We start from the raw sequence: 284,321 nt of genomic DNA, 5'->3' as shown, positions 1-284,321 counted from the left end.
AAGAGTCTGCCTGCAATGCAAGAGAACTGAGTTTGACCCCTGGGTCAGGAAGATCCGCTGGAAGAGGAAATGGCAACCCACTCCAGTATTCTTGCCTGGAAAATTCCATGGACAGAGGAGCCTGGCAGGCTATAGTCCATGGGGTCCCAAAGAGTCGGACACGACTGAGCAATTAACACTTTCACTTTCCAGTAACCACGGAGACTTTTGTCTTGGGACCACTTCCTGTCTGTAGAATAGACTTCTAGCGGCATCTCCCAGCAGGGCTCGGAGGACTCGGCCACGTGGTGCCCACAGGCTCCCGGGAAGAGAGGCAGACAGACAGAGGTCAGTTCTTCTTTCCACTGATGCTTTAGAAACGGACCCACGTGGCCGGGCCTCCCACTCCTGATGCCAGGAGTGACTATGGGAAAGGCAGGCTGGTCATCTGCAGATCCTTCCAGAAAGAGGATGTTATCTGAGCCCATGAAAGAAAATAAAGGCATAAAATCACCTCTGAAGTTAGGAGAACAGTAACAGAGAAAGCAAATTAATGGTTTAAGGAAATGTTTAAAAATAGAAAACTAATAACTATTAATTTTAAAATAAATTAATTAGGCAAGCTTGAAAGAATGCCATTTTTTCCTGAACTGTCAGTGATGAAGAACTAAGAGTGCCTCACAGATGACACTATAAATTTCACTTATATTCCAGTGATTAAACCAAAGTGATTTATTGGAGTTTTATGAGGGCATTTTCCCTCTGTAACTTAAAACACAGACTGTATCAGAAGCGCCCACTTACTGCCATTATTCCAACATTGGTTATATTCTATTCTCTTATTTTGTGATTTATAACTTTGTTTTTCTCGAGATTCTAATCTTAACACTGTTGGTGTGCTGTGTGTGTGAAGTCGCCTCTGTCGTATCCAATTCTTCATGACCCCGTGGGCTGTAGCCCCCCCGGCTCCTCTGTCCAGGGGATTCTCCGGGCGAGAACACTGGAGCCAGTTGCCATGCCCTCCTCCAGGACACACACAGAGATCTTGAGAAAAAAAATATTAATTCGAGAAACAAGGACAGGTTGGAGAGATGTTCTATTTGAGTGTGCAGGAGTGTGTGTGCCCCTGGGTTGGATGCTCCCTGCTGGCCGGATCTGCCCTGAAGACGAAGTCAGCCCCTCCCCTCCCGCTCGTGAGGTCACGTCGCTTACACTTAGGTTACTGTTGTAAGGTCCCTCATCGCCAAGGTCGTTTCACCTTCACTCTACGCTGAAACACACTTTAATCCGCACACCACTGGCATTTTTACCAAGTATTCTTCCTCCACCGACTTGTTTGCTGTGGCCCAGCCATCAGCTGGACCAAGTGCCTCCCTGAGACATCTCCTACCTCCCGAGCTTTGCTTTAGGTAGGACTGCGTTCACTCTGAGCGCACAGGATCCTTTCTCACATGTCTGTCTTCGTATATAGAGAAACTTGGTTTTAGACTGACAGCGCCCCGTTGCCCCTGGCCCCCGCGGCGTGGCTCCCGTGTCTTGTGACGTCAGGGTTATCAGAGCACGCTCGACATACGCGTACCCCGCCCTGACCATCAGCAGGCTCGCTCCTGCACGGGGAGGGCGTGCCCAGCCCAGCAGACAGTGAGACCAGAGTCTGGGCCGCAGTCTCTCAGCTCGCCCATCCCTTGCGGGTGGAGCCCATCCCTTGCCTGGTGACATTTCATCCCAAAGTAGGGCTCTCCAGCAGAAGGCAGAATCCATTGTGTATTTTAGAATGACTGCCGTTGTCTTTACAGTTCAGGGAAGCTTTACTTTTCCTGCCAAGAACCGCACTGCCTTTTCCTGGAAGGTGCCCTGCAAAGACAAAGCAACCACACCCTGTCCTTGGAGCTAACGTGCTCCCCCCGAGAAGCCCGAATGTCCTCTCTCGCCCCGAGGGGGACGAGGTCACCAGGAAGTGTCCTGCCCTCGGTCGTTCTGGGTCAGCACGCTGTAGTGAGCCTTCGCTTCTGATGGATGAGCTGGTTCTGTGCTTCGGGGGAAGATTTTTCTTCTGTTGTATGTTCGAGGACATTTTTTTTTTTCATATCAGGTATTTCGGATTGCCTACTTGTGTTCCCCAAACCGTTAGCTTCTGTCCAGGCATTCAGTCCCCCACCTAACTGTGCCCTTTCTGCACAGTTCTCGGCAAACAGGTCTCAGCCACGTCCTGTGTCAACAGCTTAATTTTCATTCACATCTCTTTTATTCATCGCGGTTCTAATGAATATTCTGGTTTGCAAATTGTGGCACTTCTGCCTCGGTTCTTCTTCCGAGCTCGGAAATCTTCATCATTTTCCTATAATTTTCTAATCATCTCATCTCGAGCTCATGTCCTGTGGAAACAGTGTTCTAATTAAGCCTTTAACTAATTCACAGAAAGCTTCCTTGCGTGGGCTACTCTCTCCTCCAGTTCGCTTTTATAAGTGTTTCTATCGTATTTCTCTTCTCCTGTTGCCAATTTCTTTCTCTTTCTCCTCCTTCTTCCTCTTTACCAGTAATTCCATGCAGTTGCCAGACCGTTTTTTTCTCCTCTGATCCTTCCTGAAAGGGAAGTCTCCCTGGACAATTTGTTCTCGGACAGTGCAGGGGGGCTTTCCTTGACCCCAGCTCACCTGAGGCCCCTTTGCTTTTCCTTCTGGGGGACGGCTGGGCGGTTGGGTCCCTGTGGGTTTGAGCTGATGTTAGTTCGTCCCACACGAGCAGACGGGGGGAGGTGAAGGGTGATCCTCACGTGAGCGCCTGCACTCAGGTGGGGGTCCGGGATGCAGCCTTTCCCCTGTGAGATTTCTAACTAAACTCCAGCCAGGAAGGTGAGAGTGCCAGCCCCTCAGCCATGTCTGACTTTGTGACCCCGTGGACTGCAGCCCTCCAGGCTCCTCTGTCTGCGGGATTCTCCAGGCAAGAGCTCGGGAGTGGGTGGCCATTCCCTTCTCCAGGGATGAACCCCGGCCTCCTGCACCGCAGGCGGGTTCTTTACTGTCTGAGCCGCCAGGGAAGCCCCGCTCCTCCGGCTGCTTGGTGTTTATCCTGTCTCTGCAAAGAAATCCCTCCCCAGTTCAGCACCCACACTCGGGGCCCTTCTGCCCCCACTGGCCTCCTCCCTGGAAGGGTCAGCGTTTCTGTTCTCGATCGCTTTTTAAAATTCATTTTTAATTGGATAGTTACTGAACAATCCTGCGTTGGTTTCTGCCGCACATCAGCACGGATCAGCTGGAAGTATACATGTGCCCCTCCCTCCCACCTCCTACCCTACCCCACCCCTCTAGGCGGTCACTGAGCACCAGGTTTGAGCTCCTGTGTCATGGCGAATTCCCTCTGGCTATCTGTTTTACATGTCATAACGGATGCGTTTCCATGCTGCTCTCTCCATTCATTCCACCCTCTCTTCCCCGGCTGTGTCCACAGATCTGTTCTCTGTATGTCCATTTGTTGTTCAGTTGCTCAGCTGTGTCCGACTCTTTGCGACCCCATGGACTGCAGGATGCCAGGCCTCCCTGTCCATCATCAACTCCCGGAGTTTACTAAAATTCATGTCCATTGAGTCGGTGATGCCATCCCACCATCTCAGACTCTGTCATCCCCTTCTCCTCCCGCCTTCAATCTTTCCCAGCATCAGGGTCTTTTCCAATGAGTCAGCTCTTCGCATCAGGTGGCCAAAGTATTGGAGCTTCAGCATCAGTGCTTCCAGTGAATATTCAGGACTGATCTCCTTTAGGAGGGACTTGCTGGATCTCCTTGCAGTCCAAGGGACTCTCAAGAGTCTTCTCCAACACCACAGTTAAAAAAGCATCAATTCTTTAGTGCTCAGCCTTCTTTATGGTCCAAGTCTCACATCCATACATGACTACTGAATAAACCATAGCTTTGGCTAGATAGACTTTGTTGACAAAGTACTTTCTCTGCTTTTTAATATGCTATCTAGGTTGGTCATAGCTTTTCTTCTAAGAAGCAAGCGCTTTTTAATTTAGTGGCTGCAGTCACCATCTGCAGTAATTTTGGAGCCCAAGAAAATAAAGTCTGTCACTGTTTCCATTTTTTCTTCATCTATTTGCCATAGAGTGATTGGACCGGATGCCATGATCTTAGTTTTTTGAATGTTGAATTTTAAGCCAGCTTTTTTTCACTCCTCTTTCACTTTCATCAAGAGACTTTAAAGTTTCATTTCACTTTCTGCCATAAGGGTGGTGTCATCTGCGTATCTGAGGTTATTGATATTTCTCCCGGCAATCTTGATTCCAGCTTGTGCTTCATCTAGCCCAGCATTTCTCATGATGTACTCTGCATATAAGTTAAATAACAGGGTGACAATATGCAACCTTGATGTACTCCTTCCCAATTTGGAACCAGTCTGTTGTTCCATGTCCGGTTCTAACTGTTGCTTCTTGACCTGCATACAGCTTTCTCAGGACACAGGTCAGGTGGTTTGGTATTCCCATCTCTTCAAGAATTTTCCACAGTTTGTAGTGACCCAAAGGGGGCTTTGGAGGTGACTCAGCTCAGCTGGTAAAGAATCTACCTGCAATGTGGGAGACCTGGCTTTGATCCCTAAGTTGGGAAGGTCCCCTGGGGAAGGGAAAGGCTACCCACTCCAGTATTCTGGCCTGGAGAATTCCATGGACTGTATAGTTCATGGGGTCGAAAAGGGTCGGACATGGCTGAGCGCCTTTCACTTGCGCACAGATTTGGGCTCCAGCGTGTCTTGTGGATCAAGTTCTCATCTTCCCCAGGCTCAGCGTGTCCTTCTGAGACAAGCTTGATAACAAGCGGCATCACTCCCTTCGAAGCTCGCTGGGAGTGTCAGTTGAGGTAATCTAGGTAAAGCACCTGTGACTGGGGCACAGAACTCAATACCTGCGTCATCTGGACAGATGCTAGGTGATGCAGGAGAGAGATATGATACAGAGGGAGAGACGGACGAGAGAATGGATGGATGGATGGGTGGGTTCCTAGCTCAGGCGAGTTCCATACCAGGCAATCAGGAAGCAATAATGTGTAAAAATGGATGCAATCTCTATTCTCATGGAGTTGGCAATATAGCAGGATGAGTAGACATTATTCAAATACCCACACAAACAAATGCATAAATGAGCCTGTCCTGTGTGCAAGACAGATTCACAGCTTTGTGAGGCTCCATCATGGGGGACCTAACCTGGCCTGTGAGACCAGGAAATACCCCCTGACAGGATGATTTGAGCCCAAAGGCATGTGGGCAGAGAGGAGAAGGGACAGCATTTCCAGCTTGCTGGCATCCCTGGGGTGGCTGGAGCGGGCAGAGCAAGGAGCAGGCTGAAGCCGACTCCAGGACTGCAGAGACAGGTGGACGCCGAGCTGGCCAACCTGGAGCTCCACAGACATGGAGCGGGTGAGGGTCTGGGAGGAGTCAGGCATGGCGCCCAGGCTTCTTCTGACTCGGCACCCAGGTTTCTGGCCTGGTCTGCGGGGCAACCTCGGTGCTGTTCCCTGGGAGAGGGGAGACTCAGGAGGCTGGGTTTAGGGTGTGAGAGCTGGGCATGGTGAGACAGCCCCGAGGGGCTCCCAGGAAGGTGTGGAGCTCAGTGAAGTCGTGAAGTCGCTCAGTCATGTCTGACTCTTTGCAACCCCATGGACTGTTGCCTACCAGGTTCCTCCATCCATGGGATTTTCCAGGCAAGAGTACTGGAGTGGATTGCCATTTCCTTCTCCAGGGGATCTTCCCAACCCAAGGATTATACCCGGGTCTCCCGCACTGTAGGCAAAGGCTTTTACCGTCTGAGCCACCAAGGAAGACACTCAGGGAAGGTGGGAATGTCTGCATGAGGTCCACACCCGAGGCTGCAGGACCCAGTGAGGTCGCTCAGAGAGGGCGTGGGGGATGGGAAGGATGAGGTGGTCTCGTCACCCTGGAGGGCCTCTGTCACCCAGGGGCTGGCAGGAGAGGCAGTGCAGCCAAGGGCAGAAGGAGCCCAAGGGGCCGTTCGTTGGAGGGACGGCGAGAGGCGGGGAGGAGGGAGCTGGGGCTGGGGGTGGGGTCGTGGCTGCGGACGGGGGAGCAGGCAGAGAGGGTCCCGTGTCAGCTGCTCACGGACACAGACGTGCATCCAAGCCAAGGCTCTTCCCCAGGCGTGTGCGCTGGAACCTTCTAGAAGCTCCCCAGCCACCCCTGGTCAGCTCACTGTCAGGAGCACTCAGAGGGGCCTTTGCCCTGAGCAAAAACACGCTTTTCTTTGTGGTCCTTGAACGCTTCAGTCCTTGGAACACTGGGGGTGTGACCTCAATGTCATGTTGGGTCTGGAACCAGTTAATACAGAATCCTATGTCCTCTGTTCTCACCGGCTCTTGGTCAAGGCTTTGAATGGGGCTCTTTTTCATACATGTGTGGGCACACGTGTGCTTTATTTCTCCTCTCAGCCGAGTCACTCACTTAAAATCTGTATTTCAGTGACTTTCCTTGGTGGTCAAGTGGCTAAGATATTGTGCTCCCAATGCAGGCTGCCCCGGTTTGATCCCTGGTCAGGGCACTATATCCCCCATGTCGAAACTAAGACCCAGTACGGCAAAATAAACATCTTAAAAAAACAACTGTATTTCATTTGTCTTCCAATTAATCCATCACACACACACACACACACACAAATCCCCTAACTTATTTTACAAAATGCTCATTATAATCTCCATAAATCCTGATCTTACAGCGATCACAGCAATCACAGCTGTAACCGCTGTCCTGTGGGGATGGAGGGCCCCCCGGAGCCCAGAGGCCAGGAGCCCACAGGCTGTCTCTCCAACCTTGGGGCCACCAGATGGAGACCGGCCGCACCCAGGGCTCAGCCTGGGCTTCCAGCCCCCTCCCACCGACCCTGCACAGCCCACCCGGCCACGCGGGGCCCTAGCCTCCCATCTGGCCCGGGAGCGTTGGAAGGGCACACTCTGTAAGCAGGGCGGAGGCTGAGCATGCAGCCTGTTCCTGCCACCCCCACTTTCTGACTCATGGCCCTGCTTCTGGGGGACCTCTGTGCCTGGTCAGTCTCTGCAGCAAGCGGTGTCCGAGGAGGGGGAGTTTCACCCCCATTCAGCCAGAAGACCCTCTTCCTCTGCATCTGAGCTGGAGGCCCAGCCCGCCCCCCAGCTGGGCAGCAGCTGAGGGAAGCTGCTGTGGGGTCCGTGTGGGATCGGGACCAGCCCTGGAGGTGGGGGGAGGGAAGACTCCAGCTCACCCACGAGGCTGCCGGGAGGTCACAGGCGGATGGCTCTCGGCCTTCTGTGGACTCTGTCATGGGAGTGATACACTTAATGGTCACCAAGCCTGTAATTCAGTTGTTTTATGATATTAAAACCTGTAATTTCATAGAACTAAGCCCAGCGAGAAGTGCCCACCTGACACTCACTGAAATTCTGACGGGGCTGGGGTCACCGCCTTGAAGCTATGCAGCCCCCTCCTCCCACTGAGCAGGTCCAGGCCAGGAGCAGGGGAGGTGCAGACGGGGAGGGGGCAGAGATGGGGCTGCAGGGCAGCGAGGGGAGCTCCGTGGGGCCTCGGGGGTCTCAGGACCAGGCTGTTGGGTCCTGCGGTGCCCACATGGAGCTGCATCTCCCAGGAGCTGCTGAAGCCCCGCCTGATGCCGTGAGGGTCTCAGCACAAATCAGGCCTGTCCCTGGGGGTCGACACAGGCCCCCCGAGGGAGAAAGCAGGGGAGGACGCGGAGCCTCCAGGCTGAGCTGTGGCTCGAGAGGCCACCTTGCCCGCCCCCCCCCAGGGTCCCCGGGAACCTCCCTCTCATGCACACCCTCTGCGGCGGCGGCCTCCCTGTCTCCCTGTGCCCCGAGGGCCCGTGTGCCCTCGGGGATGACCACTGGGCCATCGGCGAGAGCAGGCAGCTGCCAAACGCTGAACCCCGTTTCTGGCTGTGAAGAGCCAGGTCCTCCGAAGAACCTGGGAAAGGTTCCCTCTGGGCTGACCCGAGTCCTGGTCCAGGCACCCATAGACACAGGGCCGGGCTCTTCTGGGCACTCAGGGACCCCCATAACCCCCTGCAGCCGCGATGGGAAGACGGGTGCTTGGTGAGACCCCCACGGCCCCACCTGCCCAACAGGCTCTGGTTCCTGCTGGACAAATCTCTGGTGCCACATGGATGCCCTCGGCTTCAGGAGCAGCCCTGGGGAGGGCTGCTCCTGCAGTGAATGCCTAACAGGAAGCTGCCGGGTCACGCGTCTGGACCCCATCTGGGGCAGGAGCAGGAAAGGGAGGTGTTCTTGGCTATCGGGGTACTTTGGGGCACGAGCCCAGGCACCCAGCCACTCAGGGCCTTTCTCTGCACAGGCCTGGGGTCAGCGTGCCCTCTGCCCACAGCAGGGACCCAGCTCCACCAAATCCTCCCTCTCCCCCCTTCCCCAGGCCCCCAGGCCCACGAGGGCGGCGGGCTCTATGGCTTGCCAAGAGGTCATGAGAGGTGGTCCCATGTGGTCCGGGCAGCCCTCCCGTGGCCAGAACCGGCCGTGGGGCACTTGGAACCCGGGCTCTGCAGGCCCAGTGGGCACGTGTCCTGGAGGCGACTTCCTTCCCGCACACCTCTCCTCTGCGTTTCAGAGAAGCCACAGGACTCCTGCCCTGCCTGCAGGAGGGTGCTGCCCGGGGGGGGGGGATGACCCGGGGTGGGTGACGGGGTGGGTGACCTGGGGTGGGTGACCCAGGGTGGGTGATGGGGTGGGTGACCCGAGGTGGCTGACCTGGAGGGGGGATGACCCGGGGTGGGTGATGGGGTGGGTGACTCGGGGTGGGTGACCCGGAGTGGGTGACAGGGTGGGTGACCCAGGGTGGGTGACCCGGGGTGGGTGACCCGTGGTGGGTGACCCATGGGGGGGATGACCCGTGGTGGGTGACGGGGTGGGTGTCCCGGGGTGGGTGACCCGGGGTGGGTGACCCGGGGTGGGTGACAGGGTGGGTGACCCGGGGTGGGTGACCCGTGGTGGGTGACCCATGGGGGGGATGACCCGTGGTGGGTGACGGGGTGGGTGTCCCGGGGTGGGTGACCTGGGGTGGGTGACGGGGTGGGTGACCCGGGGTGGCTGACCTGGAGGGGGGATGACCCAGGGTGGGTGACGGGGTGGGTGACTCGGGGTGGGTGATAGGGTGGGTGACCCGGGGTGGGTGACCCGCGGGGGGGATGACCCGGGGTGGGTGACTCAGGGTGGGTGACCTGGAGGGGGGATGACCCAGGGTGGGTGACAGGGTGGGTGACTCGGGGTGGGTGACCCAGGGTGGGTGACAGGGTGGGTGACCCAGGGTGGGTGACCCGGGGTGGGTGACTCAGGGTGGGTGACCTGGAGGGGGGATGACCCAGGGTGGGTGAAGGGGTGGGTGACTCGGGGTGGGTGACCCGGGGTGGGTGACCCGTGGTGGGTGACGGGGTGGGTGTCCCGGGGTGGGTGTCCTGGGGTGGGTGACCTGGGGTGGGTGATAGGGTGGGTGACCCGGGGTGGCTGACCTGGAGGGGGGATGACCCAGGGTGGGTGACGGGGTGGGTGACTCGGGGTGGGTGACAGGGTGGGTGACCCAGGGTGGGTGACCCGGGGTGGGTGACCCACGGGGGGGATGACCCGGGGTGGGTGACTCAGGGTGGGTGACCTGGAGGGGGGATGACCCAGGGTGGGTGAAGGGGTGGGTGACTCGGGGTGGGTGACCCGGGGTGGGTGACCCGTGGTGGGTGACCCACAGGGGGGATGACCCGTGGTGGGTGACGGGGTGGGTGTCCCGGGGTGGGTGTCCTGGGGTGGGTGACCTGGGGTGGGTGATAGGGTGGGTGACCCGGGGTGGCTGACCTGGAGGGGGGATGACCCAGGGTGGGTGACGGGGTGGGTGACCCAGGGTGGGGTCTCTCCTGGTGGTGTTCCCTGGGGAAGAGGGAGGAGCAGGCCTGGGGGTCCATGAGAATCCATGGTGAAGGGTCTCTGGGCATCTTGTTGGGCAGCTCGGTCAGGGGGCCCGTGACGCCCACCCAGGCAGGTTCTCCATGTCCCCTCCCTCCAGCTGTCCGGGCACCGTTACTAAGACAAAGGTATTGATCTCTGCTGAGAGAACACTGAGATCTATCGACAGAGAGGTTTGCATCGATCCAGCGGGAAGCAAGGTCGGGGGCCTCCCGGGGGGGAGGCTGCAAATCAACCCCTCGCCTGAGAGGGGTCAGTATCCATTCCTTCCAGCCTGTCCCTCAGTGGCCTGGCCTCCACTGTCCACACTCAAGGTTAATCCAGTCAACACGCCAGGGAGGCCAGTGAGCCAGTGGAAAAGCCATGGTCACAGGAGCCCAGGATACGGGGGCCCAGGTCACGGGAGCCCCGGACATGGGAGCCAGGACACGGAGGCCCAGGGTATGGGAGCCCAGGTCACGGGGGCCCTGGTCACGGGAGCCCGGGTCACGGGCCATGGGGGCCCTGGGGTGCGATCAGCCCAAGGCCGAGCACACAGCAGCTCTGGGCCTGGCCGACGCTTGCTCTCTAACTCAAAGAAGCCCCTTTGGTGAGCAGATGGCCTGCCCGCTGCCACACACTCACTGTCCACAGCAGAGCAGGCCGAAGGACCACAGGGCCACACGACCCGGCCCCAGAGCACAGCCCGGTCTGAGGGCGACTCTTCCCATGCGCCTCCCCTTAGGCCGGCTCTCTCCTGGAAAGTGAACGTGGGGCTCCAGCTGGAAAGATGACCCCCAGGTCCTCCACCACCTCCTCCCGTCTCAGACTGTCCCGGGGCAGGGCACCCGGGGAAGGACTGGGGCAGGGAGCCCCACTGCCCGCTGTGGTGCCCCGTCACCCTCTAGACAGACAGTGCTTAGCCGGACAGAAGCAGCAGTCAGTTCTGAACACTCTGCCGTGTCCTGGGGTCTTACACGGGTGCACTGGGGTCCAGGGGCCCCACACAGCCTCGGGGTGCATTAGTGTGCCCGGAGACCGCGTTTCCCAGACAAGCTGAGTCTTACCGCGGTGTTCCCTGCGGAACCATCTCGACGACAGGTGACCGGGGGCTGGAGGGAGCACGTCCACGCAGCAGGTGAATCTCCACGCTCTTCCCTGGCCTGGCGATGCTCAGAGCGCTCCGCAGGCCTTAGGACCGCAGAAGGAGAGTCCAGCCCACGAGGGCAGGCAGGCGGGGCTGCAGGGGCGGGAGGCGCCCGGCCCCTGGACGCCGGGGACAGGACGCCGCTGTCCCCCTGAGGGGCCCTGTGCTGCGTGAAGGTGGACGAGGGAACGTCCTCAGATCCTCACAGGGACGGGCTCACCTTGGGACAGAGCAGAGATGCGGAGATTCACGGGACAGATACACGCTCTGACTCAGCAGGCAGACTCTTAACCTGACCCACCCGCCTTTGCTCAGCAGTTTCTGACCCACACACTTGCTGTGTGCCCACCTCCCCCAGGGCACCCACATGGCTGGGGGCTTTGAGGAGGGGATGCCTGGCTGGCAGGTACAAGGAGACGGGGAGAAAGCCAGAATCTAGGGGGCTGGAGGTAAGCGCTATGGAAGTGATATGTCACTGTGAACGACGATGTCGGATTCGTGATCTCCAAAGAAGATTTAGCTTTGGGACCAGGGACCAGGCTTGATCACTCAAGAGCTTTTGTCTAGCTGAGTTTTATTAAAGTGAAAAAGGGACAGAGGAAGCTTCTGACACAGACATCAGAAGGGGGACGCAGAGCGCCCCCATCCCTGGTCTTAGCAAGGGAGCTATATACTTTTTAATTGGTTATTGCAATAAATCAAAAGAATGCAAGGTTGTAAAGATCTTACTAGACCCACTCCCATAGTACACATTTTAAGATAACAGGATTAGTCAGAAGGTTTTCGGGAAGGAGAAACACATCCTCAAGCAGGATACATTATTGGTATATAATCCTTGCTATTGCTAATTGCTAGAGGAATGTAGAAAAAGACGTTTGTCCTTTCCTCCTCCTTGAGAGCCCCAGACCCCTGTCTCCTCCTCGGGAACCCCGGACTTCTTACCAGCCTGCCTCGGAATTGACTCTCCCAGGAGGTGGTGGCCCTGCAGCTCCCAGGGGCCAGGGCTGGGCGGGAGTGGGGCGGGGACAGGGCTGGGAGGGGCTCAGCCCTAAGGAAAGAGGGAGCGGCTGGGCTGTGGACTGGACACACACAGAGGAAGGGGCGCCTCTGCTGGCTTCAGTGCATTTTTAAAACCTTTCATTAGTGTATAGTTGATTTAAAAAGTGTGTTAGTTTCAGGGGTCCAGCACAGTGACTCAGTTATGCATACGCCCACTCTTTTCTGGATTCTTTTCCCATGCAGGCCATCACAGAGTCTGCGGAGCGCTCCCTGTCCTCCACAGCAGGTCCTACTAGGTCTGCCTGACGTCTAGAGGTGCCTGTGTCAGTTCCGACCTCCCCAGTGGAAGAGACGTCTGTCTGCCCAGCAGCGCCAGAAGCGCTGGTTTGACACAGGGGGGAAAGCTGAGGAAGCGACCCCCGGGAACAGGACAAGGTCAAGAGTGGAGGCTGGAACCCCCGACTCCTCCCTCCCAGGAGAGCCGCCCCCGCCCGGGGCAGGAACTCTGATCCCCTGCTGGCTACACGGGGTGGGGCCTGGAGGCCCAGGAAGCAGGTGATCCAGCCGTGATGGAGGGACACCAGGCAGGGGAGCCACAGACCTGGCGCAGCAGGGAGAGGAGGGCAGCGGAGGGGGACAGAGGGGAGGCGGAGGGAGGAAGGGGCGGACTCGGGCGGAGGGAGCAGGGAGACCCTTGGGAACCTGAGCGCTGTTCGTTCAGAGTGCCCTGCTTCAGGGGCGTGTGGTCACCTCCCCGGGAATGAGACCCACTCCGTATGAGAGACGAGGGTGCTACGGACGACAGAGAGGGCCAGGGCTCCGAGGCTGCAGGACCCCGGCGTGGGGTCACCGAGACAGCCTCCCTCTCCGAGCTCGCGTGTGTCCAGGATGGGCAGAGGGGCCGGAGCGCAGTGGGGAGGGGCTGCCCACGGAGGGGTGGACGTGGACGCAGGGTGGCCCTGCCTGCCCACCTGCAGGGACGCACAGAGCAGGGCCCCCGGGGTCTCCCAGGACCAGCTCCTCCCACCCCGACCCCGGGGGCAAGAGCTGTAGTCATGGAAACCGCTCCCTTGTCTGAATTTCAGAGCTGGGAATATTTGAGTCAATCAAGAAATTCAATTAGCGGAGTGACATTGTGTCACACGCAGCTCTGCTGCCCGGCTTCCCATTTTCCGGGAGATAATTGGTGTATTTGTGACAAAACTGCAATTCAATATTTATCAGCTGCTACTTTTCAATAAAGGAATACTCTGTTAAACTCCTCTCCTTAGGATGTCATTTTTACTCAAACCTGCTGACATGTGTGTCCTGGTTCTGACCTACCCCAGTGACTCAGAGACGGGCAGCGAGGCCAGAGGCACAGAGGCTCAGGCCGTGGGAGTCTGTATCCATGTCTGTGTCCGTGGCGGGGGCAGCACCTCCAGAAAGGCCGGTGTCCAGCGGGGGTCCAGGGCCCCCAGTCCAGCTCCCACCTCGTCACCCACGTCTCTTTGATGGAGAAGCTACCTGCCGACCCAGAGGGGCAGAGAGGAGCCATGGCCACCAGGGGCGTGGGCTCCAGAGGGGGTCAGGGCCCAGCTCCTGGGTACAAGCCAGGTCTGGGCCGGGGCAGCCTCGGGACCGCAGGCGACAGTCCTCAGCACAGACAGGGAAGCGGCTGGGAGGCGGGTCTCACACTCTGTCCCAGCTTGGGAGCAACCGAGGGAAGGTCGGGAGTGCGACCCCCGGGGTCATTTCCTGTCCACGTGCAGGTGCCCCAGGCCCCGTCCTGCGCGTGTTCTGTCACGGCTGTGGTCATCTGTTCTCTCCTGTAAAGTTTGATAAAACAGTAATAAAAGTACAGATCGCCCGCAGGCCGGAACGCTGTGAGGTCGCCTGGCTGCTCACGAGGTCCCCGGGGCTGCCTCCTCCCTCCTGTCTCTCTCCCCTGGGGAGGGAGCCCCCCGGGGCACCCCACCCCACCCCCTGCTCCCTCAGGCCCCGCTGTTCCCCGCTGCACAGAGTGTCAGATGAGAGCGAATCCAGACCTGAAGGAGGAGCGATGTGATGTCAACATCTGTTATCCTGGGGCCGGGGAGAAATGCCCCCATCTCAGGCTCCGTAAGATCCCAGCACCAACAGGAAGAGGCTTGCCCCGCTCCGGGAGTGGGGCGGGCAGGGGAGCAGCTGACAGCAGGTGGGGCCCCGACTCTGAGGGGGTCTCCCCACTTCAGTAACTGCGCGGGACCAGAGGGTCAGCCCCAACCCCCACGAGGCTGGTGTGGCTGGCTGGTCCTGCTGCCCTGTTCCAGCCCTGCCTCCTCAGGGCCAGGGGGCCCGCCGTTCTTCAGGGACCTCGGGTTTAGGAGAAGACAGTCCGTGCCCCATCAGGGCCGAGTCCCAGACCTCACCCTGGGCAGTGGCCAGTCTCCTGAGTCCCTCTCGAGTCAGCATCCAGCAGGCGGGCCCAGTGGGCAGAGGCTGTGGCTGCTGCAGTGACGTGGGGGAAGCAGTGGGCCATGGAGGGGGCCAGGCAGTGAGCCCCTCACGCCCCTGTGTTAAGTCCCCAGGGCTGAGACCAGGACCACGCCCAGCATCCAGCTCGAGGGGCCCTTGGGGCCTGGGGAGTAAAGCTCGGCGCATCAGGGTCAGACTGCTGAGCACCTGCACGGCCTCTGGGCAGGTCCACTCTACAGCCGCTCGGCCTTCACGTCTGCAAAGCAGCTTGTGTGCTCCGTAAACTGCCAGCTCCTTCCACCCGGGCAGGGCTCGCGTGGAAGCCCCATGTGGACAAGGGCACACGACTTGGAGCATCGCTGTGGCCAGTGGGGCTGTGCCTGGGGTGGGGGAGCGGGGGATGCTCCACGGTGGCCCAGGGATGGCTCTGCGGAGGGGAGGGTCTGCCTTCTCCAGAGACACGGAGAAAGCTGGGGCAGCGGTCAGGATGTTTTCTTTTACAGCCTTTTCTGCACAGGCAGGATGCGGAAAATGGAGAGCAAATGGATTCAGGGATTATCTACTTTTATTCAAGGAAAAAAAAAAACCTTAATTTTGCAAAATCAACTGGTGTGCTGAAGCTGGCAGGGATCCTGGGCTCCGTTCAGGAAAAGAAAGGCCTGGCGTCTGGGAGCGGTATCTGCGGGCGGGTGTCACCTGCAGCGTTAAGGGCGTGTGGCTCAGGGAGGGCAAGGGCTCTCCAAAGGCCAAACCACTCCTGCTCCTGTCTGGGGCAAGAGCTGGCTCAGCGCCACCAGACCCCGGAGGTGAGCATTGTATGCCTTCTGGGCGGGGGTGGCTCTACAGGAATGCTCCCTGCGAGGGCCACCTCCTCGCAGCCTCCAGGGAGGGACAGAGGTCCCCTCTCTACAGGGTTTGAGTTTGTCCTTTCAGAACTCACCCCCTTTTCCACTCCTGCCCTTGTTCATTCATTCGAGTCCTGTAGGCTCCAGTGCTGGGGTCGGAACGTTCGAGTCCCTCCTGAATGCGGATGTTGAGATCCTCGCCCCACCGTGATGGTATTGGGAGGGGATGACGTCATGAAGAGGGGCCCCAGGAATGAAATTAGTGTCCTTAGGGAGACCCCCAGAGGGCCCCTCACCCCTGCCATCTGAGGACCTGGCAGGGAGATGCCATCTGGGGACCAGGAGGAGGGCTCTCCCTGAACCCGCCCCTCCGGCACCTGGTGCTTCCTGCCTCCGGGGCTGTGGGGAGTCAGGTGCTGCCAAGCTTATAAGCTCCCAGCCTCACGGGGGCCCAGGCGCTCTTGTCCCTGGGAGAGCTCAGAGAGCCCGAACCCTGCACAGGCCAGGATCCAGGGCTGGGCTGGGGGTGGTGAGGGCAGAGACACGGGCAATGGGCGAGGGAGTGTCCGCCAACGCCATCGACCGCAGGACAGCCAGCAGGACACGTCAGCCCAGAGGCAGCGCTGGGCCAGTCCTTGGGAGCATGATGGCCCGGCCCCGCGGGGGGGTCCCCATTCTCCCCCATCACCTCGTGAGGAGAGCGGACGGAAACTCATCTCCAAGCCCAAGGATTTGCCCCAGAGGTTGCATTGCCCAGAGCAGACAGCTCCAGATGAGACGGGGGAGGGGACAGCCCCCGGGGAGGCCTTGTTGGTGACAGAGGAGGAAGGGATCGTCCCAGCTTTGGGGGTCCCGCCACCTGCCCCAGCCTGTCCGCCCTCCCCGGCCCTGCAGGGAGCTGACCTCCAGCCTTGGGGACCTGAGTGACGCGCCCCCAGGGCGTAGACGGAGGCTCCCTTCAGACATAGGGCTCACTCGGTGGTGGACGTGTGGGGTGGGGCCTGGGTGGGGCGGTGGCTCAGAGCAGGACCCAGTGGAAAGGGGGCCAGAGGGACAGATGGGGCCGTGGCCGCCCGCAGGGGCGAAGAGGGCGGTGGCAGGGGAACCCCTCATCCTTGGCCTCCCTGGAAGGCGGGGATGTGAGGGGAATGGCGGAGCTGGCCTCTCTGCTTGTGCTGAGCAGGGGGCTCGCTGCTGAGAACAGGGACGTGCCAGGGAGGAGGCAGGCGCCTCGGGCGTCTCCCAGTGGCCCTGACTCCATCCGCGGGAGTCAGAGCAGGGCTGCCAGCCCCCATGGCACAGCCCTCTCCACCCAAGGGGCGGGCAGTGGACTCCCTTCCCGTCTCCACGAGGGGCTCAGCCTCCTGGAACAGAGCCAAGGCTCCAGGTGCTCCTTCTGGCCGGTCATGGGCTCCTGCAGCAGAGGCTGTGAGACCCTGGCCACCACTCACCTCCCTGGGAAAACCAGGCAGGCCTCGGGGGCCCCTCAGGGGCCGCTCTGGGACCAGGGCAGGGTGGGGTGTGGACAGGGGAGTAGGGGTCAGAGGCCCTGGGTATGTAACCACTTTCATGACCCTCGTCATCAGAGGGTGAAGACGGAGGCCACAGTCCCTCCCCGTCCCCCATCTGGAGATGCGAGTTTGCTGGAGAAATTTCCCACGGGTGCGGGACCCCGAGACATCACAGCGAGACATCACCGCTCCTTCTGCCCTCAGGGCACCAGCCCCCGGCTCCCTCCCTTTCTGGCGGTGGCTGACGCTGCCCACCGGAGCCAGCCTCCCACCGCCCTGCCCACGGCACCTGTGCCTCTGGGCTGGTCCCCCCGTGCTAGGCCCCAGGCCCTGACTCCAGCCTGACGCCCCATGAGCCCCACATGGGGACCAGACCTCGGCTCACTGAGCATGACGTCAGGACCCGGGAGGTGCAAGCCTGCTGTGCCTGAGTCTTGGGCCACGTCCAGGAGCATGCCCCTCCTGGGAAACAACCAGACCGCAGCCTGACACCAGGACCCCGGACTCCAGGAGGACGTGAGAGGAGGCAGCGTCCTGAAGAGCTCTGGTCTCGAGGCCGTGAGGGGACTGAGTAAGTGACAAAGTCTGCCTGCCAGCTGAGAGGACGGGGCGGCCGGCGCTCATTTTGTTGTTATTAAGTCCCTAAGTCGCGTCCCACTCTGCGACCCCATGGACTGCAGCACGCCACGCCTCCCTGTCCTTCACTGACCCCCAGGGCTGGCTCAGACTCATGTCCATCGAGCTGGTGATGCCATCCAACCATCTCATCCTCTGCTGTCCCCTTCTCCTCCCACCTGCAATCTTTCCCAGCATCCAGTGAGTCAGCTCTTCACATCAGGTGGCCACAGTATTGGAGCTTTAGCTTCAGCATCAGTCCTTCCAATGAATATTCATTTACAAGGAGGCAAAGGACATGAGATGCCCATGATTAAATGTAACAGGAAATGCACCAGGCCGGTGTGAGAACAACTTTAAGACATTCGTGAATAAAAAAAAAAGTAAATTTATTCAAATGCAAATAAACTTAGCCTCACAAAGATGCTGATTCTGTTCATTTATAAATTTAGCACAATCACACACACGAAATACTAATGGGTTGCTTTCTCTGGGATTAGCTGGGGAGTATTTAAATGTCATATGGGGAAATATAAGCAGAAGCAACCAGGAAAGACCTGTGGGTGTGGCCTGGCTAGCTCTGGAGACCATGGAGCCTCCACTTGGATCAGCGTGGCCCTGGAGCGAGGGGACAGAGAGACAGACGGACGGACAGACAGAGGAGCAGAGGGGCAAGTGCAGAAAGAGACGGACAGAGCTGGGAGGGAGGGGCATGGCTCCTGACGGGCGGGACAAGGAGAGACCAGGAGCGACCCCTGAACCGCAAGTGCTGCCCCGGCGGGCGGGGGCGGGGCGCGGCATCGGCCGAAGCCCTTCACAGGCTCACCCCCAGACCAAGCAAGTTCCAGATCACCGAGAACAGGCGCCAAGGGAAGGAAAAGCAGGGAGAACTCGGCAGGGCGGCGCAGAGCGGTGCAGCCGCTCCAAGGCCTGGTCCCCTGAGGCACCGGGCGGATCCCACGGCCCGGGCTCCCCCTGCCCTCGGCGGAGCCTGAAAACACAGCCAGGAGACAGGAGACGGGGCGCAGCCAGGGGACTCGGCTCCTGCCTCCTTCTGAATAACCCCGAGCAAAAGTTCTCGGAATGGGTGTGCGGGTTCTGATAATCGGCCAAGGCCAATGCGCGTTTGTCCTTCCACAAAGGCATGGGGGTGGGGGAGGGCTCCGAGAAAGACACAAATCTCCTCTTTTAAAGTAATATCCTTGTTTGTGGAGTGGAATTAGTATCTCGTTCACAGCATTTGCTATTGTGTATCTGTCTCTCTCAATCTGGCTGCAGGAGGTGACCTCCAAATACAGCTAATTTAATCTGCAGAAATCACCCTGCAATTGACTTTCCCGAAACTGATATTAAATGAAATCTCTATTCCAATGAGCCTGCCTGTCATTAACTATTCCCCGTGAAAGGCCTAATGTACGTTTAAAAATCTTCCCTAATGTTGTCAGATTTCATAAACGCGCTCTTTTATTAAGGAATTAGCAATGAGGGCTGTGAGACTCAGTGATGAACAGGCAGATCCCGGGATCTTGCCCTGGACAGACAGGCTCCCGGGGACAGAGGCCGAGAGTGGTAGGCAGCAGAGATGATGACGCCAGTTGCCCAGGTATCAAGAAAGGTGTGGGGACCCCAAGAGGGCAGAGGGAAGGGGCTTGGGGTCCCCACGAGGCAGGGACACCCGCCTGCCCCAGGGACACACGAAGGACGTGATGGCCAGGTTCAGCCTGTCCACCTGCCCCCAGTTCTGGGCTGGAGCTTCACCACATGGACGACGTGACCACGGACACATCCACGTGTCAGGTGTGTTTCTGCTTCCAACCTGGGAGCACCTGGCGCCCTGCACACCCTGCAGGTGATTTACACACGTGTGCTCCAGGTCGGGTGCGGAGGCGACCTCTGACCGCAGCACCCAAAGCTGCGCAGTGCTCTCTAGGTTGGGACCCGGGAGTCAAGGTCAGTGCTCTGACCTCTCCCCTCCCCGCCCCTCCCCCAGCCTCTGAGCTTGGCGCCCACATCTGCAAAGGGGCGCTGTCCTGGCCCGCCTCCGGGGCAAGCTGGAATTCCCGGGGGCCACGCTGTAGGGGTCAGCCCACCCCAGGCACAGATGAAGGGCTTCCTGCCCCCGACCTCGGATTAATACTTTGACTAGCACTTTCACCTCCTGTATCCGTAAGATGAGTAGTGAGGGGTGGGCTTGTCCAGAGTCCTGTAGCTCATCAGAGCCTGCTGGGGGTTGAGGGTGCCCAGGCCACCCACTGGTTCCCAGTTCAACCAAGAATTACATCTGCTTTCTCCTTGGAAAGCAGGCAAGCAAGAGAGGAATGGGGTGAAACATTCAGTGTTGAGAGAAAAAGCAGCAACCTAAAATTCTGAAACCTGAGTAATTATCCCTCCTTCAAAAGTGAAAAAATATAAAGCTTTTCTCAGATAAACAAAGTTTGAAGGAGTTTGTGTCAGTACATATGCCTTGTGAGAAATGTTAAGGAAGTTCTTTAGAGAGAAAGTGCTATAGTTCAGAGGCTCAGATCTACTTAAAGAAAGGAAGAGTAGAAAAGGGCTAACTGAAGGTAAAATAAAATTTTATTTTCTTACTCTTAATTGAACTGATTGCAGTTTGTTACAAATAATGCTGACAGCGTATTTGATCATATGTTCTTATGCATCTGTCTTATGTACATATCCTTGGAGAAGGGAATGGTTATCTATTCCAGTAATTTTGCCTGGAGAATTCCATGGACAGAGGAGCCTGGGGTTGCAAAGAATTGGACACAACTGAGCAACTAACACACACACATATGTACATATATCTATGTTTATATAATAAAAAAATGAATGTCAGAGTAATACAAGTGACAAGAGAGAGGAATTAGAATTATTTGACTATTATTAGGCACTTAAACCACCCTTTAAGTAGAATGGGGCTTCCCTGGTGGCTCAGATGGTAAAGCGTCTGCCTACAATGTGGGAGAACCGGGTTCGATCCCTGGGTTGGGAAGATCCTCTGGAGAAGGAAATGGCAACCCACTCCAGTACTCTTGCCTGGAAAATCCCATGGATGGAGGAGCGTGGTGGACTGCAGTCCAGGGGGTCACAGAGAGTCGGACATGACTGAGTGACTTCCCTTTTCTTTCACTTTAAGTAGAATCGTATAAACTGAACATGTTCTTAGATCTGTTGTAAATGTATTCTGCAAACTCTAGGCGATCAGTTAAAAAAAAAGTTACAAAAGAAATACAACTGATATGCTAAGAAAGGAAATTATTTAAAAAAGCTCAATTAAAACCACAAAAGGCAGATAGAGAGTGGAAGATAAAAACAGGAAGAAAGAACAAAGGCAGCAGATAGGAAACAGGTTTGGTTTTGTAGAAGTGAAAGATTATTCTAAAATGTATACAAAAATTCAGAGTCAAAAACAGATAATACAATCTTGAAAAGGAGCAAGGTGGCCAGACTTCTCCGTTGCATTCTAGTATGTCCTGTGTGCTAGGGTTCAGGGCTGATGTTGTGGGAGTAAATGACTCAGTGTTAAGTAATTCAAGAGTGTGGTTACTTTCAGGACGAGAGTGGAATCGGTGAATGGGTCTGAAGGGTTTCAGAGCAGGAACAGGCCCGGTGCGACCTGCTCTTTATTACCTGGTGCTCATTTGGTGAAACTAAATTAAGATGCATCTTTGCTTGTGTGCTAAGTTGCTCAGTCATGTCCAACTCTTTGTGACACTGTGGATTATAGCCCACCAGGCTCTTCTGTCCATGGGATCTTTTCAGGTTAGAATACCGGAGTGGGTTGCCATTTCCTCCTCCAGGGGATCTTCCTGACCCAGGGATCAAACCCTCGTCTCCTGTGTCTCCTGCATCGCAGGGAGATTCTTTACCCACCGAACCACGTGGAAGCCCAAGATGCACCTTACGCATTAGGCATTCTTCTTTGTATTAGAGGGTTTGCACACGGTGATCACTCAAACTTGTCACCATAACTGTCAATAGTTGCAAAAATGTGATTTTCATGATATTTCAGATATTGAAACAAAACTACTACCATCATCACTTCTTATTTTTGTAACAGAATCTAAACATATAGCAATGGACACCAGGCATCTATTTATTAAAGACCAGTAAATGCTGGTTTTAAGTTGAAATGGAAGCACTTAATTTTTACCTTCCTCTCATATTTCTATTCTAGTCCTCCATTAAATCGTAAACTAATATATTTTATGTATCCAGGGTTTTTGGTCACCCTATCATAATTCCCTATCATAACATGAATAAATATGTATATAAATTGATATTTTAAATATCCAGGTGTCATTGGGCTCTAAATGCTAAGTTTTCTTCTAGGTTGAGTTATTATTACAATTATTTTCACAACACTAGATTAAAAGCACATGAAAGCAGTATACATTTTGACAAACGATTAGCAAACATGAAAAGGTTTTTTAAATGCATCTCATCCCCACATTTAAATCACATACTCTTAGATGACTAATTGCTGGAATGAAGCAGCATTCATTTTTCTCCCTATTTTTAATTTTTAAAATTTAATCTAAAGCACTGCAAACATGCTTATATAAATAAGATGCGGATGAAGGGAACCTTCTCATTCAATGAACATCATTTAGCTGAAGTTGGAGGTTGAGCTCTGTGCCAGGGAGCACACTGTATGTGGTACCCACACGGCCCCCACCAAGACGTGGCAGCTGCTGTGTGATGTCGATGAGGGGTCCATGCTCCCTTCCCTGGAAAAGCTGCCGGCCTGGGACTCTGGGACTCTGAGGCTGGGACACACAGGGGATACGTACATCTCCCACCACGAGGATGACTGACACCCCAAATCCAGAACACAACAGGTGTCATGGAGTGCGTGGAGGCTTCAGACCGAAATGGAATAGGACCCTAATGGCCCTTGTCCCCCAAGTCCTCAGCCTGCCTTTTGTCTGTGGAAAACAAGTAACTAAAGAACAAATTCTTGGTCTTTTTAATAGTTTTCTGGTCTATGCTGAGGTTTCTGATCTCCCCTTTTATTGGTTACACATTCAAAACCAAATGGGGGGGGGCTTCCCTGATGGCTCAGTGATAAAGAATTCGCCTGCCAGTGCAAGAGACACGGGTGTCCATCTCTGGTCCCGGAAGATCCCACACGCCGCGGAGCAACTAAACCCGTGTGCCAGAGCTCCTGAGCCCTCAGCCTGGAGCCCGTGTTCCAGGAGGAGGGAAGCCCAGGCCCCGCAGCTAGAGAGCAGGAACCACTCGCCGCAACGAGAGAAAGCCCAAGCGGCAGTGGAGACCCAGCACAGCCAAAAGTCAATCAATAAATAAAATCCAAAAAACCCCAAAGGGGCTCTGGGGTCAGCGTCTCACCCCCGAGCGGCCTGTGAGCTGGGGTCCACGTCTCCTGCCCCATTCCATTCATGGGGCTGTCACCCTCAGTGTTTTGTGCTTTGGGACGTGAGCTGGTCGGCACAGGTTTACCTGGGAATCTGCCCACCTGGGAGAAACACCTGGGCCTCTTTTCTCACCACGTCAGGTTTGCAAACTGTGCAGGTGGGGTGAGTGCAAATCCAGCTGAGCATGGAGCCCGGCCACCTTCCCCTGTGACCTCAGGCTACCCCGTACCCCACCCCTTTCCATAGCCAGGGATGGAGGTTTGTGACGTTGTACAGGAGGCAGGGATCAAGAGCACCCCCGAGAAAAAGAAAGGTGAAAAGACAAAGTGGCTGCCTGAGGAGGCCTTAAAATAGCTGAAAAAGAAGAGAAACGAAAGGCAAAGGAGAAAAGGAAAGATACACCCATGTGAATGCAGAGTTCCAAAGAATAGCGAGGAGAGAAAAGAAAACCTTCCTTAGTGATCAGTACAGAGAAATAGAGGAAAACAATAGAATGGGAAAGACTAGAGATCTCTTCAAGAGAATTAGAGATAGCAAGGGAACATTTCATGCAAAGATGGGCTCAATATAGGACAGAAACAGTATGGACCTAACAGAAGCAGAAGATATTAAGAAGAGGTGGCAAGAATACACAGAAGAACTGAACAAAAAAGATCTTCACGACCCAGATTATCACGATGGTGTGATCACTCACCCAGAGCCAGACATCTTGGAATGTGAAGTCAAGTGGGCCTTAGGAAGCATCACTACGAACAAAGCTAGTGGAGGTGATGGAATTCCGGTTGAGCTATTTCAAATCCTGAAAGATGATGCTGTGAAAGTGCTGCACTCAATATGCCAGCAAATTTGGAAAACTCAGCAGTGGCCACAGGACTGGAAAATGTCCGTTTTCATTTTAATCCCAAAGAAGGGCAATACCAAAGAATGTTCAAACTACCACACGATTGCAATTATCTCACACGCTAGTAAAGTAATGCTCAAAATTCTCCAAGCCAAGTTTCAACAGTATGAGAATTCTGAACTTCCAGATGTTCAAGATGGATTTAGAAAAGGCAGAGGAAGCAGAGAACAAATTGCCAACATCCATTGGATCATCAAAAAAGCAAGAGAGTTCCAGAAAAACATCTACTTCTGCTTTACTAACTATGTCAAAGTCTTTGTGTGTATCACAACAAACTGTGGAAAATTCTGAAAGAGATGGGAATACCAGACCACTTGACCTGCCTCCTGAGAAATCTATATGCAGGTCAAGAAGCAACAGTTAGAACCAGACGTGGAACAACAGACTGTTTCCAAACTGCGAAAGGAGTACGTCAAGGCTGTATATTGTCATCCTGCTAATAACTTATATGCAAAATACATCATGAGAAACGCCAGGCTGGATGAAGTACAAGCTGGAATCAAGATTGCCGGGAGAAATATCAATAACCTCAGATATGTGGATGACACCACCCTTATGGCAGAAATTGAAGAAGAACTAAAGAGCCTCTTGATGAAAGTGAAAGAGAAGAGTGAAAAAGTTGGCTTAAAACTCAACATTCAGAAAACTAAGATTATGGCATCTGGTCCCATCACTTCATGGCAAATAGATGGAGAAACAATGGAAACAGTGAGAGACTTTATTTTCTTGGGCTCCAAAATCACTGCAGATGGTGACTGCAGCCATGAAATTAAAAGACTCTTGCTCCTTGGAAGAAAAGCTATGACCAACCTAGACAGCATATTAAAAAGCAGAGACATCACTTTACCGACAAACATCCGTCTAGTCAAAGCTATGGCTTTTCCAATAGTCATATATGGATGTGAGAGTTGGACTATAAAGAAAGCTGAGCGCAGAAGAATTGATGCTTTTGAAATGTGGTGTTGGAGAAAACTCTTGAGAGTCCCTTGGACTGCAAGGAAATCCAACCAATCCATCTTAAAGGAAATCAGTCCTGAATATTCATTGGAAGGACTGATGCTGAAGCTGAAACTCCAATACTTTGGCCACCTGATGTGAAGAACTGACTCTTTTGAAAAGACCCTGATGCTGGGAAAGATTGAAGGCGGGAGAGGAAGGCGACGACAGAGGATGAGACGGTTGGATGGCATCACCGACTCGATGGACACGAGTTTGAGCAAGCTCTGGGAGTTGGTGATGGACAGGGAAGCCTGGCGTACTGCAGCCCATGGGGTTGCAAAGAGTCAGACACAAATGAACAACTGAACTGAGCCTTGGAGGACCATCTTCATTTCTCTGGGAGGGGTCTTCATTCAGGGTTGCCTACCCTCTCCCAGCTGTACCGCCTTGGAGTGCATCCTCTCCAAGGATGAGACGTGGATTAAAAGCCCTTCAAGCCCAAAGGCGGCTGAAGGATCCCAGCTCCCGTCTGTAGCCCCCACATTAGATCTGGTTGCTTAGACTTCTCCCACGTTGTCAAGAGCTGAGCTGTGCATTGACAAGGATGCTTCATTTCTATATCCAGATTTACTACATTTCTGGAAGGACAGGGTCATGAGTCTGTCCCTTGCTGCAAGGGGGAGTACTTATGATCTGTCCTGGGTCTGTAATTGGACAGAGGCTCAATTACCAGCCGTCAGAATGGAGCAGAAGAACCGCCATTGGCCTGGAAGACAGCCAAGGGCACCATGGGGAGGGGTGGTGTGGGGGGCGGGAGCCCACCGGACAGAGTCCTTGGTCTGTGGCTGCGTGGCTCTGAGAGCCCACCGTGTGCCAGGCCTCCCTCAAGGTGCTGTGGACACGGGGGAGGCCAGTAAACACCGTGAGTGACAAAGCGTGTCCTGAGTCAGACAGCGCTGAGCGCCCCAGACACAGCCTGTGTCGTCTCCCCAGTTAAAATGCGTGTCACCCGGCCATCACCTGCTTGTCCTCTCTCTGCCACACCAGACACGAGGGTCTGCATCCCAGAGTGTCCAGTCTCTGTTTCATTCAGGTCTGTGCAATGGGCTTCCCAGGTGGCGATAGTAGTAAAGAACCCACCTGCCAATGCAGGAAATATAAGAGATGCGGTTTCCATCCCTGGGTCGGGCAGATCTCCCAGAGGAGGGCACTGCGGCCCACTCCAGCATTCTTGCCTGGAGAAGCCCACGGACAGAGGAACCTGGCGGGCTGCAGTCCCTGGGGTCACAGAGAGTCGGACACGACTGAGCCCCTAGCACACACATACTAAGCGCCTGGCCTGCTGCACGTAAAGCAGGCCTGGAATTACCTGGTGGAGGAGCCGCTTAGTTCAGCGAGTCAGGCAGCGGGTTTAATCAGGAAGGTCTCAGGGCTAGAGCGCCTCCATCCCCGTCGTCCCAGCCAGCTGACAGCCGCCCGGTGCACGCTTCCCGCTTCGATCCTGGGGCGACGAGGCCCGGGGCCCCCACCCTCCACAGCCTCCCCATCACCACACCCTGGGCAGGGCTCAGGCACCCTGAAGACCCCCCGAGGGGGAGCAGGTCAGGCACTTCCTGAGCTCAGCTGAGCCCTGGGGGCCGGGGCTCCCGGGGAGGCAGGGCTAGAAGGTCGACCCCCCATGCTGGCCCCCAGGCCTGGCTGACTGTGGGGGTCTCTGCAGGAGGCACTCTGTCCCCTCTCCATCCTCCAGCGGCAGCGCCAGCATCTCCAGAGGCTCAGAAGGACCCGTACCTGACACGTGGAAGTGGATGTCGGCTACACGCTGGGCTCCAGTGGGGGTAACTTCTCCCAGTGACATTCATCTGAACCGGTACCATCACCATCAGGCAGGGCACTGACCTGGGTTCTGTGTCACTAGCTGGGTTCACATCCTTTGACCTATGGGTGCTAGGAGGCAATGCCAGGATGCCTGCACCCCTGAGCGCCCCGAGACTTGCTCCACTGAGAAGCACCCTGGGACTGTGGGACCTGAGCCTTCACCCCAAACTCTAACCAGGTGCCCCTTTGACACAGCAGCCCCAGCCTGAGGGGTGGCCTGCGTCTCACCTGGGCGAGGTGCCAGGCATGTTGGGGTGCAGCTGTGGCCAGGGCAGGGGCAGGGAGAGGCAGGTGGGGGACGAACAGTTCCCCTGCTGGGGTCTTCCTCCCTGCCCTAAGCTCTGCAGGGAAGTCCAGGGCAGGGAGGGCCCAGGAGGCATGGGTGTCACCCCAGGATGAGGACTGGGGCGTCTGAGGACAGGCAGGGCTGGGGGTGCAGCAGGGGCCGTGTGACAGACGAGGGGCCGGCTGGGGTGGAGCGGACGAGGGGGCCGGCTGGGGAGGAGCAGATGAGGGGCGGCCCTGGAGCAGGGAGCTGGCCCTCCCCACACTCCTCCAGGAAAAGCAGAGACAAACATTAAGGAAAACAAATGTACCCTCCAATCCTGCTGTGTTCTTAAAGGCGCTCAGGGGGCAAGATTTCATGCCCATGAAATAATTCACTCCGACACCAGAAACAACAGTGGATGTTCTTCAAATGGCCTAGAAGAAACCCGTGAGACCCTAGGGGCTGAGCCCCGGGCGGCTGGGGGAGTTTGCTCTTCCCCTGGATCCTGGCCTCCAGCCAAGCACAGTCTGGGCCCAGCTGGGGAAGAATCGTCAGGGGGCAGGGGTTAATAAAACTCCTGCTAACCCTGCTCGGGGGACCCAGGCGCACCCGGTTCTTTGACGCGGGGACTCAAGTCCAGTGCACACGCCTGTTTTCTCCATCAGTCTTGGAGAATTCCGACTAGGAGCCAGCCTGGTGCTGGCCGGGGGAAACCGCTGCTGCAGACAGTGCAGAAACCAGGCGCCCTCCTGCAGCTCTTTGAAAATAACCCCGGGTTCTCCCGACTTGCCCGCTGGCTCCTGAGTGATCCCAACGTCTGCACCTCCTCCGCGTGGCGTGTCCGGCCGTGAGGTCAGGGCTCAGCCCCGAGCCGGCATAGCCTCTGTGCCTCCAGCATCTTCCTGAACGCTGGCTGTGCGGGGGCTGGGGACCCAGTGGGCAGGACCGACAGCCTGCAGGACACGGGACAGGACACCCGGAGCCAGGCGGGCAGCAGGGAGGGGCAGCTGGTCCTGGAGAAAGTGGCCCTGTTGGGGGAGAGGGTGGCGGAGGGCAGGGCCAGGAAAGGAAGTGGCTTCAGCACAGCTGCTCGGCGGCGCGGCCAGAACGCTGGACGTGGGCCCGAGGAGGACCGCCTGGGGACCGGGCCACGGAAGGCGCTGCCCAGGGAGGAGTGCCCTCATCACAGGCCTCGGGGCAGCCTGGCAGGTGCTGAAGCTTCAGAGCGGACGGTGCACAGCCAGGCGGGCACGAAGTCCTCTTCAGGGGATGAGGCGGGAACCAGCGCATGGGCAGCAAGCAAGCAGGGCCCAGATGGCCACCCTACTCCATGCGCTGCTGCAGCCCAGGGTCAGACCCTAGTCCTCCCCCTGGTCTACACCCCGGTCCTCCCCCTGGCCTACACCCCGGTCCTCCCCATGGTCTACACCCCGGTCCTCGCCCTGGCCTACACCCCGGTCCTCGCCCTGGCCTACACCCCGGTCCTCGCCCTGGCCTACACCCCGGTCCTCCCCCTGGCCTACACCCCGGTCCTCGCCCTGGCCTACACCCCGGTCCTCGCCCTGGCCTACACCCCGGTCCTCCCCCTGGCCTACACCCCGGTCCTCCCCCTGGCCGACACCCCGGTCCTCCCCCTGGCCGACACCCCGGTCCTCGCCCTGGCCGACACCCCGGTCCTCGCCCTGGCCGACACCCCGGTCCTCCCCCTGGCCGACACCCCGGTCCTCGCCCTGGCCGACACCCCGGTCCTCCCCCTGGCCGACACCCCGGTCCTCCCCCTGGCCGACACCCCGGTCCTCGCCCTGGCCGACACCCCGGTCCTCGCCCTGGCCGACACCCCGGTCCTCCCCCTGGCCTACACCCCGGTCCTCCCCCTGGCCTACACCCCGGTCCTCCCCCTGGCCTACACCCCGGTCCTCCCCCTGGCCTACACCCCGGTCCTCCCGCTGGCCTACACCCCGGTCCTCCCCCTGGCCTACACCCCGGTCCTCCCCCTGGCCTACTCCCCGGTCCTCCCCCTGGCCTACACCCCGGTCCTCGCCCTGGCCTACACCCCGGTCCTCGCCCTGGCCTACACCCCGGTCCTCCCCCTGGCCTACACCCCGGTCCTCGCCCTGGCCTACACCCCGGTCCTCGCCCTGGCCTACACCCCGGTCCTCGCCCTGGCCTACACCCCGGTCCTCCCCCTGGCCTACTCCCAGGTCCTCCCCCTGGCCTACACCCCGGTCCTCCCCCTGGCCTACACCCCGGTCCTCGCCCTGGCCTACACCCCGGTCCTCCCCCTGGTCTACACCCCGGTCCTCGCCCTGGTCTACACCCCGGTCCTCCCCCTGGTCTACACCCCGGTCCTCCCCCTGGTCTACACCCCGGTCTTCCCCCTGGTCTACACCCCGGTCCTCGCTCTGGTCTACACTCTGGTCTTCCCCTTGGTCTACACCGTGGTCTTCCCCCTGGTCTACATCCTAGTTTTCCCCCTGGTCGACACCCTAGTCCTCGCCCTGGTCCACAACCTGGTTCTTACCCTGGCCCTCACCCTGGTCCACAGCTCAGCCCCACCTGGAGACTGGGGCATCTGCCCGTCTCTCTTGGCCCCCACCCCAGGCAGCACCCCGCCCACCCTCAGCTCCCATCAGACCTGCATGGAATCCCACCAACACCCAGCTGCTGGAGCCAAGGCCAGGCGTGTCTTGGTTCTTCTTTCTCTGGCATCCTGTCTCCGGCCTCTGGATCCTGCCCATTGAATGACCTCCAGGCAGGTCCGATTCCAGCCCCCCTCAAGCTGCCGCATCCCCCACCTGATCTCGGCAGTCCCGCCCCCCATCTATTCTTGGCAGAGAGGCCAGTCAGACCACAGCGCGGCCTGCTTAGGACCCGGGATGTCCTCGGCGTGGCCCCAGGCCCTGCCTGCCCCTGTCACCAGCCCCTCCCTCACCTGTCCAGCCACACTGGCCTTCTTGTCACCCGTGGGAAGGCCCTCACCAGAGCCTCAGCACCCTGTGCCTTTGCTCTTGGGCCCTTTCCTCCCACCTTGATACATGACTTGCTCTTGCTTCTCCTTTGGGACTTTCCTCAAAAGCCACCACCTCAGAGAGGCCCCCCGGGAAGGTAGTATCTAAGCCAGCCCCCTGCCTCTCCACCGCTTCCCCAATTTCTATTTCTTTCCAGTGCCTGGCCTCCTAGTCCTTGCTTGTCCATCCCTTGCTGGTCCCTCCTGCTCCCTTCTCTACCCTATGAGCTGCAGGAGCGCAAGGGCGTGTCTGCGCTACCCCAGCCCCACTCCCTGAAGCCTTTGTGGTGGGGGCTGCCCACACAGGTCCGAGTGGGTGAGCCGAGTCCCTGCATGCCTTGGGCCACACCAGGCACCCTCGCTCTTCAAATCACACCAGGAAAGCTGAGTCAGGCACTGCCCTGAGTCCACGGGGAAGCCTTCGAGCTCTGGCTGCCGCAGCCGCCTGCACATCTGGCTCAGGAAGCCAAGGGGGCCCAGGCCCCAAGGACACGTCTGTCTCCACGTTGCTTCGCCGACGGCAGCTCCGAAGCCCCGCAGCACACACGCCGTCAGGGCGCCAGCACCACGCCTTGCTGTAATTGCTCTGTGCGTCTGTCCCCTCTGCCTGACAGGCCTTCCGCCCGCTCGGCTGATCATTAACTGAGAGTTGGCTGCTTGGAGATAGTATTTACAACGTGTAATGCGATTTACAGAGTGTAGAAAGTGCTTACGGTACAAAGCTGTGACTCAGGGTCGCGGACCTGCATGGAAATTGCTTCGGGAGCCGGCAGGGGAGACTGAGGGAGCGGACCGTCCTGGGGAGATGGGAGGACCGTCCTGGGGAGATGGGAGGACCGTCCCGATGGCCGCTTGTCTATGCAGGAGGCGTGTTTGTAAATCAAAGGGAAAGGCAGATCAAGGCATTGGCAAATTTCCTCTCTCAGAAGCCCATTCGACTTGCTTTATTCAGTGTGAGCTGTGCTTGTACCCCATTGTCAGGGTGAGGCATATGGTTGGGACCTACCAGTAATTTTAATCTCCTAAAAGCACATTTCTATGCTAATTTTTAATTACAATTAGTGCCAGTGTCAGCGGTTAGCTTGGCTGACTGACTTCATGATTTGCCGGTGTTGAACCTCTGGCTGGAGACTCACCGTGAGGGGTGGGGTCCTGGGAAAGGACGGTGTGGGTCCTAAGCCAGGGGACGCTGGGCGCCTCATGGGAGGTCTGCTCGTGCGGGTCATCTCACGCTGTGTCCTTGGGCTGCGCCGTCACCCCCCTGGCCCCCGGCCGGTGCACATGGCAGGACCTCTGGACTTTCTCAGAACAGCCCAGCTGTGGGGAGAAGGCGTCCCAGGAGTGAGTCCCACGGGGTCTGACCAGCAGGGGAGCGGCACCGGGCCTGCAGGGTGGAGAGAAACAGTCCTTGTCTCCCGACCTCAGAAGAGCCTACGAGTGGCGGCCCAGCCGAGTGGCGGCCCAGCCGGGGCTCTGCCCTCCCCGCCCCCAGGAGGCCCGGCGGGCAGAGAACTCTGCCCTGGGGGGACTGGCCTCTGGGGGAGCAAGGAGCGGCAGGGAGGCTGCACCCTCGGCACAGAGCCTGGAGGGGTGGGGGAGAGGGCGGAGGGGCTCTGAGGCTGGGGGAGGAGAGCCAGCCGGGAGATGGCAGGGGCCCCTCGGGGCACCCCCGACCCCCGGGGCGCAGCACCCGCAGGCCAGAGGGCCTTGGCCCCCTCCCGTTCCCCCTCCGGAGTCCGCAGGGCCCCTTCGTAATGGAAGCTGACAGAGTGCAAATGAGTTTCTAAAGGAACCAGCAAAAGTGGCAATTTTTCTCATTTAATCTTCAGATGAGCTGTCTGTCTCCGGGAGCAGTCTCATTAGAATTCGGAGACTAATTTTGTCCATCAACACGAGATTATTGGTGTAAGGGAGGTTTGGGGGGTGTCCTCCCCGTGAGGCCTGGACACAGGGCTCTGAGCTGCCCCCGTGGGCCCACCCCGCCTCTCTGGGTGGTGCTGTCTGTGCTGGGAGGGGACCCCCAGGCCTGAGGGGCAGACAGCGCTGAGCCGTCTGAAGAGGGAGGGTCTGGAGTCCCGGCTCCCAGCTGGACGTTCCTTGCGTGCAGAGAGGCTTCAGTCCTGCAGTTCCCTGAGTAGCTCGCGCAGCCAGAACCCGCTGCCTCCCAGGGCACCCCCAGGCAAGGCTTGTGGAGCGAGGGGAGCCTAGTGCAGGGGCTCCCCCTCCTGGGCCCCGAGTCCCTCCAAGGAGAGGTCCCCGCCTAGAAGGAGGGGTGTCCATGGAGCACAGCGCTTCCCTGCCCCCATCCCAGCCCTGAGGACACTGAAGGACCGCACCAGCCCATCTCACAGGCAGAAACACTGATGAGACAGGAGCAGCAGCATCCAGCTCTCAGCCGTGTGACTCAGCCAGGATTTGAGCCTGGGTCTACTTGCGTCCATTCCATGCATGGGTCTCCCTCCTGGCAGGAACCGCCAGGAGGTGGCCTAGCAAAGCCAGCAGCTCCCCTTAGACCCGTAGGTGTGGGCGGGCAGAGCCCGGAGCAGAGCGCACACAGACTTCAGGAGTCCCCCTGAGCCGACGAGAGCTGGGCTGTGTCCACGCAGAGTCACAGCGGCCACTCCCCCCACCCGACCCCAGGGGGCCACCCCTCACTGGCCGACCTAAGGCGGGGTCTCCACTTGCCCTGAGACGCCCGCTCACAAGCGGGTCTGTGGGCAGAGGGAGACCTGCAGACGTTCCCCTGGGACTGACGTGGAAATCCAGGGATACGAGTGGTGAGGACCCGCTGAGACGTGGGCGTGCTGCATCCCCCAAGGCTCCAGGGTTAAAGGTCAGGAGGCAGGAGGACCCAGGAGGGATATCCGTGCTGACCCCAGGCCTCCTAGCGCCTGAGACAGACTCTGGCTTTGGGAATCAAGCCCCTCTGTCTCCGTGCTCCCTCCAGGGAGCACACCCTTATCAGCCCAACTTGACACCAGGGAAGCCGCATCACAGAGGGTTTGCAGAGCTGCTGCCCAGGGTCACGGGGAGAGGACGGCAGCGCCAGGGAGGGCTGGGCCGGGGGCTGAGAACCCACCCTTCAGCCCTGTTCTCAGCCGCTTCCTCAGTGAGATGCTCTTCTCCGTGAAATCAGGGAAGAACAGAGGAGTGTGGAGCTGGAGTCACCACTTTGCGGCCCCCCCGGTACTGGGACACCTCCTAAGACATAGGGACCTTGAGCTCTTTTCAAATGAGCAAGAGAGAAGGATTGTGAAAAATCCACAGACACCTTCATGAGGATATGAGCTGATGGAGGGCCCGGCAAGGACCCCCTGCTGGAAACTGGCCTCTGGATGCATGCGTGCAGGCTGGAGCCTAGTGCAATAGACGGGCGACCAAAATTAAGACAATGATGGACCTGTGGAGGCACGTAGCAGTAATACAGAAAAGCTCAGGGATGAGCTTGCTAAGCAGGAACCCGGTAGAAAGGGCGGAAAAAGCTTAGAAACAAACTGTTTAAAGAAAAAGCCACATCATTTCAGAAATGAGAATCCAGCCGATTTGTGCATAAGGGTGAGCAGACAGCACAGATGCTGCAGTCAGGCCAGTGGGAGGAAAGAAGGAGAGAAAACAGGAAAATGAACTAAAAAGTAAGGGTTCTAAAGAAAGTTATAGTCACAGAATAGATGCAAAGAAGGCCCAAGATGCATGTGGATGGAACCCCCAAATCAGGTGGGGTGCTGATGGGGCAGTGTGGGTGATTACCCCCCCCCTGAAGGGAATCTTTCCTGAAATAAAGGAGTCTGTGCAAAGGGCCGGTCTGTCAGAACAGCCCACCCTGAGCATGTTCTAGTAGATCCTGGTCTTTAAGGATTTAAACATCTGCTGGGGCTTTGTAAGCAAAAGGGAAAGCTGTTTGTGAGTGGGGTGATTAAAGCCGTTTGTGAGTAGGTCATTAGCACCCAATCAGGGCAGCTTCCAGATGAAAGCGGGGATGTTTTGTAGACTGTGCTTTGTGGACGGTGCACACAAACTGGGACACACGGTCACCGCACTCCTGAGATCAGGACGGGCTTGTCACCAGGATGCTGGACAGCGAACTTTGTGCCAGAAGAAAACCGAGAAGCAGGTGTGAGATACTCAGAGAAACTACACGCAGGAGGGGACAGTACACGCTAACTGGCCTCCAGGCATCATGGTCACCCGAGGGCAGCCTGTCTCCCCCGCCCTTTCCCAGGAAATACGCCTGGGAGGGGCCTTCAGACGCCCGGGACATCACAGAATCACCAGCTCAAGAGCTGGGGCTGAGCGTGTAACTGCAGCTGCTGCTGCTGCTGCTAAGTCGCTTCAGTCGTGTCCGACTCTGTGCAACCCCATAGACGGCAGCCCACCAGGCTCCGCCGTCCCTGGGATTCTCCAGGCAAGAACACTGGAGTGGGTTGCCATTTCCTTCTCCAATGCATGAAAGAGAAAAGTGAAAGGGAAGTTGCTCAGTCATGTCCGACTCCTAGTGACCCCATGGACTGCAGCCTACCAGGCTCCTCCATCCATGGGATAGTCCAGGCAAGAGTACTGGAGTGGGGTGCCATTGCCTTCTCCAGTGCATGAAAGGGAAAAGTGAAAGTGAAGTCGCTCAGTCATGTCCGACTCCTAGTGACCCCATGGACTGCAGCCTACCAGGCTCCTCCATCCATGGGATTTTCCAGTCAGAGTACTGGAGTGGGGGGCCATTGCCTTCTCCATGTAACTGCAGAGCCAGCAGCGAACGGCAAGTTCCTGCCAGGAATGGCCCATATGGTAACAAAGTCATTTCAATAGGGACAAAGTCCCCAATAATTTGGAGACAAACGGGGAGAGGAGAAGTTGTTCAGTCGCTCAGTCGTGTCTGACTCTTTGTGACCCCGTGGACTGTAGTCCGCAGGTTCCTCTGTCCATGGGATCCTCTAGGCAAGAAGGCTGGAGTGGGTTGCTGTTACCTTCTCCAGGGCATCTTCCCGACCCAGGCATCGAACCGATGCCTTCTGCAATGGCAGGCGAGTTCCTCACCACTGAGCCACCTGAGAAGCCCAGGAAGAGGAAAACCTGACTGTGAATCAAGTTAACGACGCAGCCGTGCCGAGAAAGCCATGGAAAGTGTGGTGGGTTTGTGATGTTGAGCTGATCCGGGTGTCGTGGGGGAAAATCCACACGGTCAGCAAATGTGGAAAGAAGACCTAAGCTTGACCACACGTGTGAACCGAGACTCTCTGCGTGAGCTGGTGGCATTGCCTTAGGACGAGAAGAGGCAGTGAAAGCCGGCGTGGAGGGTCCCCTTGCTGCCCAGCATCGGGCGGGTCTCCTCCCGCCTGCAGTTATGCTGTCTGTGTGACATAGCGTAGCCCCGTGGGGCTGACGGACGATCCTCCAGGGTCCGCTCTCGGTCACTGTCTTGTGTCCCTCCTCGTACACCATTGGGCCCGCCCAGCCAGGAAACCCCCCAGGGTTGCACGTTGTTACGGCAGCTGCAGGCTTCTGCATCCCAGGGTCAAAGTCAGGACAGCGGTTGGAAGCAGGAATCCCCAGAATATGTTAGCACTTTTACACTCCTTTGTGCTTACAACATCGCCTCGCAATAGGTCAGGCAGAAGTTGGCAAAACCAGGAAGGACAGACTGATCAACCAGGGGAGAAGGAGGTTTAGATGAACATGAGGACCTCGCAGGAGCAAAGACCAAAAGGGAGAAGGATCCTTGAGGATGCCATCGCGGGTTCCCATGTCCTGACGAACAGAAGTCGGGTGGAGTGCTACACGTCGGACTGCAGAACACGTCTGAGATGGGACAGAGGAAACTGCACACCTGGTGTGAATTACAGTTGCTACACCCTCGAAACGTGACGTGGAGGGAAAGAAGCCATCCTGCTGAGAAAACCAGCAGTGGGGCTCCACGTTAGAAAGCTCAAAGCAGAATAAGGCCCGCGTTTCCCCTTTAGGACCACCTTTACAGGTGGCACGAAGTGGCCGTGGGTGACGTCAGGAGACCTCTGGGTGAGGGGCCTGGAAGCTGCAGGGGTCGTCGCGGGAGCGGGGCGCCCGGCCGTCGCCTGGGGGTGGGCACACACGCCACCCTGACCCTAACGCTCACGTGTGGGTGTGTGGTGTCCCCCTCATCCGTGACCACCAGAAACGCATGCTTACAAGCTAGCGCCGGCGCCGGAAAGAGAGAGAGTGCGATGGATGAAAGTTGGACTCAAGAAACTTTCTCAAAAGGCAGAGATGAGATGACAGCAGTGGCAGAGAAAAGAGATGGAGGCCGTCCGAGGGAGCGGTGCCAGGCTGGGCCAGATGAAGACCCGACCCGTCCATGCCAGGCCGTGGGAGGTCCCGCCACTGCCGCGTGTGGGGTCTGAGGTCACGGGGCTGCGGGTCCTGGCCCTGGGCTTCCCGCTAGGTGTCTGGGACCTCCGTCCCTCGGGACCCCATACCCGGGGGAGAGGCCGGTGGCAGAGGAGAGCTTGCATCCACCTGCGCTCCAGACAGCACAGGAGGCTCAGCACTTCCCGCCCGTCTCGTTCCCAGGGCGGAAGGGAAGGCAGAAGAGGAAGTGCAGGCAGCGCGGGCGGGCGAGCCTGGCCGCTGTCCACACCTCCGGGAGGCCGGAGCCGGTCCCGGCTCGCCATCTGGGGACACCGGCAGCTGCCCGGCCCGAGTCGCCTGCCCCGGAGGGGAGGGGACGGAACGAGCCCCCCGCTCCTCCCTGCCCACCCACCGCAGCTCCAGATCCCAGAGGGGCCTGTGTTACCGAAGCCACCCCTGTGCTCCCCGGCGGCTCACGTGCGGTCTGGACTCCTGCTGAAGCAAGGCCAGGGGACGTCCACAGGGCCCGCCCTGGGCACCCTTCCTGAGCCCTCCCAGGGTTGGGCCTCAGCCCATCCGTGTGAGTCCTGCGCCTGGAGGGTTCTTCCCCCTACTCAGAACACCCTGGACACAGAGGGGCTTGGCAGTGAATGCACTCGTCCAAGTCCAGGCCTGCTTCCCGACTTCCCTGAGAGAAACGCGGCCCCCTCTGCCGACACATCGGCACCTCGGCCTGTTCCGCCACCCTGGTCCAGGCACTGGTTGGGGGGCCCCCCTGACCTGGAAGGGGCCTCTGCACACAGCCGCGAAGGAACACAGGTGGGCTGGCCAGCGGGCCACCTTGAGTTGTGCTGAAGGTCGGGCTCACCCAGCTTCCTCGAGGTCACTGAGGCACGAAAGACAGAAATTGGAGCAGAACAGGTACAAAAGCGAACAGGAAAGCCCTGAGCGGGCAGGCTGGTTTGTCTGCAGCTCCGGAGTTTTGCAGAGTCTGCTCCTGACCTGAGGGCTCGTTTTCCTGCTTCCCGTTTTCAGGCTGCAGTCGAGAGCCTGGAGGGATGCTAATGCAGCTCTCAAGGAGAAGATAATCTTTTAATGGTCTCCAAGAGGCCGCCCTGAAAACTGTACTTAATACACACACCTGAGGAGTTAAAGCCCTGCTTATCCTCGGTGGAGAACGTTTGATTAGAAGGTTTTGTGATGGGTTCTGGAGGGAGGCCCAGCAGGCCTGATCCGGCCTTTTGTGGAGGACGAGGCTGTTGGCTTGGGGGTTGTGGGCAGTTCTTGGGGTCCGGGCCCTCCAGAAGTGAGGGGGAGGGAGCTGGGGTCGCAGCAAGGGCTCCTCGGGGAAGGACAGGACGTCTGGAACGCCCTGCGGTGGACGTGCCCCCCAGGCGGGCTGTCCCCCACCTCCTAATGGCTCCCACTCAGGCCCATCTCACCCGGCCCTGCTGGTCACGCCCCCCCACCCCAGCCAGGTGGCGTCCTGAGCCTGGCCCCACGCCTGGGGGCTGCAGGCTGCCCAGCTCTAAGATATGGGCTCAGCGGGCAGATGGCCCTCGCCGGTCGCTGGGACCCTCAGAGGCTCAGGCACTGTCTGGGCATCCCACCGACACCCACCCTGGTGCCTCTGCCTCCTGGGAAGCTGTTTTTCTGACCCGGATTGGGGGCAGGGCCCTGTGAGTGAACCAGCCACAGGAGCTGAGAATCGGGGGCAAGGGCAGCTTCCAGGAGGAGGGGCGCAGGGGAGGCCGTGGGACTGGAGGGGGCATCCCGTCTCCTTCCCGCCTGCATCTGTTCTCTGGGTGTGTAGGCCCCAGGGCGCAGGGGTCCAGATGACCTGGCGTTCACCAGAGGCTCCCACATTGGTGTCGGGGAGGACTTTAGGAACAATCAGCCAGGGAGCCAGCAGAGGGAGGCAGTGAGGGCCGCACGGGGGCCGGAGGAAAGCGGGAGCAGACGAGAGCTGAGGGTTCTGGCCGAGCTGGATTTTAATCCAGATACGCTGGCTCGTGGGGAGCTTGCAGGGTTTCTCTTTGTCCCCAAGCCTCCAGCTGTCCCCTGCCAAACCGCTGCCCTGAGCACCCTCACCGCGTCCCTGTGTCTCTGGGTACCCCCACCCAGGGACCCAGCCTGCGCCTCCTCTCGAGAGCCCCCACCCCAGCTGCCTGGAGGCCGGTCTGCAGCTGGTCTGAATGCACTTGGCCCCTGCCCGGGCGGACACAGTGCACGGAGGAGGACCACGGTCATCCATCTCCTTAATGAGCCCATTTGTCACGCGAGGGCCGGTGTTGTCCACCCACTTGGCGAGCGGTCTGCTCCTGCTGGACGAGCCCCAGCCGGGCCCCGGGGTTCGGGGCACTTTGCAGGCCTGTGGAGGGGGCTTGGTCACGGCTGTTACCTGGGGAATGCGGTCTGTCTGGGCCCCTTGGCTTGCAGCGGACCACGGGGCTTCTGAAGGAGCCCAGGAGGGTCTGCTGGGTTGTTTGTCCAGAAACTAGGTGGTCTGATGGGTGGTCACACCCTCCCAACACCCAGGAGGGAGCAGCCATCTCCCCGTTGTGCTGGCCTGGACTTCAGCTGACCTGTCTGGGGCAGATGGGGACGGTTGCCTGGTTACCAGCCATGGATGGGGTCTGGTCCTACTCTCAAAGGGAACAGAGCGAGCGAGGTCCCTTGGTCCCACTGGGCTGACCCCCAGCCAAACGCCTTGAAGACACCGTCCAGCCTCCTGGTTCCTCCAGAACCTTCCAAAGGGCACAGTGGCATGCCTGCCAGCCCCCTCTCGGTTACCCCGAGTGCCTGTTCCTGGGGTGCTGAGATGCTGGGCTGTCGGCCCACGTGAAAGGCTGTGTCCCTCGCTGAGCAGTGAGCAGCTCCAGGCCAGGGGCTGTTGGTGGAGGCCCAGGGACACGTTTGGTTGGGCTTCTGTCCCCAGGGTGCTCCTGCAGGGCTCCCAGGTACCTGCCAGGCAGTTCTGCAGGGAGCCCTCCCCTGGCCCTGGGCTGGTAGACTTGGAGGGAGAAGGAAGGCTTGACCTGGGCAGGGCTGAGCGGTATGGTCGCAGCCGAAGGAGCCCTCCCTGGGGGCAGCAGGGGTGGGCAGACAAGGAAGACCCTGCCCTGTATCACCAGCCCCCACACTCCACGCAGGAGCCCTCCCCCGCGTCCCCCCCTGAGGACAGCCTGGCCGTCCCTGGGCGGGGGCCAGCAAGGAGGCGCACACAGACAGAGCTCTTAATAAAAAGAGGGGATTCAGGACTGAAAGACACAGGTGTGTGCAGAGTCCTACGTGGAGGCATTGGATCACCTGGAGGGGCCCAGGCCCGGTTTGGGTCTTAGCTCTGCTCAGCTGTCTTCCGGGGCCTGTGATCCACGGAGCAGGACACCCCAGGCAGGGGTCTCGGCCCGAATCATCCATCATCCAGGCTGTCCCCCAGTTCCTGACTCCAGCGGAGCCCGTGAGGTTGTTCCAGGCTCCCCGTAAGCCCATGTGGACTTCTCCAGTGTTCGGAGTCCCCCCTGCCTCCCTGCACCCTGGTCCCTGTAAACCCTCCCTGTGAACGTCCTCCACCTGGACCTCTGTGTCTCCTCCGATCCCCCGATCCTTTACCTGGGGACCCTCCCTCATGGGCTCCCAGCTCCATTGGGGTGCACCCCCTGCTCTGCAGCTCCTTGGGCATAAATTCTCTCTTGAGGGTCCCTTGGGCAGAAAGGAGGCCAAGCCAGTCAATCCTAAAGGAAATCAATCCTGAATATTCATTGGAAGGACTGATGCTGAAGCCAAAGCTTCAATGTTTTGGCCACTTGATGCAAAGAGCTGACTCATTGGAAAAGACCCTGATGCTGGGAGAGATTGAAGGCGGGAGGAGAAGGGGTGACAGAGGATGAGATGGTTGGATGGCATCACCGACTCAGTGGACATGAGTTTGCGCAAACTCCAGGAGACAGTAAAGGACAGGGAAGCCTGGTTTGCTGCAGTCCATGGGGTGCAAAGAGTTGGACACGACTGAGCGACTGAAGAACAACAACCCAGCAGCAGGGGCGCTGCCCACAGCTGAGCTCGCAGCTCAGTCTAGCGGTTTCAGGGGAGGGGTTGCGCAGACCTGCAGTTCTCCGGCTGCGCCTGTGCTCCGGCGGGGGCAGCCTGCTCCTGCTGGACTGGGGGTCGGCACCTCTGCCCCCTCCTCCCCACCAGGCCCCCGGGGCACCAGCCTGTCCCCTCCATCTCAGAGCCTGCTCCTCGCAGGCTGGCCCCGCCGGCCCATCTGTTTCCCTGCACCTCTGAAGCCCGGATCCTGCCCGGCGCACCCACAAGTGACGTCCAGCGCTGACAGGGAGCCCTGCTTCTCTGGCCCCCTGCAGCCCCCTGGGCTCCGCCTCTGCTTGGCTGCAGGCGCTGATCCGCATCCCAGTCCACCTGCCCACCGTCCCTTTCCCATGGTTCCCTGGCCTCCGGAGGCTGACTGCGGCTGCTGCTTTCTCTGTCGGCAGCCTGAACCCAGGGCCCGAATCTGCCCAGCTCTCTCCCCTGAATCCCAAGTAGAGCCACACAGACGAAACACAGCCATCTGTGCGGCTGGCAGCTGTGGAGAACCGATTACCAGCGACTGGCGGGAGAGAAAAGAGCCCTGCACGCTCCCTAATGGTATTAGGGACGCTGGGAAGAGGTGTTTCCTGTCCCACGGGTAGTGTGAGCTCTGTGGTCTCACTCGCTGCCTCTGCCCTGATCGGGGTCCCCTGGGACCTGTGGGGCCAGGCCATCAGCACCAGCCGCATTTCTAATGACGCTCTGTCCCCTTAAACACATCTCCAGGTTCAAGTCCAGAGATCTTCAGACCAGGGCGCGCAGACTCCCGGTCCCCCCGACCCCCAGAGGCATCCTCCCAGCTCGGCCTGCCTAGGGTCATTCTCAGTCCCCCTACCCCCTGACCCCATCTAATCCTCCCAGAAGCCCTGGGCATGCTTCCTCCAAAACCAGTCAGGGCCCCTCTCCTCCCTTCATCCCCGCCACCACTTCCCTCCTCAAGCCCCTACTTGCTGTCCCTTGGGGGCTGCCCTGGGCCCCTGCTCACCCCCGCTGCCTCTCTGGGCCCTGCAGTCCTGCCTCTTGTAAGAACAACCCCTTTCAAACTCTACAGTGTCATCTGATAAATGCAACCCCCGGCTAAGCCGCCCACATCCTTCCTTCCAGCCTCACTGGGAGCTGACCCGCTTGCCCCAGAGCTCCTCACACCCCGCCCCACCCAAGGCGCCCTGGGGCTATCAGCATGCTGATGCCCACCCAGATCTGCTGCCAGGAGGACGTGCCCTCCCATGGTTCCTGGATTTCAGCCCCTCGGATTTCGGCACCGTGTTGCTGTGGGTGAGGCTCCCTGACCCTCTGTCACCCTGCCAGCGCTAGTTCCTCATCCACGAAGCCAGGCAGAGAGTCCCCGGGTCCCCCACTCACTGCCTGTCCTGACCTCCACGTGGACACAATGGCCTCCGTGTTCACTGAGTCCTCAGGACCGTGGACAGCACCTCCACCCCGCAGCCAGGGGGAGGGGTGCGGGGGCGGGGAGGGCGAGTGGGCAGTTCTGCCCTCGGGGAGGGACGAGCGCACGTTTACGGTCCAGCGACAACGTGCAGCCAAACGCTGGGGGTCGCAGAGGGGTGGACGGGGGACGGGAGTTGCGGTGGCGAAGACCCCTCGGAAAGTTCTCAGGTGGTAACCCCAGGGGCAGGGTTCAAAGCCCTGAGTCACAGATACGGCTTCTTCCTGAGAAGGGTGAAAACCACACTCACTGTGGAATTAACACAGCAATCAAGCCAGCAGACAGGAGCGTCCCGCAGAACCCAGCTACCACGAGGCCCACGCGACCTTCAGCTCAGCTCCCACGGCCCCTGGTCCCGTCCCTGTGGCCAAATTCAGACCTTGGGGCCAGGAATCTGGTGGGTCAGAGGTCTTTCCTGACCGGACGGTCACTGGGCAGCTCTGGGTGGAACGGGGGGACATGGACCCTGGGCTGATGGAGATGGGGGCGTGACCGGTCCCCCCAGGCAGCCAGGATTGCCTCAGAGCCTCTGCACTCACACCCACCCGACCCAGCTCCACTGCTGTGCCCACAGATGGCGGGGATTCAGCTGCAGGTCATGTGACTCCCCCTCCCCGCCCCTCCCCGGGGCAGAGGGTGGGCGTGGCCTGCACGAAGCCCCTCCCACCGGCCCTGGGACAGCATCCTTTGTCCCTGGTCATCACTGAGCAACAGCCAAGCTGCCCTCATTGACGGTCTGGGCTTCACTGGGACACCGCGCTGGGCGGCACTGGCCCACGGCCTCGGATGAGGTCAGCTGGCTGGGGGGTCCCGGGCCCCGCCCTGCGCGTCCCCTGAGGAGGAAAGGGCTGGTCAGGGTGTCAGTGCTGGGACCCCGCTCAGGGTCAGCTCACCGGAGCCCCAGGGAGCCATGGATGCATGGTCTCCACCGCCTAAGGGGAGGGGCCAGGGAGCAGCAAGGATGGGGGACCCGAGCCCAGATAGGGGCCCCAGGGACTCCCCTCAGGCTGGGCGGCCCTCTCCAGGGGCCGCGGTCATCCCTTCCCCTCGGACACGCAGCTCTGCCTGCGGGACGAGCAGACACATAGACTGGAATGTAGACGGCAGGCAGGTGGCCCAGCTGCGGACAAGAGCCCCACAGACGCAGGCGAGGCTGGCACGGGGGTGGAGGCTGCGTCTGCACGAAGCAGGAGAGGTCGGCGTCTCCAGGCGGCTCCGTCACACCGAATTACTCGTCATCAGCAGCCCCTGAAAGTCAGCGTGTTTCCTGACGAGAAGAAGAACCACTCGCCCGATTTCCTGGAGCTCCTCTAAGGCGACAGTCGGATGCTCTTCACAGGCACAGATTCAGGGCGGTCTTGCCCAGTAACACACGGCGGCATGGGCTTCCACTCGTGGGCTCCGGGACCAGACTGAGTGCCCCTCCCAGCCCTGCCCCGTGGACGCCAACCGGCCCAGGACACGGAGGGGAGACAGCGAGCCTCCTCCTCTCGCCTCGTGAAGTCAGGCTCCAGCTCCTTGGCGCTCCTTCTCTCCACCAGAGAGGAAGGCTCAAAACATTCCAGAAGCAAGAGCCGAGGGAAGTGAGCCCGAAACTCTATAGCAAAGTCCCCTCAAGGCACCGACTGAATCCCCAGCTGCGTGCGCCCGGGTGGGAGGCTGAAACACGAACAGAATCTAGTAGCTGAGACAACTGGGAAGGCAGCTGTCACTTCAGCAGCTCCACTACCAGGGAGGGAACCGCCAAGGGTTCCTTCCAAAGAAGAGGGGCCCCAGGAGAGCGTCTGGCTGGCCGTTCACGAGATCCCAGAAGACTGTCCCCTGGGAGTGAGGGCGAAGAAGAAAAAAGGGGGGCAGTCCCTAAAGAGGGAGAGAAACGAAGGGAGGAAGGGGGGAGACAGGGAGGGGCCACGTGGCGTCTGAAGGTCAAGGGCAGGTCAAGGGACACGGGGCATCTGAAAGAGCCCCCGTTGTCAAAGCTGGAACCATTTGAGCATCAAGACGCAGTGCCCTAGGGGACACCCAAACATCTGAAATAAACCTCCATGAGTTCAGACTGATACAGATGACTGAGCAGGTATGTAAACAGCGGAGAAGAGACCAATCTGTGCAAAACCACCACAGTGTTTGTGAACCCCTGGCCCTCGAGGAGCCGAGGCGTGACCCCCACTCCGGAGTGTGGGCTGAGCCCAGTGGCTTCTGTCCAAGGAGGGCAGGAGGACCGGGGGGGACAGGACACCTCTGCCGGTTGACGAGGCTGGCACCATGGCGATCAGTCACGGTGGCAGCACTTACCCTGGGTCATCTCCTTCCTAGATGACGGTAGCGCCAACCAGACAAGCTCCAGTAGAGGGACCTTCTGTGGAACAGCTGCCCCGGCACCCAGACCGTCAAGGTCACAGAGGCAGGGAAGCTGCAGGGACTGTCCCAGCCGTGGGAGGCGCCCAAGGAGACAGGAGGACTTTGGGGTCCTGGAGGAAAGAGGCATTAGATAAAAACCAAAGAATTCAGAGGCAAACTAAGGAATTTAGAGGAATACTTGGACTTCAGATAATACTAGTGTACGGATATCACTTTACTTGTTATAACAAGTAAATAAGCGAGCTAAGGTGGATGTTAACTGGAGACCCTCGGGGTGGTGGTGTGGGAACTCTGCAAATCTAAAACTGGTCTGGAAAATGAAATTTACAAAAAATCAAAGCGAAGTTCCACTAGGAGGGCGCCGTCTGTCGAGCCCCTCCCACTCCGTCGGGGCAGCCACGCCCCCACGACCCCCCCAGTTCCCCTCCTGCTTCCCTGCCCCTTTCTGCGCTTTCCAGCCGCCCCCTACCCACCCTTGTCAGGAAGCCAAACTGCTTCCACTGCATCTGTTACAGACTTAGTTGTGGTCCCAGCCTCACCCGGTCAGTTCTGAGCTCCTGACCACAGGGTCCAGCTGGTCCGGGGCCCCGTCTGTGGCCCCCACTCTCTCCCCTGGGGGGCCATCCACACTCCAGGCAACTCCCTCCACCAACCAGTGGAAAATCTGCCTGAGCTCCCAGGCCAGAAGCGGGTGGGACGAATTCCCAGAGGCTCTGAAAGCTGTGGGGCTCACAGCCTCCCTCCTCCCCGCCCACAGGCATCCGGCTCAGAGAGAACTCATGGAGAGGCAGGAAAGAGGACCCCAGAGCGAGGCTGCTGCCCAGCAAGGGTGGGGCTGGGGACGGACGGCCCCCTCAGGAGCTGGAGGCCTCCCGGACAACCCCGCTGGGAAGTGGGGCTGGGACGCCCACCCACAAGGAGTCAGGGAGAGTCGTCAGAGGAGCCCACCTTCAGAGACCCTACGGATGGTGCCCAGCTCCAGACAGACCCTCCCCAACGTGTCTCTGTCTGGAATGAGGCTGCCACCACGTAGGTCGGCCCGGCATAAGTTCCATCCTGTCTGCGAGGCTCCGAGGCTCCGGGAGAGGCCACTCCCCACCCCTCCCCTGGCCATTACCCCCGGGCTCCAGGGCTTTGACTGCAGCCCTGGCCTCCCTCTGGAAGCCTGGCCCGGCTCTGGACACACCAGGGTCCCCTGAAGACCCTCCACCCCAGCCCGCCAGGACGCAGCACTTCTCTTCAAAGCTCCCTGCTCGCTCTCCAGGCCTCCTCCCGCACCCATCACAGCCCCCTCCCAGGCTGATGGCGGGAGCCCCTACCTGCTCCCCAACATCGTGGGGGAGGGCCCCTCCGGCACGTCCCAGCACTTCCTGCCCAGGGACACCTGAGCCCTGCTCTCTCTGTTCCCGGGTGACCAGTCCCAGCCTCAGGGGCTTTGGATGGCTGCTGCCTTGCCTGACCCCTTGGCTCAGGTGCCCATGAGTCTGGGACAGGCAGTGGTCATGGGTGCTGGTAGGATGCTCACCACTGCACCCTCTGACTGACTCAGAAGCAGCAGCCCCTGTAGGAAGCACCTCGTCCCGCCTGAGCTGGCCAAGGCCAGGGAGGGGACCAGCACCCCCACCCCGGGGATGGGCTCTGCCCTCTGAGGATGGGATGCAAGGGCTCTGTCCACTTCAGTAGCCCTAGCAGTGCCCCCTAGCCTGTGTCAGATCCAGGAGGCCCCTGGCCAGCCCAGCTCCCGGCTCCAGGGGCCACCCTCGGGCCTGGACCGTCCTCACAGGAGGGAGCAGAGTCAGGAGGTCCCCACCCCAAGACGGGGGAAGAGGCTAGAGCATCTTGCTCCTGAGCGTCGCTGTGCCCGGGGTAGAACGCCTGTGGCTTCCCGAGCCCGGGGCTCACCGGCCCCCAGGCCTGCTGGCAGCCTCCCCTCCCCGCCATTCCCACCCCTGCCCCCTCAGTCCCATGAGTCAGGCCCCTGCTGGAGCTGGGATGGTATTGCTGCTGCTAAGTCACTTCAGTTGTGTTCAACTCGGTGCGACCTCGCAGACGGCAGCCCACCAGCCTCCTCCATCCCTGCCGCTAAACGTACACTGGCCACGTAGGTTGTTACTGGGCCTCGAAGACGGGTGCCAGCGAGGGATCCCCGTCCTGGAGGATGCATGGGGACTGTCCACTGTCCCGCGCCGCTCGGAGAGCTTTCAACACAGCTCACCTTCAGCTCGCAGGGGAGGCCAGGCCCGATGTGTGGTCCCGGAAAATCCCCATCCAGCCCCTCTCCCCTGAGGACGCGTCTCCTGCGCTCGTGAATAATCAGCAGAGAGCTGCTCCCACCACAATCAACCAAGCTGGACAGCCGGGGGCTGCCACCATGGTCACCCGGTCCCTGCTGGCCCCAAGGTCGGACAGAAGCCCCAGGCCCGACAGAGCCCCCTGGGCACCAGCAGGCAGGCTCCTCAAGAGTCCAGCCCCCGGCTCTGCCCCCTGGGGATGGAGGCCTCCTGAGCACCCAGCTTCCCTGGGGCACGGCTGAGCAGGAGGGGCGGGGGATGAAGGCAGGGCCTGCCTGAGATGAGAGCCTCCAGCGGGAAGGGAGGCTGGCTGGGCACCGACAAGGCTGGGATCCGCGGTCCTGGGGACAGGGGTGGCCAGTCTGATGGCCTTGCTGCTCAGCTGCCTGCCCAGAACTAGGGCTTGGATGGCGTAGACTGGCTGCCCACAGGAAGGAACCCTGGTGGGAAAGTGCCCCTGGTGGAGGCCACAGGGCTCAACGGAGGCCTCGACACCCCAAGCTGTGCATGCGGCGAGGACACCAAGCCCTTCTCCGGGAGCAGACCCCACAGGACGGCTGAGGGCGCAGTGGACGGGCAGGGTCAGCGCCAGAGCCAGGCCCAGCCCTCTACCCCTGCGGCCGTGAACCCACTGTTCTCGGACGCTACGTGAGTTTTATGGACAGACAATGCCTCTCATTGCCTGATGATTATTTTTTTAAGTTTGGCATTAATCACCAAGGTCCCGCTACATATTTTATGAAACGTTCTATCTCCCATTTAATGAGCTCTATGCGACTAATCAGAAAATAAAACGTAAAATGTAGAATGATTTAGCTGGCGGGATGGAGAATGAAGGCGAGCCAGTTAAATTTAGGAGGCCTGCTCGGAGCAGAGCTGACCTTGGGATGATTGAGAAGGGTGGGGGGCATCCCAAGGGAGGTTTGGGGGGGCCAGAGGCAGGGCAGGGGTCCTGATGGTCAGAAGCCAGTCTGGGCCCAGTCTCCACGCGGCTCACCTCCAGGACTGGGGGGGTCCCCTTGAGCTGGGGGCGAGGTAGGGCCCCAGGGGCAGGGCACGTCTGTGACTTTGTGCCTGGGAATCGTTCCCTCGCTGACCCACTCCCAGCGGAGGAGGCCAGGCAGTTGGGAACGTTGACCACTACGCGTGTCGTTTACAGTTGATATAGCTTTTCAAGGCTCCAAGCGGAGCCCCCAGAGCTCAGGTTAGGTTTTCAAATCATTAGCCTGAAGCAGAGTTGCCTGTTAACATGCAAATCTCTCTGAGCTGAGGCCTTGCCAAGCAGCTGTCATCCACCCTGGGACTACAGAGCCCAGGGGGTTAGGGGGGTAGGGGAGGCTGGGGGGGATGAGGCTGGGGGTGCACGGATCGGGCAGAGCCGTCAGGGGCGTCCTTGACGGGCAGCTGGACGCCCTCTGAAGCTGGAGCACTGGACCCCTCTGAAGCTGGAGGACTGGACCCTCTGAAGCTGGAGCACTAGACCCCTCTGAAGCTGGAGGCCGGGCCCTGCCTGGGGTGGTGCCTCCCCCCTGCCCCTGCCCAGGCCCCAGGTCTTTGAGCCCCTGATGGAGGGAGCTGTCTGGCCGTTTTTTAAAGGCTCCATAAATGTTAAGGACTTATTTACATAAATGGCCAATAAACATATGAAAAGATGTTCAAACTCAATAGTCATCAAAGACATGCAAATGCAAACGACAAAGCCATTGATACCATTTTTGTTTAGCAAATTGGCAGAGATTAGAGAGAAGGTCACCCCTGGTATGGGCAGCCTGTGGGAAAGGGGTCTTTTCTGGGTTGGTGGGCTTCTGAAGAGGTCTTGGTTTCCCAAGAGGGATCCGGCCATGGGCAGCAAGTGTGAAAGTGCACAGGGCGTTTACACAGTCACCTAACAAAGTCCCGCCCAGGGTTTCGGTAGCGGAATTGCTAAATGAGTTTGGGGGTCGTACATGGATATATTCATGGCAGCGTCGTCTCAACAGGAAGGGGCCAGGTCAGCGAGACTGAGGAGGGGCTGCTGTATCTGGAGGGATTCCCAGGCCCACGTTTGAAAGAGCAGGCATGCATGCTATTTAAAACTATCTTCCTGATAGCTTCCCTGGTGGCTCAGTTGGTAAAGAATCTGCCTGCAGTGCAGGAGACCGTGGTTCGATCCCTGGGTTGGGAAGATCCTCTGGAGAAGGAAAAGACTACCATTCCAGTATTCTGGCCTGGAGAATTCCGTGGACTGTATAGGCCATGGAGTCGCAAAGAGTCGGACACAACTGAGCGACTTTCACTTTCAAAATGATGACTGTAGTCCTGGAGACAGCACCTCATAGCTCTGAGAACCTGCTCCAGAGAGGCAGCGGGGAGGTCAGCATAAGTGCGATTTTGGTGAAAAGGGAACACATGTAATTCAGCACATGCCTTTCTGCAAAAGGTTTCTGCTAGTCACCGGGGCTTCCCTGTGGGCTCAGACCATAAAGCTTCTGCCTGCAATGCAGGAGACCCCGGTTCAATCAGAAAGATCCCCTGGAGAAGGAAATGGCAACCCACTCCAGTACTCTTGCCTGAAAATTCCATGGACAGAGGACCTTGGTGGTCAGACATGACTGAGTGACTTCACTTTTCTGTTAGTCTGGAGGAGCAGACATCTCCACGAAGGATTTTAGTGCTTTTCTAGATATGAGGAGATGCAAGGGTCAGACTCATAAAATCTCCTGAAAATGTCGAACTATCCGAAGACCTGTTCTGAGGGCCTCATTCCTGGTCTCCAGTCTGAACTCCTTTCTGGGGCTGCTGAAGGTCAGCAACTGCAGCGGCTCACGTTTTAATCCTTGCCAAGGTAGACAGCAAGTGCCAATCTGGACGAAGCTGGGGCTGAACTCACGATGACAGCAAGACAAAGCCGCATCCACAAGGAGTGAAAGGTGAGGCAGAGTTAGTTTGCAAGGGCTGCTGAGCAGCTGTCACAACCTGGGCGGCTGGCGACCGCGGGGAAGTGCTCCTTCAGGCTCTGGAGGGCGGGTCAAGGTGGGGGCAGGGCAGCTTCCGCTGGAGGCTCCGGGGAGGGTCCTTCCTGCCTCCTCCGGCTCCCAGCTCCTGGCTCCGGCTCCGGCTCCGGCTCCGGGAGGCTACAGGTGCCCCTCGGCCTGCGGCGCGTCACCATCCCTGCCCCTGTCTGCACACGGCCTCGCCCTGTGTCCGCTTCTCTGTGTCTCCCACGAGGACCCTGGTCACTGTGGGCAGCACCCACCCTTCTCAGCACGGCCAGCTCTTAACTTGAGCCCTCTGCGAAGACCAACCAAGGCCGAGTTCCCAGGGTGGGCGGGAGTCAGGACTTCAGCGTGCTTTCCAGGAGACACGGTTCAAGCAACACCAGACGGCAACCGCCCATCCCGGAATCCAGCGGCTCCTCTCGTAGCCACGACAACCCTGAACAGGGCTGACTGAGGAGGACGCTCCGCCGTGGGTCAGGAGCTGGTCCAGGGCTGCAGAGCCAACTCGGTGGGCAGGTCAGACTCCTCCGCCTCCGTCCCCGGGGGCCCAGGGCAAGGCTGTGACACCCCCGGGGACCCCCATCACATGCCCACCCTTCCGTCCCCAGGCCGGCCTCCCTCCTGCCCTCGGGTCAAGCAAACTCCTTAATGTCATGGACGAAACTTCCTTGTTTTCCTTTATGGTTTCACCGCCCGTGTCTACAGCCCTAAACCACGAGCAGGACTTTGCCTTTCGGGGGGACTTTGTAAAAACAGAAGCGCGTGCAGGTATTCTTTCAGTACCCTGCGTCTTCCGCTCAGCGTGACGGTCTTGAGATTAATCCCTGCTTTTCCCAGATTTGTGGTTAATTCCTTTCCACCGTGAGTGATGTTTCACTTTGCTGTTAAGCCTCTGGCTCGTCCCTCGAAGCTGTAAGGAGCAATGAGACCCATTGCTGCCCCCGCAGTGGGGGTCCCAGTGTGAGCACAGTGGCCCGGGGTCTCCAGGCTCACACGCTAGACGCGGCCCCTACTGCCCTTGGAAAGGCCAGCCCGGCTCCCAGTGGGGCTGGACAAGCTTGGTCTTTATTTCCTCCTCTGCGTTTTAGAGATTGCTTAGAGATTTCCAAACATTGCTTGAATAGTTACATTATTTTGGAATCATGTTAAGAGAGAGGAGGGTGTACAGTCTTGTGCTGAAGGCTTGAATTCTACCGTCAGAGGGACAGCGACTCACCCCACGGCCCATGTGACGATGCTGGATGAACAGTGCCTCCTCTCTGGGCCCGGGGTCCTCACCGCGCTGCCTCATGGGCAGAGGGGGATTAGAGAAGTCACGTCCAGATGGGTTTGCTAGGACTGCTCTTCTCAGAGAGACAGAAGCATTCTTGTTTTGGAAAATGATAAAGCCGCACAAAGAGCAGATGGACAGGTGGCCCTGCACATGGGGCCGATGTTCCTTGAAAGGCCACCCCCAGCGCTGTGGTCCCCAGAAGCCTTCACCCTGGGCCCCAGGGGTCTTCCTCCCACTCTGTCCCAGCCCCTCTGTGGGGTGACTCTGCTCTCACGGGGCCTCAGGGTCTCCAGAGAGAGCCCTGCCCAGGGGGTTAAAACGTGAAGCCACAGGTCAGGGGCACGGTCCCGTGTCTGAAGTTTTGGAGCCAGAATTTAGCTCAGGGTCTAGTGAGTGGACCTGACTCCTGGGGCCCCAGACACCCCGAGGCAGCAGCGTCCACACCGAGGCCAGCTCTTCACACTGACCGTCTGTGTCCCCCCAAAATTCAAGTGTTGAAACCCCCACCACGAGGACGTCAGCTTGTGGGTATATGTGGAGACGGGTCTTTAAAGAGGTGATGATAGTGCCAGGAGGTCGCGGCGGTGGGCCCCGGTCCAACATGACCAGGGTCCTTGTAACAAGAGGCCAGGACCCAGACACCCAGGGGGCTGACCACACGAGGACATGGGGAGAAAACCGCGTCTACCGAGGGGAGAGGCCTCGGCAGGAGCCAGCCCTGGGAACACCTTGACCTCGGACATCACCCCTCCAGCATGTGAGGAAGTAAACGTCTGTTGGAACCGCCCAGCCTGGCTCTAGGAAATTAAAGCAGCCTCCTCACAGCCCTTTCGAGCTCAGCCTGCCTCCTGTCTCCACGCTGGCTCCAGAAATGGTCCATCCTTCCCACCGTCTGTGTCTTTCTCCTCCCCCTCAAGTTTGTCCCTGGCCTCCGTGTCACAGTGAGGGTTAGCTTTATGTGTCAGCCCCGACGGCTGGTTGGACGCGGATCTGGGTGTGTCTTAGGGGGTTCTGTGGAAGAGTAAGTCAGGGCCCCCAGGGGTGTGTGTGTTGGGTGGGTGGGGAGTCATCAACCCCTAGACCCCAGGATGGCGCAGAAGGTAGAGGAGGGGCACACTCTCTCTCTCTGCAAACCCGACGTCCAGCTGCTCCTGTCCAGAGACATCGGGGACATTGCGCTCTGGCTCTAGTGCTTTGAGATTCACACTGGGACTCAAAGGACCGGCTGGCCCTTCCTCATCTCAGGCCTCAGACTCGGCTGGGAGCTGCTCAGTGGCTGTCCCGGGGCCCCAGCCAGCAGGCAGCTTGTGGGGCTTCTCAGTCTCCATCACCACGGACACGGATTCCTACAATAAAAATCTCTTCTGTTTAGAGGCTTCCCAGGTGCCTCAGTAGGTAAAGAATCCACCTGCCAATGCAGGAGATGCGAGTTTGATCCCTGGGTGGGGAAGATCCCCTGGCGAAGGAAACGGCCGCCCACTCCAGTACTCTTGCCTAGAGAGTCCCGTGGACGGAGGAGCCTGGCGGGCTGAGGCCCTTGGGGTCGCAGAGTCGGACAGGACCGGGCGCAGCGCAGCCCACTGGCTGTTTCTCTGATGACCCCTGACCCCTGACTCCTCAGCAAGGAGGCCCAGGGGGAGTTTTGCTGGAGTAAGGGGTGGGGAGGCTGTGGGCTGCAGCCTCTGCTGGGGACTCCCCCGAGTCCCCGGATTGGGTGACACCATGGAGCCCAACTGGCCGTGTGGACCTCACGAGTCATCGGCCCTCTCTGTGCCTCCTCTGAAAACAAGCACCTGCCTGGGAGGCAGTTACACAGGTTAAACCAGAGGCCCGTCCCATCGGCCGAACCGCGCACTGCGGCCAGCACCCTCCCTGCATCCCCCGCTCCCTCTCCCCGGTGAGGGCAGCCACTTCCGGTGTCTGCAGAGTAAGAAGGGGCGCCAGCCCAGGTTGGGGCGTGCACCCCACCTCACCGATGGCAGAGCCTCCAGAGGGGAGAGGAGGGACGCCTGACAGGCCGGGAGCGAAGCTGACACAGATGCTTGGCTGATGTTCAGTTACATCTCAAGAAAGTTCGCTCAGAGAATTTTTGCGAAGTCCATTTATAGGAAAATAAAGGCCAATGGCCCAGTTTATGATGCTACGTCAGCCACCGTCGCACGGAGAGTGGACACCTCGCCCTTGCCCACTCTGTCCCAGCCGGGGAGCAGCTCCCCGAGCCTCACCTTCCTGAGCCTTTCATTGCTGGTGCAGGCTGGGGCAGGGCACCAGTCAGTGGGAGCAGGGCCGGGCTCCGGGAGCGGTTCTCAGGGAGGCTCCCCGACATGCATCCTGCGACGTGACCCAGCCCGGACACCCCCCAGCCCGCTCCCCGTCTCCCAGACGCAGCTCTGTGGCATCCTGGCCTCAGCCCCGATCCTTTCCCGGGACCCCACATCCCTGCACTCGGCCCCCACTGTCTCCGGGCACAGGGCCCCCCGCGGAGGCCTCCTGTCTGTGCTCCTCGCCCGTGACCCTAGCGCTCCTTCCCAAGGGCCTGGGGCCCTTTGCATGGACTCCTCACCACCCCCGGGAGGCCTCTCCCACTCCCTCCCCCGTGGTGCCCCCCACACGCCTTGGCCGCTGGACAGCAGCGTCGGCTGCACGGGGGCGGGGGGGCGGGGGGGGGCTCTGGTCCCTGCAGTCGGGCTGCTTCCTCAGCACCGGGACATGGTGGACAGAGCAGCCCTGGACCCTCTCTCCTCTGGGCCAAGTTCTGGGAGGTTCTGCTCAGGGCCTGTGACCCAAGACAGAGCAGGCCGCCTGGGAGTCACCACAGCAGGGGGCTGACCCCCCTCACCGGGCGGACGGAACAGGGAGGGGGGAGAGTGGGTACACGGCCTCCCACACTGGGCTCTGGGTGTCAGTGTGTTTATGTGTTCGAGTCACCAGGAGTCGTAGTCAGGCAGCCCAGGCCCTCCTGCTCCTGCAGACCAGGGGGTCCACACAGCACAAGCCTACTCTGAGGGGCACCTGCCCTGGGACACAGGGCAAAGAGGTGCCTGGGCACTACATGGGCTTCCCTAAAACTGCTGACACTGAGAGGGGTCATATAACTGTGGTGAACTTCTTTGCAGGAAGCAGTTAGTCCAACACATGATGGAAGAAAGGAATCCTGCCCATGAGAAGTGGCTCTGAAAGCACTGATGTCCTGGATGGAAGCTCCGTGTAGACCAACATCAGAAAATATGCTACAAGTGTGCCCGTGTGCATGCACACACACACATGCACAGGCTCACATACAAATACATGTGTGCACACATGCAGTGCACACACACGCACATACCTACAGATGTGTGCACACACAAGCACCCATGCAAACATGCATGCATGCACCTGTGCACACACACATGCACACAGATGCAAACATACACACATACAGGCATACATGCATGTACATGTATGCACAAGCGCACACATGTGCACATGCATACACATGCACATGGCATTTATCTGTTCATGAGGATGGACTGCCATAGCTGGGGGTAGGTGGAAATGAGTGTGGAAACTATGAGCAAAATGAAATAATTTGGTTAAGTTTTCAAATACAAGGGAGAATGTGATGGCCATCTAAGAAAAACAAGGTTGCTACCTGTATATAATTGTTTGTCCTAAAGAAGAGGAGGTAAAGTTCCTGGACTTGAAAGATATAGAAACAATATGTGAAAACCCACTTCTTCCTCTAAAATTTAATCAAATATTAGGGGAAGATGCTGGTCCATCTCAGGATTTCTCCATAGGAAGCGTCAATATTGGAAGAGCACAGAATGAAGTTCATAGATTTATGAAAAGAAAATGCCACTTGATAATTTGATGCCCAGCTCAACTATTATTTGAGTGCAAAATAAAGAGAGAGCTTTTGTTGTGTAGAGAACTCTCGCTGTCTTCTTGAAGAATTCACTAGAGGACAAAAGCAGTCCGCTCCGAGCCATCCTGTACAAAAGCTGTAACAAGTGAACTGGTGTGGAGCTCGTTATGAAACCTTATAAATTTAATATGCAGTCTAAAGCAAGGGTAGAAATGATGGCTATGGAGTGAGGATTAAATATTATAGGCCATAACACTGCGAAAATAATGATGAACTAAAGAGCAGGTGGTGGGGAAAGCATGCTGGGCGTTGGATCGGCAGCAACCTTACCATCCTTCTCGGCACAGGTCAATGGTTTAAAGCTCATTAATCAAACAGTCCAAGAATGATTATCACATTTAAGTGAATGAAGTTGTGCATGCGTGCTCAGTTGTGTCCAACTCTTTGTGACCCCATGGACTGTAGCCCACCAGGCTCCTCTGTCCATGGAACTTTCCAGGCAAGAATATTGGACCAGGTGGCCTTTTCCTCCTCCAGTAGATGTTCGCAACCCAGGGATTGAATCTGTGTCCCCTGTGTTTCCCGCACTGGCAGGAGGATTATTTACCGCTGCACCACCTGGGAAGACCTGTAAGTACAAAGCTGACAACTAGAATTAATAAGAATAATTGTGAAGCCACCTTATCTTGACCCCCCGGCTCCCATGCCCACTGGCTTGCAGCTGAACAAGGAGATTACACAAGAGACCCAGGGGAACGGGCACAGAGCCTTCTCCCTAGAGGCCCCTCAGCGCCCCTGGAGCTGCCGTGTCCCCGACAGCATGTCGCTGCTCCTGTCCACGTGGCCTGCTTCACCCACTGCTGGCTTCTTCCATGTTTCAGCAACTCTCCTTCTCCTGGTCCCTTGTTCTATAGAGCTGGCTCTTCCTACATGAAATGTACACATACAGCCTGCTTTCAGGAGAAAGAAAGAAGGGAGAGGGAAAAAAGTAAAGAAACTCAGAGAAGGCAGAAAAAATAACACAGCACTAATTATACTGGAGTGGGTAGCCGTTCCCTCCTCCAGGGGATCTTCCCAACCCAGGGATTGAACCCAGGTCTCCCACGTTGCAGGCAGATTCTTCACTAGCTGAGCCACAAGGGAAACCCACAAACGTAAAAATATTCCAATATAATTAATTATAGCAAATTTAAGAAGAGCAGTCATATGGCAAACACAACAGACATGCCCACAACATAAGGAGACATTGGGCAAGCACAAGAAGGGACAGGGCCTCGGAAGCAGATGAAACGACAGTGTCTTGGAGCAGCTAATGTTAAACGTGGAATAGGAATTACTGCAGATGGGGAGGGTCACTTGACAACGAAAAGTAATTCATCAGGGGCACATGCAAAAGTCCAAACACGCATGCACGAAACAAAACTCCAGATTTCAGCATGCCGCAGTTAATAGAACTGCAAACACAAATAGACACGTCCACCACCATTCTGCGAGACTGTAATAGAGCTTTCACAGTAAATCAAGAGAGCAAACAGATGAGTAGATGAAAGATCAGAGCGACACAGTTACCAATAATTAGCAAAGAGATCACATGAAAATACAGACTGTAGGAGCATGCACCTCAAACTTGCAGGATTGACTTTCTTTTTAAGTATACGCAGGATGTTTATGGAAATTAACCTGGATTGGACTCTAAATCAGTTAAATACTTGTGGTTTAAAGGATAAATAGCAATGTACAGTATACAACAGACATTTCTAAATAATAAAAGATTCTATGATCAAAAATGTTAGACACAGCTGATGCAAAACTGGAGAAAAGTTTACAACCTATTGGAAGGAAGAACGACCAAAAATAAGGTAACTTAAGAAGTTAGGAAAAATAACAAAAACAAAACCAACAATGTAAATATCAAAAAATATAGAATGAAGGTAATAAAAAAGAGTAGAAATTGATAAAATTGAAACCAAACTAAAGGTATTCAACATCTTCAATGTTAAAAGTTAGACTTTTAAAGAAAAATTTATCAACATTGACAACTTCCAAGAAATTGATCCAGAAAAAACTTCTAAAGACTAAAAGTCCATTGCATTTTGAGAACAAATAAACCAATACGAGGGATGTAAAAGAGGATAACTGTAATTCCAGCATGACCATATTATCTCTTCAAAGATAAGATCATTTAGAGATTGAGATGGTAGAGTGCATATTCCATCTATTTTTGCAACTTCCCCAAAACATTAATAAAATACTTTTTTAACCTGAAAATCTTTTCTGAAGTTCTAAAAAGATGGGGGTGCAAGGAATAAAAATTCTGAAGCCAAGAATAAACCAGTGAAAAATAACTAATTGGGTGAGTCTGAGAAACCTGTATTCCAAGCCGTGCACTGGAATGTGGGAACCGAGCGGATTTGTCCTCGATGCCCAGGACCTGTAGCACCAGCCCGGCCTCCGTTTGGAGAGCAAGTCGGTGCCTAGCTTTCCTCCCCCACCCCACAGCCCCTCCTCCACTTCTGCTGGAGTCTGGAGATGTAGATTCCACGTTTGGCAAAACTGAGATATGGGTACTGTATGCAAAAGACTAAGACATAACCTGGCAGGAAACGAGAGATGAGAAGATTGTCTTCTGGGGAATCAGCCAACCAAAGAGAAAACATCTAAATGCACCTTGTGTCTCCAAGGTGATGAGTTCCCACAGAATGGGCCATCAGCCTGTCCTTGTAGCAAAATCCAGATTCCATGAGTTGACCTTGTAAAGCTTCCAAACACGCTGCACCATGAGCCGTCATCCCAAGAGTGTCAAGTGGAGGAAAAGTTTCCAACGTGGGAGGCAGCGGCCCGAGCTACAAACAGAGCCCCACCAATTGGAGGAAACAAGGACTTTTCAGAAGCAGAAACTTTCCCCAAAGTCATCATATACCCCAGAGAAATAAGAAAAATATTGCAATAATAAAACAAGAACAACATGCTATCTATAACACACGAGGACATTCAGAGAACAGTAACAAAATAGTGATTGGAAATTAAAAACATGGTGGTCAAAATGAAAAAACTCTATAGAAAGATAAAATTGAAACAGGATAAAATTGAAACAATCTCACAGTGAGGCAAACTCACAAAAAGTAAGCAGACATAAAGGGAAAGAAATGAAAAATAAAGAAATCAAATTAGAAGATCAGTTCAGAAGGCCCAACATCCCAATAATAGACATTATAGACGAGAAAAGTAAAAATATATTAAACAAATAGAAGAGATTAAATCAACAAAAAAAATCAAGAAAATTTCTCAGAAATAAAGGGCGTGGGTTGATGGATTAAAAAGGCCCTGCAGATATCTAGCACAGGAATGAAAAGAAGCCTACACCGAGGCCCCTCCTGTGAAACTGGACAACAGTGAAGAGACCACGCTCTAACCTTACTTGTAGAAAAGTTGGTTCAAAGGGTGGAATTAACAAGGCCTGGGGTTTCTCAATAGCACGACAGGAATGCAAAAGACAGTGATGGGCCTTTTTAGAGTCAGAAGAAAAACAGTTTCCAACCAGAATTCTTTACCCAGCCAAACCCTCCAGTGTGTTTTGATAGTCAACAATAAAATAAAATATGTAGAAAAAGATAAAAACCACTTTGGACAGGTGGACTCTAAAACCATTTCTTCCCTAGAGTGCTTTCCTGGGAGGCTCGGGAGGTCGTGACCACCTGCTGAGAGCAGGAGCCCATGAGGGCTCAGGACAGCCGACATGCAGTGCGGAGTGTGGCCGCCACCCTCAGGTGAAGGCCTCCGTGTGGACAGCCGTCCACCAGGTGCAGAGGTCACCATGCCCGGATGGGAGGGCATCCCTGTCGACGGGCAGGGGGAGGTTCACCCAGGGCCTCACCCCGACTGTGTCAGCGTCTGACCCAAGCTCTGTGCACCTGGACTGCTGACCGGGGTCCTTCTTTGGCCATTCCTTGGCCGTGTGCATGGCTCACCTCCTCCTGGTATTCTGGGCCATCTGAGGGCGTGCACCCCACTGCACAGACGGGGCTGTTCTGGGCTCATCCTGGGAGCTGGAGGAGGGTGGGGGCTGTCCGCACAGCTGTGGCTGTGACTATGGCCGTGCTCCTCCCAGACACCAGCTCCTGGCCGGCACTACAGCCCCTGCAGGGCCCGCAGCCTCTGCGAGCCCAGGGGTCCCCTCCTTACTCACAACCTGCTCGGGGCACTCTGCAGAAGGCTGCACTGACTCTCCAGGGTGCCAGGCTTCCCAGCACTCTGCTGAGCTTGTTTTCTGGGTGCCTTCCCTGTGCGGAGGCCACGGTGTTCTGACCTTTAAACCTAGCTCCCTGACTGTTACTCTCACAGTAAACCCAGTGACAGGAGGCACGGATATGTTCTTAGCTTACAAACTCTTAAAGATGTAGGAATGCGATTTCCACAGGGTCAGGGAGATGATGGCTCTGGGGAGAGGGCGGGAGAAGGAAAGGTTGCGGTGAGGTCGTGGCGGCTTCGTCAGGCCTGGGGAGGTTCTGACTCTTCACGGAAAGGCGGGCAGGATGCGTTTCCTGTGTTACCGCTGCTCACCAGCTTCGTTGAATGAGTGATGTGATACATCTCACAGTAAAGACATTAAAGGTGAGAGAACGCTATGAACACATCTGTCCTGATAAATATGCAAACCAAAGTCAACTTGAAAAGTGTCTGATGAAGTATAACTTCCCAAAAATGATCCCCAAAGAAGCAGCAAGCCTAAAAAGACCTGTAAGAGTTAAAGAAACTGCACTGGTCTTTTAAAGGCCATCTATCCTATATTTTCAATTTAAAAAGAGGCACAGATAGCTTTATGGGTGAATTCTACCAAATAGTCAATGAACAGAAATCATTCCAATTTCATAAAGAATTGTCCAGACAATAAAAAATGAAAGGACTCTTTTTATGAGGTATCTCTTGATCCCAAGTCAGTGAAGGGCAGTATAAGAGAAGTGTAGGTCAATATAATTTATGAGCCTAGGTTTAAAAATCAATCAAAGTGTTAACAATTCAAATGCGGTAATCCATTAAAAATTACTGATGATCAAACTGAGTTTTCTTAGGAATAAAAGGATGCATTAATACCACATGTATAATTCACCACTTAAAAACATACAGTTATGAGAATAGCGGCAAGAAAGTGCATTTAAAAAATTTAACTTCATTTTTGATAAAAGCTCTGAAAAAGCTATGAATAGGAGAGTATTTCCTTAAGTTGATATAGGTTATCTATAAAAACGGACCACAGACATGATACTTCAGTATAAAACTTCTAGACACACTCTCTTTAAAATCTGGGACAATTTACGAGTATTTCAATTTGGTGGAGTAAAACGAGACAAATAGTAAAAGATTTAAAAGGAAAAATGTGACACTATTGCCAGACAATTTTGTGGCATCAACAGACATATTCAAAATAAGCTTCTCAAAGTTGCTTTCTGTAAAACCTAAAGGAATGAACACTTAGTAGATGAAAACCTGTTAAAGAGAAAATAACACAATGACAATGAAAGACAATCAGAAGATCTAAATAAATATTTAAATAAACGTTATGTTGATTTATGTAAAGTCTCAATACCTATAAAATGCCATATTCATTAAGTTCAATGCATGTCTCATTAAAATTCTAATATTTTTGGTAGAACTAGACAAAGCAAATTTAAAGAGTTTATATTTGGATATGTGGTATTTATAACAGTTGATATTTACAGGGCACAAATGCGACACTTACAAAATGCACATGTATTTCAAATCAATACAGTACATTCACCACAATAGATCATACAATGGGCCATCAAACAGGCTCAATTTCAAAGGGCTGAAATCACACATAATACTTTCTTTGGCCACAATGCAACTAATTTAGACCTCAGTAACCCTAAAATATCTAGAAAATCCCCAAATGTTTAGAAGTTAAATAACCCATTTCTGAACAATCTATGGATCAAAAATAAATAACAAAGCAAATTAGAGAAATACTCTGAACAGGATGATAATGAAAACACAACAGACCCACACACGTGCGATGCAGCAGAACCAACTCTGGGAGAGAGAGCTACAGCTTTAAATGTTTACATTAGAAAAGAAGGAAATCCAAAATGAGATGTGCAGACGTTCACGTCAATAAGGCAGAAAACAGGATTAGAGTAAATCCAGAGCAGGAGGAAGAAAGGGAGAGACAGGAGCCCAGATCAGTGAAGCAGAAAGTAGAGGGGCTTGTGAGGGTGGGGGGTGAAGAAGGACCAGAGGCGGCTTTGGGTCTGGTGGGCACATCCTTTATCTTGACTATGGATGTTGGGAGCTGAATTGTGTCCCATCAAAACTCCTATGTTGAATCTCCAACCCCCAAGGTGGTGATCCTTGGAGGTGGAGGCTTTGGGAGGTATTTAGGGTTGGATGAGGTCAGGAGGGTGGGGCCCTGGTCCTATGGGATTGGTGACCTTCTAGGAAGAGACACCCTGTCTCCTTGTCTCTCTCCATCTCCCCCTCTTTGCCTCCCTCCCCTCTTCCCCCTCACCCTGTGAGTTCACAGAGGCAGCCACCTGTAACCCAGGGGGAACGCTCTCCCCAGGAGCCCAACCAACCAGCACCTCCATCTTGGACTTTCCAGCCTCCAGGATGGTGAGAGATTAACTCCTCCCACCCTTATTTAAGCCAGTCTGCCCGTGGTTTGTTGTTACAGCAGACTGAGATGGGGCAATGATTTCAATGGTGTGCATACATGTCAAAACGCTGACATGTTCCACAGTTGTATGCTTGAAATATGTGCAGTTAATTGCACATCCATCATAACTGTATGGGCTTCCCCGATAGCTCAGTTGGTAAAGAATCCGCCTGCAATGCAGGAGAGCTGGGTTCAATCTCTGGGTTGGGAAGATTCCCTGGAGAAGGGAAAGGCTACTCACTCCAGTATTCTGGCCTGGAGAATTCCAAGGAATGTATAGTCCATGGAGTTGCAAAGAGCTGGACATGACTGAGCAACTTTCACTTTCACAACTTTGTAAAGCTGCTTTTTAAAATTCCACCATTTGGTTTCATTGCTTTTCTCTATTAACTTATTCACTTTCTATTTCACTGATCTCTGCCTTACCTGTATCATCTTCTTCCTGTGTACATGGAGTTTGCTTGCGTGCATGCATGCTAAGTTGCTTCAGTTGTGTCTGACTCTTTGCAACCCCAGAGATCGTACCCTACCAGCCTCCTCTGTCCATGGGATTTCCCAGGCAAGAATACTGGGGTGGGTTTCTATGCCCTCCTCCAGGGGATCTTCCCAACGCACGGATTCAACCTGCATCTCTTAGGTCTCCTGCATTGGCAAGCAGGTTCTTTACCACAAGGGCCACCTGGGGAGCCCTTCATGGAGTTTTCTCTGCTCCTTTCTCTGGTTTCTTAAGGAGGAAGCTGATATCAATCACTTCAGACCTTTCCCCCTTCCTAATATAATCTTTTAAAGCACTGCACTGGCTACATTGAAGAGATTTTCAGTGCAGTGTGTTTTTATTTTCATTCAAGTTAAAATATTTAAATTAATTTAATTAAACATGTAAAGTTCACAGTTTTTCTTACCTCCTGGATTGTTTAGAAGGTATTTCCAAGTATTGGGGAATTTTCCAGATATTGTTTTCTGATTGATTTCTAACTTAATTCAGTTGTGGTCAGAAAGCATGTATTATATGACTTTCGTTCCTTGAAATTTTTTGAGATTTGTTTTTTGTTCAGCATTTGGTCTGTCTTGGATCATCTCCCATGTGTCCTGAAGAGAGTGTGAGTAAACGTAGTTCATTAGAATGTCTGAAGTTAACAAAGACTGATCAGACATGTACAACTTCTTTTGAACAGAGTTTAGTAATCTGAGAAAATACAGGCACTCAGCCCTACCATGGGTCCTGGCATGTGTAGGGGCCATTCTGTTGGTGGAATGCTCTAGAAGTGTAATTAGGTACTGGCTGGTCTTATCTGAGTCATCCACGGCCTTACTGATTTTGTGTTTCTTTCATCAGTTACTGATGGCAGAATAATGATATCTCCATTTCTAACGGTTACGGTCTCCAAATTTCCTTTCAGTTTTGTCCATTTTGTTCCATGTACTATGTATTCATTTTCAGGCACATATACATCTATAATTACTTTATTTTCCTGATATACGGACACTTCGTCATTATTGAATGGTCCTTTTCATGATACTGTTCCTTGTCAGAGACTCCATCTCGTCTATTATTACTCATAAATCCCCTCCCGATTTCTCACGCCTGTCGTCTGGATGGTACAAGTTGTCCATTCTTTCACTGTGTGTGTTTCCTGTTAGGGTTTGTCTGCATAAAGCACATATTTTGTTCTCATTGTTTAATCCCATCTGTCCTCTCTTGACTTTTCATTGGATTTTCTTCTATTTAACATGTAGCTGATGATGTGCTTGGGTTTGGGGCCAGCTCACTGTCTTCTCCATGTTCTCAGCTCCTGTTTCTACAGCCTCCCCTTCCTGCCTTCCTGGGCTCACCGCATATCATTAGCACACCACTTTCCTGCCACTTTCAACTTTCCAGGTAAAATTCGGCTTTTAGAAGTTGCACAGTGGATTATACTATGTTATCACACCTAATTTAAGATTAATATTAAGTGACTTCTGAAAAAATAGGAACTTTGTAACAGAAAATTTTCTATCTGCAACCATCATCTCTTGGGCTATATGCCTTTATATAAGACAAGTAAAACCTCTGTACGTTTGAAACCCAACAAAATGTATTTTGAAGAAATCATGAAATTGTGTACACACTACTATTGTTTGTATTTATATGATGCTTGATCATTTCTTGCACTGCGAGGCTACTGGCAGGGAATTTTCTTGGCTTTATTTTACTGGAAATGTCTTTATTTCACATTCTATTTTGAGGGATAGTTTTTCTGGAAGTAGATTCTTTGTTTGGTAGATTTTTTTTCTCCTAGACACTTCCAGTGTGACTCTGCAGTGTCTGACCTCCATGTTGGTTTTCTGTTTGCTTTTGTAAAAAAATAGAATTATAGTTGATTTTCAGTGTTGTTAGTTTCAGGTGTACAGCAAAGTTATTCAGTTATACATAAATACATACATATTCATAAATCTATTCTATTTCAGATTCTTTTCCCTTATAGGTTATTACAAAATACTGAGCATAGTTCCCTGCACTATTCAGTAGGTCCTCGCTGGTTCTCTGGTTTGCACATAGTAGTGTGTGTATGGAGAAGGCAATGGCACCCCACTCCAGTGTTCTTGCCTGGAGAACCCCAGGGATGGCGGAGCCTGGAGGGCTGCCGTCTATGGGGTCGCACAGAGTCGGACACGACTGAAGTGACTTAGCAGCAGCAGCAGCAGTGTGTATATGATAACCCCAGCCTCCTAACTTACTTCTCCCCTCCCCCCCTTCCCCCTTTGGTAACCATATGTTTGTTTTCTATGTCTGTGGGTCTGTTTTTGTTTTGTAAATTAATTCATTTCTGTCATATTTTAGATGCCACATATAAGTGACATCATATGATGTCTTTCTCTGACTTCACTTATTACGATAATCTCTGAGTCCATCCATATTGCTGCAAATGGAATTATTTCATTCTTTTTCATGGCTGAGTAATATTCCCTTGTATACATACATATGCATAACGTCTTCTTTGTCCGTTCCTCTGTCCGTGGCCTCCATGGTCTCTGACAGGATGTCAGCCATGGCCCTGGCACTGTCACCTCTGTGAAATGGGTTGCTTTCTCTTGCCGTTTTCAAGGATGTTGCTTAGTCTTTGTCTTTCAGAGGTTTGACCAACACGTGCTTCATTGTGGTTTCTGGTGTTTGCTCCTCTTTGGGTTGTTGACCTGAAGGATCTGTATATTCGTGTTTTCTCCAGATTTGGGAGGCCTTGGCCAGCATTCCTACAGATGCTGCTTCTACACCACATTTCCTCCTCTCATTCCAGGGGCCTAATTCCGCCTCTGTTGGACAGTTTCATAGCATCCCCAAAGGTCTCTGAAGCCTTCCCATTTTCCTTCCATAGTTTCTGTCCATTTTTCAGATTGACTCAGTTTTACTGGCCCATTTCCAGGCTCACCAGTTTGCTCCTCTGCTAGCTGCTAGCTGCTATTGAACCCATCTGGTCAACTTTTCAATTTATTTCCTAATATTGTACTTTTCAGCCCCAGAGCTACGATTCTATGTCATTGTAGCTTTCTTTGTTGACATTCTCTGCCTCTCTGCTCATTGGTACCGCATGGCATGGCAAGGCATGCATGCTAAGTCATGTCCAGCTCTCTGAGGCCCCAGGCTCCTTTGTCCATGAGATTTTCCCAGGCAAGAATACTGGAGTGGGTTGTCATTTCCTCCTCCAGGGGATCTTCCCAACCAGGGATTAAACCCTTGTCTCTTGCCTCTGCTCCATTGGCAGGAGGGTTCTTTACCAGCTGAGCCACGGGGAAAGCCCCCTGATACCACATTGCCCTTTAGTTATTTGAACATCTTCATAAGAGCTCTTAGAAGTCTCTGATAAATCCAGCAGAAGACTGGTTCTGGGATGATTTCTATGCGTAAACTTTTTTCCTGAGTACAAATCACATATTCCTGCTTCTTTGCACATCTGGTAAATTTTGGTGGAAAGCTCAAAGGAGTATGTTGTGGGCCCTCTGCAGTGTCTGTTAGTTTTTAGGGGTTGTTGCTTTGTGTAACACTTGGCACTGGTTTTGCCTGCACTCGGACCGTGAACTCTGTCCTCCCTGAAGGGAGGAGCAGCTGATGCTTCTGCTTCGAGTGCTTGTCTTCTGGGTTTGTCTTGTGTTCTTTGGTTTCCAGCTCTGCTCACTTTAAACCCTGACTCCGTGTGTGTGTCCTACACCTCTGTGGTCGAGCGCTCAGCTGAGGCTTTGGGCAGAGTCCACTAAGGTCGGGGTCTCGCCCACTTTCTGGGCCTTTGGCTTCTGTCTTCGTTGGTCACCCCGTGCTCCTCCTTCTGATGCCTCAAGCTGCAGCGTCTCCTCTCGCAGTGGCCTGGACCGTGCAGGCTGGAGAGTGTCCTTTATCAAAGGCGCGGCCTTCCCATACATCATCACAAGGCTTAGTCTCCAGTTTCTGCCCCACGGTCCCGTGTCGCCTAGTAATCAGCCAGGAACTTGGGCAAACTGGATACTCAGTCCTGGATCTGGACCTGTCTGTGTCCCCTGCTCACAAACGTGCTCTTTCTTCACCTTCCTGCTGCCTGCTGCTCCTCTGTCTCCTGCTGCCTTACCCTCCGAGGCCGTGCGTTTTCATCACCACAGCTGGGATTGGGAGTAGCCCCAGAAAGAAAGCCACAAAGTTGCAGTTTTTACCTGATCAGCAGCTGCCTTCCAAAAGTAAACGTGTCCCTGTTTCTTCCTGCCTCTATTCAGTGCCTTCAGAGGGTTGTGTTGGAGAACTGGATTCAGGTTTTGTGGTTGTTTCTTGGAAAGAGTTGCCAACCTTACCATTCTCCAGTAACCAGCATCCCACCTCCCTGGTCCTTGTTCCCTTCTGAACCTCCAAGATTCCGGCCAGTGATCTGCTGGGGCCTGTCTCTCAAGGCCTGGGAAGATGGTCTTCCTCGTGCACGCAGGTTGGCATTCCCTTTATCGAAGAGGAAATGTTTGAACAGGGCCCAGGAGATGCTGCTTTGAATAGGCGTCTTTTTTCTGCCAATGGCGTGAAGTGTCTGAAGCACGTGGTGGGGACCCTGTGGGTGTAGCCGTGGACTGTGCCCTGCAGGGGAGGGGTGCCGACCAGGGCTGGTGCCAGGAGAGGCCACGTCATGTCACACCTGGGATCCCGCCGTAGGACAGGGCATCACCCAGGGCCGGGTCTGCAGGCGTGTGCAGTGGTGGCAGTAGAGATGATGCTGGGGGTGGCGCCTGCGTGAGCCTCAGGGAGCGGAGGGCAGATCCAGACCCGACTCTCAAAACACCTGAGTGGAAAGGAGGGCGGAGCTGAGCTCCAAACCTCCAGCCCCAGGAGACTGCCCTGGGGTCCTAACAGAAGGCTGTTCTGGTTCACCAGGTCAGGACCACTTGGGCTGTGATGGGCCCTGGCCCCCGTGCCCAGCAGTGTGCTCACCGAGGGAGATAGCATTGACCCGTCTGCTTGCGGGGGTCGTCGTCCCTTCCCTCCCCTCACCCTGCGGCAGAGCCTGGACCCAGCACCGCATCTGCTCTGTTCCCCGCTGCCCCCCATCCCCGGGCTCGTCCCGCGCTCGGTGGGCTGCGGTGAAAGCACAGGTGAGTGAGTGTGGGAGGGCATCTCAGCCCCGGGAGCCAGGAGCCAGGAGGGCTGGACCTGCCCAGGCGGCACCCAGGTGAGCTGGGGGCTGGGAGCCGTGGCCACAGCCCTGGTTCCCGTGCGCCTGTTCCCTACAGCATCTTCCCTTTTGCATGTTTTTTCTCCATTATTTGGAAAACCACAGTTCATCTGGAGTCCACACCTGACGCTGCATCTGTGCTCCGGGACGGACGCTGCTGTCGGACGTTTCTGGGCCCCCGGGCGCCCCTGCCCCGTGCCTGCTGGACTGTGGGGCTCGTGTTTGGGGGACTTCTCAGGAGTGGCCGGGTAGAGGGGTGTCCCTGCAGAAGGACGCTGGGCTGGGCCCTGTGCCACACTGTGCCAGGCCGGGACCACCCTCCTGTCACTGAGGAAACTGTGCTCCCCCGAGCCCAGACCCTCCTCCTGTGGATAACAGCTGGGGCCGGACACAGACATCCAGGCACTGACACACACCGTGGACACTCCCACGGACATACACGCATGTGCACACACATTCACACACACAGACACATTCACACACATGTGCACACACACAAAGAGACATTCACACAGACACACAGACACACAGACACACAGACACACACAGACACACACACACACACACATCCCAGGATCAAATAGCTGCTGGAAAGCTAACTGGGAAAACAGAAATTTCTTTGACCATGTGGCAAAGCAGGCTCCCATTAACAGACAGCCCACTAGCATCTGAGCACAAGCCTCACCCACTGCTGTAGAATATTAACATTTTTATCGTCCTCCCCCAGGCAGGTATGTCCTTGGAGCCTCACTGGAAGGGCCTCCAGGACAGCCCTGGCCAGCACGGGGAGGAGCAGCCCTACTGCCCGCCTCGGAGCTCTGCTCAGACCCTTGCCCCCTCCGCACTCAGCTCCACCCTGCAGGAGACTGTGGCCCCTCCTGTGGGACGCAGAGTGCACGCCCGCCTCCCCTGAGCCGTGCTCCTGGGGTCGCTGGGACTGAGGGCTGCACTCTGGGGGCTGGAGACCACCCTGAGTCCTGAACAGCCCCCCACAAGCCTTGACCTTGACTTCACCTTGACTATGGAACACAGAAGCCAAATCACCCGATCACAGCAAAGATGATCTTTTCTGGATGAAGGAGACTGTTCAGAAATTCCCTGGATAGGAGCAAAGTCCAGGAGCATGGATCCCAGTGACCACATGGTCTCTGGGGGGAGGTCAGGGTGCTCGCTGTCGTTCCTGTAGCTAATGTTTCTTGTCTTCTTGTGAAAAGAGTGTCTGCACTTAAGGGGACGTAGCAGGGCTGACAGGGTCTGGGGGAGCCCCACACAGAGGAGGCTGAGTGTCTGTACCCGCCTGATCCACGCCGGGACACCCCCTCCCCACGTCCGCGACACAGACTATTTCCCCTAAGGGACGGGCCGCCTCAGGCCGCAGCTCACCCCTGGATGATTGAGGGGCTCTCACAGTCATAATTAAGGGGAAGTTTATGAACCCCAAGCAGAAAAGTAAGTTTAATTATTTGCAAGTCAGAAGCTCAGTCTCTCTGGGTGACTTACGACAGCCAGCCTCCAGCCTTGGGGATGAGATCGGTTCCGTTTTAGGCATTAAATTGATAACTTGACCAAATCGATTTCATTAGCAAGTCTGTCATATCCGCAGTTACTGATGGGCACTCGGCCCAGGAGCTGACCACAGCCCTGTGAAAGCTGGAGGAGGTGGCGGCTCCACAGAGCTGGCGGCCTGTGTGGAAACACTCCTGCCGGGATGCGCGCTCATCACTGGGTCTGCCCTCTGCCCCGGGGTCGTCTGGGACTGCTCTTGTCCTCGGGGTTCATGGGCCCGAGGTGGTGCGGGCATCCGGTGGGTCCCAGGCACCGTTCATGGGCCCCGAGGCGGTGGGGGCATCCGGTGGGTCCCGGGCACCTGCTCAGGTGGGGTGAGGGCCTGGTCCCCCGAGCAACACGGGGTGCTCCTGTAGGGACAGTGGCCTCCCCGGGCGCACAGCGGAGTCGAGCCGCTCCTGGACTGTGTGGGTCCCGGGACTCAGTGCTGAGCTCACGCTCCTGAGCACTCAGCCCGAGGTCCTCCAACCTCCTCCCTCCACCTGCCAGGTTGCACGGGGGACAGGGCCCCCTTCCGTGTCCCAGGAGTCCTGGGCAGGGTCTTTCGGCCCAGTGTGGCCCCACCTCCCTGAGCCAGTCAGATGGTCTCACGGTGGGCTGTGGGCCCCAGCGTGTTAGCTGACCCATGCACGACGTGGCCTTTCTGGGATGAGATGGAGCTGGCACACGGGGCCACGGACCCCACGTGGGCAGGGCTCATCCGCGTCTCTCAGAAGGTAGCCCAGGCTGCCCATCTGTCAGGCTCGGTGAGGCCTCGTCCCTCAGAAAGGTCCTGGGAGTTCTCACCGATGGGGCCCGGGGTGGGAGGGGCAGCCCGGCCTGTCCTTGACATGTGGGGCTGGGCCTGGACGTTCCCACCGGTCACTCAGGGGTGGACTTTGCTCCGGGGTTTGCAGCCAACCTCTCCCCGAGGGCTGGCCCTGCCGAGGCCGCACAGTGTCAGACTGAGTGTCACCTGGAAGGTGCCTTGGGGCGACCCTCCTCCCCGCTCTCCCCGGAGCGTTGGGAGCCCAGTGGTGACCTGGGGCTCAGCAGGCGTCTCGGCGTCTTCTTGACAACAGGAGCTTTTCCCTTCATTGTCTGTCTTCCTGCGAGTGAGGCCAGGCTCAAATGTGAGGGCTGTGCTGTGGAGGTTTGTGTGGAGGTAACATCTCCAAGCTCGGAGAGGCTCATGGCCAAAACGCTCCCCTTGACCGAATCTGGCGCTCGGCCAGCCTGGCGTCGGTATCCCGTGTGAGACCTGAACAGGCCCGTCTTAGCCACAGTCCTGCTGTGTCAGTCTCGGGGAATCCGCCTTCTCTGGCATGTCTACCGCAGGAGCCCCCAGCCCCTCCGTGTCCAGTCCTGGCCTCCTGTCCACTCTGCTCCTTGGCTGTAAGTCCCCAGCTGTCCGTCTGCTGTGCTGGGAGTGGAACCTGACCTCTCCTGTTGCAGTGGTCCTCGGTGGAATCTTCCTGACCATTTCCACGTGCCTCAGAGTGAAAATGTTCATTGCTCACTCGTGTCTGGCTCTTTGTGACCCCATGGACTATAGCCTACCAGGCTCCTCTGTCTATGGGATTTCCCAGACAAGAATACTGGAGTGGGTGGCCATTCCCTTCTCTAGGGGATCTTCCCGACCCAAGGATCGAACCCAGGTCTCCCGCATTGTGGGCGGATTTTTTACCATCTGAGCCACGAGGGGAGAGTGACTTTTCCTTAGCGCTCGCCCTCTACAGAGCTGAGCTGCTGGGAGGCGGGGACACCTCCGTGGCTGGCCTCCTTTCTTGCCTCCCAGGCTCACTCCCCGTCTTTACCACGGGGCCAGACGGTACAGCTGGCCTGGATGGCCAGCTTCTGGGCTCCTTTTGCCCTGGAATGAAGCCCTCTCCTGGCGAGGGGCCCCCAGGGGTGAAGGGCCAGCAACATCACAGGCATCACTGGGTGCCACCCCAGCAGCAGGGGCCCCTGCACCCCCACCAGGAAGGAGGCAGGTTTCCTCCCTGTGGGGCTGGCAGAACGAATAAATGAGGTGACATCTATAAAAGCAGAAAATAACTGTGGTTATTATTTTAAAGCAACTCCATGACCCTGGGCACAGAGGAAGAAATAAAAACAATTTAAGATCCAGTGTGTCCCCTAAGGAAGCCAATGGCTAAATGGAGAAGATGCGTGACCAGGAGACCAGCTGGTCAGCCGGAAGGGGGCCCGCGGGTCCTCCAGGGCAATGAGACCAGGGAGCCCACCCCTCCTTCAGGAGGGACGTCTGATGCCCAGGTCGGGAAGAGTGGAGGGGTGACGGCCCGTGCGTTGAGTGATCAGGCCCTGCCTTGGAGGTCTGGAGGGTGGCTGAGAGACAGAAGGACAGATGGACGTCTGGAACAGACGAGGGCTGTGAGCTTTGACCTGACCAGTGGAGCTGGGGACACAGGGCAGCACCTGTGAAAGTCCGCATGCGGTTCCTGGTCTGGGAGCTGCTGGGTCCCCTGTCCACGTGACAGGGCCCCCAGGGCAGGACAGAGGGTGTGAGCAACCCCCGTGGAATGGGGGCATCGTAGTAGGCGGTGGCCAGCAAGTCCTGGTGTGGGGTGAAGAGTGCTGGTGGGCAAACACGGGGACGTGTGCTGGGAGGGCAGGCTGCCGTCCTGAGGTCCTGGAGCTGCGCTGAGAGGCCCAGACACCCGTTTCAGGCCGCTCCTTGCCCCCCCACCCATGGGGCCCCTGAGCCCACTTCCGCCCACTCCTGTCTGCCTTCTCTAGCCCCTCCCCGAGCACCCACGGCCCCCATCTCCTCCAGGAGCCCCTTCCGCACCCCGGTTGTTGCCTCTCCCTGGGCTGGGCTGACCCAGCCATTCAGGGAGCCTCCTGAGCCATGAAGCAGCGCCTCTCGGTGGCACTCGGGCGCTGTCACAGGTTCTGCTGGGGACGCCGCGCCCACTGTCAGCTCAGACCAGCAGGACGAGAGGCGGCTCCCCCTCTTCTTGCTGAGCCCAGCACCTGGGAACCTCTGGGAACCTCCCGAGCCTCACCTCCACAGGGGTTTCAACAGAAGCATGCTCTGGTGGGTGCCAGCCTCTCTGGGTGATGGTGTGTGACTTGCATCCCTGACCTAGGAAGTGCTCAGCACACGAGGGTGACCATGAAAATAGGCAGGTGTACACACACACACACACACACACACACACACGGGCACACTCCCTGCACAGGCATGTACAGCAGTCGTGGTTGGCTGGTGCGGGAACTGACCGTGGAGGGCGTGCCTGATCGCTGTAGAGACAGTCACAGTGGGATCGGCTTAAGAAGCTCTGCCCGGCCCCTGACCTGGAACGTCACCTGCCCCCGCAGGCAGGTGCCCCCAGGCCCCCCATCACCCGCAGCCTGCTTCACTCCTTCCAGGAGGTGGTGCCACTGGGCTCCGAGAGATGGGGTGGTGTTGGAGGCACTGACTCACGGAGTCACCCCTAAATCAGCCCCCGCCCTCCTGTGCTCTCAGGCCGCCGGGCGCCAGGTGATTCGTGCGCTCCTTCTCCTTGCTCTCCAGGAACCTGGTGAGCTCGGCCCAACTCCCTCCATTCCACCAACGGGAAACCTGAGGCCCAGAGCGCAGGCGCCTCCGGGCTGTGCGGGCAGCCGGACAGGGCCCACTCCCAGACTCCTGCCCCTCTCAACACACAGCGGGCAGCCTTCGCAGCCCAGGGTCGTGTCCCTGGGGAGCACGGCCCTCCAGCAAGGCTGTCCAGCAGTGGCTGGAGAGCAGTCCTTTCCCTCCTGGGGACAGGTCCACGCCCGCCCAGCCTCAGATCACAGCCGGGCAGGGACCAGGCCCCATGGGGGGAGTGTGTGACCATCCCCCACATGGTGAGGTGGACCTCACGTCCTCTCCCCACCCTGCAGGTGGGCAGCAGGGAGGCCTGTCGCCTTTGGTGGGTCAGGAAACTGAGGCCAGAAGCTCAAATAAGCAGTTGACAGTTGCAGAGCTGTCATGGCAGAGCCAGACTTGGCTCAGTCTGGAGTGGACAGGGCAGAGGGGCGCGGCCGGGAAGAGGGGCGTGGCCAGGTCAGGGGAGGCATGGCAGGGGCAGGGGGTGTGGCTGGGGCAGAGGGGCGTGGCCGGGTTAGGGGAGGTGTGGCCGGTTCAGGGGCTGCGAAGCCAGAGCCAAGGAGACCGGCAGACGTTGCTTCCACGCGGAGGGCTTTGCAGTGGGTTCTAGATGCCTGAGTGTCCCCACATCACGGAGACGCCGTCGCCGGGCACCCTGGCTTGTGGCGGGAGGGGAGAGCCCTGGTGATGGAAAGGTCGGCCTCAGAGCGGTCAGCTGTCACTGCAGCGCCGCCCAGCCCCTCTGCACAGGTACACTGGGCTCCGCTTGGAGATGAGGGTCTGCTTTCATGAACCCTGGTGGTACGATGCTCTTTCTCTTTCCTCTGGCCTCACAATTCTATTTTCCCCTGCTATGCCCAGAAGGCTCTGAATGGGGGAGGTTACTTTCCTCTGGCAGGCACACCCCCTGCCCCCTTCCAGCTAATTTCTCCCTGTGCACAGAGGGAGGAGGTGAGGGCTGGTCCCTCTCCCGGTCACACTGCCCTGCCCACTTGGACTCTGATAGCCAAGTCTCCCAGCTGCTTCCAGTGGTGTAGTCCCCGGAAGGTCCTGTCTGGCACGGACGCCCAGGCTCCCTGAGAGGGAAGGGCATGCCTGGGGAGTCCTGTGGTGGCAGCTAGGCCTGCATTCTGTCCCCCTTCTTCCCTCCAGGGATGAGCCTGGCTCTTTCCCGGAGGGCTGGGTCTCCTTCACTCTCTGGAGCAGCTTCAAAGGCCAGTGAAGCCTCCTTAAATCTAGCACAGACTTCAAGATGCCCACAGCCCACTCGCCAGGCTGCAGGTCCCAGAGTTGAAATTTTATCAAGAGCAGTTGCAAGCTGACAGTCACAGTCTGCCCCGATTTGGAACACGCCGAAGTCCGCTGTTTGGATATCTGAGCGGATTTCCTACTGGAAGGGGGAGATTTCAGACAAGGGTCTCCTTCTGGAGCCCCTGAGCAGAGTTCTGCAGCTGGGCCTGGGGTCATGAGCAGAGCCTAGCTCACAGACCCCGGGGAGGGGTGAGGGCAGGTGTCTGTCAGTCTTCCCACGGGCTTGGCCGGGGATAAAGCAGTAGCTACGGCCAGGCGCTGCTCGCCCGCCTGGGGCTGGGCGCCAGGGAGCCTCCGTGGGGTCCAGAAACACCTGGAGGGCTCTCACTGCACGTGGTCACGGGGCCCACCTCCCGGGAAGGAGGCCCTGTCACCACACGCGCCCTGAGCTCTGTCTCTGCCAGCCATGCCGGCGAAAGCCCCTCCCAGGACACCGCGGCCAGCGAACAAAAGCCATGCTTATCAAAGGAGTTTCTCTTTATTTTCATAATTTAGCTGAATCAACACAAAATTGAATACTGTAAAACAAGGGGAAAAATGCTGCAACATATCAGACTCCCGGTCTCCGCCCTCAGAAGGTGTCTACACCCACTGTCGAAAGAAACGGGTGAGGGGGGAGGTGGTGGGGACGCTGGCGGGCAGGGCGGGCAGGGCGGAGGTGCGCTGGGCCGGGGACCCTCCCGAGGCCTCCCTCCCCACTCCTGGAGTGACCGCGGGCCGAGGAGCCTGGGGCCAGCCCGGGGGGGCCAGCACCCCGCGGCCGCCTCCTCTGCGATGAGAAACGCCACCCCCAGCCATCCCTTTCACCCAGGATACACGCGCCCGCGAATCTCTGGTGACTGAAGGTAACTAAATACTCATGGACGTTGGAATGGGTCTTAAATAAATGGAGTTCCTCTCCTATCTTTAGTCTATGGGTGGCTGGAACAACTTCTATATAGTTTTTTATAACATTTTTTTTAGTAGCACAGACCTAGCATAACACTCCTGTTAACTGGACTCTTAGGTAGTGAACCTCAGCTGAGACTCAGGAAGATAAACGGGCTGGCACAGGGCGGCCGGCGGAAGGCAAACGTCACTGTCCCTTACCGTGGGGCCTGGCGACCCCGCCTCGCAGGAGGGGCGCGGGAGATGCGGGTTCGGCCCGTCCCGCACCGGCTCCACCTTCTGGCATGAAGACTGAGGTCACGGGGGCACCGACTGGGAAGATGGGGTCGGCGGCCAGCTGCCCTCCAGATCTGTGAACGCGAGAGCGGTAAGAAAACAGGACACAAAGCTGGTCGGAGCAGGCGCGATCCAAGGCCTGGACACCCCCAGGACAGAGGCCCGGGGGCAGGCCCATCCAACCCAAACCAAAGGAAAGGCCGCTGGCCCTTCTGTGTCACTGGCCAGCGTGCCTGTGCTGCCCGACCTGGCCCTCAGCCCGCTGCCCCCGAGCCCTGCCCCCTCCGCACGCTGGGCGCCCCTAAGTCTGGGGGTGCACGTCCCCACCACCCACCCCAGACCCTGTGGGAGGCCCCTGTCCCGGCCCACCTCTCAGGGGGGGCTGGGGCTACCACACGAATTGTTAAATAGGATTTTCTACAAATATACAACATATAAAAACTGTTAAATATATAACTTTCGGCTTTGCAAAATACATTTAATGATCTCTTTCAAACAACTGTTACTTTCGCTTTCTTTAATTTGCTTTCTGGAGCTAAAGGGCGGTCGGATGAGACAGCAGTCATGGGAGACCCAACATGCTCTTGCGGATCCTGGATTGTCCCGCTATCTGAATGGGGCGGCGAGAGGCGCGTCGAACTAGTTAAAACAGAAAGTGATTTTAGTACGAGAAGGTCCACCTAAGTACAGAGGAGCAGATGCGCGGCGGGCTGCACTCCCTGGCAGGCGCGCCCGCGGGGTCCACGTGGGGACATCACGGGCCACGTGTCCTCCGGCCACGTCCTCCGGCCGCGTGGCGGGGGCGAGGCCCGCAGTGTTCGTGGGGCAGGGCCGCCCGGGCACGTCTCTGCCCCCGTGTACCCCCCGTTGAACCCAGGGACTCGGATGGTGAGGGCGAGTCCACGTGAAAATAGATTTTGCTCTTTGGTCTATTGAATATACTGAAAGAATAAGAAAATAAAAGCGATTCGGACAGTCTGGGGCTCGAGGAGAGGCCACATCTGCGTCCGAGACTCAGTCCTCCTGGGACCCGGTGCTGTCCTCCACGCTCGGGCTCCTCCTCGTCCTCCTCTTTCTCCGAGTCCACGCTGGGAGGGCGGCCAGGCCAGGCTCCCGGGGTGCCCGGCGTCCCGGCCCCGCTGTGTGTCCCCGGCCCGAGTCCTGGCGGAGGCTGGACAGACTCAGCGCAGGCGGCCGAGGAAGCAGGCTGTCCTCGACGGGCTAGAGAAACGGAGGGTGGGCGGATGGCAGAGGGTGGGTGGCGTCCACGATGGACCGAGGACCGTGGCCGAGCTGTGGACTCTCCAGGGAGCCGGGGCCACTCCTGGGGCCCCTCTGGGGCTGCGTTTGTCAGGAGACCTGAGAAGCAGAGAGAGGAGAGCCATCAGCCTCCACACACACCAAGGGTTCCCGTCGGGAAGGGCAGGAGCCCAGGGACCCCATGAGGGTGGCCTCACCCGGACAACGTGCTCAAAAGATGCCAACAGACCTTCTTGAGGACAAAAACTAGTTTCCAGACCCAAACTGGAGGAGAAAGCTTTGCTTGTCACAAGGAGAAGCCCCTGGGAACACTTCCGTCCTCCGGGTGGGACGCTGCCCCCAGCCCTTGGTCGTGATGGAGGGAACATGCTGGAACTGTCGGCTGCTGGTGTGAGCTGTGTGTCCTCCGCCCTGTGCTGGCCAGGCCCTCAGGTCTGGGCAGCATCAACCTGTTTCTTTAACCGTGTACATAGCAAGTGCTGCATGATTGCACAGAGCAGAGCGCTGGAAACAAGGGTGCCTCACCCCCACAGAGCCCCTGGCAGGACGCAGAGCTGGGGTGTGCATGCTGGTTGATGGGCGCACAGCATGTCTCTCGGGGACACAACAGAACACACCAGGTCAGGGCCGTGAGGGGAGAGGGGTTCCCAGCCTCTGCTTTCAGCGGGAGTGTCACGGGTGAGACAGTGGACAGAGGCCGGGCGGTTTCCCCGGGGCAGCACCGCAGCCTCCTGCCCAGTGTCCACGTCTGCGCCGGGCCCACCCACTCGGCAGGATGGGGCCTCCCAGGGGCTGTAGAAGCAGAACTGGTGTGGGACCCAGGGCTGTGGGCACATGTCCAGAGCAACAGGAGCCCCTAAGGGGAGTGCTACACGCCGCTGGAGAGGGGGATGGGCATGACGACGGGCAGCAGGGGAGAGACTCAGACCACCCTCTGTCTCCACCAACTGAGGCCCAGCCCAGGAGGGGGGCGGGGAGCAGGGCCAGGGTGGGACACATCCTGGGGTCCCTGTCCAGACCAGCGCAGAGTCCTGGGGGGTCACTGTCCAGACCAGCACAGGGTGCTGGGGTCACTGTCCAGATCACTGCAGGGTCCTGGGGGGGTCACTGTCCAGACAAGCACAGGGTCCTGGGGGGGTCACTGTCCAGACCAGCACAGGGTCCTGGGGGGGGTCACTGTCCAGACCAGCACAGGGTCCTGGGGTCACTGTCCAGACCAGCACAGGGTCCTGGGGGGGCTCACTGTCCAGACCACTGCAGGGTCTTGGGGTCACTGTGCAGACCACTTCAGGGTCCTGGGGGGTCACTGTCCAGACGAGCACAGGGTCCTGGTTGCACGCTTCTCCCCATTTGACCAGCTGCCTATCAGCCCCGGGACCCTGACCCTAATCCGCAGGCGGCACCCCTCCCCCAGCTTTCCTGAGTTTGACAGAGGCCCCTGTGCTTGTCGTGCTTGGCGCAGGAGTCCAGGAGGGGTGGTGACCCTCGCCTGCCCGGGACCCCGCAGGCAGCATCCAGGCCCACCCTCTGCTCTGCGCCCACAGCCCGGGGCAGCCGACCCTCCCTGACCTGTGCAGTCACGTCCACGGTGGAGCCCGTCCAGCACGGTCGCTCACTGGCTAACTCGAGGGGCCAACCAAGGAAGGACTCCCCAAACCTACCGTTTCTACATAGAAAGTTGTACCAATTCTTATTTGTGGATAAACGGGAAAACACAGAAGCATAAAAAGAAAACAAAAATCCACCCACGTTTCCGCACCCGAAGGTAAATATTTTGATAACATTACTGCATTTCCTCTGCACTGTGTAACAGCTCACACTGTGTTACAGCGATGACGGGGCTGGGGCTCGGCGTGAACGCTCACGTCGTCCGAGGGCAGGCCGGCAGCCTGTCTGGGGGATCGGCGACCCCTGGCCACATCCGTGCTCACGCGGGACAGATGGGCGGGGGCCCAGGCTGACTCAGCGCCACCCCGACCCCCGCCTGGGGCACTGCTTCTCACGTCTGCGAGCTCAGACAGCAGAGGCTCCCACGCCCCGTAATTCCACCAAAAAGAGGCAGGGTTTGCTTGAGGATTCATCTTTACTCCTCGTGATGGCCGGAGGAGTGGAACGCGCTCACCAACGGGGCCCCGGCCACGCGTCTGTCTGTTCCTTTGGCCAGGCTCTGCGTTTCACCCCGTGCCGGCCAGCGAGGGGCCCCGGCCCGCGACCCGTGGGCCTGCCGCCCAGCTCGCTCCACCCGCGGCTCTCGTCCATGCCATGTCACAGACACCCAGGGTTTCTTTTCTGGGAGGGAAGCAGGGCTGGGAGTCCATTCGGGACGCCCTCATGGCTTAAAGCGACTCAGTCACTACACACCATCCTAGGGCTTCTCCCAGGGGGTCCCCGATCCTCAGGAGGTCCCCGCTTTCCCCCACACCCCCCGGCCTCTGGCCTTTCTTGCCCCTGGGCAGGCAGGTGGGTGGGGAGGGAGGGACACCAGGCCCCTGTCTGCTCTGGCCAGTCCCCCCTCATGGACCCAGCCTGAAGACAGAAGCCAGGACAGAGGGACATGTGGGCCTGTCCAGCTTCCTCCCAAGCCCAGAGAGTCCCCTTCCTTCTCCTGCCAGGCCCAGGCTGGGGAGGGAGGCTGGCCCAGAACCACCGGAGAAGAGAGGCTGCAGCCGGACTGGCCAGGCGAGGGCTCACAGGTCTGTGACCTTTGTGGTCAGACCTTGGGCTCAGCAACCCTGGCCTCGGCCTGACCATCAGGAATGGACGGGCGGCCCGATGTCCTGAGGCTGTGCTCATTAGGGACAAAAGGCCCGGCCCACCCAGCAGCACCCACGGGTGGGGACTGCCAGCTCGTCCCGAGGCCCAGTGACCGGGAAAGAGGCCAGGGAGTCGGGTCTGCAGCCGGGAAGGCAGTCAGGAGCCCAGGGACTGGCTGCGGCGGGGCCGACAGGGCTCTTCTGGCCCCAGAGCTGCGCTTCCAGGCGAGGGATTTCACTGCCGAGGCCCGTCTCACGGTCCCCACTCAGGGCCCTGCACTGGTCCTCACGGCGCGTCGGAAAACCAATGCTGGGCTGGCCCCTGCGGGCGGCGGGAGGCTGCTCTGCTGGAAAGCGGGCCCGCTGGGGACAGGCCCCTCGAGACAGTAGGCCGGACCCCCCAGGGCCCCCGGGATCTCCTGGCGGGCTGCCCCCACACCTGGGACCACACGCCTGAGCTCTGGGGATGACAAACGAGAGGGGAGGCAGACCTGAGCTGAGGTCTCAGCCCCAGGGCCCCCGCCTCCCACCTGCTCAGGGACAAGCAGGTCAGGCTTGGCGGGACCGTGGGCTCCACTCCGCCAGGAGCTCGGGCAGCTGTGTCTCTGTCTCGGAGTGGGGGGAGGGTCCGGCCTGGAGTCCCCTCCACATCTGTGCACCTGGAGGTCGGTCTGAGGCTGGCATGATGGACCCGCTCGGGTTCCCGTCCAGGGGAGTCACTCCCACCAGCCGGGGAAGCACGTGTTCCGAGGTGAAGAGTTGGTTTTTCTCCATGTTTGGAGACTGTAAAGCTTTGTTCACAAAATACAGGGAAACTCTCCAGCTCCATGAGTCCATGGAGTTGTGTTCTTGGTTCTTCCGAAAGTTCCCACTGCCTTCCGGGTCTGGATGAGACCTCTGTTCAGGAAGCGCAAGGTTCTGGATTGAATGCCCTGAACAAAAGCTCTTGATGAACAGCAGAGACATGGAAACCACGGGGCCACGAGATGACGGCGGCCTGCGCGAAAGGGTTTGACCATGAAGGCTCTTACCGCGGAGAAAGTAAAAGCCCGGGGAGAAGCTTCTGGAAAGGCTGAGCATCGTCCCGTCCACACCCAGCCAGCCGCGTGACTGGGGCTCTGGGACCGTTTCCTGACCTCACACGTGAGGAGTGTTGTTAACTGAGCCCTGAACCCGGGAGGTCCCAGACGCCCAAGGAGGGAGGGACACGCTCACTCCCAGAGGAGCTCAGATGCTCAGACGTGGCCACCTCTGCCCGGGCGTTAGGGAGGAGACCACCCGCAGACCCAAGTCCCGGTGGAAACCCACACTGGCGGCTGGCACCTGGGAAGACGGGGCGGAGACGGGACGCCGCACTCGGGGGGCTGCAGACAAAGGCCAGGGCAGCACGCGGCCTGGGGACGCCTGGCACGAGGTGGCGGGGCGCCCCTTGGGGACCAGTCTGGCTGCCTGATTGCAGCCACTGGTCACTGTGGCTGCCCCCAAGGCTGTCTGTCCCCATCCCACCTGCATGCCCTCTCTACCTCCTTCAGGGGCTGCTGGACACCAGGAAGATGACAGCCATGGCGTCTCCTGATGCTGAGGGTCCCTTAGCAGTCAGGGAGTGAAGGGCTTCGTCCCCTGGAGCCCACAGCTCCCAAAGGTCACACAAACTGCCCCAGACCAGCGGGGACACCGTAATGACACACAGCAGGCCCGGCCTCTGCCTGGGAATCTGTCCTGGAGGCTGCAGGCCGTGGTGGTCTCGTGGGACCTTGCAGGGCTGGTTCTGAAGGGCCAGGCCTTCACGGTGGCGCCCGATGAGAGAAGCCAGGGAGGGGAGGCGGCTGGGCGGGGCCAGGGGACGCCGGGGCGGGGCAGCTCTGCCCCTGCCCTGCAGCTTCAGCACACTGCTCCTCATGCCTACGAAGCGGTGCGGGGTGGCCACCCCGCCCTGCGTCAGGGGCTGCAGACTGGCCGCTCTGCACATCACATCCCCAGGACACCGCTGGGGCCCGGGTCTGGGCCCCAGCCGACAGGGAGAAGCCGGGTCTGACCTGGGGCCCCCTCTCCTGCTATCCTCACACTGCGACCCTTGGCGAGAACTCAGGTGACCACGCCTGGCCTCCTGGGCTCAGCATTGGCCACCGCAGGTCGCCCCTCCGGGGGTCTCTGGCTAACAAAGCCTCTGTGTGGCCTCAATCACCCTGAGCCGCTGGCCTTCCAGGGCCAGGGGAGGCAGGCCGCACCTCTGGCCGGGCTGGTCAAGAACCAGCAAAGGGTGGGGGGGTGGCCGGCACCCAGACCCAGGCGGGAATGTGAGTGAACTGGACAGTCAGCTCGTCTGGGTGCTCAGCGCCCTTCCCCGGGCAAAGCAGACCCTGCGTGTTGGAGGAGAGGAGCTGATTCAGCACCCACTCACCAGGGCGAGGATGCTGCCCCAGTCAGTGGAACCAGCCTTCAGGGGACAAGCGCGCATGCGCGCGTGCGTGCATGCGTGTGTGTGTGTGTGTGTGTGTGTGTGTGTGTGTGTGTGTGGCAAATGCCGGGAGGGGCTGAGTGCTGATGTGGGCGTCCCAGTGGAACAATGAGACGGAAAAGACATGAGAGCCAATGCTTAAAACACACCAGGGACCCCTGGGGCAGCCACAGACCTCTTTCCCCACCAACCAGTCCTGCAGCCCCGTCTCCCCAGCAGGCAGTGAGTGACCCCAAGGCCTGGCTGAGGGAGACGGCAGAGACCTCTGCTCCGCCCGGGGGAGGCCGCGACCCCGGCAACATCCTGCTCAGCTGCCGCCCAGCACCTGCAGGTGTGCCCCCCTGGACGGGGCCCCCAGGCTGAGAAGGTGGGCGGGCCCCTCCCCCAGCACCCTCCCGGGCGGGCCCCTCCCCCAGCACCCTCCCGGGCGGGCCCCTCCCCCAGCCCGCTCCAGCTCTGCACCGACCTCGATCTCCCCGCCCGCTCAGCGGCCCCCAGAAGGGCCTCCTCGCCAGGCGTCTTTTCCAAAGGGGGTCTGACAGCACTGGGCTTTGGTCCCCGTCTGCTTTGTCCCTAGGCAGAGGCACACTCTGAAGTCCCTTCTGCCCCCCTCCCCGCCGGCTCCGCCAATGCCAGCAGTGAGAGCCGGGCCGGCATCAGAGGGCAATGCGTTTGGCCAACCATCGTTCGCCGCCGCCCTGCTGTCCCGAGGTCACAGCGATGCCGGAGATGACAGGGCGTGGAGGTGGATCCTCCGAGGGGCGTCAGGCAGTCTCCCTGGCACCTGGCCGTCCGCAGCGTGCGGGGTCCCGCGTGCCCGGGGAGCTCAGGGTGGAACCCCGTCCCGGCTCTGCCTCCCGCGTCTGCTTTCAGCGGGTGGGGAATCATCTGCTGGACCCAGGCCACGTCCTCTGGGGACACGTGTCAGCAGAGGGTGAGGCGGCCCCACCAGGCGGCTGTCAGTCAGAGGAGTCTGGGGAGAAGGCCGAGGATCCCGCCAAACCCTTTCTGGCTCAAATATCCATCCACGTCCGTCTGTTAAAAGGAGCTTCACTGAGGGACAGCTCACAGCCCAGCTCAGGTGCCCTGTGATGGGGTCAAGTGCACAGTTTGGTCCCTTCAGAGCCGGGCAGCCATCACCACGGTCAACTCTCAACATTTGCCAACATTCCCCAGAGTACATCCGTCAGCAGGGACCCCCACCCCCATCCCATCCAGGGGAGCCCCCAGGAGAGGGGTTCGGGGTCACGTGGTAGATGTACCTAACTTTCTGAGCACCTGCCAGGCTGTTGTCCAAAGGTGCTGACATGTGCACCTCCGACTCTCTTGAAGGGCACTGCCCAGCACTTTCCAGAAAGACCGGAAAATTCACACGCCTCCCAGCACCTTTTGCAAGACTTCAAAACGAAGCTAAAGGAGATCGGACCCAGCCCGGGAGCCCCGGGGAGCCGCGCCCGTCTGTGCTGTGGCGGCCGACCCCTGATGGAGAACCTCTCGTCACACATTCCATCCACATTTCACGCTTTAGGAAGTTTCCGCCCCGAGCTGCGATCCTCCCCGTCTGCCTGCTGCCCCGTCCCGGGCTGGGAACCAGCTCCTGTTGGGCAGGCCCCCCACACCCACCTTCCATTGGCCTTGGTTCTTGTGGAGGGGAGCTGGGCTTTCAGAAGTGTGGGGTATCAGGGCTGTCCCTGAGGATGCCCAGTGTCGGCCTCCCGGCCACTGGGTGAACTGCAGAGGCCTCAGCTGTAAAACGGAGTGATGATAGCCCACAATGACCATCCGCCTGGACAGGGGCCCCTGGGCATGTGCTCAGAAGAGCGTTGGGGGGCATCTGCCATCATCACTGCTGGTCACTGGTCCTGTTCAGGCTGCTGGACCGTTTCAGCATCCTTCTTCCTCCTGAACTCAAATGCCCACCTGGACTTGTCTCCAGTCATCTCATGGTTTCCGCTGTCATATGTTAGTCTGTAATCCATAGGAAACTTAATTTGGGATGAGGGCTGAGGTAAGGATTCCACTTGAATCTCCCCCAAATACAAAGCAGGTGTTCTTAGCGTCTGCTGTCGTGGGCCGCCCCTTCCCCCTGGCACCCCTGTCCATGGGCACCAACATCTGGGTTCGTGTTGGCCACATGGTCTGGTCCTCGGATCAGAAAGAGCATCAGAAGAGTGAACATCTTCATGGGTGGTAACTGGATCCTGGGAACTTCATGAAGCACGGTCCTCTATGGGCCCACGAGGTGGGTGAGTGGTGGAACCAAGCTGCGGCCGCACAGCCCAACGCTGATCCGCTCACAAAACTCTTTTACCCCCGTGTCCCTCCCCAGCAGGAGGTCGACACCAGGGCATGTCCCAGAGCCTGGTTCCACCGTGGCTAAGTCCCACCTGACACGAGACGTGAAAGCATTCTGCAATGTTCCAGAAAAATCTCATCAGATATTTGATTGAAATTGTATTAAATCTAAACATCAAGTTTGAAAGAACAGACCACGTCATAATATTTAGACAATCCCTCACCGTGTCAACGTGTGTGACATCTTTCTATTCATCTCTGCAAGTCTTTGTAAGTTCCCCATGGTGAGGCTTTGTCAAGATCTTTATGGGTGTTTTTTCTTACTAGAGTTATTCCCGGTTATTTTTTGTTCGCTCCCGCCATTAATGGACCTCTCCTCTCTTTCACTTTCATTTGTTTATTAATGGTAATGAAACCATTACGCTTTCTACACATAGTTGCTTGGAGGTAAGAACACACAGGCTTTTTTCCAGTCTCTCCCCCACGAGCCAGTGGGCACATTTCTTCCGTAAAGCTGCCTACACACTTCCCCTTCTGTTTTTACCTCCTAAATGACCCGTGTTTAAGCGACTGCTGACTCTGTGCCCCAGCCCTCAGGGCTGATGAGCCTTTATTAATCTAGTCTGGGGTTGGCAAACTCATGCTACCAGGGGCCAGGTAGTGTATATTTTCAACTTTGCAGGTTGTAAGGTCTCTCTGCAAAGACTCAGCTTTGCCATTGCAGTGCGAACACATCCCTAGATGATACGTAAGTGAATAAGCCAGGCTGTGTGCCAATAAAACTTTATTTACAAAAACAGGTAGGGGGCCAGATTTGACCAGCAGGTCAGCTGACCTTTGATCTAGACCAGAGCTTGTTCTGTCTATGAAAGTTTACAGCTGAACACAAGTGGAGGAACTTGTATGTTCCTAATTGGTCTAATTAAACAAATTCTTTAATTCATTTTCAAGACATTCAGGTGATCCTCCAGAGTTCAGGAAGTACCTATTTCCTTTCTGTAGGTAATAGTGATTGCATTTTCTCATATCAAATAGCTTTGTGAGTGCCTTTGCCAGAACGTCCATAAAGTAACCAGTCCTGGGGGACTGTAGGCAGCCTCATGAGAGCCGCTGACCCTCGGCCCAGTAAGGACAGGGTGGGGTCCACCTGTAGTGCAACGTCAGCCCCGGCTCCAGGGGGACACTGGGTTCTGGGAGGGCCCACCTTCTCCAGGTTGGCCTGGGGGGCTGCAGACATCGCTCCTGTGATATTTTTTCTGAGGAATAAATATAGGGTTTGACTCCTGTCTTTTTCCACATCTTCTGAATTACAACACATGTTATATTTGATCTCCTGACAGATCTTGTTGTCCTACCTGATTCTGAAATATTAAAGTGCATTTGCATCTCATATAAATCTGCTCTGTGGTGGACTGTCCCGGGTTCTTTTGAAGGCCTGCAGAAATCAGCCTGCTGTTGTTTTATGTCAGTGCCAGCATGAAACCACCCAATCACCACTGACACCAGGCTCAGGGACTCCCCCGAGAAGTATGTGCACCCCCAAACAATGCTAAGTCCCAGAGGGCCTCAGGCATTTGCTAAAGGAGCTCAGTGCTTGGCACGGCACCCAGCCCACATCACAGACTGAAAACTCTCTACCGAATAAAAGGACTCTACGCACTTTAACTCTGGGGGCCTTTCCGGCATCAGGGTTTCACCAGCTCCGAAAATGAACTGGGTAATTTACTGCATTTTCCAATTTGGGGGAAGAGACACCTGTCTCGTCACCTTCTGAGAATGCTTTCAAGAACATGCCAGTTAAAACATCTGGAACTTTTACTGGAGAACATTAACATTTCACTCCTTTGGTTACTTTTGTTAATTCCCCCTACCCCCTAGAATATGATATATTTAATCAGATTTCCATGTGTAGTTATCAGTGGCCTAGCTATGCATACACTCCTGAACAATTTGAGGCCCCATTACAGGCTGATTTTTCTTTCTTCCTTTCAGGTTTATGTTCTTACTTTAAAAAAACCTACACATGACAGAAGTAAAAATGCATTTTTATAGTTTTGCCAGAGATGCAATGATCAATTCCCTGTCTTTAAAAAAAAATCATGAATATTTCTTTTTCATCTCTACAGGTTTTCGCCTCTCATTTTGAAGGTAGCTTTTTCTGTAGCTCGGGCTCTTCGTTTTCGTTCTGAGTTAAGAATGAAGTTATCTAAGCCCAGCGCGCTGACGGGCCCGCCTTTCCCTGCGCTCACAGGCGCACTGGGCTGTTCTCATCACATTCTAAACGAGATTAAACAACAGCTCGGATGTGTGCGCTGCATCGTCCGGTAAGCGCCGGCCCCACATAATGCTGGTCATGTTCTGTCTCAGCCCTTACAGCAGCCCTGGTGGGGCTTCCCCGGTGGCCTGGACGGTAGAGAATCTGCCTGACAACGCAGCAGACCCTGGTGTGATCCCAGGTCAGGAAGATTCCTTGCAGGAGGGCATGACCACCCACTCCAGTGTTCTTGCCTGGAGAATCCCATGGACAGAGGAGCCTGGTGGGCTACAGTCGCATCAGGAGTCGTAAAAGAATTGGACACAACTGAGAGACTAACATTTTCACATTTTCAGAGCAGCCCTAGGAATCGGGGAATAGCACTGTGCCCATTTTTATAGATGCAGAAATGGAGACATGGAAACGCAGAGAGCAAGGTCACGCGCTCTGAGTTAAGCAGGTCAGGACTGCTCTGCCAGGGAATGGAGCGGGGAAGACTGACCTCACACATACACGAATCATGGGCGGGGCTTCGTGTTTTATTTCATCCTTGACCAACAAATTATAGCAAGGCCCTGGTTGCTCGGGTTATGATTATTTTGGGGGGTATGGTTTCAAATATATGGTATCGTGATTGGAAAAGAAGGCTGGCACATTCCTCCTTTCCAGTTCAGTTCAGTCACTCAGTCGTGTCCAACTCTTTGTGACCCCATGGACCGCAGCCCGCCAGGCCTCCCTGTCCATCACCATCTCTGGAGCTTGCTCAAACTCATGTCCATCAAGTCGGTGATGCCATCCAACCATCTCATCCTCTGTCGTCCCCTTCTCCTCCTGCCCTCAATCTTTCCCAGCATCAGGGTCTTTTCAAATGAGTTGGCTCTTCCCATCAGGTGGCCAAAGTATTGCAGTTTCAGCTTCAACATCAGTCCTTCCAATGAACATTCAGGACTGATCTCCTTTAGGATGGCCTGGTTGGATCTCCTTGCAGTCCAATGGACTCTTGAGAGTCTTCTCCAGCACCACAGTTCAAAAGCATCAATTCTTCGGTGCTCAGCTTTCTTTATAGCCCAACTCTCACCATCCATACATGACTACTGGAGAAACCATAGCTTTGACTAGATGGACCTTTTTAATGTCTCTGCTTTTTAATATGCTATCTAGGTTGCTCATAACTTTTCTTCCAAGGAGTAAGCATCGCTTTATTTCATGGCTGCAGTCACCATCTGCAGTGATTTTGGAGCCCCCAAAAATAAAGTCTGCCACTGTTTCCACTGTTCTCCCATCTATTTGCCATGAAGTGATGGGACCAGATGCCATGATCTTAGTTTTCTGAACGTTGAGCTTTAAGCCAACTTTTTCACTCTCCTCTTTCACTTTCATCAAGAGGCTCTTTAGTTCTTCTTCACTTTCTGCCATAAGGGTGGTGTCATCTGCATATCTGAGGTTAATGATATTTCTCCTGGCAATCTTGATTCCAGCTTGTGCTTCATCCAGCCCAGCATTTCTCATGATTTTGCTTCCTATAAACTTACTTTAATCAGTATGCAAAGGTTTCTGTGGCACTTCCACTAGTTTGAACTGTAGTGAATCATTTTGTGTCAATAATCATATGCACATATGTGTCAATATATGGCACCATATTGTTCCACTTTAATCATTTTACTTGGACTTTCCAGACAGCTCAGAGAGTAAAGAATCTGCCGGCAATGCAGGAGACCAAGGTTCAATACCTGGATGGGGAAAATTCCTGGAGAAGAGAATGCCCACCCACTCCAGTATTCTTGCCTGGAGAATTCCATGGACAGAGGAGCCTAGCAGGCCACAATTCATGAAGTCACAAGAGTCAGACACGACTGAGTTACTAACACACTCTCACCTACTGATTTCTTTTCCATTTCGTTTGCCCAGCATCTTTATTATTTGCTTTTAAACTTCTGTCTGTAGGCGTGCCCTTAGAAGGCAGCACATATTTGACTCTTTAAAGAAACCTGATTAGATAGTCTCTGCCTTTAGCAGAAGAGACTAACCCATTTACATTTATTGCCGCCACTGATGCTGCATTTCTGTCATGAGCAGCATGTTCCACAGTGTCTCTTTCTGCTTTCATGGTTCTTTCCTCACACACGGTCTTACTTGCTTTTCCTTCCACATTGGTTTAGAAGAAATCATGTTCTTGTTTCTATTAGTGGTGGCCTTTATGTTAATTAAGTGCACTTTTAATGATTAAGCCATTTCCTTAGTGATGGAAGTTCCTTCTTTCCACAAAGAGACACTCAGTGCCTCTTCTCTGCAGCTGCCCCCCTGCAGCTGTTGTCAAACTGATCAGAAGTTACAAATTAGTTTATTATTACACAAAAATATTCTTCACAATAAATGGAGTACATTAAATAACTGTGTTGTCAATTTTGCGTTCAATCGTGTAACTACTGTCATAGGAATAACTTATATCTAAGCTCTATGTAGGTAATTGGCATCTAGCCACCATTGATCTTCTGACCTATGACCTACAACCTTTACAGTCAACAGCCACTCATTCACATTTCTTTAATGGGCTATAGGGCAACTTTTATTGACTCTTTCAGGAAAGGTATGTGAGTGTACACTTTCTAAATTCTTGCAAATTTAAAACTGTCCTGTTTACTTCCTTTGTCCAAAACCACAATCAGAGATAGAACTGAACTCACAAGTAAAGGGGGTGACAGAGGATGAGACGGCTGGATGGCATCACAGACTCAGTGGACATGAGTTTGAGCAAACTCTGGGAGACAGTGAAGGACAGGAAAGCCTGGCGTGCTGCAGTCCATGGGGCCCAAAGAGTCGGACGTGACTTGGCGACTAAACAACAACAACAGCACAGATAAAACCACTTTTTGACAAAACCCTGGAGATGCTGCTCCTTTTCTCTCTGGTTCTGGGTCTTGTAGGTTCAGAGGCAGCTTGTCTTTGCCTTTGGAGGGAGGTCCGTGGACTTTTCCTACTGCTTTTGTTTTTTTCTCCACTATAACCTGGAAGATTAGAGAGTTTCCCTTCATTCTGCCAAGTCCAGATACTGCCGTGGATGGCTGAGTTCTGGGTGCTTTTGTTCTGCCTTAACCGGGGGCTCCCCTGCTCAGGAAAGCTTGCTGACATCCCTCATTTCTCACCTTCACCCGGGCTTCTCGCCGTGTGGCTTTCCCCAGTGGCGTCCGCTTCCACAGGTTGGATTTCCGTCCTCTGCTCTCACATGTTCTTTCTCTTTGGCTTAATTTCCTGCATCTCCTATGAAGTGTCTGTTGGTTTAAGATTGGCCCACGCCCCTGTGATGATCCTCTGCAGTGACACCTCTGTCATCTGCAGCTCTGTACACATCTCAGTCCACTCTGATGTCTTGGGTCCCTCTGTGTTCAGCTGCTACTTAGTCCTGCAAACTTTTGGGTGCTTGCCTGCATTTCATCCCAGGCTGCCATTTCCTCCAGGCTCTTTGCTCCTGGGTCACGGAGGTCACAGCTTCTTTTATCTGTTTGATGCCAACAAGCAGATGGTTCCCAGAAGTCTCACATTTACTGCAGAGCCTATTTCCAGAGCTAATCTGCCTTTAAGTCTCCAGAAAGCATTGCCTTCCACAGAGAGCTGGCGTTCTTTTACAGCCTTCTGTTTATATTTGAGATGTGATGCTTTTAAAATTCCTTTTTAAACAGGCAGAGGCTGATCCCACCTGGGACTGTGTCAGCGGGCTTGGGATGAGCAAGTCTGATTCTCTCAGCTCTTGGGTCTGTGGGAGGCCCTGCCTTCCCCAGGATGGCCCGGAAGGTTGGGGCGATGTGCAGAGGCCCTGAATCTTCACTGGACCTGAAAGGCAGCTCCCAGGGGCCTGTTCCCACCTGGGAGGTCAGGTTTTCTGTCTAAACTGCAGAGTTTTGAGGCTGAGGACTGAGGGGACATCACAGCCTTGTTGGTTGGGCAGGCTTCTCCTGCCCCCGGCGAGAGGCTCTTTTCGCTAACTACGCCCCTTTGCTCCTGAGTATCTTCCAGTGCTGCTGCTGCAGCCATGTACTCCCAGAGTGAAGCTTCCCCCCATCCCCACCCCTGGTGGGCAGGCTCCACCTCTGCCCGCTTGTTTTGTGAACATGTCAGGGTCTCTAGGTCCCAGGTGAGGTCCAAGCGTGAGGAAGAGACCGCAGGCTCCACACCCGGGGGTGGCCTTCTCCTCCACTGTCTCCCTTTCCCCACCCGAGGACCTGAGGGGTCAGACGGGGGCGCGCTGCCCTCCCACAGGTGAGGAAGCTGAGGCTCACGGAGGTGACAGTGGCTCCTGCAAGGATGCCTGTGCATCGCACCTGTCACGCCTGAAGGCGGCGGGTGGGGGGACGGACCTCTCTGGGCACGGCCCCGGGACAGGACTGGACAGAACAGGGGGGCTCGGGAGGTGTGACCCCACATGGGGCCAGGTGAGCCTGAGATCACGCTCTGGCTCAGGGGGTGACGGGGGGAGAGACAACCCGGGCACAGGACCGCAGGGGTGACAATGGCAGTCTTGGTACCAGCCCAGCACCTACGTCTCCCTGTGGATCTGTTCAATGGGGAGCTGACATTTAAAGTGATTTAGATTGAGACACAAATCCTCCTATTTCATTTTTCAAGACTGATCTTTAACAAACGTCTGTGCCAAATGCCGTATTTCACACCCACTGCGGCACCCAGAAGCCATCAGAGCTGCCACGTGGGAGGCGGGGCTGGGCGGGGGGCGGGGGTCACACCCGGCCGCAGCGAGAGGGCGGAGCAGGAAGACACGACCACAGGGGGAGGTTTGGGGCAACCAGACCCTGGGCGCGAGGGTCAGGCCGGGGCGGGCAGAGCGGATGCCAGGGGCCTGGCCTTCTGCTTTGGAACCGGAGCCGCGCTGGGTTAGGAGGAAGGTCGCCACCCGGACGACTTCTGCTGCGCTCACACTGACTTGACTTCCATCTTGAATATATGATCTGACTTTTCACAGAACAGTTAAGAAGAATCAGACTTACCTTTGTCTTTTATGAAAAAATGAATCATTAGGCAATGAAATGTCATGTGTAAGATCACAAGGACATCGTAAACCAGCAGGGAAAACCGTGTTTTCGATGACTTTGCCAGTATCTCTGCCCAATTAGTTCATGAAACGTGGAATCGACAAACAGTATTAATTCAAGCAGCTCTGCTGGGAGCTGGGGATGACTCTGAACTTTATACATCCTTATCGAAAGTTCACGTGGACAAGATGAGAACTTGCGTGCTTGTAGGACCTCAGGGGCACGCCTGGCCAGGGTAGAGGGCCAGGGGGAGGTGGAAGGCCCTGGCCAGCCGTGGCCAGCGTGCAGGCTGGCTGAAACGGGCAGTGTGCTGGAAGCAATGCCTGCTCGCTCTAGAACCGCTGTCCCGATCCTCGAGAGGGCTCTCTGCAGGTTCTTCTATGGGGACACATGCCCCCAGGCTTCCCTAAGGATCGCTGAGATCCGCGACTCTTTGGCATTCTCAGATCCCTGCCCCCACATCCGTCTGAGCGGTGGGACTCAGATAACTGGGCAGTGCCCGCTGCCCCCGATCCCCGCCGCAGGTTCTACAGACAGTATTCTCATCCGTTTGGTCAGCAACCACTTGCCCTCACGTTCTAGGCACCAGCCATCCCTGCAGCCCCTGAAGAGGCCCCTCCAGGGATTCTTGAGGGGCGCCTGCTGATGTCCTGAGATCTGAGGGCCATGAGTGCTGCACCCCAGCACCCGACACGGAGCCCACAGGGAGGGAGGGCGGAGGGGAGGGGAGGAGGAGCTGGCGATACTGCGAACTGATCACGTGACCCAGCGGCCCGTGTGGCTCAAGGGGAGGGCCACCCCCAGGGCCGGCTGAGCAGGCAGAGCTCAGCTGACCCCGACCCCGGCCCACTGCTCTCTCACAGGCCGCCTGTCAGCTCCGTGGGGTCAGGAGCACCCAGCCGCACGCGGTGGCCCGTCCAGCGCCCACTGGCTCTTTCCGCTGGACACCCTTTCTCCCGTTTCAACCCTCACCACTGAAGTACTGAAAATCAAAGAACAACTGTTCTGAAGACCATTGAGGCTCGCAGCGCAATTACTGTAAACAGCCACCCGCAGGAAACGCCCCCGGTTTCAGAACAGGCCAGGAGTGCCCAGGAAACACTGTGGGTTTGGTCAGACGCGCTTTTTGGTTCGGGGCGCATTTCCGCAGAAGACATGAAGAATGTCAGTGCTCGCGATGCGATGGTGCCGGGCCGCCATCTACGTTTGTGTTTACACACGGAATCTATTAAAATGTCCAGCTATTATCGCTGTGATGAATAGCAGTGATTCGAATGAACACAAAATGGATTGCAGACAGGGATTGGAGTCACGATGGGGTATTTTTCATTGTTTGGCAGAAGGAAGAATCGGTGAGGGGCAGGCACCAAGTTCCTTCTGCGGGGGACGCACCACCTGCTTGCCTTTTGACGGGTCAACCCCAGACCCGCACAGAGGCCTCTCGCCCTTGGGAGGGTGTCTTGGGCACAGCGAGGAGGGCTGCAGCCAGACCCTCCTGTTGGGCAGCTGGGTCTGCACGGACCCCAACCTCCCCCTCTGCCCCCGTCTCTCTGCTCCAGCACCTCCCAGGATGCAGCGAGACATCTGGACCCAGGGCCAGGTTAGAGGATGCCCAGCGTGTGTTTCTCTGAAACAGAAGATGCAGGGAGCAGGCCCAGGTGCGGCAGAGCCCTCAGGAGGAAGTCCTGCCTGCCAGTCGGACACCCTGGGGGCCGGTGAGCCCTCCCACCGAGTAACCTGCCTGCCGGGGCTGCACTGGGGGGGTGGGCGGCAGATGAGAAGCCCCCAGGGCTGGGGGGTCCAGGAAGAGCCCTTGGCGCACAGGGCAGGTGGGGCCTCCGCAGGGTCCCAGGACACCCGCCTGGCGGACCGATGGGAATTCAGGACGGCCCACCTCTCCCCCAAGGAAACAGGAAAGACTGCCCAGAGGCGGCTCACCGCGGCCTCTGCTCAGCAAGGCCACACAGCACCTTGCTCCAGGCTCAGAATCGGTTTCGCTTCACTGATTCTAGGAAGAGCAGTGGGAAGGTGGTGATAGAGGATGAGAGGGTTGGATGGCATCACTGACTCGATGGACATGAGTTTGAGCCAACTCCGGGAGATGGTGATAGACAGGGAGGCCTGGCGTGCTGCAGTCCGTGGGGGTCGCAGAGAATCAGAAGCGACTGAGCGACCGAACAGCAACAAAGTGGGAAGGCTCAGTGACAAATGCTTCTAACTGCTGGGCCGGCCCGCTTGGGAGCAGAGAGGAACCTAACATCACCAAACGTCTGAGGAGCCCTGGCTGTGCTGGGACAGTCCCGTCCGTGGAAACCGACGCCCGGCAGGGAGGCTGGAAGCTCCGGGTCGTGAGACAGGCCACGTGTGAGTTCCTCCACAAAGGGGATGGAGTCCACTTCTCCCGGGACCCGGGGGGGCTGACCTGGGCCGATGGCGGGGAGAAGGCCTTCCGCTGTGACGGGAGCGAGGCCTGCAGGGTGCCGGCCGGGGGAGTGACGCGCTGCACACACGCCCCCCAAAGGCTGGGCCCAGGGGGGCAAGGCCCTGCCACCTTGACTGTGGAAGGAGCCCCCTTCCCAGGGAAGGAGGGAAGGACTCACACAAGAGACAGCAAAGCGGGGGCAGATCGCCCCCAGACACTGCAGCGCATCAGAAAGGCGGCAGGAGTTCCTGGGTGCCCAGGGGCCTGGAGGGAGCCTGGGAGGGTGAGGGGCACCCTGTGGACCAGACGGGAACCCAGAGCCTGGTCAGGCTGCGCTCTGGGGAGAATGCGAAGGTGCGGCTCCCAGGGAGGGTCCCCGGGGAGGCCGGGGATGGGGCAAAGGGCGCACTGCAGGGCCCCCAGACCCTAAACCACATCCTTCACCCAACGCGGGGTCGGCCACCCAGTGTTGGATGCACCTGCCGGGACCTCTGGGCTCCCCTCCAGGACCCCGGCCGCCACCTTCCCTGCTTGGGGGCCTCCACGCTGCCCCCACGGGGATGCTGAGTACCTGCCACGTGGCCCCCTTTGTCATCAGTGAGTCTTGGTCCTTCTGACCTGGGTGCAGCCAGGCCTGCTGTGTGTAGCCAGGAGGGGTCAGGACGGGGTCACCAGTTCTCCCTGACGCTCCCCTCTCCTCCCCACCCCTTGCACCTGCCATGTGCCGCTGGGTCTCCTCCTGGGTACCACAGAAGTCTCTGCGTAGCATCCTGGGATGGTTTCCCTTCTGGTTTTCCTCGGGAATCTTCAAGGTATTCCACTGCCAGACTCCTGTGCATGAGGGGTTGACCCACAACTTTCTGGAAGCATCTTCAGGGTGGCCCACACTGTTCTCCCTGGAGGAGCCCTCTTGGGGTCTGTCTGGCTGCCGTGGGCTGTGCTGGGGGTGAATGGGGTCCCAGGTTCCCTTCATCCTTCACCCTCATCCCCGTGGCCCACTTCATCCACAGCCCCCGAAGGACGGGGCTCCCGGAGTGGGGAGCGGGCCCACGGCTCCTGAGCCCAGGAGGACCGCCCCAGTTACGGACTCCAGGCTGGCGGCCCCGCCCCCACCTGTGACCTTGGGGCTGGCATGGAAATGCACTGGGTCCCTGCTCTGGAAGGGCTGGGCCGCTGTTCTCCAGCTCCGAGCGCTTCAGCTGAGAAGCCAGATCCAGTCTGATGTCTGCATCTTTGTAAGTGACCTATTTTTTCCCTCTGAGTTTTCAGGATGCTGTCTTCATCTCCACGGGCCCGAGATCTCACGCTGACACGCCTCGGGACGGGGCTTTCTTCACTGATTTCCGGCCTGCGGTGAATCCCTGAACACAGGGAACCCAGGCTTTGAGTCCTGGGAATTTCTTTAGAAAACACTTCTTTGATAATTCCTTCTTCATTTGTCTCTATTTTTGGATCTTACAGTCTCTAGACCCCCTGAATCGATCTAATGTATTTTTTTTCTTTCGTACTTCCTACTTTTTTTTTTTTTTTTTTTTAAGTTCTCCTCCTGGCTTTCTGAGACCTCTTCAATTTTATGTCCCACACATTTGCCAGAGTTTTAACAAATTCTGTTACACAGACACGCACGCTCATACAGGTAGGTGCTGTCTGCAAAGACAGACACACACATCATGTGTGCAGGTATGCGATCCCTGCATCTCACAGCTCCTGAAATACGTCGTCCTTCCAGGAAGCTCCAGCAGCCGCCGCGGGCATGGTGGGGGGTGAGAGCGCCCTCGGCTGCAAGCCTGGCAGGCTCACCGGGCGCCTCGTGTCTGAGCCGCCTCCTTTCCGCGGCCTGGGCTCGTCTCCTCTGAGCTCCTCGCCCCTGCCCTCAGCCTCTGCGTGTCTGTCCTCTCTCTCCTCCCACCGGTGAGGATCCTGCCACTTGAACCCGGACAGGTGGATGCGGGCATCACAGGGGGCCTTGGGCCCCAGCTCACAGCACCCAGGCTTCTGCACTGGGCTTGGCAGGCTAGTGGGTGGCATAGAGCCCCCCACCAAGTTCTCATCCACCCGGAAGGTCAGAATATGACCTTCTTCGGAACTGAGTCTTTAAGATGGAACGAGTTAAGGACTTTGGGATGAAATCACCCCTCAGTAGGGTGAGCCCCACATGTGATGCTGGCGTCTCTATGGGAGGAAAGAGGGAAGCTCAGATGCCCAGGGAGGAGCCGGAGCCTTTGTGGGGGATGTGGCCTCAGCCCAGGAGCCCCCAGGGCCGCAGACAAACCTCAAGGTTGGAAGGACCCTTGACCTTGAACCTGTGGCCTCCATGCTGTGAGGGAAGGTCTCTGCGGCCGTAGGTCACCCAGCGTGGTCACTGGCCACAGCAGCTGTGGGGAGCTGGGACCCCAGGTTTGCTGGAAAGAGGCCCTCACGCCCTGCCCGTACCCCTGGGAGAGGGCGGGTCTCACACCTCGGGACGTTCCTCCTCACCCGGCGTCGGCCTCCCGGGGCCCAGAGTCGAGCAGCTGTGAGTCCTCTGGGCGTGAGCCTCTGGGGGTCCAGGCTCCCGCGGGGTTCCATCCCCCAGGCTGGGTGCCCCTACTCCACAGGCAGGGGGCCCTGAGTGCTGACTCCTAGGCCGGGGGTTCGAGGGCAGGCCCGGCGAGTGGCTCCTCGGGGGTTCAGCTCTGACGGGCGGCGGCACACAGACCCTGGTGGACGGGAGGCCTGAGCCACTGCTGCCCTGGACAGAGGCCCCAGCCAGTCCTTCTCGGGAGCCTCAACGGGGCCACACTAGACACACACGAGGCCCTCGGCTGGTACAGTTTGAATCCAGGGATGCAGAGGCTTCCAGGTTGACGCTGTTCTTTCCGAGGACTCCCCACTGGCCCCCTGCAAACGCTCTGAGTGTCAGAAGTAAAAGAGACACGAGGTCCTGAGTTGAGGGGGTGCTAAGCTCAAGGGGGTAGCCTGAACAAGGCTGGCTGTGATTGGGATGGAGAGGACAGACAACCAGAAGGGGCACCCCGCAACCCCCCCACCCCGTACTGGGCCACCTCTTCAATTCTGGAGCAGGGCCGTGGAGGCTGGATGCTCAGCGTGGATGAAGGACAGCAGGATCGGTCTGGGCGGGGATGCTTGGGGGTCAGCATGCAGGGTGCTCTGGCGGACAGCCTGGCTGCCTGGCCCAGGGACGGCCGGTTCACGACAAGATGAGGGATGCAGGGTGAGACCCATAGGCCACATGGGCACCTCTCCTGGGGTCTAGGGGACCCCCTGGGCACCTGTCCACAGCTCACCGCCGTGAACTCCGGGGTCAGGGACATCTGGGCTCAGGCAGAATTCAGACATCCAGGGTGGCTCCTGGGAAAGTGCTTTTGGTGTCACACGTTTCCATGAAATCCAAGGTCCTGAGCAGACTGCTCAGAACCCCCGCCAAGAATGCCCCTCACCCCCCAGAGCATGGTGTTCACGCAGCACAGAATTAAAACGCGGAGCTTAATCGCTGATTTGAGAGACGAATTCAACCAGCTGGCCTGTCCTGGTCTAGGAGGCACTCGTTAGAGAAGCTACCAAGGCGCATCTTCAATACGGAGACACCGCACATGGTGGACGGAGCACGGGTCACATTGCCCTGAGCGCCACCAACACCCAGGCGCTGCCTCAGCCACTCACATCCGCACGGAAGACACCGGTGCGCAGGGCGCTCACGCCCACCAGCCCCAGCCTCTGCCCGCACCTTCCGCCTGCCCAGTCAGCTGCTGTCAGGGGCTGTTGGGTTGCCAAGGAGAGGCTGCTGCTTGTGACCTTGGGGAGGGCCCGCGATGTGCACCTTGCCCCGTGTGGACCAACGTCACAGAGCAGAGACAGATCGCTAAGGGAGCCCCTGAAACAGGGATCACGGGAGCCCCAGAAGCCAGGCTCCCCCCACCCCGAGTACTCCCAGGATGCCAGGTCTCCAGGTCTTCATGGCAACTGGCCCTGGTACCCGTGTGGCCTCACCCAGGAGCCTTGTGTGCGCGTCACCAAGCAGCTGTCACCCTCGAGACATGGGATGCACCCGAACATTTTTATTCTATTTCTTCCGCCTTCTTTTAATGCTGATCGTGAGCCACTAAATTAATTTCACGACCCACTAATGGGGTGATGACCTGCACTTTGCAAAGTGGTGATCCAGGAAATGCAGGCATCAGCATGCACCCAGGTCCTGGGTTCTGCTAATCAATTAATCAATTGATCACATGCATCTACGTAAGACCTGAACGGGGGATGGGGATGGTGAGACCCCCCAAGGCTCGTGCCTGCCCTTGGCTTGCTCACGGTTTGCTGGGGACACGGAGAAAGGAGCAGCCACAGCCACATAGAGAAGGAGTTAGGGCGTGACCAGGTGGGGGTGGGGGGTGGTCACTTGTGGACACAGCCCGGCTGCAGGGCGCTGGGCTGAGGACCTGGCCGCTGGGGTGGAATTAGCCATCTTGTGGCCAAGCAATCCCAAGGTCTCCTAGAGCCCCGCCCCCCCGCCCCCACCATTGAAAACCAATTTATGGTAAAATGTGAAACTCCATGGCGCTAATTTGCCAGCTGTATGAGCCCTTCAATTTGATCCTAGAAGAGGATTATGTGCTCCAATTATAAGGTGTTTGGGTCAAGAGCTCGGGGCTTCCCTTATAACTCAGTTGTTAAAGAATCCACCTGCAATGCGGGAGACCCCGATTCTATTCCTGGGTCAGGAAAATCCGCTGGAGAAGGGAAAGGCTACCCACTCCAGTATTCTTGGGCTTCCCTGGTGGCTCAGCTGGTAAAGAATCCGCCTGCAATGCGGGAGACCTGGGTTCAATCCCTGGAGAAGGGAAAGGCTACCCACTCCAGTATTCTGGCCTGGAGAATTCCATGGACTGTATAGTCTGTGGTCGCAAAGAGTCGGACGTGACTGAGCGGCTTTCACTTTTCACTTTGGGTCAAGAGCTCAGGTAAGCGTTTAAGCAAGCTTGGAAAACAGGTCTCCGCAGGCTGGGGTCACCTCTGCAGACTCTTGGGGAGATGACGGAGCCCACCGGTCCCCTAGGGTCACCGCCCAGCCGCTCAGTGCGACCTGCCAGTGCAAGGACCCAGAGCCCACTTCCTGGGCGGGGCTGTGACACTCAGGGCCAGCACGCGGTGGGAGGTCAGTGTCACGGCACACACCTGTCCCTCGGCCGCGCCTGAGAGAAGGGCCGCCCCCAGGAAGTCGAGGGTCCCTGCGCGTGCACGCCCCCCCGACCTGCCCCATGCGTGCCAGGTCCTTTTGCCTGAGCCGCGGCCTTCGCGGGCTCCACGGGCTCAAGCACCAGGAGACACGCGGGGCTCCCGCCAAGCCAGGGCCGCGTCTGAATCCCGTAGACCCGGCAGATTCAAGCCTCAGCTCCATGGCCCGCTGACCCCTGGCCGTCGGCATCTCTGTCTCTCCCAGTTGCAGTTTTCATGGCTGTAAAACCGAGATGATGGTTCTGAGCCCGGAGGCCTGGGGGATGGAAAGGAATGAGCGTCTGCACCTTCTCAGCAGAGGTCTTGGAGTAAATCAAGGACCGGGGTTGTGTCTGCGGGGAGGGGCCGGCCTCAGAACCCCCCGCAGCAGGGCGCTAGGAGGGGCTGGGGGCTTGATGAGAGGGGTGCCCTGATTCACCGTGATGACACAGACAGGCGCTGCCCAGCGCCACGCGGCCTGGAGGGCAGGCCTGACCCTGCAGCAGCGCCCCCAGCCCCGACGCTCGCGGAGATGCCCAGGGCCTCTGGAGCTCTGCCCGAGGGGCCCCTCCTCTGGGTGTTCATTCAAAACCCCTAACACAGCGTCACCCGCACCAGGGCTGGCCCAGGCCCCTGACCCTCAGGCCCCATGGATCTGGGGATGGTGACCCCAGGGGTGCCAGAGTCTGCCTGTCCTCAAGGCTCCATCCCAAAAAGGGCACAGCACGCAGATGGGGACCGTGGAAACGTCACCTGCCTCCTGGACTCTAGGAGAGGCTGAAAGCCAGCTCAGAGCCCCTTCCGCTGCTGGAGTGGAGAGGCAGGTTCAGGGAAGGGGCTGGCAGAGCCTGGCACACCTCACGGGTGTGGTGACAAGTCCCCGCCTCCATGCTAACACAGACAAGCAAGCGCGGCTGATGCTCAGACAAGCGCACGGCTGCGGCTCCACCCGGACACCTGGGGATGCTCGCTGCAGCCCGGCTCTGATACCCTTGAGGGGCCGCCCTGCGCAAGACCCCCGCCACCGGGGCCTGCAAGGAGCACGCTGCTGGCAGGGCCCCCAGGCCCGAACTCCCTGCAACCACAAGAGGCTGCCAAGGCGTCCGTGGGGCAGTGGGGGGCCTGCATCAGCTTTACAGCCCCGACCTCGGAAAGTGCCCAGGAGCCCGACTCCAGCTCAGAGCTCACCTCCAGTCTGGCCACAGGACAGTGACCCACAGCTCCCGGCAGAGCAGCTCCAGACTGGCCTCTTGATGGAGCTGCTGAGAGAGCCCCCCTGCGCTCTCACGTGGAAGCCGCGGGAGTGAGAGGGCTGGGTTTTCCTCTGGCCTACCTCCCAAGGGGCCACGGCCCCTGCCTCTCTGCTGGGGATGCCAGCAGAGAACTCCCAGGTCCTTCCACGAGGCCCCTGCTCCCTGACCTAATGCGCCCCGGCATCGAGGTGGGAGTCATAGCCTGGAGCCCATGCCAGCCTTCAGCTTTCTATGGAAACCTCAGGAGGATGAGCCTAGATGAGGGGCGATAATTGGCTTGTGGAGCCAGCGCTGAGTGTGCCGGGCCTGCGAAGCCCCAGAGCGGTCCCCAGGGGTCACGGCCGGGCTCCCCAGCTCCCCTGGCCCTCACTGTCCCCCTGTGCCGGGGGAATGTTCCTTTGGAAAAGGAATCTCAGAGAAAACATCCATGAGGCCGCTCCGCCGTTCTCGGCCTCCCAGCCTGCGGGAGGTGAGCAGGGGACCCCAGCGCTCCTCTCGGTGGGATCCAGGAGGGACCAGGCCCACCCGAGGCTCTCAGAGCCTCTGCTCTAAAAGCCTGCCTGGGGCACCAGCATCAGATCCACGCTCCTCCCCCATGCTTTCCTCTTAAAGGCCCTTTGCCCAGAGGTGGGGCTCTGAAGCCCCTCTGTGGGTTTGAACCTTTCCTGCACCCTGGGGCTGGGAGGACATGGCCCAGAAACGAGACAACCTCCCCCATGATCTCGTGTGGGCTGAGCGGCCTGGAGGTGCTCTGTGCAGCCTCTCGGGCCGACGGGCACTCAGTGACCCCCGATGCTCTGAGCAGCCAGGGGACAGACCCATGCGGCCGCAGAGCTGGCAGCCTCCCTGCATCAGGAAGCCAGGGGCCAGTTTCTCCCTGTCTCTGGTGTGGGTCCATCCCGGCCCCGCCCGCTCAGGCCCCCGCACCCCAGGACGGCCGGGGGCTGTGTACGTACCGTGGTGGTCTTTATCCGCCCGCCGGGCTGCGTGCACGTCCAGCCTGACCGGTTGACCAGCAAGTCGCAGCCCTCCCCCTCCAGACACGGGCGCATGTCACACCACTGCTTCGTCCTGATGATCCGCGCTGTGGACAGAGGACAGAGGTCAGCACCGGCCGGGGGCGGGGGGCGCTTCCCACGCTGCCCAGCGCCCAGCCCCGGACCTCAGGGACGGGGAGGCCAGGTGCGCAGCCCCTGGGGCCCATCGAGGGGCTCGGCTCAGCTGCCGCCCCTGCCCTGGGCTCCCAGTCACCTGCTCGCTGCCCATGGCCAGCTCTGCCGTCGGTCACTCGGTAAGCAGGGACCGAGGGCCTTGGGGACAGTTTCAAGGAGCATCCAAGGCCCCTTCCTGGAGGGGACAACCTAGTTCTCTCGTGTCTGGAATCCACGTGAGAGCAGAAAAGGCAGCAGGCGGGGGGTCTCCTGGTCAGGACCCCCTCAGATGTCGTGGGAGCTGCCCATCCGCAGGTCAGAATCCAGGGGCTGAGTCAGGCTGGAAGGAGGTGGGCGGGGGGCAGGTGGGGACGTCTGGCAGATCTCACAGTGACCACAGTGCTCCCAGGGCCTCATCCACAAAGAGGACCCCCCAGAGGACGCCCCGGGGTGGTGACACCAGGATTTGAGTCTTTCTCACTGTCAAATGGGGAGGGGACAGGTAGACCCCCAGGGCCGCTAAGCCCCTGATGACTCCAAACCTACACTTATGGGCGGAAGGGGGTCGGGTTTCCTCTTGGGAAACCCCCCACCACTCTGTGGCTGAGGTGGGGAGGCTGGGGACCCCTCACTGATGGAAACCCTGGAAGGAGATGGAAAGAACATGTATCACATTCATGGACATATCACTAAAGGAACCTGGGAACTGCGGCTCATTTCTGAATTAGGACCAAGTGACCCACGTCCTTCCAGAGGCGATCACTTTGGTGGCTTAAACACGGGCAGGCAGGGCGCAGTCCACAGGGCCCCACGCTGCTCTTCCTATGCCTCGAAATTCTCAATAACTTTTCAAGGATCCTAGCACTTCTCTGCACAGAGGCCACCAACCACTCCAGCAGCCCTGCAGGCTGTGACTGTCCCTGCAAAGGTGACACGGGACCTGGGGTCCTCACCCTGTGGGGGCCTGGGCCTCGGGGCCCCTGCAGGGGAGGGGGACTCGGTGAGTCTTAACAAAGGGTGCCCTGGGAGGTGGTCTGGAAGACAGACAAGGACGGCATCCCACGTGACCCCATGGTGCCCACTGTGACTGATGAGCAGGAGCTGCCTGAACAGAGCGGAGGGCCCTGTGGGTGTGTGCGGCCCCTCGGCCCCACCCCAGGTACCTCACTATCCATGGTCACCAGTCAGTCATCCTGAGACCAGCTCCTTTCTAGGCCGAGCTATGGATGGAACCGTGACCCGCCAAAGTCACAGGATGACCCCAGCGTGGCTGGACTTGGGAGACGGGATCTTTACAGATCCCGTTTAACTGAGGTTAAACAAGGTCACAAGGGTGGGGCCTCCCCCACGGCATTGGTGCCCTTAAGAGAAGCAACCTCAGCAAACCCAACCTCCCCCGCGTGGACACAGTCAGGAGGGGGTCCCGTCAGGAGCCGGTCAGCGGCACGTGCACCATAGCCTCCCGCCTCCGGAGCTGCGAGAAAATGAGTTTCTGCTGCTCAAGACCCACGGCCTCCAGTTGTCACTGCAGCCTGAGCATGAGCGCAGACAACCTGGCAGACCCCACGGCTCAGAAAAGCCCCTCATCCAGCTGAAGTCAGAGCAGAAAAACAGTCCAGCTGAGCGGCAGCTCCCGCGGAGGAGGAGACGGGCTCTGCTCACCCGGCGGGCGTGGGGGATGCCCCAAAAACGGCTCTAAGACAAACGACAAAGGCCACCCACCGCCTCTTGTCCCTCGGAGCCCCCAGACCGGCGGGGACAGATGGCTGCGCCCCAGACGTCCCCCTCGGGCCTCCTCTCCTCGTCTGCACATCATTCCCACGGAAGTCCCCGCGGCGGCTCGGCCGTCCCCGGTGCACCATTTTGGTGGCAGTAAAAGATACACAAAAACCTTGTCGTTGCAACAAGCACAAACCTTAACCCCCATGAAGAAGCAGCGAGATTGAAACACCCACCCTCCCAATCCCTGGAAATCCTGTGCACAGCATAGAGAAGATCAAGACGAATTAAAGAAAGAAGGGAGGGTTTCTCTGGGATCAACCAGGACAGACGGGGTGAGAAGAGGCCCAAGTGTGGTTTAAAGAATCTGAATCTGTGCTGCCCTCTGTGTCCCGGGGCTGCGCCCAGGGAGATGCTGTCAGACCACAGTGCCCGGCTCAGAAACCTCCATCGTGGGGCGGGGTGGGGTGGGGTGGGGCGGGGGACCGAGCCCCTGGTGGGCCCAGGGACCAGAGCGAGAACTCGGCCTTCTCAGGCAACAGGCCTGCCCTCCAGTCGCAAGAGGGACATGCAGACCTGGAGGCAAGGAGGCTGGGGTCAGGCCCTGCTTGGAGAGGCCACAGCCATCAAGAAAGCGGTTATCCCAGACCAGGGGGCAACGTCAGAGGCCTGGTTCTGATGTCAACGCTGCTCTGGCTGGTCTGCAGGACCAGATGATGGAGTGGGGATGGACTCAGTCTGCCCTGCTGTGCCCAGCCGGGACCTTGAGCCCGGGGTGCACCCCTCAACCCACCCTGGGCTCCGTCCTCCCCGGGAAGCTCAGTGACCGTCGGGACAGAGGAGAAGCTGTAGGTGGAGTGCCCGGCCCAAGGCTCGGCCAGTCCACACCCCTGACACTCGTCCTTCACAGCTGAGTGAGGACAGAAGCCACTCTCGGCCGCTGACCGTGGTGCCGGGGACGGTGGACAGATGCTGGGGGGACAGAGCCAGCCTCCCCACAGCCAAGGGCTGGGACGCCCGCTGGTCCCCTGGAGGCCGCCCCCAGGCTGCAGTGGGCACAGCTCCAGGCTCTTGATCAAGGCCATGGGCCCCGTTCATCTTCCCTGAAGTGCGCGTGGGGGCTGCTTACCCCAAGCCTCCATCCCCTCTGGGAAGATGGGGGCACGCAGCTCCCACTGTCATGGAGGAGCCCCACAAACATGATGGGACATTTGAAGGTCAGGGAGAGAGGGGAAAACTTGAGGGGCGGGGCCCCAGGGCCTTAAGGTAGGGGGAGGGACACAGATCCTGCCCACACTGCAGGCACAGAGCCTGGGCACACATGTTCACACTTACACACGCACGTGTGGAAACAGGCACAGGCATGCAGAGGTCCTAGATGGAGCGCACACACCTATATGTGTGAAACGGCTCACGTACGCACAGCTACATACACAGACATGCATACACATGCACACGAATGCGGGGCTGCCCAGGTGGGGCTAGTGGTAAAGGACCCGCCTGCCAAGGCAGGAGATGCCAGAGACGCGGGTTCAACCCCTGTGTCGGGAAGGTCCCCTGGCGGAGGGCATGGCAACCCACTCCAGTCTTCTTGTCCGGAGAGTCCCATGGACAGAGGAGCCTGGCGGGTTACAGTCCCTAGCACTGCAGAGAGCCGGACACGACTGAAGTGACATAGCCTGCGCTCACACACGTGAATGCGTGAGCACACACATCATCACCACGCATGTGGGACCACTGTGTGCGCCTGCCTGGCAGGCAGCAGGCACGAGGACGTGTCTGCAGAACAAAGAGACACACCGATTCCCTGACCACCGCCCTGTCCCCACCCAGTGAGGTGGCCTGGCGTGTGGGCGCCGGCCCTGCTGAGGGCGCTGGCCGGCCAGTACCGACCACACAAGGCCTTCTGTCGGCCTTGGGAGCTCGGCTCAGCCAGCCCCAGCCCACTTCCTGTGGGGGCAGTCGGCAGTGCAGGGCCGGGCCTCCACGTCCCAGGGACAAAGGGGCCTTTCATATCCACACGTCACCACCTCCTCTCTGGTCCTGACGTCATGGCAGCTCTCAGCTGGGGAGGGCGTTCCCTGGGGCGGAGGGGGTCCAGCGAGCAGAGTGACGTGGACGACAGCTGGGGACCACAGTCCAGCCTGTTCCGGGGTCACGACCAGGGGCCCTTGGCCTGTGCAGGCCCAGGGCATGGGTCTCTTTATGGCCACATGCCCAGCGAGTGTCCCAGGCACAGAGGAGGGTGGGTCCGTCCAGGCTGGGCCTCGGGGCCCAGGATGGACCAGCTCTGCCAACCGGAGCCTATGACGGGCGCTGCACCCGGGGACCAACCTGGCCACACTCCTCTCCTTCTGTCTCACATGCACATGTCTGCACAGGCAACACTTGCATGTGCAGTCTGCATGTGCTTGCACATGCATGTCTCACACGCTTGCACACACACCTGCACTGGCACACACGAGTACATCTGCACAGGCGTGCATATCTGCACGTGCTTGCACACGCATGTCTCACACGCTTGCACACACATCTGCACATGTACACACAAGTACATCTACACATGCGTGCATGTCTCACATGCTTGCACACAGGTCTGCACGGGCACACATAAGCACTTCTGCACAGGCACTCATGTCCACGGGGTGCATGTGAGAATGTCAGCCTGCAAAGTCGCCCTTCCTTCCTGCAGCCATGCGGGGCAGGCAGAGGCTGGTTCCTCCTCTCCGAGTCCCCCTCTGTGAGAACACCCAGGTAATTCCAGGCCCAGAGCCTCATTCCCGGCCGCCGTCTCCCCAGAAGGAAGCCGCCCCTGCAGCCCAGGTGCTCGTGAAGGACAGAACACACCTTTTGGGACACAGAGGGCCAGCGCCTCGGGCAGGGAAGGACTTGGAGCCTGGGAGGGGAGCAGGGCAGGGCCTGGGGTGTCCAAGGGGCTGAGAAGCAGGGACCTGGCCGGGGTGCAGGTCGTGGACACATCAAGGACTGGCTCAGGCAGGTCCCGGTCAGTCGGCTGAAGGGACAATTTGCCAAAACTGTGGGGGCAAACCGTTCCTGGAGTCAAAGACAGACCCCAGGAGCCGCAGGGTGACCGGGGCCACAGAGGGGCCTGTGGACATCTCCTACAGAAGACGGGGACAGATTCAAGGGATGGGGCAGCACCAGGGCCCATGCAGAACCCAAGCGGGGACCCTCAGGACAGGTGCCCACACCCGGGTCTGACAGAGACACAGTGTACCTGCCTCAGGGCCTGCTGGGGGAGCCAGCTCCGTCCTCCTTCAGAGACAGACGTACCCTCCCGCCCCTGGAGACCCCAGTCTGAAGATCAGCCACCTGGGATCAGCAGGATTTGGGGCCAAATTCACTCAGATCCAAGGCCAGCCAGTGAGAGATGGGGCTTTGCCTGAGTGCACTACACCCTAAAAAGCTAGCAGGGCTTCACTCGCTTCTCAGGAACCTGCGGAAGACCCAGAGTTGGGCTCAACCAGCAGAGACCAGCAGCGTCTCTCCTGGGAAGGCCCGTGAGACTAAGCCTTTGTCTTTTCTGTGGACAGTTCCTGAGTGCCTGCCCTCACTGGGCCCGTGAGGGGCCCCAGCTGGCTGGCCCTGGAGGGTGGGCAGTGTCTACCTTCCAGGGCCCCCACTCTGGAATTTTCCATCTCAGGAGAAAAGACAGCCTGTGTGAGGCAGGACAAAGGCAGGAGGGGCCGGGACTGAGGCAGAAGCTGCAGGAAGGACCTGAGCCCCGACTCACTCTGCTCAAAGAGGACCCTGAGCTTTCCCCAGCGCGCTCCTCGACTGGGCTAAGCACCCCTCTGACTGCGCTGAACCCTCCTGACCAGGGTCCCGAGGACGTGTGGAGGGTCTGAGTGGACCTCAGACCAGTGAGCTCACCAGCCTTGAGAGTCTCCTATGGAGGTCATGTGTCCAGCTGTTGGCCCCGTGGGTGTGTTTGTGTATATGTGTGTGTGTGTGTGCACACACCCCTATGTGGTGTGCACAGATGTGTCCCCGTGTGACACCTGAAGCTCTCTTGCAGGGATGAGCTGCATGGATTTGCGGCCCCTGCCCCTCCCCACCAGGACATGTGCGATTCTGGGACCCCCTTCTGCTCCCAGCACACACAAGCTCCAAAGACATGGAAGCTCAGAAACACACCCCTTCCAGATGCCCTTGCCGGCCGCCCCCCGCCCGCTCCTGCAAAACTGAGGACCTGGACAAGCAGGATGACCTTGACGACACCCGGGTCTGGTGGCTGGCACGCTTTCTTGGACAGCAACTGTGGTGATGAGCATGCCGCCCTCCGGAGCCTGGACAGATGGACGGGGACGTGTGGCGCTAATTGGCCCGGGATCACAGAGACCGTGGTGCTCCGCTCAACGCCCCTGCCCTTTGCTGCTCGTAAATTGCATGGTTCCCTTCGGAATAAACTGTTTCTTCATTTCCATTAACACATGAATCTGCTTACTTTACTCAACAGCTCGGAAAAATGAATCATCCAGAACAAAACCAGTGGGAGTCCAGAAATCTCCGGCCACACTCTCAGATGCAGTCATAAAGGGACCTCGAGCGTCCAAGATGGGGAGGCTGCATCTAGCACCGACGTCCCTGACCCCAAAGCCCCCCAGGTCTCGCTGGTGATGGAGGGGTCAGGCCACATCCACATGTGGGGAAGGGGCGGCTGGTATTTTATATGAGCAGAGAGATGCTAATTATACACACACACACACACCCCACCGGGGTCAGACATAATTGAGACGTACACAGGTTTCCAGAAGGGTCCACCACACGAGGGGCTGGCACAGGCCCTGAGGATGGAATCGAGATGTTTTTGCTGCAGGAATGTTTGGAGGGTCCCCAGAAGGCCCCGTCTTTCTGCTCCTCAGGGCAGCACGTGGGGGCCCCTCCTGGGAGCGGTCACCAGCTGGAGCAGGAAGACCTGGGAGGCTGGAGGTCAGAGGGTACCTGGGGTCGGGGGGTGCTGTTCGAGGGTCTTCCCTGCCATGGCCACTCTCAGGCTGGCCCGCCCAGGGCAGGAGGACTTCGAGGAGGGGGCTGGAGGCCCTCACAGGGAGGCTGAGAGGACGGGTGACCCCAGGGAGGCCCCGCCTGGCCTGGGGAGATGAGCCGGCGGAGCTGGGCCCCCGGTGGGCTCTGGTCTCCCTGCAGCCCCCGGAGACGGGCGGCCCTGGGCTCAGGAAAACTCCAGCTACCGTGACACCTGCTGGGACCCACATGCTTCTGGGAGAGATGCACTGTGCCCCTGCACACTCAGAAGCAACTTCTGCCTTCCAGAAACTCCCGTCTGAAACATCAGAGCCCAGGCACAGTCGGTGAGCCCACCTGGCAGGGCCGGGCAGTCAGGGGGCTCCCGGGGGCTCCAGACGGAGCTGCTGGGCTCGCGGGCTCCACTGACCGCGGGGCCACCTTGTCGCTCCTCCCGGGGATGCACAGGCTCCTTTGCAGGTGGATGGACAGCTGGCCGTCACCCACGAGGAGACGATGTGTCCAATCCCCTCATCACGCACGGGAACGCGGAAGCTCGGAGAGGTCCGGAACTGTGCCAGGGTCACAGAGCCGCCAGAGGGGCAAGGCAGGGACAGGAGCCTGCTCGGCCTGACCGCGGCCCCCCCTCTGACTCCACGTGGCTGAGGCCAGGGCCCGGCTCCCAGGGGAGAAACGCGACTTGCCCAGAGGGGAGGCCGGGGTGTGTTCAGAGTCTGACCCCCATGCCTTCCCACCCCGCGGGGCCGAGTCCCATCTCTGCTGCTCACGGCCGCGCCCTCGGGAGAGCTGCCCGTCCCATCTGGGGCCTCCGCTTCCTCACCGTCCCTGGGATGAAGGCGCCTATGGGGTGGGGGTCGGGGGGCTGCTGCGAGGATGGAGCTGACGTAAGGGCCAATCAGAACGAGCTGGCCAAGGTGACCCCGCGCCCCCCGCCCCATCGCGGTCCATTCTCTCAGGGTCATTACGGGCTAGGATGGCTCAAGAGAGCGGCCAGCGGAGCGCTGAGCTCACAGCGCCAGCTGCTGCAGGTGGGGGGCCGGCTCTGCGGCTGGCAGAGGGGGGCGCAGGGCCGTGGCCATCTGTGCCAGCGTCCTGCACTCTCAGGGGCAGCCTGGCCACAGCGAGGACCCCCAGCCCCACCCACAGGCATGGTTAAGGGCCCCCACGCAGCTGCCTGCCCACAAGCTCTGCTGGGCCGCGGTCCTGCTCCACGGAGGCACTGCCCAAGACCAGCTCAGGGGCCCTGCCGTCCGCCACGTCGTTCCCGAGAGAGCAGCTCAGCTCTGCCCTCAGCACAACATCCCCCTTGTTTGGAATTCTTTTCTCAGGACGCATTCCTGAGAGGGGAATGACGGGGTCGAGGGTCTGAGCATCTCCACGGCGCTGGACGCGTGCGGCCAGGCTGCCCAGTGGGTGGATAAGACCCTGACTGCGCCTCAGATGTCCTTCTCGGACGTCCCGAGTACAGCCGGGTTAGGCTGCAGGCCGCTCACTGTCCTCGGTCCCCAGTCCCCGGGGGGATCTGGCACCGAGTCGCGTCCGGCAGGTGGGTCTGCGACCATCACAGGAGGGGGTCGGGGGCGGCTTTACGACGGCCTCGGGCCTGAGTCAGTCTCTCCACAGAGGTGCACCCTCTCCGCGTTTGCCTGACCGCAGAGCTGTGGGCAGAAACGGGGGTTCCTGTCCTCGCCGGGGCAGCCTGGGCCTGGGCTCCAGGGCTCTGCGGGGGGGCGGCCCCGGCAGGGGTCACGGGCGATCCGGGAGGCCTGTGTGTGACCACCCTCCCCGCACAGCACCTGGGGCTGCAGGGCTGGGGTGGTGGCTTGTCCCCCGCTCTCTGTCCCCAGAGCATCTGGAGGGCAGAGGACGGATGGGGCTCCCACTGCACTGGACCCACAAGAAAACCCAGCGGCATCCCACCCCCGGGGGCCTCCAGGTGGGCTCTCCGGAGACCCAGGTGCTGGCTCGGGGCTGCTTCGGCCTGGGGCTGGCTGGGCCTGGGACAGCGGCCTGAGGGCAGGGAGCTGCTTCCCTGGCTGACCGCCAGGGTCTGTACTTCGCCTGCCACTGCCTGCTGCCCCCACGATGGTTTCCGGCGTACATGCAGACGCACGTCCACGCCACGCATATCAGGAGCTTCTGGGTGCTCCAGGGCTCTGCTGGGTCCCTGATAATCAGAGCACGCAGCAGGCGTCTGCTGGGTCTGCGATCGCGGGCCGGGCTGAGCTCACAGCCACTGCAGTTTAGAGGGTCGATTTCACCCCCTCCGCCGCCCCCAGCGTCGGGCTGCACCGGCTCCCCTTATGAGAACCGGGTACGTGAGATTGCCGCCAACGATCCCAAAAGAGGCTCCGGGCCTTTGCCAAGTTGATTACGGCTGACAGCCGGGAAGGGGAGGGGTCCGTGAAGGCACCACCGCCTTGAATCACAAGCCCCGGCCGCCCACCTGGCTCCAGCGTGTACTGTGGGCTCAGACGTCCCCGCTGGGAGTGTGGGGGTCATCCTGATGCATTTGGCAGGGGAGGTCCGGGCCAGGGCAGGGGGCGGGCCATGGGAGGGTGTGGGAGAAGGACACAGGACCCTGGCCTCCTGGCCCGGGGCTCCCTGGGGGGATCCGAGGGATGGAGCGGGCAGAGTTCCCTTCCCCCCGCAGGGCCAGCTCCGCACACTCCTGCTATGGGGCCCCCCTGGAGGCCGCTGGACCATGGCCCCAGGATGGAGGGATGTGAGGTGGATCATCTGTGGACCCCGCGGGGGAGGTGTTGTGGGTTCTGTTGGAAACGGCGTGAGGAGACGGGACTAACGGAGAGCGCCCTGGGCGGGGGCGTGGAGAGAACTGACGCAGCCGCACGCGGCCACTGAGCCCACGTCCTCACTGGGCAGCACGGGTCCCCAGGATGGTTTAAAGGCCCTGAGCTGCGGCGCACAGAGGGGTCCCTGCAGGCGCCAAGGGACGGAGGCAGCCATCCTGAGTCTGCAGGAGAAGGTCATCGGGACGAACAGCCCTCCCTGCCCCAGCCTTCCAGAACCTTCTCTGACCCTGCCCAACTTCCGCGAGCCAGCCAGGGTCTCTCTGGGGTCCAGGCTGGCCTCTGTGTCTGTCCTGTCCAGGGGCCAGGACTCAGGGACTTCTCAGGGGGCAGCCTACCTCCTCCTTGAGGGGCTGCCCCGGGATCTGGCTCTGGTCCCCTCAGTAACGTGGGACGGACAGACGTCAGTGAGCCAGCCCAGAGTGCGAACCGCCTGTGATTCACAGCTTCCTCCTTCATGGCAAAGGCTGGAGGCAGCTTCCTGGAGCCTTCTCAGGCGTCCCGAGTACTGCCGGGCCAGATAGGAGGCCCTGTCCTCCCCCTGCACCCGGACTAACCCACCAGATAAGCAGGCGGGATGGCAGTGGGCACATCTCAGCTGCTGGGACCCCTGAGCTCAGGTGGCATGCCAGCCTCTACCCTCCAGGCCAAGGGGACCAGGGTTGCTGGCTCAGGCTGCGCTCAGCCCACCTGCAAGCCACGACCAGCCCCAGCACGCGGGCCTGCGCTCAGGACCGAGGGGCAGGCAGGGAGACCCACTGTCCCCGGAGACGCCTGGGGTCCAGAGGCCCCAAGGCCACACTCCGCCCTCCGGGTGGGGTCTGCAACAGAGGCCAGGGGTGTGGGCCGCACCAGGGATTCGAGGAGAAAAGGCGAGTCCTCCTCCTGGTCACTCAGGCTGAATCTTCTAATCACTTGGCAAAGAAAAATCTGCAAAACCCAGATTATGTTTTAAAATTAGACAAAAATTTTCTTTCGACAACTTCTAGACAGCGTAATTTAGCAAGCACATTCTCGATAATTATTTTTTCTTTAAATAGTTACAGTAGAATGGATTAATTTTCAAGATGATTCTCTGATTAGCGTGATTCATTAGCTGCCTGGGCGCTGTCCGCACCAGAGTGCAAGGTCGGAGAAGTCCCCTGCAAGATTGGATACTGGCCTGCGCCCGCGGCAAACTCTCCAGATTTGGCTAATCAAATTAGATGGAGAGAGAAAAACCACAGTTGTCGCAAGCTACCTGCTTCATTATTTCATTAGGATCAAGAAATGTATGTGGAGGGGGAAGAAAAAAACCGCTCCGGGCATCTTTCTTGGGCAAATTCCCATGAACTGACAGAAGCTCCTTGGGAGAGCAGACAGGAGAGGCAGCCAGGCTTCTAGTTTAACTCGTGACCAGGAGAGCGTCCCCCCTAGTTCCATGAGGCCGTGGGGCTCCTAGAGGGCAGCAGAGGGGTGTCAGGCCCTGGCTGTGTGGAGACATCGCACGCCCGTGTGCGCAGAGCTGGAAACGCCCTCATTTAGGGCAGACCCCCACGGCAGCCAGCTGCCCACAGGGCTGGGGGCTGTGCTGGAGGCCCATCTCCAGAAAGTGATGAGGCCACAGTCCAGGCCAGAGGTCCAGCCTCTGCAGGAGAGATGCTGGACATGGCGGGAGATGCTGAGGCCGAGAATACAGGCTGCTTTCAGGGAATACAGGCCCCCACTAGGACTCAGACCTATCATCTTCCATGGACGACTAGGCCCGTGAAATTAGAAAACCACTCTGCCCACTCATCTCTCCTTTCATACATCCACCCATCCATCCATCTATCCATCCACCCATCCATCCTTCTATCCATCCACCCATCCATCTATCCATCCACCCACCCATCCACCCATCCATCCATCCACCCATCCACCCATCCATCCATCCATCCACCCGTCCATCCATTCATCCATCCACCCACCCATCTGTCCATCCACTCTCCCATCCATCTACTTATCCATCTATCCATTTATTTATTGACCCATCCACCCATCTGTCCACTCAATCTTTAGTGTGTGCAGCACCACGAAACTCTTGAACTTGCCTCCCTTTGCCCGATGGTCATGCCTACTGAGAAAAGCCGAATAACGGCTCAGGGACCGCTCAGGGACCCGCTGTCCTCTTGCCCCCTGGAGCAAACTTCAGAGGGAAGAGGGGGGAGGTAGCCGAGTTGGCGTCCGCCAGCCTCCCTCTGACTCCTGCAGCACGCCCAGCAGACATGTAGCCAACACGCGGCGTCCCAGACCTCTTGCCTCCCCCTCCTCTCCTGTGGTCCATGGGGAAGGTCCCTTGGCGGTGACAGAAGAGCCAGGGACAGGCCGTGGGCACCTAAGACTCTGCCCAGGCTCTTTGTCCCCTGATGTGAAGACCGACTCATTGGAAGAGACCCTGATGCTTGGAAAGACCGAGGCCAGGAGGATAAAGGAAAGACAGAGGATGAGATGGTTGGATGCTATCATCAACTCAGTGGACAGGAGTCTGAGAAAACTCCAGGAGATGGTGAAGGACAGGGAAGCCTGGCGTGCTGCAGTCCATAGGGTTACAAAGAGTTGGAAACAAGTGAGCAATTGAACAACAACTGTAAACAGGGAACCTGTGAGTTTCCACCCATGAACTGGAGGTCCCAGAGGCTTGGAGGGTTTTCTCCAGACCATCCCCCAGCAGCTCTGGTCTCTCCTCCCTGATGGGCTCAGAGCCCCTCTCCCTGTCCCCGCAGGAAGGGAGGCTGTGAGGCCTGGGGAGAGCAGGGGTGGGGAGAGCAGCCCCGGGAGGCGGCTGTGCAGCTCGCCAGTCCCTGCCTCTGTGAGCACGCGGCCCGCGAGCACGCGGCCCGCCCCTGGTGTTTCTGTCTTCACGCGGCCTCTCCTCCTCCCATGAGGACCCAGGCACTGGAGCAGAGCCCACCTGGATGACCCCGTCTTAACCGGTTACCTCTGATTACATGGCCACCTAAGGCCACAGTCACAGGCCCATGGATTAGAACCTCAACGCATCTCTGTGTTGAAGCCAACCCACTACAGACGCCCTTCCCGGGGTGCAGAGCAGGGCACCCAGGGCAGGCCATGTCCCACGTCTGTGTCCCACGTCCCACACTTAGGAGTGACCAGCACAAGGGCTCCCCGGCCCCAGGAAATGGACTGAACCGTGGGCAGGCTGCCGGAATCCAGGGTCACGTGAACTCAGCACAGGGTCCCCGAACCGGAGGGTGTGGGTGTTGGATCAAGCACCGGGGAGACGCTGTGTTCAGACACCACGCCAGGATTGATCGAGTTGGCAAAAAGGATAGACTGCTTCCAACTAAATCCAATAGTTCCACACATGCATTTTATCTTAGAATCTGGGAAATGTGTCTCTACTGGAAGCATCTCGCCTGTTTTGTAAGATTTACAAACCTCGATTTAAAGAACGGGAAGGAAGCCTCTTCTGATGTCGGTTAACCTGCTCGATGGTTTCAGCCCCTCATGGTCTGAGAGGTTCCGAAATGGGGCAGACTTGGCCTGGACATTTGGATGCGGTTTCCTTGGTTACCACTTTGATCTGCGTCCCCAAGTCTCCCCATAACTTTGAGCTCAGTTTCGGTCCAAGCACAGGGCCCTGCCTGGCATTCCTAATCTTGCTGAAATCCTCCAAGCTGGGATGCTGCACCGTGGTTACGGTGAGGTCCTGCCAGCCACCCGGGGCGGGGCGGGGGGTGGGGGCATGGCGCGAAGCTGCTGAATCAGAAAGAAAAGGAATGGGGAGTGAAACACCCACAGGAGATGCTGGAATCAAAGGCTCTGGGTTCATGAGCTGGGCGGGAGTCTTCTGCAAGTCCTGGGGGGCTCACTGGAATAAGCCTGGTACCCCGCCCTGGGCTCCCCAGCACTGCCTGTCCTGGGAGGTGGGGCTGGTGCAGGCCGGGGGTCTGGGGGTCCCCACGCATTGCGCTCATGGGGCTGCGGCAGGGCGAGCCCCCGGCCCGTGGCCACTGTGTCCCCCTCCCACCCTGGGCCCCCTGTTCAGGGTGTCCTGCACTGTCCAGGGCCGCCTCGCCTCACTCAGTGCAGGCCATCCCGGCTACCTCAGGGAGCCCATGGCTGGAAGGGGTGAAGTGCCCAGGGCCGCAGGAAGGCAGCTTTGGGCAGCGGGGGGCTGGAAGCGAAGCCCCGTCTCTGCCTTTCTTCCTTTATCTGAGCCAAGAATCCAGCAACCACTGATGGCCACCTGGGCAGCTGGATGAATGGCTCCCGGCCTGGTGTCCACGGAGCCGCAAATTGGGCGTTATTTATAGCCTGTCTCCGCCAGGGTCAGGGTCTGGGGAACCGAGCAGGTGGGATGGAAGCCTCGGAAACGGAATCCCATCCCCCGCCTGGGGCCGGACCGCGGCTCCCTCTCCGGGCAAACGCCTACCCTATCCCGCAGCAGAGGCGAGGCTGGCTCCAGGCCGGCCCAGGCCAGGGGGCTCTGTCCTGGCTTCCTGCGGCCCCCGCGATCCTGGGGACAGACCACCCTCCCCGCGGACGAGGTGGCACCGAGGCCCCAGGCAGTCAGCCCCAGGCTCCACGGGGGCCGCACAGAGCTGGGGCCAGACCCAGCAGTTCAGAGCCGACCTCTGCCCCTTCCAGCCCTCCTCCTCCCTGGGACAGCGGACTGCGTGGACCTACACCTGGTTTTCGTCCTGCTTCTTCTTTTCTCTGTTATTTCTGTGTCGTGACGCTTGTCTCCAGCATCTTTGCAGTGAGTGAGGTTTTCATCCTGTGGGCCATGCTGGAGACCCCCTCTGACTGTGGGACCGAGACTCCCGGTCCACGCGCCCTGGGCGCCTGCCCGCAGCCCGTCCCCCACCCCCACCACACATGTGCTCCCCCGACACCTCTCCGGCCTGACCTTCCCCTGACGGAGGCCTCTCCTGCCCCCTCTGCTGACCACAGGCCCCAGGGCCTTCCTCGGGAACCCTGACCCTGCACGAGGCCAGTGACGCACAAATCCGAGTGTGGATTTGGGGAGTCTGAGCCCCACGAGGGGCTCCATGAAGGTGGGGCTGGCCTGCTCAGTCCCCTGCCACAGGCCCTGCATGGCTCATGGTGCAGAGAAGGTTCTGGAGAGAACCCCTAGGGGTGGGGGAGGAGGTGCTGCTCTGGGAGCCCTGCTGTTTCCAGAACATTCCATATCCTTCCATCCCCAGGCCTGGCTGGGTCTGGCTGCTGCGGCCTCGTGAGTCGAGTCTCCCGGGCTGACCTGCGTCTTTTTTCCAAGCTTCCAGGAACGTGCCTGGCTTCTGCTGGGCTTCTTCATCGCTGTCCCGTCTGGCAGCCGCCCTTGGTGTTCAGAGGCAGGACCAGCCGCTGGTTGTGGCACAGTGTGGGCATGGGGTCAGCCTTCTGTGCCTGGGGTCCCCGCTGCCAGGAGAGTCAGCAGGAGGCACCAGAGGTTTCCGGGTTCAGACAGGACTCTAGGCAGGGGCAACCTCCCTTCCTCAGCAGGTGGACGACGCCTTCCCTGTCCCCAGGGCACCGGGCACTGGTCAGCCCCTCCAGGGACACTACAGACCAGGGCATCTACACATCCCCGAGCCTGTGCCGGGCAGCTGGAGCTGCTGGGTGCTGGGCCTTGGGCCTTGGGCCAGGGCCCCCAGGACACTGGCTCAGGGCCCGAGAGGACGGCCCAGCCCCGTGCCCCAGCAGCACCAGGGAAAAGGGGCCAGTTTCTCCCCCAAAGGGGCTCCATCGCCCCCACACTCCTCTTGGGCTTCCCAAGGCTCAGAGTTCATCCACCCCCCACTCTGAGGGCATCACTCTGAGATGCCTGGCTTCAAGGTCACCTTGCTTGGGACGAAGGTCCCCAAACCCATTTCCTCCTTTCCCTGCATATGTAGCAAGAATGCACTTCCCAGGCTCCCGCACGGAGGCAGTGGCCCAGCCAGCGGACCTCAGGGAAGTCGAGAGGCCCTAACCAGGCTCGGCCCAGAGCCTGCCCGCCCTCCCCGGCCACACGTGGCTCCTGCAAGACGGGGGTCCCCACGGTGGGGGGGACCCCGGGCTGGCTAAACAGGGACTGCCCCACTATGATGTGGCTATTGTCTGACCGGCTCCTTGTGACCTCGTGAACTGCAGCACGCCAGGCTTCCAAGTCCTTCAATATCTTCTGGAGTTTGCTCAAACTCATGTCCATTGAGTCGGTGATGCTATCCAACCATCTCATCCTCTTTCGCCCCCTTCTCCTCCTGCCTTCAATCTTTCCCAGCATCAGGGTCTTTTCCAGTGAGTTGGCTCTTGGTATCAGATGGCCAAAGTATTGGAGCTTCAGCTTCAGCATCAGTCCTTCCAATGAACATTCAGGGTTGATGGAACAAAACAAACTCGTGTTACAGGTTTGATCATCAGCAAACTTTTCTTAAGCCAGAAAGTCTTCTCAGCTTCGTGGCTGGGCAGGCCGTCTCATGGGGGTGTCCCTGGAGGCTCAGTGGTAAAGAATCTGCCTGCAATGCAGGAGACCGAGGTTCGATTTCCTGGGTCGGGAAGATACCCTGAAGGAGGGCATGGCAACCCACTCCAGTATTCTTGCCTGGAGAATCAAATGGACAGAGGAGCCTGGTGGTCTACAGTGCATGGGGTCCCAAGAGCCGGACACAACCGAATGTCTGAGCACTGATGCACAGGACGTCTCACAGCTGCAGCCCAAATGCGGCCCTGATGCCCCCGGAGGCTGGGTGTGGAGGGGACCCCACGAAACTCTGCCAAGCCGGGCCTGCCCTGAGCAGGGCCAGCACCTTAGCTGAGCCCAACACCCCTTGGGCTCAAGGCCACTGCCAGCAGGCACAAGGAGGGGGGTGTGGAGGCCTCCCTCCCACAGCCTTTCTCTACATGGGGGGCTCTGCGGGGGAGCTGGCTGCCAGGAGACCCCCCTCCCTGTCCCTGATCTGGGAGTCGGGGTGGGCTGAAGGCAGAGACGCCCAGGAGGCCAAGATGCAGGGTCCGGCTCTGGTGCCGACTCGGGGACCTCAGGCCCTGGCTCTGCCCCCCGAGGCTGTGCCCCAGTCTTGTCAGCAGCCTGCACCCCACGAAAGCCCCGTGACAGGGGGAGGTTTCCAGTGCCGGGCAGTTGGTCAGGCGCCCACCCGGGCTTCCACAGAAGCTGGGCAGGTCTGAGACAGTCCAGGGCCCCAGGGTCAGAGCACCGAGGCAGCTGCTCCACTCGTGAGCCTGGTTCCCCCTGCCCCCTCTGCTGGGCAATGTCTCAGGCAGACGGTGATTAAGGCCTGGGACGCAGCGCCTAACTGCATTGACCTGGATCAGCCCCAGCGCTGATGCTGACAGCGCAGTCTGCAAGCCACACCCTTCAGTCCGTGCAGCCACAGTGGCCTTTGTGAGAGCCGGAAGGATGCGCAGGAAGGTCACTCCGATAAAGGCCGGGAAGGAGCCCTGGAGTCGGGGAGCACACAGGCCTGAAAACTGCCCCCTGCACCTTGGGCTCAGGCAAGGGAGGTGGGCAGGAGGGGCAGCAGACATGGACATAAACACGACGAGAGGTACAGCTGCGTTGACTCCCTGGCACTCACAGCAGCAGGTCGGCGTCCCAGGAAATGGGAATAGAGGGAGCCGTGAGCACTAGTCTATACTGAGAGGCCGGGGGCTGGGTCCCCACGATGTCCTGGGGCATCGTGATGGGAGGCCAGCTCTCAGGGGAGGGGCCAGCCCTCCCACCTGCCACCTGGTACCCGCGAAGCAGCTACCACAACAACCAGCCCCACAACAATCAAGCCCCTAAATGACCTGTGGGCTGGCCAGATGGCTTTGGGGAGGTGGGCACATCCATGGAGAATTGCAAAAAGTGGCCGTCAGAGCGTGAAACAGCGCTGGCCCTAGGTCACCCCATCTTTCTGAGTCCCTCCCCCCACTGCCTCACACACGAGCACAGACCTTTGGAGGCTCAGAGGCTTTGGTGAGGAGGAGACAGCCTACCTCCAGGACGTGTAAAGCTGTCCTGGAGGGGCAGGGACAGGGCATCATCCATCCTCCACCCAATGCCTGGTACCTGAGAGCTGTCCCATTCTCTAAAGTTAGGGAGCAGGCTGCTGCAGAAGCAGGGGACCCCAAGCTGTCCACCTGCACAGTGACCCGGCGCTCCTGGTTCAGAAACAGGTGGATGTCCAGGGGTGGCCACAGGCTGGGGGAATCGCAGAGAGGAGCAGGTGGGAAACCAGCCCAGGAGACAGCAGAGAGCAGAGGCCAGTCAGCCCATCTCAAAGGACCCTCAGAGTCACAGGGATGGACGTGGCTCATGTGAAAGGAGATTGGATTTTGGCGGCGAGGCGGCAAGGTGACAGCAGCAGTGCCCTCAGGAGTTGCAAGCGGCGTCGTGAGAGTGGAAGGCAGGAAGGACAGAGGGCGCTTGGCAGCACAGGCTGCAAGCGCCCTGATCTCCAGACCATCACAAGCACCCCTGTGCCCGGGAGCTGAGCCTCTCAACACTGAGAGCCACTATCAGGAAAGGGCAAGGCGGAGACGGGGCTGGGGGTGATCAACGATCATACAGACATTTCCCCCCAAATCTGGATTCTCAAGTGCCCACCGAGGGTCAGCTCCACGGGCTGTAACCCAGGGATGCCTTGGAATGCAGAAATTCCAAGGAAGCTTTCAAAGGGCTCTGGGGGGAGGGGAGGAAGATGCCCCGGGCGTGAGAGGGCAGTGACAAAGGATGCACAGCCAGGGCAGCTGTGAGAGGCCCCGTGGACGAGAGCGAAGCCTTGGGAGCCCCGCAAGGAAGTGACCTGAGCTGTGATTCTATACCCAGCCAAGATAGCACACAGCACAGACCACATCGCAGGAGACAGGTACCTGACTTTCAGCCGTGTCTCCCACACGTGGGCTTTCGTTCCCTGACACACATAAGGAAAACAAGGATTTTCAAAAAAGCTAACAGTGGTTTTTTTGGGTATGAGAGAAGCATCTCCATCTTCTTCTGTCCAAATGATCTACCACAAATAATTAACACTCAGTGCTAGTTTTAAAGATGAGTGTTCAAGGGGACGGTCGTATCACAGGCCAGTGCAGGCAACACAGGTCCACAGACCAACGCTTCCAGGGTCCATCAGTCATGGCCTGATAACCGAGTGCTGAAACACAAGCAGAGAACAGGCGTGTTTGCAGTCAAGGTCTGGGGAGGGAAATCCACGGGGGAAAGTTTTCAGGTGAGCCCAGACTGATGAACACAAACGTGACAATCACCACCCCTCACTCGTGTTATTTCCGGTCCTGGAAGCGGGCACTCTACCCACTTGACAGATGAGAAAACAGACTCAGGAGGCTTAGGAGTTTCTTCAAAGACACATGGTTACTCAGTGCAAGAATCACGACTGAACCTAGGGGACCACATTCACATTCTGGGCTCACTCCCTGGTCATCGGAGATCATTTGAGTCTTGGAAACAGGCAGCTTCTTTCTTTCTTCCTGTGATCCTTGCCAGGGCTGCAGGAGCCAAGGGTGAGTCGCAGGCGTGGCTGGCTTCAGGACACAGCGATTCTCGGGGAGGGGCCCCGTCATAAGTCCTCGGGGAGGGGCCCCCGTCATAAGTCCTATGTGTCCAGGGCACTTGTGGGTCTCACAGCGCTGGGGGGCCTGGGGATTCCCTGACAAACACGCCTGCTCACGTGGGGTGTACCGTAGGGTCATCCCACGGACGGCAGGTCCTCCTGGACGCTGCTCTGCCCTGAGAGCAGAGTCAGCAGAGACCCCGAAGGCCTTGTACCCCTGGCTCGGTGGGCTGGACAGTCTGACCCCCCTGCAGGAGTGGAGCTCCCGCCTGCTGTGGTCACAAGCCCAGCAGCCCCCTCCCCGTCCAGCTGCAGATTTCTGTGCTTCTCAGCACAGCACCTCAGGTCCGGGAGAAGAGAAAGGTGGCCTTTCCAGACGTGCCCTTGGTGCCTGGGTCTCCAGTTCGGGACAAGACGGTGGTCCTGCGGTGGTGAGTGGACGGCGGGGAGGAACTCGAGGTCAGGGCCCACCTCCCTGCTGAGCTTCCTCCCACTCGGCTCCTTCCTCGGGGAGCCCGGCCGGGGAGGACTTAGTCATGGTCATGTCACCAAGGCTACGGTTCCTCCAGCTTCTGCATCACAGGCATCAACCTCTGGATTTAAGCGGTGTGACGGAATAGCAGGCTCTGGTCCTCCCAGGCTCACCGCGTCCCTGGGACACAGAAGCTCTCCGGCCTTTCCTACTGGACACCTGCAGGGGATGCTCCCCGGGCCCCTAATTTACGGGTAATGTGTGATGACAGTCTGACTCCCCGAGGTTTAGGGTTTTCATCTGAACAGATAAGTCAGGACCGGCTGTCTCAGCCTCTGGAAAAGGTGCTTTCCCGTTGTATTTATGACCCAGGACAGTCACCAGAGGCCCATAAAGCCCGCTGCAGAGAAGCTGCTGTTAATCACCATCTGCATCAGGAGAAACCTCCCTCACTCAACATGGGAGGTGCCTCCTTGTCATCAGAACCGTGACAAAATGCCCCGACCCCACATTCTCTGCTCCCGATGAGCTGGCAAGTCTGCATGGTTGTCACCCAGTGGCTCCGAAGCAGCTCTGTCCTGCCGGGAGCTTTGACTTGGCACTGCCCTGCCCCGGCCGCTCCCAGCAGACTCCCCTCCCTTCTTGCCCCTCGAGCTTTCTCTGCAGGGCCAGACTGGGACAGGGGGCTGCCCTCAGCCAGCACTCTCCTGGATCCGAGCTGACGGTGGCCACGGGTTTGGCCACAGAAGGTGGGCAGAGCTCACTTGGCTGCGTTTATCACGTGCGCACTGGATGGGTCTCCCAGCAGCTTCTAAGTGGTCTGTCCACGGAGCCCTCCTCCAGCAAGACCCTCCATTAAACAGAGCTCCAGACGTCTCTGCGAGCTGAATCATGACGCCCCGTGCAAGGCAACACTGCCCTCCATAACAGACTGTAACCAATACTGCATTTATTTACCGAAAAAGCCACAATCGAGGAAGACCACCCCAAGAAGTGCACAGCAATTAGCAACCAATTATGGGATTGGGGGTAGCATGTGCCGGCCCGAGGGCACATTCAGAGCCCGGAGCTGCCCCCTCTGAGAGGAATGAATGAACAGTCCAAGGCCAGAGGCGGGGCATCTGGCCCCTAAAGGCCATCCTTCGTCTTCCCATGATTCGCACAGGCTTGGACCGCTGACCGGGGCAGCCTGCCAGACGGAGCAGGGGCCAGAGGCCATGATTTCCCATTCCCAACAAACTGAATGCAGAGGCCACCTTGGGCAGGAGGCAGCTTGCCTGGGGGTCTGTGAGATCTGGCTGAGAACCTGAGCTCCGTGATGTCCTGTTATTTGGTCACCAATGGGCAGGGACCCCCTTGTGCAAAGTCATAGAGAAACAGCTGGGAGGTGGCTGAAGGTGGGGAGAGACAGGACCGGGGGAGGGGGCTGAGGGGGGACAGGACCGGGGGAGGGGGCTGAAGGGGGGAGACGGGACCGGGGAAGGGGGCTGAAGGGGGGAGACGGGACCGGGGGAGGGGGCTGAAGGGGGGAGACGGGACCGGGGGAGGGGGCTGAGGGGGGAGACGGGACCGGGGGAGGGGGCTGAAGGGGGGAGACGGGACTGGGGGAGGGGGCCGGGGGGGGACGGGACCAGAGTAGGGGGAGACGGGACCGGGGGAGGGGGCCGAGGGGGGGGACGGGACAGGGGGAGGGGGCTGAAGGGGGGAGACGGGACCGGGGGAGGGGGCCGAAGGGGGGAGACGGGACCGGGGGAGGGGGCTGAAGGGGGGAGACGGGACCGGGGGAGGGGGCTGAAGGGGGGAGACGGGACTGGGGGAGGGGGCCGGGGGGGGGACGGGACCGGGGGAGGACAGGACCGGGGGAGGGGGCCGAGGGGGGGGACAGGACCGGGGGAGGGGGCCGAGGGGGGGGACGGGACCGGGGGAGGGGGCTGAAGGGGGGAGACGGGACCGGGGGAGGGGGCCGAAGGGGGGAGACGGGACCGGGGGAGGGGGCCGGGGGGGGACAGGACCGGGGGAGGGGGCTGATGGTGGGGACAGGACTGGGGGGTGGCCGAGGACAAGTAATTCATTGCCACCCATCGGGTACTCCGAGATGGTGCCACAGGCCTGCAGCATTTAAGCCACACCTGTTCAGAAAGAGGGGTGCAGTGCCAGCTTACCCCGGGGAGGGGCTCCATAAGGACACCTTCTCGTGGGTTCGTTTCCAAGGGACCTGCTAGGTGGAGCCTTGGGGACCCCGCTGGCCTGAGGCAGGTCACGGATGCTCCCTCCAGAGGTGACCCGAGGCTTGTGGGCGGCGACTGTGACCAAGGTCAGCTTGAGGGCACGCTGCCTCCTCTGCTGAGGGTGGCACCGGGCGAAGGTCACCAGGAGGGACACAGAGGCACAGCGCCCTTCCCAGAGCAACTAGTTCTGGAGGAACAGTGACGGGGCTTCAGTCAGGGCCCCGAAGTGCCTGTGGCCTGAACAGGTCTCTGGGTTCCGGCCAGGGAAGGTCCCAGGGGCTGAGCAGAGGGTCCCACTCTCCTTTCTCAAGGATTTTGGAGATGAACCTACGCCCAATCAGACCTTCATCTCCATTCATCCATTAAGGTTAAAGTCAGGATATCCTCTGTCTCCTGGGGCTGCAGTCAGCGTGCCGTGGGCTCGGCCGATCCCGAGGACAAGGTCAAGGAGGACAGGGGTGCAGGGCCCCAGGCCAGGACCCTAGGGCACCTGGAGACCCAGCTCTCGGGGGAGACTCTGTGGCACTGGCAGCCAGAAGCCGACTACTTTTGTCAGCGGAGTCAGAATGGAAGGGAAATTGAATTAAGCGGGCGGTGAGTTATAATGCAGTGCTGACGTGCCGGCGAGCATTGCCCTCCCAGCAGAGCCCACGAGGTAAGTCAGCCTCAACAGGAGAGAGTGGCCGGTCCAGGCGGGGGTCAGCGGGACAACGCTGCGCATGGGTGGCCCCCGTGTCAGAACCGATATGGCGGCAGGCGCATCACCAGCACGGGCACGGCTATTTCAGGAAACGCAATTGTGTTAGAAGTTTTCCAATCTCTTCTCCTGCCTCCTGGCTCTCGGGGGCCACGGGCCCTCCTACCGCAGTATGGGTGCGTCTCCTGGGCGGAAGGCGCGAGGCAGATGGAGAATTTTGCCGTCGGGTGGTGGTAACCGGGCCAGGAAGGGGCGATTTTTGCTCCGAGTCGGCCCTCTCAGGCCCTGGAGCACTGGACCCCAGCTGCACACACAGGACACCAGCCCGGGGCTCCCTCCGCCAAGCTCCCTGCAGGGCAACCAGCTTCTGCCCCATGCACCTGGCTTCCGGATGTCCCCACTCTTCTGGGCAGGGACAGCAGCCCTGCCCTGCTGCCCTCTGGCCCCCCGTGCTCGGGGCCCCGCTGGGCGTTCCCAGACAGACCGGCTGCCAGTGTGGACAGAAGCCTCTCTGGGAGCAGCCAGCCCAGGGGTCTCTGCAGCCTGGAGCCTTTTCCCAAACTGGCCAGGCATGGGCCACAGTGGGTGCTCTGAGTGAGGGGCAGGAGGCCCAGGCCTCACCGCCCACCCCGGGGGGCTGGCAGACGCTCAGTAGGGTCTCTGGACGCACTGGGTCCCCTTCATGGTGTCCAGCTCCAGCCCTGGCCTGGTGATAGCCGCCCCAGAATCAGCAGCTCCTGCGAGGCTGGCTCCTCCGTGGGCCCCGGGAGTTGGGAGTGTGGACTGCCCTCGGGGACAGAGACCTGATCGGCTCCTTGCCTCCCCACTCACCATCGCCCCGGCTTCCTGGCGTGAAGGGGAAGAAGCAGCCTCTTAGCTGCCTTCCTGAGGACCTCCAGGGGGACAACGCCCATCTCAGTAGGTGGAGGCTTACCCTGGGTACCAGCTCCCTCCCACCTGCCACAGGGACCCCCGTCGTGGGGAACAGACCCCAGAGTGTGGAGGGTCCCAGCTTGCTCCGACAGCAGGCTCCACGGCAGAGTGACCATTATCTGTGATGCCGTCCTGGTGGGTCCAGACATGAAGTATTTGGCAAAACCCGCCTGATACAAACGTGGCCTTGGGTTAATGACAGTCTCTCTCTACCAGCTCCTCAACTGGAGCAAAGGCGCTAGCAATACTATTCTTAATGCCAATAAGGGGGGCTTGGAACACTCTGTACTTGTTGCTCTATTTTTTTGTAAACCGAAAACTTCTCTAAAAATAAAGCCTATTAATTAAAAACAAATAGACGAAGGAAAACCACGGGCTCCAGCCCAGACGATGGAAAAAGAGGCACGGCCGGACCCTCGGCGGGAGGGGAGACCTGCCCCCCAGAGCTCACAGCCCAGACAGCCCTGCCCCGGGTCCTCTGCCGGCTGCCAGGCCACACGGACAGGAGAGATCCGCCCCCATCTGCAGGTGCAGCGTGGCCCAAGCCATGCTGATGGAGGAACAATCTCAGCCTGTCTGTCTGTCCTGCCTTCACACCAAGAGTGCAAGACTGCCAGGCCAGGGTCCCTCACAGTGACCAGCACCTCACCCCGTAGAGCCTGGCCCTGCACCCCCGGGGGGGGACTCACAGGCCAGGACTGGACTGGATGCAGAGTGGGGGCGTCTGGGGAACGAGGGGTGGGCCCATCACTTCCTCCCGTGTATTTCACCCTGAGATGCTCACGAAGGTGGAAAAGGCCACAGAGGTGCCACGGGTTTGTTAGCACTCTGGGTGGGGTGAGGGGGTGAGGATATACAGTGACGTATGTGTGACCTGAGCCCCGCTCTCAGATGATCAGACAGCAAGAGACGATTAGCTAATGAGGTGCAATATAATCAGGGGAACGACCCAGCTCTTCCCCTCTGCTTCAGAATCGTGTTTTAGAACTTCACATTAAATTGTCATGAGTTCCAAAGACTAGAACTTTTCAGTAGTGATACTGGAACTGAAATCCGAGCTCCATCTGAGGCCACATAAAACATCAATGAGAAGTGTTCACAGACCCACAGGTGTGATGTGGACAGCAGAGCTCAACCTGCAAAGCACACAGCTTAAGAGGAGAGATCGGTAAAACAGACCTGCTTAAAACAGGAGTTTCTGTTCATCCACAAATTGCCTGGGAGCCCTGGTGCTCTGATTGCTGGACACCTGTGACATTATGCAGGGAACAGTGCCTGGGCGGGGGTCTGCACCAGTCAACAGATCCGCAGGCCGCCTCCATCCTGCCCCCCTCCTGCAGCTCAGGGACATCACGGACCCTTGTCCTCATGGTGGGTGGACACACAGGAAGCCAGTTGACCACGCCAGGCTTGGAGAAGATGTTAGCAGGACAAGCCTTGCATCTAAGGCAGGATTCAGATGCAGAATAAAGAAAGAGCTGCTGAGAATCATCGAACAAATAAGAGATGCTCTCCAGCTGCCCAGCAAGCCTGAGGAATCACGCTCCCCATCACCGCTCAGCAGACAGACGCATGTCAACTCCAAAGCGAGATACCACCTACCCCCCGGAGGATGGATGGCTAAAGTAAAAAGACCCACAGTAACAAGTGCTGACAAGGACACAGAGCAAAGGCAGCTTGTCTGCACGGCTGGAGGCGGGTCCAGTGGTACAAGCACTTTGAGAAACACTTTGGCTACAGCTACCATAACTGACAGGCACCCCCGCCACTTCTGGGTACATGTGCTGGGTATATATGCCCACAATATATAAGTGTGTGCATTTACCAAGACACACACATGTGTTCACAGCTGCTGTACTAATAATGATGAAAAATTCAAAATAACCCAAACACCCGTCTTTCTTGAAACAGACAAATTATGGTACAGTGATGCAATGAAATCCTACACAATAAAATAACGAAGTATCGCTCCACACAGCATGGCTGATCTCACAGACATGGTGAGTGAACAAAGCTGCACACAAAGGTCTACCTCCTGCCTGGTTCTTTCCGTGGGAGGCTCCAGAGGGTGGGACGCTAGGGATGGGAGGTGGGGGGAATGACCGCGGTCAGGGGAGAAGCACCCAGTCCCGGCTGGCCAGTGTGTGCAAGCCTGTGTGTCTGTTCGTCTCAAAGTGTTTTTTTAAAAAGAATAAACACAGGTTTGGGACTTCCAAATCCTACGCAAGGTCATGGAATCTTTTCTGAACTTGCTACCCAGGCATATTTATGGGTCTGTGACTGTACAGACACAGATTCCCGAGGTCTCCCGGTGCTGGAGAGGAGGCCTCGCAGGAGGAGGGGCCGCGTTCACTTCTGCCTGGCCCGGGGACACCCCCTCCACTATTCAGGCTCCCCGGCACACTCACGGTTAAAGGAGAAGCATCGCTTTACACACGCGCCTGCACTTCTGGTCTGCTGCCCCTGGGGAGCTCTGACCGCCAGGTGCCAGCTGTTGTCACAGGTCCACACGGAGGGACCCTGGTGCTCAGGGTGGCGGTGAGGGTCACGGTCACATGGGCCGCTGGGCGCAGGACCTGCGAGGAGTCGGGTACTTAAGCCCCCTGGGGGGCCGGTGGCTCTGACTCTCAGGGGCCCCTGCCCCCCGGGCTGTGGACCCAGAATGTGAGCGTCGCGTCCCCCCGAGTTCCGGATGAAATCTGTCAGCTCAGCTGCTCAAGTGTCCGCTGAGGACACTCAACAAGGTGACAATAAAGCCAAACAAAGTGCAGCTGAAGCGCGGGGAGGACCCCTCTGGGCGATGCAGAGAACCGCCCGCCCCGGGCGCCCGGCCCTGAGGGCCCACGCCCCTCCCGAGGCCCCTCCGACCCCCAGGCCCCGGGCCCCTTCTCGCCCATCAGGCAGGCCAACTCTGCCTGGTCCTGCTGGGCGACTGAATAGTTAAAGGGAGAACTTCATTCACCTCTGTGGCTCCCTGACTAGGGGCCTCCGTCCTGCGCCCCCAGCCGCGGAGGGCAAGGAAGGGGACGCTGACCCCCCCAGCCCCACCGGACTGCCCACCCCTCCCGCGCTGGGGCTCTGAGTGGCAGTCACCGCCGGGAGTCAGGCCACCGGGCCCGCGACTGAGCGCCGCCCTGCTGACCTCGTGCCCCTTCACGCCAGCCCGGGGAGCCCCCCGAGCCTGCCTCCAGCCCCTGTAGACCACCCGCTCCCCGGCCCACAGGTGGGCCACACCTGCCGGGGAGGAGGACAGTGCTCAGGCCAAGCCCAGGTCCTCCTCGGTCAGCATGGACGCCTCTCTGCACTGAGATCCCTGTGACATTGGGCCCTGCCCAGGGCCCCAGGGAGTCCCCAGGCTTGGCGCAGGCCACTGGGGGGCAGGCCCACCTCCCTTCCAGAAGGGCCCCCCGTATCCGCACTTCTTGGCCAGGCCCTGCTCTGAAACTGGAACAGCGCCTGGGTTCATCTGCTCAATGGAAGCTGGGCTCCTGGAGAAAGGGCTGGCCTCTCTGGGAGGGATGGGACCCTCGGTGTCCAGCTCCCACCTCCCACCCTCGGACTCAGCCTGGATGCAACCAGGATGGAAGGCTGGGCTGCATCCACTCTACCCCTCCTTAAGGTCGACCCCAGGCAGGGCCTCACGACGCTTGACCAAGGTGGCTGGGGTACCCTCATGCAGGGGCCCAGGGCTGGGTGATGGACTGAGGCTGAGGACAGCCCTGGTCACCAGGCTGAGCACTGGTGTGGGCCCCTGATGGGCACATGGGCGCATGGGCAAGGCGTGGACGGAAGGCAGGGGCCACCGCCTCTCTCCTCTGCAGCCACCACACCCAGGAAGGGAGACCCTCAACCACAGGTTCCGCAGGGCATGGCTCCCAGAGACTTTGTTCACGACAGTATTCACGGCCTAGCAGCCGGCGAGCACCCTGGATGTGCTGCCCCCTGACACCTGTGGCCCCGTGATGAGCGCTGGGGTCACCTCTTCCAGGAAGCCTTCCCTGGTCGCTGCAGCCTGAGTCCCTGGTTCCTTCCCCTGGAGTCTCGTGCCTCCTCCAAGCGTCTCAGGGTAGGTCAGGGCCCTTTGTCCCATCTCCCCGGGTCCTCGATGAGGCCGCCAGCCTGGGCCATTCTTACTCTGCACCCAGGTCTGGACCAGCTCAGCCCTGCTGGGGTGTTTCCCAGGGGAACTGCGACTTCTCCAGTGGCTCTGAAACTCTGGTGCCCCCGCGATGCGGCCGACCACACAGGGCAAGCTCCGTCCCCCAAATGGCCCAGTCTTCGGTCTTTAAAGGCGGGCGGAGGACACTGCTTCTCTCCACGGGTGTTTGTGGAAATAAAACCAGTGATTCATTAAAGCTTTCCGCAAGGACCTGATGACCTTGTGAGGCCCAGGCATGCCAGCCTTAGAACTGCTTATAAAGCTCTGTTACCCCCACGTCAACTGTAGCTTTGCTTTGGGGGTGCCAAAAAATATCCAGACCAAAAGTCCACCCAGAGTCAGGGGGCTCCAGAACTGAGGACCCACTTCTGCCTCCTTTGCTGGGGGAGACAGAGACTCAGCCATCTCAGGGCGGTGGGCCTGCCCCCAGCATCCTGGGCAGGGCCAAGGGGCTCCCTGGAGACCTGGGCGAGCCCAGGGTACCAGGCTCTCCTGCACCCCCTCCCACCGTGAGGACGAGGGTCGTGATGTCCCTGAGCTGCAGGAGCGGGGCAGGATGGAGGCGGCCTGCAGATCTGTCTGTCGGCTGGTGAGACCCCCACCCCGGCGCCGCTCCCTGAATAATGTCGCAAGTGTGCCAGCAATCAGACCATGAGGGATCCCACCGCTCGCTGGGGCATGGCATCGCCTGATCCTGGAGAGAATTTCTCCAAGATGTTGCAAAGATCTTTCTTCTCTACGTGCCCATTATCCTCAAATGCTGATTAAAATGTGTAAGATGAGGGAGGCGGCGTTATTAGCTTTCTGTTTTATAGCTTTCGGCGCAAGAGTCTGGCACTTCCGTTGAATTTATCTTTGAGCATTTCACTCTTTCTGAAGCTCCCGTAAATGGAACTGTTTCCCTGAGATCATTTTCAGAGTATTCACTACCATTGCAGACATATTCCATTGTTTTGTAGCTTCACCTTGTATCCTGTGACCACGCCAAACTCTTGTTACTTTTAAGTGTGTGTGGTATGTGTGTGTGTGTGTGTGTGGATTCCTTCAGATTTTCTTTATAAAAGATCACATGGTCTGTGAATAGACAGCTTTGCTTCTTCCTTTCCAATCAGAGTGACTTTCACTTAGGTTTCTTGTCCAGCCACCCCTGTGAGGCCTGCAGGACAAAGCTGGATACAATGGACAGATGGACAGAGCAGACATCCTTGTCTTGCTCCTGATTCGAGGGCAAAAGCACCCAGTCTTCCCACTGAATGTGAAGCCACCTGATGCCTTTTCATAGATGCCTTTTGTCATGTGAGAAGTTCCCTGTTGTTTCCAGTTTGGTCAGTGTTTTTATCCTGAAAGGATGTTGGCTTTTGTGAAGTGCTTCTTCTGCGACTATTGGAACATGGAACTTTTGATCTTTATTCGATTAGTATCAAATATCAGCAATTTTCATTTTTTGAATATGAAATAAAGTTACACCAAAAAAACCCCCACAAACATCAGAGCTACTGGTTTGCTTATGTTGGGCCATGGCTGCACCCTTGAGATAAGTCACACTTGGTCAGGACACGTAATCCTTTTCCTCTGCTTTTGGACTCAGCTTGTTAGTCTTTTGTGGAGGATTTCTGCATTTATATTTATAAGGTCTGTTATTTAGTCACTCAGTCGTGTCCGACTCTTGTGACTCCACGGACTATAGCCAGCCAGGCTCCTCTCTCCGTGGAATTTCCTAGGCAAGAATATTGGTGTAGGTTGTCATTTCCTTCTCCAGGGGATCTTCCCGACCCAGGGATTGAACCCACGTCTCCTGTATTGACAAGCAGATTCCTTACCACTGAGTCACCTGAGAAGCCCTCTGCAGTTTCCTTGTAATGTCTTTCCCTTTTGCTCTCAGGGTAAACCCAGCTTCATGGAGCAAGTCAAGAAGTGTTTCCTCTTATATTTTTGTTAAAAGAGTTTGAGAGGAATTGACATTAATTCTTGTCTGAATTAGGTCGAGTTCAGCAGGGGAACCATCTGATCCTGGGCTTTTCTTGCTGAGATGCTATTGGGTGATGACCTCACTGTCGTGACCTGTCACAGGTCTACACAGACTTTCCATTTCCTCTCGAGTCAGTTTTTGTCTTTCCAGGAAGGTGTCCAGTTCATCCGCGCTACCTAATGTGCCAGCAGCCAGCTGCTCAGTTGATTCTCATTTCGTAATTTAAGCCTTTTTCTCTCTCTGATCAGACCAGTTAAAAATAAAATTTTGATATCTTTATCTTTCAAATAATTAATTTTGGTTTAGTTGATGCCCACTGGTTTTTTTGTATTCTGTTTCATTTATTTCCATCCTAGTTTTTATTATTTTCTTCCTTCTACTTGGTTTGGGTTTAGATTGTTCTTTCTTTTTAGAGTCTTAAGGTGAATATCTTTCTTCGGTATCTTTCTTTTTAGTATCATTTATGTACAGGTAAATTTAAGTAACTTACTTTGTGATAACGGCTGTGCGTAGCAGTCAGCTCACACTTCTGAACATCTAGCACAGGGCCCTCACGGTCACTGCCAGCCTGCTGGGCACAGCACGGGGCAGGGCTCGCAGACGCCAGGGGGCAGGTGACCCAGGAGAGGAGGCACAGGACTGGGCCTTCGCTCAGCTCTGCGGCCCGCCTGCCCACAGCTCGGAGAGATAGCCAGCCCACTAGAGGCCACACAGCGGCATAAGACACACAGGCAGGTTTTCAAATGCACACCAGAACTCACCTGTCTAAGTCTTTTAAGGCATAACAGCTTTTCCCCCAAGACTGGGGCCTGCTGTCCACCCTGCATGTGCCCTTCCTTCAGAGGCTGCTTCCTCTCAGACAGCAGGTCAGGCGTCTGCACAGGGATGGACATGGATGTGGGGGGGGCCACTCACGCACGCCTCCTGTTACAGGACCTCCGGGAGTCTAGCACAGCCAGGGCCATGGAGTGTGGCCGCCTCCCCAGATCACAGGGCTCAGCTCCTCCAGGAAGCCTCCTGGATTTTCGCAGCCACATCTGCCCGGTTCAGTCTCCGTCAGGTCTGTGCTGCCCCGTGATGCCCCCTCCTCTCATCTCATGCCTCTGCGCCTGGCCCCACCCGAGCGCTCCTGTACTTAAAGCCAGGGAGAAGCGAGGTGATCCAGAGGGTTGGGTGCTGAAACGCCAAGGCTCCGGCCTGAAGAAGCACCCAGGGTCACTCAGCCTCCCAGGTGCCAGCCTCCCGCTGGGCCTCTGGCTCCTCCCCGAGGCGGCCCTGGACCCAGTCCCAGCCCTCTCCTGGGGATGCCCAGCCACTCCCAGCTTCTCTGTCCTTCTCAGCTCCCCATCTTCTTCACCTGCATCTATGTGGCCTCACATTGTCTTCTCTTTTGCTTCTGAGCATCTCAGCCCCTTCACAGGCCGTGATCAGGGCTGCCGAGCACACTGCTCTTCACACAGTGGGCAGGTGTGGCAGGGAGGGGCCACCCAGGCTCCGTTGGACCTAGCACAGAGCACGCTTGGACTTGAATGCTCTCTGCAAGTCCGTTTCCCAGTTATGTGATTTTTACCACATCCTGCAAGACAGAGGCTGGGCCTTGCCTTCAGTTTAAGGAACGGTGGTCTACACTTGCCTCCCCTCTCAGATCTGCGACCCGAGTTCCAACCCAGCTGAGCTGCAGCACAGCCCTCGTCCTCATCCCTGACCCTCGCCTCTCGGGGGGGTTGGTGGTGCCAGTCCTGTGCCGTGGTACAAGTCTGCCAGGCACCCCCTTCCCAGCTCACCCTCCTCATCTACTCTGTTCACATGTGGTGGGGGATTCGCACACCTTCCAGTTCACGACTCAAAAGCGCAGACGCTCAGCGGTTTCAGTGTGTGCAGAGCCGTGTGGCCATCATGTCAGTTTTAGCCCTGGTGGTTCAGACAGTAAAGAATGTGTCTGCAATCTGGGTTCGATCCCTGCAGAAGGGAATGGCAATCCACTCCAGTATTCTTGCCTGGAGTATCCCACGGGACAGAGGACGCCATGGACTCCAGAGGGTCGCAGAGTCGGACAAGACTGAGCGACTAACACTTTCACTTTCACCCCCTCACCCCCAAAAGAAACCCAGTTCCCTCACGCGTCACTCCCCAGCCCTCCGCAGCCACTGACCAGCCCCTTGTCTCTCCGAATCTGCCTGTTCTGGAAACTCCACGTACACGGAATCACACACACGTGCCCCTGGGGTCTGGCTTCCTCACTGAGCTCCACGCTTTCCAGGTTGGTCCACGCCAAGCGTGTGTCACGCCTCATTCTTTCCTACGGCTCAATAACTCCATTTACGGACACACGGTGTTCAGTCAACCCGTTTTTCCACTGACGGGCTGTCTCCGCCTTTTGTGCGTTAGGGCCAAGGCTGCTGTGAATGTGTGTGGACAAGTGTTTGAGTTGCCAGCCACAAACTGGCGCTTGTCATCTACCTCTACGAGGATTAAGTCGTGAGCTGCTGCAGCTGCTGACCTTCAACACTCCCCGAAAGGAGCTCCAGGTGGAGATCAGGAATGGGGTGCTCTGCGTCCTGGGAAAAAAACTGGCAGAACAGGTCTTCGGATAGTTAGGTATTTTCAGGAGGTTCTAAGAGCCAGATCCTTGCATCTCCTTGTACCTAGAAAAGCACTAAAATCCTTCCTGGTGACGCCTGCTCTTCGTGAGCAGCAGAAACCTTCTGCAAAAAATAAGTGCTTGATCACATGTATTCCCCTTTCACCAAAATCACACAAAAACTGACCTTCCCTCTACCTCTTTGGAGCGAACGGTCTCTAGGCGCTAACTGGGGGCTGTCTCCCGGGCTGCAGTCCTCATTCTGCCCCAGATAAAACTCAGCTCACAACTGCCACGCTGTGTGCCTTCTGCAGTCGACACAGTGGGTGTGCGTTCTCAATCTTCCTGAAGAAAGAACTGGGATTCCCCTGAGAGTGGAGCTGTCAGGCCACAGGATAACTCATGTTTAATCAGGACCATTCTTCCAAAGCAGCTGCTTCCCGTCACATCCCGGCACTGGTGTATGAGTCTCTGATTACCCACATCCTTGGCAACACTTGCGATCATCTGAGGCCCAACTGCAGCCACGCTGTGGGGTGTGAGGGGGGTCGTATTGTGGGTTTGACTTGCAGGTTCCTGCTGACTCACGGAGGCAGGCACCTTTTCAGGGGCTTATTAGCTATTCACATCCATCTTCTTTGAAGAAGTGTCTACTCAGATCCTTTGGCAATTTTCAAAAAATTGTGTTAACTGTCTTCTCATTTTTGAGTGGAAGGAGTTCTTTATATGTTCTGGATAAAAGTCCCTTATCAGATCCACAACTTGCAAATGTTTCCTCCCGTTCCGTGGGCTGTCTTTTCACTTTCTCCATGGTGTCCTCTGAAGGCCCAAAGCTTTCCATTTGGATGAAGTCACATCTAATTGATCTTCCTCTGCTGCCTGTGCTTCTGGGGTCGTATGTAAGGACCTTTTGTGAAACCCAAGGTCACAAAGAGTTTGCTCGGCTTCCTGCTGCTCTGGCGCCTTAGCGCTTGAACACTGAGGACTTCGGTCCACCTTGAGGTCGTCTGCATACGTGGCGTGGGACGGGGATCTGACTTCATTCTTTCGCACGTGGAAATCCAGACGTCTGTCTCAGTGCCGCCCGTTGAAAAGCCTTCTCCTTCCCCACTGAGTGGTCTTGGCGCCCTTGTCGAAAATCAGCTGGGGTGCCGTGAGGGTTCATTTCTGGACCCTTGACCCCTCGCGCGTATCCACAAGGAGCCTCCTGGGGCTCCATCCTGGAGCCTCTTCTGGGTCTTCACTTGACCCGGAACCACAGCAGCCGTCTGCGTCCAGAGCCCTCCCAAGCCCACCTCCCTGCTCCACGCTTCCTGTGCAGAGCCCCTCAAGGGCACATCTGGGACCCTCGTGCCTTTAAACTGCTGGGAAGGGTGCCCATGGGCATAGCTGGTTGCCGAGGCTGGTACGGCCACCAAGCTCAGGCCTCTGAGCACTCTGGGGAGCTGCGATGCTCTACTCCGACCCGTGGAGGCACAGATGGGCACAGCAGGTCAGTGCACACGAGGCCTGGGGCCCCGGCTCCCCACCGCAAGCCCCGGGCCCCGCCTCCCGGGCCCCCTGGAAAGGCCCACGCCATGGCCTGGCCCTAATGTTGAGGCATGTGACCTGGAGGCATCTGTCCCCTGCTCGGGAGCACAGGGCATGTTGCCTGGCAGACAGGTGGGCTCCCGGCAGGTGTGGTGGGAAACAGCATCGGCCAAGGGGCCCTGCAGGGCCTTTGGAGAGCCTGGCCGGGGACCCTCCCCAGGCTGCGCCAGCCCCGGCTATGACCTTCTGCCCAGGGCCGCAGTGGGCCTCATAACAGGCCTGCCCACCGCCGCCCACAAGGCTCCGGGGTCCCGGCCGGGCCCCTCCTAAAACTCTAACCCTCACCTCCCCGACGGCTGAGGCAGTGCTGCTTCTGAAAGCACCTCTGCTCTCCCCACTGCCCATGCCCGGCTCGGGCACCACGCTGCTTCCTCTGCTTTGATTCCTTTCAAAAGAGTTTCAGGAGAATTCAGCTGGTGGGGGGAGGACCTCTCTTTATAAGGAAAGAGGCCAGTTCAGGGAGGTGGGCTGCTCGTGGATGGATGGCCTGCTGTGTGCTGGGCGGGGTGTGGCTTGGGGACCCAGCCTCGGTCCTCCCAGGGGTGCTGCAGGGGCATCGGGACCACCGGGGTACCTGCCAGTGGGCGGGGCCCCCGGAGCCTCAGAGCCTCTGGGAGCAGCAGTGCTGTGGGAGGAGGCGCCCACCAGAGGGGGGTGCTGCTCTGTATCTGGGCAGGGACGGTGGGTTTGTTTGATTGAGAACCTCTTTCCCTGATGGTTCCATGAGTGGGAGGGATCCCAGGCAGGTGCACTGGGTCACCTGCATTCAGGATGGCAGGGGAGGGGGTGGTGGTTTCAGTTTGTTGGGAAACAGTTCAGGCTCTGAGACACGGCCAGGAGCTCCCTTCTGACCACCAGCACCCCCCCTTTCACAAAGAGATGCGCTCCTGGTGAGCTCCTATTCATCCTTCAGCACCCGGCTCAAATGCTCCCTTAGAGATGCAGCTTTGCCAAGGCCACAGGCAGGAAGAGATGGCTGTACTCTGGGGTCCCACAGCCTGGACCCAGCACCCCCAGCACCGCATGTACTAGGTCCTGGATACCCTAAGAGTCAATCTCCCTTCCAGCTCTCCTCCCTCCAGGAGCAAACACCTTCTCTGATTGAATGAGTGGGTGAATGAATGAATGATACTAATAAATAAGTGAACGGAAGCAGCTGGGCTCTGGTATTTCAAGGCCTCGTGTTTACTGAACACGGGGAGGGGAGGGTCAGCACAAGCCCTCCCTCCCAGTTTAAGCCCCGCTCACACCGAACTCCAATCCCACCCCCCACACACACGCAGAGCAAGCTTCCTCTTCATCGACACAATCCACAGGTGAGGAAACTTATTATGCACACGGAGCAAGAAAATAGAAAAGCAAAAATTAAATTAGATGACAGCCTGGAAATGCCCACTGTGCAAAAAAATGCCAGCTAACTGGTTTGCGTGGCCTCCGCTGCAAACGGCCGGGTTTAATTTGGGTCTCTGGGACCCGGCTCCTGAGGCGCGGGGAGTTCACAGCAGAGGGGTGAGGACGCGGTTTCGGATGAGCAGACCCGGATTCAATTAGTGATCAGTTCTGACCCGACTCCCTGGTAGGCGCAGAGCTAACGAGCAGAGGGGAGGGGAGTGGGGCCATGAGCTCCCGGCCAGGCCTGCACCTCCCCTGAGCTCCCGGCCAGGCCTGCACCTCCCCGTTCCTGCCTCCCGGCCAGGAAGAATCCATCAACATCAGCCAGAAGGCACTAGAAGGCGCTCCCGCCACCTCGAGTTACAGGAGCTGCAGACACAGGAGATGCGGGCACTCAGCCCAGCTCACTGGGGTCACGACGATCCACCCAGGACCTGAGGGGCTGACTAGGTCCAGGGTCGGCGCAGCGGCCTTGCAGAAGGCAGGCCTGTCCACGCTGCGGAGCCCTGGTGATTGTTTCTGAGGACGGTCCCAAAGGCAAGGATGCTAGCACCACGCACGAACATCCGGCTGTTCATCATAGCCTGTCCACGGGATGCGGATGGGTGGATGCTCTTAAACACAGACCAGGCTTCTTAGAGACAAAACCGGCTCCAGGCCCTCAAGGGGTCCCAGCAGCCCCAGCAGCATCCTTCCACTCGCTCCAGCCCTGGTCAGCCCTGGCAGGCCCTGACCCTCCAGGCGCCCCCGACACGGCAGGGCCTGACTCCTCTAGGCGCCCCCGACACGGCAGGTCCTGACCCTCCAGGCACCCCCGACATGCCCAGGGAGACCTTCTGGACCAGCGGATGTGGCCACGGGCCTGAGGGAAGCAGGGTGACTCCTGGGGCCGGCAGTAGGGTGGTCCCAGAGCCCTGCCTGCCTCCAGGGAGCCTGGACACCCCAGGCTCTGCGGGTGAGGCCCCTGCAGCCAAAGGTGTGCAGGGCACCGGGGCCTGGACTGGTGAGCCCCTCACCCAGGGCTTCCCTGTCCTGCTGGAGGCCTGGTGGGGCCAGAGCTCTGGGCTCCAGGCCCCGAGCAGAGTCGCCACCCAGCCAGGTCCCCGGCCAGTCCTAGGAGAGGCTGCTGCTGACCCGGCGGGGCTTCCTGAGTCGGCCCATCCCTGGGGGTGGGGCTCATGGCTCTGCTGATCCCTTCCTTGGGGGCCTTTCTCGCTGTGGGGGCCACCCTGGGACCCGCCTGGCTCCTCAGAGAGCCTCCCCCACTGGGATGACGCGTCCCCACTCCCGATGAAGGCTCCCCGCCCCCACTGCTGGTGACTCTCTGGCCTCGGTGCCCAGGGTTCGCCCGTGTCTGCACGCCCATCACCTCTCCGTCACCTTCACCACTGTCCCCTGGAGGCACGGTGGGCCTCCCCACGCCCGGGGTCAGAGCAGAGGAGGGCTCTGGGCAGAGGCAGGAGACTGAACCGGGGGGCCTCCCCACGTCCTGGGTCGGTGGGGGGTGAGGGGGTGGTGAGCACTCAGGCAGGGGCAGGAGACTGAACCAGGGGGCCGTGACCCCAGAGCCCACGCAGAGGCCCTGGGGGAGCAAGGGCTCAGCCGGAAGAGCCCGGGTCCAAGTCCAGCTCTGGGTGACCCCGTGTGACCCCGCCGCCCCCACGGGCTGGACCGGCTGATACCTTGGAGCCGGCTTCACGGACTGTTGTGACCGCGTCTCCCCCAGTCCCCTGCAGAACCGAGGCTCCCACACCCTGCGCGGGGCCACCCACCCCAAGGAACCCGGACCAATGCAGCAGGCCCCAGGAGCCCCCAGGCTACCCGGAGGAGGGGGTCTGCCCTGCCAGAGGCACCTGGCCCCCACGCCCACCGCGTCCTGTGCCCTCCCAGCTCGCCCACTGCCCTGGCCCCTGCTGGTGTAGTCAGCAGCCCGCTGCTAGACCACAGTGTCGGCCTGGGAACGCTCGAGCCTCCTGCTGGGCTCCCCGGGTCAGCGCCCCGCACCCTGCACGGCGCTCACAGCGGCCCTGTACCAGGGGTTGTACCCATGTTGGTGCCTGACGGAAGGTGAGGGGCTCCTGTCTCTCTGTGAAGACCGAGGATGGTCCCCAAGGCAAGGATGTTAACAGCACACGTTTCCTCCCCTAGACGGCTCAGCCTCCAGGGGACGCACCAGCCCACCTCCCGAGCGCGTTGGCTGTCCTGGGAGCCTGGGGCACCTGACACCTGCCAGGCCCGAGGGACAGAAACCACGCGGGTATTCGGGCCCCCTCACCCCGCGGCACCGCCTCAAACTGCTCCGCCCACAGCAAACCTGACCAGCCAAGGAACGCCCTTGGGCCCCGTGGAGACTGCGGTGCCCCAGCGCCCATGCCCACCAGCAGCCCAAGGTGTGGCTGCCACGATCCTGCTGGGGGCCCCGTCCAGCGCGCAGGGGGCTCGGGCTCTTACCGTCCACGCAGGCGGGCCGGGCTCGGGTGGTGCCCGCAATCTGCCCCTTTCTGCAGGCACAGCGGGCCGTCTGCCGGGCGATTGTCCTCCGCGGCTGGCTGCTGTCGCGGTCCAGGGTCACAATCTCACAGGTGCCGGCAGCCAGCTGACCTGCAAGAGACGCACAGGCGAGCTGAGCGGATGCGCCCTGGGGACCGGCCCACGCGGGTGCCCATGCAGTGCCCGTCCCACGGAGAGGACCCAGTGCAGCATGGGGACGGAGGCCGCTCCCCGGGGGATGTCCGAACCACCGCCAGTGATGCCGTCAGCCCTGCCCTGTGAACGCCGACGCGCGGGTGACCCCGGAGACCTCCCCATTCACGTGGCGTGGTGCTGGAGGCCCTGCCCAGGGGACAGGACAGGAACTGTGGCCCCGACACGGTCACGGAGGGGGGCGAAGGGGCTGACCCCCAGTCCCGAGTCAGGGCCGGGGCTGTGCGGAGTTTGGCGATGGGGACCCAGGCTGACCTGGAGGTGAGGGCCAGCTCAGACCCTCTCCCGGCGCCACTGGGGGCTGTGCCGGCCACCACTCCACTGGGGAGAGTGGGTAGCACGTGGTGACCTCCAGGCCAGGGCGTCCAGGGTCTCCTCTCTGCCCCTGGTGGGCACACCCATTCACGCATGTGCACGTGAACTGCGCACACACCCACATTTACACAGAAGGTGCAAACGCACGCACTCCACACACCCGGCGAGTGCACACGGAGGACAGCTGACATAGAGGCAGGACTGAGGTGTGAACACGCCAGGGCCAAGGGGCACACAGACCCTGGGCCACACAGATGCGCGCGCGCGCACACAAACACACACACACACACACACCCCTCCAGGGAGAGCAGTCATCGCTCTGAGAAGCCGGCGTGCCCAGTGTCCCAGCAGCAGGGCCCGACTCCGTAACCACGAGCTCTGAAAGGTCACACTGGACGGGGCGGCCCAGCCGCTCACCCCACAGAGGCTGCACGTGCTCCCTGAGCCCGGCCGGTGCCCCAGGTCATCCCTGCCACGACCCCAGGCATCGCAGAGCTCCTGGCGACCCCCCAGGGCCCCCGGGCCAGCTCCTGCCCTGCCATGTTGCCACAGCCTCCACCAGGGCATCCACTCACTCTCTGCCTCACTCTCATTCCCTCAGCAAATAATAAGCACCTACTGCATGCCGCCTTCCGGCGTGGCCCTGGGACCACTGCGGGAGAAAGCGGGTGGGACACGGCCCCGAGGAGCCCTCCCAGCTCGGGGACACGGCCTCCTAAGGATCCCAGTCTGCCCCACGAGCTTGGCAGGGAGACAGGTTGGGGTGCACGCCGCAGCTCACGACAAGGGAACTGTGGGGAGGTGACGCCCAGGAGAGGGGCCCCACCTGCAGGGGTGTGGGGGGGGCAGAGTCCACCCTGCAGGGGACCAGCTGGCGGCCCCCTGGGGCTGCCGGGCACCCGTGTCTCCAGCCCCGGGGGCCCTTCTGATGCACTGTGTCACCTCCGGAGCCCTCCTCCAGGCAGCCCACCGCACAGACTCATCCTGCCTTTTTGTCCCTGAGGTCATCTCCAGGTCTCCAGCCCAGCCTGGGGCCGGGTCCAGGGCAGCATCACATGAGCTGGCACGATAGAGCACCGGGAGTAGCCACCAGCTCCGTTGGCCCAGAGCTGCCAGGGCCACCCTGACTGGGAGGAGCCGGACCTGGCTGTGACCTCACCCAGGAGGCCCAGGGGTGTCTGCATCGCCTGGCCCAGGGCTTGGATGGGCTGTGTGCAGTGACCCCAAGCCAGCCACCCGGGCCTGTGGAGCGCGGCTCATGGGGCCTCACAGGTGCAGGAGGAGGGCCGTGGGGCCGTGGGCACCTCCGCCCCGACCGTCGGGACCACCCCCCCCTTCCTGAGCAGAATCCATCCTCAGGCCGACACCACACCTGAGGCTGAGGCTGCGGCAGCAGGTTTAACGTGCTCAAGCTAGTTACCCACAAAATTATAGACAATACCAGGACCGGGGTGAACATAGACAGACAGACGTATATGTCAGTTGGCAGATGCACAGAGGCAGCAGGTGGACGTGTCCCGGGAGGACGAGGAGGGCGCGTCTGGTGACAGGCGGGGTACAGCCTGCAAGGTGCGGTCACGGACGCCCACGCGAGGATGCAGGTTTGCGGGCTGGCCCGCCCTGTGCGGTTGGCAGCAGCGTGGGCTCTGTCTAGCTGTTATTTAAGCTCTGTGGGGCTGCTCTGGTGTCCCCGGTCCTCACTAAGGCCCACCTGGGCCCCAGGCACCTCTGGCTGACGTCAGCGGCTGGCAGAGGCCCACGTCTCCCGGGATCCCGAGCCCTGGTCTCTAACTAATGAAGCAATGACCCGACCAGCCACGTACTCACCACCAGAGCCGTGACCTGACCCGGGTCTGGCCGCGGCAGCCCATCACGGGAAGCCCCTGCCCTGGGCACCTCACGCCTCCGGGGCCTGGACCCTCACTGCAAGGGGGTGGCCAGGCAAGACCAGCGCTGGCAGCTGGAGAGGGTTTCCAGGGCCGCTGTAAAGAGCAGTCACAGGCTGGGGGCCGACCCCCTGGAAGTTTCACCGGCATCCCGAGGCTGCGAGTCTGAAATCGCGGCATCGGCAGGATGGCCCTGGCGGGGGGAACGTGTTGCTCCCGCGGGGCCCGGTGGCCGTCCCTCGCCCCGCAGCCGCGTAGCCCCCACGTCTGCCCCCAGCGTCACAAGGCCTCCCAGCGTCCTGCTCTACTCACGAGGTCACTGGTCACTTGATGAGGGTTCACTTAACAAGCTCAGGACTACCCTGGTGGCTCGGACGGTAAAGCGTCTGCCTGCAATGCGGGAGACCTGGGCTAATCCCTGGGTCGGGAAGATCCCCCGGAGAAGGAAATGGCAACCCACTCCAGTATCCTTGCCTGGGAAGTCCCATGGATGGAGGAGCCTGATGGGCTACAGTCCATGGGGTCGCAACGAGTTAGACACGACTGAGCAACATCACTAACAACCTCATCTTAGCTTGACCACAGGTGCAAAGACCCTATTTCCAAATGCGGCCACCGTCACAGGGACCAGGGCCACCTGAATGTATTTTCAGGGACACCATCAACCTACAAAAGCGAGGAAACCTGCCTCTGAGTTCCCACCCGAGGGAAACGGGCTGGCCCAGGGTCCGTGAGCACTCCGCACGACTCTGTGTGCCTTCGGGAGACCACGGGCCGGTTTACTGATTTATTACCAGTGCACATCCGGGCGCACACCCTCTGGTCGTCTATACCAGCTCTCTCTCTGCTGCCCTGCCTGCTGCCCTGGGGTCTCCCGCCCTTATTTTTCACCCCTTGATTTCACGTTTGGGGTTGGCTGTCTGAGGACTCGGATTCCGTCTGCTGGGCTTCATCCCAGGGCTTCCGTGTGGGCCTCACCCTGCACTGAGACCATCTTCCCTGCTGGGCTGGGTCTCAAATCTCATCCCTGACCCCTGGAGAACCGCACGGAAAAATGCTCCAAACCCTCCTGCCTCACCCTTGGTTCCACTGCACCTCTGATGATGCTGGCAAGCAGCAAGCACTGAGAGGCTCCCCTGGGCGTGGCCAGGACTCCTGGAAGCAAGCAGCCCACGTAAAGGGCAAGGGAGCAGGGACACGGTGGACCAGGCCCAGCACACAGGCCCAGAACAGAGGCTCCAAGAGACCCGAGGCGCTCGGGGGGGCTTGCAAGAGGCGCCTGAGACCCTCAGCCACTGTTCCTGCAGCTGCCCCCTCCATCCCAGCCTGGATCCGAGGCCCTCTGGGGCTCAGGGATGAGAGTGCCTGTGTGTACACATGTGTGTGCCCAGGGGTGCAAGGGGTAACAGGCTGCTTCTGTGAAGACAGAAAGAAACAAGATGCTTTGCCAGGAGCCAGGCAGCAGCACACTCCTTTAACAAAGACCAGACGCCAGACAGGAACGTAAGGAAAGAGCGCTCCCTCCCCCAGGGGTGGGGCTGCCCTCCTGCAGTGCCTCCCTGGGCCCCTGGACAGCACCCGCAATCAGGGTGAGCGTGGGTGGGTTGTGCAAACCTGCAGTTCTGTGGCCTTGTTTTGTCCCGACACTAGTGGAGCCCTCATACCAGGAAGAGCTCACCACCCTACCCTGGATACTGTTGCCTCTGCCTGCAACCGCGGGTCCCCTGGGACAGTCCCTTGGGATGGGGGAGCGGGAGGCTCCCCAGGAGAGGCCAGGTCACTTCTCAGCCCCATCCTGGCCACCGACATGGGAGGCAGCCTTGCCCAGCCTGGGGTGCAGACACTCCGTGAGCCGCAGCGGGGGGCTCTTTGCGGGGGCCCAGTCTGCACTGCAGAGACAGAGACGAGAGGATGAACCACGGCCGCCGGGCGGTGGAGGCTGAGCTTGAGGAGGGAGCCCTGTTCGGGAGGGGCCCACCCTGTGGTGCTCACAGCCCTGTGGCCGAGTGATCCAGGCAGCTGAACGTGCCCACAGGACCGGGGGCTAGGACCGCCCACCGCGCACGGGCCCCCAGGGGCTAGGAGCCTGGCACTGCCCCTGAGGACCACGCTGGTCCCTTGAGGTGCTGGGCTGGAGGGGCAAGAGCTGTGCCCAACCCTCAATGACTGCTGGACGGTGAGTGCCGTTCTCTTCCTTGTCTCTACAGGTCTGCACAAAGAGCTCACAGACGTCACTCTCACGTCCACGGGACCCTGACTGGGTGCCTGGGGCTTGGGCAAGGGACGCTGGGGATCATTTCTGTGGACCATGCCCTCACCCTCGGGGGCTTCCTGGTCCCCGGGATCCTGCAGGCTGTGGACGGCCACTGTCTTCTGGGTATTCAGGGGCGTAGCCTCTGCTGAGTGAGTCAACCCGGCCAGGTTTCATTTAGTCCCTGTGCCAGAGCAGGCAGGATGGCTGGACACCAGCCCCTCGATGTCCCCAGAATGGACCCCAAACCAGGGCGGTCACCACCCAGACCCCAAGCCCAGCCACTGGACAGACGGAGAGGTCCAAACGCATGTGATGCCAAACTCCAGCTCAGGAGTCACTTCTCAGGGACGGGAGTGCTGTGTAACCTGGTGGGGGTTTCGGGGGGGGCATGGTCCAGATGGAGGCAGCAGCAAAGGATGGCCTGAGGGGCGAGGGCTCCGCGGTGACTCAGCGGGGCCCGGGTCCTCTCAGCAGCGCCCACCGGCCACCAGCCCCCGGAGCCCACGGCAGCTGCTAAATCCAGGCTGCGCCCACATCCATCTGGGAGGGTGTCCGGCAGGACAGATGACAGAACAAAGGTTCAGGCCGCCTTGATGGGCACTCGGAGAGGACGGCCTCGAGCGATCATGGACGTCAGCCCGCGCCTGCACGAGAACGAAACTGGGGCGGGCGAGGTGGCTAGCGGGGCCAGAGCTGACCACCGGCTGGGTCAGCACTCGGCACATGCGCGGCGAGGAAGACCAGGGCCCGGGGCAGGTCCTCGACAGGAGGGAAGGACCTGGGCGACAAGGCAGCTCTGCCCTTGGAGAGGGTCCGGGCATGCCGGGGCTCTGGCTGTGGGGCCGGCCTGACCTCTCTGGTTACAGGAATGGGCCCGGGAACTCCAGACCCCGACCCTGCCGGTGCAGGAGCCCTGGAGGAGAGGGGGCCATGCCAGGGGTCAGGGGTCAGACCCCAGCCTGCATAGGAGAGGGTGCCAGCCACCCACAATGGCCCAGAAACACGGCAGACAGAGTGCCAGCCGGGCGGGCGCGACACGCTGCCACTCAGCGCCAACTTGACCTTTCACCTCTGACCCCCCCGTCCCACTGCCGGCCTCAGAGGCAGAGAGTCCGACGGTCCTGGCCACGCTGCATGGTCAGTGCCCCCGCCCCGTCCTGCCCCAGTGACCCTGCCTGGCGCCGCTCCACCCGGGACCCGTAGGAAGGGCGGGGGTAACCAGGGGACTGGCCACGCTGACGGACAGACGAGCCTCAGGGCTCAGAGCACGACACCCACCTTCTCCCAGCCTAAAGACGGGCCTTTGAACGAGCTCACCTGCCCTGTGGGTCAGCCCCTGGCCACTCCCATCAACACAGCCGGGAAGTATCATCATGGCTTTCCCAGCAAAGCCTCCGACCGTATGCAAGCCCCTAGCAGCCCGCTGACCCGTCCCAGCCGGCTCCCCCGGTCGCCACCCCTCCTGTCCACAGCCACATCCTCCCCCAAGCCCAGAACCCGGATGAGCTGGGATGAGAAGGGCAGGTGGTGGCCCCTCCCGTGGCTGACACGCCTTCTGGAACCTTCTGTGCAAGGAGCCCCCACGTGCCTCCCGGCCTGTCCCGCAGCCTCCAGACATGGGAAGGGCCCCAGGGGAGCAGGGGAAGGGAGGAGAGGCTCCCCTCACGGCCACCAGCTCCGGGAGCGAGTGACCTTTGCTTACAGACGCCCGCCTGGCAGGCCCTTCTGAGATGCTTGCCCGGGCACCCTGAGGGCCCGGCCTTTTCATCTGCAGGAGAGAAGCTGCAGGAGGGACCTGTAATACGAAGGGAAGAACGCGGGCTGCGAACCTGGCCATGAAGCGAGTTCTCTGGGAACCTGGGAACGAGACCAGAGCCTGCACTCAAGATCACCCCCGCGGTCAGCCAGTGTCCCACCCCGGCCGAGCCCCAGGCCCCAGCGTGCAGGCTCACCCAGGCTCTCAGCAGAGCTGCAGGAGGCTGCGTGACCCGAGCTAGCAGAAGCCCCCGCGGGCCATCGGGACCGCGCCTGCTGTCTCCACACACCGGCCGGCCACCTGCAGAGGGCAGGGTGGCGCCTGGAGGCGGGATGCGCGTCCTTGGGATGTGAGATCACAGAGCCAGCAACGGGGCCGCTGAGATGGAAACGCAGGTGCCGGTGGAGGCCCCCGAGACGCCCCTGCAGCCGACATGTGGGGGCGACGGATGCCTCCCCAGGAGCAGCTGTGTGTTCCCGGTTCTGGGCCCTCAGTCGGGGAGGGGAGGGTCATCAGAGGCGGCCCAGGCCGAGGGCTCTGAGGTCGGCTGCGAGCGTGTGGGTCTGTGCTCCGCCCTGGAGAATGCTGGGTGGGGACCAGGCCCCCCAGGACTCACAGGCCCGTCCCTGACCCCTCCCCGCCTGCACCGCCGGCCTGCCCTCCCTGCCGTCAGAGCCCCACTCCCCTCAGATGCCCCCTACGGGGGTCCACACAGGGACCGCCCTGCTTATAACCACAGGTCCCCATGGAAAGGACACTTGTGGGTGTACAGCTGGTCACCTCCCCTTCCAGTCCTCCCTCTCTAGCTGGGAGGGGACGAGGTGGTCAGGGAGAATGCTGGTGGCCACGCAGCCCACTCCCTGTGTCAGGACAGACTCCACAGCGGGGTGGGCAGGCCTGCAGGTCAGAGCTGGACACGCCACCCCCCCAGGCGCCCTGTGACCTCTCCATCGGAGAAGCCACCTGAGCCTGGACCCTAGCAGCCTGGCCTCTCCATGGGGGACTCTGGGCACTTCCAGCGGGTGCTCCTCCTCTGTCTCCTGGCCTGATGCTGAGCGGGGCAGACCCCACCCCTCCACTCCATGCTCCCTGGGGAGCCCGCACGGCCCATGTGGGGTCACAGCCTCGTCGGTCGGAGCAGACTCCCTGGGGTAAAGCAGTGGACCCCCAGCGGTTAGGGTGATGAGAGTGGACACAAGCCGTTTGCTGCTGTGGGCCTCCTCGCTAAGGTCACAGCTGCCTGACGGGCTCCAGGGCCACAGACAGCAAGACCCAGAACCGGGAAAAGGGGTTACAAATGACCCCATGTAGCCGGGAGAAACACGGCCCCAGAGAGGCCCGCGCCCTAAACCCCAGAGCCTCACACAGGCAAGCATCGCCTTGACTGGTGGAGATGTGAGTTCACTGAGGGTCCTGAGTGTGGCGATAACGCTGGTACCCGTGGCATCAGAAGGTCCCTCTAAGGGGGCAGAGGGAGTCTGACCGCAGAGAGGGAGGCCAGGTGATGCTGGGCTCGGGGGCTGGAGGAAGGAAGCGGCCCTGAGCCACAGAACTAGGGAAACACAAGGGACAGACGCCCTCCTGGAGCCTCTGGGGGGACCCAGCCCTGCCTGCACCTTGACTTCGGCTCAGTGAGAGCCGCGTCCACTCGTGACCTGCAGGAGCGGAAAAGAGTGTGGTGTGATCAACGTGCAGCCCCGGCAAACAGGCCCTGGCCAGTGGCCACACCGCCGTCACCAGACCCCGGGACTGGTGACCAGGGACCACTGAGGCTGGTCCCGGTGGGCAAGACTGGCCAGCCGGCGGAGGGAAGAGTCTCCAGATGGTGGTTCTGGGAGGCAGAGCCCTTGGTGAGTGGGACAGTCAGTGTAGCCCACATGGCCCCCATTCCGGGTTTTGCTGGGGGTGTCAGAGGCAGAGGAGCCCCACGTCTGGGTCCTGGAGAGCTCCCTCCCCAGGACCTCGAGACACTCCACACTCCAAGGAGTGTCTCCCTCCCTCGGAGACACTTCCTCCAGGCCAGCTCCTTCCTGGAAATGCGGGGAGGGGGTGTGGGCAGCCCCGCCCACAAGGACAGGTGTTGAGACAGAGCTGGTCAGCAGGGGCCATGCGCATGTGCTGGGGCGGTCCCTGCCAGGAGCCCAGGGGGCCTGGCAGAGGGGAAGTCTCCCTCTGAGACCGCAGAAGTCTCCCTGGCAGGTCTCATCCACAGCAATGGGGCTCAGGGGGCCTTCAGAAGGGGCGGAGGCTCCGGGGACCCGGTGAGGCGGGGTGGCCGGGGCTGACCCTCCCAGATGTCCCCTAAGGTGAGCATAGGCCCTGGCTGGAGACTCCGCAGGGGTCCCTGTCTGCCTGCCCTCCCGCAGCTTGCGGCCCTGCGGGATCTACTCTCTGGGTGTAACCTTCCCCCCGGCAACGGGGGACGGTCCAGGGTCTGGTCCACAGCTCCCTGGGCTGGTCCTCGGCGTAGCCGCGTGTTTTCAGGTGGAGAAGCGGGACGTGAGAGCCTGCTCCCCGGCACACTGCACTTTCTGCCGCTCCCCGTGCACCGCCTGCCTTCATGGGCAGTGAAGGGGCTGGAGCACGTCCGCCGTTCTCTGGTCTCCTTGAGGCAGCATGCACCACCCCGAAACGTCCGTTACTAAGCGCCTGGCCGGGCCAGCTGGCTCTCCGTCAATTATCCCTGTGAACGTGTCTGTTAATGAGCTGAGCGCGGCTGGTGGGTCCCCGCGGCCCCGGGGGCCCGGCCGGAGCTGGACCGGAACGCTGTTGGCACAGCATCGTAAACACGGGGTAATTACGCCGCAGTTTACGACTTCGCAAAGGTCGATAAAAGGCACGCAGCATCGCTCTGCATCGGAGTAGCCCAAGCCAGAGACGCCAGAAAACTAGGCAGACCCCTGCTTCGGGGCCCCACCCCCCTAGGTCTTGCCCACCCGCCCCCAAGGCGCCCTGCGCTGGTCAGAGCCAAGCCTGGAGAGGCCGTGAACCGCAACCTCCCCTGCAGCCAGGAGCCCAGCGGAGCCCCGGAAAAGCGGGCTCTTGATGTGTCAGCAGCGCAGGGAAGACCTTGGCTGGGCCTCTGGGCTCCAGCCCCATCCCCACCCCGGTTCCCCGGGGCCCTCACCTCGGGCAGGATCTGGCCTCTCCTGGCACCACAGACAGGACACCCTGGGGCACCAAGGCACCTGGAGCCCAGCGGAGTCACGGGGTCACGCTGGGCAATTCCCTGGGTGGGGCTGGGCGTCCAGCGGGACCATCCAGACCACCCAGCCAGTGAGAAGGGGCCCTGCGAGAGGTCCCCCTGCCCCACACGTCCAAGACGCTGCCCCCCACCCCGTCCTTGCTCCTGGGACGCAGCATTGCTGTTTGCGGTGACTGCCTCCGCCGTGACCAGGGGCGCTTCTGGCAGGCGATGGGAGGAGTGGCTACAGGGGCCACGAGGTCCCCGTAGGGCGGGCTGTCCCTCCCACCCTGATCCAGAGCTTCTCCCCGGGGTCCTGGCCTCCAAGCGGCCCGGCTCAGCCCGTGGGCCATGCAGAGCCAAACTCTTCTTCCAAGAAGAGGAAACAGAGAAACAGGGCCCCAGCCGCCCCCGGAGGCTGGCCTCAGCGGCCTGTAGACTCGCCCCTGCTGTGGGGTGAGGCCCCCTTCAAAGTCTCGGCTACCAGAGGAGAGCCCACAGGGTTCTGCTGCATCGGGATGCTCAGCCACCCCCACCCGCCTCCAGAGTCAGGGTCTCCAGGGTGGCCCCAGCCACATGCATGTTTCAGGTCAGAGGGTGGAGCCTCTGCAGCACCTGGCCAGCCGGCCCCACAAAGACGTGAGAATCTGAGGACCCAGGGGCTGGGCTTGCTTCTTGCTGCAGCCTGGAGCGCTCAGCAGCTGTCACAGCAGGGCCTCAAGCCCGGCAGCCCAGGGACAGGCCCCCAGGGAGCCCATCTTCCCTGCCTGCGCCCTGGGATCCAGTGGCCTACGACCTGTACCTGCTCCCAGGTCCCCACCTGCCGCACAGTCCTCCCCACGCGTGTGCTGCTGTGCCCGCCTGCCAGGCTAGGTCTGCCCACTGCTGTCGGCACAGAGCAGGCACTGTTCACGGGCATGGATGGATGGATGGGTGGGTGGACGGATGGACTGATGAGTGGATGGATGATGGACTGATGGACAGATGGATGGATGGGTGGGTGGGTGGATGGATGGGTGGGTGGGTGGGTGGATGGATGGGTGGATAGATGATGGATTGATGGACAGATGAACAGATGGGTGGATGCATGAGTGGATGGATGATGAATTGATGGACAGATGGATGGATAGATGGATGGACAGGTTGATGAAAGGGTGGATGGATGGATGATGGATGGATGGACAGATGGATCGGTGGATGGATGGATGGGTGGGTGGATGGATGGGTGGATGGGTGAATGGATGGATGGATGGATAGGTGAGTGGGTGGATGGATGGGTGAATGGATGGATGGATGGATGGATGGGTGAATGGATGGATGGATGGGTGAATGGATGGATGGATGGGTGGATGGATGGATGGATGGATGGATGGGTGGGTGGATGGATGAGTGGGCGGATGGATGGATGGATGGGTGGATGGATGGGTAGATGGGTGAATGGATGGATGGATGGATAGGTGAGTGGGTGGATGGATGGGTGAATGGATGGATGGATGGGTGGATGGGTGAAAGGATGGATGGATGGATAGGTGAGTGGGTGGATGGATGGGTGAATGGATGGGTGGATGGATGGATGGATGGGTGGGTGGATGGATGGATGGGTGGATGGATGGATGGGTGGGTGGATGGATGAGTGGGCGGATGGATGGATGGATGGATGGATGGGTGGGTGGATGGATGGATGGGTGGGTGGATGGATGGGTAGATGGGTGAATGGATGGATGGATGGATAGGTGAGTGGGTGGATGGATGGGTGAATGGATGGGTGGATGGATGGATGGATGGGTGGATGGATGGATGGATGGATGAGTGAGTGGACGGATGGGTGAGTGGGTGGATGGATGGGTGGATGGATGGATGGATGGATGGGTGAATGGATGGATGGATGGATGGATAGGTGAGTGGGTGGATGGATGGGTGAATGGATGGGTGAATGGATGGGTGGATGGGTGGATGGATGGGTGGATGGATGGATGGATGGACGGATGGATAGGTGGCTGGTGGGTGGACAGATGGGATGATGAGTGGATGGATGGACAGAGGGAAGGAGGAAGGGGAAGCAGCTGACCTTCAGGTTCTCTGAGGGTCCATTCTCTCTGACCCAGACTTCAGGGCTGGAACAGCATGGGGGGCTCCCAAGAACAGGTGCTGGATAAATAACCTGGCAGGACCAAGATCCAAACCCCACGGCTGGCTGTCTGGAGTCCCCGGCGCCCCTGTAAAGGCACCCACACGGAGGTCTGAGAATGCCAGCTGACCAACATAGGCAGCCACAGCCTCTGTGACTCGCACTTGGGGATTGGATTCAACTGTCCTCTGCAAGAACAACAGGGAAAATCAGGAGCCGAGGAGGCGGCCACAGCAGGTCCACTGTGGAGAGATGTCAGAGGCGCCACCAACCTACACGCACTGACCGTGCACAGCGGCGAGGGCCCCTGCAGCAGGGCGGCCCTTCAGAAAAGCAAGGGTGGGAGTCTGCAGCAGGCCCTGGAAGGCTGGTCCGGACCCATCAGATAGATCCATCTGGCACCTGGGTTTGGGGCTCAGCTTGGTGTCTGGCTCTGGGGGGCCTGAGCCATCAGTCACGGGACAGAATCCAGCCTCTGATGCTGGCGGGCACAGAGCAAGAGGATGAAGTGTCCCGGGGCAGAGGCGCTGGGCCCCCGGGCTGGCCGCCCCGAACCTGGGCTCACTTTGCTTCCTTTTCTTTCTTCTTTTCCTATCAGACTTGACACAGGGGTTTCAATAACAGCCTGCAGCGCTGAGCCCCACAAACACCCAGGCTGCAGTGCCCAGGGCCCTGGGGCTCGGACATGTATGGCTCAGAGACACGGGAAGTGGGATCTGACTTCAAGGAAAGGTTCTGCCGGACAGTGTGCAGCCGGGCTGGCATTAAGGCCATGTCTCCATACTGATGCTGCCCCTCACGTGGACGCTGGGGCTGCCCATCCCTGTGTGAGTGTCTGCCTAGGTCACCAGCGTCCCCCAACTAGGTCTGGGACTTGGGGGTCCAGCTGTGCTCTGCACCCCTGGGTGTACCTGACCAGCGACTGTGGGAGATACAGCACCTCCAACACAGAACCTAGGTTTCCCAGGGCGCGTGCCAGGGCTGGCTCGAGGAGGGGACGTGGACTCCTCTGACCAGGAGTGAGGACGCTGAGGCTGGAGGCAGGTCGCTGCCTCGGGAAGTCCTGGCTCCTGGCTCATCCTTCATCGATCCCTGCTTCATTCTGCAAAGATCAGCAGAGTAGCTCAACCAGACAACTCCAAGCCCACCATCCTCACGGGCAGGGGTGGGACAGGGGGCAGGGTGGACGTGAAGGTGCCTCGCAAGCAAAGGGCTGCGACACCCATCTCACCAACCAGGGTCCCCCGATGGCCACAGAGACCACGCAGCCCAGCTCTGCACGCTGCCACGTGCCCGAGCGGCTGGATTGCCAACGACGAACATTAAGCCGGCCGATCAATTGCCCATCGCAGGGCAGAGCCGTCCAGGGTATCTTTATGAGCAAGTAAATCCTGAGCTTGTTCCAATAAAGTATTTACAAGGCCTCTCGCTTCAAAAGTGCATGATGGCCTTTTGTAATTCAATTGATGCCGCTAGAGTAAATATGAAGACGTGAGGACAGGAACGCCAACACAGAGCGCCCCGAGTGGACACAGTGCCCACACGGAGGGGGCAGCCCTGAGGGCAGCAGACAAGCCCTCTTCCCTCTGAGACCCTTGTCAGAACGCCGGGACTCCCCCTGCCACGGACGCTTTCACACAGCCTGGAGGTTAAGCACCAGACCAGACTCCTTGGCTTTTAAACCTGGTGCTGCCTCAGTTTCCCTACCTGAGAAATGGGCAGAAACAGCGCCCCCTGGGAGAGGGTGATCACTCACCAAGTGCTCCCCCCACAGGCGGAGCCGGAACGTGGCCCTCCCACTGGGCCCACGTGTCCCCAGGTGTGGGTCGATCCAGTCTCAGCGCTCACGGCTCACCAGCCAGCCAGACGCGCAGCACACACGCTCAGAAGGGAATGGGGCCCAGGCTGATGATGCCTCCCGTTTGGGGGGGCCCGAGTGCTAGCCTCCCCTCTGAGGAGGCGGCGATCTGCAGGGGCCATGGTGTGCCAAGCTGCTGCCCCCAGCGGCTCTCACAGTCACTCACTCAGAGGCATGGCCGGGGCTGGGGCTGAGGGTGGGGGTGTGCGGGGGCCCAGATCAGCTGTGTAGGAACCTCCCATGGCTCCTGCAAGAGATGGGGCCACCGCCAGGGAGGCCTCCAGCAACACAGAGGGCAGCCCTAGCTTCCGGAGGCTCCTGGGCCCCTCCCCATGGAGTCTGGACCCCTGCCTCCATCGTCCCAGTCACACGTCCTGCTCCGTGACCTGCCTGCCTCCCTGTTATAAGGGCCCGCAGGGAGGACCCGGGGTGGAGCAGTCAGCCAACGGCCTGGGGCGGGCATGGGTCAGGGCAGGCCCAAGCTGGTCCTGGTGCCGGTCCCCCCACCACCCAGCACGGCTACAGTCGGCCATGACCTTGGACGTCAGACGGAGGACGCGTGTGCCTGCCTTACAGACTGATGCCGCTCTGCCTGCCCTGGATGCCCCCAACCCAGACTCCAAGGCAGGTGAGGGCACCAGGACCGTCCTTCCGTCCCACACTCGGGTCATGGAAGCCTTGGCTCTGGGGTCCGAAGGGCTTTTCTGTAACCAGGAGATGGCGGATGTCCTGACTCCGCAGCTACGGGTGCCCGGGGGCTGCTCAGGCAGACTGAGGGGCCGAGGTGGCCCCAGAAGAATCATGGATGGGCCTGGGGTGCCTGCCCCCCCGTCCCCAGAGCTTTATTTACGGCCGCTGCAACTTGAATCTCAGTGTTAGTTGCTCCGTCGTGTCCGACTGTTTGTGAGCCTGTGGACAGTAGCTCGCCAGGCTCTTCTACCCAAGGGGTTCTCCAGGCAAGAACACTGGAGTGGGATGCCATTTGCTTCTCCAGGGCATCTTCCAGATCCAGCGATTCAACCCAGGTCTCCTGCACTGCAGGCAGATTCTTTACCCTCTGAGCCTCCTTCATTAGATGTTCTTGTTAAGTTCTTCAAACATTTCAAGGTGTAAATAACAATTCTTATCTCGGGAGCCTTGCAGGCAGGGTCTGCCCTTGCGGCCTCGCTCACATTTCTGGGGGGCTGGGTGGGGGCCTGCGGCCACAGCTCCCCTCCTGCTATGCTGTTGCCCCCAACGCCTGTCAAACCGACACCCCTCAATGGAGTAGGCTCTATGAAGGCACTTCTGCACTCCTGGTGGTGGGCTTATTTTTCCAGTGACCACACCTGGAGTCTACTCTGTGCGGGGGTCACACACGCGTCACCGACAAGTGCTCCTCCTTCCTGGACCCCTGAGGACCCCTTCGTGGTCTTTTCTGCAGGACAGCGGGGTGGGGGTCCTTCAGGTTCAGTGGGGCTACCCGCCCCCAGCAGAACTCCAGGGCCCACCGGTTTGGAAGTAACGCTGTCCTGACGTCAACCAGACCTTCCGCCTCAGCGTCTCGCTGTGCTGGCTTACTGGGTTCTCTGCCCTCCTCCTGAGTCAGCCCGGAGGTCACCTCCACCAGGAAGCCCCCCACACCAGTCCCAAACCCGGATCAGCCCTGTGCTACTAGCGCCTGTGTTCCTGCGTCAATGACCCGTGAAACTGGACGTGCCAACCCCCGCCTCCTGCCAGAGAGGGTCTCGGGGCAGGGAGGAGCCCGCCATCGGACCTGCAGGTCACACCCAGAGTCTGAGACGAGGCCTCAGGCTTTTGTGGAAAAGACTGTGCTCTGACGGGGCAGGGAAGTGACCACTGCAGGGTGGGCTGCTCCAGGCGGCCTCTGAAGTCCAGGAGGGTGGGGGGCAACTGGGCTGGCTTGCCTTGGCGGGGCTGCCAGGGTGTGGGCACCCAGTCCTGCCCCTGCAGGCATGGCAGCCGCCCAAGGGTAGGGGGGTGAGGGGCAGGCTCTTGTGCTGAGAGCCGAGAGAGGATGCAGATCCATGTTGCCTGGACCCAGCGGGACCTCCGCGTCCAGCCCGGAAATGCCCTGGCTTGGGCCACCCTTCCCGGAGCCTCTGGGCACACGGGGGGTGGGGGAGGGGCAGAGCGTCCCCTGCCAGGCCACGGCCTCCACTCAGGAAGGCACCCTCGCCCAGGGTGCAGGAGCTGCCTGCAGCCCTGCACCCACCGCTGTGCCTTGCTTCGTAAGTGCTGCTTCCAGAGGGGGCCAACCCCAGCGAGCAGGGGCCGACCGGCGCCCTCCGGCATCCGCAGCAATCCGAGTCCACTCTCCCCCTGAAGACCAGTGCTTGCCAGCCCCGCACCAAGGAGCCTCGGAAATCAGGTCCAGGCTCAGAGGCTGTGATGCCCACGCAGCTGTGGGTCAGAGCCCCCGTGCCTGGACCATGGAAGCCTTGCCATCCTGTCCAGGGTCCCGGGGTTGGGGGGAGCCTTCCCTCTGCTAGAAGGAGGTCCGATCTGGAGTTACAGGAGCAGGGAAGAGCCGGAGGGCTTTTAGGAACAGAGCCCTACCCTGAGCTTTGTCAGCTCACAGCGGTGCCATCGTCCCTCAACACACACACACAGGACTGACTCCCTCCCCGAGAACCCCGCTCTAAAATGAATCCTCCCTGTCCTCTGCACCACGTGAGTGGGTCAGGATCAGGATGGGCTGCGAAGATCACGATTTTCCTGCCCAGCATCTGGTCCAGACAAAGAACACAGCAACCGACACCCCTGGGCCCCAAGACTCTGCCCCCTCCCCGGGCCCAGGGCACAGAGCATCGTCCGGGGGTTCCCCAGACTCAGGCCGGTGGGCATCGCTGTGGTGCCCACGAGGTGTGGGGACAGAGGGGTCAGGGGGCACCTGCCCTAAAGTGCGACACAGACCCCACGGGGAGCCTTGGGGTGAAAGGCAGGGAGCACCCATGTCAACCCACAGCCACCCGCTGCCCTGCAGAGCCGAGAGGGAGCCTGCACCCCGCTAGCAGGGGAAAGGCTGGGGGCTGAGGGGCCGTGCACACGGACCTGCAGGCTCAGGGGTGTGACTCTCTGGGGACGGGGCTGTCCTCTCCTTAGTCAATGAGCTCTTATCCTGGTAAAACGCACATCACAAAACTCACTTGCTGAACCATTTTTAAGTGCACAGCTCAGCGGCATTAAGCGCATTCACACTGCTGTGTAACCATCACTACCATCCTCTCCAGAACTTTCTCATCTTCCCAAAAGGAAACTCTGCCTGCACTGGACACTCAGCCCCTCCCCCCACCCTGTCCCCATCCCCTCCCCCCTCTTCTGCATCTGCAGCTTTGATGGCTGCAGGCCCCTCAGATGAGTGGAACCACACAGCATCCATCCTTTGTGTCAGGCTTCCTCTCAGACTGTGATGTCCTCTCATCCATGCATCAGAATTTCCCTCCTTTTTAAGACCCACCAATGACCTGCTGGACAGACAGGCCACTGTGTGGGAAGAGGGTCCCCCTACAGCTGACATTCAGGGGACCCCTAAATCTAAAAGGGCTGGGACAGGTGGGCTGGGGGGCCTGCCCTCACCGCAGGAGATGACAGAGGCCGGGTGGGGGGCAGTGAGGGAAGGGAGCAGGAGACCTGAAGGGAGCTCTGGCCTGGCCGGGACAGCGGAAAGGGGGCCCTGGGGGAGAGCGGGTGGGAGGTGGAGCTGCCCTGTGGGGGCTCTGCTGGCCCAGGGGCCCTCACGACGTGGACGCCGCAGCCAAACCGGGGGTCTGGCCTCCAAGGTGGGCAGGACCCCAGGTGATGCTCCCTACACACGGCCACGTGCTCCACACGGGACAGGACACCGACCTCAGCGGGCACCTGGTCGAGCAGACCTGGGAGAGGGGCCACCGTACGGGTCCCCGAGCTTGGGTCCACGTCCTGCTGCCCCAGGGCACAGGGCTGGCATCTGATGGGCTCGGCAGAGGGGACGCGGGGCCTTGGTCCTGCCTGGGCCGTCACGCGTGAGCCCAAGGTTGCTCCGGAGCAGGAAATAAACATACTGTCCCCACGCGTCCACGTCCGCTCGGGCGCACAGGTGAGATGCAGGGTGAGGGCTGACGCCCCCCTTGGGAACACGATGGCCAACCTCGAGAGCAGAGGCAGCAGCTAAGGCACTTTTTAATGCTGCATTTTTGTGATTACAGTAAATGTGATGTTTACATAAAAAGAAGAAAGTCAAAGAAGACAGAAAACAGATTTCACGGATAATCACGCCACCCGAGGAAGCCGCCACGGAGGGCTCTTCAGCACGCGCTCACCCCGTGTTTCCGCTCTGCGTGTCTCACACACACAGCCGTGTTTATAAACACGGGTCTCCGGGGCAACCCTGGGAGTGTCGCGCCTACAGCGTAAACCTGCTTTTCTTCAGCTTTGAAAGTATCACCTGTGTTCCTGCCCCAGTGGTGGGGTGGGGGCGGGGGGTCTCTGTGTTAGAGATGCCGGGAGACCCTCCCTCTCTGCCCCCAGATGGGTTCCTACTCCCACACGACCCCGCCAGGTCCCAGGACCAGCTCCCTGAGGCGGGATTTCTGGGGCAGGTACCCTGGACACAGGACACACGCGGCCCAGAGGCTGAGCCCGGGGCTCCGTGGCTGAGTCCGCACAGGGCGGTCAGGGGCCTCCCCGACCGTCACCCAGCAGGACGAAAGCGCTGCGGCCTCCTGAGGTCTGAGCTGTGCTGACTCGCGGGCCACAGGGCCGAGCCTCCCCAACCACCGCCCCGCTCTGTCTCCTGGATACAGACCCAGCAGCCTACTTGGGAGGGAGGCTGCCAAGTCCACTGCCCAGGACTGTGATCCCAGAACCCAAGCCTTGTGGGACGCGCGGCACCCTGGGCCCGACCTTGTGGGCACTTCAGCTCAGGGCTAGCAATGCTCACCCCAGCGGTGGGCGGGGCCCAGGACAGTCACAGCCAGATACTGACCCCTCAGGGCTCCAGACACCAGCAGCGTCTCTTGCCCTCAGGCCAACTAAACAGATTATAATTATTTCCCTTGTGTGCCTTGGAGTGAGAAAGGGTCTAACCTTGGAATCAGTCAGCCTCAAGCTCACATTTGAGGCCTGGCAAGTTATTCAGTTGAAACTTGGGAAAGGTACTTCACCTCTAAACCCTCAAATACCTCACCTGTAAAACGGAGGTAATAGCTGCCTTCAACCTACCAGGGCTCTTAGGGTTAGAGGAGGTGGTGGATGAAAGGCACCTAGACCTAGATTGGATCCCAACATCATCACCATCATCATGATCACCACTGTTTTGTCTCAGAGTCATGTCTCTTTAAGACCCCATGGACTGCAGTGCACCAGGCTCCTCTGTCCTCCATTATCTCCCAGAGTTTGCTCAAACTCATGTCTAATGATCATCATTGCCATCATCACCATTACCATCACCATCATCACCATCACCACCACCATCACCACCACCATCACCACCATCATTATAACAGACACGCACTTGCTGGGTTGGCCAGGTGCCACTGAGCCTCCACCCCCATCACCACTATCATCATCACCATCACTACCATCATCACTATCATCACCATCATCATTTTCATCACCATCACCACCATTATCACTACCATCACCATCATCACCACCATGTATATCACAGACATGTGCTTGCTGGGTTGGCCAGGTGCCACTGAGCCTCCATCCCCATCACCACCATCATCACCATCCTGGGAGAGGCGGGTCCATCACTGGTGCTTCCCAGGAAACAGAGTTATGTGAGCACTGCTTTCCGGTGTTAAAGAAAAAAAGACATTGTAAAAGAAAATGCTGGCATCTCAGCTGTATCTTGTTCTGTGTCATAAATGCCACACGGCAAAGCAGGCCTATAGAGACACAGCCTGGTTACCGAGGAGGGGTGGTCCTGAGACCCCTCCCGTCCCCACCCCAGAGGGCCCCAGGGAGTGCTCCTGGCTGCAGCCAGGGCTCGGAGAGGCAGGCGCTGGGCCCAAGAGCTGCAGCCCGATGGCTCGTGGTCAGTCCCGGTGGTCAGAGCGAGAAGATGACGGACGATGGAGCAGGGGAAACCGCCCTGGGTGCTGGACACGGGTCGCTGTCCCCCTGCCAGGCCACGGAATGCACGCCAGCAAGATGACAGAACCCCAGGGAGAACTGCGGACCGGGGTTAAGAAGAACTCGTGCATATCAGCTCATCACTCGTGACAGACACCTCCCCCCAGGTGAGGGGAGAGCAGGAACCCTGCAGTGGGAAGGCGTGGGGGGGTCCCTACATGCTCAAATCTCCTCCAACCCTAAAACTGCCCTTGTAAAAAGGGGACATCCCATTTTTTTAAGTGATAACATAACTCCATGGTTCTTGCCCTTTGACCCCAAGTGAGAACGTGCCTTAATTTTTTTTTATTGTGGTAAAATGCACTCACAGAAAATTTACTTTTAACCATACAGCTCACCAGCATTAAGTACCTTCACACTGTTGTACAACCATCTCCATCATCATCTCCAGAACTTTCTCATCTTCCCCAACTGAGACTCCGTCCCTGTTAAACACCCCTCCCCCTCCCTGCCCCCAGCCCGGGGCCCCCACTGTCTACTTTCTGTCTCCAGGGATGTGACCGCTCAGGGACCTCACGTTGGTGCAATCGGACGTTAGTCCTTCTGGGTCTGGCTTGTCCCACTGAGTCACACAGTGCTCTCAAGGTTCATCTGTGTTGTACCAGGTGTCGAGATTCCTTCTTGAAGGCTGTGTAATATTCCCTTTATTCTCTGATAAACAGAGACCTCATTTATCCATTCATCTGCGGATGCACGTCCAGAACGTGCCTTTGGACGGAGCCAGCCAGGCCAGTTCCCCACCCCAGCCATGTCCCCCGAGTCCAGCGCCGGGCCTCACCCTCGGTGACCAGACAGGAAGGCCAGTCCGGGTTCTCAGAGGCCGTGTCGACCCATGTCCCCTGGCCCTCCCCGAAACAACTTTATTTCAGTAACTTTCAGGAAAACAACCCTTTTTTTTAAATTAGATGAAAAAAAAATCTGCTGGCACGCGACCAAAACATCCACAGATTAGTGGGCTTTGAAATGTCTTGTGCTCACTCCCTTGTTAAAGCAGGGAAACCAGGCACTGCTTTCAAGATACATTTCAAAAGCTTTGCAACGTGCTTTCTTAACACAAAAGTTAAGATTTAAACAGTAATACCACTAATTCCCCCGCAACCGAGCTTAAATAGAGCCGAATGGGAGATAATGAATGTCCTGTAGGAATCACATGGAAAGTTGCATTATCACACGTAACGGATTCCTTTTTCACATAATCTCGCCACTTAATAAGGCTACATGATACCGTGCAGGAGTTTTAATGGATGCCGCTCAGAACTCAGCTGCTGTTGAAGACTGTCTCTGTTCTTAAAGGATTAGTGCCCGGCGATGTTGGGGGCCTTGTAGACACTAATTAACCAGCGCGGGGGTTGAGGGGGTCCCGCCAGGCTCCCAGGGACACAAGATTCGCTGGTGCTCACTGATGCTGAGACCCCACCACCCCCGCCCCCACCCAGAAAACACCGCCATGGTCTCTGTGGCCCCCACGGACTTGGACGTGGCCCAGGCTCCGGGCTCCGCTCCCTGGAGGACCTCGTTCCTGCCGGTGGCGACGTGCTGATCCTCAGGACAAAATGCATCCACCTCCGCAGCTTCTCTGTGCGGCCCGACCACCCTCACGCCATCAGCCGCTTTCGCTCCTGGGACACGCCAGCTGGGGCTGATGGCACGACTGTGACCGCTGCCACCCGGGGGGCCACAGGGATGGAGGCCCCCGGGGAGGCAACGATGACTAGGGGGGCAGGGAGTCCCAGAGCTGGAGCTGGTCTCCTCCCAAGACCCTTGGGCGGTGCCCCCCGCCCTGGAAAGACGGAAGGAAGACCCCCTGCGGTTGGGGCAGTGAAGGCTGGTGCACGGGTGGAAACAGGCTCGGGGCCGCCCGGCTCCCCATGTGCCCAGCACAGGGCTCGGGGAAACCCTGAATTCCGGACTCGATGACGGGGGGCTTGGGCACCCAGGGCCGACGGGGACGGGCGCTCTGGACAGGCCTCCGGCCGAGCCACCTGTGGCAGAGGGAGCACTCACACGCTGGGATCCAAAGGGCCCCTCCGGGGTGGGGGAGCACAGGTACGTCCGGGGGGCACTCAGCCCACCTCCAGCCCCACCCCCAGGCTGGATGACCAGCTGGAGCGTGCTTCCGTGGTCTCAGTGGCCGGAGCCCCACACCGAGGGGTCCATCCAAAACCTACAACACTGCCTGCACGCTAGGCCCAGGTAGGCGGCAGGGACCACGAGGGCAGCTGAGCCCCTGAGAAAGCTCTCTGGACACCCACAGAGGCAGTGGGATGTCCGAGGGAGCTGCTGACGGGAATACGGTCCCCCACAGGAGCCCTGAGACTATTGGGAGGAGCCCTGGGTCCCCAGGCGCCAGCCTGTGTTCAGATAGACACGCACTTGTCACAGAGAAAACCAAGAGGTTCCCTGTACATGTAAGGCCTGCAAGGCGGCCCCCACCCCGGGTGCCCCCGGTTCATCTCATGGTCCCTCTCGGGTCAGACACACAGACATCTGCCATCTCCTGGGAAACCCGCAGGGCCAAGCCTGGCCGGGTCCCAGTCACCCCCAAGGCCGCGGGGGCTCCTGAGGGTCGTCCCAGTGAGTCCCCTGGGCCCCAGGGACACGGGCATCCCTCTGTGGGGGGAGGAGGGCCGCTTCCAGGGCCTGGGGCGGGTCTGCAGGCCCCCCACACAGCGGCTGGCAAGACGCTCCTGTTTTCTGGCATTTATCATCATCAGCCTCCTAGGAAACCCTGGCTCTTTGAAACAGGATTTGAGCAGACAAGAAAAACAACAAAAATAGCTAAAAACAATAGCAGCGTGGATCCAGGGCGCATGGGACCTGGGCATGGTGGTGAGTATGCCCCTCCCCCTCACAACCTCAGGCCACAGCTGGGGGGCAGCCGGGAGCACCCCCCCTTACAGGCTGGGAAGGGGGGCCCAGGGAGTGAGCCACAGCCGCAGCTGGACGGTGCCCAGGCTGGCTGGTGGAGAGGACCCCACGGGGCCCTGCAGCCGGGCTCCCAGCTCCCCGGGCACCTGCCCTGGAGGCGGCATGGGGGTGGGAGGCTGGGAGCAAACAGCACAATGTCCTTCCAGTAGCGGGGCCCCCTCAGTCCCTAGGGATGCTGACCACAGGGTCCAATGGAGCGTTTCGCTCAGCCTAGTAACTAGTCAGACTTAGCCCTGCCAATCCCAGGCGCCAATCTTGCTCCCTCCCTCAGCCCACCTGTGCAGACCCCCAGGCTGGTGAGCCCGTTCAGAGCCCCCACCAGTCACGTGGGGGGACAGCCCCCCGTAAGCCTTCAGCCACACCCGTCTCCCCACCAGAAATCCGCTCCTGACACCCGCCAACGTCATTCGCCGAGCCCCACGCGGCCCTGGGCGAGCCCCTCCCTGGCCCGGCGCTCAGGTTCCCCATCTGTACAATGGGGCACTAGGTCCCACCAGGTGCCCTCCAGCACCTCCACCTCCAGCATCTGCGGTAACCGGTCCTGACGCTCCTTTTGCAAACAAGCCCTGAGCCTGCTGGGGACACAGTGTGGGCCCAGGCCGACCTGTGCACATGGAGTTCCCCAGGGGAATTCCACAGGAGACACTGTGCAGATGGGTGACTCTGCAGGCCAGCCGCCTGGTCCACTCTGGATCCTACCTGGGTCCGTGTGGACACCCCCAGCCATGGCTGCAGGCAATGCGGTTGTCCTGTCTCCCCACACTCGCCCAGCAAGCTCCCAGGACGCCCCTGTGTCCAGGACGCTGAGGGCTGGCTCTCCACACATGGACCAGATTTCACACGCGATCGCCCAAAGGGCTCTGCCCGGCGAGCCCCAAAACAGCAACCCCCCAAGATCGGCCCCGGGAAACAGGCGGCCTCAGGCTGGGGAGAAGAGCATGGAGAGCGCTCCCTTCGCTGTGTGTCCTGCCGAGTTCTCCAGGAAATTCTGCTGACCCTGGGGCTCCCGCACCCCAGAGCCCAGGGGCCAGGTCCAGCCTCTCAGAACCCAGAATGCAGCCACGCGAGGGCTGGGGCAGGACGATGAGAGGAAGCCCCGGCGACCACCTGCCCGCCAGCCAGGGGCCGTGTCGAGGAGCTTCAGCCCAAGGCGGGGGAGAGGGAGGCAGGCAGCAGGGACCCCGGGCGGGGCGGGGGCCGGACCAAGGCAGCCCCTCCACTCACTCACCTCCCGGAGTCACGGGATGCTTGAGGCACCTGCTGCCCTGACCCCTCCATCGTCCCGGGTCCAGGCACAGAGAGCGCCAGTGCTCACGGTCACAGACAGGGAGGAGGAGAGCTCCGACTGGACCGAGAGGCCACGGGCTCCCACCCAGGACTCGGGGGTTGCGGAAGTCAGCGGTGGATGGGACTGGACGAGCTGGTCCCTGGAAGGAGGTCGGCTCAGGACCCAGAGAGCTTCACCCCAGGGCCCCCGCGGGAGCACTCCCACCCCCCAGGGAGCCCCACCACGTGTGCAGGCGGGCGGACACTGGCTACTCCTGGACCACAGGCAGCGCCACACCCCCGGTCACTCCTCCAGCAGCCAAAGGGTGCTCCGGACTACGAGTCTCACCTGACCTTCCCCGTGGCCACCTCCTGGGTCCCTGTCCCCACTCCAAGCCAGCAGGAGACCTCTGTCCACAGTGAGGGCGCCCTCAGGAACCCCCACACCTCTGCGCCCTCCCTCATTGCACGGTCAGACCTTGAGGCATCTCCGGCCGCTCTCCAGGTGGACGGCTGCGTCAGATGCCGTCTGATGAGGGGCTGGGGGAGCAGGACCCCGGGGGGCAGCCTGTGATAGGGCCTGGGTGTCCCTCTCCGGCTTCCCAGTCTCTAGCTTTAATGGTGCTCCCCACCCAAGAAGAATCACCTTCCCTTCTAGAAGATTCCGTAGGAAGAGTACCCCCCCCTTCCCATGCACATGTTCCCAGCCTCAGTGGGAAGATAACTGAACACCCAGAAGTTTGCTCTCAGTGCCAAGACACACACTTAATGAAAGAAAAAAAAGAAATATGCGAGGTTCGACCAATGTGAGTCAGCTTGTTAGGATGACTTGGGAGTGAAGAGAATAAACGTTACAGACACATTTTGAATAATGTGCCGGGAAACTGCTAAGCTGGCAACCGACTATTCCAAGTGGAAGCAAACGTGCCTTGGGGGAGGCCAGGCACCAATGCCAAAGTGGCTTTCACAATTTTCTTTAAAAAATGAAAGAAAAAGAAAAAACAACTAACTTTCACACAGACACGTGCTGTCCACGAATAGAAGCAGAGTCCTGGCCCTGTGCGGTCAGCTCAGCCCGCAGACGGCCGGCCCCAGTGACGGGGGGACACCAGGGCCTCTGAGGGCAGGATGCAGGGGTCTCTGGGGGCTGCCCCTTCCATCAAGGAGTGATGGGGTTCAGCGGGAGGAACCCCCTAGCCCCCAGGAGAACCCCAAACACAGGCAAGGCCAAGGCTGGAGGGGCTGGTGCTTGCCGCATTAAGGTCTGCAAGACCTCTGGTCCTGGGGGATGGCATCAGCGCCTGGTCACGGGTGCGTCATCTTCCAGCCCCCATGCGGTAAGTGGAACAGTGGACCCCAAAGGTAGGTCTACTCAGAACCCTGGAAGGTCTGCCTTACCCCAAAGGTAGGTCTACCCAGAACCCTGAAAGATCTACACAGAACTCCAGAAGGTCTATCCAGAATGCCAGAAGGTCTACCTGGAACCCTGGAAGGTCTGCCTTACCCCAAAGGTAGGTCTACCCAGAACCCTGGAAGATCTACCCAGAACTGCAGAAGGTCTATCCAGAATGCCAGAAGGTCTACCTGGAACCCTGGAAGGTCTACCTTACCCCAAAGGTAGGTCTACCCAGAACCCCAGAATGTCTACCCAGAACCCCAGAAGATCTACCCAGAACCCCAGGAGGTCTACCCAGAACCCCGGAAGGTGGTCTGATCTGGGGTAAATGTCCCTGCAGCTACAGTGACGCTCTCAGGATGAGGTCATCTGGATGCGGCTGGGCCCTAAATGCAAGGGCGTGTCCCGATAAAAGAGGAGCAGGAGAAGGCCACGTGACGCAGGCGAGACTGGAGAGACGGGCCCCGAGCCCGGGACAGCCAGGGCTGCCGGGAGCCACCAGAGGCACGAAGGGGCCCGGAAGGAACCCTCCCACCCCCGCAACGTCTCGGCCTGGACTTTCGGCCTCCAAAAGGAGGGCACAGTAAACGTCCATTCTTCAAGCCCCCATCGTGGTCCTGTGTCCTGCAGCCCCCGGAAGCTGACCGCCCACCTCTCTTTCCAGCGTCCTCCGTGGAGTCCATGTTCCACATCGGAGGGAGGCCCCTTCGTTCTCAGTCGGCCTGGACACCAAGGAAGTGACCGCGGCTACTGAGCGCAGCCTGTGATGATCCTCACCCGCCTGCAGGACCCTCCGGGGGCCTGTTGCCCGGAGCCTCGGCCCCATGCCCACCAGCCGCCTGCTGCCTGGCTCAGTCTGTTTGCCGGGCCCGGCGCACAGTAGGTGCTCCATAAACATGCGCCCCCATGGTTTGCCGCCTGCACCGCGCCCCCCGCGAGCGTCCCTGTCCGGCCGGGAAGGAACTCTCCATCTTCTGTGAGCAGGAAGCCAGCCCCGTGGCCGTAAATAGAAGGTAACCATAAAAATAAACACACGACTGTTAAAATGAAAAATGCCCACCCAAGCCCACATAAAGTCATCGCGTATGCACAGCCTACGTGCCCTGGCTTTGGGAAACACTGATTTATGGATGGAGGCGTGCTGAGAACTTCTGGGCCGCCCCCAACCCCCACCACCGGGAGATGCAGCTTCTGCCTCAAGCTGGGACTCGATGGCCGTTGCCTTTGTGGGCCCAGAAGCCAGACGGGAGACCACGTCTTTGCCTGAACACTGATGGAGCGTCTGCCCATCCAGGCCTCCCTGAGATCAGAGGTGGTGAGACCCCTGCCCCCGCAGCACAGGTGGCCGGGCTCCTCCTGACACGTGCCCCTCCGTCACCCATGTGTGGCCTGCTGCTTTCCTGCGGCTGCCGCAACAATGAGAGCAAACCACGGAAACTCATCCCGCCACGCCCTGGAAGCCACAGGTCCAAGGTCAAGGTGTGGGCAGGGTCGGGCACTCTCTGGAGGCCCTGGGGGAGGGTCCTCTGCCTCTTCCAGCCTCTGGAGGCGGGCATCCCTTGGCTGGTGGCCACATTGTCCGTCTCTGCCTCCATCTTCATGTGGCCTCTCCTGGGTCTCTTCTCTTCTAAGGACGCTTCTCTCTGGATGCAGGGTGGTCCCCAATCCAGGACGATGGCGCCCAGAGAGTCTTACATTAACCTCACCTGCATATCACCTTCTCCCCAACCAGGCCTGCACACAGGTTCTGGGTGCACACGTCCCTGGGGGCCATCGCTCAGCCCTCAGCTGTGTGCTTCTCCAAGAGCCTGGCTCGTCACGTACAGGGACCCACGGGCACCAGCACACGGCCCGTGCCCGGCACACTGCAGGCGCTCAATGTGGGCACCCCCCTGGGCCGGTCTGTCTCGCAAGGCTATCGCCCAGGCAATTGGCCCCGGGGGTTGTGGCCGTGCAGGGGCTCCCAGGGAAGGGATCTCAGGATGATGGCGGGAGGCGGGGGTCCTGCAAAGCATAGCTAAGTGTCAGCGAGACTGGGGCTCCCAGTCAGTGAAGTGCGCGGAGCCTGCTCAGCTGCTCCTGTGGTCGGAGGAGAAGAGAGGGAACTGGCTGATACAACCCGCCTTCTCCAGGCAGAAGCTTACTTTGAAAAGACCGTGTGTTTGAAAGGCTGCACACCCTCCTCCAGACTCTTGGGAAGAACACAGGGCTGAGGGTGGGCATGTGTGATTGGGGTTGGGACTTCCCGCAGGGTCCTCAGGAACCTTCCAGAACCAGCCTCCTGCCCAAACCGGGGGCCCTGGGGACAGGGGGGCAGCGGCAGAGGGGGCCGCCCACGAGGTCCAGCCTCGGCCCCTTGTGGGACCCACTGCCACACCAGGAGCCCAGGGCCCAGACCAGCTCCATCACTGAGGTCTCACCCCAAGTCCTGCAGGGTGGGGAAGGCGGGCACCACCATGCCATCCACCCAGCCTGAGACCTCGGATCGCTCCCCCAAGCCAGGGAGCCGGTGCCCATGGGACCCACCAGGGTCACAGCTGGTGGACTGAGGCCTCCGGGACGACCACCCCAGGCCCAATAAGGACCAAGTCATTACTGACCAGGCTCCCCAGGGAGTTCACAGCACTGAAGGCGGCCCTCCCAGAGCCGGCCAGGGTCCCCCAAAGCCTGTCCGAGGTGCCCCCGACTGTCCTTGGGCCACAGTGTCCTAGAGGTGGCCAGCACGTGGCTGGAGAGGCACCACCCTGACCATCCCATCCCGCCCTAGGAAGGCCTGAGACGGTCCAGGGTCTCCTGGCCCCAACCTCAACCACCAGGAGCATCCTGGCCTGGACGCCTGAGGTCGCATCACATCTGCAGGGTTTTCATCGGACGGGGCAGGATCCATCTTCTAAGGAGGATTACACGCAAAAAATAAAATGGGCTCCCATGCACCCTGGGAGGGCAGCAAACAAACCGGGGCCCATGGACGGGAAAGGCTGGACCCGGGGTCACCTGCCCCCACGGGTGGGCTGTGAAGACCACTGGAAACAACCACAGCCCTCGGTTTGGCCTGGTCCGACACGTGACTCCATCCATGGGGCCAGGGACTCGCCACAACACCTCACCCGGATCCTCTGGGTCCCCGGAGCATGGTCTGAGTCTGTGACCCACTTTCTCCAATCACGTGTGGGACCTTCCTCCTGAAAGAGAGACTGGGGGTGGGCTGGGTGGTGCCGCCCGAGCTCCCCGGGGCCAGAGGGGCTGGGGCACAGGGCAAGCCTCCCTCCTGTTCCTGCAAAGCCACGTTTGGACAAAGGGTCACATGATCCACAGGGGACCATCCGTAAATCACCACGGACGCCATCAAGGTCACCCAGCCAAGGGCGGCAGGGTGCATGCCGGCGTCCTCAGAGACAGCAGCACACGGCCCAGCTCCTGCCCTGGGCCGTCAGGGCACTGAGGATGGGTGGCGGCAGAACCACGCAGAGGCCATGTTGACGGCAGGAAGCGGATGGCCCTGCACAGCCAGGTCATCCGGGGACGCCCACCCGGCTCCCACCTGCAAGCATCTGCCCTTCCCCTACTAGAAAAGTGACTGCTTCTCTCCCACCACCAACCCCCCAGCTCCACAAAAACACACCGGTGCCTGGAAGGAAGGGGCTGGCCCTTCTTGCCGCTCAGGGTTGCTGCCAGGGGACCGGGTGGACCAAGAACAACCTCCATCCACCGCCAGCCCCTGTGCAGCCAGCTCAGTGGGTGAACCTGCTGGCCGGCAGCCTGGGCCAGCCTCGTGGACAGCATCTCAGCCCCAAGACCTTCCCAAAGGCTTCCTGCCCCCGGGACTACAGGACTACGGAATGCTGAGGAAGCAGGCGGGTCCTGGGTTCCTGCGCCGGACTCTCCAGGGCCATGTGGGGACAGCCCCTGCCCTAAGGGGGGCGGGTGGGATGGGGTTTCACTCAAGCCAGGTCAGCAGCCTCCAAACCCCTGGAGGCTCAGGGCCATCCCAGCCCACCAGTCTCTCAGGGCCCAGGCCTGCTTCTGGCTCCTTCCTGGACCGCCTCTGCCAGGAACACGGCCCAGACCCTCGGTCTGACAGGTCCTGGGGTGGCCTGCAGGGCTGGGCGCATCCCCTGCCCTTTCAGCCGTCCTGGACTCCCATCTCCCTGGGGAAGCTCCTCGCCTCAGAGACGGTTCTGGAGAGCACAGGTTGTGTGGGCGGTCAGAGCCTTTGTGGCGGGGGATGGAGGGCCCTGTCCCTCCCTGGGAACTCCCTGGAGCAAGGCCCAGCGTCCCTGAACGTGCTGGCGGCCGCGGCTGAGGCCTCCCAGGTGGGGAGACCCGGGGAAGGAGCCTCAGCGGGCAGGGAGTGGGCGTGGACCTGGGCTGCAGCTTGAGTCCCTGGAGGGGCTCCGTCCAAGATCAGTGTCCTCTTCAGCTCAGGAAATACGGGCCAGGTGGCCCGTCTGCCCGTGTCAGGACTGCCCTAAGTCTCAGGTCTGTGACACTTTCCATTCTGCCAAGGAGGAGATGGGGTCCCGGTGCTCCAGTGACTTGCCTGATATCACACGTCCACCCAGCTTCCCGATTCCAACGGCCATTTGCACAAGTATGGGTGAGCCACGATCCGGGCACTGGGTCAGCGGGCTACGGGATGTGGGAGGGGAAGGTAGGTACGAGACTCTCAGGGGCCGCCGGGCTCCGGATCCAGGCCAAGAAGAAGAGACAGCGAGTGCACACACTGGCCCGCGGCCCCTTGACCTCTGTGACCTGTGACCTGGGCCTGTCCGTGGACATCGCTGGGCCTCGCTGGATGTGGCCGCTCCGGACAAGGCGGCCCCCAGGGTGCTGGGGGCAGAGACGGGACCCCGGGGGCCTCTCCCGTTTCCTGCCTCCCGGCTGGGTGCTGCTCCCCACGTGTCCTGCGTGTGCGTGTCCATGCAGGCATGTGTTCACATGTTTGTGACCACGTTACACGTGTGAGTGCCTGGGGGCACACAGAGGAACAGACTCAGAAGGAAAGATGAAAGGGAGAGGTCGCAGCGGGCCGGCTGGTCATCAGCACAGCAGGACAAGGACTCCAGGGGTCATTGCGTGCATCTCCAGGGAGCTCTGAGTCCATTCACTAACGTGTGCGAACAGCAGCACTCCTTACACGCAGACGCACAGTGACAACCTCGATGCTTTACGTCACACACGTTCATACTGCACTCGGAATCTCCTGTAACCAGGTACTGACCGGTAAATGCAGAGATTAAGGAGCGGCTTCCCGATCCAAGAGCAAGCTCTCAGTGTATCTCACTCACTTCACGTGCCTACGGACATAACACCTGTGGAGAGTGTTTAGTGAATGTAATCATATCATCAAACCAGTCCATCCTAAAGGAAATCAACCCTGAATATTCAACGGAAGGACTGGTGCTGAAGCTTCAATACTTTGGCCAGCTGATGCAAAGAGCCGACTCATTGGAAAAGACCCTGATGTAGGCAAAGATTGAGGGCAGGAGGAGAAGGGGGCAGCAGAGGATGAGCTGGCTGGATGGCATCACCGACTCCATAGACATGAGTCTGGGCAAGCTCCGGGAGACAGCAGAGGGCAGAAGACCGCTGCACTCCGTGGGGTCACAAAGAGGCGGACGTGACTTCGCAGCTGAACAACAACAAACTGCCACATCACACACACACACAAACTACGTCAGCGGTGCTCCACTGGCAGGCACCCACCACCACCTGCCTCCTGCAGGCCTCGCGGCTCTCCACCAGGGAGGGGACCTGCCCACCCCACACTGGCCCCTCGCTGCTGGCACCCGTGCACAGGGCTACGTCCCCAGGACGGGCAGAAACCCTGCTATAAAACCCTGGTGCTTACGGGTTTGTAAACCAGACCCCGGAGCTGGCGCTCACGTGGTCTGCTGCAGGGTTCCCTGATGCCCTGTTCAGGGTGGAGGCCAAGATGGGGCCTGAAGAGCTTCCAGAGATGAGGGTGGAGAGTCCCGCCGAGGGCAGCCCCTCCCCAGGCGTGATCGCCTGTGTCGGGCCCCGGGGAGTGTAATACCAGCCGGCCAGGACACGGCGCCCTGGCACATCAGCAGAGTCACCCATGAGCAGTCCCTCTCCGCGTTCACTTTGTCCAGCTGTCAGACACTCCGCAACGAGGCTCCCGTTACGGTGAGTGCGGGTTTTAGACTCTGCCACGCGGAAACGATAATATAGGGCGATGAGGAGCCAGGCTACTTCGATGCAGCCCCTAAGTGCCCCCCAGCCGGCCCCACGCCCCTGGCCTCAGAAAGGAGCTCCGCTGAGGGGAGAAAAGGCAGTCTGGCTGGGCCCCTCGGCACGCAGCCTGAGGCTCTGGGAGAAACAGGCAGGCAGGCAGGGTGGGCTGGGCTCGCCCAAGCCGCCTGGGAGGTCCGGGTGGGTGGTCGGAAGCGTCTGGAACTCAGGCCGTCTCCGTCTTCTGCTGACGTGAACACCAGCCCCAGGCCTCTGTCTTGACTCGCCTCGGTCATCACAGCCTCTGAGAACCATCTGGGCACAGCTTGGGCCCCCAAACGCTCCGTTTCTCGGAAGCTCGACACGGGGTCCACAAGCCTTCCCAACCCACGGGGGGCTGCCCGCACGCGTCCGTGCCCTGGAGACACCCATGTGTGTTGTAACTGGGGTAATTCTCTGCTCCAATAGATATGTTTCTGATGGACCCCTGGGTGCCAGGAACTGTGCTCTGTCCACTTTTTAAAATAAACCCACAGACGTAAGAGACAGAGTTAACCCTGGGCTCACTCCTGACCTCGTGACAACAACGGTGATGACCGCCCGGCGCGCGGAGTCACAGCGATTCACAGGAGGCTGCGGAGGGGCTTCCCAGGGGTAAGCACGCTCCTCCCCAGCCTCGGGCTCCCAGAACTCCGCCTCACTCCCAGAATGAAGCACTAACTAAATAAACCAAAGTTGAACCCTGTTTATTCAACAGTCGGCCCTCAGAGCAGCTGCCCGATTCAGAAAGGACCTCTGGAATCAAGGCCGGGTCCACAGCAAGGGTGTCCGGACGTACACACTCATCTCCCGAGACACGCTCTTCCGCAGAGGCTGTGAATCACACGCCCACCCACCTCCCAGCTCTGCGGCCCCCAAAGCAGAGGGAGACGCAGACAGACCTCAGACCCACAGCTGCAGGGAAGAGCAGACTGTTACTGCTCCGGTTACATCAGCAGCGACCCAAGGGCCTGAATCTGCACAGTGATTGAAAGGCTAGGAGAAAAATTCCTTCAAGTCTTTGGTAGAGGGAGATGGAAAATCTTTTTTTCCTAATTCCTGCCGTTGCCTTAAGGCCGTGTTCTAAGACCCAGCGTCACTGGGGAGATAAAAGGAAGTCTCCCCTCTGCCCTCTTGGAGGGCAGCACCACGCGGGCCCTCTGTCCCCCAGTTATGAGGCTGTATTTGAAATTGGCTCCCTAGACGCCCCCCCACCTCATGACTAGTTCACAAACACAGGGCACATGTGGGCTGCATCCAGAGGCAGAGGCCAGCTGGGGCTCCCCAGAGGAGGGTCAAGGCATCCTGAGGGGCGATCAGGAGAAGGCAGGGGTGCCCAGGCCCCAGAAGCCCCCACCCCAGGCTCCGGCCCTCTCTCCCCTGCCCTCTGGGTGCCCGGCCCGGCTGGCCGCCCCAGGCAGGAGGCTCTCACAAAGACCTGCCGGGCCAAGACTGCAATTAGGGACCACAACACGCCTCTCTCTCATGCACAGCCCTATTCATCTTCGCCAACACTGGGAGACACACTGGCCAGAGGGGGACGGATTAGCCACGGGGTGACCCGCATCTCCACACAAAAGGCAGAGTGTGGAAAAGAGGCTCCCCGGGCCCCCCGTTCTTCACCGCTGAAAAAGCCAGATTCAGGGAAATGGCCATTTAAACAGCTCTCTCCCACCCGTCCGCAGACAACAAGCCACAATTGTCTGTCTGCCCGCCTCACTCCCTCCCTGCTGGGGCCAGCGCGCCTGGAAGGAAGTGGCCTGGGGCCTGCAGCCAGAGGGCCCAGGGGTCCCATGCATCCAGGGTGGGCCCTTCCCTCGGCCCCTACCCGGGGCTCCTGACCCCAAAGGGGACCGTCAGGGAGGACAGGGTGCTTGCTCCCAGTCTGACCTTTCAGAGAGATGGGGCCAAGGGCGCTCCACCCTGGGAAGCAGGAATGTGACATTCTTTCAGGATGGACAGACGGCGCTTCTAAGGATTGCAGAGGGCGGTGCAGACAAACTTCCCGGGCCCACTCCGGGCTCCACGCCCCACCTCCTTGTTCCTACACCAGCTTCCAGAGCATCAACGTGCCTCTGGCTGCTCCAGGGTAAACGTGGAGGTTTCTGTGCCGGGCCTTCCAATAACCCATCCTCAGAAAACAGCACCCTCTCCAAGCAAGATGAGGCCCCGAAATCCTGCCCTGCCCTGCACCCAGTCTCTGAATCCAAGAGATAGAAACTCTTCTTATCAAAACATGCGTCTTGACCTTAAGACGCGGGGCCTCAGGAGGACGGCAGGCCCTCTGAAGACAGCGGGACCGGTCAGCTCCCACCGGGCGAGCGAAAGGCAAGGGCTCGGCCAGAGGCTCTCAGAGCTCCCTCTCTCACCACGGCTCTAAGATCACGGGGAATCCGTCTTTACACAGAACAACCCCCTCCCGGGGGGAACAGACAGACAGCCCAGCCCTTTCCACATTAGAAGCAGTGAGCTTCACAGGAGTCACCTTTTTAAAAGATCCCCCTGAAAGCACACCCCAGTGGGAAGGAAGGGTGAGGAACTGTGGTCCACTTGGTGGGCCGAGTCCCCTGGCAGAGGGCGCAGCTGGGATCAGCCCCTGGGGAGCTTGCTAGCCCCCAGGGACCACCCACCCCCAGCAGAGCCAGCCCAAGCCGGTGGGGGAGGGCGGGCCTCCAGTTCAGCAGAAACTCACCAGGCCCTCTCGGGGCAGCCAGGGCCTGCAGCAGCGCCCCTCTCCTCCCTTCAGGGCCTGGACCCAAAACGAGGGGTGGGCAATGGACGCCCGGTCGAAGGAGCAGGTGACGGGTGGCCTGGCCTCCCACACCTACCTGCTTCCGGAGAGCCAGAGGCAGTTCGTTAATTAGGCTGGAAAGCAGCTGAACGCTGCACACCCGTCCTTTGTGAGGAGCTAACGAGGATCCGCCTGCGCTCCGGGCCACGGCAGCTCAGAGATGGGCTGGAGTGCCCTGCCGGCCGGGGCAGCACCGGGCAGCACTGGGGGCAAGGGGCCTGGGGGCCAGGGCATGGCCTCCACAGCAGTGGGCGCTGCTCGGGCCCCGAGTGCCTGGGCTGGCTGTTCCACAAGAGCGGCCGGGCTGAGCCCAGTGCACCCAGCTGCCCTCCGGAGCCCGGGCCTCCGAGCCAGCAAGTTCCCAGGAATCCCCCGGGTCCTCGGGTCGCGCCCACCATGCGAGCCCCGGGGCTCCTTCCCTGGACAGCAGGAGCAGGGCCGCCCCTCCCACAAATGCCTCCATCAACTTGGTCGACTCAACCAAGTCCTAAGAAAGAGATCACTGGAGCGCGAGCCCTGCTCTCAAGCAGGCGAGGAGGACGGGGGGCCGGACTTGGTGCAGGGCCAGGCGCTCTGGCGGGCGAGCCCCTGCTTCTGGAGCCGGCGGGCCACCAGCTCGCCCGGAAGGCGGCGCGGAGAGCGGGGTGCGGGCGCGCAGGCCTCGTCCGGGGTTCCCTCCGCCCGGGCCCGCGCCTGGCCCGTCAGCGTGGAGCGCGGGTGCCATCTACCGAGAGCCGGCGGACAGAGGCCGGGCGCCGCTGCCCAGGAGCCGTGCGGGGAAGGGGAAGGCACAGCAGCCCCGGAGCGGGCCGGGGCCCGGCGGCGCCAGAGGTACCGAAGCCGCCGCGCCCGCGCCGCCCGCCACCTCGGACCCGGGGCTGAGCGCGGCTGCGGGATCCGCGCCGGCCGGGCAGGGCGCGCGCCGGGCGCCGGGGCCCCGCAGTGGTGCCGGGCTGGCCGGGCCGAGCGCAGCGGCGGCGACCGAACGTGCTGGAAGCCTGGCGCGCGGGGGGACAATTACCTTCTTTCAGGAACTGCGCGTGGATCACCAGAACGAGGAAGCCGCAGAGCGCGGCCCCCGCGAGCGCCCAGAGCGCCTTCAGGAGCTGCATCGCGGAGTGCCCACTCGGCCGACGCCCCCCAAGTCGAGCAGCGAAGGTCCAGGCGCCGCATCAGCGCCCCGCCAGGTGCAGCCGCCGCGGCCGCCCGCTCGCGCCCTCCATCCGCGCCAACGCCGCGCTCCGCCGCGACTGGAGGTGCCGCTCCGGGAGCCGGGCTGTGTCTTTTTGGGCAGGGGGAGGGGAGCGGGCGGGGGCGCGGGGAGGGGGCGGGCGGGGCGGGGAGGTTAGCACCGAGGCTCGGGCCGCGGCGGCCGCCGCTCCGGCCGCTCGGCCACCAGCGCGGGCTGCGGGGCGCCGGGGGCCCGGGCGCGGGGGGGTGGCCGCCGCGGCCCCATGAATCAGCCCCACCGCCGCGCCGCCGGCAGGGCTCGGACGGCGGGCCGTGGATTGCGCAACGGCCCGACCGCCGGTCGCCTCCCGCCGCTGCCTTCCTCTCGCCGCCGCCGCCGCCGCGCTCGCTCCGGCCCGGAGCTCAGGGGGCCGCGCTGCCGCCGCCGCCGCCGCCGCTGCAGAGAACCGAGCGCGGGGCCGGGGCTGCGCGCCGGGCGCGGGGCCGCCACACCATCGCCGCCGCCGGGGCCCGCGCGGCCGGGCCCAGCCCGCAGGCAGAGAACTTGCGCGGCCCGATGGCCCTCGAACGGTGCCGGCCTCCGCGTTCCCGGAGCCCGCGCCTCTGCCGCGGCGGCCGGTCGAGGCCCGGCCCGGGTTCCCGCGGGCCGCCTGCCCGGCTGGGCCGGTGGCGGCGGCGGTGGCGGCCGCGCCGACAGGTGGGGCCGGCGACAATGCGCGCCTCGCCCGCGGGACGCCGCCGCTCCGGCCCGTGGCGCGCGCCCGCAGCCCGATCGGCTCGGTCCTTCTCGGGAGGCGGCGGGAGGGGCCGCGCGGCGCTCGGACTCCGGTCCGCGCCCGCCGCCGTCTGCGTTCCTGCCGGCCCGCCGATGCGCACTGGGCCGCGGAGGAGACCCGGGGGACCCCTGCCGCCCTGCAGCGCCCCCGCCTGGCGCGCCGGCGGGTCAGGCGAGGCCGGTCCGGCCGAAAACCGCGGGTCGGGCTCCACCTAGGCGCGCAGGGGCCTCACTGCAGAGGCGGCCGAGGCGGGGGCCGACCGAGCGCGGATCGCGCCCCTGGTGCGCCCAACCCCCCCGCGCTCCACGGCTCCCGGAGGGGCGGGGGCCCGGCCCAGGCGTCGCCACTGCCCAGGAGGGACCCGCGGCGGCTTCTGAAAATCTGCACCTCGTCCTGGAAACACACTCGCTGCACATCCCGGCCCCAGTAGGTGCCATCCTTCAGGCCAGCCGGCTCGGTGCTTGGGCGCCCAGTCAAGCCCAGGGATGCGCTAGATTCAGGAGCGGGCTTTTCCGGCCCGGCCTCCTGCCGCCTCTGGGAAGCGCTGGTATTCGCTACCAGCCTGTTTTCCTCACCAACTCTGAGTCCCGGAGCCGGGGTATCTGTGCCCAGTTCAGAGTCCCAGAGGCCAGTATCTAGGCCTCAAGGCAGTTGTTTTCCTGAATTGAATTTCAGATGCAATTCCAAATGCCCAGCAAAGAGCTTTGGCTGGGGATGAGGGTGGGAGCCTCTGCCTGATCCTAACCCCCACCGTGTGGGGTGGGTAGAGCCCAGGAAAGGGTCCCATCCCCGGAGGGTCCTGGTGAGCCTGAGGCCTGGAGAGCAGACCCCAGGGGGCCCTAGCAAGCTGCTTCCTGCCTGCAGGGACATTGGTGTGCAGGAAGGGAAAGCGGCCAGTCCTGGGAGCGCTGCTGGAGGTCAGGTGAGTCAGGGCCCTCCACCCACACTTGGGGTCACAGACACCAAGTCACTCCGGACCAGCACCAAGGTTGCCGCTGCCTACCTGGCCTGAGGTGCTATGCCAGCCCTAGGTCAGAGGGGAGGCCACCCCTGAAGCAACCCCCCAGGCGGGCTGCGTCACTAGCCAGGACCCCTCCCTGGGGATGGTCCACGAGAGAGGAACACTGGCTCTGAGCCCCTAGCTGGAGAAGTGGCTGCAGCCTCAGACAGGCCAAGCAATTCAGACCCTGCCTTGCGGGTGGCAGGGTGGGTGGGCGCGGCCCTCTCTCCCCTTGCATGGACCCTCAGAGTCCCATTTCCTTTAACAGGCTCCTCCTTGGCCTTCACCCCCAGGCACTTTGCAGGAAACCCCCCTGTAGCAGCCTCTGGGGAGCTGCCCTTCCTAACGGAACAGAGCCTGACCTCCACCAAGGTCAATGGCATTCAGTCCTCACCTGGTGCTGCGCTGTCCCCCTCAGAAGGCTCGAGGATCGCCCGGCGCTTACTACCCCACACCCCCAGAACCCCAAAGGGACCTCAAGCAGAAAGCAAGGCCAGCCTCTGACTTCCTCTGTGCCCACTCAGGTGGCTACTACTGGAAATTTTGAAAATTGCAAGTATTCTCCATTCCCCAGGGGAACTTTTACAAACTAACCATTTCGAAGCTCCTTCTGTAAAGAGAACCAAGAGAAGAGAGTTTATAAAGAGAACTGTGGTGTAAATTTATTTTCAACAAGTGCAACAGGAGGGGCTGCGCCGTGGGGACCAGATTATCCTCCGGCTCCAAGGCCTTCCACAGGGCAGCACGTGTGGCATGGCTTGTGCCCTTAGAGGGCTGACAGTGACAACTGGAGGCCAGCGACAGGCGTCCCCAAGAGGGGATTGGCCGTGCACCCCGCAAAAGCCCACAGCGCCACTGGGAAGTGAGTTCACGGTGTCCGAATGAACACACGAACCGCAGGAGGGGACACCCAGGGTCTGATCAAAGAGATGCGTCAAACAAATGCTAAAGCCACAATGGTGTGTGCGCGCGCTCAGTCACTTCAGCTGGGTCCAGTTCTTTGTGACCGAACGAACTGTAGCCCGCTAGGCTCCTCTGTCCGTGGGATTCTCCAGGCAAGAATACTGGAGTGGGTTGTCATGCCCTCCTCCAGGGGATCTTCCAGACCCAGGGATCAAACCCTCATCTCTATTGTCTCTTGCATTGGCAGGTGGGTCCTTTACCACTAGCACCACCTGGGAATCGCCCCCCTCCCCAACCGGGACTCAAATTGAGGACAGTGTTCAGGCCAGGAAGGGTGGGAAGTCCTGGAGCCACTTGCTGGTAAGAAGGGAAGAGGCTGTAGCCAGAAGTGTTGGAAGGATGTCCAGGGCTCCAGAGCCTGCATGTGTGACCCCAGAGGAGGAAGCATGCCTCCCAGGAGCAGAGGCCAGGAGCTCACAGGTGGGAGTTGTGGAGCGAGCTACTGTCAGGCAAGGGTAGCTCAGGCCAGAGCCACAAGAGTGCTGTCCAAAGAGAGAGGAGTCTTCTGCCTGGGGAGGGGCCCAGAGGGCTGGAGGTACGGACTGGGTGTGGAAGACGTGCCTTTTGTTTGATGTGTCTCTAGCTGAAACTTGACATTCCGTTCAGTTGGGCACGTAGGCAGTAAACACAAGAGTTTAGGTGTAACTGTGATTTTTGTCACTACCAGAAATTGCAGGAATCTTCATATCACATTACAGCTCATGCAGATAGCTTGAAATATCACCCTGACTTCCAATTATGGTTGTCCCACTGCCAGACATTTTTATGTAATGTTTTAATAAGGAAGCAAACATATTACTGTATCAAAATAGGTTTCCCAACATTTGATAAAACTGCATTTCGATATAATTGGTTTTCTTAGTAATCTTGTATGTTTTTATGCTGTTCTGAGAAGGGTTCCGTAAGCATCACCAGATTGCCAAAAAGGCTCATGGGACACCCAGAGCCTGGGGCCTCCTGATCTCCTGAGAAAGGGAGAGTGTGAGAGAGAGGCGAAGAGGGCAGAGTGGACATCTCTGGTCATCCACAGCAGGCAGGGACAGGGGTCAGAGGCAGGACCATCCCCTGGGAGGCGGATGCACAGACATCTCCAGGCTGCCGCTCGCCATCATCAGGCCAGTCAGGAACCTTGCTTGCCCACCAGCTCTGCTGCTCCTCCTAAGGGTGCTAATCTGTCCATGTGCCCTGCCTGCTCCCAGAGAACCTGCGGTCAGCTCCCCTGGTCAAGCGAGAAGCCTGCTGGGTCAACAGGACAAGAGTGACAGTCAGTGACCAGTGACTCTACTCACTTCCGCATTTATTCCTGTCGAGAGGGGAGCTGGCCAGGAGGGCCACCAGCTGTTTGCAGAAAGAGAAGGGAAACCCAAGACATGTGTGCTCTAAACATACGACCCTGGGCGGGGGTGGGGGGGTGGAAATCACTAATGACTCAAAGAAAAGTAAAGTAATACAAATAATAATTCAAATAGCGTCATTCTAGAAGAAATTTGAGAGAATGTGCACTAGTGAAAGAAAATAAGTTACTGTGAAAAAAAGGGAAGGAAAACAAGAAGGAAGTCTTGAGAATCAATAAGACTAACCAACTAGGGGCTCCAGGGGATACCTGAGCAGTAAAACGGTCATGGGTGGAAACCAGGAGTGGAAAGTAAGGGATGCCTCGCAGAACAAGAGAGTAGATGGAAATGTGGGAGGGTCGGTAAAAGCTGGAACATGCAAGGTGTCAAACGTCTCTCTATAGGAAGTTTAAAGGAGAAGGAAAAAGGCAACAGAGATTAGGAAATTCAGACAACCAAACACACATCCTTGGATGGCAGCCCCCAGACTCAGAATAAGTCTAACTCAGACCAGGACCCAAGAAATGCGAGAAGCCGGCAGAATGAAGAGAAGAAAAAAGGTATGTTCTGGGAAGTCAGACACGGACGCTGGGTTTCCCCTAGCAACACAGCTTCTAGAAAACCCCGGAGCAGGTCGTTCGGCGCTAAAGAGAAAAGTTTTAGCATCTAGAATTTTATACCCAGCTAGACCATCTACGCGGTTCCCATTTGAGGGTGCACAAGACTTCAGTTGACAGCCATGTGTCCACAGCAGCAAAATGACCTATGGTGACATCCCAGCAGAAAAAGGAATGGAGGAGATGGATGCAGGGATAGGAGACTGAAGAAAATCTAGCGTCTTTGATTCTTTAGAAGTGAAATAAGCTGTAAAGAATGTGCTTAAAAACACATTAGGCCCTCACACTTGGAAGAATCTCCTTTAACTGGTAACACCTTCACTATAAAATGTTACATCTCTTTCTTCATAGTGCTGGTCACAAATTTGCTATCTTTGCTGAACCATATTTACAAAGTAGTATTGTAAATGACACCGATCTCTGTTTGTTTTAAAATCCACAAATAGACAAAACTCAGAAAAATGTTTATGGTAGAAAGATAAGTACACATCTTAAACCTTGACTTTTTAAACAAATTATACGAAACAAGGGAAGGTATGGTGGTGTAGAAGTGGGCCTTCTGATTTCTCCTGGCTCAGAGTGAGAGGTGCTGAGGCCCTGCCCTGGAACTAGCTCTAAGCCATCATGCATGTCTGACCATTTCCTGACAAGGCTGATCAGAAGCAGTGAGTCAAGGGGTAAACATTTAAGTCAGCACTTACAGCCATACCATTGGGTAAAAATAAATAATAAAAATCACAGCAGGAAGGCCCAGATGATGAACGGTTTTGTCCCTGGGGAAAAGGTCAGGATGTGGGAAAGACCAAGGCAGAATCTTGCTTTCCATTTGTTACTTGATTTTTTTTTTTCCTAACATGTGAGACACTTAAGCTCTGTGATTTGAGAAAACCTAGTATTATAAAAACACTGTAAATGAATTGCATTCTGTCCATATAATGTAATAGTCTGCACTTGTTGAAGAGAACGAAGTGGTATTTATAGAGGGAGATACAGATATAAACAAAATAGAGATGGTCACAGCTATGTTTTTAAATAAGTGTGAACACACTCTAACAACTAAAGACCGTGAGAGCAGGAGGGGCTGGAGGGCTGGCCTTGGCTGGTGGAGAGAGGTCACCTGCGTGGAAGGGAGTCGCGTGGCTTTCTAGGAGGGGGAGGACCTGGAAGACGCAGCAGGTGGGAGGCTCAGGGCCAGGAGACTGGAGTCCAGAGTTCTCAGAGGGGACCGAGTTGCCAGTGAGCGTGCCAGACAAGAAAATGGGAGGCAACAGGCAGAGGAAGCCACGAGGGGGAAGCATTGGAGGGCAGGACTGGGGTGAATCCAGGGCAGCCTAGGGGGGCCGCTGATGCTGTGGGAAGGAGTAGGACTCGGGGCTGAAGCTCTGCCTCTTCTGGGTCCGGGCAGGAGAACAGGCCTGGAGGGCAGACTGGGCCGAGTTGGGGCCTCATCCTCACCTGGGACCAAAGCCAGGGCTTGTGGGGACGGCTGGAAAGGGAGCCCTGTTTGCATGCGTAGGCCTGCGGGTCACTTTAAGGGACCCAGCCCCAGTCAACAAGAAGAGTTAGTCAGCGCAACGAGTGGGTGGGGGAACAAAAAGCAGGGTTTCCCTGGACGCTCCTGCTGCCTGAGGGCGGGCTTGTCCGCCGAGGAGGGGCCGTCCTGCTCACAAGGGGACCCTGCGCTCAACCACCCCCCCACCCCCACCCCAGGGCCCTGGGGTCCTTGGGGGGCTCCAGCTTCACCACCAGACGTGCATCCCAGCAGTCCCAGAACGGAAGGGCGCCTGGACCCAACTGACGCCCAGAGCACACGGCCCCTGAACGGCCGAGGGCACGGAGAAGCGGGCAGGGGAGACCCGGGGCAGCTCCGCAAGGGCGGGGCCATGCTCGGGAATCCCGGCTCAGCCCTCATGCCGTGGAAGCCACGGCACTCCGTGCTCGCAGCAAGGCTGGACCGGGACCACGCGGCTGTCCTAAGGAGAAGAGGCCGTCAGGTCCCCAGGGAGGGCCGCCAGTAACCAGATGGCTGGGCAAACAGTGGGGGAGACACTCGGAAACGGTTAGACGCCGGCGATGGTTTAGAGATGGTTCTGGAAAGGCCTACAGAAGGCCTGGATACTGGGAGCAGATGTATGAGACCGGGGAGTGGGTGCAGTATTTGTTTCAGACAAGCTCAACTTGGGCCCGACTCTGGGTATCTAAGGAGATGCCATCTGGAATCGATGGGGGAGACCTGGGTGGGTGGCGACAAGGTGGGGGCCTCCCTGTGGAGACTTTTGAGGCAATAGGACCAGAGGGGTCAGCTGAGAAAAGATCTGGCGTGGCTTCTAGGAGGTGCTGGGGGGGGGGATCGGGTGGAGTTGGCAGAGACCAGGGCGGGAGGGGAGACCTCAGCGGGGGGCTCGCCCAGCAGTGGGCTCACTCAGTAGGAAAGGTCGCCCACCCTGGAGGGCGCCGGCAGTTCCCAGCCACATGCCGAGCACCTGAGAACAGACAGGACGGCCAGCTCCATCTTCCTGCAGCCCCCCTCCTGGAGCTCCAGATACCGTGTGGAAGCCAGGCCTGTGTGTGTCCAAAGTGGGGTCTTGCTTGCCTCAGCCTTGTCCCCACCTTGGTGACTGCAGCCCCCCACCACCCACAGGCACCCCTCATTCATCAGGGCAGGCCAGACCCTGCGGTCACCAGGCACTCCTAGGGCCGCACGATCCTCCGAGCAGAGGTCTGTGTGTCCACCAAGCACGGCCACACGTCCACTGGTCTCCTGAGCACCTGTGACCACGACCACGTCCCAGGACTGTGCTAAGCACTGTGCGAGGATGCCCGTCCTGCAGATGGGAAGGCTGAGCCCTGAGAGTGGGGCTGCCTGTTTCCGCGCCCACTTAAGCACTCCGGGGTCAAGCAGGGGTGGACCCCATGCCCAGCTGCCCCTCTCAGATCGTGTTCGACCGTGTGACCCTGTTGGGGACACACTCCTGCTCTGGGGAGGGCGATGGTGCCGGGGGAGGGGTCAAGCCAGCAGCCAGGGGGGGCCCTTAGCTTAAGAAAGGGGCTAGGGGCCTGGGCGGGGGCCCCGGGCTCAGGTCAGCAGCTGTGGAACCACTGGCCAGCGGTCAGTCCCTCTGCCCCTCGATCCCTCATGAGTGCTCGGGACTCGGACTAGAGCTAATTGGGCAGATGGCACCTCCTGGACTCGGCCCCCTTCCGTCCGTCCCCTTCTGCACGCATGGAAGGGGCGATGCCCGACCCCAGGGAGGCCGGGGCACGTGCGTCGCTGTGGGAGCCCCAGTGACATGGGCCAGGCCACGCTGGTCTGGGGTCGCCCCAGAATGCAAGCTGTGAGCTCAAGCTCTGATCCCACATGGAGGGCAGATTCCCCGGCAGGGCCGCCTCCTCGGTCCTTTATACCCGGTGTGGCGGGGGGCAGGCGGGGGCGACCAGACCGTGTCTCTAGAGCAGAAGTGAGTGGGGCCGATGCAGGCTGGAGGGGGGATGTGGCGGATGTGAAGGCTGCTAGCGGAGCCAGGGCGGCAGGGATGCTGGGGCGGGGGCCAGTGTGGATGTCCGTTCTCCGCTGGGCTGCAGGATGGCCGGGGCCAGGGGCCAGGCTCAGCCTCCAGCACACTCAGCCTGTGTGGTCGGGAGTGCTTCCTCTCTCACTCTCATTTCTTCTGTGGGCACCCAGCTCCCCCAGAAGTGTGTGATCTCAGCGAAACCCCCTTTCCTGTCACCCACAGGCCAGCACTAAGCCCCCGTGCCCGGCACCACGGCCGCTCACGGTGAGCGCCCAGGCCCTCATCTCCCTGCTCGAGGGCCCCTTGCTGAGCCCCTGGTGTCTGAGCTGACCATCGTCCAGGCTCAGGCAGGAACCACGGGCTGAGCCCTCCTCCTGCGTCCTCCCCCAGCCCCCAGAGCTGTGGCCGGGCCTCTGAGGGAGCAGGGCTGAGCCCTGGAGCTTAGCAACACACGGACCTCCCCACTGGTGCCAGGTGCCGAGGAGGAACTCAGAGGATGTTGGGGGGGGGTGTGGGAAGGCGGGCGGGAGTCCGGGGCTTCACGGAGCAGCAGACGTGCCCCCTGCAACGACAGTCTCCAGGGCCCAGCGGCTCCCCTTGTCCAGCCTTGCAGCAACACCTGTGCGCCTCCGGTCCCCGCCCTGACCGCTGCGGCCCCGTCCTCTCCTGCGAAGCCCCGCCTGGTCACCGCACGCAGTAGCCCTCACTCTCACACCCTAGGTGAACTTGATACCTCCCCTTCGCTCAACGCATCTCCTGATGAGCCCGGAAGGGAACTGCTGCCCATGGGGGGAGCCTGGCGCTCCGGGTCCCCAGAACACCTACGCACATGCTGCCCTCCCGGGCCCTCGGGGGCTGGAGGAGGCCGGAGTGTGGCCAGCTCACAGAAGCCAAGTGAGCGGCCACCTGCCACTCTAGGAAGCAAACAGGGAGGTTCTGGTTTCGTTTAAAGACAGTCAGTTCCTGTTGAAGAGTCCTTGAGGCAATATAGTCAAATTCAAGAAGTCCCAACCCTAAATCTGAAAATCACATCCTCAGAACACCTGGAGCTGACTGCGGCTGTCCAACGAGGCACACAGGACTTGGGGAGCCTCTCTTTATTAATAACGAAACCTCTGAAACCAGAAAACAGGAGTGCCTTCCTCCAGGGAGGAGTGATGGTTGCAGCAGAACCACGGGACTGGACGCCACATGGCAGGTAGGAAGGAGGCGACGGGATCCACCGTGCCAACAAGCACGAGACTCCGAGCCACAGAGGCGGGCAGAGGAGGGCAGGAGAGCAGACGGGGCAGCCCCGGCACCAGTAGCGGGACTGTGGTCACAGCGGGAGCCCTGCCCTGGGCCCCTTATCACAAGTGGTCCTCACAGTGACCTCCTGAAGCAGAGGTCCCCCACTTGCTGCTGAGGAAACAGAGGCTCAGGAGCTCAGGACCTGCCTCGAGACAGGCAAGGAGGGGCTGGGCTAGGGCTGGACCACCCGGCAGCCCTCGCCACCAGAAGAGGCTGTAACATCCTCAGAGCTGCTTCATCTCTTCACCCATCCATCACATCCATCTGTATATCCATCAGTCCACCCCCCACCATCCAGCTCTTCATCCTTCCATCCATCATCCCTCCATCTGTCCACCCACCCATCCATCATTCATTCCATCATCCATCCATCCATCCACCCACATCTCTATCCATCTACCCATAAGTCTTTTGTTCTCTCTACACAACTGCACATCCTATACATCCATCCACACATGTGTTCATCCATCTGTCCATCCACCCACCAATCCTTCCATCCATCTAGGCATCAATCGCTCATCTATTCATCCATCCATCCTTCTATCCACCCATCTGTATTTCCATCCATCTGTACATCCATCAACCCACCATCCATCACCCATCTATTCACTCATCCATCATCTATCATCCTGTCCTCCATCCATCCATCCATCTATCTACCTATCCATATTTCCTTCTATCCACCCAACTATCCATCCACCCATCCATCTATTCATCTATCTGAACATTCATCATATCTATCTATCTCACATCTATTCATCTACCCATCCATCTACCTGTCCACCAATCCATTCATCTGTGTTTCCTTCCATCCTTCTATCCACCCATCTGTACATCCACCCATCCCCTACCTGTGTCTGACTCTGGTCCAAGCAAGGAGCATCCAGGCGGGAATGAGACCCAGACCCTTTCTCCAGAACCTTCTCCTGGAGGAAACAGACGATGGTCCTGGGCAGTCCCAGTCCGGGGAGGCACATGCTGTGATTAGGGCCAAGAGGGGCTTCCTGGCGGCTGAGCACGGGGCTGGGTGGACGGCAAGACCGAAGTCTAAGAGGACTGAGGACTTCCAGAAGCTGAGAGCCCAGAATAACGAGGCTTCTATGCAGACCAAAAGGTCTCCACCTGAGGGAGAAAAATGCCAGGTTCGGCTCAAAGCAGGCGGAGCCAGCAGCGGGGCAGGGCTGGCCCGGCCTTCTGAGAGCTCCGGTAGCTGCTGCTGGGGCTGAGCATCTTCTGCTGCTCAGGCAAGAACCGGAGGCTTCTCGGCCGCCGCTGTGGTGACAGGAGCCGGGTCTGGGATCATCTCTTCCGTGCACATCTGGGAGCCCATCCCTGCAGCCGGCACTGAGGGGGGCCCCCACACGTGGCCTCCAGAGAGGGTCCTCACATGTTCCCGAGTCCGACCCAAGCCCGAGGCCACGGGCGCATCCGGGGCTCCAGACAGTCTCCCGCCTGCCCCTGACCGTGCCCAGCATTCCCCAGAGACGTTCCAGCCTGGCAGAGGCTGGTTCCTGCTCCATCCCATCCCACCACCCCAGGCTCCAACCCCTGACGAGCATCCTACCCCAGCCACTAGGAGGCAGGTCACATTATACAGACACTGGCTGGACCACACGCGACAAGGGAGCTCTGGCCCCCAGCCCGCCCCACAGCCATCAGTGACCCTCCACTTCCCTCGTTTCTTTTCCCGATTCCAAGTCAGGACCAACCTGAGGAGCCAAACATGTCCCTAACCACTCACAGGGACGCCTCGCTCTGATCCGCAGCCCAGCCAGCCCGGGCCCGGCCTCTGACCAGCCCCCGGAGGCCGGCCTTCATTCTCCAGGACAGCCATCCCCACCCCCAACGTGCCCAGGCGCTGGACACAGTCTCTGCTCCTTCCCCGGGGAGCAGCCTCCCTCTGTCCCCACCAGGCGGAGCTCAGCTGCCCGGGTCGGGGATTGTGGGCCTCCCTCCGACTCACCGCCTCGCCTCCTGACGTCCGTCTCTCACCTCCCAGCTACTCTCTCCAGGCAACTCCCAGACCATGTGCAGGCCCATCCTCACCTCGGGCGGCTTTGGGGAGCCCAGGCCAAGACCCCGTCTCCCGGCAGAGCGCTCTTTCTAAGGAGCACAGCCGGGGAGCCGTCTGCACAGCCCTCCCAGCAGTGCCAGGCTCAGGAGCCCGCAGGAAGGAGCCCGACATGGTCCTGGCAGGGGCTGCCCAGGACCGGTGGGTGGGAGAGCCACCTCCACACACAGCAGGACACCAGCCGGCCGCTGCCCCACCCCAGGGGGCTCCTTGCCCTTGACCTCTGGGCCCGCAGAAGCTGTCCATCCAGGAGCCGACACGCTGGCGCGCCTGCTCCGTGAGCTGGAAGCAAGACCAGATGTCCCAGGACCACTGCTGCCCAGAGGGCGGCCACTCCTGCTGCGGGTGGGGGCTGCTCCAGTTGTGGGGGCAAGAGGTGACGAGAGCCAGGCCTCGCCTACGCCCAGGAGAAGCCCCTTCTGAGCACGCAGTGACCTGTCGAGCTGCTCACCTGAGGTGCCTCCGGGATGAGCAGGCCCGCCGCCGGAAGACCCTGCAAGCATCACTGCCCAGCATCCTGCGTCCAGGGACTCGGGCGTCCGGGCCGGCTTCCCCCATCCCCGAAAGAGTTCAGTTCTCATCCCCCGTGCTGCCGGTGGGGCCAGACAGACCGTGCGGGGCTCAGGACACTGCCCCTTTATCCTCCCAACCTAAACACCCACTGCGATTCCCTCTGGAGAAACGTGCAAATGACCCCCGGGGTGAGGATCGGCCGCTTTTCTGCTGGCATCCTCACGGAGCTCGCACAAAAGCCGGCTGAGACTCCGAGGAGGAGGTGGCAGCCGACACTGTTTGCCAAATGTCAGAGAAATGGCTGAAGGTCAGGGGCCACGGTCTGGCTGGGGGGAGGGGAGGCCAGATCCAGCCTAGCACTCAGTCTGGAGGGGGTTGTGCCCCCGGGACGTGGAGCTGTCCCAGGTGCCGGCCTGCGGTCCACCCAGGGCCCCCAGCACCACGCCCTGCACAGAGAGGCTGGGTCAGGAGAGGAGCAGAAAGGCCGCACCGCCCAAGGGCAGGGCCCCGGAGGCCTGAGGAGTTCTGCAGAGTTTGGGAGGGACCCCCTCTTGCTGTGGAGAAGCAGTCGGCCCCATGCTGACCCCCGATGACCAGACACACACCTGCGGGGCAGGGCCCAGAAATGGGGTACCATGGCCCTCGAGGCTGTGACCTGGCCCTGGGGGTCCCCATCCTGCGTCCAGGCTCTACCTCCTAGGGTGTGACGCCCACTCTGCAGGGGAGGCTGGGATTCCCGCTGAGCTGCGGCCAATGCCCACCCCCTGCCCCCAGAGTCACAGGCCACCCTGTAGGGTCCGCAGAGCTGCGGGGGGACTTCCCTGCATCCCACGCACCTCACTTTTCAGAAAGGGACTCCAGGGTGAGGATTTGGGGGTGTTAACAGCAGTGGCAGCGGGAGCAACGTGCTGACCTTCACTTGGCGTGTCCTCTGTGCCCCGGGTCTGGTCCAGTTCCTGCCTCAGCCCCAGGTGAAGCGAAGTTGCTCAGTCATGTCCAACTCTTTGCAACCCCATGGACTATAGCCTACCAGGCTCCTCCGTCCATGGAATTTTCCAGGCAAGAGTACTGGAGTGGGTTGCCATTTCCTTCTCCAAGGCCCCAGGAGGTAGTTACTATTGCTAATTCCTGATGAAAAGAAATGGGGGCTGTGCCGGGCGGGACCCCCGGAGGCCATCTGCTGAAGCCCACCCCGCAGCCCCTCCCAGGTCCCCCGGCAAAGGGACAGAAATTACCTGGACTGCATGCAGCGGGTGCGAGGCCCGGGACCTGACGCTGAGCAGCGACGCCAAGAACCAGCACATCAGCGGCTAAATAAGGTCAGAGCCCGCGTCAGAGCATCAGAAATGGCTTATTGATTTTAAAAACGTGGGGGCGCCTTGTTGGCGAAAGTGCTTTATTACACCTGCTGCGTCTGGAACTTTCCAGCGGGACCGTCTCCTCCTCGGTAATAACAAAAGTCCATCATTCCAGCTCGGGTCAGCCTGCTGACTCTCAGAGGAGCGCATGAGGGAGTGGGTGTCAACATCCTATAAACTCTCAGGTTTACAAACTGACAAGGCTCTTGTTTCTCATCCACGGCTCCCCCGTCCCCAGAGGCCACGGCCGGGTGCCCAGAGGCCCGGGGGGCAGGCACCTCTGCAGAGCAGGGCAGGGCCCAGCGTGGACACCAGGCCCTCGTCGCACAGCCTGAGGCACACCTGGGACCCGAGGTGGAGCCTGAAAGCCAGGGTCACAAACCAGAACAAGGACCCGAATACGCACGCGGGTGCCCGCGAGGGCCTGGCCCACGAGGCATCGAGGGTCTGGGTGCATTTTTCAGCTCGGTCTGGGAGAAACACGCCCAGTGCTGCCTGCCTGCTGGGGGCTGACGCCGGCAGCCCCCGCTCACTTCTGGGTCAGCCTCACTGTCCACGGGGCAGATGGAAGGCTCCAGCATCCTGCCTTGGGACCACGGGGGCCCAGCAGGGGGCTGTGTGCCCGTAGGGACCCCCGGGGAGGAAGCCCCCGCAGCCACCGCGGGCTCTGTGTTTCAACCTCTGAGACAGAGGACATTCCGAGTGCTCCGCCCAGACAAGCCCTCAGCGGCATCAACGTCTCGCAGAACCACCAAGAGGAGGGCACGGACCCCGTGACGGGCCAGGCTGCGCGGGGCGGACAGCTCCCCGACAAACGGGCGGGGGCGGCGTCCTCTGTCTGCATCACATGCACCTCCCCGTCCACGCCTCCCTCCCAGGACCCACATCTGATGCTGCTCTGAGTCCTGCGACAGCCACGCCCACAGGAGCCCGGTGTGTCCCACACGCGGCCCGTACCCCGGGATGCAGGGGTGGGCTCGGGACGGAACCCGTGTGTCCAGGAGCCACAGAGAACAGCCAGGTGCCAGGAGGGCTTTCATGGCCCCTCGGGTCTCGGGTGCGCCCTCTGCTAAGTGGTGGGGGCCCCGAGTCCACGCTGGGCAGCGCTCCCCTGGGGCTGCCCCCACTCTGCTCACGCGCCCACCCCTCTGGCTCCCGGGTACCCGGCCGTGGCCTCCGTGACGCGGGGGGTGCCGAGGATGAGAGCTTGGGTGCTTTGTCAGGGTCCTGATGGATCAGTTGCTGAGGACGTTGGGGGGCCGGCCTGGGACCAGCCTGGAGGGCCACGGGACACGGCCCCAGGAAGCGGTGGGCCGTGAGTTAGAGTCACGGCATCCCGCTGAGACAATGGGGACGCCCCTCCTATGGGGATGGAGTTGGGCTCTGCGCTCCCACCGTGAAGGCACCACAGCCGGGCAGGTCCAGGGTCCCAGGAAGGAGACTGTGGGTGTCGCCTGCTGCCCAGATGCTCGTCGGTGAGGCTCGGGGGCCTCGTCCCTCTCGAAGCCCCAAGGCACTGTGCCCGTGGCCTGTGCCCCTCCTGTCGGCCCCTCCTTTGGACCTCGCTCCGGTCACCCCAGTGCGCTCGTCACCCCCCAGGGTGGTCCGCCCCACCCGCCTTCCTGTTCATGCCGTGTCCTCGCCTGGCTGCGACTCCGTGTCCCTGACTCCTCCCAAAGGCTCAGCTCAGACCGGCCCCTGGTTCCCGGGACAGTCCAGCCCTTGGTCCCAGAAGACCCATCTGCGGTCTGCAGGGTCCGCAGCACGAGGCCAGACACCTGCTTGCCTGGAGGTGGGGGTCTCTGCTCCCTGGGGAATCGAGACCACCCTCCTGAGAGCATCCATCATCTTTGGCTTCAGAGTGGATCTGTTGCTGGGGGCCCATGTTGGGTGACAGAGTGCCCACTGCCCCGGGCAGCCGGCTGCGTGACAGATGGCACAGCCAGGGGCTCAGATGGGGGCTCAGACGGGCGGCCTGCCCCCTCACCGGCCTGGAGGCCCGAGGTTCAGGCGCTGCTGGCCCGGTTCCGGGAGACGGCTCTCCTGCTGGGCTCCTGCAGGCTGCACACTGCTGTCTCTCCCTCACCCCCCGGCGGGGTCCCCACCGCAGGGCCTCGTCATTTCCCACTGCCATCACGCTGGGGTCAGGGCTGCAGCCTGTGACTCTGGGGACACGATGTGGTCCTCACACAACACGTGCGAACTGCATCCTCAGCCCTGAGCAGCTGCTCACACGCCTGCCCTCGGAGCCTGGCGGCCCTGAGTGACACCCGCAGGTGGACCGAGCCTCTCCGGTCTGTCTGGCCCACGTGGCTGGCAGGCAGGGTCTCTCTGGACCTCAAGAGTGACCAGCCTGGCCCTGGCACCTGCTCACGCTGCGGTCCTCACTACCCAGTCCACATGCCCCCGGGGCCTCTCCTGCCCTCCGCTTCCAGATCCCACCTCCACGTCGTGGTCAGGACGCGAGCACTGCTTGGCCAGATGTATAAACACACACAGGACAAAGACTCCTCTCCAGCCGCCACCAATCCTGACAGCCACCCTCAAGCCCTCAAGCCGGCCCCACAGGGAGCGTGGAGAGGACCCATATGGGCCCCGACTCCGACTAATAACTTCATTATGGGCTTTGAGGCCACGTCCCTGTAAGTAATGGGCTGCTTGGAAATGCAGACGATTCCGGCTCCGGCACCCTGAGAGGCGCGAGGGCTATTAGCGCCCATGATGTCAGCCCCGGAGAGGGACGCCTTCACGTCTAAATTTAATTTGCCCGGTGGAAAACGCGCGACTTTCAGAAGCACCCAGGGCCAGGAGCAAATGAGTGTGTGTCACCGAGGAGCTGGCGACGATTTGCCAGCTCCCGGCAAATTGAACATAAGCTGACATTACAATGCAGCCGCAGAGAGAGCGGGACGCACTAATGACCGCCAGAATGGTGCGGGGCGGCGTCGGGCGGGAGAGGGCGGGCCTGGCCCAGCCTCCGTCCATCCGTCCGTCCGGGAGATCCTGTCCACCCACCAAGCTTCCCCAGGACCCTGTGCTGATCCTTCGGGTGGGCGGGTGCCCTCTGCCCGGGGCGGGTTAGAGGCGGGATGCTTCTGCTGGCGGGATGTGGGGTACTCTTCCCTCCAGGAGCCATAGGCCAGGCGCGGCGGCTTGAACGGCACACACTCACTGTCCCCCAGTGGAGGAGGCTGGAATCTGAGGTCCGGGTGTCCCAGGCTGGTCCCTCCCGAGGCCTCTCCTGGGCTGGAGCCGCCGTGTCCACCGTCCCCACGCAGTCGGCCCCCTGTGCGTGTGCGTGTCCCGATTCTCTTCCAATAAGGACGCCGGTCCTGTGGGACTGGGGCCCCAGGCTCTGGCCTCATTAATCACCTGTGAAGACCCGCGTCCGTCTGTCTGGGGACACGGTCAGCCCAGGACTCCTGGCCCCCGCCCACCTGCTGTTTCTCGTGTTGTCACCCGGCCGTGACCCCGCACCACCCGCCTCTGGTCCCCTGACCGTGGACACAGGCGCCCCGCTGGCTCCCCGGGCGCTGTCTTCCTCCAGCTGGGGACCCACTCACTATGCGGTCCTCTGCTCCCCTGCAGGACCTAGCTGGGAGGGGGTGCACGACCCCCAGAGCCGAGGAGGGCCGCCCGGGGGTCCGCAGTGTCTGCAGCTCCCTCTGGGCTCGCTGGGGCTCCCGGACTCCGCCCCAGATTCCTGGTCCTGTTGGCCTCCCTCCCTCTGCGAGGGTGCTCAGAGCTCCCGCAGCGCCTGCGAGAAAGAAAGGTCACCCTGCAAGGTCGCGGCAAGGACTCACAGAGGCCGAGGGCACCCCTGCCCTCCTGCCGCCCGCCGTGCACACACAACTCCCCAGGCCACCTCCCGGGGAAGTGTGCTGGTTGTTTTCTGAGATTTTAAGGCAGAACTTGAACCTGGGATCCCAGGGTCCCCCCTGAGGCATCAGGGGTCTCTCTCACACCCATCTCCGCAGGTAGAGACCCTCAGAAGGGCGACATTATAGCAAACACACACCAGCCTTTCTGCCAGAGGACCTGGCTCTCAAAGGAACCCCAGCCCCAGACACGCAGGGCTCCTCCCCACTCCCTGTGGCCTCCCGCCCCGCAGGCTGGCCTGGGGGCGCCCCAGGTTCTCAGGACTGCTCATCCCTCCCCCGTATCTACAGAGCGCCTGCAGGGCTGGGTGGGGGACACAGCTGACTCGGCCCCCAAGGAGAGAACGCATGATCTCACAGGGGCACAGCACGGCCCAAGGCGATGTTCCACACAGGGCCGGGGGGTGAGAGGGCACGGCCCATACAGCGGGAGGAGGTGAGCGGAGGCTGTGGCGGGAGGTGGGGATACCCCCAGGGGGTGCGGCTGGACCTGCGTCCTCTCAGCAGTTCTGGGGAGCAGCAGGCACAACACAGGAGAGTGGGAGCTGCCTGTGACCCGCTGGGCGTGGTGCCAAAGGGGCCACCAGAGCCCCGCCCCACGCGGCCCTCACCCCCAGCCCCATCAGTAGAAAGAGCTGATCACAGCCTTTGCATGAAAGACTCCCCCACTTCAAATCTGGGCAGGCCCCTCAGACTCAGATGCTGCCAGCCTGGGCACCTGGAGAGGAGCCTCTGGCCATATGTGTGGATACAATTCTGGGCTGGCCGTGAGGTCCAGTGGGGGCCCTGGGGCTGCACCCCCGTGCGCATCATGGGTCTGGGCCAACCACTCAGAGGGGGACCCACGCGCAAAGTGCCTCCGCGTCCTGGAAACTAACTGGTCTCCGGGTCGCAGGAAGTTGAGAGTCCTTTCAGGACCTGTGGCTACTTCCCAGCGGTGACCAGCACCCAGAGGTGGGATGAGGGTGACAACCAGCTGCCCGGCCCAGATGCCTCCTGTCAGATGCTAATGGGAGGCCCCCGGTGGGCTGCACATGGAGCCGGGACCAGCGGGCAAGGAGACACAGACGGCAGGAGGCCCCGTGCCCCTGTGGCTGATCCCCCCGTGGGTCCGTCCCCCGAGCACCGCCGAGGGACCCGCATCCCGGTCCACCCCCGACTGCACCCCACCTGGCCGTCCACGGGAGCAGAGTCCGCTGTGCAGCCTCACGGCCCCATCCCGCCCCTGGGAACTCAGCCCTGTGGTCCCTGGTCTCCTGCCAGCCCGGCCCTCCTCGGGGATTCCCAGCTTTCCCTTCACAAACCAGAGGCATCTCAACACGGGCCTGCCTGGGATGCGTCCCTCCCTGGATGAATACAGATGGCAGAGGCTGATTTAAATAAATCTATTAATTATCCACAGCTTAGCATGTGTGTGTATGTGTGCGAGCTACGGCTTCTAAATAATGTAACTCTGGAAGCCCCGGCATCTATTACATTTAATTACCTCTCCCTGCAGTGTGCAGGATTGAGACGCACAGACAGCCGTGCCACCCCCTGGGGAGCCTGCGGACCCCAGGGGGCCGCTCCGCGGGAGGTGCCGACCCCCTCGCCCAACCTCCACGCGGCCCAGGGCCTGAGGCTGAGGGCAGGGGCTGGGAGCATGTCCCCAAGGGCCCCTGCCTCTTCCCCCGGGAGCCCCGCAGTGGCCAAGACAGACTCATCTCCTCTGCCCCAGACCCCCTTCTGTGCCCCTCCCAGGCTCACAGTGACAACCTTCCACGGGTGGTCCCCGAGGTCACGCTTTCAAAGCTCCCAACACACCTGACGGCCCTGAGGAGCCTCCGAGTCAGGTCTCAGCCAGGATGTGAGGTCTGAGCACCTGGACCCCCAGTGGGCGGTCTCTCGGGCAAGGAGAGTGCAAGTCCGGTCTGGGGGTGGGCCTCACAAGCAGGAGACCTCAGACCAGCCCCCCTGGACGTCCAGGGGCCTCGGTCTTGGAGGATGCGCTCCTGCTCCTAGAGAGATGGACGTGGCCCCAGGCCATTGGCCTCAGGCAGGTCTCCCACGGCCCCCTCTGCAACTTCTTGGGCTCAGACAAGGTTTTCTCTGAGTCCTTTGGTGAGGGGATCACCTGGCTGCAGAAGAGCTCGGACCACTGGGAGTTCACGACCCGGGGGTGCTCCACGGCCCGGGGGCACTTCTGGGGTTAAATATCTTCTTTTGCTCATTCCTGTCTCTCCTTCCAGTAAAGACGGGTCCTGCTGAAGACACCCTGGAACTCGCGCTGCCTGCCGGGAAGGATGTCAGACAAGCCCACCGGGATGAGCTAGAGCTGATGCAAGCCCCTGGAGCAACACCCCAAGGCCCCAGAGGCCAGGGTCTGGGCTCCTGGCGCTGCTGGAGAGAGGGGGCTGCTCTGACCTCGCAGGAGGGTGACCTGCATGTGCAGGGGGAGGAGAACCAGCCACGTCGCAGGGCCACGAAGAGCCTGGAGCCTGCAGTCACCCGAGCCTGCAGCCTGCGTTGCGCCCTGACACTCAGAGCCCCACCCGCCCGCCTGCACCAGGCCCTGGGCAGTGCCCGGGAGTCAGCAGTGACTGGATGGTGGCAGGCTGCCCAAGGGCTTGGGTCCGGTGATGGGGGGCCCCCGGCCCCTCCTCTGATGCGGGAGGCTACTTGAGCGTCCCCCTGCCTCCGTCTCCGCTGACCGGATGGGACACCTGCCCACATCATCTCTGCAGCACCCAGCCCAGAAACTCGGACATCTGGGGACAAGCGTGCCCACACGTTTGTGAACATGAGCACATGGCTGAGGGGGCTCTAGGCATGAAGGGGTCCCCAGCGTTTGATAATTCTCAAATTACACCCCAAACACCTGGGAAGTTGGAAATAACAATCATTTGGTGGTCTGAGCTGTTAAAACAATAGGTTTTAATATTCATTTGTTACTGGCAATAAATGGCCATAGTAATTTGATGATTAAGCTGCTATGACCTTCACTGAACCTTAACAGTTCTCATTTGCATTCTCATTAAAATGACAGTTTCCCTCTCATTCTTTGAAATCCATAATACTCTCCTTCCCAGAATTTGCAAAGCCTCCCTAAAGAGTAATTAACTCATGTGATTAAAAATGTAATATGTTGGGAACATTTTTTACTTTAGGAAGGTACCAGGTTAAAAGTTTTAATATGCACTGTATTCATCATAAGTCATTTTGATTAAAAAAAAAAACCCTCCTAGAACGAGAAGTAAATGGGAAGGCTTCATTGTCAATGTTGGATTATGATAATTTCTTTCTTATCCTAATTTTTATTAATGGGAAAGAAATGATGAACTAAACTAACCTGTCAAACTTCTGTACCTTCAAAGCCGCAGCCCAGGCTCCCAGGCGCTTTCCCCCAGACCCTGCCTGGCCCTGGGGCCTTTCAGAATGTTCAGAAGTCACTTGTCTCCCCAGTTCTTCAAAGGCCCCTCCAGGCCCCCAGGAACCTCTGAGCAGCCCCCAAGGATGAGGACGGCTCTGAGGGCAGGGGCACCAGACAGAGGGTGCTCACCGCCTGCCGCCAGGGGCACGTCCTCATCGCCTGGACACTCACAATCCAAGGACGGAGGCCTGGACAACACGACTGTGCCCCCAGATCCCGGCGGGTCCAGCGTGTCCCCCCAGACCCCGGCGGGTTCACTGTGTCCCTCCCAGGCCCTCATACCAGCTGAGTGCCAACTTCTCAGCCGGGTTCCAGGACCCTGAGACGCCCTCTGAGTGGGACCCCTGAGCAGAGGAAGATGCACTGCAGTCCAGGCCTGTCCCCCGGGGTCTCCTCTCCCATCTGCCTGACTGCGGTCACCCCCGGACACCCCTGCACTGGGCGGCCTCCTCCCAGGGTTGGGCCTCCCTCTTTCCAGTCCCCGCAGGCCCTGTGGGGCGGATGCCTAGAGAATGCACGAATGAACCAAGGAGCTGTGAAGGTGGCCCCAGCGGGAGAGCAGAACTGGGCAGTGACCCTCTCCAGGCCGGAGTGGGGGGCGGTGTGAGCCGACCTCCAGGACCCCAGGTCTCAGCCTCCTCCCTGCGGCCGAGTCCAGGGGCGGGAGTGGGTGCCATGCGGCTGGGCAGACCCCAGTGTGCACGATAAACATTTACTTAAGGTTTTTCCAGTTGTCAGTGTGATAAACGGGCTCTTGACAAAATCAATGGATCAAGTAAGCCGAGTTAATCTACAGGAGACCCTCCTGAGGGCATGTCCCACTCTACCTGTCACTCAGAGCGCTGCAGGGGTGAAGGTGAGCACCCCATGGGCTCTCGGCTGGGATGAGAGGGGAATTCCCCTCTGGGGCCAGGATGGGGTGGAGGGATGAAGCCGGGACGGGGCTGGTGTGAACACGAGCCTCGGGGGCACCAAGACCCTGATCACAGGCAGGTCTACCAGAGGACCAGCTGCTGGCAGGAGGGGGTCCCCGCCCCAGGACGGCTGGGCTGGGCAGCCCCCGAGGCATTGGAATGCAGAATCAGGGAGACCCCTGGAGCCTGGTCCATAAGGATCCCTCCCTGGGCAGGGGCTGAGTTGGGCCCAAACCTCACCCACACCCGCTTGCCTCTGTAGGAGGCCAAGCCGAGTGCAGTTAATTTCAGACCAACTCAATCAGATCAACACAATTCAGTGGAAACCATGTGATCTGATTTACAGATTAAAAAAAATAAAACAAAAAACCTCTCCAGCACATTCTGTCCTCCAGACTCATCACCGTCCTCCTGTCCATGGGGCCCCCGTGGCCCCTGAAATGAGCTGACCGCACCCCCCACCACCGCAGACACAGCGGTCCCCGGTGCGTCTGTCCCGGAACGGAATGACTCCGTCTCCTGCCACCTCCACGAGGCCATGGCCTGTCCTTGTAAGTAGAGTTTAACGGGTACAGGCGTGCACCTGTTCCTTCTGGCAGAGGGGAGCAGGTGGACGGGGCGATGGAGCTCAGGCCAGAACTGCTCCCATCTGGGGGTCGGCTGACTCGCGGCTGCAGCCTGGGACCCTTCATCCCCGGAGGGAAGGGCCCTTGGCTGTCACCAGCCCCCAGCAGGGGCCAGCAGGTTGCTGTGCCCATCTCCCGGCCCAGCATTGCCCAGAGCTTGGGACCCCAAGGTCTCTGGGATCCTGGCCTAAGGGGCCACCTCTGGGGTGGGGGCTGTAACCGCTCCCCCCCCACAGTGATGCACGGCCCCAAGTGGCCTTCCCGGGGCAGAGGCCGGGCCCCGTGCCTTCCTGCAGTCTCTGGTTGGCAGCCTGGCAGGGCCCGGGAGCCCTTGGCAGGGGCCGGCATGTGTATCCAAACCCGTCCCAGGAGCCGAGGGCGTCCCTGCCCTGACCTGGGACAAGAGAGGGGCACTGAGCCCCAGAACAGAGGCCCCCCCACGCCAGACACATTGCTGAGGGCCGGGGAAGTCCAGCCTTTGTGGGGGCTGCTGGGCACAGATGACTCCGGCCTCCGAGGGGCTGGGGTCACAGGACCCTGAGCCTGGTCGGCCTGTGCGTGGCCACTTTCCAGACAGCTCCGTCCCAGGAGGAGGGCCCTGGGGCCTCCCACTCTGGGGGGAGAGCCCCCTGGAGACGAGGGGGACCACGTGCTAGCTCACAGCCCCCAGGCGGTGTCTCCCGGCGCCCAGCCCCACCCTGGGCTGACCCAGGAGACTCGCTCAGCCAGCTGTCCCCCACTGTCCCCGAGCCTGGCCTTCTGGCCCTGGAGACCTCACAGTTAGGGCATCTGGTTCCCAAGCAGCACGGCCAGGCCCCCTTCCCAAGACCACGCCCCCAGCTCCCCACCCCCGCCCCCACCAGCAGGACCTAATTCACACCCCAGCCCCCGCTGAGCGGGCAGAGTCACTCAGTGTCCCCCGGTGGACCGTTCAGGGCACAACCATGGCTGGGAGGACAGAGGCCAGCCTGGCCTTGCCTCAGCGTTTAGAGCGACCGGCCTCCCCGAGGGTCCGCCCAGCCCCACCAGGATGCCCTTCCCTCCTGCAGGAGGCCGCACTGGCCTGGCAGATGGACAGTCCTCTGGGCCCCCGACCAGGTGGGCCCCTGACCTGGTGGCTCTGTTGGGCCCTGGAGGCAGCAAGAAGAGTCCAGAAGAGCCAGCAAGTTGCCAGGGTGCCAGCCGCCGGCCGTCGGGACTGGGCGAGCAGTCCCCGGGGGTCTGCCCTACCACCTGGCCAAGAAGAATCTCAGATGGGCAGAGACACAGACGAAGTCCCCTGGGCACTGCGGGCTCCTGGCTGTGACCCTGGGGGAGGCCTGTGACCCAGAGGCTCCTCTGATGGAGGGGGAGGAGGCTGGAGCTCTCGGGGACCCCGCCCCCAAGAATGGACAGAGACACCAGGCACAGCAGCGGGCACGCGGCCCCGGGACACAGGGCCTGTGAGTGCATCGGCCACGAGGACCCTGCCGGCATCGCTGACCCTTTTCAGCACCAGCCAGATAGTCAGGGGGCCCAGTTTCCTCTAAGGTCCCCCAGGCGGTGCCACCTTCCCACAGGGCCTCACACTCTTCAGTGTCTGCTGTCTCCTCCAGCGTCCTCAGCTGGCTCCGAGGCCCCCATCCTGCAGCTCTGCCCCCCCACAGCCTCCAAGTGGGCAGAAGCAGGTCGCCCCGGCCTGGGGGGCAGGCAAGCCGGCGGCCTGGCTCTGCTGGAGTGGCAGCCTCAGGAGTGTCCTGCCCCTGGGGTCTCCTTATGAGATGCTGCAGGGCGGGTGTACGGAGGACAGCCGAGCCGTGCCCGCCTGCCACTACACCTGCACGTGATCACACACACACACCTCCCAGACGACACAGTGTGACGTAGCGCAGCGGTCTATATTTAGAGCTGAACTTTAAGTCAAATATCAAGGAGTTCTGGAGCGGAATTCTCGATGGGTTCAGAGCACCAGCCAGGCTGCTGTGACCCGCCTCACCTTGGAGCAGGGCGGGGAGCCCTGCCCCAGACGGTCAGAGAGGGGATAGGCTGTCCTTTCCTTGGGAGGCCCTTGGGCCAGAGGGGCCCCTCCTGGTCACCGAGACCCCTGTCCCCTGGAGCGTGGAGGGCTTAGAGTGACGCTGGACAGGGACTCGGAGCAGCAGCAGTGGCCACAGGGACTGTGGGCCAGCGGTGCACGTGGACCCTCCTCACAATGGCCCGAGGCCCCAGCACCGGCTGAGACTAGAGGGAACCCTTTCAGCAGTAGCTGTTTTCTGCACAAACAAGCGAGTCCCCTGGTTTCCGACACACTTTGGTCTGGAAGTTCCTGCTTCCAAGGAAGAGACGGTCAGAGGAGGTGTCCCCCCAAAGCAGAGGGCCTTGGACCAGGATGCATTCGTCCAGGCTCCAGGCCCAACAAGGCCTCCAGCCCGGGACTGTGGGGAACGACTGGGTGGGTCTCCTTGGAAGGAGACCCTCCTTCCAAGGAGCGTGTGAGTCAGAATGGGGAGTCTCCATGCTGAGTCCCTTCATCAGATGCATTTCTCTTCCCGGCAGAGAGGAGGACGGGGGAGCCTGGACCTCAGCCATCCCACCTGCAGCTCCGTGGATGGTGGGAAGGGGCTCTGGGGGCCCCTGCACCGTCTCCAAGGCAGCCCCGCCAAGACCCCCGTCTCACAGCCGGGCAGACGGGCTGGTGCTGCACAGACGTCGTCCCCTCAGCCCAGGAAGAGTGAGCAGAGAGGGAACCTGCCCGATCCAGTGCCTCCTGGCCTCAGCTCTGCAGACGGCGGGGGAAGCCCCAGGGTGACACCCAGCCTTCCAGTGACTTTCATCCTGGACTCGGGAGGAGGCCGGGTAAGTAGGATCAACCCCTCCACCTGTCAGGGCCCCCGGGCAGCTCCCAGCTCTCTGAGATCAAAGCCGGTGGTCAAACTCCACCTTGACTGCCTCAGCCTGGCGCCAGGGCGCTGTCCAGGGTCCCAGACCCGCCTGCCTGCTGCCCTGAAATAGCAAAGGCTCCGGGGTGGTTCCCCTATCTGCACCCACAGCAGACATCGCTAATCCATCTCCTTCAGGGCCCAGAAGATGCCAGAACCCCTTCTGCAGGGCATCTGAAACCAGACTGGCAACCACAGGAGACAAATGCGTTCCATGCTGGGCACTCACCACCCACCGCACCCTCCTGCCCACCCCTTCGTCTCCCTCACCCCTTGCCCTGTGGCGTTTATGTGTGTGAGTCGTGCTACAAAAAAAGCCAAAGTCACTGTGTCCTACCCTGGCATGGCCTTGCGTCCCCCAAGTCAACACGGGCAGGCTGCCCATCGGTCAACGCAGCAATGATAGTTGGGGCTGCATTGGCCCCATGGTCACTGCCTGCGGTTGGAACAGCCCACAGAGGTGTCCGCTTCTGTCCACTCATGCACACGCAGGCCACAGCTTTTCTGACGACCTGGACTGGAAAGTCTGAAGTCCTGATTCCAGGCCTCCCAGGCCAGTCGGAGAGTTTCTTGAGGGGCTAAACCCTGTAGCCCACCCGGAGTGGGGACGGACACTTGGGGAGGTCTCGTTAGGCTTAGATCACTGTCCTTCCAAAGGCCATTTCAGAACCTCCCTTTCAGTAGTTCTGGAAGGGTTCCGGCCTCCTCCTGGGGCTGGGACCTCAGGAGACCATGTGCAGAAGCGTCCACTCCTGGAATCAGAAAGCACCCATGTCCCTCACTCGCCCCAGGCTGGCCGAACTCCTAAGTGCCAGGTCCTGTGCAGGCCCCAGGGACCCAGGCTCACTTGGGGTCCCTTGGGTGTTCAGAGGGGCCATGCGATCACACTGATTCCCATCGCTTTGGGTCCCTCGGGTGTTCAGAGGGGACATGAGGCCGCGTGTGACTCCGAGCGTGTGGTTCTTGCCACTGTGCCACTGCGTGTGTGACCCGGCGGCGGGAGTCCAGGGGAGGCCCTGCCCAGCAGCAGTGGGCCCCGCGGGCATCCTCACGGCGCTGGTACCCATGTCGGCTTCTGAGACCAGTGGCCCCGTGCTCAGGGTATGTACACCCCGTGGCTCCATCCCTCCTTGGGAGAAAGGGGCCTTGAGAGCGCCTCGTGGTGGGGCGCCTCATTGTGGGGGCAGCAGCCATGAGTGAGTCACTCGAGGAAACCGCCTGGACCCACACCTGGTGCGCAGTGGGCTGTGCGGGAGTGTCCGAGCCAGCGGTGGTCTCGGGCCCTGCAGTCTCTGGTGGTGTCTGGTCCTCACACCTGGGTAGGGGCCTGCGGCTCGTTCACCGTTCAAGGCCACACAGGCAGTGAGGGCCAGAGACGGATCGCAGTGCCACGTGGTGGTCCCCAGGCCGCCTCCGGAATGCCCAGTCAGGTGGTGTCGCCTCCAGGAGAGCAGACAGACTGGACGATGAGAGCCAGCCCAAGCCATTGGGGGCACCAGGGCGCTGAGTTCCTGTAGCCTGCTTGGCACGGCGGTGGGTCCCCGTCTCCAAATGCCGCTGCATGAATATGATGAACATGATTTAAATTCAGACGAGGGCCCCTTTCTGAAAGGCACGCAGAAGCGCCGAGGCACCAAAGTTCAGGACGAGCACGGTCTGGAACCGCGAGTCCACCTCCAGCTCTGGGGCGAGAGGGACGCGCCCGCCCACGGTGCGCCCCGTTCCCGGCATCGCTGACGAGCCATGGGCCGCAAACACGCAGGGGTGGCCTTCGGTATCGGGCCGGCTGCAAGGGCGGGACCTTCACACCCCAGACCCCTTGGCAAGGAGTCTCTCTGCCCTGGGTGGGGCGGGGTGGTGAGCCCTGCATGTGGGAAAGAGTGACACCCGCTCCGGCCGCGAACGGACTCCGCGTGTTTCCATTTCGGAGACAATTTAAGACGGGATGGGCACTGCCGTTTCATCCCAATGAATTTACATTTGAAAACTCTTCTTGGGGTCAGTTTGATTTCTATAAAGGAGGTCACTTTGGCCAGAAGCCTCCGCGCGGGTGTGACGGCGCTGTGTCATCTCATTCCCAGAAAGACAATGATTTCAGAGAAAACAACCGGCTCCCGGCTGGACCTCAGGCCTGCATTAAGCACCTGCGTCTGATGGGCCCCCCAGGGGACTGGATGGAGGGGCAAGAGATGAGGGCACTGATGGACAGCGGGGGAAAGGCCCTGCCCTCCGTGGCGCTCTGCCCCCGGGTGGCCTGCGTTAGCCAGGGGCTGTAGTGCCCAGGGGCCTGGCATGGGCCCCTGGCGCTTCATGCACAGAGCAGCCCAGAGGCTGGACCCCAGGGGGTCCACAGCCCTGTCTTTAAGTCCTAGCCTGGGTCCAGGCTAGCCCTGCAGCAGCTGACCCCAGACGCACAGTTGGAACCACCCAGCTGACCCACAGACCCCTGCCTGCCGTCTTGAGCCACCGAGCTGTCGGCCTGGTGCCTAGCATGGCAGGGCAGCAGCTAGCTGAAGCGGACGTTTAGTTTCGAAAGCAGGCTGGCTGAGACGCCAAGCCAAGCTGACCCAAAGAAGGGGCAGGTCACCGTCAAGTTACTGTCCGTGATGAGAGGCAGGGGGCGGGCGGCCAGGGAGAGTGGGGAGACGTGTGGCCTCTCAAATGGTCTCTGGAGACTCGGCTGAAATCCCCAGCGTCTCCTCGTTACATTCACTTGTGAGCAAGTAAGTGAGCATCCTCACCAGGGATCCCCACTCCAGGAGCGCTGACCTGGCGGGTTTGGGGAACCCGCCAGGGGCCGCTCTTGGTGCCTCCTCAGCTTGGAAGCTGCCCTACCCGGCAGCAGTACCATGGGCCACGTCGTCCCCTGGGACAGAGGCTTCAGGATCTCCCCCGTCCTTGGACGTCGGAGGGTCCAGCAGGGAGCGCACACACGGTGTGGACAGGGCAGGACGCGGGGGTGTCTGCTTCAGCCCTGGACCAGCAGAGAGCCTTATCCTGCTCCTGTTTCTGTCGTGGACGAGACGTCAGATGTCAGGCAAGTTAGTTCATACCGACTTTCTCAATTGTCCCCACCCAGAAGTCGGGGAATGGGGGACATGTTATCCACTGCAGGGCAGCGACCTTCAACCTTGCACGTGTACCAGACCTCCCGGGGAAAGATGAGGGGACCGGGTCCTACTGGGAGTCTCCAATTCAGGGGGTCTGGATGGCCCAGAGCCTGCATTTCTGACTGGCTCCTGGGTGAGGCGGAGACCCCACGTCAAGGACCACTGCCTAGACAGGGCCGTGAAGGTTCAAGGAGCTGATACCCGTGGAGGGGCAGATGGAGCTGGCGGCTGACACCGAGCTTCCAAAGCGACTTCCAAAGTTGCTGCCACCTCCACTGTGACCACTTAGGCAAAGCCTCCAGGCCACCCAGGTGCAGCTGAGTGACTGGTGTCAAGTTCAAGTTCCCCTCTGCCCGTCTCATCACACAGCTCCCGTCCAGGGCTGACATCTCAGCGTCCGGAATGTCACAGGTGCATCTGGAAAGGAAAAGCCTCGGACAGGGGTGGTCCCCACACCCAAGAGCTCTCCGGACGGGTCGAAACCGTGGGGCCAGCATCTCCGAGGGGACAGCTCAGGGATCCCTCCATCCAGAATGCCGAGGGGTCTCCAGTGGGGCACCCTCCACGCCCCACATGGCAGAGGAAGGGAGGCCCATCCCAAAGCACATGAAGCGCAGGAGGCAAGGTGGCTCCCAGGCTGCAAGGGGCTCGGCTGGAGGACTTGCTGCCTTTTCATTTGAAAACAGAGATACCATCAGACGTTTTGATCATTTCTATTTTTGTTTCTACGCCTCAGTTTTGGCAGTTCTCTCCCGGGAGCTGGGGTGGGGGTGGGGGGTAGAAACACATTTCTCTCTACCATTTTTAATCTTCTTTTATTTATCAAACTTAGCTCCTCTTTTGGTGGATTAAAACAGACTTGGACAGAGTCTGGAAAAACAAACTCTTCAGAGACAAGGCGAAGATTGAGTCTGGCCAACTGGCTGCTTGCAGCCCTCCGGGAGCTTCGTGCACATGGGGGTAGGCTCCCCTTTCTCTGTCATGTGGGGCGTGGGGTGGGGGTGCCCCGTTGGAGACCCCTCGGCATTCTGGATGGAGGGATCCGGAGCTGTCCCCTCGGAGATGCTGGCGCCGCAGTTTGGACCCGTCGGGGGAGCTCTTGGGTGTGGGGCCCCCCGTCCCAGGCCTTTCCTGGAGCTGCAGTGGGAACAGCTGTTTCAGTTGCCCTCCTCCTCCCCACGAGCCCCGGGGGCCTCCTAGGAGCCTCCGGGGCCACGGCTCCTGGAACCAACCAGCCTGCCACCAGCACTGTCGGGGGCGTCTTTCCAGAACCACAGAGACACTTCTGGCTGGAGGACGGCCATGCTGTTCGCTGGGCACCAGGGGATGCGCACGGCCCGGGCGGCCCTCTGACTCCCTGGTTCCTTCAGGAACCAAGACTAGAGTGCGAGGCCCCCCACCCCATCCCGGGCTTTCAGGGCACCCTGATGGGTGGCGTCAGGGAGATGGAGGACCCCACCCAGGCACCCCTTCCTCTGAGAGCTCGAGGGTGGGAAGTGGGCTCTCAAGGGTCTCCAGGGACCATCCACATGCAAGACAAGGGTTTGTGGGTGAACCCCGGACTCTGCTGGCACACCGGGCTCGAGCCCCCACGAGCGGGACAGGCGAACCCAGAACGAGGAAAGAAAACCCACAGCTTGGCCCTGTGACGATCAGGGCCGGTGCACGCTCCGAGCGGGGCTTCAGAGAAGGGGGCGGAAGTGCAGCGGCGGAAACACAGCTCTCTGCAGCCAGGAGGGGCTGGAGCCCTGTTTACAGGATTAACACGCCCCACCCACCCACCAGCGCGGCTGCTCCTTTGGACAAGGCCCACACTAGCGTCCAGCGCGGGGCTTCCACGAACACTGCCTCCTCAGATGTCACTGCGACAAAAGTCTGTGGTGCCCCTGGGAAGTCCTCCAGGACAGCGGGCAGGAGGTCCACAGCCGTGATAGGACCCCCGTCTGTAGGGTAGGGGCTCCCACTGGCCCCCCGGGGGAGACCAGGTGTTCCGGGCAAAGCTGGGGCCTGAAGGTGCTCAGGAATCCTGGAACCCACCGGAAGCTCTTCCTGTGGGGACCGCCGACCTCTGCCCCTGGATGCTGGCCTGGCAGGTAAGCCCACTGCACGCTGGACCGTCCTGTCTGGTTCACAGGAATTCGGGTCTGAGTGGCCTCAGAACCCTCTGTGCCAACGTCTCAGGCCTCCCGGTGGCTCAGTGCAGGCCACCCCACCTCTGTCAGATGCCCCCTTTGCGTGGGCCACCTGGGCAGGGGCAGTTCAGCCCACTTTAAGTGTGGGGTCCTGAGATCTGAGATGAGCCTGGCCTGGCTGCTAAGGGACCAGCCTCCGGTGTGATACTTGGCCCCGTTTCCCTGCAGTTCGGGGTCTGCTGGAGTCCTGGGGGCCACTCCAACCTCTGCTGGGGGCGTGTCTCGTGAGCCCACACATGCCAGCTGGAAGGGAGCCGCCCTCCTGGGCAGAGCCCACCTAACAGACACCGAGGGCCACCTCTGAGTAAACCAAGCCCGCCCGAGAGCCCGCAGTCAGGGCCCTGCCAGGACAGGGCGGGGCCAGCCCAGGAAGGGGAGGGCGGGGCCCGCCGGTGATGAGGAGGGCGGGGAGGCTGGCAGGCTGCCCCCAGTGCCACTCCTGGGTCACAGCGAAGGTTCTGCCCCCCGTCCAGACGGCTCTTGGCCACAGGGCAGGGTCGGGCAGGGTGGCCTTGGATCAGGGAGCACCAGGCAGGCATGCAGTCTCTCCTCAGAAGTAAGACCCCTCCACCCGCTCTCCTGGGTGACATTTCCTCCAGAGGAACCGGAAAGGTCACCTCCCGTCCACTCAGGCCGGCTTCTCGGGCAGGATTACATTTTATGATCCATTTATGAACCTTTTGTCTTTACGTTCCACAAATGTTATTGCACAGAATGACTGGGGCCCGACCTCCCGCCCCGGGGAGGGTGAGTGTCTTGACTGATGGGTGTTTGGTAATGAGAGTTCATGCCGCTCAGTCCTCGCAGCTGCAGAGCCAGAAGAGGAGCTAAAGACAGGGAACCGCGCCCCTGACGCTTCCCTGGAAAGAGGTGCAGTGCCTGGCCCGGGCCTGGAGGCAGAGCCGCTCCCCCGAGGCTCGCCGGGGTGGGGCTGGGGGGTCCTGTGATGGGCCGGGACGCCGCCTTCTGCTTGCCGACCAGGCAGGAAGGTGTGAAGGAAGAGATGGGGCGACTCCCGGGCGCCCCTCAAAGCAGGACAGAGACGTGCCAGCCACACAGGGCTCCCTGCACCGAGGAGGCTGGGCTGCAGCTGGTCCCTTCCCCCTCCTGGGGGTGGGCTGCAGGCGCCTGGGCCTCCTGGAGGCTGGCCAGCCCTGGCCCAGGGCCCACCTGGGGCTCCGCCCTGCATCTGGCCCTTGCACACGGCTTCACGTGATGGGGGCTCTCCTTTCCTGGGGGGAGGGACTAGGAGAAGGGCACGGCCACCGTCCCTAGAGCAAGACTGAGCATCACCTGTGTCCTTCGAGGGCCTTCCCCTCCCGAGGCCGTCCTGACCCACCCGGGACCACCCTCACCTCCACACCCTGAGGCTGGGGTCCCGCTGAGGCCCTGGCAGTGGGGTTGCTGCGAAAGCTGCTGTCCCCATGTTAGCTCACGAGGACCCCCACACCCTAGGGGATGGGAAGCCCCACCACCGACCCCGGTCACACGGGGCTGAGAGTAACACAGGCGGGTCAGCTTTGTTTGAAAGTAACAGACGTCACCTTCCATCCAAAACGTGCCTCCATCACCTCCCAACAGCCAGAAAGGGTGGTGCTGTATGAGGAAAAAGCACAGGGGCATCAACCTGCCTCGATGGGCTGAGTTACGTCCCCTGAGAACGACCTTCAAGTCCTGACCCTCAGAAGCCCCCGGCGTCCAAATGTCTTCATCTGGAACCAGGGCAGCTGCAGACCTGACTGGTGAAGATGAAGCCTTCCTAGAGCGGGGAGGGGCCCGATCCAATGAGACCGGGTCCTTGTAAGAGGAGAGACAAGAGACAAAGGTCTCTCTGCGAGTTCAGAGGCAGAGACCGGAGCGACGCAACTACAGGCCAAGGAGCCCCCATAAGCTGGCAGAGAGCAGACTCCCTGCGTCTCAGGCCTCCAGCCTCTTCTCTGAGCGCGAGGCAGTAACGCCTGCTGTCTGAAGCCACCAGTTAGTGGCGGTTTGTCACAGAGGCCCCGCAAAGCCCACATGGGGCCCAGGGCCCAGGAAACGGCTGGAGACAGTGGAGCCAGGAAGGACGCCCAGGTAGCCTGAACAAATGGGCTGAGCCAGAGGCACTCAAGGGCCAGTGGACACGCGCCTCCAGGGGCCAGGGCCCTGCCAGGTCACTCGGGTAGCAGGGAGTGGCCCCCAACCGCAAAGGCAGCTGCCAGTCTGCCTGCCTGCAGGCCCCAGACTGGGAGCTGAACCCCACCTTGAGGGGCTGTGAGTCTGGGGCCAAGACGAGGCGGGGGGAGCTGAGCCCCAACACAGGCCACCATCCTCACGCTGGCTGACAGGTAAGTGTGACCACGTGGACCAGACAGTCTGCCCGAGACTTTGCACCTGGGCCAGAGGCTGGGCCCGGATCAAACAAGGGGTGTCCTCATTAAGAGAAGCAGCCCCCGAGGTCCCCGATTCTGCATCTTCCGGCCAGAAAAGCACTAAGACCTCAATACCATTCCGGGCTCCCGCACACACGCCCACAGATCTCGGGGTGACGGATCCGCAGGTCCCTGCAGGAGGTGGGGCCGGGGGTCCCAGTGCACTCGCTTCAGGAGGCTCCGGCGGGGAGCGCCTGCCAGGGGGCCTCGCACACAGGGGCCTGACTGCTGCCCCCGCGTCTCCCTGCACGAGGGTCCTCGGACACGCCCCTCGAGCCCAGGTCCCCACCTCCCCGTGGGAGACGCTCTCAGCCCCAGAGTGTCACCCCGACACGCGACTCACCCTCAGGCCCGACACTACCGGCTGGCTTCTAATGAACGGCCGCTTCTATCATTGGCGGCGAAAAACGGGCCAACAGGCAAACACAGAACAGACTCGGACCCCGAGAGCCACCAATCTCCAGCCAAACGTCGGAGGGAAGCCTGGACCGAGGCCACGTGTTCGCACACATTAGTGACTAAATTCTAAATGGCACCATCTTGTAGAGAAGGAATGACTGGCGAATGACAAGATCCTTACAGCCCAGTGACCTGAGGAAGAACTGTAAGCAAGCACAGGGAGGCTTAGATTCGCGGAAAGAGCGAAGGGCGTGTTTGGGGCCGTAGTGGAGGCCGAGGCGGGGCGCTCGGTGGGGGTCGGGCAGCGTCTGCCTCCCCAGCCCCTCCTGGGATCCCCAGGTCCCCGCTGTGAGCAGCCGTCTTCTGGGGCAGCTGGTCCATCCCTGGGGGCGGCCCCACCGGCTCTGGCGCGCCCGCACCCTCCGCGTCCCGCCTGCAGTCCTCGGTTCCAGAACGGGCCTCTGCCCCGTGCTGGTCCAGCCAGGACACCTGCAGTCTCCCAGGTCCGGGCCCAGTGCCGGGCGGGGCAGCCCTGGCCTGGGTCCCGCTGAGGGGCTCGCTGGGGCCCTGATGGAGCTGCCCAAGGGGGCGGGGCATCGGCAGCCCACCTGCCTCTGGACTCGGACGGCCCTCCCCGGGCCAGCTGCCAACGGCCCTCTGCTGTTTAAGCTGGGGTGTGACAAGCTCTTGTCACCTCTGACCGGGAGTGTCTCAGCTACTATGACCCCCTGGGCAGCCCTGAGCGGGGCTGGGATGAGATGGCAAGGACCCCCTCCAGGGCCCCCTTCTCCCCTCTCCAAGCACTGCCGGCTGCCCTGACTGTCCCCTCTGCCTCCCCATGGGCCCCCGCTCCACGTCCCACCCCCACACCCCGATTGCCAGCAGCCCCGGGAGCCTTCAGAGGCTGAATCCGAATTCCTTCCTCCAGAGGCTCCACTGCACATGGAGCCAAACCAAGGCCGTGTCGGCCCCCAGGACTGCCTGCCTGCACCCCGGCTGCACAGGACAGGGGCTCCCTGCCCGCCCGCCTGCCTGGGATGCGTGCACGGGGACCCCGAGGGCCCCTGCCCTGCGATGTGTGGGAGTGTGTGCGGGGACCTGGGGCTTGGCTTGAGGCCTTTGTGTTTTTCTGTCCTGAAGATGCAGGACCCATGGCCTTGGAGGCTGCCTCTGCCAGCGACCTCACTCCTGGACAGGCTGAGTGTCCCCATGGAAGACCTGCTTCCTGCCATCCAGCCTTCAGCAAAGTGCCACCTCCGGGCACAGCCCTCCCCGAACACCCGCCCCCTGCAGGCTCCGCACCACCATCGAGCTCCCGTCGTGATTCTCTGAAGGGACCGTCCAGCGTGGGGTGCACCTGCTATGTGCCTGTTTATCAGCTTCTGGCTTCCCCTCCAGGGACCGGGGCCTTGGTCGGCCAGGCTACAGGTGAAGCAGCCTGGGCTTTGCAGAAGCGCCGGCACCACCCGGGGTCTCGGGCAGCCCTGCCACGCCGTGGAGGCAGAGACGGCGAGAGCAGGCCCCTCCCCAAACGGCCGTTAACCTTATCGCTTCCTAACGCACTCACATCCTTCCTAAATGCCGTCCCGGCTGGGAACAGAAAGGCAGAAGGTAGGGAAGCAAAGCTGCAGTGACAGACGACACCCTCTCGACGCAGCTCCGTCTTTAGGAAAAGTCCACACAATGATTCTCTGTTTCAGACCAGGTGCCCAAAGGGAGATCACACGGCTTTTCTTTTCGGGGACACGGTAACTGCCACTTCGGAGGAGGCCGCCCGCCAGGCCCGTCCCGTGGGGCCCGACCACGCACAGTCCGCCCCAGAGCCCGTGTCCTATTACGGCGCCTTCGGTGCCTCTGATTACCTGGCAAATAAACCAATTTGGGGGCCCACCAGGGTCTTTCTGGCCGCCTCTCCAGGGCCCTGCCTTCATTACCACAGAGCCAGCATCTGCCGTGAGACACAGAAATGTCATTATGCAGCAAGAAAGCAGGGCCTGAACGCAGCAATTACCCGGCAGGTCACGGAGGGCCCCGGGGACTCTGCTCCGAGGAATCCGGCCCGGCCTGATCAGAGGCGCTCTCAGGACGCTCCACGCCCCAGGCACTGCGTCTGACTCGTTACCAAGGTGAACGTGCCCCCCCAAATGTGTATTTATTCACGGTTGAGCACAGACCCCTACTGCACACATTACAGAACCCACACTAAAAAGAGGGAAAGAAGGAGAGAAATGTGAGGGCGCTTCCCCTGCGGGCCCCGGGGGCTCAGCTCCCCGGTGCCGGCAGCCACCCTAAACCCCGAGTCAGGCTGCGCAGGCCGCACGCCTCCCCTTCTGCTCCACACGTCTGTTCCCTCTGTCGCGGGTAGAACCCTTCAGTCATGTAATATCCACTCCTGGTGCGTGCTCAGTCCCTCAGTCGTGTCTGACTCTTTGCGACCCCGTGGACTGCAGCCCGCCAGGCTCCTCTGTCCATGGGATTCTCCAGGCAAGGATACTGGAGTGGGTTTCCATTTCCTCCTCCAGGGGATCTTCCCGAACCAGGGATGGAACTTGGGTCTCCTGCATTGCAGACAGATTCTTTACTGCTGAGCCACCTAGGAAGCCTAGCTCTCTGGAAAGACAAAAGCAGGCCGTGGGCAGGAGTGCCGAGCAGTGGGTGACAATGACATCTGTGAGCCACCTGGAAACCTCAGGGCATCCACGGAGACCCCCCCAGCCCCCGCCCGGCCTGAGGAACTCGGAGCCAGCAAGCCCCGGTGTCTGCTCCCCGATCCCCCGCCACGTTCACCCAGGCAGGCAGCAGCCACTGAGGACAGGATGCTGTTGACAAGGAAACCCCAAGTTAACAGCTCCTCGGGCAGTGTTGAAAATGTTTGAAGTGTTTGAAATGTCACATGTTGAGAACCAGGCTGGAGTCCATGTTCCTCCTCTGTAGGGTCGGGAGCGGCACGCCGGGCCACGGATCCCTGAGGACGCATCCCGTCGGCGCCCGGGAGCCCCGTGTCCGCTCATCACCCGGGGGTCTCTGGGCTCGTACACCATCAGCACTGCAAGGGCAGCAGCTAGGCGGGCTCCCTGTCCCGACCTGGGCTTGCAGGAGAGCCAAGGAGACCCCTCGCTTCCTGGCTCAGGGAGTGGAAGCCCTAGGAAGGACGCGCCTCCTCCATGCGTCCCTGCGAAGCCTGGGCTGCCAGCTGGCCCTGAGCGGGGTGGGGTGGGAGGGAGTCCAGGCCCTGGGGGTGTGTGCGCGTGTGTGCATGGAGGGGGTGCAGGAATGCGCAGGCCCAGTCCCTCACCCACACACAGACGCTGTCTCTCCCAAGTTCCCCAGAAGAAAACCACCAGATGCTGCAAAACGCTGCTGGTCCGTCGTCAGCCTCACGAGTGGACCACAGAGCAGCAGGCCTCCCTCCCCACAGGGGTTGTGCACGGGTATGCGTGTGCACAGAAGTCAGCACACACACACACGATTCAGTCCGAGCAGGCTTCGCACACGCGTGTCTCTGCTATGCGTGTGTGATGTACACACACCCACGCAGCTCTGAGTTCAGATGGTTCACCCCCACACAAAGCGGGGGCCTCTCTCATAGCTCAGTTGGGAAAGACTCCACCTGCAATGCAGGAGACCCCGGTTTGATTCCTGGGTTGGGAAGATCCCCTGAGAAGGAATAGGCTACCCACTCCAGTATTCTTGCGCTTCCCTCATGGTTCACCTGGTAAAGAACCCGCCTGCAATGCAGGAGACCCTGGTTTGATTCCTGGGTCAGGAAGATCCACTGGAGAAGGAAACGGCTACCCACTCCAGTATTCTGACCTGGAGACTTCCGTGGACTATATATAGTCCATGGGGTCGCAAAGAGTCGGACAAGACTGAGCGACTTTCACTTTCACACAAAGGTGGCCCAGGCTCTTTGCTTCCTCTCTGTGTGCACAGGGCTCATGAATGTGTATCTACACACACACACGTGTGCACAGGTTAGATAACTTAAACTACCTGTGTGTGTAGAAGACGTGCTCTGAGTCACGGCACGTCCAGTGGGACGGTCGCCGTCACACGACCCTGCAGAAACGTCCCATCTTCCCAGGAGCCGCACCTGTGCACTTTCACACACACAACCAGGACCAGAACGTCCCATGACAAAGGTTCGATTCCTGCCCCTGCGTCTGCTCCGCCAGGCTGGGAACCTGGCCTGGGTGTCCTCGGGGGGCGCCCTGCCAGGACCACGGGCCCAGGGGGTGGGAGCCCCGCATCTAGCAGACAGAGCCGGGCAGGGGCCTCCCGGGTGGATGGCAGGGCCTGAGCAGCGTCTCCACCTGCCCCCACCTCCCCGGCAGGTGGACAAACAGCACCGTCTTCTCCACGATCCGACAGCTTCCTCTAGATCGGCAGCCCCCAGCGTTTTCGGCTGCAGGGACTGTTTCACGGAAGACGGTTTCTCCTGGGTCAGATGGACGGCTCGGGCAGGAATGGAGCGCAGGGAGCGGAGATGAAGCTTCGGTCACCGCCCCCGCTGGGCAGCCCGGTTCCTAACGGTCCACGGCCCGGGGGTGCGGGCCCCGCTCGAGACACACGGGGTGACCACGCCTCCTTCTTAGCGGCCCGTGTGGCGCTGTGTCCCTGGAGTCATTCTGGAGACAGAAGTGTGAGAGGGACACCACGCACCTCTGCCCGCCCACCCCACGCGGCCTCCCAACAGGGGGGCCCTGTGACCCTCTCTGGGCGGGGCCCGGAACCGAGACCCACTCAGGCCAGGCTGAGCCCGAGAGGGGACGCCTGTGACCCCAGCCTGTGGACGCGGGTGTGGACTTCACGCTCTGCGGCCCACGCTCCTTGCGGGCAGAGGGCAGTCCCCGGGCCCTCCCTGAACCGTGGGTGACATGATACATCGTTGCTGACTCGGCCCCTGAGTCAGTGTTTAAATCTTCTCCCCCAAGGCCTCCTCCGGGGGGCCCTATGTCAGGGGCAGCAGCCAGGCCAACAGCTGAAGCCCCGGGGCTGAAAGGCACGGTGGGGAAGAGGTGGGCGGAGGGGCCGGGGCTCTTTGCAGCCGCAGGGTGGGACGGAGCACCTGAGCCGCGGGCCGGACCCACGCACACTCTCAGATGCGCATGCACTGCGCACATGTGCCCTACATCTGCAAACACTCCACACACACCCGTGCACATTCATGCTCACACAAATGCTCTCAAATGCACACTCACATGCACACACGTACACATGTGCACACTGGCATGGGCACACACACGGACGTCAGCTTTCTCCCACCACGGAGACTCCAGGGCCTCCAGGGGAATAAGAGCCACATGTCCACGAGGGAGAAGGACGCTCTGCCCACTGGGGCCCCTGACAGCCCCCTAAACCCCAGTCCCCCTGGGAGACCAGGCGCATGGCTTCTCCCAGGAGCCCAGGAGGGCTGCCATGAGCTGCTTTCAGTCTGGAGAAACCAGCCCCGCCAGGAGGCTTCCACCCCCACCCCCACCGAGCACCAGCCGGCCCCTGTGCCCTTGGGGAGGCCCACCTCTCTCCAAGACCCCACAGCAGAGGCAGCCACGGCAGGGCCGCTCGCCCCGTCAGACACGCGGGAGGAGGGCGGAGCCCACCATGTCGGGTCTGGCGGTGGTCCCGGCGTCCACCCTCCCTGCAGGGCTCTGGCGAGGGCCCGAGACCTCACACGTGGTCAGCCCTACCGGGGTGGGAGCCAGGACCACCGCCAGACCCGACGTGGTGCGGTGGGGCCTTCTGGACGAGGCCTGGGGGACCCGAGCGTGCTTCTGGGGGATCTGAGTTTCCTGACTGTGTGCAATGACCTATGCTTCTCTCACTCCGGAAAAAGAATGACTGAAATCTAATCATGCACACAGCCCCGTCCTCCCTGTCCCCTCCTCTGAGCCACCGTGGCCTCTGAGCTGTGACCCCTCCCGGGGTCCCCTCGGGCCCGGCGGGGGGAGGTGGCCGGGGTGATCCCGGGGTGGGGCTGCCTGCTGCCCACCGCAGCATCCGGATCAGGGCCCGCTGGGGATGTGAGCAGGGCTGAGGGGCCCTGGCCGGCATCCTCTCCCTCCCCTGACTTGCACACTCTGCTGCCTCTCTTCCCTGAGCCATGCCCCGGTCTGCCTTCTGGAACGTTCTGGGTTCCGAGGCCAGGATGACCGATCCTCCAGGCAGGAGGGAAGAGGGAGGGCAGGAGGGACGGCCTGGGGGCAGCTGGGAGTGGCACCCCCTCTGCTCGGAGCCCTGGTGGCAATGACCCCTGTTCTGGGTCCTGGGCGGCCTCTGGGATCCTGGGATCTTCCCAGGAGAAGCTTCCGGGCAAGAGTGGCCCTGAAGGGACAGAGTGGGGAGCCCTGGTCTCTGCTCTGGAGCCCTACACTGCAAGAGCACGTCCTCCATGCAGCTTTCCGGGGAAGAAGGCTCATGGGGGTTCCCGGGCAGGAGGCCACAGCTCCCTGCCCACCCTGCATTCATTCATTCACTCATTCATTCACTCATTCATTCGTCACCCACTGATGCAGACAGACATCTGTGTCCACGTAACACAAATGCGTTCGCTCATCTGCTCTGTGTCAGAGGAACTCGAGTGGAGGTTCGGAAACACCGCCCTCTCAGAGGAGAGCTAAGAGGGCAGGTCATCCGCACAGCCCAACCTGGGGCCCAAGACCCCCAAGGCTGGACCCGGTCCCAGAGTGGGGAGTGGAGACCCTGGGAGGGGCCTGAGTTCTCCAAACGCACACATCTGACTTTCACAAAATGAATAAATACCGAAGTTATGATGGGCCTTCCTCACGAGGGAGGCAATATTTAAAGGCAAAGAAATTGTTCCACAAAGTCACAAGGACAACGTCTCCCTTTCAGAGGCGTGTAGCCCATCTCGCAGTTGATGTCATTGTTAATTTTTTCTAATGACACATTCAAGAAACAAAGCAAAACAAAAGAACCATCAACTCAGCATTTAGAACAACATATTTTGACAGCGTATTTTTAAACGAATTCCCCTCTTCCAATGAAAGTGCCATCTTGCAATCTTTGAAAGTCTATTCAGTATCTACCAACATGATTATCTCATTCTTCCCACGATAAAAACTCCCAGATACATAATGACAGCATGATCAACATGCAAATGCATTCACGGGACATTGTCTCTTCCTGTGGGGACCAGGAAGGAGGAACAATGCGCGATGCCCCCGAGAGCTCCTGCAGGCCGCTGCACAAAGCTGGCTGGCACGCACAGGGTCAAGGGGAGCGAGAGGCACTCCAATGCCCGACCCGGTCCTCAGGGCCCAGGGCCGGGGGCTCAGGGCCCGGCACGCCATCCTCAGATGGGGCCGTGGGCGTCAGCTCCCGGAAGGCTGGGCCGCTGCACCGGCTCCTGCCCTTCCCACGGAGGGCTCTGGCGTCGGGCATCCTTCCACCTGAGCGCCTGCAGCGGGAGCTGCCCCAGGGTCCTGGAAGGCTGCAGGGACGTCCGCACGGGTGCACGCAAAGCCGGTGTTTCTATCACCCGGGAACACCTGGGCGAGGCCCTCACAGGGGTGCCCTGTTGCCTATCTGTACCAGGAAGCTGGTGGCACGGAGCCCTCCCACCCACCAGCCCCTGGAAAGTGGGTGGAGGGGTCTCTGAAGACCTCCGAGGCCAGCAGCCAGGCCTGCGTTCCCCAGGGCTCCCTCAGGGCCGCCTGGTGCTCTCATCCGGCGGGAAGCCGAGCTCAGCCAGACGGAGCCTCCTCGGGAGCCCCAGGTGATGGTGTGGGCCCTGGAGGCGGGAAAGGCTCAAGGGACCCCACGTTGTCAACCCAAGGATGGGGGACCCCACAGCACAGTGAAGGAGAAAGGGCTGTGGTTCTTGGAGGTCAGCATCCACCCCCAGGAGGGAAGCCCTGTTCTGAGGCCAGGTCGCCGCTGAGACCCCGGGGGGAGGAGCCCCCCGCAGACAGCCCCCCATCCCCCGGGGAGCAGTGTGAGGCTCCGGCTGCTGAAAGGCCATTTTCCATCCGCTGATGCCGGGAGGCCCCGGGGTGCTTGCAGGTCAAGGGACAACCCTGCAGGCGGCAGCCGGTGGTCACGCCTCAGACCGAGGAGGCCGGACGACAGGTCTCAGCCGCAGGTTCACCCCTGTGTGTGCCTGTGTGTCGAGCGCAAACGTCAGGCTGGGTACCTGCTTGGCATGTGTACGTGGGTCGTATTTGCGCCCACACGGGTGTGCACAGTGTGCGTCCGTGTTGCCGGCACAAACATCCCTCCTGTCTCTGAGGGGCGGCTGTCACTGCGGCCGAATTCCGGCCAGTCAGGGAAGGGGTCTTGCCGCCTCCTGCCTTCCACTCTGCGTCCCCCCGAAGTGGCAGAAGGCCCTCTTTTCTGAGCCCTGTCACTGTCCCCAGGCCCTGCCCTGTGGCTCTTGGGGTGCTGTGCCAGTCTCAGCCTGTACCCCAAGCCCCGCCCTACTAGCCCCTGCAGGGTGGCACCTGCAGAGGCCAGCTGCCCAGGGTGCTCCTCACGGGGTCAGGGTCAGCCCTCCCCACGGTGGGGGAGACAGGGTGGGCTGGGGGCAGGCGGAGGTGTCAGGGCTCTGGTGAGTGGGCTGGACGGACAGATGGACAAGTGGAGGGACAGATGGACAAGTGGATGGACGACACCAGAAGCCAGCTGCCCAGGGGGCTCCTCAGAGGGTCAGGGTCAGCCCTTCCCACGGCGGGGGAGACAGGGCGGGCCGGGGGCAGGCAGAGGTGTCAGGGCTCTGGTGAGTGGGCTGGATGGACAGAGGGACAACTGGAAGGATGCCACCGGAAGGCAGCCTGTCAGGGCCACACTCGAGAGGATGGACACTCTGCTCTTCAGTCACAGGACAGCCTGCAACAGCTGACCGGAGACGCAGGAGGCACCCCATGCTGTCCTAGCCCAGCCCACAGACTGGGCGGCTTGAACAGCAGACACCCACCCTGGCTCAGTGCTAGAAGCCCGGCAACGTGTTGGCCACCTGGCTGCTTCCGAGGTCGTGAGGGAGCATCTTTACCAGCCTTTCCCCTGGCTCCGGGGCTCGCTGGCCATCTGAATGTCCCCGCCAGCCTGCACCTTCACACGCCCGGGTGTAGGCCCATGGGGGCAACAACCCCGCCACGCCGGGCTCTCGTAAGGACAACAGTCACCCGGCATCAGGCCTCATCTTGACCAGTCATGCCTGCTTCAGCCCTCTTGCCAAGTACGGCCCCATCCTGAGTTCTGGGGACACAACTCAAGCGCCTAAGGACAGTCGGGTCCATCTGCCGAGTGAGTTCTCAGTTACGTGGCCGAGTGGAGATGCTGCGCCCGACACCGTGGTGCCCGCAGAGCTTGTGTGAGTTTCTGATCCTTAAAGAAAGTGAGAGCAGAGCCTGATTCCAGATGCGAGACTCTGGGGAGGAGAAGGGGTATCGCACGTGAGCCAGACCTCACGGAGCTGCCGGCCACAAAGCAGGTGGCGGTCTGAGTAAATACGCTACATGATTAAAGATGATCCCGACCCACCAGATTGATTTTACATCAAGGCAGGGTCACGAGCCACAGTTTGAGAAGTGCTGGGCTTAGCGGATCCTGGGCACGAGGGACTCCTGGGAGGGGGGAGGAGGGCCTGAATTTGGGGGTGTCTCCTAAAGTCTATGCGCCAAGATCTCTGGGTGGGAAGACTCTGGGTGCTGTGGGCGATGCTGACGGTGGTGATGACACAGAGAGAGACAGAAAGAGAGACAGAGACAAAGAGAGATGGGGAGACAGGGACAGAGAGACAGAGACAGGGACGGGCAGACAGAGACAAGGAGAGGCAGAGGGGGCTGGGGAGACAGAAGGGTGCTCGTCCAGGCAAAGATTCAGTGCAAAGATGACGCCCTGCGTCTCCCCTGGGTGGGCTAGGGGCTGCACTCCTGAGCCCCCTGGGATGGCTGAGGGCTGGGCTACGAGCCCACAGGTGGGCATCACGGCCCCGCCAGGGTGAGTGAGCCCCCACCAGCGTCCACCCTGCGGCCTGGCCTGGGCCCGTGCGCCCTATCACCCTGTCGCACCTGCTGCCCTCCCATCAGTCCCACCGCAGCGCTGACGGGCTGTCGGGTCTGACACGGGCCGGACCCATCACACGACCACCTCCCAGACACGGCTGCCAGAGCACAGGGCGGGAGACCGGCCTGAAGCCACCGTGCCCTGAGCTGAGGTGCAGAGACCCCGCCCGGAACCGCGGGCTCTGAGCCCCGTCCCCGGAGCTCTGAGCCCCGCCCCTCGAACCTCAGGCTCTGAGCCCCGCCCCGAAGGAGCCCACCCTGCTCTCGGCCACAGTCACGCTCCCGCCGCGCTGCCCCTGCAGCTTCACAGACACAAGTCCACGGCCGGTGCTGCGCCAGGGCAGCTGGGCCCCAGGCCGGGGTCGGGTCGACCAGGCGAGGGAGTTCCGGAGCCGGGGTGTCAGAGAACCGACCCTCAAGCCGGGGGTCTCAGCTCTGGGGTGACCTGCAGCCCGGGGGGGCCCCCCCAAGCTGTCCAGTGCAGCCTCAGTCACCCTCTGGGAAGACCTGCCGGCCCTAGGTCCCCTGCTGGGAAGGAAGTGACATGTGGCCCCAGCCCCTTCCAGGGTGTACTCCTGCTCTCCCGAGGCAGGCCTGTTTTCCGCCCCCAGGACAGGCTGGACATGAGGCGGCCCCACGGGTCGCTGAAGGGCACTTCTGGCCACACCGGGCCCCCTGTTGCTCTGGTCTCACTGCCAGGAAGTCACTTGCGGTGGCAGGCAGATGCCCCCTGGACTCTGCCAGGTCGCCCACAGTGAGTGAACGCCCGGCGGGACACCTGGTTTCCAGGGCCTTCCTGCGTTCTGTCTGTCTCTGAGTCTCCAAGCCTCTCACCTTCACTGGGGCTTGAAAGGGTGATGCTCCCAGGAAGATATGAGCCCACACGCCAGAGCTGGGCCCGCCTCTCCTCCAGGGCTCCCACTCACCCTGTAGCATCATCTCAGCAAATGGAAGGAAGTGTGCAGTTTCATCAGCCAGAGCCCGTGCTAGAGAGGGAAACAGACCCAGACGGTGCGGGGACGGAGCGGCCCCGGGGCCTGGGGCTGGTTGGGGGTGGGGGGCAGGTGGGCCTGCCCCCACCATGAGACGGGCAGGAGGGATGGACAGGCCTTGCCTTCAGAGCCCCCGTCAGCCTCACGTCGGCTCTGGGCTGCTCACCCTGCTTTTTCACGGAAAACAAGGTCTGCCTGCTGACAGCACTGCTGGTCAGATGCCATCACTCCCCAGGGGAGGCGGCAGGAGGTGACCGGAGCCTGGGAGGGCCTGGGGCGGCCCCGGCCCCTGCTCCCCCCCAACTCCCCGCAGCCACCGGGCGCTGCCCTGACGCCTGGGCTCCATTTCTGGGACAGAGCTTCCCTCCAGTTCCCCCTGGGTTCCCTGGTGGCTCACAGGGCAAAGAGTCTGCCCACGATGCAGGAGACCTGAGTTTGATCCCTGGGTCAGGAAGATACCCTGGAGAAGAGAATGGCAACCCACTCCAGTACTCTTGCCTGGAGAATCCCATGGACACAGGAGCCCGGAGGGCTACAGTCCACAGGGTCGCAGAATCGGACACAACTGAGCGACTTCACTTTCTTTTCGGATGGGTCCAGGGCCCTCTTCAGCCAAGCCCACGGCCCCGCTGTGCTCCAGGCAGAAACAGAGATGGCGCGATGAGCAACCACAGACCGTCCTCCCAGTGACGGGCAAGGAGGGTCTCAGACACCATCCTGAGCTCACAGACACAGGCCAAGGCCACCCAGGGATGAGCGCAATGCTTCATGACAAACCCAGTGCCGACCGGACAGATCCAGGCGGGAGTTTTATCAGTACGTCCTCGCAGCCCACTTCCCAGGCCTCACGGTCAGGAGGTGTCTGTAGCCGCGCTGCCCCGGGGCCACTCCGGATCCCCAGAACCGCACATTTGTAGAAACACCACTCATCAAAGACACCCTGGAAACACAGCTTCGGAGTATCTTTGCTTTTGTCCTCAGCTTAACGATGACTAACACGTGGGCGACTCCCTCCTGCTCTTTCCTTGTGGCGCCGGGAACAAAGGGCGGCATCAGCACCTGGCAGGGGGCAGGGGGTGGGTGATGGGGTCGGCGGACACAGGCTAGGGGGCGTCTGCAGGCTGAACCCTGAGGGCCTGCAAGCCACGATCTGGAACCTTCCGTCCCTCACTGTTAGATGCTGCAAATAAAACAAACCCAAATCGGGGAAAAGAGTTCCCGAGATGCACTCACATTATTTTCTAAAAGTGCCCAGATGTGCATTTAAGAGCATCGTCCTGCTGGGTAAATAAAGCAGCGGACTGCATGCCAGCGAGAGGCAGTGGTTGCTGAAACGGGCTGGAGGAAACCCGCTCACAACCCTGGTTCCTTGCCCTGGATTCTGCTTTGCTACAGCCCAGATGGGAGAAATTCACCGGACAGTTAATTTCCAGGGAAAATTCCATCCACGCTCATGTTCCCCCACAGACTTCTCTGTGAGGACAGGGTCCACAACCCCATCCCCTCACTGTGCTCTTCCAGGAGCTGGGGTGGGAGCTGGACACAGAGTGTAGATGGGGTCGTGACTTCTGGACACCCACCCTCTCTGCACTCCTCTGCACCCAGCCCAGCCCTTGAGATCCAATGGAGCCAAGGCAGGCGGGTCCTGATGGAAACTTCCAGACCCGGGGTGTCTATATGCTCCTTCGAGCTGTGTCCTGCCCACCTGTCCCTGACCATCCAGTGAGCTCTGTGCAGCCCTGCGGTTGGACCTCCCCCCACAGTCTCTCAGCAGCCCCGGGCAATTCGAAGTGACCATTCCTGCTGCTCCTTCCCCAAACAAAGCTCAGGGTGAGGCCCCCGGTGGGTGAGGCCAGCATGGTCAGGAGGGCGCTTTCCAGGGAAACCTGCCACACCCCAGCCCTCCAGGCTGTCCCCTCTCGGTCCTCCAGCCTCCTCAGCCTCTCCAGCCATCCACCTCCTACAGTGAAGCCCCACCTCAATTCAGGACCACTCACGGGATCAGCCTCCAACCGCAGTTTCACCTCCAGGGATAAGCCACACGCCCAGAGGTGGTCCCTCCAGCTCCGACTCCCAGGGATGCTGTCCACCCGGGGTCCCCGCCTGGACACATCCTCAAGCTGCGTCATCTTACCCAGCAGTGGTGGTCACTCCGCCCCCCAGATCACGAGCTGTGGCTGCTGGCACAACCCTGCCCCTTCCCCTGCTCCATGGTGTTCAGACATGGACCGGGGGCTCAGAGCAAAGCTGTGAATGGCCATGGCCCCCAGGAGGGATGGAAATGATGAGTCAAGAAAAGGAGGCATGGATGCAGAGAACAATTTCCACGGTGCTGCCTGGAGCCGGGGCGTCGGCCAGTGGTTCCCACACTAGCACACAATCGGGGCACCCTTGGGCTTCCCTGGTGGCTCAACGGTAAAGAACATGCCTGCCAGTGCAGGAGACAAGCGTTCGATCCCTGAGTCGGGAAGATCTCCTGGAAAAAGGCATGGCCGTCCACTCCAATATCCTTGCCTGGGAAATCCAGTGGACACAAGAGCCTGGTGGGCTACAGTCCATGGGGTCGCAAAGAACCGGACATGACTGAGTGACTAAGCAAAACAACAGGGCACCCTCAGGCCAGCCCTGGGTGTCTGCTCCCTCGGGCAGGCACGGAGATGGCCCCAGATGGCACAGCAGGAGGCCCCCCCAGGAGGTCAGGGCTGCTCCGCCCTTGGCCTCTCCCCAGCTCTGGCGCTCGCCGGCAGCCCCGGCGTCCGGGTTTGTACACGCATCACTCTCATCTCTGCCTCGGCCATCACGTGGCTTCTCCCGGGGGCTCTGTCCTCTGCTCCCTCTTTAAGGACCCTAGTCACCGAGTTCAGGGCCGCCCTTCTCCAGTATGACTTCCTCTTAACAACTGACCCCTGCAAGGACCCTATTTCCAAAGACAGGCGCACCCGGGGGTCCTGACTCAGCCTACCAGGAGGCGATCTCTGTAGCAGGGGGAGCCCACGCCTAGAGAGGCTGAGCAACTCATCCAAGGTGGCACAGCTGCTGCGTGGTCAAGGCAAGGCCAGACCCTGGCCCTTGTCCTCAGGAGTTCAGCCACGTGGCGCAGACGGGGACACAGAGCTGAGAAGGGTGCTGCTTGCGGACAGTCACACGGTGTTTGGGCCAAGCAGCTCCTGGGACAGTCTGCTCCCTTCTCTGGTCCCCAGCACAGCCACGACGGTTTCACAGACGCTCGAGGGGCTTCTGGGAGCATGAGCTGTTTCGCCCCTGCCACACGACTGCATAATCAATAGATTAGGGCATTAGGCGCCTGAGTTATTAAAAGTGAAAGATCCTCCATGAGAAGGCGAGGGACGCTTGGAGCCTCTGTCTTCTACAAATATGTAATGAAATTTAAATTGAATCTGGTTTAAAATCATTTACCTTTTGACATCATGTATCAGTACACTAAGCATCGGCTGAGAAAGCAAATAACCTTTCAAGCAGAATGAAAAATTACTCTGTCTCTTTCGATTTCATGTTAATTTTCAAATTTAAACTACCCCAGGGCCCTCAGCTTGGGGTCAGCCCCTAAGAGCCTGTTGCTTGCACGAGGTCTGGGCCATCGCAGGCGACCCCTGGCCTGCCCTGCAGACCCGGGTGCAGACCGCCCTGGGGAAGGAGGTGAGAGCCCCGGTCTGCCTCAGGTGACTGTCTGCAGAGCACTGGGGAGACGCTGGGCGGACGCCCCCACTGTTACAGTGCCCGGGGAATCATTTTCTACTGGGGACCTCAGCTTCCTCATCTACACACAGGCCATCGCCACCTAGACAGCCCACCTGGCCTCCAGAAGACCCTGGAAGCTTCAGGAATTCCTGCACAGGACCGTGCGGGGACAAGCAGGAGGCCGGTCCAGCAGGACGGGTCCTGGGGTCATCCCGTCCACAGCCAGGCATCCTTGCTGGGACCCCATGCCTGGTAAGGTCACGGCGGTGATGGAGCTGGTGGGGATATAGCTCAGCTGCCATTCAGGTGAGACGGGGCATGGTGAGCCCAGCACTCACCTCTGTTAACCTGCTGAGGCCAGGAGGAGAGCCTCAAGGAAAAGTGCTCCTGGACTCCTGCTCCCATTACACAGACCGGTAAACCGAGGTCCCAGAGGCCAAGCAGCTCAACCAATCCCGTCACTGCGTCTCCAAGCTGGGGGCTGGGCCAGCTTCCAGGAGCCTGTGGGTCACGGGGCCCAGACGCCAGAGCCCGCGCGAGTCCGTCAGATTCCGCAAGGTCGGAGGCCTTTCGTCTCCAAGCAGATCAGAACCTGTCGGTTCATCCTCAGCTTTGGCCATGACTGAAGCTGGGGCAGGATGGCTGAGCTCCCTGGGCAGGCCCTCCGAGCTGGGCAGGGACTGCCGCTCCAGAAGGCCACGGTGGGAGGCGGGACCCCCAGCAACCCCACGGATGCCACGAGACCCTTGCGGGAGTCCCTGGTCCCCGCCCCTGGGTGCACACGGCTGAGCAGAGGGGAGCGTGGAGGGACGCCTGGGGGCACGGGGCCGGCACACCAGGCGCCACGCCAGTCAGTGCGGAGACGGCGGCCCTGCTGGCGGTCCGCGCCTCGGGGGTCACGGCGAGGGCCTGGGAGCAGCCTCTGCCCTGTGGCCTCTGCCTTGTGGCCTCCGAGGTGAGCCCGCCCCATTTCCCAGAGAAGAGCATGGGGCCTCGGGCGCGGTGCCCGGCCTGGGCCTCTAGTGCGCATGGAGCAGCGGCCTCAGACGCTTGGCCCGCTCCCAGGACCGCGTCGGTGTCCGGGCTCGGAGGAGAAGAGGCGGCCGCACAGTGACTGGGGCTGGGAGGCCCCCGGCGGCGGCAGGAAGCTTGGGCAGGTCTGGAAGGTCCTCTGGGAATCCCACTCAGGCCCTGGCTGCGCCTGTCCAGCCCTCCGGGACCCTGGGTGACGTCCAGAGGGGACCTGGGGCTGGGCCCCCTTCGAGGCCTGCTGCTACTTCTTAATTAGCCAGACCAGACAAAGGGGCTTTTCATGGGCCCCGTCCCCTGCATGGCCACATGCGGGCACCGCTGGGCTGGAAAACAGAGTGAGCTTTGCCAGGACTTCAGCCCCACTGAGCCTGCCCGGAGAAGACGGACCGGGGCAGGGGGGGTGGCTGAGGAGGGGACCGCCTGGGCAGAGGGCCCCGGACGTCTGCGTGCTGGGCTCCTCAGGGGCAGAGTCATGGCGCCGGCCTGGGCTCCGGGCCGGGTCAGAGTTTGCTGCTGTGCCAGCGTGGGGAGCCTGGCCCACGGCCGACATCTGGGCAGGGAGGCGGTAAGCAGGGCGGGGCGTGCATCCCGGGGGTGGGGGGTGGGTCACGGGGGTGCCTGCACCGTGTGTCCGCCGCCTGCAGGCGGGCCTGGGCCCCCCCCGGGCAGCGGCCGGTGCCGATGTGATGTGGCCTGTGGGACGCCCCCAGCACAAACGTGCCCCGTATTTCTCCCACAGTCCGCGTGACTGGGCAGCCGGGTCAATGCCAAGGTCTCGGTTTCCCTGCTGTGAGCCTCCAACCGTGAGGAACCTAGGGTCTCTCGGGCTTTGGTCACCAAGGTGTGAGTCTGGGGGCTCCCGGGGTGGGCAGGGGGGGTGACGGCAGTGCCTGCTTCGTGTGCCCGGGGTTTCCTCCTGAGGCGACGAAAAGACAGCTTCATGGCGACGGCGGGGGCAGGACGCTACGAAGCGTGCACGTGAAGCGGTTAGTTCTGTCATGTGAGTTTCACCGCAATAAAAAGTAAAATGAGGAAACATTTTAAAAGGCCGTCAGAGCGGCCAGACTCTCCCTGAGAGAGCAGGAGGGAGGCCCGCTTGCCCGCGGAGCCGGCCTGCGTGAGGAGCACACACTTCCCTGGGGCCCCAGCCCCCGCCACCAGGGTCTGACACACGCCTGTGACCAGCGCGCCATCCCTGGGGCCACGCACGCTGCTGGGACGCAGGGGGTGGGGGGCCGGCGGGGGCCTGGCCGGGCTGCAGCCACCGCCCCCCCAGATGAAGCACTGGCCTCTGGTAGGGGTGGCCTCCGCTCCCTCTTTGACTGAGCACCAGCACTGCCTGAGCTCAAAGCCCCCCGGCCAGGGACACGGCCCCAAAACAGGACGACAGCCGCGCGCAGAGGGGCACGTTGCCACGCAGACAGCCATCCCTGAGGTCCCTGGGCCCGGCTGGGGAAGGCCCAGCGGCTCCGCGTGGGACCTGGGGGTCGCGCCGGTCCCTCCATCCTGAAGGCCACCCACGGCGGTGACGCCCGCACTGCGTATTCTGCTAAGTGACATCCAAACCGAGCGGCCCCGAGGTCTCGGGGACAGGGGCCCGGGCACAGCCCGCACGGAGCGGCCCGAGAGATGTGAGCCGAGATCACCAGGAAGGGGTTCGGAAGGGTTGTTCATACGTGCGTAAAACATCCTTAATCTCCGCCAGCGTATGCCATGCCACCCAGTTCTGATCAACTTAAACGCAGAACCGTCTCCGCACCTCCACCCGGGTCCCAGCGCCATCTGGTCTCATTAGTCCTCGGGCGGCAAACGCAGCGCTGATGGCAGGGCATGCCAGGCTGACGGCGGCTCAGCTCGCCCACCTTGCCTGGGAGGTCAGGGCCAAGGTCGCTGAGGACGTGGCGGGGCGCACAGTGGGTGGGCCTGGACGTGGGCCTGGGGCGTGAGGCTGGACGCAGGAGGTCAGCCACCCGGCTGCCCTAGGCAGGGAGGGGTCTCTGCGCTCAGACCCGGGAGGACGCACGCCTGTCCCCAGGCTGCTGGAGCCCTCGGGTGTCCCCGGACCCATTTCCCCTGCCAGGCTGCAAGCTGGGGCTTGGCAGGGGTGGGCAGTGCTCCCGAAACAGACGACAGAGAGACCAGCCTGGAAGAACGAGGCTGGCCACACACAGGCCAGGACCGGCCCATGGGGGGTGGAGAGGGGTCGGGGAGGGGCCAGATGAGCTGAGCCCTGGTGCTGTGAGGCCTCGGAAGACCTCGTGGTTGGCAACTGCAGTGGCGACCTTGACAAGTTCGACCCCTGGGAAGAAGGAGACCAAAGTCCCAGAGAACGGGTGACGGGCCCGTGGCGGTGGGGGAAGCCAAGGGCATCTGGTCTGAGGCCAAGGTACCAGAGGAGGGTGGGATGGAGATGGCCCAGTGAAGGGTCCTCAGGCAGGGCCCCGGCAGGACAGGAAGCTGCAATCTGGGGCGGTCCATCCCAGTGTGGCCCCTGTGCTAGAGTCTCACCAACCCAGAGCAGCTCTGCACCACAGCTCCCCGGTCTGAGAGGGCCCAACCCGACCCGTCTCTTAGGGTCATGTCTGCCCTGCCCCGTGAGAGGCCCCCTCTTTGGGCCTCTCTGGTTTCAGCCTAAGACTGGAAGCAACAGTGCCCACTCTGCCCGGCTCTGGAGGCTGAGTCATCAGGACACTGGAACAGCCAGTGTGATGGCCAGCAGCTGGCAGCCCTGTTGTCATTTCAACCTTCTGAGCTGAGTCCCTAATAGACACTCAGAGCCTTATACCCGGTGGACTTTCCCCTTTGGTCTTCTCTGCCAGAAAGCTCAGGGCTGAGTTCTGGGCTCAATTTCAGGGGCTCCCCTTGCCTGGGCGGGTGCGTCTCAGCTGGGAGGAGTCACCTGGCCCTGCAGGCTCCGGCTCTGCGCAGCCTGGAAATCACCCAGGGAGATCCAAAGAGCCCTTGAGACCTGGGCCATGTCCGTGGAGAAGTGGCTGACGGAACAGTCCCCTCGACTCCTGCAAGCTCCTGCAGGATGACAGATGGCTGCCAGGCAGGCTCATGTTCCCACTGTCGACGCCCAAAGAGCCCACACTCAGAGGTCACAGGAAAGTTATCCCCAACAACCCGAATTAAATTTATTAAGAGGTAACGGGTTTTCAGCGAATTTATTAATCAATTTGACAATGCCTGGGGATTGTAATATAAAAATAATCAGTTGGCCTTCTCACCAACGTGAGACGCCAAGAAGGCGTCATTTAATTTTGTAATGCTGACTGCCACCTTTCCGAACTTATTGTTGCATTAATTGAGATGAAAACTTTGCAATTTGGAATTCCAGAGGAGCATGTGTTCACTCCGTCTGGAGCCTGTGCACACAGATGCCCGTGACTCGGTGGTCCGCACGGGGTTCCTTGCCCGGGGCGCAGGAAAGACCCTGAGGTCGGCTGTAACCTCGGGTCAACAAGGTGCATCTAAGAAGGGGCACAATCCTACTGGAGCTGTGCGCCTCCCGAAAGGGAGGGAGGGCCGGGTCTTCCCTCCGTCCTGCCCTACCCACGCCAGGCAGCTGTGAGCCTTTGTCCACACCAAGCCCACCCAGACCAAACATCCCTCCCAACGGCCCCCAGCACCCCCAGGCCAGAGATCAGCAGACAGATGAGGTTGTCCACCCAGCGAGCCCCAACAAGACTAAAGGGCACCACGCCGAGATACGTGTGGGCCCCGGCGAGAGGCAGCCCCAGGGACCACAGAGGCCGACACGGCCAGTGCCCGGGATCAGCCGCAGCACGGACTCGGCTCCGAGTCAGGGTCTCAGCCTCCTCGGCCTCCCCGCTGGGTCCCCAGGCTGACCTCCGGGCTGGGGAAGCCTCCAGTCCGGGGTCAGGAAAGGAAGGTGAGCAGGTGCTGGGCCCCAGGGACCCACTGGAGGGAAGAAGAGCGCATGGAGAGGAGTTATGTGAGGAGCAACGCTTGTGCACGTGCACACAGACAGACAGACACACAGACAGAGACAGACACACAGACACACACACAGAGACACAGACACACAGACAGACACACAGAGACAGACAGACAGACACACACACAGAGACACAGACACACAGACACACAGACAGAGACAGACACACAGACAGACACACAGACAGAGACAGATAGACAGACACACACACAGAGACACAGACACACAGACAGACACACAGAGACAGACAGACAGACACACACACAGAGACACAGACACACAGACACACAGACAGAGACAGACAGACAGACACACACACAGAGACACAGACACACAGACAGACACACAGAGACAGACAGACAGACACACACACAGAGACACAGACACACAGACACACAGACAGAGACAGACACACAGACAGACACACAGACAGAGACAGATAGACAGACACACACACAGAGACACAGACACACAGACAGACACACAGAGACAGACAGACAGACACACACACAGAGACACAGACACACAGACACACAGACAGAGACAGACACACAGACACACACACAGAGACACAGACACACAGACACACAGACAGAGACAGACACACACAGACACAGACACACACAGACACACACACAGACACACAGACAGAGACAGACACACACAGACACAGACAGAGACACACAGACACACACACAGAGACACAGACACACAGACAGACACACAGAGACAGACAGACAGACACACACACAGAGACAGACACACACAGACACACACACAGAGACACAGAGACACAGACACACAGACAGACACACAGACACACAGAGACACAGACACACAGACAGACACACAGACACACAGAGACAGACAGACAGACAGACACACAGAGACACAGACACACAGACAGACACACAGACAGAGACAGACAGACACACAGACAGAGACAGACAGACAGACACACACACAGAGACACAGACACACAGACAGACACACAGACAGAGACAGACAGACACACACACAGAGACACAGACACACAGACACACAGACAGAGACAGACACACAGACAGACACACAGACAGAGACAGACACACAGACACACACACAGAGACACAGACACACAGACACACAGACACACAGACAGAGACAGACACACACAGACACAGACACACACAGACACACACACAGACACACAGACAGAGACAGACACACACAGACACAGACAGAGACACACAGACACACACACAGAGACACACACACAGACACGCACAGACGCACACACACACAGACACACACAGAGACACACAGACACAGACACACATAGAGACAGACACAGACACACAGAGACACACAGAGACACACAGACACAGACACACACACACAGACACACACAGAGACACAGACACACAGACAGACACACAGACAGAGACAGACAGACAGACACACACACAGAGACAGACACACACAGACACACACACAGACACACAGAGACACAGACACACAGACAGACACACAGACACACAGAGACACAGACACACAGACACACAGACAGACACACAGACACACAGACAGAGACAGACAGACAGACAGACACACAGAGACACAGACACACAGACAGACACACAGACAGAGACAGACAGACACACAGACAGAGACAGACAGACAGACACACACACAGAGACACAGACACACAGACAGACACACAGACAGAGACAGACAGACACACAGACAGAGACACAGACACACAGACAGACACACAGACAGAGACAGACAGACACACAGACAGAGACACAGACAGACAGACACACAGACAGAGACACAGACACACAGACAGACACACAGACAGACAGACAGACACACAGACAGAGACAGACAGACACACAGACAGACACACACACAGACAGAGACAGACACACAGACAGAGACAGACAGACAGACACACACACAGAGACACAGACACACAGACACACAGACACACAGACAGAGACAGACACACACAGACACAGACACACACACAGAGACACAGACACACAGAGACACAGACACACAGACACACAAAGACACACAGACACAGAGACAGACACACACAGACACAGACACACACAGACACAGACACACACACAGAGACACAGACACACAGAGACACAGACACACAGACACACAAAGACACACAGACACAGAGACAGACACACAGAGACACAGAGACACACAGACAGAGACAGACACACACAGACACAGACACACACACAGAGACACAGACACACAGAGACACAGACACACAGACACACAAAGACACACAGACACAGAGACAGACACACAGAGACACACAGACACACAGACAGAGACAGACACACACACAGACACACAGAGACACAGAGACACAGACACACAGACAGACACAGACAGAGACAGACACACACAGACACAGACACACACAGACACACACACAGACACACAGAGACACAGAGACACAGACAGACAGACAGACACACAGACAGAGACACAGACAGACAGACACAGAGACAGACAGACAGACAGACAGACACACAGACAGAGACACAGACAGACAGACAGACAGAGACACAGACACACAGACACACAGACACACAGACAGAGACAGACACACACAGACACAGACACACACAGACACACACACAGACACACAGAGACACAGAGACACAGACACACAGACAGACACACAGAGACACAGACACACAGACACACAGACACACAGACAGAGACAGACAGACAGACAGACAGACACAGACACAGACAGACAGACACAGACAGAGACAGACAGACAGACAGACAGACACACACACACACAGACACACACAGAGACACAGACACACACACACACAGACACACACAGAGACACAGACACACATACAGACACACACAGAGACAGACACAGACACACAGAGACACACACACAGAGACACACAGACACACACAGAGACACACAAAGACAGACACACACAAAGACACACAGACACACACAGACACACAGAGACACACACACAGAGACACACATACAGGCACACACACAGACACAGACACACACACATACACACATACACACACACAGACACACAATCGCAGACACACACAGAGAGACACACACAGACACAGACACACACAGAGCCATATACACACACACAGACAGACACAGACACACACACACAGACACACACACAAACATACAGACACAGACACACACATAGACATACAGACACAGACACACATACACACAGAGACACACACAGACACACACACAGACATACAGACACAGACACACACAGACCTACAGACAGACACACACACAGACACAGAGACACAGACACACACACAGACATACAGACACAGACACACACACAGACATACAGACACAGACACACATACACACACAGACACACACAGACACACACACAGAGACACAGACACAGCACAGACACACACACTGGCACACACACAGACACACAGACACATACACAGACACACACAGAGAGACACACACACAGACACACAATCGCAGACACACACAGACACAGACACACACACAGAGACACAGACACAGCACAGACACACACACTGGCACACACACAGACACACAGACACATACACAGACACACACAGAGAGACACACACACAGACACACAATCGCAGACACACACAGACACACACACACACACAGAGACACAGACACAGCACAGACACACACACTGGCACACACACAGACACACAGACACATACACAGACACACACAGAGAGACACACACACAGACACACACACACACACAGACACACAATCGCAGACACACACAGACACAGACACACACACAGAGACACAGACACAGCACAGACACACACACTGGCACACACACAGACACACAGACACATACACAGACACACACAGAGAGACACACACACAGACACACACACACAGAGACACACAATCGCAGACACACACAGACACAGACACACACACAGAGACACAGACACAGCACAGACACACACACTGGCACACACACAGACACACAGACACATACACAGACACACACAGAGAGACACACACACAGACACACACACACACAGACACACAATCGCAGACACACACAGACACAGACACACACACACAAACATACAGACACACACAGAGCCATGTACACATACACAGACATATACACACAGACACACACAGACACACACACAGACATACAGACACAGACACACACACACGCAGACACACACTGACACACAGATACAGACACACAGCGACACACACACAGACACACACATACGGACATACAGACACATTGACACACAGACACACACACAGACACACAGACAGACACACAGACACACACACACAGACACTCTACAGACCATCTACGTTTGACACTGTCCTCATCTCAGACTTTGTTATTTCCCCGCAGGCTTCTGTTAAGGTCGCCTCCTCTGAAATGACCACCTGTCTCTGGGAGCAGAGCGGAAGGGGCTATTTCCCGCCGGAGTAGCCGTCACAGGGAGACGCAGCAGAGGGAAGGAGGCGCGGGTCACCTCGCCGCCTGGACCACACAGGTGTGGGCGTGTGCACGAGCGGGCCCCGGCCACCTTCCCCTCGTCCACGGCTGCACCGCGGCCACCACCCCGGCTCAGCTTCTTGGAGCCCCCCTGCCACGCTGGGCCCTGGGGACCCACCCCTTCCACCACCAGCTGCGGCCTGGGGACACCCAGTGGACACGCCTCCCCTTCCCAGAGCCACACAGCATCTGAGGACTTAGGGGAGCCCCGACGGCGGCCAGCACGGGGGGCGGGGGAGGAGGCACTTAGAGGCGGCTTCCCTTCCCGCACCCCCAGCACACCAGCCCCTGGCTGCACCAGAGACCCCACCACACCCACTCAGGGTCTACACAAGCCCGCCACACGGTCGGCCCTCAGAGCTCCAGGGGTCCAGCGGGCCTAGCAAGAGAGCTGGAAGGGCAGCGTCCTTGCCATCCCAGGGGGCAGCGCTGAGTGTGACTCAGTCTCAGGAAGCGCGTGCTGTGAAATTCACACTGATGAACAGTTTCTCTGCCGACCTGAGGGTGGCTGGATTGAGCCGTCTTCCAGCAGGACAGCACTCAGGGCTTTGTCAACTGTCTCCCAGGGAACGACAGGCCCCTCGGGACTAAAGGACCCCAGGAGGGCTGCACCCTGGAGGGCACCACCTCCTGGAAGCCTGAGCCCCCCGGCTGGTTAAGCCAGAGCAGGAGCCAGAGATGCCAAGGCCACACCGGGCACAAAACAAAAGCTCCCGGGGGTGATGGGGCCCTGGGGAGCAGCAAGCACAGGGCGAGCCCTGAGGCTGCCCGCGGCCCAGCTTGCTCCCTCCGGGGCAGCCCCGGCTGCTCCCAGTCCCCAAGACTCGGCAACCTCCGGCTCCCCGTGAATTTAGGGCCCTGGCCACCCCAGAAAGCGCTGGGTGTCACCCCACAACAGAGACAGCAGTGCCCGCGCTGGCTAGTGCCTCCCTCCTCTTACGTCAGGGGAGGATGGTCCCTAAGGACCGAGGTTTTATTCTTTAGCCCATGTTCTACGACGCACCCTAGAGCCTCTTGCGCGCCCGGCAGTTTGGACCCCGTCTTCCCTCCCCCGCTCCTGCCCCCCGCTCCTTCCCTCTCTCACTGGTAACCACTGGTTTCTTCTCTATATCTGTGAGTCTGCTTCTTTTTTGTAACATTCACTGGCTGTACTTTTTAGATTTCAAATAAAAGTGATATCATAGAGTATCTGTCTTTCTCAGTCTGACATTTCACTCAACACAGTACCCTCCAAACCTATCCAAGTTGCTGAAAATGGCATTACTTCATTCTTCTTTATGGCTGAATACTATTCCATTGTGTGTGTCTGTGTATATATATATATATATACACACACACCACATCTTTATTCATTCAACTGTTAACCGCTTCCATATCTTGACAATTGTAAATAATGCTGCTATGAACATTGGGGTGAATGTGTCTTTTTAAATTAGTGTTTTTCTTTTTCCGGACATATAGCCAGGAGTGGGCTTTTTGAGCCGTACGGTGGTTCCACTTTTAGTTTTCTGAGAAAACTCCATACTCGTATCCCCAGTGGCTGGACCAACTGACACCCCCCCCCCCAACAGTGTAGCTGGGCTCCCTTTTCCCCACGTCCTCGCTAGCATTGGTTATTTGAGCTCTCTTTGATGATAGCCATTCTGACAAGCGAGAGGGGGTATCTCACTCTGATTTTGATTTGCATTTCTTGATGATCAGCGATCTCTGTTCATTTCCAAGGCAAACCATTCAATATCACGGTAATCCAAGTCTATGCCCTGACCAGTAATGCTGAAGAAGCTGGAGTTGAATGATTCTAAGAAGACCTACAAGACTTTCTAGAACTAACACCCAAAATAGATGTCCTTTTCATCATAGGGGACTGGAATGCAACAGTAAGAAGTCAGGAAACACCTGGCATAACAGGCAAGTTTGGCCTTGGAGTACAGATTGAAGCAGGGCAAAGGCTAATAGAGTTTTGTCAAGATAATGCACTGGTCATAGCAAACACCCTCTTCCAACAACACAAGAGAAGACTCTACACGTGGACATCACCAGATGGTCAATACCAAAATCAGATTGATTATATTCTTTGCAGTCAAAGATGGAGAAGCTCTGTACAGTCAGCAAAAAACAAGACCAGGAGCAGACTGTGGCTCAGATCATGAACCGCTTATTGCCAAGTTCAGACTGAAATTGAAGAAAGTGGAGAAAACCACTAGACCATTCAGGCATGACCTAAATCAAATCCCTTATGATTATACAGTGGAAGTGACAAATAGATTTAAAGGACTAGATCTGATAGACAGAGTGCCTGAAGAACTATGGACAGAGGTTCATGACATTATACAGGAGGCAGTGATAAAGACCAGCCCAAGAAAAAGAAATGCAAAAAGGCAAGATAGATGTCTGAGGAGGCCTTACAAATAGCTGAGAAAAGCAGAAAAGCTAAAGGCAAGAGAGAAAAGGAAAGATATACCCATTTGAATGCAGAGTTTCGAAGAATAACAAGGAGAGATAAGAAAGCCTTCCTCAGTGATCAGTGCAAAGAAATAGAGGAAAACAATAGAATGGGAAAGACTAGAGATCTCTTCAAGAAAATTAGAGATACCAAGGGAACATTTCATGCAAAGATGGGCACAATAAAGGACGGAAATGGTATGGACCTCACAGAAGCAGAAGATATTAAGAAAAGGTGGCAAGAATACATGGAAGAACTGTACAAAAAAGATCTACATGACCCAAATAATCACGATGGTTTGATCACTCACCTAGAGCCAGACATCCTGGAATGCGAAGCCAATTGGGCCTTAGGGAGCATCACTACAAACAAAGCTAGTGGAGGTGATGGAATTCCAGTTGAGCTATTTCAGATCCTAAAAGATGATGCTTTGAAAGTGCTGCACTCAAATGCCAGCATATTTGGAAAACTCAGCAGTGGTCACAGGACTGGAAAAGGTCAGTTTTCATCCCAATCCCAAAGAAGGGCAATGCCAAAGAATGCTCAAACTACCGCACAATTGCACTCATCTCACACGCTAGTAAAGTAATGCTTAAAATTCTCCAAGCCAGGCTTCAACGGTACATGAACCATGAGCTTCCAGATGTTCAAGCTGGATTTAGAAAAGGCAGAGGAACAAGAGGTCAAATTGCCAACATCTGTTGGATCATCAAAAAAGCAAGAGGGTTCCAGAAAAAATATCTACTTCTGCTTTATCAACTATGCCAAAGCCTTTGATTGTGTAGATTACAACAAATTGGAAAATTATTCAAGAGATGGGAATACTAGACCACCTGACCTGCCTCCTGAGAAATCTGTATGCAGGTTAAGAAGTAACAGTTAGAATTGGACATGGAAGAACAGACTGGTTCCAAATTGGGAAAGGAGTACGTTAAGGCTGTATATTGTCACCCTGCTTATTTAACTTATATGCAGAGTACATCATGAGAAATGCCGGGCTGGATGAAGCACAAGCTGGAATCAAGGTTGCCGGGAGAAATATCAATAACCTCAGATACGCAGATGACACCACCCTTATGGCAGAAAGTGAAGAAGAACTAAAGAGCCTCTTGATGAAAGTGAAAGAGGAGAGTGAAAAAGTTGGCTTAAAGCTCAACGTTCAGAAAACTAAGATCATGGCATCTGGTCCCATCACTTTGTGGCAAATAAATGGGGAAACGATGGAAACAGTGAGAGACGTTATTTTTTGGGCTCCAAAACCACTGCAGATGGTGACTGCAGCCATGAAATTAAAAGATGCTTGCTCCTTGGAAGAAAAGCTATGGCCAAACTAGACAGCATATTAAAAAGCAAAGACATTACTTTGCCAACAAAGGTCTGTCTAGTCAAAGCTATGGTTTTTCCAGTAGTCATGTATGGATGTGAGATTTGGACCATAAAGAAAGCTGAGCACCTAAGAATTGATGCCTTTGAACTGTGGTGTTGGAGAAGACTCTTGAGAGTCCCTTGGACTGCAAGGCGATCAAACCAGTCAATCCTAAAGGAAGTCAATCCTGAATATTCACTGGAAGGACTGATGCTGAAGCTGAAGCTCCAATACTTTGGCCACCTGATGTGAAGAGCTGACTCATTGGAAAAGACACTGATGCTGGGAAAGATTGAAGGCAGGAGGAGAAGGGGATGACAGAGGATGAGATGGTTGGATGGCATCACTGACTCAAGTTTGGGTGATGACTTGAGTTTGAGTTTGGCTAAGCTCCGGGAGTTGGTGATGGACAGGGAAGCCTGGCACGCTGCAGTCCATGGGGTCACAAAGAGCCCAACATGACTGAGCGACTGAACTGAACTGAACTGATGTGATGATTAGCGATGTTGAGCATCTTTTCATGTGCCCTGTTGATCATCTGCATTACCTCTTTGGAAAAATATTTATTAGGTTCTTCTGCCCATGTTTTAATCAGAGTGTTTTTTTTTTTTTTTTTTGGCGTTGAGTTAGTTATCGGAGCTGTTTATATGCTGGATATTAATCCCTTATTGATCATACTATTTGCAAATATTTTCTCCCATTCACTATGCTGTCTTTTCAGTTTGTCAATGATTTCCTTTGCTTTTAAGTATAATGAGGTCCCATTTGTTTATTTTTGCTTTTATATCCTTTACTTTTGGAAGTAGCTCCAAAAAGACATTGCTAGTGATTTATGACAAGGAGTGGTCCACCTATGTTTTCCTCTAGTTCTATAGTATCCAGTCTTACAGTTAGATCTTTAATGCCTTTTTAATTTTTGTATATGATAGTTTCATTGTTTTACATGTAACTGTCCAGTTTTCCCAGCACCACTTATTGAACAGACTGTCTTTTCCCCATTGTATACTCTTGCCTCTTTCATCATGTGTATGATGTGTGTGGGTTTTTTTCTGTGCTTTCTATCTTGTTCCACTGATCTGTGCATCTGTTTTTGCGCTAAAGTCCTGCTGCTTTGAAAACTGTAGCTTTACAGTATAGTCTGAAGTCAGGACACGTGATGTTCTTCTTTCTCAAGATTGTTTTGGCTATTCAGGGCCTTTTGTATTTTCATACAAATTTTAAAATTATTTGCTCTAGTTCTGTGAAAACTCCCATTGTATTTGATAGGGATTGCGCTGAATCTGCAGATTGCCTTGAGTAGTACAGTCATCTTAACAATATTGATTCTTCAGTCCAAGAACACGGTCTACTGCTCCATCTGTCTGCGTCATCTTCAGTTTTTTCATCAGTATCTTTTAGTTTTCTGAGCACAAGTCTTTTGCCTCCTTAGGTAGGTGTAGTCCTAGATATTTTATTCTTTTTGATACAATGACAAATAGGATTGCTTCCTTAATTTTTTCCAGTATTGCATTGTTAGTGTATAGAAATGCAACAGATTTCTGTATATTAACTTTGTATTCTGCAACTTTAACAAATTCACTGATAAGTTCTAGTAGTTTTCTGGTAGCATCTTTAGAATATTCTATGAACAGTATTATGTTGTCTGCAAACCATGACAGTTTAACCTCTTTTCCAGGTTGGATTCCTTTGATTTCTTTTTCTTCTCTGATTTGCCATGGCTAGAACTTCCAAAATTATGTTGAATAAAAGTGCTGAGAGTGGACACCCTTGTCTTGTTCTTATCTCAGAGCAAACGCTGTCAGCTTTTCACCGTTGAGAATAATGTGAGCTATAGGTCTGTCATATATGGCCTTTATTATGTTGAAGTCGGCTCCCTTTATGCCCACTTTCTGGAGACTTGTTTCTTTTTATCATAAAGAGATGTTAAGTTTTACCAAAGGTTTTATCTGCATCTATTGAGATGACCTTATGGCTTTTATTCTTCAGTTTGTTAATGTGGTGATTCTGCATTGATTTGCAGATATTGAAAAATAAGTAAACCCCGCTTGACCACGGTGTATGGTCCTTTTAATGTTCCACTGAAGTCAGTTTGCTAGTATTTTGCTGAGGATTTTTATATCTATGTTCACCAGTTATACTGGTTTGTAAATTTTTTTGTGTGATATCTTTGATTGGTTTTGATATCAGGGTGATGCTAGCTTAATAGAATGAGTTTGTTAAATATTCCTTCCTGTGCAAAGTTTTGGAATAACTTTAGAAGGATATGTATTAACTCTTCTCTAAACATTTGGTAGAATTTACCTATGAAGCCATCTGGTCTGGATTTTTGTTTGTTGGGATTTTTAAAATTACTGATTCAATTTCGTTACTGGCAATTGGTCAGTTCATATTTTTTAATTAATTAATTTTAATTGGAGGATAATTACTCTACAATATTGTGATGGCTTTTGCCACACGTCAGCATGAATCGGCATATATGTGTCCCTTCCCTCCTGAATCCTGCCCACCCCCCTCCCCACCCCATCCCTCCAGGTTGCCACAGAGCACTGGCTTTACGTTCTCTGCATCATTCATCAACTCCACTGGCGATCTATTTTACATACGGTAACGTATAGGTTTCAAGGTTATTTCCTCAAATCATCGTACTCTCTCCTTCTCCCACCGAGTCCGAAAGGCTGTTCTTATGTCTGTGTCTTTTATTCCCTGCACATAGGATCATTGGTACCATCTTTCTAGAATCCACAGATATGCATTAATACATGATATTTGTCTTTCTCTTTCTGACTTACTTCATTCTGTATAATAGGCTCTAGGTTCTTCCACCTCATTAGAACTGAGTCAAACGCGTTCCTTTTTATGGCCAAATAATAACGCCATTGAGTATATGTACCACGGCTTTCTCATCCATTCATCTGCCGATAGACATCTAGGTTTCTTCCATGTCCTGGCTGTTGCAATTAGTGCTGCAATGAACACGGGTACAGATGTCTTTTTCAGGTCTGGCTTCCTCAGGGTACAGGCCCAGCGGTGGGACTGCTATGTCGCGTGGTCGTTGTATCCCTAGTTTTTTAAGGAATCCCATAGTGGTCTCCATAGGGTTGCATCAGCTTGCATTCCCAGCAACAGTGTAGGAGGGTTCCTTTCTCCCCACACCCTCTCAGGTCGTACTTTCTGTCTCTTCTCGGTTAGGATCTAGGGGACTGGAGCCTGCCTGTCAAGTGGTCCCCAGTAACCACTCGGGCCCCAGAGCTCAGGTGAGCGCCCTGCTCGGCGACACCTCCAGCCTGTCACACGTCCTCACTGGGGACCTGAGTGCCGTCCATGCCGCCCTGGGGCCTGGTCTCTCCTGGAGACCGAGTCTCTGTGAACCTGTCCCTTCTGCCAGTTTAATCTGGGTCCTTTAACAAGCTGTCCCCACGACCTTCACAGCTTTTCTGAACCCGATGATGGTCTCAGGGACCCTGACCCACCGAGAGAGGCAACGGTCCGGACCAGCTGTGCTTAGGTCGGCAGTTCTGCAGACGTGGTGCCAGACGCCAAGGCTGCTGGGATGCCTTTGGGTGAACGCCGGTCCTCAGTCCGCAGACAGCAGCGCAGGCGGGAGGCAGTGCTCTGCATGGAGCGGCCCTGCTCACTCCGCTGGTGACCGCCCGACCCCACACCTCGGGGGGCGGCAGGCGTCTCAGAGGTTACTGGCGAGATCCAGAGCTGAGGAGGCCCACGTGCGTGCATGCTAAGCCACTTCAGTCGTGCCCAACTGTGCAACCCCATGGAATGTAGCCCCCCCCAGGCTCCTCTGTCCATGGGGATTCTCCAGGCAAGAATACTGGAGTGGGTTGCCATTTCCTTCTCCAGGAGATCTTTCCAAGCCAGGGATCAAATCCACTTCTCTTATGTCTCCTGCAATGGCAGGTGGGTTCTTCACCACTAGAAGTTCTTTACCTGGGAAGCCCGAGGAGTCCCGGAGCCAGCTTCATCTCCCAGCCTCTGCCCACGGGGGGGAAGACTGGGAGTCACGGTGGGCCTCTGAGAGCCTCAGTTTCTTCTTCTATAAAAAGGAAACCACGCTGCCCATCTCCCACTGGAAGGACTGAATGTCAGGAAGCACAAGAAGTGACTGGCACCTGTCTGACACCCAGCAGCGGCTCAAGAAATGTCCTTCCTGGGAGGGCTGTGGACTTCTGTGTGGGTTCCTGAGCACTGGGGCATTCTAGATGCAACCGGTTCGAGTCCAGAGGCAAATGTGTGTCCCAACTGCAAGCAGATGTGCCCACAGCGGGGGAACAGCACCTGTGATCACCCTGCCCAGCGAGCTCACGGGATGCTTGGGCAGGGAGTCTGCAAGGCGCCCAAGCACCCAAAGTCTCCCCAGCGCCCCCCGCCAGCTGGAGGAACCCCTGCAGTGACCATGCTCCCCTCCCCCGACCCCTCCCCCGCATCATGCATCTCCCCTCCAAGCCTCCCAAGCCCCTTGGGACCAGGCTGGGGGCCCCAGAAGAAGGTCCTGCTCTGTAGCCACCTACCCCCACTGGGACCCTGGTGCACCCCTGACTTCCCTGAGTCCCACTCTCCTCTAAGATGAAGAGAAGTATGGAGCTGGGAAGGTTGCCAGGGACCCAGGAGCAAGTGGACACTGTCTGCTGGGCACCTGGCAGTCCATCCGCCCACCGGGATGGAAGCTGAGTGGCACAGCAGGGCCTGTGCGAACCGGGCAGCATCACTGCATGGACAAGCCCAGGGCGGACAGCACGCATCCCTCTGGGCAGTTGGCCCAGCCTCGGTCCCCGAAGCCCTGCGAGGTGGAGTCTGCCAGGGTTGGGGAAAGCTGGGGGCTTCCTGCGGGAGCCGGGGGTGGACCCTGGAGGCAGGCTTCCACGTGGGGGTCCAGATGGGCAGGAGTGAGAGGCGCCCCAGAGGGCAGAGTCCAGGGGCAAACGAGGCCTCCGTCGGGGTTACAGGCGGGCAGAAAGACGAGGCGTCGGCCACGAGGACCCCAGGGCCTGGACGACCTGTCTCCTCTCGGAACTTCATGGGATTAAAAAGTTGCTAAAGGCCCTTTCCCCACGCAGGTACGGACACGTGCTAGAGCCAGTCTTCCAAGTCAAGGTCAGAGCAGGGGGGCCACCCCAGTCTACCCCGCCTGCCTGTCAGCCACATTCACGTCGGAGCCTTTTTCATACACACGTGTGAATGGCTGACCGGCAGTCAGCCCAGATAAGTCATCTGCAGCACCTGCTCTTTGCACACCCTGACACAGCAACAAGGACAAGACGGCCACGGTGAATCCCAGGTCCCGCCCAGAGCGCGTCCCAGCCCAGGGTAATCGCAGAGCCCAGAGACCCTCTGGGGGAGCTCCTGTCTGCTGCTGTGAGTGGAGGGACCCCCACCTTCCAGACGAGCCCAGGTCACAGGAACGAGGCCTGGGCCTGCTCACACGTGGCCACGCTCAGCGAACACGGCCCCGAGGACCCTGAGTCCAAGCCCGTGAGGCCCTGCAGGGCCGGGCTAGCGCCTGACCCTCCACGCGGCGTCTGCCTGACCCAGGAGAGGACGTGCTGAAGCTTCAGCCGCTCTGATGAGAATCTGACCGCCGAAGGCCAGAGCTGCGTCCCGCCCAGAGCTGGCAGAGGACGAGGCTGCATGGGGCGTCTACTGTCACAGGGCCCTGGCCCGCCCCAGGAACTTTCTAGGCCCCAGAGAGTCCCACTGGGACACGCCGGTCTGTCGCGTCTGCTCGGCGGTGCTCAATCAGGCTCCTCTGTTTTTCGGAAGCGCCTGCCCCTTCACTGGCCCCAGGAACACAGGGGCAGCGCACAGGGTATCAGGTCTGAGGGGTCAAACCGGGGCCGTGACCATGAGGGAGGTGCCTGTGGTGCAGCCTGTTCTCCAAGGGTCCCGGCCCCGTGGGCAGGCTCATGGCCACACCCCCCAGGTCACAGGGGACGTGGCTCACAAGCTGAGTGGACAGAGGTTTCTGGGTGTCCTGCCCACTTCCCAGGGTGTCAGAGGCAGAAACCTTCTGACCACCTGAGATGGTGATGGCGACTGGCGCGTCTTGCAGATCTCCATGACGACGGCATCCGATGAGGCCGCATGCACCCTCCCCACACGCTCCAGGCTTTAGAGCTGGAGGCGGCCGGCTTCCACCCCACCATCCCACGTGGGCTCCCGCTGCCCCTGCTTCTAGAAGCTGCCCCCTTTTCATCCTGGAACCTTACGATGGACACTGAGCTAAAACCGACCGAACACCAACCGCCACCAGCAGATGCATTTATGTTGCCCACGGAACACTAATCTCGATTCAGTTGGAGTCTTTGTAAACAGGCACGGGCGGGGGTTGCCACGTCACTGGGACCTTGGTGTCAGGAGGCCTAAGCCTGCGAGAGGGTTTCAGAGGTGCTGGGTGCCCAGGCCAGCTTCTGCCTCCCTGCATGGCGCCCCATCACGGCCACAGAGCCCCCCACGTGCGCTGGAGAAGGAAAGAGACACAACGGACTGCAGCGAAACTCAGGGAGACCCGGCGTGGCCCCGCAGCCGGCCTGCTCCAGCCGCCAGCGTGGCCGAGAGGACCGTAAATTAGCATCAATTAATTAACATGAGCCCTATCAACCCATTAATGGCATTTAGTATATCCGGGGAAGTGCTACCAGGTAATGGAGCTGCTACAGAGAAACATAATTTAGAAAGAGAGCCGGAGAGAGGCCACTCACCTGCATCCAGCGGCATCCAAGGCGGCCCGGAGGCATCAGCGTTTCAACTCTGCAGCATCCTCACAGGAAAGCCCTCCAGAGAACGGCCTGGGTCCCCCCAGACCCAAGGCTTCAGGCCATGGATGTGCTCTGAAACCCCCTTCCTCAGTGCTCAGTAAAGTCAGATGTGAGTCAGGTCCTGGAAAACCAGCAATGCCCTTCCCCCCGTGTCACCCGGGTACCTCACAGCAGGAGACCCCGGACCTGGCCCAGCTCCAGCCGACCTGCTCACGGCCAGGTCAGCCAGGCCAGGCAGACTCCTCCGTCACCTCGTTATCCGTGGATTTTAGTAAGTGAGCTCAGAGATGCTCGTAATGCTGGAGCTGACTTTCCGCAACATCAGATGAACTCTCCCAAGTGAGCTTAGGAGAAAGCCACCGGTCACAGGCCGTCATCACGGACCCCAGGAGCACCTGCCCCACCGTGGGAACCAGCCTCTCTTGCTGGACATTCAAGACACCAAAATGGGCAGATAGGACCTGCCTGGGAGAGGGGGTGTCCTGAAAAGTTCGGGGCCCTGGCTCCTCACACTGTCTCTGCAGGGACTCCATTCTGTCTGTTCTCTTGGAAAACCATTCTGCAGCCGTCGGTAAACCAGAGGTGCTATGTTGAGGACCCTGCCCTGGAGAGGCCGACCGTGACCGTGACGTGCAGTTGGGGGTGAGGTAGAGCTTTGACAGCTGGCACCCAGATGAACATGGAGCACATGGAGAGGCAGAAGCGGCGGCGTACTCAGGGGAGGCTTCCTGGAGGAGGAGGTCTCCAACACTGGGGTCCGGGGGTGTTCCGGAGACCAGTCAAACTCCAGGTTCCTGACTTGCCCTCGCGATAGCAGAGTGAGCAGTTACCACGGGAGGGGCCTCGTGGGCAGTGAAGCATTCCCGCGAGACCAGGTGTGCAGGAGAGAACTAGAGCACACACACACATTCCCACGGAGGGAGCCCAGGGTGCAGGCCCAGAAGGACTCCGCCAGGCTAGGGCAGAGGGGCGGAGAGGGCCTCCCCGGGCAGGAAAGGTCAGCGGTGATGGTCAGGACTCCGCCAGGCTAGGGCAGAGGGGTGGAGAAGGCCTCCCCGGGCAGGAAAGGTCAGCGGTGATGGTCAGGACTGCCAGGCTAGGGCAGAGAGGCGGAGAGGGCCTCCCCGGGCAGGAAAGGTCAGCGGTGATGGTCAGGACTCTGCCAGGCTAGGACAGACAGAGAGGACCTCCCTGGGCAGGAAAGGTCAGCGGTGATGGTCAGAACTGCCAGGCTAGGGCAGAGGGGCGGAGAGGGCCTCCCCGGGCAGGAAAGGTCAGCGGTGATGGTCAGGACTCCGCCAGGCTAGGACAGAGGGGCGGAGAGGACCTCCCCGGGCAGGAAAGGTCAGCGGTGATGGTCAGGACTCCGCCAGGCTAGGACAGACAGAGAGGACCTCCCCGGGCAGGAAAGGGCGTGAGGCCCTGAGTGACGTTTGCAGGGAGGAGCGGAGGGTGCCGGCTCCATTCTAAGGGGAACTGGGGGCGGGGAGCTGCTGGCAGCCAGCCTAGAGGCAGTGGCCCTCCAAGAACGACGCTGATGTGTGCAGGGGGGACTCCGCTGACGGTGCTGCAGACAGACCTGGAGGATGGCGAAGGGTGTTTTGGAGAAGGACTTCCAGGAGGCTGGGCACAAAGTCAGAGCCGGAGGCGGTCCTCAACACAGGGGCCCTGGTGGAGGTGGACAGGGCAAGAGAAGGCTCAGGGATGGAAGGGGATTCGGGGCCAGAGCCCGAGGCTGAGCGGCCGGGGCAGGCTGTGGCCGGAGAGCGGCCAGGCAAGGACCCAGAAGAACAGGGTACCCGGCCCACCGGGTGCCCCCTCCTCTGCTGCCTTGATTTGGTGAGGACCATCCGGTGCCCCCGGGATGCAAGCCCAGGAGGCCACCATCTCGCCCGTCTCTGTGTCCACACACTCCCCAACTCCTTGTCCCACGAACAAGCGGAGGCAGAGATGCGGGGGCTGGCTCTCCACCCCTCCTGCCTCCTTCAACACGCTTGGAAAGACAGCTGGGTCCCCAGGTGGAGTCCCTCCGAGCCCAGCCCTCCGGGGGGGAGGGTGACCCCACAGCAGGTGGCACACCAGGACCCGGGACCAACCGGGAGGCGGGAACAGCGCGAGAGGAGGGCGGCGTCCCCAGGGACGTCTCACCACAGAGCCGGCATCCCATCAGACCCAGACCCGCCACACCCGAGGCCGCGGCGAGGCCCCGGGGGAGCCAGAGGAGTCCCGCCGGCCTCTTTGGAGACAAAAGCGATTCCACGCCCGACTCCTGCCAGCCACTGGCACGGATAAGGAAACGTTCCAAAGCCTGCGGGAGCCCTCCACCACGTTCGCAGGGTGAAGGAGGGATGGGGCTGGCTGCCCAGACCCACTGCCAGCGGCCAGGACGTTTGCGGGAAGCCGGGCCACAGAGACGGCGTGTGCGGCCTGCTGGGAGCTTCCGTCAGCGCCCCTGCAGGGCTCAGATCTGGAACCCACGCCGAGGGGCACCTGGAGGGAGCAGCAGGCCGCGCAGGGCTGGCCCAGCTCCGGCGTCTACGGATGGCGTGCCAGGCTGCAGGGACAGACGGACCCCCCTGCCCCAGGCACTCCCGCCCCCAGGAGACAGCCCAGGCCACCAGAGAGCAGCCGGCAACAGTCCTCCAAACACACACAGCCCGCAGGCCCGCGGCCACCCCCGCACACACCGGAGCCCTGCCCACGGCCCCCTCGGCAGCCGCTCTCCTCCCCGCCACTCGGCCGGCACCCAGGGCTCTGGGTGACAGGTGGTGTGCGGTGGGGTCATTAACTCCAGAGCACCACCGCTTTAACGCAAAAACGAGCCCTTCTAAATCAGCGCAGCTGCGGAGCTATATAAAGAAATGGGGATTTTAATGTTTTGCTTTTCTTCCCTTTGCTAGTGCCACATTATCATAACATTTTCCCATAATTACGCCCATAAAAGTCACCTGAAAATACTTCACGCCACAGAGACTGATCTCCATATATCACTCCGGCAACACTGAGGGGCAGCTCCGGAGTGACCTAGTACAGGTCAGCTAGGACGCCTGGTGCCCAAGGTTCGGCCAGCCGTGGCACGTCGCCTCCTTCCTGGATGTGCTGCCCGCCGGGCTCGCTGCGAGGGGAGAGGGGCCCCCGGAGGAGCCCTGCAGGGTGCGGCCCCTCCTGGCCACGTCTGGGAGACTAGGGGAGCGAGGGGAGGGGTGCAGGGGTGCCGATCTGCACGGCCGGCTTCCAGGGGCAGCCCCTCCCCACCCCACCCCCATCCTTGGGCATGGAGTTCTGCTAACACACCATCCACCAATGGGTAACTTATCTCTACGTGGGTGAAAGAAACACACGGGGCACAACTTCTCCTGCCAGAAATTCATCAAATAAAACACTTAGTAGGAGGACAAAAAAAAAAAGACAAGAAATAAACTTCTGAATGGCATCACTTCATTAAGTTTCCAGTACTTTCAATTTTACCTCTTGGAAAACCCCAGAAATAAAATGTGAACAGCAGGAAAGTGGCCTAATCTCTCCTAAATATGCAATAAATTGTATTTGTAAAGAAAATGCAGCACCAGAGAGCCTATGCTTGGTTAGTATTCTAATGGATCAACAACAATTCAGAAGTTGTTTGTAGTTTCCTCTCGTAGTTGTGTGAGAACCACGACGTGAGATTTTACTTGAAGCTACCATTCAGTCCTGATGAGATTTATTCGGAAAAAAACAAAAGTCAAAAACAGAGTCACACTGGCTCTCCCACCCTGCTCCATGGTACTTTAAAATACAGACTTTCCTCCCAACATTTACACGCCAGGAATGGCTGTCCATCAAGCCTGTCCAAAGAGGGGACTCCGTCTCCATGAAAGCACAGCCTTCTCCACCTTCAGATTAAATAGTGTGCACGAATATCAAGTCGAGGCTTAGGGTCCTAAGGCAGCCTGGAGCTCACCGTTCTCTCCAGCTCTCATTGTTATTACAGCCTGATGCGACAGGAGGCTGACTCATTGGAAAAGACTCTGATGATGGGAAAGACTGAAGGCAAAAGAAGGGGGTAGCAGAGGATGAGATGGTTAGGTAGCGTCACGGACTCAACGGACACGAATGTGAGCAAACCCCGGGAGACGGTGGAGGACAGAGGAGCCTGCTGCGTTATAGTCCCTTGGGTCGCAGAGTCGGACACGACTTACTGACTGAACAGCAAACGCTGTGGTTGGCACCCGAGACGGCACCTCCGAGGTCTTAGCACGAGCACAGTGTACAAGTAAACCGCTCTGGTTTGGCCAGAGCTGTCTCGCTCCGGCCAAGAACCGAGTCCAGACAGACCTCTTGGCTCTGGATATGCTAAGGGGACGAGGACCTAGGCCAGTGCTTTCCAAGCCGCAAGGACAGAGGTCTCCCCCCACCAGGGAGAAGGAGAGTTTCAGGGTTTCATCCGAGCTCTTCACCTCCCCAGGACGACTCTTTGCCGAGCGCCCAGCCCTGCTGTAATGGGAATGTACACAGACATGGAGTACGCATCTTGAAAGAAAGCCATCGAGGGCCCCATTCCCCTTTCTGCTTCTCCTGGCAATTCTTCCCCAACAGGAGAAAATGACAAGGCTGTGTCACTATAGCAACTAACCTAATTGGTGGACTGCAGGTCTTTCTCCAGCCGGAGGGTGGAGCCCATGTCCTTAAACATGAAGCTCAGCAGGCTGCAAAAAAGCCAGGCTTTCAGGGGCCAAGAACAGCAGAGCACCCCTAACTGAAAATCAGGCCAGGAAATATTTCAGTTTTCTTTCAGCCGTGCCAGGAAGTGAACACCTTTTGTGTTGCAGCAAAATGCACAGATTGAACAGGCAGGATAACTGAACCCTGTATGGTGAGTTATCAGTCTCCCTAATTAATGATACAGATAGATCTGCTCCAAAACACAAAATCATTTCGGGTAATAAAAATCCTGACAGATAACAAAAACAATTTACAAACACGGATGCTAACTATTCTTCTTCATCCCAGATATACTGGAAAAGAGAATGAAATACCAGGGACTGTTCCATTTGCATTTTATTTGCTTTATCAATTCTAAAAAAGAAGGGGGGGTTCTTTTTTCTCCAAGACTGATGTTCCAAGCTATCAATTATTATTATGTCTACTTCATATTTTAGTGCCATGCTTTAATTTCTCCAAGTGCATATGTCTACTTTGTATTTTACTGAAAGGTTTTAATTTCTCCAAGTGCCTTTCTGGTGTAATGGGGTGTGTCTACAAACGTTATCTTATTGTCAATTATCGCATTCGGTGGAGACAACCATAAAAATGTGGTGAACCCAAGCTTCTGCTATCAGTGATTTCTGCCATTCTGGATAATAAGATGTTTTTTTTTTTTTACCACATGTCCTCGTCCTGGTGGAAGAGCTGTTTCTAGAATGCCCAGGAGGCTTCTGAACGGAACCTTGGGGTCCACCAAGGGTCTGAGCGGCCCCACTGCACTCTGACCCCCACCGGGAGCAGGCGGCCGCCTGGCAGAGGTGTGAGTGTCAGGAGGGACAGAGAGAGCGTTCCCCTCAGGTTCCAGCAGTGCTGGCGCGGGGGTGGAGTGAGCAGAAGGCGAGAAAGGAAGGCCCTGGCTGGTGCACCTGGGGTGGGAGGTGTTGAAGCCGCTGGGCGGAGGTGTCACACACTTAACAACAATTAGCAGTTGTTCTTTTCCCCACCTGGAGGGCTGCCTCCCCAGCCAGCCTGTGGTTGCCAGGTTCTCACCACGATATTATCCCCAGAGCCAGCAAGGGACGGCGGACGCGGATGGGGACACAGATTGCCTCCCAACACGGCCGCCACCAGGAAGTGTATCCACATGGCCCCTCCTCCGGAGCCCCGAGTTTACCGCTCGGGGGCCCCTGCCTCAGGGTCCCGAGATGGCCGCAGGGAGCTGGGGAGAGGACACAGGCCTCCTCCCTCAAGCCCCAGACCCCCTCCCCCTGCAGGCAGCCAGCCCCGGAACACACTGGGAGAGGCCCGTGGGGTGCGCCCCCGGCAAGCGGTGCCAGCCAGGGCAGCTGGGCTTGCGACCCCGCAGAGAACCTTCCGGCTCTGAGACCCCTCCCCAGCGCTGCCACGGCGCGACCAGCAATTGTAGGGAAACGCACAACCCGGCTGAGACCAGCGGCACCATTCCCGCTCTGAGCACGGATTCCCCGGGGTTCGGGGTGGGGGTGGGGGTGTCCCAGGACTCGGCACCCGCGTGCCCAGGATCTCCATGGCCCGCTGCGGTCCCATTTTGCAGAGCGCGAAGGTTCGGGCTGGAAGCGAGGAGGCCGAGGGAGGGCTGCGAGGTGGTGGTGGGGAGCGTGGTACGGCGCCGGCCTCTCTCTCTCTTTTTTTTTGTAAAGAATCCATATTTTTCCATTGCCTCCCGCGCCCATGGCAATTCTCCATGACAGGTGTTCCTCAGCGCCCATCCCTTCCTCCTGCTGGGGTGGGAAGGGACCCGGACCCTGTGCCAGGCAGCCGGCGGGGGAACCCCCCTCCCCACCCCAGTCCTCGCCATTCAGGCTGGGAGCCCATGCCCGGACGCTGACCACTCCCCACCCACCCCAACCAGCCCGCGAACCCGTGTCTGGAGCACTGACCACTCACCCCCACCCCAGTCCTTAGGCTCAGTGTCGGACCACCTCCCATTCACGCAGTCACCAGCCTGTGCCCCTGACACAGCGCACCCCGACGCACTCAGGCGACCCCAGCCTGTTCCTGGCACCCCAGCCCCCAGACTGTGCCCCGGGCGCCCACCAACCCGTGCCAGCCCAGCCCCGAGCCCGCGGCCCCGCGCCAGACCCGCAGGGGTCACCCGGTTCGGGTCCCCTGACGCTAGGCGCGAAATGCCGGCGGCAGCGGCGAGCCCTCCCGGGCACCCCACCCCTCACTTCTCTGTTTTTAGGAGAGCGCCGGCGAGCCTGCTTCCCTGCAAGCCAGCAGCTCCAGCCTCGCGTCCTAGCCCGAGCCCTGCTCCTGCCCCGGGCGCCCCGTTCCGGAATCGGCCGCCGCGTCCCCCCGCGTCCCCCGCGCGAGTGTCGCCCGCGGAAAGCCCCGGGCAGGGCGCTCAGCCGCCACCCCCGGCAGCAGTACCCGCCCGCCCCAGACCCTCCGCCGCCTCCGGAGCGCGCGGCTCGGCCAAGAAGCCGCCGGCTCAGCTCGGATCGTGGGCCTGGGCCGGGAGCGGCGGCGGTATGCCGGGCAGCCGCGGGCATCGCCGCGTAGGGACGCGCCGCGCCACCCGGGGCCTGGCGCCCGGGCCCTGCCCCAGAGTCGGGGGAGGGAGACTCAGCGGTGGCGCCGGCCTCGGAAGTGCCGGACCCCCGTCCTCCTGGCCCAGCGGAGGACCGGTGGAGACCCGGGGGACCGCGCGCCCCGAGCTCGCAACTCCGCACGGACTCCAGGCGGCCCGAAGGGCGCCCCGCCGGAGCCGCGGCCCGGGATCGGGGGCCGGGGCCGGGACCAGAGGGCCGGGCGGGGGCCCGGGCCGCGCGGTACTCACTGCAGTAGGCGATGAGCAGGCTGGCCAGGATCATGAACGCCCAAAAAGTTGAGGACATGCTGGGCAGGGCGGTCGCATCTTGCCGGCTGCCGGTCCTGGGCGATGGCGCCATTGAAGCCGCGGCGCCCGCGCGGGGGGCAGCAGCGCGTCTCAGCAGCCGGCCCTTCCCGCGCCCCCGCGCCGGCCTCCACGTGCGGGCCCCGCGCGCGCCATCCTCCGCCGCCGCCGCCTACGCCGCGCCCGGGCTCCGGCCCACTGCGCCCCGCGCCGGCCCGCCCCGCGCCGCGCCCGCGCCCGCCGAGCCCGGGGACGCCGGCCCTGCCGCTCTGGGCGTCGCTGCGCGCCCGAGCCAGGCGCGCGGGCCACCGAGGCGAGGGGCGCTCCCGAGGCGCGTGCCCGCCGCGGCGGGGGCCCAACGCGGGCCCTGGTACAGGCGGGGGAGGCCGGCGGCGGAGGGGACGAAGCGCCCGAGCCGCGCCTCTGGATGGCGACAGAGACGGCCCGCCGCGCCCGCGTCCGGGGCCCCGCGCGGGGAAGACGGGCCGGCCGGCGTCAAGTTTGTGGGCCAGGCCGTGTGGCCCGCCAGCCCTCGGCGCCCGTATCCTCCCCTGCCTGCGGCGCTTGGTCCCCGACCTTGCCAGGGTGTGGGGACCGGACTCTGTTCCCAGCACAGCAGTCTTTGGACCCTTGCCCCAGATGGGCCTTGTCTTCCCTGTTCGGGGTTGAATGTTGGCGTCCTCGAACCCCCGGACGGCACAGCCTTGGCCCCGTGCAGAGTCAGCTGAGTTCGGGCACCGGGAAGGCCGTTCCTTTCCCCAGGCCGAGACACAGGCCCCAGGAGGCCCGTCTTGGCCCCTCTGAAGCAGCGCGCCCACCCCACCCTCCGCCTCGCCTTCAGCCCACCGCCCTGGCCTTGGTGAGTCGTCTTGGTGCCCACCATTCACAAGAGCCCAGTCTTGGGTCTCCAGATCCTCGTCTGGAGACTGGTCGCCTGTGTTAACCCAGAGGATGGACCAAGCGCACGCTCTGAGTTCAGTGTGGCCATCCCCGCTCCTCCCTCTCCTGTCCCGTCAGCGGGATACGCTGGCAAGTCCAGGTGCCCTCGGGGTCCTCCTACTGCCCTGGGAGGCGCTGGCCCTGCAGTGCCCAGACTCACTGTCCACCCCAGTGCTGACTGCCCGCCCCTTTGTGGACCTGCTGCAGGAACCGTCCTTCCTGATTCAGAGGGTCTTCTGGATTCTGCATGAGGAAGGGGAGCTGGGCACCCACGTGGTCCCGATGGAGCTGGAGATGATTTCTCAGGAGCCACTGGAGGGCCCGGGCACTGAGAGGAGCCGAGGTGGAAGGTCACTGGTCCCTGCTTCCGCCAGAGTCCTGGCTGGGGAGGCCCCCAAGGAACCACGGAGCCTGCCATGAGGGCATGAGGATACGGCTCTCCCAGGACCATGCACACGTGCACACAGCATATACACACATGCACACCGCACACACACGTGTGCACAGCATATTGCACACCACACACATGTACACACAACATATACACGCATGCACACCACACACACCCTATGAGGAGACGGCTCCCCCAGGACCATGCATGTGTGGACACAGCATATACATGCATGCATACTGCATACACACATGTGGACACAGCATATACACACATGCACACCGTGCACATACGTGTGCACAGCATATTGTGTGCTACACATGTGTACACACAACATATATACACATGCACGCCACACACATGTACACACAACATATACACACATGCACGCCACACATGTGTACACACAACATATACATGCATGCACACCACACTCACTCTGTGGGGGAACTAAACAGACAGAGAGGAGAAGGCTCAGGCCAGGTGGTCTGTCCGGTCCCAGGGGTCGACTCCGTGGGCGCCTGGGCCAGGGGCTTGGACAAGGCTGGTGCTATAATATGGTTGTGTCCAGGCTGAGTTTCTTCATAAATTTTCTGGTCCTGGTTAATCACACCCTCTGACTTCCCATTTCAGTGTCTTGCCAGCTGCAGCTGCCCGTCTCCCTTGGCTGGCAGGGAGGTGCTGCAGAACCTGGACCCCTGAGAACAGGGTGGGGGCAGGAGGGCAACAGCTCATGTCTCCTCTGCCACCAGCCCAGGGAGGGGGTCCCTCAACTGGAATGCAGGGGGCCACCATGGATGCCTGCATCTCCACCTTCACAATTCATTCCTTTGATTTCAGCCTTTCATCCTGTTAAAAGGGTAGACAGGATAAAAACCTTACACCTTGCAGTTCATCGTGTTCACTCTGAACATCCTGGACGCTCCTTTCTTCAAAGTCTGTTTGCTGAGCACCTGCGAGATGCCAGGTGCTGGAGGAGTGGAGGAGGAAAGTGGGGCAGGCGTGCCCTTCTTGGCCCCTGCAGGTGTGTGCTGGTTTGGGACAGCAGCTGTCACAGCCCCGTGTTCAGTGATGGGGCGCTGAGAGAGCCGCCTGGCGCAGAGGAGGGTCGCCCCAACGCGGGCTGTGCGCTACAGTAAGGGCGTCCCAGGAAAGCTTCCAGAAGAGCAGTCTTCAAAAGTGCTGTCCTTAAGACACACACACACACACACACACAAACACTTGAAAGTGTCACAGAACAATACTTATACCCTCAGCACTCTCTGACATGTTCAATTCTATCCTAATTCATTTCTTAAAACGCTGGTTGCCCACCCAATAATTTTGCTGACTGTAATTTTCTTTGCTTGACAAACACAGTTCCAGAGAGAGATGTGGTCTGTGTTGAACCTGGGCGGATAAATCGGGGCTGTCCTGCCAAAGGATGTAGGGGATGGCAGGATGGTTGGGGAGGGGCCCCCAAGCAGAGGAAGGGGGCACATGGAGATAAACAGCTTCCTCCATTCTGAAACTCAAGCCTCGAGATTTTTGTGGCTGCAATGTTAGGAGTCTGACATGTTAAAGGAAAAAAAAAAAACATTCAAGGACTCTTGTTAAAGATGGTAAGGCAGACTTTATTCAGGACCATCACAGCGTGCATGGGGACCACTGGGACGGGATTTTGCCATTGAGGAAGCAGACTGGGCTCTTTGCTGCATGCAGCATGGTGAGTGGGCATTTATGGCCCAGAGCAGGGAGGGGAGTCAGGAGATGGGAAATCACTGAGAGGAAATAGCAGGGCTTCCGGGGTTTCTGGCTAAACTGACCCGACAGGATTCTTGCCCCAGGCAGGCAGGGTGGTCAGAATAACCTGGTGCTGGGGGAGGGAAAGGAGCCTGATCAGATAAGGAGGGGCTGGTTCTGAATAAACAGACTTGGTTGGGCTTCCCTGGTGGCTAGGTGGTAAAGAAGCTGCCTGCAGTGCAGCAGACCTGGGTTCATTCCCTGGGTTGGGAAGATCCCCTGCAGAAGGGAATGGCTACCCACTCTATTTTTCTTGCCTGGAGCATTCCATGGGCGGAGGAGCCTGACGGGCTACCATCCACGGGGTGGCAAAGACTGACAGGACTTAGCAACTAAATGACATAACAAGGATTCTTGCTGAAATTGGATCCTACGAGGAAGTAGGGCCTAGAGAAGATTCTGGAGCCTGACTAGAGACTGATGGAGCAAAGAATCTCTGTCAGGTGGAAAACTTTAGGAAGTCAGAGTGGATCGATGAGTTCACGCCTGTGCACTGAACTCTTACCAGGAAGAGGCAGGGGAATGGAGTTCTAGGTGCTTATGACTTGAATCCAGGGTGACAGAGAGGCTGGAACCCAGTGAGACTGGAAGGGGAAAGGAGGAGGGGAGAGAGACAAGGCCGGGGCCTCCTGACCTGGGCTGACAGCCCTGAGCTGATCTCAGCAGCACAGCCAGGATGCAGCCCCAGTCCAGGGGCAGAAGCTGGAGGCTCCCGGAGGCCTGGTGAGAGACCAGGATGGAACTTGAGGACAGAGATGAGCAGGGCGCTGAATTCTGTTGCTAGGAAACAGAAAGCTCAGTTCTGGATCCAAGCGTGCTACCCAGTGACAGTTTGTTGCTGTTGATTGGCTGCTTTTGGTTACTGGCCAGAACTGATGGAACGTGAAATTTTGAAACACGGATAAGTTTATTAGAGAATCACACCAGCACCCTTCACTTCAAGCCGAGGAAGCAAGGGATGCGGGTCTGCACCCCTGAGGATACCCCTGGGTTTACCCCACATCAAGCCGACAGTCACGGGGCTGTGGAGACGTGGCTGGGGTGGGGGGGTTGTCCTGCCCAATGGACAGCTCAGGTGGCCGCGGAGGCACCAGGAGCGGACAGCCCCCCATGAGGAGGCTTGCTGAGACACTCCTTCCAGGTCTGGGCAGGAACCCCTGGCTTCTCCTCTCAGGGGGTAAGTGTGCCTCGTTTCCCCCCCTCTGCTTTTGAATCCAGGAATACCAGCTGTGATTTTCCCATTGTCTTTTGGGGGCGCTGTGCTGGGTCTTCGTTGCTGTGTGTGGACTTTCTCTAGTTGCAGTGAGCAGAGGCTGCACTCTAGTTGTGGTGCGTGGGCTTCTCGCTGGGGTGACTTCTCTTGTTGCAGCGCACGGGCTCAGTGGCCCCGCAGCACGTGGAATCCTTCTGGACCAGGGATTAGACCCATGTCCTCTGCATCAGCAGGTGGGTTCCCAACCACTGGACCACCAGGGACGTCCCTCCCATTCACTTTTTACTCCTCCATTCTGGGCCTCATCTTTGTCACCCGGTCATGGGCTGCCAGGAGGTCCCAGAGCTCCTGAACAGACTGGGATGGAGGTGAGCTGTGGGGATGTCTCCAGGGGCCATCAGGGAGGGACTCTGTTATGGAAAGGCAGCCCTCTTTCACGAAGAAGGCACATGGGTCTGGGTAGCACGTGGGTCTGGGTAGCAGGCAGCTAAAGGGCTGGACTGTGGTGGACCTGGCTCTTCCTCCTGGGGGAACATGGCAGGTTTCCCTCTGAGGGGCTAGAACGGGCCACACGGTCTCCCAGGTGCGTTTGGAAAGACATCGCTTCCAAAGAGAGAGTGGGGGAGGGGCGGGGGAGGGGCGCAGACAGCAGCTGCAGCAGGTGAGCAAGTCCACGTGAGAGGCAGGCTGGCTGCTCTCCAGGAGACGGGATGGAGGCATGGGTGCCTTCAGGGGCTCTTAAGGGGATGGGCTGGACCTGCCATGGGACCTGGGAGGTGGGGGTGTCTTGATGGACCTGTCCCAGGTGACTCCAGGTTTCTGCCCAGAAACCCAAGAAGAGAGTAGCCGAGTCTCCACGTCTCCTGGGACAGGCGTCAGGTCAGCGAGGTCAGCCTCTTCCTCTGCGTGCTCTCAGATGGTGGGAGCTGCAGCCCAGAAGGAAGCATCAAGGGCAGAAGATAGAGAAGCAGGAGCAGGCGTTTTGGCCAGTGCAGACCTTCCGCCCTGCGGGACCAGAGGCCACCCGGCAGAAGTCTCGGCTCCTGGAACAGTGCTTTCCAGGGACTTGGTTCCATGTTGGTTTAATGAGCAATCACCCGTTTTATCAGTTCAGCCGCAGTCACGGTGAGCGGTGTTTCTTCCATGCCGTGTGCCTGCGCTGCTCCATTCTGGGCAGGCACGTGTGGTTACCTCGGCCGGCGGGACCACGCCCTGAAACACTCATCCCCGGATGTACAGCTGGGGCAGCCGGGCAGGAAGCAGCTGGGGCGTCCCTCCGGGCTGTGTCGCTGTGAGGGCTGGGGAGGCCGGACGCGCCGTCTGACTTCGGACAGGGCGCCTTGAGCGCTGTTGCTCCCCTGCTTCTGGGTGCTCAGTTATGGTCGTTTATAGAAAGTTTTGTGGACAGACGGGCAAGCAAAAAGAAAATCAAACGCTCCTTCCCTCCACCACTCAGAGTTAACCACACGTGGTGTTTTGCTGGTGACGTGTCTGTCTCTTTTTGCACATCCAGTCCCTCGATCTTTCCTTTCTCTTACTTTTGTCACAGCTTTATATTAAGATAATTTACAAGCTATGCGATTCACCCACTTAAGCAGTGTATGATTCAATAATTTTAAGCATCTGTGCAATCAATCACAATCAATTTTAGAACGCTTTTATCACCCCAAAAGAAGTCCCAGACCCCCTGTACCCCAGAGCCCTTCATACCATTCCAGCAAGCCCTAGATAACTGCTAGTCTACTTTCTGACTTGTAGATTTCTTTACAGATTTGCCTAATCTGGACATTTTATGTAAACGGAACTATGCAATGTGTGGCCCTTTGTGGCTGGCCTCTCTCCTTTAGCAGAATGTCTTCAAGGTTCATCCATGCTGCAGCCTCTCCTGTCCGTGTCTGAGTACTAGTCCACTGCACAGCTTGACACCTGTTTATTCATTCACTAATTCATAAATATTGGGTTCTTTCTTCCATTGCTGCTGCTGCTGCTGCTGCTGCTGCTAAGTCACTTCAGTCGTATCTGACTCTGTGCGACCCCATAGACGGCAGCTCAACAGGCTCCTCCGTCCATGGGATTTTCCAGGCAAGAGTACTGGAGTGGGTTGCCATTGCCTTTCTTCCATTGGGCTGTTACAAATAATGGTGTTGGTAACTTTTATAAAGTTTCCATGTAGCCTTGTTTTCATTATTCTTAGATACATAACTAGCAGTGAAATTGCTGAGTCTGTAGCTCTTTAGTAAACGGGCTTCTTATATGTAGTGGGTGTTATTTCATGGCACCGTGTACTCTTCCAGACTTTCTTTCCATGCAGTTGGAATACAGTAATGCATAAATATCACCAGTTATTTAATTAGCAATTCTATTTTGGGGCATTTAGACTATTTCTAGTGTTTTACTATTTCAAGCATTTCAGCAATGAGCACACTTGTACTTAAATCATTCCCTATAGTTATGGTTATTTGTAGAAAAATATTGTGGAACCGGAATTGTTAGGTCACAGTAAGGACGTCAGTTTAAGGACTGGAGATGTAGCCCCATGAATTTCCAAATAATGTTATATTAATTTACATTCCTCTGGACAGTACCTGACAGGAGCCATTTCAGTCAACTCATGTCAGCCTGGTTATTATTACTGACTCAGGTACATTGGACAATTACTTAATTGATAAAAAATTCTTACTTTTTAAATTTGCTTTTGTTTGTTGTAACAAGGGTTAACGATATGTACATGTCATTTGAACACCTTCTGTGAATCAACTGTTTATACTGTTTGCCAGGTTTCCCCCTAGTGTTCTCGTCTTATTGTTGATTAATAACTGTTTTAACTTTGGGATTAATTTCTTTCAATGTTTTGAAATGTGAAGTATACAGAAAGGTATAAATAAGACAACAATGGGTACAACCAATCTTACACATATATTATAAATTATTTTTCAAACTATTGAATGAATCATGGGCCATTCATTTTTTGATTTGTAGATTTAAATAAGCTGTCAATGGAAATATGGGTTTTCATCTTTTGTATCTTTTGATATTTTTAACAGCTTTACAGACGTGGATTAGTCAGCATTCTCCAGAGAAACAGAACTATAAGAGAGAGGCAGACAGAAAGAGAGACTGAAATGTAAGGAGTACATCGTGCAGGTATGGAGGCTGGCAAGGCCAGGATTTGCAGAACAAGGCAGGCTGGGCACTCAGGGAAACAATGGCATCTCATCTAGGACCCAAAGCCCATCCAGAAACAGAATCCCCTCTTCTTGGGGGACCTCACACTGCTTTCTCTGACGACCTTCAGTTGACCGGATGAGACCCATGCACATAATGGATCATTTATTTTCTCAAAGTCGGCTGGTTTAAATGTTCATCATATCTAAAAATACACCTTCACAGAAATACCTAGATTGGTGTTTGATCAAAGAATTGGTCATCATAGTCCAGCCAAGTGGCCATGAAATTAATCATCGCAGGAGATGCAATTGGCATACAGTAAACAACATGCATTTGCAGTAGATATTTTTATAAATTTTGGCATCTGTATGCCTATGAAAAGGCTTACCTGGTGGCTCAGTAGTAAAGAATTTGCCTGCAATGCAAGAAACATAGGTTCCATCCCTGGGTCAGGAACATCCCCTGGAAGAGGAAATGGCAACCCACTCCAGAATTCTGGCTGGAAAATTTCATGGACAGAGGAGCTGGGTGGGCTACAGTCCATGGAGTCACAGAGTCTGACATGACTGAACACCTGTGAACGTGCCTGTGAAAAATCATCACGATCAAGAGAATAAATGCATCCACATCCATCTCTCCAAGCTGTTCCCACTGGCCCTTGGCAGTCCTTCCATCCTGCATCTCCCCATCCACTTCAGCCTATGTTGAACTCATGATGCATTAGTTTGCATATCCTAGATACATATTGAAAATGGACTTATACAGTGTATCCTCCTTTTTTCTGGCTTGTTTCACTCAGTAAAATTACTTTGAGATTCAGCCATGTTACTAAAGCTCTCAGTAAATAGTTAATTCCTTTTCACTGCCAAGTAATGTTCCCTTACATGGATACAACATTTTTCATGAATTCACCTGTTGAGGGGCATTTGGGTTGCCTACAGTTTGGGGTATCACAAATCAAGGTGCTGCAAGCATTCATGTGTAGTTTTTGTATAAGCATATGTTTTCGTTTCTTGTGGGTAAATATTATGGAGTAGAACAACTGGATTGTATCTCAGCTGCACACTTAACTTTGCATGAAATGGTGAACCCTTTTCCCGCATGACTGTGCCACTTAACATCTGCACCAGCAGCAAGAGTTCTCCCACCTTGGCGTCTCTTTTGGTATTAATTATCCTACTGGGTGTAAAGCGGTATCTCATATGGTTTTATTCTGCATTTCCCTAATGACTAATAACGTGAAGAATCTTTTCATAGGCTTGTTTGCATATGTGCAAATAAATACTTCTGTGGAGAGGTACCCACAATTTTTACTGAGTTGTTGGTTTTCTTGATTTTTGATAGTTGTTTATATATTGCTACATAAAGCTCAGTTGGTAAAGAATCCGCCTGCAATACAGGAGACCCCGGTTCGATTCCTGGGCCGAGAAGATCCACTGGAGAGAAAGGACAGGCTACCCACTCCAGTATTGTTGGGCTTCCCTTGTGGCTCAGCTGGTAAAGAATCTGCCTTCTGTGCGGGTGACTTGGGTTCTCTCCCAGGGTTGGGAAGATCCCATGGAGAAGGGAAAGGCTCCCCACTCCAATATTCTGGCCTGGAGGATTCCATGGACTGGGGTCGCAACGAGTCAGACGCGACTGAGCGACCTTCACTATATATTAAGATACAAGTCTTTAATCATACATGTAGTTTGCAGATATTTTCTCCTAATCTACAATTTGCCTTTTCATTCCCCAAACTGTGTAAAATGAAGAAGAGAAGTTTTTAGTTTTGATGACGTCTGTTCATCAGTTTGCTCTATAAAGTACACATCTTGGTATCCTATTTAAGAAGTTTTTGCCTAACTTCAGCCAAAAATGTTTCAGGTATGTTTTCTTCTAAAAGTTTTCTAGTTTGGGGTTTACATTTAGATCTGTAATTTATTTTGAGATATTTTTGTTCTTGGTGTGAATTACACATACAAATTTATTTCTGAAAATGAATATTTCAATTGTTCTGGCACCATTTGTTTGAGAGACTATCCTTTCTCCACTGAATTTTCTCTGTAACTGTGAAAACTTGGCTGACAACATTTGTATGGGTCTATTTCTAAACTCTCTACTCTGCACCACTGATCTATTTATCTATGTTTATGCACAAACTTGATTACTGTAGCTTTACAGAGTCTTGAAATGAGATAGTGTTAGTTCTCTACTTTTTTCTTTTAACTTTTCTAGATTATTTGCATTTCCATGTGAGTTTTGGCAATAGTTTAGGATGTAATTGTCAGCTTAATAATTTTGAATTTTGACCCACAGATACTGTGTATCTTTCCATTCAGATTTTATTTAATTTCTCTCAGCAATATTTTGTAGTTTCTAGTATACAGATCTTTTAAGCTTGTGCCATATTTATCATACTTTTGGTACAAAATCATACTTTGTTAATTTTTAAGTAATTTTTATTTCAATTTTTGACTGTTCCCACTTTATAAAAATTCTTTTGGCTTTTTTACATTGATCTTTGATACTGAAAACTTGATAAACTCAGATATTAGGTCTAGTATCTTTGTTGATTCCATCAAATTCCTACAGAATCCTAATTTCTGTGAACAAAGACAGTTTTAGCTCTTCCTTTCTAATCCTGATGGATTTCATTTCTTTTTCTTGCCTTATTACATTGGCCAGAATGCCAGCACAGTGTTGAATATAAGTAGTTGGAGCAGACATCACCGTCTTATTTCTGATCTTAGAAGTAAACCTTTATGTCTTTTCCATCGTGCATAATGTTCACTGAAGGTTTTGAACAGGTGCTCTTCCAGGCTGAAGAAGTTTCCTTCCATGCCCAGCTTTTGGAGTGTTTTACCAGAAATGGATATTGCATTTTCTAAATACTGTTTCTGTGTTTACTGAGACAATCACAGCGTTACTTCCCTCAATTACTGTTGTAGTTGTGTTTTCATTTCCATTCAATCCACAACACTCTCTCGTTTCCCTTTTAACTTCTTTTTTGAACCACGAGTTATTAAGTAGGTCATTTAGTCTAAACATTCAGAAGATTTTCTAGAGATTTTCTTTTATTGATTTCTAGTTTAGTTCTGTTGACAAAGAGCATATTTGACTGACTTGAGTCCTTTAAAATAACCTGAGGTATGTTTTGTGCCTAGAATAGGGTCTGTGACTATGAACTTTCTCCTGTGTCCTTGACAAGAATGGAGCCACTCTTGTTGGACAAATTCTATCGCACAGTCAGCTGTCAGTGGCCCTCACATCATCTGCATCTTTAATGATCTGTCTCCTCCACCTACCAGTCCTTGTCGTGCAGAGTCACTCAGTCGGGTCCGAGTGTTCGCGACCCCGTGGACCGCAGCACGCCAGGCCTCTCTGTCCTTCACCATCTCCCAGAGTTTGCTCAAATGCATGTCCCTCAAGTCGGTGATGCCATCCAACCATCTCATCCTCTGTCGTCCCCTTCTCCTCCCGCCTTCAATCCTTCCCAGCGTCAGGGTTTTTTCCAATGAATTGACTCTTCGCATCAGGTGGCCACAGTATTGGAGCTTCAGCTTCAGCATCATTTACTGAGAGTCATTGCAATCTTTGCCAGTAATTATGGATTTGTCTACTTAACCTTACATTTCTATCAGTTTTTGCCTCAAGTATCATATTGTGAAATTCTGTAGTTAAGTACATAACTTATCCTTAATAGGATTTTGTGTCCTCTTAATAGATTGATCCTTCTATCATTATAAAACGGCCACATTGACTCCTAATAATAGTTTGCTATGAAATCTACTCTTCCAGATTAACATTTCCACTCTATTAATGTAGCATATCTTTATATTAATGTAGCATGTCAGTATGCTGTAGGGTCTCACTTTTTCTATCCAATCTGGCAATATCTGCTTTTTAGTGGGGTATTTAGACAATTTACATTTAATGTGAATATTTATTAGTTAGATGTAAATCTATATATTTTATGTTTTTCTCAGCTGTTCTTTTTTTCCCATTACTTCTTTTTCTGCCTTCCTATGGATATATTGAATATTTTTATGATTCAATTTTATATTTTTTGTTCTATTTTTTTTTTTGCTTTATTATATTAGTGTCTTCTTCTCACACTGTCACCACATTACACCACACTGAACGTGTATTATTACACCACTTCATTTACGGTGTAAGTAACACACATACTTGGTATTTCTGATGTCCTTACTTGACTAGATCAATCGTTTCATTTGGTATTATTTCTTTCTGCTTGAAGTACCACTTTTACCATTTCTTACAGAGCAGATGTGTTGGGAAAGCATTCATCCATCTCTTGAATGTCTTAAAAGCCTTTGTTTCACCTCCATTCTGAAAAGAGCTCTAAGGCTGGGATTCCGGGTTGCTGGTGTCTGCTTATCTGCGCTTTGTTCCCTTCAGGGTGTAGCCAGTGCTTCCCTCCCACATTGTCTCCAGCAAGAAACCTGCTGTCTCTCCCACGTGCGCCCGTGTGTAACGGACCGCTTGTTTCTGGCTGCTCTGTGGGTTTCTTTTTATCCGTGGTTAGCAAACTGATCGGAGAAGGCAATGGCACCCCACTCCAGTACTCTTGCCTGGACAATCCCAGGGACGGGGGAGCCTGGTGGGCTGCAGTTCATGAGGTCGCGAAGAGTTGGACACGACTGAGCGACTTCACTTTCACTTTTCACTTTCGTGCATTGGAGAAGGAAATGGCAACCCACTCCAGTGTTCTTGCCTGGAGAACCCCAGGGACGGGGGAGCCTGGTGGGCTGCCGTCTGTGGGGTCACCCAGAGCCGGACACGACTGAAGCAACGCAGCAGCAGCAGCAGCAAACTGATTCTTACAATATGTCTTGGTGTTGTTTCGTTGTGTTTGGAGTTCTCTGAGTTTCCTAGCTCTGTGCATTCAAAGGTTTCCTCCAGTTTGGAAATAGCCTAGCCATTATTTCTTTAAATATTTGTTCTATTTGTGTTCCTGGAAGATTACCATTACCTACTGCGTAAAGCTAGCCCACTGCCTGATAATTCTCTAATTTAAAATTATTTCCCTTTTGTTTCCTTTTGAATAGTTTGTACTGCTATTTCTTCAAATCCATTAATCTTTTCCCCCTTAATTTATAATCTATCATTAATCCCAACAGTGTAGTTTTCATTTCAGACATTATAATTTTATCTCTGGAATTTCATTTTGGGTCTTTTAAAAATATCTTCCATGTCTCCACTTAGCTTCGTGACCATATGGATTACTGTTTTAACATCTTTTAAAATGCTTTGTCTGCTAATTCTAACATCTGTGTCAGTTCTGAAGTGGTTTCAATTGATTGGTATGTCTCCACCTTATATGTTGAAGTGTCCTCTGTATAGCGGTCCTGGTGGTTTTTAATTGGACAGCAGACATCAGGAGTTTTCCTCGTGGAAAGAAAATGAAAGTGAAAGTGTCAGTCACTCAGTCATGTCTGGCTCTTTGTAACCCCATAGACTGTAGCCTGGCAGGCTCCCCTGTCCATGGATTTTCCCAGGCAAGAAGACTGGAGTGGGTTGCCATGCTCTCCTCCAGGGGATCTTCCCAACCTCGAGATCGAACCCAGGTCTCTAGCATTGCAGGTGGATTCTTTACCAGCTGATCCACCAGGAAGCCCAGGAATACTGGAGTGGGTAACCTATCCCTTCTCCAGTGGATCTTCCTGGCCCAGAGATTGAACCTGCATCTCCCGCATTGGCAGGCACATTCTTTACCAGCTGAGCTACCAGGGAAGCAAAATTATTTCCCATAGTTAAGGCAAATCACAGATTCTGAGTGCTCTACCCATGGCTCCCTGAACCTTGAGGTTCATTCTTCTGAGACAAAATATTGGGAACAAGCACGAATGACGAGCCCTGTGTGGATGGTGGAGACTGTCCCCTTGAATCCTCTCGTGGTTCCTTCCCTGGCGTGGGGCAGTTCCCACCTGCCTGCGTTGGCTGCTTCTCAGGTGAGCACTAGAGGGGAGATGCTGTGTCAGTCTTGGGGCTCTCTCTGGGCATATCTCTCCTCCTGGGCATCCTCTGGGTGACCTCTGGCCATCCTGCGCCCTCTGTACCCTGGATCCATCTCCTCCATTCAGAGAACCCAACGGGCTCCACCAGGTCCCGCTCCCTGCAGTCCAGCCTGGGACCTCTTTCCAGGAAGTAAGTTGGGGCGACCCCAGGGCTCCCCTGGTTTGTTTTCCACCTTTCAGGGGTCACTGTCCTATGTTGCCTGATGACCAGCATCTTGCAGACCCTTGTTTCATGGACTTTGGACATTTTCCAGTGGATTCAGGTGGAAGGGTCTATTCTATCACTGTTAGTCTTTCATTTTTGAAAACAAGAGTCTTCCTTTTTGTAATTTGAATCATGAAAATGTGTTACCCTGTAAAGTACATGGTGAAATAGTCATCCTTGCAGTTACTCGATGCTCAGTGCTGCTCTGAGCCCCGGAGAGGGAGCATCACCAGCCCAGCCCCCGCCCCAGGGGAGCAGTCACAGCAGGGGCGGCAGATGCTTAAACAGCCCACAGGTAAGCATGTGGGGTGTTGCCACAGCAGCTCAGAGCAGGCTTCCAGGCAGGAGACACCAGCTGTTTCCAGAATGGATGAGAAAGCTCTGCTGAGCAGAGGGCATGAAGACAGAAGCAGCCGCCATGCAAAGGCCCAGGGACAGAGGGATGGACGTCCAGGCACAGGTAAACCATTTGGCAAGAGTGGAACTCAGTGTGTGGGGGAGGGAGCAGCAGGATTTGAAAGCAGCTGTCCATTTGCTGTTGACCAGAGTTAGCCCTGGAGGACCCGTGGCCTTTTGTCATGTGTCCCGCCCCACGGTCAGACAGGGGTGCCCACAGGCGTGTTTGGTGGCTCAAGGCCTGAAGGAAGTCCCAGGAGTCAGGATGAGGGGCGCTGGGAGCAGCCTTCACCCTGGAGGTGCCCCTAAGCCAGGTGTTAGGAGACAGTCCTCAGCCACATCATCACGGCTAGATATTCAATAACATTCGGCTATTATTTTATTAGTTGTGATATGGTTACTGATTTTATAATAAATATGTCATTATTTTAGAGGCATTTACTGAATTGATCAGAGGTAAATTAACAGGATACCGGAGATTTAATGGAAAATGTTACAGGGGGAAAAAAAGAATGAATACATACATAAATAAGTGAAGAAGAGTAGATGGGTCGGTGAGTGTTGAAGCTGGATCCAGCCCATCCTGGCCAAATGAGCCAGCCCCTGCTACCCTGCCCGCTCACCGCCGTCCACTCCTGGAATCATGGGCCGGTTGTGCTGTGCTGCATAAATCCCAGAGTGGGGCATCTCAGAGGATACGTGTCCAGTTCTGGACCCGAGGACCAGGGGCCCTCAGAGTCTCCCCACTGCTCCCACTACTCCTTTCTGCGGCCAAGACCCTACAGCATCACCTTTGCAGCTGGGAGGCCTCCACCCTGACCCACCACATAACCCTCGCAGGCCCTGCATGGCGCTCCTTGGTGCGGCTCACAGAGCCTTGGCGGGTCATCTCCTTGCCTTGAGTGGGCAGTCAGAGCTTCTCGACCATTCTTCTGGTCTACTTGGAGTTCCATTTTGATCACTTCCAAGAATATGAGCCCCTCCCCAAAGGGCTCCTGCCCACTTTGGCCCATCCAGTTTGTCCTAAGCTCCTTCCTGCACTTTCCAGAAATGGCCCCAGCTCTGAAGCGGTGGACCAGCTTGGGTTCTGAAGCTCCACAAAGCTGACGACTTGTCTGCTGGGGGCCCTGGGCCCCATCCAGGGTGGAGGTGTGAGGACAGAGCTGGACAGCTGCCTGGCCCGTGGACCCCATGCTGAAGAGTGGCCAGCCCTGCAAGGGTGTTCTCCCACAAGTGGCTTTTACTGAGGACTTTTAAAAATCAACTTTTAAATTTTAAAACACTTTCAGATTCACAGAAAACGGTGGTAATATTACAGAATTCTGGGGCTTCCCTAGTGGTCCAGTGGTTAAGAATCTGCTTGCCAGGGCAGGAGACACAGGTTCAATCCCTGGGCTGGGAAGATCCCACACGCTGCAGGGCAGCTAAGCCCATGTGCCGCAGCTACTGAGCCTGTGCCCTAGAGCCCAAGCTCTGCAACGAGAGAAGCCTCTGCAATGAGAAGCCGGTGCGCGCAGCTACAGTGTAGCCCCCACTCGCTGCAGCTAGAGAATGCCCATGCAGCCATGAAGACCCAGCACAGCCCCAAATAAATGAGAACAGATAAGTAACAGACATAAACACAGAACCCCCGTATACCCAGCATCTTACATTGGTGCCGTGCGTTCGTTTCCATGTGGATACCTTATTTTAAACTAAAATCCACGTTTTCTTCCAACCTACTTCATTTTCACCCAACGCCTTGTTCTTTCCTCATTGCTTAGTCCTGGGACCCCCACCGAGGTTCCACGTCACATTCGGTCACTACGTCCCCTTAGGTCACGGGATTGGGACTGTTTCTCAAACATCCTTTGCTTGTGTGACCTCGGGAGCTGTGAGGCGTGCTGGGCAGGGGTTCTATAGGTGCCCCGTCTAATGGGGTTTGTCTGGTGTGTTTCCGGGGTCAGGCTGGGGTCTTGGGGTCTGTGGGAAGGACCTCAGAGATGGTGTCCTCACCGCACCGCACCAGGGCCCGAGCCGCCCGCCTGGCCGGCGGCGGTGGCATCGGCCTCGGGCACCGGGCTCAGGTGTGCTTGTCGGGCGGCTCCTCACGTGCTCCTCTCTGGAGGCTGTCACTGGAAAAGGCCCGCACTTATGGGCTGGAGGTGCTTCCCTGGCTCCCAGACCGTGAAGCACCTACAAATTGTTTCGTATGTTTCTGCCTGAGAGACGTGTCCCTGGTTCTCTTTATTTCCTCAGTTGTGTATTTATATTAACACAGACTCGGGGCTGTTTATTTATACAGGGTGTGATTTAATGGTCCATGATTTATTTCATACCTCTGGCCAACGGGCACCCTCTCAGCAGCTCCTGAGTCCTTTTGACAAACCCTCATCACGGCGGGTGTTTTGTCTTCCGTGGCTTATTCAGTATTCTCAGGTTATGTTTTTATCTGTCTGTCTACCTGTCTGTACAACCAAGCATCTGCGACAAGTGGAAGACGACCTGGGAGGGGTCCCTGCATCAGGGCGGCCCCAGGAGAATCACCACTGGTTTAGTGTAGGTGGAGTTATGTTTCCTACTGGGCTTTTTCCAGCTCCGTGAGCTAGAACTGGCACACGACACTGTAAGTGTAAGGAAAACAATGTGGTGATTTTATACACGTACGTATTGCACAATGATGATCACAATAAGGTTGGTTAATATAGAGGTTCCTCAAAGAGTTAGAAACAGAACTACCCTATGATCCAGCAGTCCTGCGTCGGAGTCTGCTGCTGCTGCAGCTCAGTCGCTCCAGTCGTGTCCGACTCTGTGCAACGCCATAGACGGCAGCCCACCAGGCTCCGCCGTCCCTGGGATTCCCCAGGCAAGAATACTGGAGTGGGCTGCCATGTCCTTCTCCAATGCATGAAAGTGAAAAGAGAAAGCGAAGTCGCTCAGTTGTGTCTGACTCTTTGCGACCCCGTGGGCTGCAGCACGCCAGGATCCTCTGTCCCTGAGATTCTCCAGGCAAGAGTACTGGAGTGGGGAGTATGTATGCGAGGAGCTGAAATCAGCATCTTAAAGCGATACTTGGATCTTCGCCCTCATTGCAGATTATTCATAGTCAAGACCTAGGAACAACCTAAGTGTCCACTGGTGGGTGGATGGACAGAGAGGATGTGGAGCGTACATGGGGCTGCTGCTGAGCCATGTCTGCCTCTTTGTGACCCCGTGGACTGTTGCCCACCAGGCTCCTCTGTCCATGGGATTCTCCAGGCAAGAATACTGGAGTGAGTTGTCTTTCCCTTCTTCAGGGGGTCTTCCCAACCTAGGGATTGAACCCCGGTCTCCTACGTTGCAGGCAGATTCTTCTCTCCGAGTCGCTAGGGAAGCCTGGATGTGTTTGCATGTACAGCTGTGTCACTTTGCTGTACACCTGAAGTGAACACACGCTGTAAATCAAATGCGTTTTGTTGTAGTCGCTCAGTCGTGTCTGACTCTCTGCGACCCCATGGACGGCAGCCCGCCAGGCTCCTCTGTCCCTGGGAGTCTCCAGACTGGAATACTGGAGTGGGTGGTTGCCATGCCCTCCTCCAGGGGGTCTTCTTGACCCAGAGATCCAACCTGCATCTCCTGCACTGCAGGCAGACCCTTTACCACTGTGCCATCTGGGAATCCTTGTACATGTATACAATGGAATATTACTCAGCCACAAAGAAGGACATCTTGCCATTTGCAACAATGTGCATAGACCTTGAGGACATCATGCTCAGTGAAATAAGTCAGACAGAGACAGACAGGTGCTGTAGGGTCTCACTCACATGTGGAATCTTGAAAAAGCAAACTCAAAGAGAGACTCAATTGCTGGTTTTTTTCTCTTCGGCATGATAAAAAGAGACCCCAGCTCCATCACCAGCTTCCAGACCCCCAGCTTCGGGCCTTAGGGAGGGGCTGGCGACGGTCCCAGCTGACTGCCCTGGGGTCGCCTCCAGGTGGAGGTGTCCAGGACCCAAGTGCCAGGCACTTTTGTCTCACACAGACCGGGGTGCCCTCCCCTCTGTCATTGTTTATTTGTACTACGAAGGAGGCAGGGGTGTGTTACCAGCTTCATCTCAGAGCCCAGGGGGTTCAGGGAAGGGCCTCGGCCCCCCGCAGAAGGGGGGATGGGAGGGACTCAACCGGCCGAGGGTCGCGCCCTCTCGTCCACAGGGCAGCTTCTACTTTCTCTGAGCCTGGAGCTGCCCTGAGATGCTGAATGAGGAAAGGCCCAGAGCCGCGGCTCTGACTGCCTCCTGGAGGCCGTTCCACCCTGCGGTGGACGTCGACCCCTTGCTGTTCAGTCCTGCCTCCTACTTATTTTTTCAAAGTTTTTTTGTTTTATTTTTATTTGGAGGATAATTGCTTTACAGTTACTGTGTTGGTTTCCGCCGTGTACCAACATGGATCAGCCCTCAGTGTACATGCGTCCCCTCCCTCCTGAACCTCCCTCCTGCCTCCCACCCACCCCACCCCTCTAGGATGTCACAGAGCACCAGATCTGAGCTCCCTGCCTCACACAGGAAATTCCCGCAGGCTCTCTAGTTCTACATGTGATAATGTGTATGTTTCAAAGCCACTCTCTCTACTGGTCACCCCCTCTTCCTCCCTTGCCTGCCCCTCCCACAAGCCTGTTCTCTCTGTCTGCATCTCCACTGCTGCTAAGTCGCTTCAGTTGTGTCCGACTCTGTGCGACCACATAGACGGCAGCCCACCAGGCTCCGCATCTCCACTGCTGCCCTACCAATAAGTTCATCAGTAACATCTTCCTAGATTCCATATTTTTGTTTTGTTGTTGTTCAGCCGCTCAGTCGTGTCCGACTCTTTGTGACCCCATGGAATGCAGCACGCCAGGCCTCCCTGTCCATCACCAACTCCTGGAGTTTACCCAAACCCATGTCCATCGAGTCGGTGATGCCATCCAGCCATCTCACCCTCTGTCATCCCCTTCTCCTCCTGCCTTCAGTCTTTCCCAGCATCAGGGTCTTTTCCAATGAGTCAGCTCTTCGCATCAGGTGGCCAGAGTATTGGAGTTGCAGCTTCAACATCAGTCCTTGCAATGAACACTCAGGACTGATCTCCTTCAGGATGGACTGGTTTGATCTCTTTGCAGTCCAACGGACTCTCAAGACTCTTCTTCAACACCCACTTCATAATCATCAATTCTCTGGTGCTCAGCCTTCTTTGTGGTCCAACTCTCACATCTGTACACGACCACTGGGAAAACCAAACCTTTGACTGGGCTGTGCTTAATCGCTCAGTTGTGTTCGACTCTTTGCAGCCCCGTGGACTGTAGGCTGCCAGTCTCCTCTGTCCATGGGACTAGACAAACTTTTGTTGGCAAAGTAATGTCTTTGCTTTTTAATATACTGTCTAGGTTGGTCATAGATTTTCTTCCAAGGAGCAAGTGTCTTTTAATTTCAAGGCTGCACTCACCATCTGCAGTGATATTGGAGCCCAAGAAAATAAAGTCTCTTACTGTTTCCATTGTTTCCCCATCTGTTTGCCATGAACTGATGGGACCGGATGCCGTGATCTTAGTTTTTTCAATGTTGAGTTTTAAGCAAGCGTTTTCACTCTCCTCTTTCACTTTCATCAAGAGGCGTTTTGATTCTTCTTCACTTTCTGCCATAAGGGTGGTGTCACCTGCATATCTGAGGTTATTGATATTCTCCCTACAATCTTGATTCCAGCTTGTGCTTTATCCAGCCTGGCATTTCACATGATGTACTCTGCATATAAGTTAAATAAGCAAGGTGACAATATACAGCCTTGATGTACTTCTTTGCCAATTCAGAACCAGTCTGCTGTTCCATGTCTGGTTCTAATTGTTGCTTCTTGACTTGCATACAGATTTCTCAGGAGGCAGGTCAGGTGGTCTGATAGTCCCATCTCTGGAAAAATTTTCTACAGTTTATTGTGATCCACACAATCAAAGGCTTTAGCATAGTCAGGGAAGCAGAAGTAGATGGTTTTTTGGAACTCTCTTGCTTTTTCTATGATCCAAAGGATGTTAGTAATTTGACCTCTGGTTCCTCTGCCTTTTCTAAATCCAGCTTGAACATCTGGAAGTTCTTGGTTCATGTACTGTTGAAGCCTCACTTGGAGAATTTTGAGCATTATTTTGCTAGCCTGTGAGATGAGGGAAATTGTGCAGTAGTTTGAACATTCTTTGACACTTCCTTTCTTTGGGATTGGAATGAAAACTGACCTTTCTCAGTCCTGTGGCCACTGCTGAGTTTTCCAAATTTGCTGGCATCTTGAGTGAAGAACGTTCACAGCATCATCTTTTAGAACTTGAAATAGCTCAGTTGGAATTCCATCACCTCCACTAGCTTTGTTCATAGAGATACTTCCTAAGGCCCACTTGACTTTGCATTCTAAGCTGTCTGGCTCTAAGATGAGTGAGTGATCACACCATCGTGGTTATCTGGGCCATGAAGATCTTTTTTTTTTGTATAGTTCTTCTGTGTATTCTAACCATCTCTTCTCAATATTTTCTGCTTCTGTTAGGTCTATACCATTTCTGTCATTTATTGTGCCCATCTTTGCCTGAAATGGTCCCTTGGTATCTCTAATTTTCTTGAAGAGATCTCTAGTCTTTCCCATTCTATTGTTTTCCTCTCTTTCTTTGCATTGTTCACTTAGGAAGGCTTTCCTATCTCTCCTTGCTATCCGTTGGAACTCTGCATTCAGATGGATATTCTTTTCTTTTCTCCTTTGCCTTTAGCTTCTCTTCTTTTCTCAGATATTTGTAAGGCCTCCTCAGACAGCCATTTTGCCTTTTTGCTTTCTTTTTCTTGGGGATGGTCTTGATCACCGCCTCTTGTACAATGTTATGAACACGATATTTGTCTTTCTCTTTCTGACTTACTTCACTCGGCATAATAGTCGCTAAGTTTTTCACTTTATTCAAACTGAGTCAAATGCATTCCTTTTTATGGCTGGGTAGTATTCCATTGTGTACCTGTATCACAGCTTCCTTATCCGTTCGTCTGTTGAGGGACATCTGGGATGCTCCCACGTCCTGGCTGTCGTAAACAGTGCTGTGATGGACACTGGGGTGTGCGTGTCTTTTTCAGTTATGGTTTCCTCAGGGTCTGCCCCCTTCTTCTGACAGAACCCCCCCTACTGCATTCTCCCAAGGGAACTATCCCCTTGTCTTTGCCCGTGGATTTGGGAGGGGCTGGTCTGTTCCCTTAACCCTGGTCTGTGCCCTTAACCCAAAGTTGGCAGAACTCCCCACAAACCAGTGATTGGTTCCTATATCAGTCAGTTCTAGGGCTTTTGCAGAAATTATTGGGAAAGAAATTGTTCACAGGCACTACCACTCGTGTGAGACACACACCCCCCCAGGGCTGTGGAGAGGACTTCCCCGGGACCGTGTCACCAAAGTGCAAGTCGGGGACGTGGAGGGCCCACAGGAGACGCTGATCAGCCCTCAGTCTTCAAAGCCAGACTCAGCCTGGAAGGAGAGACATCCTTTCTCTTTTTTTTTTCCATTGTGCAAATACATTTTCCTTTAGGAAGGAGCGGGTTTGAATGAGGTTGCCCACTTCCAATGAAAGCTTCCTGTCCTGAGAGGCTGGGCCCAGAGACCCAAGCTTGGAGAATCCGGGCTGCCTCCCAGCCCCCCCACCTGCCGTGACGTGAAGACCCCCCCCCCCCCCCCCCCCGAACATGTTCTCAGAGCCTGCTTCACTTCTTGGACTTTGAGACCAAGAGATTTATGGGCTGAAGTTTTTTGTTTTTTTTTTCCAGGGGAACTGTCTTTTGAATGATCGTGTAATTAAGATGCTAATGGCTGTTTATAGAACCTTCTCCTTCTGAGTCCAACTGCTTTCTGAATAACAAGGACGGTCCTCTTTGTTATAGTGGAGAGTAGCATTGAGAGCAAAATCCTTCATTAAATCATGGTTTGCATCTTTTTTCCCCCTTACACTAAAAAGAATTTACTAATGCTCATTAATTTTTTGTAGTGTGAATAAATTGCAGGGAATACTTCTGCTCACAGCCCATTTGCTTTGTGAGTGAGAATAAACACCTTCCTTCCCTCCTTGTTGGGCCCTTGGAAGGTGCCCGAAGAGAACAGATTCTTAATCAAAGTCTTAAAAGAAGATGCTTTGCCGACCTCATTCAGAAAAACATGTCGTGAGGGGCTGGAGGGGGTTGGAGCGAGGTCAGCCTGTGGTCGCAGCTCCGGGGTTGGAAGCAAAGCTCGCCGGCGGCCTGGCCCTCTCGGGACTGGTTGACCCTCCAGGCGCAGGCCCCTCCTCGCCCGCGGGGCCCAGGGCATGCATCCCGCTCCTTCTGGGGATGGATCTGAGGCCAGGCGGTCTGTGAAGGTGACCTGAGAGCCCCCGGCAGGCCTGGGCACAGTGCCAGGCTCCTTCGCCACCCCTCCATCCTGAAGAGGCTGCCACGTTTCGTTAGAGTCAAAGCAGTCACGTTCCCTTTCCCAGGCTGCTTCCAGCCCAAACCCCACCATGGGGGAGGCCGCTCAGGGTCACTAGCAGGACTGCTGGGTGGTTATATCTGACCAACAAAGGCCCAGTGAGCAGGGACGCAGAGCCAGACAAAACCTCCCTGGGGCTGGTGTGTGTGCAAGGGGCCCCACCTACTCCCAGAAATGTGTTTTCTCCTGGCTCTGGAGCCAGAAGTCCTGAAGAAAGGTGTCAGCAGGGCCGTGGTCCCTCAGAGGCTCGGGGGAGGGTCCTTCACCTCCTCCAGCCTCCAGAGGCTGCCAGGGCTCCTTGGCTTGTGGCCACAACACACTGGGCGCAGGGTGTGCCCAGTGCTGAGGCTTAATCAGGATTCTGTGACCTCACCTCCCGCTTTGTTCAGAAAGCTTCCGCTCTTTCAAAGGCTAATGCTTTTATTTACCCTTTTTTTCATTATAAAACAAGGATTTTTCTAATTGGTATCCCATTTAGCCTGTAGACTTTGACCTATGTCTTGCAGTTAAAAAAAAAATCACCTAGACATTAAATACAATTCTTACTTCACTCTTCAATCTACCCAACTATCCCACACTCTTGAATTACTGTCATTTTAGCCACACTAAAAATCAAAGAGAAATTGACCCAGAATCCTATAACACCTATGAATTTTTCTTCATTTTTCTAAGTTCTCTCTCAGGTTCCATCCATACACATGTATAATTCTTATTATTATACCTTCATTTTGCACTAATTCTGTATTACTTTTCAGGGCTTCCCTGGTGGCTCAGTGGTAAAGAATCCTCCTGCTAATGCAGGAGATGCGAGTTCAATCCCTGCGTCAGGAAGATCCTCTGGAGAAGGAAATGGCAACCCACTCCAGTGTTCTTGCCTGGAGAATTCCGTGGACAGAGGAGCTTGGCGAGCTACAGTCCACGGGGTTGCAAAGAGTCAAACATGACTCAGCAACTAAACAATGAGAAACGAAAACTAAATTCTAGAAAAATAACCATTCATTATTTTTGCTTTATAGGCTTCACAATCGTTTTTTGCTTGAAAAGTTCTGAATAAAAGACAAAAATATAAATCAATTAAAATCCTATCATTTAAAAGCAATCACAGGTATTTCCTGCCAAGACAGGACAAGGTGTTTGTGTTTCAACAACTCCCTTGGCTCTGCGCTCACAGAGGTAGCAGATGAGGTGTGAACAGAGAAAATGCAAGGACATCATCTCTGAAACCAGGAGACACACCTGTGCGGCTGCATTTCAGGAGGGGGAGTGGGGAGTGTGGCTGTTGAGTGGCGTGATCGAGGCCCGCGGGTCTCCAGGTCCACACAGGCAGACAAGGCTTGACGCCTGCTGAGTAACGGAGACCAGAATATCAGACAGGAGAGAGCCAGGCTGTAGCCAAGGGCTGGGGAGGAGCCGGATGAAACAAGACTGGAAGCGACTTGCTCTAAGATCCGGCAACCCTAGCTGGAGTGGAGCGGCAGGCCTGGGGACATGACAACAGAACCGCGGGGCTGAGATCTGAGCCTGGTTCCTGCCAGCATCTCAGAGGAGCCTGTACTTTCTGCAGCATCCTTGCCAGCCCAGCACATGATCCTGCGTGAGACCTGGAACTGGGTCCACTGCAGGAGGAGTGGAAGCCCGTCCTCAGATGGGAGAGGTGAGCGCAGGAGAGAGGAGGCAGGAGGGGAGGGAGGAGAGAGAGACGCAGGAACAGAGGGAAAATGGCCCCAAACTCTTCCACTCAGATCTGACCTGGAGACCAGAACCGAGAAAGGCCTGCAAAACTGTAATTCTGAGAAATATAACCAAGAAAATGTAAAGAAAATCAACCCTCAATATTCTTTGGAAGAACTGATGCTGAAGCTGAAGCACCAATACTTTGGCCACCTGATGCAAAGAGCCAACTCACTATAAAAGACCCTGATGCTGAGAAAGATTGAGGGCAGGAGGAGAAGGGGACGACAGAGGATGAGATGGTTGGACGGCATCACCGACTCGATGGACATGAGTCTGACCAAACTCTGGGAGACAGTGGAGGACAGAAATGGCGTGTTGTCGTCCATGGGGTCACAGAGAGTTGGACATGAAGAAACAGATGCTTGTCATATCGACTGTGGTTCTAGGGAGAGGGAAAATAGGAGTCCCTCTGAAAATCCATATTTAAAACTTTTTGTAGAAGGTTTATGGCATGAATGTGCATTTTCTTTAGAGTCCTACAGCACTGTTGGAGGAGGAAATGGCAACCTACTCCCCTGTTCTGGCCTGGAGAATGCCATGAACAGAGAAGCCTGGCGGGCTACATCCATGGGGTCGCAAAGAGTCGGGCACGACCGAGTGGCTGACACAACACTCAGTACTGTAGCTGATTCTTTATTTTCAGACATGGTCCCAGGTTCCCAGGGCCGTGAGGTCCTGGCTGAAAAAAATGCAATATTCTCCACGTTACACATCCACAAAGCCAACCTCAGCATCTGCGTAGCGAGTGACCCATAAACACACAAAGACACAGAATACCACTGGGCAGAGAAACGCACACACACACACACACACACACACACACACACACACACAGCAGCACCTTCCTACAGACTTCAGATCTGGGGCACTGGCAGGCGGGGATTGTAAATGCATATGTGTTGTGTGTTCAGTGTAGGAGGCAATTTAATTTAAAACACAAAATTAATTTGAACTGTGTGTGTGCTCAGTCGTGTCCAGCTCTTTGTGACCCCATGGACTTCTGTCCATGGGATCTTCCAGGCAAGAATACTGCCGTGGGTCGCCATTTCCTTCTCCAGTGGATCTTCCGCGTTCAGGGATTGAACCCGCGTATCTTGCGTCACCTGCACGGTGGGTGGATTCTTTACCACTGAGCCACCTGGGAACGTGGGCAGGGAACTAAACCCTGCTAAAAACAGGAGCTCAGTAATCAAGCAAACAAAAACTCCTAGGTAATCCCTAGAAATGAAAACCGCTGCAACTCACATGAAAAGCTGAATGCAGGGGTGAAATATCAGAGACCTTGAGAGGGAGACGGATGTGGAAAGAGAGGAAAGAGAAAATCATGTGGGAAGAGACATCAGGAAAGTGGATCCCACTGATGGATGAGAACTGGTTTCTGGATTGTGGGGGAGGGGCCCATTCACACACTTGGAGGCGCGTGAGCGCAGGGGAGGGGCTCTGGGGAAGTGACGGAGCCTTGAATGCACGTCAACTTTCAGCTACGTTCCTGCTCTGGAAAAAGGGAAAGGCTTCTCTCTGTACTCTTATAATATTTGTTTAGAAGAATCCTGCTTGAAAACCCCTCTGGAAAATGAGGACCTAGTTGCTTTATAAACTTTATTTTGTAAAAGAAGATAAATTTGCATTTATAGTTTATATATATATATTCTTAGACCTGAATTCAACTTTAAAACCCTCTGCTATGATGTTTCAGATTATATTTAGATTTTCTCAATTGAGGGGCCATTTTTCAGGACTGGTGTTTCTTGGACACATGGACTGTCTGCCCTGTGACACCCCCCCAAAGCAGCACCGATTTTATTCATATGCCACCTGCGCGTACAACAGTTCCTATGACTTGCAATCAGATGGCTGAAAAGTGGTGGATTTCCCGTATTTTTGCTTGAATTCCATTACTTTTGAATACTTCTGAGCATCCTTTCATGTATTCAATGAAGAAAAGAAATGTCGCTTCAGTCGTGTCCGACTCTTTGCGACCCCATGGACTGTAGCCCGCCAGGCTCCTCTGTTCATGGGATTCTCCAGGCAAGAATACTGGAGTGGCTAGCCATTCCTTTCTCCAGGAGATCTTCCCCAATCCAGGATTGAACCTGGGTCTCCTGAACTGCAAGCAGATTCTTTACTGTCTGAGTCACCAGGGAAACACCATTAATTTTGAATAAGGCTGAACATCCTTTCATGCATTCAATAAACCTTTGTATTTCTTTTATATGAAAATTGCCTGTTTTGGTTCTCGGCCGGAATCTCTCTGGGGTTGCTCATCTCTTGCTTTTGGCTTCTGTACGCACGTTGTAAATGGTAGCGCCATCAGGTGTTGGCCATGTATATTGAAAAACATTTCCTGTCTACGGCCATACCACCCTGAACGCGCCCGATCTCGTCTGAAAAACATTTCCTTCTCTGTTATTTGTATTCTCTATTTGCTTCTGACATTTTTAATCTTAAAAATATTGTGTCTCTATATAGTAAAGGTGTACCTTCCTTGCACATTTGTCAAAACAAAAAACAGTAGCTCATCCATGTAAGGGTTTGATCCTGACTCTATTCTGTTCCATGGATCTATTTGAATATCTTTATATCAATAGGAGGAGGAGATGGCAACCCACTCCAGTATTCTTGCCTGGAGCATCTCATGGACAGAAGAGCCTGGTGGGCTACAGTCCATGGGGTCGCAAGAGTTGGACACGACTTAGTGACTTAAACCAACCATATCAATAGGATACCCTCTTCATTACTATAGCTCTAGAGTCAGTCTTTAAGTATTAAAATCAGGTAGTGCAATTCCTCTAATTATGTTCTCCTCTTTTGAAAATGTTTTAGCTATTCTGGTCCCTTTGCTTTCTTATATAAATGTTAGAACGGCCACAAAAATTTCTGCTGGCATTTTGATAGCAATTGTATATAAACCTATTGATCATTTTGGGGAGATTAAAATCTCTATTATGTTGGTCTTTCAATCCATTACCAGTGTATATCTTCCCATTTCGTTAGGTCTTTTTTGATTTCTCTAATCAGAATTTTATAGTTTTCAGAGTAGAGTATCTCACCTATATTGTTATTCCTATGTATCTTATATTTTTGCTGCTTTTGTAAATGGTGTTTTTAAATTTCAACTCCAGAGGTCATTGCTAGTATATAGTAATGACATTCATCTTGTGCATCTTATATTTTGCAATCTTGCTAAACTTACTTATTAGTGAAGGAGCTTCCTACAAATTCATTTCATGGTGGTGAATTCTTTCAGCTTTCAAATGTCAGAAGAAAAATTTTCTTTTGTCTTCATTTGCAAAAGCTGTCTTCACTTGATATAAAAATCAAGGATTACACTTTTCTTTCATATTTTAAACTGCTGTCTTCCTGCCTTCTAGCTTGGGTGTTTGCTCTCCTGATAAGCCTGCTGGCGTCTTTGTCTTTGTTCTTCTGTATGTTTATGACTTTCATCTGGCTGCTCTTCAGATTTTCTCTTTATCGATAATTGTGAACAATTTCACGAGTATGCATCTTAGAGTTTTCTTATTTCTTTAACTTGGGGTTCACTGAACTTCTTGGATCTGTGGGTTTTTGGTTTTCATGAAATTTGCAAAAAGTTCAGCCACTGTTTTTTCAAATATTCTTCCCCATCTTCCCTCTGTGGGGATCCCAAGAACGTCTGTCTCAGGCTGCGGAAAGTTTTCTTATAGTTCACTGATGCTCTGTCAATATTTTATGTCTTTTCCTCTATACATTTCGATTTAGTTTCTATTGCCATATTCTCACAATCTCTAATATTTTCTTCTACAAGTTCTAACCTACCATCAATCCCATTTTTATCTCCTGCATTGTAGATTTCATCTCTGCACATTCAATTTGTGTCTTTTTAGTATCTTCCATGTGCCTGCTTAACATGGTCAATCTTTAGTACTTTGAACTATGATATGCAGTTACAGCAACTACTTTCAAGTCCTTTTCCACCCATCCTATATCAGTGTTACTTATGAGCTGGTTTCCATTGACTGGTTTCTCTCTTCATCTGGGGCTGAAATTTCTGCTTCTTTGTATGCCTGGTCATTTTTGATTAGGTGCCAGACATTATTAATCTTACTTTGCAAAGTGTCAAATATTTTTATATTCTTAACATGGTCTTGAGCTGGGTTCTGACGTATAGTTATGATACTTGGAAGCAATTTTATTCTTTCAGGAATTATTTCACATTTATTAGGCAGGACCAGAGCATCACCGAGTTAGGGAAATTTTCCCTATTACTGGGGCATGACCTTTCAGAGCAATCATCTAATGCCCCATTAATCAGGAGGTTTTTAGCTGACTGCTGGGAACAGGTAATGCTCCCGGCCCGATGTGAGCTTTGGGTGTTTTCCTCACTGTTCTCTCTGAATCACTCTTCCCTGAGTTTAGGGGGTTTCCTCACTCACACGCGCTGACCAGTATCCTGCCTCTTCTTTCTGTGTCACTCTGTGAAACGCCGTCATACAAACTCCAGCTGCTACAGTCAGCTTGGATTCTAGGTTCTGTCTGCTCACCTCGGGGCTCCCCATGGCTCCCCCTTCTCCGTACTCCCCGTGGCAGGAAACTCTCCAGGCTGGAGCAGTTCAGGGGGCACTTCACTGGTTTCCTGTCTCTCAGGGACTCCTGCCCTTCATTGCCTGATGTCCAGTGTCTTGAAAATCATGCTTGACTTTTTTTTTTTTTTCTATTGTAATATAGTTGCTTTGGGCTTCCCAGGTGGTGCTAGTGGTAAAGAACTTGCCTGCCAACGCAGGAGACATAAGAGATGCAGGTTCAATCTCTGGGTGGGGAAGATCCCTGGAAGAGGGCATGGCTACCCACTCCAGTATTCTTGCCTGAAGAATCCCATGGACAGAGGAGCCTGGAGGGCTGCAGTCAGTCCATGGGGTTGCAAAGAGTCAGATGCAACTGAGGCAACTTAGCACACACACATAATTGCTTTACAGTGTGCATTAGTGTCTACTATACGCAAATCGTATAGTACGCAAATCGTATAGTACGCAAATCGGGAGAAGGCAATGGCACCCCACTCCAGTACTCTTGCCTGGAAAATCCTATGGATGGAGGAGCCTGGTAGGCTACAGTCCATGGGGTCGCTAAGAGTCGGACACGACTGAGCGACTTCACTTTCACTTTTCCCTTTCATGCACTGGAGAAGGAAATGGCAACCCACTCCAGTATTCTTGCCTGGAGAATCCTAGGGACGGCGGAGCCTGGTGAGCTGCCGTCTATGGGGTCGCACAGAGTCGGACACGACTGAAGCGACTTAGCATAGCATAGCATAGCATAGCATATGCAAATCGAATCAGCTATACATACATATACCTATATCCCCTCTCTTTTAGTCTCCTTCCCATTTAGATCACCACAGAGCATTGAGTAGAGTTCCCTGAGCTGTACAGTAGGTTCCCATTTGTTATACTTTATACACAGTAGTGTATATAAGTCAATCCACCATGTTTGTTTTTAATTGTTCATGTATTGTCTGGTTTTATTGTTAATTCAAGCGAGAGGTTAAATCTGATCCCTGGTACTCCATCTCTGTCTTAATTGAACACTGACTCTGGCTCTCAAGCTGAATTTATTTTTAAGATGTGATGATGTAGAAAATGAACATGCATGAGTCTTTACGGACGTGAATGAATAAATAAACAAATAGGAGAGAAGAGACAAGTCTTCCTTGTAGAAGAATTCCAAGCACTATATGTAGGTGATCTTCCCTCTGGAAGGTAAAGATTCATCCTCAAGGGTGGGTTAGGCTCAGGGACTGGTTCCCAAAGACTAGGCCAGGAAAGGAAAGGCAGTAACGATACGGTGGAGAAACCCAGCAGATTCCACCACAGCCAAGTGATGAAGGTCGACATCACCGACGATCAGTCGTATGGTATCACGTGCCCTCGGTGTGATGTGATGAGCGGGGCACTTCTCTGCACTACTCTCTCCAGAAACCCATAGCCCTAGTCTAATTACGAGAGAAACCACAGAGAAACCCAGGTTCAAGGACACTCTACAGGGTACATAATCTGTACTCTTCAAGACTTTCAAGGTCATAAACAACAAAGAAAGACAGGAACTGTAGCAGACAGAAGGCCGGGGAGACAGGCCCACGAAGCACCACATGGGATCCTGGATTGTACCCGAGAGCAGAAAGAGGACATTAATGGAAAAATTGGTGAATAAGCTGGAGTTTCATTTTAAAAAATGATCTGAAACACAGCCCAAACTGCAGCACAGCGAGGAAAGGACAGACTCGCCAATAAATGGAGTGAGATCAATTGGATATCTGTATGGATTCCTACTCTTTACCTTACATAAAAATCAATTTCAGATGGATTACAGGTCTAAATGTGAGAACAAGGGAGCTTTTAGAAGAAAGCATAGGAGCATATCTTTACAATCTTACTGTAGGCAGATTTCTTAACCAAGACCTAAACTGGGAAAGTGGATGAAGTGGATTATAGTGAAAATAAGAACCTCTGTTTATCGGAAGAACCCATGAGGGGAGTGAGAAGGCAGCTGGTGGACTGGGAGGAGATATTCACAACACACTCGTCCAAGACAGGACTCATATCTGCACTACAGAAGAACTTCAAATGAATAGGGAAGAAAAGACAACCCAATAGAAAACGGCAAATTGGTTCACAAAAATGGACTTCTTCCAAGAGGCCTCTGCAACTTTGAGGAGTTCTCATGGTCTGTGCACCAGAGTGGGGAAAAGTCCGGGAGGTGGTGAGGAGATGGGGTGACACTGTCTCTTGCTTGCTACTCTGTGCCCCCCAGTCGCTTTGGGAAACCACTTGGCAGTACCTACTGAAGCCCCAGCTAAGAGCACTCTGTGGGGGGGCTATTTCATTCCCAGGCATGGACCCAGTAGGTACAACCAAGAGCCACATCCGGGAATGTTCAGAGCAGGTCTTCTGGTGCCCCCCAGGTGGTGGCTACCTACCTGCTCATCAGTAGAATGGGTGACGTGATCTATTCCCACGACGGGCCCTTTACAACACTAGAGTGGGCAAGGCACCACTCCGCCTAGCAACGTGGAGGGATCGCACCAATGCTGCTCTGAGCCAAAGAAGCTGGACACAACGGACACGTGTGTTGGAGCCCGTTTCCCTAAAGCATAAGCCACGAGAGAGCAGTCAGTGCTGTCAAAGGCAGAGTCGGGTACCCCCTAAGGGCGGGTGGGTGTTGAGTGAGCGGAGAACCAGGGTCCCCCAGGGGGGCGGTGGGGTGACCGTGTCCTGCTTCTTGATCTGAGTCTTGGTTCTGAGGGTGGATACTAGCTGTGAAAATTCAGCAAACCAGACCATTTGATACTTTTACTTTTGTGTAGCAAAACATTGTTAGAACAGATTTTTTTTAGTGTCATATTTTGATTTACCAAAACTTGGTTGAGAGTCCAAGGATGTTCATTATTTTCCTCTGTATTTTTGTCCTACATTTGAGATAGCTTTAATACAATAAATACACAGAGAAAATGAGCAGTGAAAATTTCCTGTCTCTGTATCTGCCTAACTCTCTCTCCCAATCTCTCTGAAAGGAAACTTCAGACATTAATTTTGTGTCCAGAATTCTGTCTTTTTCTCTGGAAATTCTGGTCATATTAACATACACTGTTAGAGTTTGGGGATATTTTAAGTACTGCTTAATAAAAATTACTCCTCTGGCCCATGATTTCCAAGCTGTATTCTCACTCTTCTTTACTTCCTATGATTTTTAAACAACTGCAGATCACGCGAAAAGACGGAAAACTTAATGTCCAAACCGGATAATAATAGTAAAGGAAGAAACAAATTATGTAGTTATATGTTAATTTCATTTCTACATCTAGATGCGGAAGTCTTCAATAAAATGTAGAGATGAAATCAAGCCCATTAGTGTATTTAAAAGGAGAACGTGGTTTGTTCCAGGAGCCAAGAAGCTGGCCTGGGGGACGCCACTCATCCTCACGGCTGCTCCTCTGAACAGCTCAGCCGCCTCCCCGTCCTTCCTTCCTGGATGAGATGTGGTCTCTGTTCTGAGATCTGGTCTCTGCTCTAGTTACGTTTGGACCTTCAACAGCCATGACGTCGGGCTCAAGCCCTCATCCAAAGTAGCCCTTCTCCCTGGTGGCATCTCTGGTGGGGCTGCCAGGAAGTCTATGGTGGGGACAAGTGGCCTTGGCTTCTCTTGATTTTCTGTCCCCTTCTCATAACTCCTCTTCTAGGTCCTGCCAGGTCTGCCCAGAGCTACCATGGGTCAGAGAGCCAGGGCAGAGGCTCGGGGCTGCAGGATCTCTGGTGGGGTGTTGATGACTTACCATCAGATACCTTGGGCATCTTCCCGTGAGACCCTGAGCCCAGCCTCTGGAGCGGGTGACAGCCCCCCACCCCGGCGGCCATCCACAGCCCTTCACCACCCAGCTCTGTGTCACGTTCCCCAGGCGGGGCTTCCCCGCCAGCCTCAGGTCTGGCTCTCGGCCACGAGCCGGGGAAGCATGGCCCTGTGTCCCCAGGCAGTGACGGGCTCTCTGCTTCCTCGGGGCCCCCCTTTCTCTTTGCCTGACCAGACAGCAGTACTGAGTCATGGTCAACGTCAGACCACCTGGCCTTCGATCCTGCCATTTCCTCTTCCCACCCACGAGATGAGGGGCCAGTCCCTAACCCCTCAGTGGCTCGTCTTCCTCATCGGTCGGCAGAGATGGACGACAGCGCCTGCCTTGAGGGGGTTCTTGGGAGAATGGAGGTGTGCATGGTCCTCAGATCAGTGCTGGCAGGTGGCACAGATCCCATACCTCAACGTCAGCCAGCATCGCGGTGTCCTCTGCTGCCCCAGCCCTCAAAGCCCATTCCTCCCTGTTAGACTTGTTCAGGCCCAAACAGCATCCAGGCTCTGTGTTCCAGTCAGAGGGACCCAGGGCCAGGCCCACTGCTGTATCTCTCCAGCACATCTCCTGTCTCTTGGGCTCCGAACCCTAACCCCACCCTGGGATCCAAGGACCCCCACTGCATTTGAAGCCCTCCTTCAGCTCTCACCCTCAGAGCAGGGTGACAACGGAGGGCTCCATGAGCCTGGGGCCCCGTCACACACTCACGTCTCAGGTCAGAGTGAGCCGTGTGCCCTCTGGACCCCCCCTAGATGAGTGAGCAGCATCACGAGACGGATCGACTCTCTTATCTCACCAAGCCTTGGAGCCCTTCCTCCGCTGCATCCCAAGGTGGTCCTGGCACTTCATGCTCACTGAGTGTTGGCCTCTGGGTGGTCCACTTTTCAGGCCCCCAACCAAGAAAACTGGGGAGCTGTATCCTGCATCCAGATTCTCTGCTAGTTGGCCCATATCAGAGAATTCAGCCTGCTATCACTTTACGTTCCTCCTACCACTCTCCACACCCTCAGCTCCCACTTCCGCACATACCTCCCGTTTCTGTCCGTGGAAGTTGGGAAAATGCAGTACTTTTGGTGTGAAGTAAGCCCACTTCCTTTGGTTTATTTTCTGAACCTTACTTTTCAGGGTCTGTTGGGTCTTGAGTCCAGTCCTGGGTCTGGAAGCCATGAGAAGCTGTCGGGGTTGGGGAGGTCCCAAGAATCAGTAGCTTCTTGCAAAGCGATCGACTCCTTCCCAATCAAGGTTCTCACTTCAACAGCAGACCCCCTGTGGCATGGAGAATCCAGCTGTTGTTGTAACGTGGCCACTGGCAGTGTGAGCCTCTGGGTTTGGCTTTAGGAATCTCAGCTCTGCGGCATCAGGAGTGGGGGTCCCCTGCTAGGGCAGACGCGAGGTCTTCTGGCTGTGTGTGGTGTGTGAGCCAGGAGGTCTCTCTCTCCACTTTGCTGAACACAATTAGGAACAACCAACCAATCTCGTTACACCATTAGTTCGACAGAACGTTCTGAAGTCTTAAGTCACAAGTCACCCAGAGCCTGGCCCCTTGTCCATGTTTGATCAGGAGCATCCAATCCGGATGCGTTTGGTGTCTCTGCTGCCGCATTGCACCACAGAGCCAGAGCCAGTAACGCCTGTAAATCAAATCAGATTCAAGAAGCAGTTCCAGAAGGCCTGGAAGCTGTTCAGAAAACTCATCCTTAAGATTTCACTCCTCTAGAAGCGCTCCATTATCACAGCTTGTGCCAGTCGGTGTTCTCCCAAAAACACAACAAATAGGCCAGCAAATAATCCTTCACATTTATAGGGAGGGGCCCACGTGACTGTGGGGCTGGCAGGTCTGAAATCCGTAGGGAGGCTGGTAGGTTAGGGACCCAGGCAGGAGTTAATGCTGAACTCTTGAGGCAGAATTTCTTCTTCCGCAGGAAATCTCAGTTGTGGCTCTAAAATCCTTCAACTGATTAGGTGAGGGCCACCCACACAGCCAAGGGTCATCTTCCTCTTGGAGTCAACCAACTGTAGATGTCAACCACACCCACAAAAGATTTGTACAGAGTAGCCCAAACTCATGTTTGATAAGATAACTGGGGACCGGAGACCAGCGAAGCTGACACAGAGGACTCACCTTCACAGAGACTAATTTTGGACATTTTATTGTGTTCCATTGATCTGCTTGTCTCTCTGTGAAGATGTCAGACTGTTGTCATTGAAGGAGTTATTTATACTTCATGTTAAAAATAGCTATTCTGGGAGAGTCTATCTTCTATGTGCAACTTTAAATCACTTTGTCCTGTTCCCCAAAGTACCACATTAAGGATCTGAGTGCAATACCAGTTAATATACAGCTTACATAGGAAGGAC

At 58.0% G+C, this 284,321-nt stretch overlaps 2 protein-coding genes and 1 long non-coding RNA gene across 4 annotated transcripts; 1 reads left to right on the top strand and 2 right to left on the bottom strand.

Annotated features, from left to right (window-relative positions):
- Positions 1 to 73,674: 73,674 nt before the first annotated feature.
- Positions 73,675 to 249,489, bottom strand: TAFA5 (TAFA chemokine like family member 5). Of its 2 annotated transcripts, none has more exons than XM_081597119.1 (4): positions 249,236 to 249,489; positions 138,020 to 138,169; positions 100,278 to 100,405; positions 73,675 to 75,732 (listed from the first exon to the last, which is right to left on the bottom strand). In XM_081597119.1, the coding sequence occupies exons 1-4, from the start codon at positions 249,345 to 249,347 to the stop codon at positions 75,724 to 75,726; spliced, it is 399 nt and encodes a 132-aa protein (XP_081453245.1). In that variant the 5' UTR covers positions 249,348 to 249,489; the 3' UTR covers positions 73,675 to 75,723. The 2 variants fall into 2 exon arrangements, with proteins under 2 accessions (XP_081453245.1, XP_081453246.1); XM_081597120.1 differs by lacking the exon at positions 249,236 to 249,489 and adding an exon at positions 173,409 to 173,965.
- On the top strand, positions 80,891 to 84,528 carry LOC145547478 (uncharacterized). The gene is made up of 2 exons (XR_014083854.1): positions 80,891 to 81,175; positions 81,422 to 84,528. It is a non-coding gene; the product is annotated as an uncharacterized LOC145547478 (long non-coding RNA).
- On the bottom strand, positions 148,252 to 151,894 carry LOC145544602 (uncharacterized). The gene is given in 5 exon segments (XM_081587465.1): positions 148,252 to 148,344; positions 149,062 to 149,484; positions 149,486 to 149,882; positions 150,077 to 150,275; positions 151,819 to 151,894. Coding segments are annotated over 5 exon segments (1,188 nt in total).
- Positions 249,490 to 284,321: the final 34,832 nt, after the last annotated feature.

This window comes from Giraffa tippelskirchi, chromosome 4, assembly GCF_054371585.1.
Source record: "Giraffa tippelskirchi isolate mGirTip1 chromosome 4, T2T-mGirTip1v1.2.pri, whole genome shotgun sequence".
Lineage (NCBI taxonomy): Eukaryota > Metazoa > Chordata > Mammalia > Artiodactyla > Giraffidae > Giraffa > Giraffa tippelskirchi.
Note: the sequence above shows the minus strand (reverse complement) of the source record. Positions and strands in the feature narration are given on the sequence as shown.

Coding starts and splice junctions, on each gene's coding strand:
- TAFA5 (XM_081597119.1), bottom strand. CDS start 249,347: ATGGCGCCATCGCCCAGGACCGGCAGCCGGCAAGATGCGACCGCCCTG. Junction 138,170..249,235: donor CCTGCTCATCGCCTACTGCA/GTGAGTACCGCG, acceptor CGTCTCTTGCAG/GTCAGCTGGCTGCCGGCACC. Junction 100,406..138,019: donor CCGGCCCGCCTGCGTGGACG/GTAAGAGCCCGA, acceptor CTCTGTCCACAG/CGCGGATCATCAGGACGAAG.